The sequence below is a fragment of the Dendrobates tinctorius genome, unplaced genomic scaffold (genome assembly GCF_039654945.1).
Source record: "Dendrobates tinctorius isolate UK_male_01 unplaced genomic scaffold, ASM3965494v1 ptg000008l, whole genome shotgun sequence".
In the NCBI taxonomy this organism is placed as follows: Eukaryota; Metazoa; Chordata; class Amphibia; order Anura; family Dendrobatidae; genus Dendrobates; species Dendrobates tinctorius.
The window spans coordinates 33,565,332-33,853,689 of NW_027361676.1; the positions used below are offsets into that span (position 1 = coordinate 33,565,332).

Consider the following 288,358-nt stretch of genomic DNA (forward strand, 5'->3'; position numbering starts at 1 on the left):
TCTATATATATATATCCCTATATCTCCCTCTCTCTCTATATATATATATCCCTATATCTCCCTCTCTCTATATATATATATATCCCTATATCTCACTCTCTCTATATATATATATATCCCTATATCTCCCTCTCTCTCTATATATATATCCCTATATCTCTCTCTCTCTATATATATCCCTATATCTCCCTCTCTCTCTATATATATATATATCCCTATATCTCCCTCTCTCTCTCTGTATATATATATATATATATATATATATCCCTATCTCTCTCTCTCTCTATATATATATCCCTATATCTCCCTCTCTCTCTCTATATATATATATATCCCTATATCTCCCTCTCTCTCTCTCTATATATATATATATATCCCTATATCTCCCTCTCTCTCTATATACAGTATATATCCCTATATCTCCCTCTCTCTCTCTCTATATATATATCCCTATATCTCCCTCTCTCTCTCTCTATATATATATATATATATCCCTATATCTCCCTCTCTCTCTCTCTATATATATATATATCCCTATATCTCCCTCTCTCTCTATATATATATCCCTATATCTCCCTCTCTCTCTCTCTCTATATATATATCCCTATATCTCCCTCTCTCTCTATATATATATATATATCCCTATATCTCCCTCTCTCTCTCTATATATATATATATCTATCCCTATATCTCCCTCTCTCTCTCTCTCTATATATATCCCTATATCTCCCTCTCTCTCTCTATATATATATATCCCTATATCTCCCTCTCTATATATATATATCCCTATATCTCCCTCTCTATATATATATCCCTATATCTCCCTCTCTATATATATGCTGCAGGAAATACATCTCTGCTATATGTAGAAGGCGCCCCTTTCCCCAGGTCCCCCCTCACTCGCCCCCCAGCAGATACCTGTCCATCAGTGAGTGGGAGCTGTCCGAGTCCTTGTGCGCTCCTTACAAGCGCTGCTGCCAATCACAGCACCCACGGGAGACGTAACATTACTTGTCCCACCACATAAAAGCTCACACCCGTGTCATACATGTGCCCCTTACTCAGCTCACTCCCTGTGCCCCCAGATAATATTTCATAGCGTCATGGGCTAAGTCTATGGCAATGTGTTACACAATGTGACCCTACATAGCAGACCTGATACAATTAGCTAGAAAGAGCAATGAAATATGGAACAGCTCTTTTTACTCTCACTATTGTCTTCTTCAGCTATTCTGTCAATCTTTTTCTCATACAATCTGCATGATATTATGTGTAGTAATAATAGATCAGATGCAGGAGAGGAGGACGAAGCAAAGGAGCAAAGGCATGCGGCTCTGGCAAATAATGGAGTGCAGTTTTGTGTTGGGCCACTAGGTGGCACTCAGCAACAGACCCATTCTAGACACATACAAGCTCCTTGTCCATTCAAACTTCCAGTCCTCCTCAGCCTTCAGAGCTAGGTTTGCCTGTTGTGTTACGTTTCATGACACTTCTCCTGGGATTAGGAGGCCACCCACCCCAGCCAGGTAATGTGAGGGTGACGGCTCTGCATCCAGGCTGCTTGCAGGTCCCATTCTGATGTTCTGCTTGATAGGGGCGTCGCTGGAGCGTCTCCAATCTTCCCCAGTCTCAGGCAGCAGAGAGCTATCTGGAGCTATGCCCTGTCCTCCCTCTCTCTCTACAAGCATTGTCCATCCCTCACTGCAAACATCAGCTGAGACTGGGAACCAGCAAGGTACAGTGCATGTTCATGTGGCATTGAGTCTTCCTCATCATGTGTCGTCTCCATGATCTCAGCTCGTGAAGTAGGAGCCCATACACATTATCTGTTGGCACTTTGCTACTTTCTGTGGACAGATGACTATCTGGGTCCCTACAGTGCTGGCAAAATGGTGCACTAGCCTGAAGTTCTATACCTATACACACAGAGTTTCCATTTTGGGTTGCTACTTTTTTTTCCCATTTGCATAGTAGGACCCCTGACGGAGCAGACCCTGAAAGCTCCAGGGCTATGAGCGCTGTCCATGGGCGGCACTGTGTGCCAGAGTTCTTCCAAGTCTGTGTTCTTGCTGCTCAGTTCTTGGCTCTCAGACACCATGTTCTCATTATTCCTGGTGCAATGAACCGAGGGTTCACATATTCATAGATGTGTGTAAGTAAGCTTTGAGGCATGGCTCTGAGAAAGCTGGATTTTTTTATACAGATTTCTAGCAGGCAGAGTTTATTGCTTTAGTTTTCTAACTGAATAAATGAATCATGCATTCATCCCGTTACACCTTGTACGTCACATTTTCGGGCCACAGGCTTCCAGCGCTTTATTTTGATGCGTTTGTGCCACGAGTTTCTTAGGAAATTTGTGATATCTCCCAATTTATGAGTAAGTTGCACTTGCAATTACGTATGTCCTCTCTGTCCTTCATGGGATGGATGCAGAAGTTTTGGAAGTGCCAATTTCAGATCAATTAAAGTAGGTATTGGTATGTTCACGTAATAGCCCTACTTGTTCCTATAGGGGAGAGTCACTTGGCTTTGTCTCCTCTGCAGTTTGCACATATAGGTGATCTTGCATTGTGCCATGATCCTTGAATTTATTATTTTTTTTTTTAGTAAGATGCTGCTTTGTACGGATAATAATTAGTATTTATAATATAAAAACAAGGATACTTCTGTACATGGACCTTTCGCCAATACATTCCGCTTTATGTTACTGCCAAATATTGCATCCACTATACTGTACACCAAAGCTTATACTTTTCTGAAAACTTTTCTAACTTGGGATTTTTTTAAACCCGTATCTGTCATATGCTAGAACTTGTTTATTATGTACAATATTGGTAGTTTGGGATAATTAAATCACCATAAAACCCTATGTACAATAACTGGAGTGGGGATAGAGGGTGGATCTGTGGAAATCAATGCATGGATATACTCCTGTTTATTATATTTAAAGCACCAATATTTTATTTATACCCATGCTACTACTTTAATTAAGCCACAATAAAGAATTTTTGCTTTGCTGGATTGTAAAAATCTTTATTTTTTTGTTACTATTTTTTTCTCCCCAGCTGAAAATATACCGACCGATAATGATTTTATTAATTATCAGCCAATATATTGCATTTGATGTATTATACGAATACATTTTGTGTAGGTATAAATAACCAAAAGAAGAGAATTTCTATATGAAATGACATATTTCCTTACAATATTGATATTTCCCTGCAAATTTATGAATAATTTACACTCGGTATATTATCATCATCTTTGCAATGGGGCGTGTCCCTACACTGTGTCTGTCACTGACAGTTCGGGTTGGATAGTGTTAGAATAAGCATGGGCATGCCCCCTATTGGTAACACCCAGTAGTTAATTTATTCATACTTTTACTGGAGGAATAAACGAAGAAGGACAAACAGAGTGTCATAAATGGAAACCAAATGTTAGCTGCTCTATGACTAGCCTTGAAGAATTGATGAATGGCAATTTCTGTGGCTAGGGTATGAGTAGGAACCCAACCATTTGAACATCTGTAATTCCAATTTTTGATACTTAGGAGTTGTATTAGTACATGCAATCCAAACACAAGTCAATATAGACCATTGTCAAACACAATCGCCACATCGAGGTACCGGTTAGAAGATGCAATAGGAGAACGTCAGCCACCGAGGTTGGAAAAGTTTGGGCATAAAATGTATAATCACAAATTTCTTCTACACAAGAGAAGAGGGAAGTAAAGGTTTGGAGAACTGGGAGTGTGGACCATCTTAGATAACAATCATGGTGGTATCCTTAATGTATTTTGATTTCTCTCTCATTCATGCAGAACATACTGTTAGATTAATGGGGACTTCCACTACTGTTTAACTAAAACTCATTTGGCCCAATGGCAGAAATAAAATAAAAAAAAATCTGTACTTAGCTCCCTGTGGAACAGTGTTCAACAACATCCATTGGGAGCAACATGTGATGGCTGCAACCAGTCTGAGGCTAGTCTTCAGTCAGAGTCAAGATTCTGCAACAGCCACGTGACACCCTGGCAGAATGTTGATGCTGACAGTCTAGCAGGGGACAGTACTGCTCCACAGGGAGGAGAGTACCATTTTTTTTTCTTTTACACTCTACTAGGCCAAACCAGCATTAGCTAAAGGGGTTGTCCACAACTAGGATGACCTCTTCTTGAACTAAATGTTTGGCCCCGATAAAATAAAAAAACCTATGCTCACCTCCCTTGTCGGCGGCGTTACAGCCATGATAGCACTCGCTCTCCCTGGGGCTCTCATGCTATTGTTGTGACACGTGGCACCCAATCAGCACTGATGTCACTGTCCCTGCCTTGTATGGATTGAACATGAAGCGTAAGGCCCCTGTCACACATAGCGACGCACAAGCGATACCGACAACGATATGACCTTGTCAGGATCGCTGGTGTGTCGCTACATGATCGCTGGTGAGCTGCCAAACAGGCAGATCTCAGCAGCGATCAGGACCAGTGACGATGCGGGTAACAAGCGTGCACATCGCTTAGTTACCCCCTGTGTACCTTAGATACCAGCGCGATAGTGCAGGGAGCTGGTAACCAAGGTGAGCAGCGAGTTTCTAAGCACCGCACGGCGCTTGCAAACCCGCTGTTTACCTTGGTTACCAGCTCCCTGCACCAGCACGCTGGTATCTAAGGAACACAGCGGGTAACTAAGTGATGCGCACGCTTAGTAACCCCCGGTTTACCTTGGATACCAGCCCCTGCTCGCTGATCGCTGGTCTCCTGCCTGGCACACGCAGCGATGCGTGCTGGCCAGCGGGAGACCAACGATCAAAAAAATGTCCAGGGCTTTCAAGCACGATCAGCGATACCTGGCGGAGGGGCGGTCGCTGATAGGTGTCACACACAGCGATATTGCTGGTGAGATCGCTGTTGCGTCACAAAACTTGTGACTCAGCAGCGCTCTCGCTAGCGATCTCGCTGTGTGTGACGGGGGCTTAAAGGGAATCTGTCACCCTTTTTTTGGCTTGCAGCTACTGGCATAGACATCGGGGGCTTGTCTACAGCATTCTGTAATGCTTTAGATAAGCCTCCAATGTAACCTGAAAGATAAAAGCACATTATATTATACTCACCGGGGTGGGCGGTCCGGTCCGATGGGTGTTGCGGTCCGGTCCGACGCCTCCCTTCTTCATGCGATGACATCCTCTTCTCCCATCCTGTAATGGCTGCTGCGTAAGTGCACTGCTCTGCCCTGTTGAGGGCAGAGCAGAGTCCTGCAGTGCGCAGGCGTCGGGAGAGATCCGGCGCCTGCGCACTGCAGAATTCTGCTCTGCCCTCAACAGGGCAGAGCAGTGCGCTTGTGTAGCAGCCATTACAGGATGGGAGAAGAGGACGTCATCGCATGAAGAAGGGAGACGTTGGACCGTTCCGCAACACGCACCGGACCGGACTGCCCACCCCGGTGAGAATAATCTAACTCATATTTCTTATCTTTCAGGTTACATTGGAGGCTTATCTACAGCATTACAGAATGCTGTAGACAAGCCCCTGATGTCTATGCCGGCAGCTGCAAGCCAAAAAAAGGGTGACAGATTCCCTTTAAGTCCGGGCTGCAGCTGATCTCTCACTTCCTCTTCATGTTCAATCTGTATGAAGGCAAGGATAGGGACACCAGCTCTGATTGGGTGCTGGGTACCATGTGTTACTACACCGCACAAGAGCCCAGGGGAGAGCGAGTGCTGACATCACTGGAACGGCGCCAGCACGGGGTTGAGTATAGGATTTTTATTTTATTTATGGACAACCCCTTAAATATCTAGTGGAAAGGCACTTTAGTTTGCATAATATGTGCTTTTGTGATATGGGAAATTATATTATGAGTCACTGTGAGGACATGGACTGATGTATAGTGGAATGTTTGTATGACATAATTAACAGGACAAAAATAAAACAGATGAAAAAAGCAAATACATTGTCATAGAGATAGTTGGCTATGTGCTACTAAATAATTACTGGTAATATTTCCTAAAGACCTGTCATAATATCATCCGCTACACCAGATAGTGATGTCACACACTGTATTACTGTCTATCAGTCTAAGACGTTTCCATGTAGCCAACAATTTTCATGTATTTTATAAAAATGACGCGCTAACACAATTCCAGAGTTGCAGGCGACTTTTTCTTTCAAGTTAACCCTTAGATATCACCTTCTCTTCATGTTTTTAGGACACATGATTGCAATTTCCACTCAAACAATCGTCACTGTCACCTTAATTCTAGGACCTCATAGGGAATAAGCTTTCAGTGATGGTGATTAAAGTTGTCGATGGGTTTTATGTGACTGACCTTGCGACGTGGCTCTGAAATAAAAATGTTTTGTTGAATAATAGACAGTTACAGGCCCCATTATACCCTGACATCACTTTATGAGTCATAGGACATTTGCGCCCACTGTATATTCTCAAACCACCCATCTACCTACATTAGAGGCTATTACGCCTGGACTGCATAGTACAAAACACCAGCAGAAATTGTTAGAATTAATAGATTTTACACCCTGTTGTTTAAACATGTTTGTGATATTTTTTAAATGTGATGCTTTCTTGTTTGATTCTATGTTCAAGCGCCTTTTCATGAAGAGCTGCCATGTGGCTGAAGGGGAATGTCAAGCTGTCCTAATTACATTTCTGGCACAGAACTGTTGTCATTTTTCTAACCATTCGAGCCATTACTAGAGCAATTTGCATTTCATTCTGTATGGGATTAGGTACCCCGGATTTGGGTAGAGTAAAACTTTTTGATCAGTAAACTTTATAATACCATTGAGTCTCATAGGTTATACTTTACAAGATTTACAGGATTTTACCTATTTATGCTACAGTGTTTTACATGTATGTTATATTGTTTTACATGAAGAAAGAATATGTAACATACTAGAACCAACAAAACCTAGCATAAAAAAAATGAGCAAATACCAAGCAGGAAGTCAGTAAATAAATAGTAATAGTACATGCAAATAACATAGATTACTTAATTGAACCTACTTTGATCAAAAGACAGTAAAAGCCATCCCACAGCGACAAGGCTTACCCAGTCAGGATAGACCCTAACTCTTGTAGTTTGCTTTGCTATGTGTCAGCAGACCACAAAATAAATGGCAGAGCAGGACCCAGACCTGACTGTTTTGCACCTGCCCAATAGACAAGATACACAATTCAAAAAGGGGGAGCCATGCTCCTGTATATACAAAACACAAAAAACTGAAGAAAAACCAAACAAATGAGCCGGAGCATATGTTGGAATAAGTGCAATGTATGTGCAAATTCACAATATGGCTGTTTAAGAACCAGAATCTAGAATATAAATAAAATGAGCAAATATCCTGCAGTAAGTTAATAAATAGTAATAATACATATAAATAACATAGCGCTGTTAGTTAACACTATTTTGATCAAAAGAGCGTAAAAGCCATTAGACTGTAACAAGGTATACCCAATCAGGATGGGCCTTAACTCTTGTAATTCACCGCGCTATGCGTCAGCAGATCTCAAAATTAGACAGTAGTAGAGCATGATCCAGACCTGACTGTTTTCCACCTGCCCTATATAGACAAGATGCACAGCCAAAAAAGGGGGAGCCATGCCCTTATATTTGCAAAAAATTGCAGAAAAACAAAGAAATGAGCCAGAGCACACAGTTGTGTGAAAACGTTTTTGCCCACTTCCTGATTTCCTATTCTTGTGCATGTTTATCACACTTAAATGTTTGAAATCACCGAATAAATTTTAATATTAGGTAAAGATAATACAAGTTAACTAGAGTTGAGCGAAACGGGTCGAAAAAATTCAAAAGTCGCCGACTTTTGGCAAAGTCGGGTTTCATGAAACGAAACCCGACCCTGGGATGAGGTCGGCCACGAGGTCGGCGACTTACGCGCCAAGGTCGCGTTTCAAAAGTTTGTTTTGCGCTCTTTTTCAGCCAATCAGGATCCACGGACACTGTGGGCAACGTGATGACATAGGCACGGGTCACCACCATCTTTCAGAAGGGCATGCAAGTGATTGGCTTGCTTTGGGGGGCATCACAGGGGGTATAAAAGGGCGTGCACGCCGACCGCCATGTTACTCATGCTGATCTCAGAATAGGGAGAGCTGCTGCTGCTGCTGATTTTGTAGGGAGAGCATTAGGCAGGGAAGAAGACACCAAAAACTGCTTCTGCTGCTAGCGATTTTGCCTGTACAACACACCAGTCACTGTGCAGTGCAAGGGGAGGCTATATAGTGGTGTATCAGTGGTGTTGGTTCTTGGGCTGCCTTCTAAGGCTTCCTGACATTCCTGCATTGCTGTTTACCCACTGCTCCGCAAACTGCTTTTTTAAAAGCAATCACAATTTTTTTTTTGTCCTGCTGAGGTACTGAGCGTGCATTTTTTCACACCATACAGCGGTGTACGCTCCTCACACAGTACCGTGTAACGGCTGTTATCACAGCCACAGTGAAGCTATCAGTGAGTCACTCTGTGAGAATAAGTCGAGGACATGTTCCGTTCTTACAGACCTGCACTCTAGGGAGATTCCAATTCTGCCCAATTCTACATACACCTTGTAGTTTGTGATACACTAGCCAATTTCTGCCTGTGACAGAGCGCTCAGATACTCAGTGGGCCTCACACAATCCATAAGTGTCCAGTGTCCACAAGTTTGTGCAGAAATTCAAAATCTCCCTTATCCTCTAGTCACTTTGGTCACAGCTCTGCCATCGAGCCTGTGACAGAGCGCTCAGATACTCAGTGGGCCTCACACAATCCATAAGTGTCCAGTGTCCACAAGTGTGTGCAGAAATTCAAAATCTCCCTTATCCTCTAGTCACTTTGGTCACAGCTCTGCCATCGAGCCTGTGACAGAGCGCTCAGATACTCAGTGGGCCTCACACAATCCATAAGTGTCCAGTGTCCACAAGTGTGTGCAGAATTCAAAATCTCCTTTATTCTCTAGTCACTTTGGTCACAGCTCTGCCATCGAGCCTGTGACAGAGCGCTCAGATACTCAGTGGGCCTCACACAATCCATAAGTGTCCAGTGTCCATAAGTGTGTGCAGAAATTCAAAATCTCCCTTATCCTCTAGTCACTTTGGTCACAGCTCTGCCATCGAGCCTGTGACAGAGCGCTCAGATACTCAGTGGGCCTCACACAATCCATAAGTGTCCAGTGTCCACAAGTGTGTGCAGAAATTCAAAATCTCCCTTATCCTCTAGTCACTTTGGTCACAGCTCTGCCATCGAGCCTGTGACAGAGCGCTCAGATACTCAGTGGGCCTCACACAATCCATAAGTGTCCAGTGTCCACAAGTGTGTGCAGAAATTCAAAATCTCCCTTATCCTCTAGTCACTTTGGTCACAGCTCTGCCATCGAGCCTGTGACAGAGCGCTCAGATACTCAGTGGGCCTCACACAATCCAAAAGTGTCCAGTGTCCACAAGTGTGTGCAGAAATTCAAAATCTCCCTTATCCTCTAGTCACTTTGGTCACAGCTCTGCCATCGAGCCTGTGACAGAGCGCTCAGATACTCAGTGGGCCTCACACAATCCAAAAGTGTCCAGTGTCCACAAGTGTGTGCAGAAATTCAAAATCTCCCTTATCCTCTAGTCACTTTGGTCACAGCTCTGCCATCGAGCCTGTGACAGAGCACTCAGATACTCAGTGGGCCTCACACAATCCATAAGTGTCCAGTGTCCACAAGTGTGTGCAGAAATTCAAAATCTCCCTTATCCTCTAGTCACTTTGGTCACAGCTCTGCCATCGAGCCTGTGACAGAGCGCTCAGATACTCAGTGGGCCTCACACAATCCATAAGTGTCCAGTGTCCACAAGTGTGTGCAGAAATTCAAAATCTCCCTTATCCTCTAGTCACTTTGGTCACAGCTCTGCCATCGAGCCTGTGACAGAGCGCTCAGATACTCAGTGGGCCTCACACAATCCATAAGTGTCCAGTGTCCACAAGTGTGTGCAGAAATTCAAAATCTCCCTTATCCTCTAGTCACTTTGGTCACAGCTCTGCCATCGAGCCTGTGACAGAGTGCTCAGATACTCAGTGGGCCTCACACAATCCAAAAGTGTCCAGTGTCCACAAGTGTGTGCAGAAATTCAAAATCTCCCTTATCCTCTAGTCACTTTGGTCACAGCTCTGCCATCGAGCCTGTGACAGAGCGCTCATATACTCAGTGGGCCTCACACAATCCAAAAGTGTCCAGTGTCCACAAGTGTGTGCAGAAATTCAAAATCTCCCTTATCCTCTAGTCACTTTGGTCACAGCTCTGCCATCGAGCCTGTGACAGAGCACTCAGATACTCAGTGGGCCTCACACAATCCATAATTGTCCAGTGTCCACAAGTGTGTGCAGAAATTCAAAATCTCCCTTATCCTCTAGTCACTTTGGTCACAGCTCTGCCATCGAGCCTGTGACAGAGCGCTCAGATACTCAGTGGGGCTCACACAATCCATAAGTGTCCAGTGTCTACAAGTGTGTGCAGAAATTCAAAATCTCCCTTATCCTCTAGTCACTTTGGTCACAGCTCTGCCATCGAGCCTGTGACAGAGCGCTCAGATACTCAGTGGGCCTCACACAATCCAAAAGTGTCCAGTGTCCACAAGTGTCTGCAGAAATTCAAAATCTCCCCTGTCCTATAGACACCTTGTACCTTGTTTTACATTACTATATAGTTTGTTGGATTTTGTCTACATTTCTACCAAAAATGAGGAAGGCTGGTGGAAGAGGCCGTGGAATTGGGTGGGGGTTGGCAGCTGGTAATGATGGTGTTGGTGGTGGATCTGATGGTAGTGGCAAGAGCAAAATAGGACCGAATGCAGGAGGTGTTGAGCCTGCATCATCGTCTGGCTACATAAGGCCTCGAACGCTTAGTTTTCTAGGAGTTGGCAAACCGCTTTTAAAGCCAGAGCATCAGGAAAAAGTTTTGTCTTACATTGCTGACTCAGCCTCCAGCTCTATCGCCTCCTCTTCTGAAGTTGTAAAAAGTAAAAGCACTGAGTCGTCATTGGAGGCTCATGTTCATGAACCACACCTTTCCTTGTGTCCTTCACCCCAACCAAGATTGAAGGATGATGCAGGCCATACTACTGATTACTCCATGGAGCTGTTTTCACATACCATGCCTGGATTATCAAGTGAAATGGTGAATTACCCAGGCCAAGATGAATCTGACATGGAGTGCACTGATGCACAGCCGCTGATGGATGATTCTGCTGGTACATTCACTCAGAGCACTACATTGTCCTCGCAGTGTACAGAGCCAGATTCTGACCCTGATGAGACTCAGGTGCCCCTTCCCGCACACTATACCACCATACACGGTGACACAGAGGAAGGTGCACATGACATAGAAGAGGTGATGGATGACCCAGTTGTTGACCCAGATTGGCATCCATTGGGGGAAGAGGGTGCTGCTTCCAATAGCTCAGATGAGGAGCATCCACAGCAGACATCGACATCGCAACAGCTGTTATCTGGCAGGCCCGGAGCACTCCAAAGACAGGTTCCAAACATCAAAAGAGTTGCTGGACAGCTTGTCCAGAGGGTCAAAAGATCACAGCGTGCTAGGCCGCAAAATGTCTGCCAAAGTAGGAAGAGTGCAGTGTGGCACTTTTTTGAACAAAATCCTCATGATCAGGCCAAGGTTATCTGTAAGAAGTGCGCAAAGACCTTTAGCCGAGGGAAAAATCTGAAAAATTTGAATACCAGTTGCATGCTTAGACATTTAACCAGCATGCACTTGCAAGCGTGGACACAACACCAAACCTCAAGTGCAACATGTGCAACTGATCACAACGAAGGTAGTCAGCAACGCTACATTGTTTCCCCCACTGTAAGCCCACCGGTTAGCACAGCAGCAAATGTTGAGGTGTCGTTGCAATGCCACAGCAGTCAGGGAATCCCACTGTTATATCAACGAAAGACTGATTCTAGGCCATCAGAAAGAACAACAACTCCATCACCATCATCACCCCTCTCTCAGTCCGCCCTGTCCACCGCTACTTCCACCATATGCAGCTCTCAAGTCCAGCTCACCCTCCCAGACACTATGAGTAGGTCAAGAAAGTACTCAGTCTCTCATCCGCGTACACTGGGTTTGAACGCCCACATTGCCAAACTAATCTCGTTTGAGATGATGCCCTTTCGGTTGGTGGAAAGCGCAGCTTTCCGTGAACTCATGGCCTATGCAGTACCACGCTATGACCTACCCAGTCACCACTTCTTCTCTCGCAAAGCCATCCCAGCCCTCCACCATCATGTGAAAGACCGCATTGTCCATGCACTCAAGCAGTCAGTGAGCGGAAAGGTGCACCTCACAACTGATGCATGGTCCAGTCAGCATGGCCAGGGCCGTTACGTGTCCATCACTGCGCACTGGGTTAATGTGGTGGATGCAGGGTCCACAGGGGACAGCGGTGGTGGGACAGTGCTGCCTAGCCCACGGTATAGGAAACAGTTGGCTGTAGGCGTTCGACCCTCCTCCTCCTCCTCCTCCTCCAGAAGCGAAAGCTCGTCCACAGAGCGCAGTCGTACGAGCACTCCATCTGCAGCTGCCACTGTTGCACACGATGTGTCCCCCTATCGAGCAGCTAGTGGAAAGCGTCAGCAGGCTGTGTTGCAGATGATGTGTTTGGGCAACAGACACACCGCCGAGGTACTGGCCGAGTACTTGAAGCGACAAACTGAGTCATGGCTGGGCAGTGTACATCTTGAGGCAGGCAAGGTAGTTAGTGATAACGGCCGTAATTTTGTGGCAGCCATAGCCCTTTCAAAACTCAGCCACATACCTTGCTTGGCTCACACCTTGAACCTGGTGGTGCAGTGCTTCCTCAAAAATTATCCGGAGTTAACAGCCCTGCTCCAGAAGGTGCGAAGACTGCGCGCGCACATCCGCCGGTCGCCTGTACACTCCGTTCGTATGCAGAAGCTGCAGCGATTGCTCCACCTTCCCAACCACCGCCTCATTATCGACATTGCAACAATGTGGAACTCCACCCTGCACATGGTGGAGCGGCTGTGCGAGCAGAGGCAGGCCATAATGCATTTGTGGGAGGATACACGGCCAGGCACTTTGAGAGCAGACATGGAGTTGACAGGTGTGCAGTGGACGAAGCTGAAAGACCTCTGTAAAGTCCTTCAGTGTTTTGAGGAATGCACACGGCTGGTAAGCGCAGACGACGCCATCCTAAGCATGAGCATCCCACTTATGCGTCTGCTCATGCAAACTTTGATGCACCTTAAGGAGCAGGCGTCTGCAGCCAATGTTGATGAGGAGGAAGAGGAGGAGGGAATCCTTGATGACATTCAGCCATTGTCTGCTCAGGGACCTCTCCTGGACGAGGTGGAGGAAGAAGAGGAGGAGGAGGATGATGATGGGGATGATTACTTAGGGGAGGAGGATGCATCTCGTGGGGCAAGTGAAAATGTTGGCGTGGCAAGGTCTGGTACAGGGTTTGTGCGTGACTGGAGGGATGTGGATTTGCCAGAAAGTGCTCCTCCAACCAGCACTCGCGGTGCATCATTGACACCGGGAACATTGGCCCACATGTCAGATTATGCCTTGCAGATCCTAAAAAGGGACCCCCGCATTGCCAAAATGATGAACGATGACGACTACTGGTTGGCCAGCATCCTGGATCCACGCTATAAAGGCAAATTACAAAACATCATGCCACAGGAGAACCTTGACCTAATATTGGCTAATAAACAAGCAACTCTGGTAAATCGGTTGCTTGAGGCATTCCCAGCACACAGCAGCGGTGATGGTTCTCACACGAGCCGTACGGGCCAGGGGCAGCTTGGCAGAGGTGTTCGTGGTGCACACAGCAGAAGTGGCATTGGAGACAGGAGTTTCATGACAATGTTGTGGACTGATTTTTCAAATACCGCTCACACAACTGGTAATACTGCATCGATGGAAAGTGACAGGAGACAGCAGTTGTCAACTATGGTTACAAACTACTTTTCCTCCCATATCGATGTTCTCCCACACAGGTCATTCCCCTTTGACTATTGGGCCGCTAAACTGGACACCTGGCCTGAATTGGCACAATATGCCTTACAGGAGCTCGCTTGCCCAGCTGCAAGTGTGCTATCGGAAAGAGTCTTCAGTGCAGCTGGATCAATCCTGATAGAAAAAAGGACCCGTCTGTCAACCCAAAATGTGGATGATCTAACCTTCATTAAAATGAACCATGCATGGGTTTCCAAGGATTTTGTCCCACCTTCCCCTGATGACACATAGGGTGACAGAAAAATGGCTTGCTTTGGTCCACCTCTTCCTGGGACTTCACCTATTTCGCCTTTTGCATCAGCTGAATGTCCAACATCAACATATGCCACTTTCTAAAACTCCCTAACTGTGCTGCCTCCCCCCCCATGGCCGGGGTCACCACCTAGCGCATGACACCGTGCGAGTGCCGTTGCCCTGGACAGGTGGGTAGGCCGACTCTTGGGCGCGGGCACTGGCACAGGGTCCCTCATAGTGCAATCAAGTGTCTCTGACGGTGGTGGTGCACACCCGCCGTCAGACACACCGCTGTACTATGAGGGGCCCAGTGCCAGTACCGACGCCCACGAGTGGACCACCCTTGCTTGGGCAGGGCCCCAGCATTTGCAATCTTTACCTCTCCCTGCTCCTCCGCTGTGTAATCTGGGCCGTCAAATCCATACTGTGCCTGACACCGTCTGAGCCTGCCTCCTGATGTATAGACATATATTTTGAATGTGTACGCTATCCATACATGTTATCTGGGGATACGGTACCCTTTCTAACCTTTGTGCAATCACGTGCAATCCATACTGGGCCTAACACCGTCTGAGCCTGCCTCCTGATGTATAGACATATATTTTGAATGTGTACACTATGCTATCCATACATGTTATCCGGGGATACGGTACCCTTTCTAACCTTTGTGCAATCACGTGCAATCCATACTGGGCCTAACACCGTCTGAGCCTGCCTCCTGAGACATATATTTTGAATGTGTACGCTATCCATACATGTTATCTGGGGATACGGTACCCTTTCTCACCTTTGTGCAATCACGTGTAATCCATACTGGGCGTGAGAACGGCTGGCGAGCTGTTAAGCAAGCTACAGCACCTGTGGTTTGCACACGTAAGTTTTTCATTTTTTCAGGAATGACAGTTAGGCCTAATTCCGGAACTGCGGTTGACCTGCACTTACTGGGAAATCATCGTTCGCGGTTAATAATTGTAATCAGTGATCCCCATCACTAACGTTGTTCAGCGGGTTATCTGCACCTGTAAGCGACAAACGCTGGCCTTTTCAGTGTAGCGCACATGCAGCCACGGACATGTAAGGGCATGACACACCAGTTATTGGCCAATCTCATGTGCCAGAGCCTCACGTGTCCCTCTAGTAAGCCGGACTCGGACTGCGGGGCATGACGGAGTCTCGTTCGTTAATGGAATTAAGCTTGCAATGTGTGCATCTGTTCAGTAGCTGGCATGGTTGAGGTTTCCCAGGTGGAGTCGAATTTAACCGTAGGCTCCACTCCTGGTGGTGCCCTTCTGGACATTCCTTTAAGGTTCAGCTTTGCAACCATACTGCCCACGTAAAACAAACACTTTGCCTTCATGAACGCTGTTTGGAGGGTCATGACTCGTGGGAATAACGCCGCCCAATCAGTTAACCTGCTAGAGAGATCCTTCGTTGCTCCCAAGCATGACATCACACTCCCTAGGAGGAAGGTAATGCCACTGTGGCGACCGTACTCCTGGGGGCGACACAAGTGCACTGATGCCCAGCCGCTGCTCGATGAATCTGCTGGTACATTGACCCAGACCACTACATTCCCCTCGCACGCTACACGGCCTGAATCTGACCCTGATGAAACTCATTTTACCCTTCCCATATACAGTTCCATCTTACACGGTGACAAAGAGGAAGCTGCAGATGAAAGTGCAGGTTCGGCCCACCCGCTATCAGACACACCACCGTACTATCAGGGGCCCTGTGCCAGTGCCGTCGCCAACGAGTGGGCCCCCCCTGCTTGCTCAGGATCACAGCACTTGCAAGGTTGAAATACTGTGCAGTGAGATGGAAGATGGGGACGACGAGGAGTCCAGACTAGTACAGGGATTCCCTAGCGAGGAGACTTATTTGATTGTTTTCAATGTTGGGACAGCAATTTTTGGGGAGCACTATACTCTGGAGAATGATAGATGGGGCCCACCATACACTGGAGCATTCCAAAGGTGGACATCAGACACTGGAGCAGCATTTACAGGGCTCATTATACACTAGAGCATTAGAAATGGGGCCCATTATGTTTGGAGCATTATTTGGGCCCATAAGACAGTGGAGCTTCATCCATGGGGACCAACATATGCTGTAGCATTATGTGGAGCTCATCATATACTGTTTCAAACATTATATGGGACCAATGATTCTGTATGGAGAAATAGATGGGCCTCGTCATGAGATGTAAAAAGTGAAGTATTTTTCATTGTACTATACCGCTATTTCTCTGCCGTATCGGAGCATGATGAGTTGTGGTATGTGTTAAAGGGGCGCTCTTTCGCCCAGGGCACATGAAAACCTGGAGCCAGCCCTCCCCCCCCACAACTTTAGCCAAATAACCCCCATTTTTCAGTGCATAACTTGTATTATGAAGTTAATTAAGGTTGACAAGCTTAAGTAAGAAGAATTGATGCTTTTGGCATTCAAATGGGCACTGTAGGTGTGTTTCCTGTCCTCCTCTCACTGCCGACTTTTATTCCCCATTGACTTACATTGGGTTTCGTGTTTCGGGACGACCCCGACTTTTCCCTATAATCCGACGATCTTGCTCGACCCGACTTTTGGAAAAGTCGGGTTTCACGAAACGAAACTCGACCCTAAAAAACCAAAAGTCGCTCAACTCTAAAGTTAACACAAAATGCATTTTTTAAACAAAGGTCTTTATTATTAAGGGAAAAAGAAATCCAAACCCACTGGGCCCTGTGTGAAAAAGTTATTGCTTCTCGTAATTGAATCCAAAAATTCACCGCACACTCATAAATTGCATATATAAAAAATATATTTAATCACTTGTGAGGTAAACCAGGAGCAAAAACACATAGAAGAATTATGCCAGTAAAGTGAAAAATAAATGACGTTTCGACCCATCCAGGGTCTTAATCATAATAACACTGTAAAGATAAAAAAAGAATATATCAAAATGACATCATGGACCCCATTTACAATAAATAATAATAAATGTCAATCTCTTAACACAGTACAAAACAGAAAAAAATAAATGTGAAAACCCTAAATGAAAACATTGATAATCTGTGCCATTTGAATGAAAAAATGAATATGCAGGTCACAAGTGAAGACATCACTTAGATGAAAAAGTCATCATATATAACCTTAAACAGGTGTGCACATAGTATGGAAGGCATATAGAAGTATATGGATCACAGAAAAATCCACTGAAGCTGTAAAGAGAGTGACATGTTAGGGTAGAGTCCAAAGGACAGAGCAGACAAACAGGGTTAGTGGGGGGGGGTTACAAAAATTAGAACAGAGCACCTATTGTAGAGTTATGTGGTCAAAATGTCTGTGGACCTGTAATAGGTTTAAGTAAAATAAAATAAGTGTTAGGCTCCAGATAGTCCCCAAGGAAGGGGGAGGGGAATGGTAATGTATTAATAATTATAGTGCAGCAGATATACAAGTGACAGAATGGCCGAGCGGTACCTTGTAGAGGATAAGTCCTGAGCAGCGCTCCCATGCCTTGCAGCTGGCAAGTGGCATGTTGTCACCACTATGAGGATTTAAATGGCCGTGGCATCACGGCCGGACCGGAAGTGTGCAGTCCGGAACGGAAGTGATGTCGCGCAACCACTGGGAGTGTGCACACACTTCAGCGTCGTTAAGAACGCTATGCAGCAGCATGAATCACTGTTAGATTCGGAGGGTGCATGCACAGTGGTTGTTTAAGGGAACCTGTCACTGTAGGTGGCATAAGGGCACAGGCCGAGTCCTGTCGAATGCTTGGAGCTGAAAAATTGTAAACAAGAGAATTAGGGGAATAGTGATGACGTTAATCAAAACAGAGGACATGTTGCCACTTTGGATAATGAGATATCATGAATAAGGCATAGCTAAATAATGGATATAGGTAGGAGGCATAACCTATGGAGAAGAGGACTGGCAAAAAGTATTATACTGATAAAGCACTGTATAATTTTAAGGAGAGGGTATAGCAATAACCTTGAGGGAAGAGAAACGATTAAATAAGTAATAACTCACCAAGGAGAATGTGGCCTTAGCGTGTCTGAAAATACATGGAAGATAGAGTTAGAAAATATTTAAATAAACCAGTCAATTTCCCTATTGAGACGCTTTGGTTCTAGAGATTCAAATTTGTGAATCCAATATGCTTCTCTTGATTTGAGAAGCTTAATGTGATTGCCACCCTCCTTGGACGAAGTACCTGTTTGATGACTTGAAATTTTAGTTGTGCAACTGTGTGTCTTTCAGAAATTGATCAGGTATAGGAAGCCATGTTTTTTACACCGTATAGTAGACTTGTGACTTGCTATCCGATCCTTTACATGTTGTGTGGTCTCGCCCACATAAAGGAGGCCACACGGTCAATTAATGACATATATCACAAAATTTGAGTCACATTTGTAGAAACCCTGAATGGGGTAGGATTTACCAGTTCTGGGGTGAGTCACACTGTCTGATCTGATGATGTTTGAACAGGCTGCACAATTGAGACATGGGATTGTGCCTTTACGTTGTGTGCTAAGTAAGTGTTGTGTGGTAGATGTAAGTATGCTGCCTATGTCAGCACGAACCAGTTTGTCCCTAATGTTAGTAGGTCTTCTGGTACACATCAATATAGGCACGTTGAAAGGTTCAATGTTGGGCTAGGCCATTGACAAAAGCGGCCAATGTTTCCTAATGATTAAGTATACTTTGGGCATGAGGGGGTGGTGCATATGTATAAAAGGTACTCTTTCACATGAATGGAGGGCCGGAGAGGGTGTTGGAGTATTGAGAGCTCAGTGTTTTTCATCCTCTACTAATTTTAGGGGATATTGTCTATCCGGACCTTGAACTTTTGGGTCATGGTGTCAAGTCTAGTTACAAGTGTAGTAGGATCAGTGACAATGCTGGACACTGTTAAATTGTGAACGTGGAAGGCTATGTTTGGTGGCTTTAGGATGACAACTTGAGTAATGGAGCAAGCTGTTGCAATCTTTAGGTTTGGAAAATAAGTCAATTGAGAGATGTCCCTGTGTCTTTAAGTACCATCATATTCAAGAATGATATTTTCTCAGTGCTGTGGTGCATAGTAAATTGAAGCTCTGGTAAGATGGAGTTTAGAAATGAATGGAAAAGTTGGAGTGAACATAATGTGCTGGTCCAGATAAAGAAAATATCATCTATATAGCGATGGTAACCTATGGCTTATTGGATTAAGGATTCATTAGTGTTAACACTGTTGATCTCAAACAGATTCATGAAGGCATTCGCATAGGCTGGCGTTAAATTTGATCCCATTTCTGTACCATGTGTTTGTATGTAGAAGGTGTCCTCATAAAGGAAATAGTCCTCAATAGGTTTAGGCATAGTTGAATCGAATTAGAGGATATATTAGAGGATTCTAGGATGAATTTGGTGGCCTCAATGCCCTTTTCATGCGCTATTGACGAGCAATAAGAACATAAAGGCTCATCTCAGTTTTGCGCAAGTAACATTGCCACGGTGCCTTATGGGATTCGGTACAGCGGCCGGAAGTCCACACTGACGATTTTATATATACATGACAAGCTTGTATTCACATGGGCTGCTAATTTATGCAAAGTATCTTACCAATTTGCACACTATTGTTGACTACTTCCTGAATGTGTAACAATTCAGAAGAGACTAAAATAAATTTGCTATGCAGTACATTTTAAAAAAGAGACCAAATCACCTACAAGTAAAATCAAACAAGGGTCATAGCAATATTACAAATGTATTTCTAACAAGTTTACTGTATATATAAAGTTCTTCTAAATTTATAGCATACTACAATGCATGCACAATGCAGCTTTAATCAACAAAACCAATAGAATGGATGGAAATTTTCTATAATCAGAAGCTCAAGATAAAACTCATCTGTAAATGGCTCAAAAAGGGCAAAATTAAGGATTTGCAGTGGCCTAACTAACATTTTTAATTGAACTCCTATGAGATGCTGTAGAATAAATTTAAAGGGAACTTGTCACCAGGTTATTCTCATATAACCTGCAGCCACGACCTTTCAGCAAAATGTGACAGCATTCTAAAATGCTCCAATTTACCCTATAAGGCAAAAAAAAACCTGTTAGTTATACTCACCTATGAGGCGGTCCGGTCCGTTGGGCATCAGTGGTCTGTTTCGTGTGGATGATGCATCCTATCTCATCCACAAAGTTTTCCCCTGGCTTCACGCTCCTATGCAGGTAAATTCTTTCTGCCTTGGAGTCATATATACAGCATTTTAGAACCCTGTCACATGGGGCTGAAACGTGGTTGTTGTAGGCTATATGAGAAATATTTTGTGACAGGTTCCCTTTTAGGTTATACTTAACAAATATTGCTTTTTACTTATTTCTGATTCTGAGTTTTCTCTGGACTGTAATAATGTAATAATAGTGTTGGGCGTTGGGTTCCTGCAGCTGCACAGCAGGAATCCAGAGAAATTCCCCTCCGACCTCTCAGGGACCTGCACAGCAATCTCGGCAATCCAGACGCCTTGCTCAGACCAGTTCTCTGGGTCTGGCTGTTGCTGCCACCTCTGGACCAGCAATAGTAGCGCAGCCTGCTCTGCAGCAAGCCACTCCAGAGGCTAAGTCCTCTCGCCGCGCTACTGGGCATGCTCATGAGACGATCTCCCAGTGGAGATCGGGAGTCACGTGCTTAGGTCCTTCTCCTGATCTGATTGGTCCATCTCAGAGATCTGGAAGGTCCTGGAAGCGCACGGCTATAAAAGGCCCACATGGCCGCTCGGCCATGCGCTAGTATAGACTCTACTTGCTACCTGTGTGAATGATGACGGATGCATGTGCCTGCGAATGACTCATTAAGACTCCTCTCCCTCTAATATTACGTGTGTGGATAGGGACTTAGTATTAGAGTCAGTGCCAGTCAGTGGCATGATACAGGCCACAATGCATATCTTCATCTAACTAGCGTCCGACGGTGCGCCTCCTCCGGGTACTGTCGTATAGCGGCTGAGTCAGTCGCCGCGTTGCAATCAGCAGCATCCGCAGTAGCGACGCCACACACACAGTAGGTCTAGATGGACCCTGACCCTCTGCTTTGGGTTCAGCTCCTGTGACCATATGTCGTGCGTGCAGTTCTCTGAGACCTGTGAGTCCAACAGGCTCAGTATTTACGCTTATGTTCTAAGCGTTTTTGTGGAGATGACAGAGTACGCTCTGTGCACACCTGGTGACGTTCAACCCGTGTGCGATATACCGCCATATTGTGCGTCTGCCATTACCTAGCAGCGGTGTAACACCTACTGCACGGTGGACCCTGGGCGGTGAACACACTTATTATTTATTTATTAGTGCATTCCGCCAACCCTAACATTATACTAGCGCCAGGGTCTGGCTAGTAATGGCGGACCTGCAGCAGTTACAGCGGTACATTCAGCAGCTGGAGAGCAGGTTGGCGGCTATTGAGAGCTCCACCTCAGCTGCGAATGCTACAGTGGCTGCTGCTCAGGCAGTCGCAGAGGCTGTCCACACCCACACCTATGCCGATAATAACCCGCCTCCCGTTGCCCGATAAGTTTTCTGGTGACAGCACCGCCTGCAGGGGATTCATGAGTCAGTACTTTATCCAGCTTGAGTTACTGGCCAAGCGATTTCCTACAGAGCGGGCTAAGGTGGGGTTTATTGTTTCTCTCCTATCAGGCAGGGTGTTAGAGTGGGCTACGCCATTGTGGGAGCGTGATGACCCCGTGGTTCAGGGCGCTGCTCAGTTCCTCATGGCCCTGAAGCAGGTCTTTTTTGGACCACGGATCACGCACGACACCTCTCTCCAATTATTGGCCCTAACGCAGGGGTCTCTCTCGGTCAGCCATTATGCCGTCTGATTCCGGACATTGGCTTCCGAACTGGAGTGGCCTGAAAATGCACTCATCCCTGTGTTTTGGAGAGGGTTAGCGGAGCATGTCAAAGATGCTCTAGCAACCAGAGAGGTCCCCACAAGTCTGGAGGAATTGATTGTCATCTCCACCCGCATTGATCTTCTGTTTACAGAGCGCGGGATGGAACGTGCGCAATCCAGACGAAGGGTTAACTTGGCTTCCACCTTCTCTGAGCTGCTAAGATCTCCCACTCAGGAGCTTACACCTTCTGAACCTATGGAGGTGTCTCGCGCCGGCCCCAAGCCACGTCCGGTGTGAAGCTCCGCACGTTGATACCAGTGCCGGCAGTTTGGTCACTCGGCTAGCACGTGTCCTCTGCGGTCGAAAAAACGATCATGTCCAGTGGTCGTAGGTGGTGGTCTAACTAATATGAAACCCTTTTCTCCCAAACCAGTATTCTGAGGGACCTTAGATAGCTGGGCTTCCACCTGGGAGGTAGAGGTCACGGTGGATTCTGGGGCAAAAGGGAACTTTATGTCCTCGACCTTCGCACTAAAGCATGCTATTCCTCTGGTGTTCCTGCCCCAACCCCTGACCATCAGGGTGGTTAATAGTGCACCTTTACCATCTCAGGTGACCCACCAGACAGCACTACTCAGTCTCAATCTCACAGTCCCACCGTGAGATCTTGTCCTTGTTCATTTTGCCTGATGCCATCGACCAGGTGCTTCTCGGAGTTCCCTGGCTCCGTTGCCATTCCCCTCATATCGATTCGACTTCGGGGAATATACTGGGTTGGAACAAGGACTGTGAGGGAAGGTGCCTGAGGGGCAGTGTTCAGGTAGCTTCCACTGAAGTACACATGGATCTCTCCACGCTTCCCAAACCATACCATCAGTACGTGGATGTCTTCTCTAAAAAATCTGCGGAGACACTTCCGCCGCACCATCCTTACGATTGTCCGATAGATCTATTGCCAGGCATGGAACCTCCTAGAGGCTGCGTGTATCCGCTATCACTCCCCGAGATGGAGGCTATGTCTCAATATATCAGGGAGAACCTGGCAAGAGGTTTTATCAGAAAGTCGGTGTCGCCGGCTGGTGCAGGGTTCTCCTTCGTGCAGAAGAAGAGTGGAGAGTTACGTCCCTGCATTGATTACAGAGGTCTCAATGCCATAACGGTTAAAAATAAGTACCCTCTTCCATTTATCTCTGAGTTATTTGACAGGTTGCGAGGGGCCCGGATCTTTACAAAATTAGATCTACGGGGGGTGTACACCTTGATCCGCATTCGCGAAGGAGACGAGTGGAAGACAGCATTTAACACCAGGGACGGCCATTATGAATATCTGGTCATGCCCTTCGGCTTCTGTAATGCGCCTGCTGTCTTCCAGGATTTTGATAACGATGTCTTCAGCGATATGCTCACTACCTCTGTGGTGGTCTATCTGGATGACATACTCATCTTTTCGCCAGATTTGACCTCCCACCGGAAAGATGTCTGTAGGGTCTTCGACCGTCTGCGGGAGAACTCTCTTTTCGCCAAGCTGGAGAAGTGCCAGTTTGAGCAGGATTCCTTGCCTTTCCTGGGCTACATCATCTCGGCCCATGGGTTGGCTATGGATCCGGCTAAACTGCAGGCGGTAATGGACAGGCAGAAACCACATTCACCCAAAGCGGTGCAGCGCTTTTTGGGGTTCGTCAACTATTATTGCCAGTTCATCCCCCACTTCTCCACACTGGTAGTTCCTCTGGTTGCTCTCACAAAGAAAGGAGGTAATCCTAAGGCTTGGTTTGAACAAGTCTCCAAGGCCTTCTCGTCTCTAAAATCCCATTTTGCTGGCGCTCCCATCTTACACTGTCCCGATGTGGATAAACCTTTTATCCTAGAGGTAGATGCTTCTTCCGTCGGTGCAGGAGCAGTCCTTTTCCAGAAGGATGCTCAAGGTCGGGAGCATCCCTGTTTCTTCTTCTCTAAGACCTTCTCACTGGCGGAGAAGAACTACTCCATCGGGGACAGGGAGCTGCTGGCAATGAAGTTGGCCTTTTCCGAGTGGAGACATCTCCTGGAGGGAGCCCGGTTTCCCTTCCAGGTGTATACGGACCATAAAAATCTGATGTATTTACAAACGGTACCAGCGCTTGAACTCTCGTCAAGCTACGTGGTCGCTCTTCGGCGCTTCACCTTGCACTATGAGCCTCGGCTAATTCTCCCTACTGAGAGTTTTAGGACCGTGGCTCTAGTTGCTCTCGAGTCAGTGCCGCCGGGCAAGACCTTTGTCCCTCCTCAGCTACGGCCAGAGGTTCTCGCGTGGGCACACGCGTCCAGGGTGGGTGGTCACTTCGGCAATAAGCAGACCACAGAACTCCAGGCAAGGTCTTATTGGTGGCCGCACATGGCTCGAGACACAAAGGAATACATACAGGCATGCGTCTCATGTGCGCGGAACAGGTCCTCTAGACAGAGGCCGGCTGGGTTATTGTATCCTCTGCCGGTGGCAGACAGACCTTGGGAGATGGTTGGCATGGATTATGTGGTTGGCCTGCCCAAGTCTGGTGGCAGTACGGTCATCTGGGTAGTCATCGACTATTTTTCTGAAATGGTGCATCTGGTGCCACTCGCGCGGTTGCCTTCCACTCGTGGTCTTGCCACACTGTTCATAAAACATGTATTCCATTTGTATGGCATGCCGGAGAAAATTGTCAGTGACCGAGGTCCCCAATTCGCATCCCGGTTTTGGAGGGAGCTCTGCAGTCTACTCAGCATTGAGCTAAACCTGTCCTCTGTTTATCACCCCGAGACGAACGGGTTGGTTGAGAGAGCCAACCAAACCTTGGTCACATACCTGCAGCATTTTGTCTCTGCCAGGCAGGATGACTGGGCATCCTTGCTACCATGGGCTGAATTTGCCCTGAATAATGCAGTGGCTGATTCCACTGGTAAGACGCTGTTCCTTCTTAATTACGGTCAGCATCCATGCGTCCCTGTCCCAATGCCAGTGTCCTCCACAGATTCCAGGGTGGCAGACTGGGCAGTGGAGGCTTGCGACATTTGGGTTCGCACCCAGGATGCTATTCGAGCCTCTAAAGAAAGAATGAGGGCATCCGCCGACACACATCGGCGTCCCGCTCCAACCTTTTCCCCCGGTGACTTAGTGTGGCTCTCTGCTCGAAATATCAAGCTGCGGGCTGAATCTACAAAGTTTGCGCCGCAATACATCGGACCTTTTATGGTTCTCCAGCGAATCAGCTCGGAGGTCTACCGCCTGGCTCTTCCACCACATTTGGCCATCTCTGACATCTTCCACGTGTCCCTTCTCAAACCTGTTCACATGGCCCGGTTCTCCGAGTCATCTGCCGGCTCATCAGACTTGTCTTCGGATGAGTTTGAGGTTAACGCCATTGTGGGACACAGGATTGTGCGTGGCAAAAAATTTTATTTGGTGGACAGGAAGGGTCATGGTCCAGAGGCCCGGACCTGGGAGCCAGTGGATAACATCCACGCTCCGCTTCTGATCGCGGCCTTTGAGCATAGCAAGGCCCTAGGAGGGGGGGTAATGTTGAATGTCAGGTTCTTGCAGCTGCACAGCAGGAATCCAGAGCCATGCAGCCAGCGGTCTCCCATTCCCCTCCGACCTCTCAGGGACCTGCACAGCAATCTCAGCGATCCAGATGCCCTGCTCAGACCAGTTCTCTGGGTCTGGTTGTTGCTGCCACCTCTGGACCAGCAATAGTAGCGCAGCCTGCTCTGCAGCAAGCCACTCCAGAGGCTAAGTCCACTCGCGGCGCTACTGGGCATGCTCACGAGACGATCTCCCAGTGGAGATCGGGAGTCACATGCTCAGGTCCTTCTCCTGATCTGATTGGTCCATCTCAGAGATCTGGAAGGTCCCGGAAGCGCACGGCTATAAAAGGCCCGCATGGCCGCTGGGCCATGCGCTAGTATAGACTCTACTTGCTACCTGTGTGAATGATGACAGATGCATGTGCCTGCGAATGACTCATTAAGACTCCCCTCCCTCTGATATTATGTGTGTGGGATAGGGACTTAGTATTAGAGTCAGCGCCAGTCCGTGGCATGATACAGGCCACAGTGCATATCTTCACCTAACTAGCGTCCGACAGTGCTCCTCCTCTGGGCACTGTCGTATAGCGGCTGAGTCAGTCGCCGCGCTGCAATCAGCAGCATCTGTGGGCATCTGCGGTAGCGACGCCGCACACACAGTAGGTCTAGATGGACCCTGACCCTCTGCTTTGGGTTCAGCTCCTGTGACCATATACTGTACCGTGCAGGCAGTTTTCTGAAACCTGTGAGTCCAACAGGCTCAGTATTTATGCTTATGTTCTAAGTGTCTTTGTGGAGATAGCAGAGTTCGCTCTGTGCACACCGGGTGATGTTCAACCCGTGTGCGATATACTACCATATTATGCGTCTGCCATTACCTAGCAGCGGTGTAACACCTACTGCATGGTGGACCCCGGGCGGCGAACACACTTATTATTATTAATTTATTAGTGCGTTCTGCCATCCCTAACAAATAGTACAACAAACCAAAATAAAATCAAGAATATCATGATGATGCAGTATTAGGAACATGCATTACTGTTTTTTTATGCAAAGTTCTAATTCTCCTGCCTACACAGACATAAACCATCTGCAGAGACTTTGAAGACTTAGGCAAGAAAGTGAAAGAACTGGGAGCGCAGGTGGTCTTCTCTTCCATCCTCCCAGTGGATGGCCATGGAACAAGGAGGTGGAATAAGATTCTGCAGGTGAATAACTGGCTACGTCGATGGTGCCGTCAGCAACGATTTGGATTTCTGGATCACGGAGTGAACTACTTATACGATGGACTACTTGCTAGAGATGGGGTGCACCTTACGAAGACTGGAAAACATGTATTTGGAAGTCGCCTTGCTACACTTGTAAGGAGAGCTTTAAACTAGAACAACATGGGAAGGGAAGCAAAAGACCAGAAAAAGCCATACACCTGACAAATGCTATTGAGAACTCTGCTATTAGAAGTGGAAAGGAAGAACAAAGACGAAAGAATCTAATTAATAAAAATATTGGAGAAAGAGAAACCAATCACAAACTAAAATGTTTCTATACTAATGCACAAAGCATGGGCAACAAACAAGGAGAATTGGAACTACTAACACAGGAAAAGAAATATGATGTCATTGGAATCACTGAAACTTGGTGGGACAATACACATGATTGGAATACAAGACTAGAAGGATACAACTTATTTGCAAGAAACAGACTTGATAAACGAGGAGGGGGTGTCGCATTGTATGTTAGAAACGCGTATATCTGCACAGAGATTGAAGCTTCAGAGACTGGGAGTTCTGTGGAAACTGTTTGGGTAAGAATACAAGGACAGAACAATGGAAAGGACACCATTGTAGGCATTTACTACAGGCCGCCTGTGCAAGCTGAAGCTATGGATGAACTCTTTATGCATCAAATGGCCAAGTTCTCCAAAAAATATGACATAGTTGTCATGGGAGATTTCAACTATCCAGACATTTGTTGGGAATCTCTCTCAGGCAAAACTAACAGGTCAAGGAAATTCTTATCCTCTCTTGCTGACAACTTTATCTTCCAAAAGGTAAGGGAGAAAACAAGGGGAACTGCTACCTTGGATCTAATCCTTATAAACAGGGAGGAAATGGTTGAGGAGGTAAAAGTGGCTGGGACCCTAGGAGGTAGCGACCATGCTATTTTAGAATTTTGGATAACTAGAGGCGGAAGACCTGTGAAGACTCAGACATCAAGGTTAGATTTCAGAAAGGCAGATTTTAAGGGATTCAGAAAGAGAATTGGAGGGATCCAATGGCTGGATATCCTTAAAGACAAAAATGTCCAGGAAGGATGGGAAATCTTGAAAAATGAAATTCTCAAAGCACAGTTGTTAACAATTCCGAAAAGAGGGAAGAATAGGAAGCAGTTAAGGAAACCAGGATGGATGAACACAGAACTTAAGCACATGCTAAAAAGGAAGAAAAAAATGTTTATAAAATGGAAAGAGGGAGGCATATCTAAAGAAGAATATAATGCTGTCTGCAGAACCTGCAGGGCACAAATCAGATTAGCTAAAGCTGAAAATGAATTGAGGCTTGCAAGAGATGTCAAAAGCAATAATAAAGGATTTTGGGGATATGTCAAAAGTAAAAGAAAAGTCAAAGATGCTATAGGATTTTTACAGGATGAAAATGATGAAATGGTAAGACAGGATGTTGAGAAGGCTGAACTTTTAAATTCCTATTTTGCATCTGTTTTCTCTCAGAAAGGAAATGTAACATCAACTGTTATTCACTGTCCTATTAAGGGAATAGAAGAATCCAGGATATCTATAAACAGAACGATAGTGAGGAAACACTTAGCTAGCCTAAATGAATTCAAGTCTCCAGGTCCAGATGAATTACACCCCAGAGTACTGAAGGAGATAGCAGAAGAAATTTTTGAACCCCTCTCCATAATCTTTGAAAATTCTTGGAGAACAGGAGAAGTGCCAGAAGACTGGAGAAGAGCAAATGTTGTTCCTATCTTCAAAAAGGGGAAGAAGGTGGACCCAGGTAACTATAGGCCGGTGAGTCTGACTTCTATACCAGGAAAGATCTTTGAACAAATTATTAAACAACATGTATGTCAATACCTGGATAAGAATGAAGTGATTAAACAGAGTCAGCATGGGTTTGTAACTAATAAGTCATGTCAGACTAACTTAATTTCCTTCTATGACGGTATCACTGATTGGGTGGATCAAGGAAATGCTGTAGATATAGTATATCTTGACTTCAGCAAAGCATTTGACAAAGTCTCTCATACAATCCTTATTGAAAAAATGACTAAGTATGGAATGGACAAGGCAACTGTTAGGTGGATTCATAACTGGCTTAGTGATCGGACCCAAAGAGTGGTCGTAAATGGCTGCACATCCAGTTGGAAGAATGTCTCAAGTGGGGTACCACAGGGCTCTGTCCTGGGCCCTGTATTGTTCAACATCTTTATCAACGATTTAGATGAAGGAATTGAGGGTAAACTGATTAAATTTGCTGATGACACAAAGCTAGGAGGGATAGCTAATACTAGAGAAGAGAGAGAGAGGATTCAAAAAGATTTAAATAAACTGGAGAAGTGGGCAGCAACTAACAGAATGGTTTTTAACAGGGAGAAATGCAAAGTACTACATCTGGGCAATAAAAATGGAAAAAACATATATAGAATGGGAGGAATAGGGCTAAGTGACAGCACATGTGAAAAAGACTTGGGTATACTAATAGATCACAGACTGAATATGAGTCAACAGTGTGATGCAGCAGCAAAAAAGGCAAATGCAATTCTAGGATGTATTAACAGAAGCATACAGTCTAGATCACGTGAAGTCATTATTTCCCTCTACTCCTCTTTGGTCAGACCTCATCTGGAATATTGTGTCCAGTTTTGGGCACCACATTTTAAAAAAGACATCAACAAACTGGAGCAAGTTCAGAAAAGAGCGACCAGAATGGTGACCGGTCTGCAAACCCTGTCTTATGAGGAAAGGTTGCAGGATTTGGGAATGTTTAGTTTGCAAAAGAGAAGACTGAGAGGAGACTTAATAGCTGTCTACAAATATCTAAAGGGCTGTCACATTGTAGAAGGATCAACTTTATTCTCATTTGCACAAGGAAAGACTAGAAGCAATGGGATGAAACTGAATGGGAGGAGACACAGATTAGATATTAGAAAAAACTTTTTGACAGTTAGAGTGATCAATGAGTGGAACAGGCTGCCACGAGAAGTGGTGAGTTCTCCTTCAATGGAAGTCTTCAAACAGAGGCTGGACAGACATCTGACTGGGATGATTTAGCGAATCCTGCTTTGAGCAGGGGGTTGGACCAGATGGCCCAGGAGGTCCCTTCCAACTCTACGATTCTATGATTCTATGATTCTATGATAATAAATTAATTTAATTTGTATTTTATTAATAATTTCTATGTCCAAATCCAATGCAGCTTTAAAAAGGTTTAAAGGGAACCTGAGAGGTGATATATGCTACCCAAACCACGAGCAGCATGTATCAGCCACTGACTGTATGATTACAGCCATGTATGTGTGTCTCTGAAATTCTGTGGCATTTTGGGGCAAAACATACTTTTGATGGCTCAGAAACTGGCGAATCCTCACAATGCACGGAGCATGTGCTGAGGAGAGTCATAAGTCTGCAGTCACACAGAGTGGAGGCAGACTTATCATTTTAATCTGGACAACCCCTTATAGTGTAGATGACTTCAGAAAGCCAGAATTGTTGAAGTGCAGTTTGAGGACTCTTGATTTGCAAAAAGGATGTTTTTCCTGCACCAGTCTTTCCTGTACATTGTGTCCAATACTGAAGCAGTTCTATATCCAAGTGAATAAGGGTCAGGGGTTAATTGCTATACCACATGCAACTCACGGTCATTGTTATGGACTCATCTGCTGAGGTGGACTTTCTAAGCTGTAGATCAGGGTGTGCAGCAAGGACTGGAGGCAATGATGTAGTGGCAGGGTATGGATGACAGCAGATGAACAGTCACATATAGGAACAGCAGAGAAGTACATGCAGGCCAAAACTTGCAGTAGGAATATGGTGAATAGCAGAAACTTATATGCCGTAAGAAAGTTGCAGCAGGGATTTGGTTAATAGATGTATAGGAAATCAGGTAGCATGATGGCAAAAATTAGCTAGTTACTTGTTTAAATCTGAGAACCAACAGCAAAATGAAATAGTTACAGGATTAATTGGTGTGAGCTCAAACATTGTAGTTAGTTGATTGAAAGCAGACAGGAGTTGGCAGAGAAGAAAATTAGATACATGGCTGGTGCTAAGTGATTTGGATTATGAGGGAAACCCCTGAAAAGCACATGGTAGCTGTGAGCTGTCTGTCCTGAATACTCATGCAAAAATGGGTGCCTGAGCCACCTGTAAAAGGCTTTGTGTGATGACATTGGCGATATCTGCTGGATTACCAGGGCAATCTGTCGTTTTTACTTGTATAGAGGGAGCCAGGCATTTCTCCAAAATGTCTGAGTAGTCATTTTTCAACACAGCATCAGGGTTCATAATGCTGGTTCTAGTATAAGCATCCTGGCCTGCTGCGTCTCTTGATTTGTCTCCTATCAAGGACATATAGAATGTCATAGGTTGACAATTGCAGAGAGAGCTGTAAGCAGTGGATTGTGGTGATTTTCATGGCCAATTGCATTCAGCATTATAAAACATTCATTAATCAACCATTACTAACCTTATTGATAGAATGCCAATGCATGAATGTGCATATATTTGTGTGGTGCTCATACTAGATATTACATTAATTAAAATGTTTTGCAACTTTAATTCCATTTTATTCTTCATTTACATATCATTAACATGTGTATCGATCTTGTGATTTCCATAATTCCATGACTTTTGCCTCTTGGTGTTGCAATTTCAATATTGAGAAATATAAATGGAATAACAGATCAGTCAAAAGAAGTTTGCTGATGATTTCCAGGAAACAAGAGTAGATATGTTTTCAGTGCTTAGAGAAACATTAAATAAAATCAAAAAAGCAACATAATAAAAATGTATCATACATTTTTTACCCAATACACTAAAGCTATTCAAAGGGGGTGCTTCAGTTCAGCATTATACAGTATATGATTCTGAATACATTCATTGAATAATTAGTTAATTTAGTAGCATTAATTACATATTTGAATAACAGGTTTTCTAGCTGAGAAGCCAAACATAACTTCTCTCTGGTCCCCTGATTAATTATTCTCCTGGTGTAAGGGAATTACAATTCCTAGTACAGTAAATTATGTGTGTCTGTGGTTTAAGTCAAGTGATGCTTGGAAAATAATGGAGGAAATTAGAATGAAAGAAGAAGCTGTATCTCATAAGTTGTATCGCTTTAGTGCTAAAAGTTATTTTCTCACTTAGCGTTGCAATCTTAATAAATCAGCTTGTAAGCATTCATGAAACCAGCTAGTGCCATTTACAAGACCTGTACAGTATAAAGCCCCCTTCTCACATACCGATTTTGTGACGCAACAGCGATCTCGCTACATGTGACACATAGCGGCGACCGCCCCCCCCCCCCCGCTGGATATTGCTGATCGTGCTCGAATGTCCTGGGCCATTTTTTCGTCGTTGGCACCCCGCTGGCCAGAGTGCATCACTGTGTTTGACGCCAACGAGTGACCTCGTTGGCGACGCAGAACTCAGGGACGCAGGCAGGAATCATTTTAAAAAGCTGCTGTGTGACAAGGTACCAACAACTGGCGAGATCGTTACACGGATCGCTGGATCATTGCAGCATCACTGAAGAGATCTGTCTGTTTGGCAGCTTACTAGCGATCATGTAGCGACGCACCAGCGATCCTTATCAGGTTGTATCACTGTCGGGATCGCTGGCGTGTCGCTAAGTGAAATGGGACCCTAACAATCAGCTGTGAAACTACTTTCTAATCTGTAAGATCTATGATATGATGATATGACATCCCATGGTCATTTAGAAAGATAATAAGACACAGTTTACAGAATTGATAAATTGGATTGGCAGAGAAACAGAGAATATGTTTGAGTTAAGCTGTTTATGAAGATAATAGTTATAATCTGCAGAAATCCAATATATCTGAATGATTGGAAAGGTTATAGTTTCTATAGACTTGATAGGTACAATTATGATGGAACACAAAACTTTATAAAATGCTTGCTTTTATGTTGAATTGGCCTATTACAATACAGTTTTTACAAGGTCTTTGAAGGTGTTCTGTAAATTGCAAATTTGGCCCTCTAGGGATCAGGCTTGTCTTTTACAACATCACAAAGAGGCTTGATTGGACAATTTTGGGAATTTTGATGCAAAATAAGTACTCTGAACTTGGCATTTCTAAGCAGTTCATGGACAATGTTTGCAATGTAGCAGGTTATGTGATTCTACTGAACGACACCACTACCATCAGGGAATACATGAAAGGGTACTTGATCTACAACAATGTTCTGAAACATGTCTGGTACATGTCAAGGTAACATTCACATCAAGGTCATCATACTGCCTCTGCCAGCTCCCTTTTAAATCTAAACAATACACAAAACTTCATTCATCAGGCCAGGCCATCTTCTTCCATGTTTCCTATTGTAGGTGTTTAGAGGTAATTGTGTTTTCATTCAATGTGTGTTCTGAAACCTTTTATCATCAATCATGGCCAGCGCTACTTTTTTCATTGACAGATTAAATGTATCATAGTATCATAGTCATTGGTCTATTTATGCAACTAGTGCATTTACACTGAAATATTATCGCGAATGATTTCACGATAATCTTGCAGTCTAAATAGGCTACTGACCTCTGAAAGATCGAGCAAAATGATCATTAGTCAGATGAAATTATTTTTAAGCTTCCTTAAAAATCATCGCTCTTGGCAGCACATAGTCCTATGTCAAGAGAACTTATGCTGTTGAGAATAATGGCAGCCTATGCACAATGTTAACCTCTTTACCCCCAAGGGTAAATTGCACATTGCACGTCAATGACCAGGCCAGTTTTTACAATTCTGACCACTGTCCCTTTATGAGGTAATAACTCTGGAACGCTTCAACGGATTTTGACAATTCTGAGATTGTTTTTGTACGTCACGTTAGTGATAAAATTTCTTTGATATAACTTGTGTTTATTTGTGTAACAAGAAGAAATTTGGTGAAAATGTGGAAAATTTCACAATTTTCAAACTTTGAATTTTAATGTCCTTAAAACATAGAAATATGTCACACAAAATAGTTAATAAATAACATTTCACACATGTCTACTTAACATCAGCACAATTTTGTAAAAAAATAATTTTGTTAGGAAGTTATAAGGGCTAAAAGTTGACCAGCGATTTCTCATTTTTACAGCAAAATTTACAAAACCATTTTTTTAGGGACCACATCACATTTGAAGTCACTTTGAGGGGTCTATATGATAGAAAATACCCAAAAGTGACACCATTCTAAAAAAAGCACCCCTCAAGGTGCTCAAAACCACATTTAAGAAGTTTATTCACCTTTCACGTGCTTCACAGGAATTTTAGGAATGTTTTTTAAAAAAATTAACATTTAACTTTTTTCACAAAAAATTTACTTCAGATCCAATTTGTTTTATTTTACCAAAGGTAACATTATTGTACAATTTGTCCTGAGTAAGCCGATACACCATATATGCAGGTACACCACTGTTTGGGCGCATGGCAGAGCTCGGAAGGGAAGGAGCACCATTTGACTTTGGCTGGAAATGAGTTCGGATGCCATGTCACATTTGGAGAGCCCCTGATGTGCCTAAACAGTGGAAACCCCCCACAATTGACATCATTTTGGAAAGTAGACCCCCTAAGGAACTTATCTTGATGTGTGGTAAGCACTTTGAATTCCCAAGTGCTTCACAGAAGTTTATTATGATCTTTTCGTCCCTAATTTTTTATTTTGCCAAGGGTAACAGGAGAAATTAATTGATCCTGAAAAATTGCTGTGCAATTTTTCCTTAGTATGCTGATACCCTATATGAGGGGGTAAACCACTGTGTGTGCGCATAGCAGAGCTCGGAAGAGAAGGAGCGTCATTTGACTTTTCAATGCAAAATTGGCTTGAATTGAGATCAGATGCAATGTCGCTTTTGGATAGCCCCTGATGTGCCTAAACAGTGAAAACCCCCCAATTATAACTCCAATCCTAATTCCAACACACCCCTAACCCTAATCCCAACCCTATCCATAACCCTAATGACAAACCTAACCCAATCACACCCCTAACCCTAATCCCAACCCTAACCCTAATTCCAACCCTAACCATAATCCTAATTTTAGCCCCAACCCTAACCCTAAATTTAGCCCCAAACCCAACCCTAATTCTAACCCTAATGAGAAAATGGAAATACATTTTTTAAATTTTATTATTTTTACCTAACTAAGAGAGTGGTAAAGGGGGTTTGATGTACTATTTATAGCTGGTTTTTATAGTGGGTGTTTTATTTGGCAGCTGCCACACACTAAAAGACACTTTTTATTACAATAAATAGTTTTTGCATCACCACATTTTGAGAGCTGTAATTTTTCCATATTTAGTCCCACAGACTCATATGAGGTCTTGTTTTTTGTGGGACGAGTTGATATTTTTATTGGTACCATTTTTGGGCACATGACATTTTTTGATCACTTTTTAATCCGATGTTTGTGAGGCAGAATGAACTAAAATTTGCAATTCATGAAATTCTTTTGGGGGGGTCGTTATACAGTTCCATGTGTGGTAAAATTGATAAAGCAGTTTTATTCTTCGGGTTAGTATGATTACAGCAATTCCCCACTTATATAATTTTTTTATGTTTTGGAGCTTTTATATAATAAAAACTATTTTATATAAAAAAATTATTTTTGCATCGCTTTATTCTGAGAGCTATAACTTTTTTATTTTTCCGCTGATGGAGCTATATGGCAGCTTGTTTTTTGCAGGACAAGATGACGTTTTCAGCGGTACCATGTTTATTTATATCCATCTTTTTGATTGCGTGTTATTCCACTTTTTGTTTGGCGGTATGATAATAAAGCATTGTTTTTTTGCCTTTTTTTATAGAGTTCACTAAAGGGGTAACTAGTGGAATAGCTTTATAGGGCGGCTCGTTATGGATGTGCTGTTGCTAAATATGTGTACTTTAATTGTGTAGATTTTTTACTTAAAGATTTATTTATTGACTGAATAAATATTGATTTTTTTATTTTTTATTATTTTTTAAAATATTTTAAAACTTTATTTCATTCTTACTTTTACACTGTGTCCCACTATGGGACACTCTTTTTTGTGCCGGCTGATCACATCTATAGCATGCAGATCTGCATGCTATAGAAGCTGTCAGCGCTGCACGAAGTTGCACACTGACCTGAGAGACTTCCTGGTCATCACTGCGCATGACAGGAGTGGAGACCTGGATGTCATCGTGATGACATCGGGTCTCCATGGCAGCGATCGGAACCATGCATCATACCGCGGGGTCTCCGATCCAAAGGCAGAGGAGCTGTCACAGCTGACAGCCCTTCTGCCAGCTCCCGCAACACTGTGATCATGTTTGATCACAGTGTTCCGGGGGTTAAAGTGCCAGGAGCGGTTCGTCAATCAGCAGCGATCACCAGGCGTGCGCTGCTGATTGGTTATGATGTACTATCCCATCCATGGGCGTTAAGGCCCAGGGCACATGGACGGGATAGTACGTCATATGTCAGAAAGGGGTTAAAGTGCATTCAAGTGCATCATTTTGGCCATCCCCTTGAGAAAGCTTAACACGCAAATTGCGCGTTGGGGTACCTAAGGAGTATCTGACATCAAAAAATTAAGGGTAAACACCACACATCCCTCTTCATATCTATATTTATAATTATTCAGTCTCTTTTTGAAATACTGGCATCTCATTTAATATATTGGAGCAGGTTACACTCTTTGTATGTACATATTTAAATATAAGTGTGCTCTTATATGGCTTATTCCTAACTTACTTCATCCTCTTTATTATACATTTTTGTATTACTTGTGCATGTTTTAAAGCTTAACAATGCAAATTGACTCTTCAGAGAGGAAGAAGTCTAGAACTCTAGCGCCATATTATTGCTAGATCTCTAGTCCTCTTCCTCTCTGAAGAGACAACTTTCATATTTAATTTCCCAGAGAAACGTGCATGGATTATAGGTCTCTGTACTCTGACATGCCAGGCTTGGCTTTTCACTCTCCACAAGGAGAAATGTTAACCGCTAGGGGCCAATACTTAACAATAAAATTACTGTATTTTTTTTGCTAATTATTCTTTATGAATACCTTTGGCGTTCATGTGTCAGCAGTAATTATCTTAGAGTACTCAACACTACATTCTTTGCATATTGATGTAGGAAGCTACAATATTAATAAGTGCCTAGTTACAAAAATATATGTGTGCTATATGAATATTTTGCAGTCATTAGTCTTACTGTGATCACCAGACATTAAACATTTACCACTAAGCAGTTCTTTAGGGTCACCAAATCGGTTTGTGGACCTGTATCGCACAACCTCCTTGCTATACCTTTGGTTAGAATCACCACTTTTCAGTGCTGATTAAACAATATGGAAACAACTACAGCAAAATATTTGCTTCTACTTTGCAGAAAGAAATTGTATATGCTGAATTCTTTGTATAGAATTTGGAATATTTATAGGTAGGTCCATATATATTTGGACAGAGACAACATTTTTCTAATTTTGGTTCTAGACATTACCACAATGAATTTTAAGCAAACCAATTCAGATGCAGTTGAAGTTCAGACTTTCAGCTTTCATATGAGGGTATTCACATTAAAATTGGATGAAGGGTTTAGGAGTTTCAGCTCCTTAACATGTGCCACCGTGTTTTTAAAGGGACCAAAAGTAATTGGACAATTGACTCCAAGGCTATTTCATGGACAGGTGTGGGCAATCCCTTCATTATGTCATTCTCAATTAAGCAGATAAAAGGCCTGGAGTTGATTTGAGGTGTGGTGCTTGCATTTGGAAGGTTTTGCTGTGAAGGAAACATCGGTCAAAGGAGCTCTCCATGCAGGTGAAACAAGCCATCCTTAAGCTGCAAAATCAGAAAAAACCCACCTGAGAAATTGCTACAACATTAGGAGTGGCAAAATCTACAGTTTGGTACATCCTGAGAAAGAAAGAAAGCGCTGGTGAACTAATCAATGCAAAAAGACCTGGGCGCCCACGGAAGACAACAGTGGTGGATGATCGCAGAATAATCTCCATGGTGAAGAGAAACCCCTTCACAACAGCCAACCAAGTGAACAACACTCTCCAGGAGGTATGCGTATCAATATCCAAATCTACCATAAAGAGAAGACTGCATGAAAGTAAATACAGAGGGTTCACTACCTGGTTCAAGCCACTCATAAGCATCAAGAATAAAAAGGCTAGACTGGACTTTGCTAAAAAACATCTAAAAAAGCCAGCACAGTTCTGGAAAAACATTCATTAGACAGATGAAACCAAGATCAACCTCTACCAGAATGATGGAAAGAGAAAAGTATGGCGAAGGCGTGGTACAGCTCATGATCCAAAGCATACCACATCATCTGTAAAACACGGCGGAGGAAGTGTGATTGCTTGGGCATGCATGGCTGCCAGTGGCACTGGGTCACTAGTGTTTATTGATGTGACACAGGACAGAAGTAGCCGAATGAATTCTGAGGTATTCAGAGCCATACTGTGTGCTCAGATCCAGCCAAATGCAGCAAAACTGATTCGTCGTCGTTTCATACTACAGATGGTCAATGACCTAAAATATAAAGCCAAAGCAACCCAGGAGTTTATTAAAGCAAAGAAGTGGAATAGTCTTAAATGGCCAAGTCAGTCACCTGATCTCAACCCAATTGAGCATGCATTTCGCTTGTTAGACTAATCTTCAGACAGAAAGGCCCACTAACAAACAGCAACTGAACACCACCGCAGTGAAGGCCTGGCAGAGGATCAAAAAGGAGGAAACACAGCGTCTGATGATGTCCACGAGTTCAAGACTTCAGGCAGTCATTGCCAACAAAGGGTTTTCAACCAAGTACTAGAAATGAACATTTTATTTACAATTATTTAATCTGTCCAATTACTTTTGGGCCCTTTAAAATCAGGGTGGCACATGTTAAGCAGCTGAAACTCCTAAACCCTTCATCCAATTTTAATGTGGATACCCTCAAATGAAAGCTGAAAGTCTGAACTTCAACTGCATCTGAATTGTTTTGTTTAAAATTCATTGTGGTAATGTCTAGAACCAAATCAGAAAAATGTTGTCTCTGTCCAAATATATATGGACCTAACTGTATTTATAAAAATGTCACTATTAAACACTTGAGGTAATGATTTTTCAACAGTAATAGTTTTTATATGTTCATTCATGTAATAATAGCTTGAATATTTTTTTACGTGGCATTTAGTGTATTACTTCATGCAGTAAAGTAAAAATAAGGCAGCATTACTTGTGCCATATGTAAGTTCTAATATTGTCAGCAACATTCTATGCAATTGGAAGTTTAAATATTTGTTAAACAAGTTACAATTTATAACATAGTATAACTGACAACGATATACACACCTGGTCAAAATTGTTGTTACCCCTTGTTTAATGACAGAAAAACTCACAATAGTGTCAGAAATAACTTGAATCTGACAAAAGTAATAATAAATCAAAAATCTATGAAAATGAACAACTGAAAGTCAGACATTGCTTTTCAACCATGCTTCACAGAATTTAAAAAAAAAAATCAAACTCATGAAATAGGCCTGGACAGAAATGATTGTACGCCTGAAAATAATGTGACAAAAGGGAAATGTTAAATCAAGGTGTGTCCACTAATTAGCATCACAGGTGTCTACAATCTTGGAATCAGTGAATGGGTCTGTATTAGATCATCCCTCAGTCATCTTTTTTCTAGACTAAATAATCCTAATTTTGCTAATCTCTCTGGGTGTTGTCGTTCCCCCAATCCCCTTTATTAATTTTGTTGCCCTCCTTTGTACTCGCTCTAGTTCCATTATATCTTTCCTGAGCACCAGTGCCCAAAACTGTACACAATACTCAATGTGCAGTCTAACCAGGGTTTCATACAGAGGCTAGGACAGCAAGTGTGAAATTTTAACCCCTTTACTCCCAAGGGTGGTTTGCATGTTAATGACCAGGCCAATTTTTATAATTCTGACCTCTATCACTTCATGAGGTAATAACTCTGGAATGCTTCCGTGGATCCCGGTGATTCTGAAATTATTTTCTTGTGACATATTGTACTTCATGTTAGTGGTAAAATTTCTTTGATATGACTTGCGTTTATTTGTGAAAAAAACCCAGAAATTTCGCAAAAAAGTTTCGCAATTTTACAAATTTGAATTTTCATGCCCTTAAAACAGAGAAATATGTCACACAAAATAGTTAATAAATAACATTTCCCACATGTCTACTTTACATCAGCACAATTTTGTAACCCAAATTCTTTTTTGTTAAGAAATTATAAGGGTTAAAAGTAGACCAGCGATTTCTCATTTTTGCAACATCATTTTTTTAGGGACCACATCACATTTGAAGTCACTTTTGAGGAGTCTATATGGTAAAAAATACCCAAAAGTGACACCTTTCTAAAAACTGCACTGCCCAAGGTGCTCAAAACCACATTCAAGAAGTTTTTTTAACCCTTCAGGATCTTCACAGGAATTTTTAGATTGTTTAAAAAATGAACATTTACCTTTTTTCACAAAAAATTTACTTCAGATCTAATTTGTTTTATATTACCAAGGGTAACAGGAGAAATTGGACCCCGAAAGTTGTTGTACAATCTGTCCTGAGTACGCCGATACCCCATATATGCAAGTATACCACTGGTTGGGCGCATGGCAGAGCTCAGAAAGGAAGGAGCGCCGTATAACTTTTCAATACAAATTTGGCTGGAATTGAGATCAGTTGCCACGTCATGTTTGGAGAGCCCCTGATGTGCCTAAACAGTGGAAACCCCCCACAAGTGACACCATTTTGAAAAATAAGCCCTAACCCTAACTTTAGCCCCAACCCTAACTTAAGCCCTAACCTTAACCCTAACCCTAGTACAAACCCGAGCCCTAACCCTAACCCTAAAGCGAAAATGGAAATAAATCCATTTTTTTATTTTATTATTTTTCCCTAACTAAGCGGGTGTTAAAGGGAGGTTTGATTTACTATTTATTGCGGGTTTTTATGCTTGACAGCTGTCACACACTAATAGATGCTTTTTATTGCAAAAAATTAGTTTTTGCATCACCACATATTGAAAGCTATAATTTTTTCATGTTTTGGCCCACAGAGTCATGTGAGGTCTTGTTTTTTGTGGGACAAGTTGACGTTTTATTGGTACCATGTTCGGATACATGACATTTTTGATCGCTTTTATTTCCAATTTTTGGGAGGCAGAATGAACAAAACCCAGCATTTCATGAATTTCTTTTTTGGGGGTGGTGTTTATACGGTCTGCGTGTGGTTAAATTGATAAAGTGGTTTTTTTTTCCAAGTCAGTACGATTACAGCGATACCTCATTTATATTATTTTATGTTTTTTGCTTTTATACAATAAAAACTATTTTATATAAAAAATAATTATTTTTGCATCTCTTTGTTTTGAGAGCTATAACTTTTTTAATAACTTTTTAATTTTTCGCTGATGATACTGTATGGGGGTTTGTTTTTTGCTGGACAAATGACGTTGTTTTTGCGGCCCCATTGATTTTCAATGCAAGCTCAATATTTTTTCACGGTTGTAAATACGACCCTCACGGCCATACGGCAAACGGCGCTCCAACGAATTTTTGCGGCCCGTTTTGCGGCCCCATAGAAATCTATTGGGGACACAAAAACAAGCCGCAAAAAGGCAAGTGTAAAAGAAGCCTTAGTTGGACATGCTTGATCCTGATGACAGGCTATATTTAACTTGCAGAGCACACCAATTAAGAGAAGCCTTTAATTTAATCAGTACCATGTGCCTCTTAATTAATTTGACTTATTAGGGTATGTGCACACATTGCGGATTTGCCGCGGTTCCGCAGCGGATTTGCCCCTGCAGATCGGCTGCAGATACGCAAGTGATTTACAGTACAATGTTATTCTATGGGGAAAAAAACACTGTGCACATGCTGCGGAAAAATCTGCGCTGAAACGCCGTTTTTTTTTTCTCCGCAGCATGTCAATTCTTTGTGCGGATTCCACAGCGTTTTTACACCTATTCCATTATAGGAACCTGCAGGTGTAAAAACGCAGGCCAAATCCGCACAAAATCAGCAATAAATCCACAGGAAATCCGCATAAAAAACACTGGGATTTTGACCTGCCGATTCTGCCAAAAAGATGATTCCACACAGGGTATGCGCACAGGTTAATATTTTTAAAAAAATCCCCAAATAAAGAAAAAAAAGAGACATATATTTTACCAAAAAATACATTGAATTATGTAAAAAAACCTATAAAAGTACACATATTTGGTATCGCTGTGTCCGTAACGACCCGCTCTATAAAATTGTCCCACTAGTTAGCCCATTCCATGAACACCATAAAAAATAAACAAAAAACGAGGCAAAAAGCAATGCTTTATCACCATACCACTGAACAAAAAGTGCAATAAAATGTGATAAAAAAGATGAATGTAAATAGAAATGGTACCACTGAAAATGTCCTCTTATCCCGCAAAAAATAAGCTGCCATGCAGCTCCATCAGCAGAAAAGTAAAAAAGTTATAGCTCTCAAAATAAAGCAATGCAAAAATATCTATTTTTTCTACAAAATAGTTTTTACTGTGTAAAAATGCCAAACCATAAAAAAACTATATACAGTATATATTGGGTATCACTGTAATCTTACTGCTGCGAAGTATAAAGGTGCCTTATCAATTTTACCACACGTGGAAAGGTATAAACAAAACCCTGAAAAGCAATTCCTTTATTGCTGGTTTTTGTTTATTCTGCCTCCCAAAAATTTGAATAGAAAGTGATCAAAAATTGTCATGTGTCCGAAAATATTACCAATAAAAACGTCAGCTTGTCCCACAAAAAACAAGCCATAACATGATTCTGTCAGCCAGAATACGGAAAAATTATAGCTCTCAAAATATGGTGATTCAGAAGCTAGTTTTCACAATAAAAAGCGTCTTTTAGTGTGTGACAGCAGCCAAACATAAAAACTCGATATCAATCTGGCATCGCTGTAATCGACCCGAAGAATAAAGTTGCCTAATCATTTATACCTCACAAGGAACGACATAAAAAATAAATAAAACCAATTCTTTACATACTGTTGATTTTTCATTCTGCCTCCCAAAGATCTCATTTGTCAGAGTTGGAACCAATCAGCTTCTGTGCACCAGTCAGCAGCTCTTGCTTCTGAGCTATTCAGCTCGCTGGACAGTTTTGTACTTATCCAAATACTTGAACCTATGTTGTTGCTAATGTCTCCTCTCTGAGTTTCCTGTTGGTTACCACCCTGAGTTCCTGATTGGTTCATTCTGATTCCACACCCTATTTAAACCTGGCCTTGCTCTCAGTTCATTGTGTGATTATTGAGCTACCTGCTTTCTTTCACCTACTATTCCTTCAGACGACACTGCTGCTACTGGTAAACAACCTCTGGTTTCCTTGACTACGATTCCTGTATATTCCTTCAAACGACTCTGCTGCTCATGGTAATTGACCTCTGGATTCCTTGACTATGATTCTTGCTTATTGCTTCAAACTACATTGAAGTTCCTGTGTATCGACTCCTTGGCTATTTCAGACTATGCTACCTGCCCTGTGCTGCCCCTAGTTGCAATATCACTACTCCAACCAGGTCAGTCCATAACAGAATAATCACGCTCACAAAATGGAGTCCATTGCAGCCCAACTGAGGCAACAAGCTGTTGAACTTCAGAATTTTGGTACCACCTACCAAGAAAAATGTATTTGACATTTGAATTTGAATGATATAAGTTGAACAGAGCAGGTCAGATATGACCTTGATTAGATTTGACATAATTTGAAGTGACATCTTTAAAGTGATACATGAGAAATATACCATATTGATAAACCATGGCATATTCTCCTTCATACTGCCATGTCCTGATCCATCTGCTTTCATCCACAGGTACATCTGCTGAACCCCGCTTAATCCAGAATACCCACTGAACCCCTGAACCCTCATGCATTCCTTACCCTTTATTTTTAATTGGTACGTCTGCTGATCCCCGCTTAATCCAGAATACCCACTGAACCCCTGAACCCTCATGCATTCCTAACCCTCTGTTTTTAATTGGTACATCTGTACTCTGTTTTTTTCCCCTGACTTTAATTCCATGTATCATACTTCAAATTGACTGTATGCATATTGATATGCCCATGCTCCTCAAACCTAGTCTTATCCTTCCATCTTATCCTGCCTCCTTCTTCAGCTTTGATGCTAGTCAAATGTCCTATTAACTGCAATCAGTTTATTGCTGCCTGCTGTGAACAGTCCTCCAACCCCTTCCTCCTCCCTCTCTCCCTCACCTGGCTTCATTTCATGGACATTTGAATGGTATAAGTTGAACAGAGCAGGTCAGATATGACCTTGGTCAGATTTGACATCATTTGAAGTGACATCTTTAAAGTGATACATGAGCAATATACCAGAAATAGTCCAGAAATCATTCAGATGGTAAGACTAACCACTGCTTTCTTACTTTACTTGCTTCTTTGCTTTTTTTTTCAACCCTGCTCTTTAACCATGCTCACATTTGCCATCACCGTTTTTGCTCCACTAATCTTCTCTCCTTCGCTATCCCCAAAACCCTGCACCAAATAACTATCTCCCCCTCTATCTTACCCCACCTCGCTTTATCTGCAGACATACTCCTTAACCTCAGACCTCTCCTACTAAAATAAACACTCATATACAAAAGATATAACACGGAGGACCGTGAGAATCTGCACAAGGAAAAACACAAAAAAGGTCCTCCAATTCAAATAAAGGTTTTTAAATTTTATTTAGACATATACCAAAAAATAAATAAAATGGAGTCGGCAAACCATACTGGAAAAAATAGCAACAAAACACAACCCCTAGGTGAAATGCATTTGGAGCAAGTAATTACATGTATCACATTCAGAACACAGGAGACTAATACATATACATGAATGTACTAACAATAAAAATTTTTTAATACATTTCACTTGCATGAAAAAATTGTTTAACATTGATGGTTTTTCACATTTAATTATTATCCAAACGGGAAATAATCCGCCAAAAAGATATAAACAATAATAAAAGAATTTATAAGGAAAATATAAATGTGAAAAAAATACATCACGTGCACATGAAAGGCTGTCAAATACCGACCACCGGGCTCAGCCACTGCCTTCATCAACCAATTCTCCACCTGGCTCCTCCACTTTCTCTCTGCTGACATCCCCACCATCATCATGGGGGACTTCAACATCCCGATTGAAACCCACCAGCCAGCAGCCTCCAAACTCCTGTCACTTACCTCATCCTTTGGACTTACTCAGTGGTCCTCCACTGCCACCCACACAGATGGACATACATTAGACCTCATGTTCACCCGCTTCTGTTCCCTATCCAATCTTACAACCTCTCCCTTCCCCCTATCTGACCACCATCTACTCACCTTCTCATCCTTGTCCTTCTCACCTGCCCCCATGTCCAGCCACTAGCACATCCTTGCAGAAACCTCGCACAACTAGACATTCACAGACTCTCAGACTCCATATCTTCACTCCACAACACGGACAGTGCCACCGCTTTCTACAACGCCACCCTCACATCAGCCATAGACTCAATCGCTCCTCTCATGCATGCATGCATGGCAAAGTGCGACAAACAAATAGGCAACTGTTGTGAGTTCATTTTCTGGTCCACCAGTTGAGTTCTCCTGCCAGGCTCCCTCTGGTGGTAACAGGAGGTAGTGAGGCTGATTTAATCAGTAGAGATCTGCCACCTGATAATGAGGATGACGATTGGACCTCAGGAATCTCAGCCTGGATTTAAGACAGCCGACTCCCTATTCTGGTGCTGGAGATTCCTTCTGGCTTGTCAGGTCTAGGTTTTCAGCTCTGTTCCAGTCATCTAAAGCTAAGTTTTTCTGCTAATGTTCACACTTGATTTTGTTGGTCTATTCAGTTTTTTGTGTGGTCAGCCAGCCCCGGGTGGGACTGTGCTGAATTTTCACTCTTATTTACCTGTATTTGCCAATTTGCTTTTTGTCCCTTATTAGATTGGCCTCTTTTTGCTCTGTCTCAGAATATTTCAGAGTGCTGATATAGTGGGAGAAGTCTAGTGACTTCAAGGTTAATTTTGCTATCAGAAGTGTTGGACATTATTTTTGTAGGGTTTTTTGCAGATTGCAGACAGTGTCTTTCCTTTCCTATCCTTTCTAGTTAGTTTGGGCCCCATCGTTTGCTCAGCCTATTTTCCTGCCTGTGTTTGTGCTTTCATCTTGTTTTATCGTCAATACATGTGTGGGGGCTGTCTTTCCTTTGGGGTCTGCTCTGGGGCAGTTAGTTTCCCCCTTTTCTTGCTTCAGGCTTATGTAGTTCTCCGGCTGTGACGAAGCATCTAGCATCATCGTAGGTACGCTCCACGGCTGCTGCTAGTTGTGTGGTTAGGATCAGGGATCTGCAATCTGCAAAGTTACCAACCTCTCTGGTTTTCTGTGACTTAGCTTATTTTGTTTTTTTCTCCTCGGTGACCCATTCATAACAGGCATCCCTGGCACAACAACCTCACCAAAAAACTTCGACAAGCATCCAGGGTCACAGAGTGGCGTTGGAAGAAAACACGCCTGCCAGATGACTTCACTGCTTTCAAACAAGCTACACTTGCCTTTAAATCAGCCCTCACCTCTGCTAAACAGATCTATTTCGCAAACCTTGTATCTTCATTATCCCACAACCCAAAACAACTGTTCAGCACATTTAACTCTCTCCTCCACCCACCACTGCCACCTCCAACTCCCCTCCTCTCTGCTGAGGACTTTGCCACCTACTTCAAAAACAAGATCGGCCAAACAAGGCAAACCTTTACAGTTCCTCCACCCCAACCACTCCACATACCAGACCTCTGCCCTTCCCTAATAACCTCCCTCTCCAACATCACTGAAGGAGAGCTTACTCATCTCCTTTCCAAATCACACCTCACCACCTGTGCACTTGTCCTCGTCCCTTCCCACCTGCTCCCCTACCTCACTAACATGATCATTCCAGCCCTAACCCATCTCTTCAATCTATCCCTAATTTCTGGTGCCTTCCCCTCTGCCTTCAAACATGCCACCATAACACCCATCCTCAAAAAATCAAACCTTGACCCAACTGCTATGCCCAGCTATCGCCCCATTTCACTGCTCCTGTTTGCTTCCAAACTCCTTGAACAGCATGTCCATGCTCAATTTTCTCTTAACTCCCTCCTTGACATCTTGCAATCTGGCTTCTGCCCCCACCACTCCACTGAAACTGCCCTGACCAAAATTACTAATGACTTACAGCCAAAGCTAACAGACAATTCTCCATCCTCCTCCTTTTCGACCTGTCCTCTGCCTTTGACACAGTTGACCACTGCCTACTGCTTCAGATTCTTTCTTCCCTTGGCATTAAACACCTTGCCCTGTCCTGGATTTCCTCATACCTTTCTGACCGCACATTCAGCATTTCCCACTCCCACACTACCTCCTCATCCTGCCCCCTCTCTGTTGGAGTCCCCCAAGGCTCTGTCCTGGGGCCCCTACTTTTTTCCCATCTATACTCTTGGCCTTGGACTACTCATAAAGTCCCATGGCTTTGAGTACCACCTGTATGCAGATGACACTCAGAGCTACCTCTATGGACCAGATGTCACCTCTCTGCTGTCCAGAATCCTGGAGTGTCTATCAGCCATATCCTCCTTTTTCACCTCTCACTTCCTAAAACTCAATGTAGACAAAACTGAACTCATTATCTTTCCTCCATCTCACGTATCTTCCCTACCCGATCTATCTATTATGATAAACGGCATCATGCTGTCTCCCGCACCTGAAATCCGCTGCCTCGGAGTAACTCCCGACTCTGCCCTGTCCTTCAAACCACACGTCCAAACTCTTGCCACCTACTGTCGCCTCCAACTCAAAAATATTTCCAGAATCCGTCCCTTCCTCAGCCCTCAGTCTACTAAAACTCTTGTACATGCCCTTATCATCTCCCGCCTTGACTACTGCAACACTCTCCTCTGCCCTCCCTGCTAACTCTCTTGCACCACTCCAGTCTGTTCTCAACTCTGCTGCCCAACTAATCCACCTATCTCCTCGCTACTCCCCTGTCTCTCCCCTCTGCAAATCCCTCCATTGGCTCTCAATTCCGCAGCGAATCCAGTTCAAAATACTAACACTGACCTACAAAGCCATCCACAACCTCTCCCCTCCCTATATCTCTGAACTAATCTCCCAATAAATTCCCTCACACAATCTTCGATCCTCCCAAGACCTCCTACTCTCCTCCACACTTATTCGTTCCTCACACAACCGCCTCCAAGATTTCTCCCAAATATCCCCTATCCTCTGGAATTCCATGCCTCAACACGTCAAATTATCTACCACCCTCAGATCCTTCAAACGGAACCTGAAAGCCCATCTTTTCAGGGAAGCTTACAGCCTGCAATAACTATTTTGTCGCCTCACCACCGCCTGAGCTGCCGCCTCATCACCACCAGAGCTGCTGCACCCCCGACCTTCTGTCTCTTCCCCACTATCCCATAGAATGTAAGTCCGCAAGGACAGGGTCCTCTCCCCTCTGTACCAGTCTGTCATTGTAAATTTGTTTACTGTTAACAATATCTATAAGTTTGTATGTAACCCACCTTCTGATATACAGCACCATATAATTAATGGCGCTATATAAATAAAGAATAATAATAATATTATTTAGTTGTAGAGGCAACTTCTGGAATTGTGCCATCCTGACCTGGAATCAAATGCATGCATGCCGCTGCCTGCAAAGTTCAGTGGGATCATTATCATTACCGTGGATTCCTAAATCAATGGCATATCTATTTCCAGATGCATCCTCTCTGTTTACTAGTGACAGGAGAAGGGTTCCGTTTATCATTAATCTCCTGGCTGATGAGGCTCTTGCATGGGCCTCACCTTATGTGGAGAAGAACTCTGAACTCCTAAATGACTTAGTCTATTTCATCACTACTATGGACCAAGTGTTTGATGACCCAAATCGTTGTGCTATAGCTGAAACCAAATTGCATAACCTACTTCAAGGGTGGCGCTCTGTATCTGTATATACCTCCAAATTCCACCACATGGAATTTGGCTGCCCAGAGGAGTCAATTTCGCTGAGGATTATCAGAGCTAATCAAAGATGAACTTGCAAGGGTTGAGACCCCTGATAATTTGGAGGACTTTTTTCAGCTATGCATCCGAATTAATCAGAGACTCACTGAACGAAGAAAGGAAAGGCTGCAAGTGTTTGGAAACACCCCTAACTACTCCTTTACTCCAAACAGGAAAAGGAAACTGTTCCTGTACCTATACAAATCAATGCAATCCATAAACCTCTATCTGCAGTAGAGAAGGAGAGGCAGCATACAGAGAATCTATGTCTCTATTTTGGGATACTGGACATTTTGCCATCAACTGTCCTAATAAAAGGTCCATATCCTTCACAAATGCCAGGGCTGAAAGTGATTTAGACCTCTTTGAATGGCCAGACCCAGTTCTGCAGACCAACTCATCCATAATACACAGTTAGGTCCATATATATTTGGACAGAGACAACATTTTTCTAATTTTATTTCTAGACATTACCACAATGAATTTTAAACAAGACAATTCAGATGCAGTTGAAGTTCAGACTTTCAGCTTTCATTTGAGGGTATCCACATTAAAATTAGATGAAGGGTTTAGGAGTTTCAGCTCCTTAACATGTGCCACCCTGTTTTTAAAGGGACGAAAAGTAATTGGACAATTGACTCCAAGGCTATTTCATGGACAGGTGTGGGCAATCCCGTCGTTATGTCATTCTCAAGCAGATAAAAGGTCTGGAGATGATTTGAGGTGTGGTGCTTGCATTTGGAAGGTTTTGCTGTGAAGGAAACATTCGGTCAAAGGAGCTCTCCATGCAGGTGAAACAAGCCATCCTTAAGCTGCAAAAACAGAAAAAACCCATCCAAGAAATTGCTACAACATTAGGAGTGGCAAAATCTACAGTTTGGTACATCCTGAGAAAGAAAGAAAGCACTGGTGAACTCATCGATGCAAAAAGTTCTGGGCGCCCATGAAAGACAACAGTGGTGGATGATTGCAGAATAATCTCCATGGTGAAGAGACACCCCTTCACAACAGCCAATCAAGTGAACAACACTCTCCAGGAGGTATGCGTATCAATATCCAAATCTACCATAAAGAGAAGACTGCATGAAAGTACATACAGAGGGTTTACTGCACGGTGCAAGCCACTCATAAGCATCAAGAATAAAAAGGCTAGACTGGACTTTGCTAAAAAACATCTAAAAAAGCCAGCACAGTTCTGGAAGAACATTCGTTGGACAGATGAAACCAAGATCAACCTCTACCAGAATGATGGAAAGAGAAAAGTATGGCAAAGGCGTGGTACAGCTCATGATCCAAAGCATACCACATCATCTGTAAAACACGGTGGAGGCAGTGTGATGGCTTGGGCATGCATGGCTGCCAGTGGCACTGGGTCACTAGTGTTTATTGATGATGTTACACAGGACAGAAGCAGCCGAATAAATTCTGAGGTATTCAGAGACATACTGTGTGCTCACATCCAGCCAAATGCAGCAAAACTGATTCGTCGTCGTTTCATACTACAGATGGACAAAGACCCAAAACATAAAGCCAAAGCAACCCAGGAGTTTATTAAAGCAAAGAAGTGGAATATTCTTGAATGGCCAAGTCAGTCACCTGATCTCAACCCAATTGAGCATGCATTTCACTTGTTAAAGACTAAACTTCAGACAGAAAGGCCCACTAACAAACAGCAACTGGAAACCACCACAGTGAAAACCTGGCAGAGCATCAAAAAGGAGGAAACACAGCGTCTGGTGATGTGCATGAGTTCAAGACTTCAGGCAGTCATTGCCAACAAAGGGTTTTCAACCAAGTACTAGAAATGAACATTTTATTTACAATTATTTAATCTGTCCTATTACTTTTGGTCCCTTTAAAAACAGAGTGGCACATGTTAAGGAGCTGAAACTCCTAAACCCTTCATCCAATTTTAATGTGGATACCCTGAAATGAAAGCTGAAAGTCTGAACTTCAACTGCATCTGAATTGTTTTGTTTTGTTTAAAATTCATTGTGGTAATGTCTAGAACCAAAATTAGAAAAATGTTGTCACTGTCCAAATATATATGGACCTAACTGTAAAATAAAGGCAAAGAGCAGTCACCATCATCTCATTTTGTCATTCCCATACAGGTCATAATTGGGAGCCAAAAAATACAATGTTGTGCCATGTTAGATTCTGGAGCAGGAGGGAATTTCATGGATTACAATTCACACTTGACAGTAACATTGCAAGTAGGACTAAATCCATGCCCATTGATATGGAAACATTGGTTGGATCACCTTTATAGTCTAGACCTGTTTCTCACGAGACAATTGAACCGGAAATCTGTATGGAGCCAAATCATCATGAAGTTAGTTTTAAACTTATTTAATCTCCAAAATTTCCAGCTATTCTAGGAATTCCCTGGTTTTCAATTCATAATCCATCAACTGGGCATCGAGGACCATTACCTTTCCCTCTGAGTACTGTAAGAACAATTGCCATGCTAAAGTATCTGCTTCCTAACAAATTTAGATTTCTGACATTTCTCATCAGAGTGATGATAAACTACCACCTGAGTATGAGCAGTTCAGTGAGGTCTGCAGTAAGAATATAGCCGATCAACTGCCTCCTCCTCATCCTTATGACTGTCCCATTGAATTACTTCCTGGAGCGTCAATTCCATTTGGGCAAATTTACAATCTTTCTGAGCCAGTATTAAAAGTATTAAAGTAATACCTAGACAAAAATTTAGAGAAAGGCTTTATTCAATCTTCTTCTTTGCCAGCTAGAGCACCCTTATTTTTTGTAGAAAAGAAGGACTCAACCCTGCGGCTATGTATTGATTATAGAGAAATCAATAAAATTACCATTAAGAATCGCTACCCACTCCCCTTAATCCCTGAGTTGCGGGAAAGACTGCGTTCTGCCAGACTTTTTACCAAACTCGATCTAAGAGGGACTTATAATCTCATACGAATTCGCCCAGAAGATGAGTGGAAGACTGCCTTTAGAACTCGATATGGATATTTTGAATATCTAATTATGCCATTCGGACTTCGCCCCTGCCACCCTTCAGCACTTTATCAATGATGTTTTTCAAGATTTTTTGGATCAATTTGTGGTTGTTTATCTTGATGACATTCTTATATTTTCAGTTACCCTGGGGAAGCATCACAGACATGTTCTGTTAGTCCTGGAATGTCTACTAGAAAATCATCTCTATATTAAACTCAAAAATGTGAATTCAAACAAACCAGAACTCAATTTCTGGGATATATCATCTCCCCAGAAGGTCTGAGCATAGATCCCAGTAAGATCAGAGTGGGAGTTGACTGGCCTACCCCAAGAAATTTAAAAAACGTTCAGCGCTTTATAGGATTGGCAAATTTCTATAGAATATTTCTTAAAACAGTTTTCAAAAATAATTTTACCAATTGCTTCACTCATAAAGAAAATCAGAATATTTTTTAGTCTCCAGAGGCACAAATGGTGTTTGACAAACTAAAAACACTATTTACTTCCACACTATTAAATATCCATCCAAACCCTGAACTGCCATTTGTTGTTGAAGTAGATGCCTCAAACTATGTGGTGGGAGCAGTTTTATAACAATGAGTTGGAGACAAAATGCAGCTTCATCCATGTGCATTTCTTTCTCATACCATGTCCGCTGCAGAAAAGAACTATGACATTGGAAATAAGGAACTATTAGCCATTAAAGTTGCCTTTCATCTGGTGACTCTTCTTGCTGACTGCAAAAATTTAGAATTTATCCATACAGCTAAGAGGTTGCCTGCAAGACAAGGACATTGAGCCTTATTTTTCTCCAGGTTTAATTTTATAATTTCTTATCGGCCTGGTTCAAAAAATGGCAAGGCTGATGCTCTATCCAGGATTTTTGTTGAACCTGGACCACAAGAGGGGTCTAACACTGACTGTACCTTTCTACGACCAAAAATTTTTTTGGCAATACACGACTCCAAAGAATTTTTGACGAAAATTAAAGAGAGATCCCAAACTGACTTCTTTCTTAACCATCCTTCTAAAGACATTGATCTTTCCTTTAAGGAGGGATTTTGGATGCAGAACCACCAAATATATGTCCCCGAATCTTCTCGATTTGAAGTCCTCAAACGTGTCCATAATTCTAAACTTGTAGGACACCCTGGAGTAATGAAAACGCAAGAACTACTACTTTGTTTTTTTTGGTGGCCTAATTGTAGGAAGGATGTGAGAAAACATGTTTCTTCCTTTTTAACATGTGCACGGAACAAGACGCCACGGTCTTCTCCTCTAGGACTTCTTCCACCTCTTCCAGTTCCATCTGTCAGAGACACCGCACTACACTTGCTCATAGAGCCAGTGCACGTGTCCTGAGTACAGAAGCAGTGCTAAGAGTTACCTGGGGAGCAGGGCAGCAGAGGTGACAAAGCGTGCTTCAACTAATAGTGTCAGAGGAGCCAGAGAACTCAGATTATGGCAAAGCAGAAGTCATGCACGGTACAGACCAGTGAGGTACAGGAGGGATAAACAGACGGGAGGTCAGACAAAGCAAAAGGTCATACACAAGATATCAGTACAGTACCAGGGAGGAGACAGAGCGGATAATCAGGGCCAAGCAGAGATCAAAACCAAACAGACATAGGAGGTACCAGGCAGAATCCAAAGCGATATCCAGGGAACAGACCGAGTCATACACAGAGAATCAAGCAACCAGAACACAGCACTAACACACTCAGGGGTCACCACACAATGCCAAGGGCAAGAGTATAACTGACAGGGATGGGAGCGTCCTGAGGCTATAAGAAGCCTCCCCCAGAACCAGGGAGAGGCCACAACCATAGCCCCAGGTGTGCAGGTAAGCCTGCATCGGGATCACAACCTTTAACCCCAGAAATGCCAGTCATCAGCACTGGTTCCAAACATTAACCCCACGTGTGCGAGTCAAACCCGCACTGAGATCATGACAGTACCCCCCTCTCAATGGGGGGCCTCTGGACCCCCAGGCTTGCCCGGGTACTTAGCATGGAAAGCCCGTACCAGGCAATCAGCATGCATCAACCGGGCCGGTAACTAGGACCTGTCCTCCGGTCCATACCCCTTCCAATGAACCAGGTACTGTACCGACCGCCGTACCAACCTGGAATCTACGATATGACCAACCTCGTACTCCACCTGCCCCTCGACCAAAACAGGAGAAGCAGCAGACTCGGAGTCTCCCTGGACTGCTTCAAAAGGTTTCAGTAGAGATTTGTGGAAGACGTTAGGGATCTTGAAAGAGGGTGGAAGGCACAGCCTATACGCCACTGGATTGATTTTTTCCACAATCTTGTACGGGCCAATGAATTTGGGTCCTAACTTGGCTGACGGAATCTTTAACTTAATGTTTCGCGTGAAGAGCCAAACTTTCTCTCCCACCCGAAACATGGGACCAGGTGTTCGTTTCCTGTCCGCGAAAAACTTATACCTGCCTTGAGACCTGGATATACGCCGCTGGACTTCTGCCCATGTATCTTTTAACCGCTGAACAGAGTCCTCAGCCCCGGGGCACCCCGAATCCAGACGAGAAAACTCACCAAAATGAGGACTGAACCCATAGTTAATCAAGAAAGGGGACCTACCAGTGGATTGACTCACCCGACTATTGAAGGCAAATTCAGCCAACGGCAGTGCATCGCACCAGTCACTCTGTCTAGAAGAGGTTAGACACCTGAGGATCTGTTCCAGGGACTGGTTAGTGCGTTCCGTCTGCCCATTGCTCTCAGGATGGTATGCAGACGAAAAGGACAGAGACATACCTAATTTTTTGCAGAAAGCACGCCAAAACTTAGCCACAAACTGCACACCACGATCAGACACCACATTCAGGGGTACCCCATGCAACCGGATCACATGCTGCACAAACAACCTGGACAACGTCTCAGCTGACGGTAGTGCGGACAGGGGTACGAAATGAGCCTGCTTAGAAAACCTGTCCACCACTACCCATACCACTGTATTACCCTTAGATGGAGGGAGATTGGTAACAAAATCCATGGATAAGTGAGTCCATGGCCTTTCGGGCACTGCCAAGGGTATCAGCTCCCCTGCCGGCCGGCTATGAGAGCTTTTAGAACGGGCGCAGACCCCACAACCAGCAATGAATTTTTTTATGTCCGAACCAAGGGTAGGCCACCAAAAGATCCTAGCCACCGCCAGACGTGTGGCTGAAATACCAGGGTGAGCACTCAGCTTGGATTCATGGAACTCCTGCAAGAGTTTCAGGCGAAGTTGCTCTGGGACAAACAACTTCCCCTCCGGCTTGGCCGCCGAGGCCTGCGACTGGGCCCCCTGAATCTCCCTTTCCAATTCAGATGAGACCTCTGCCATCACAACCCCAGGGTGAAGAATGGAGGACGGTGGCTCAGGGGGCGACACCGGCTGAAAACTGCGTGATAAGGCGTCAGCCTTGACATTCTTAGACCCTGGACGAAATGTAATTGTAAACTGAAAACGGGAAAAAAAAAGTGACCAATGGGCTTGTCTGGGCGTTAGTCTTTTAGCAGACTCAATGTACGACAAATTTTTGTGATCCGTGATCACCGTAACCGGGTGACTGGCCCCCTCCAAAAAGTGCCTCCATTCTTCAAACGCCAATTTGACCGCAAGAAGCTCTCTATTGCCTACGTCGTAATTTCTTTCCGCAGCAGAGAACTTCTTGGAAAAGAAAGCACATGGCCTGAGGTTGGTTAGAGTGGCAGGCCCTTGGGACAACACCGCCCCCACCCCCACCTCAGAGGCGTCCACTTCCACGACGAATGATTTGGACGGATCTGGCTGCACTAGCACAGGAGCAGACATAAAACATTTTTTCAGCGTCGCAAAGGCCTCTTTTGCGAGTGAGGACCAATTTCTCACATCCGCACCTTTGCATGTTAGATCCGTGAGAGGTTTGACCACTTGCGAAAACCCCAGGATAAACTTGCGGTAATAATTGGCGAACCCCAAGAAGCGCTGAAGACCCTTAAGATCTCAGGGTTTCACCCAATCCGCAATGGCCTGCACTTTCTTGGGGTCCATGCGAAAACCCTCACCGGATACAATTAACCCCAAAAAGGACAACTCTTGTACACAGAATACACATTTTTCCAATTTGGCATACAAATGATTTTCTCTCAGCCTTCGGAGCACAGTTCGTACATGTTCCAAATGAGAATACTTGTCAGGGGAATATATCAAAATATCATCTAAGTAGATAACGACAAAACGACCAATGAGATCCGAGAATACCACGTTGATGAAATTCTGAAATATGACAGGGGCGTTGGTAAGACCAAACGGCATGACTAAATTTTCAAATAGTCCCTCGGTCGTGAGGAACGCGGTTTTCCATTCATCCCCCTCTCGGACCCTTATCAAATTATATGCCCCCCGAAGGTCCAGTTTAGAAAACCACTTTGCCCCTGATAGTTGGTTACATAAATCGGGAATCAACGGAAGGGGGTACGTATTCCGTACAGTAATTTGATTAAGCTCCCGGAAGTCGAGACAGGGACGTAACCCGCCATCTTTTTTCTTTACAAAAAAGAAACCTGCCGCCACAGGTGAGACTGAAGGACGTATGTGTCCTTTGCGCTGACTTTCATCAATGTACTCCTTCATAGCCGAGCGCTCAGGACCGGACAAATTAAACAGACGGGCTTTGGGTAATTTAGCCCCCGGGACCAGCTCAATAGCGCAGTCAAAGGGTCTATGTGGCGGTAACGTCTCGGCCTCGCTTTCGGAGAATACATCTTCGAAGTCCTTCAGGCATTCTGGAATACCTTCCAGCTCGACAGATGATACAGACACAGATTTAACAGGTTCAACCAGCAGTGCGGATTTATCATATAACTCAAAATCATTAAACCCCCATTGTACAATCTCTCCCGTTTTCCAGTTAATAACTGGGTTATGGTGTTGTAACCAGGGCATGCCCAACACCAACCCTGCAGGTAGATTGTCCAGCACAAAACAACTTATGTATTCCACATGAGTAGCGCCCACTCTGAGCGAAAACACATCAGACATAAAGCGAATTCCCTCCTTAGTGAGGAGAGATGAGTCAATGGCCATCACCTTGATCGGAACCTTGAGCCTAACTGTCCCTATCTTGCAGTGTGTGACCAATTGGGAGTCAATAAGATTAATAGATGATCCGCAGTCCACGAAGGCTGTAGAGGAAAAAGAACTACCATCCACAAACAGTTCCACAGGCAGTACTACTTTAGAAAACGAGGAAAATGGTACCTGAGGGTCTGAGCAGCCTCCCCGTTGACTACCCAGACCTAGTTGTTTCCCACCGACCGGGTTTGAAGACGGGCAATTCGGGCACTCCCTTTTCCAATGTCCCGTTTTACCGCAGTAAAAGCATAACTGCCTGTCCTTCTGGCGTTTCCTCTCCGTATCCTTCAGGGAGAGGGCACCTACATCCATGGACTCAGGGGCTGTCTCTTTTCCACTGGGGAATAATGGAGCATCCACCTGCATCACCCTTCTGGCCCGCAGCCTGCGGTCCATCCGGACGGCCTGGGTCATGGCGTCCTCGAGAGAGTTAGGTGGGGGATGTAACGCCAAGGCATCCTGCAGCCGCTCGGACAAGCCTCTGCGAAAGAGTCCTCGGAGTGCGGCGTCGCTCCAAGAGACCTCTGCTGCCCAGCGGCGGAACTCAGAACAAAACCACTCAGCTGAGTGTTTCCCCTGACAGACACTCATCACCATGTCCTCTGCCAATCGCACTCGGTCAGGTTCATCATAAATGTGCCCGAGGGCCTCAAAGAATGCGTTCACTGACATACGTTCAGGAGCAGAGGAAGACAGTGAGAAAGCCCATGCTTGCGGAGCCCCCCGAAGTAGGGAAATAATGACCCCCACCCTCTGGAACTCATCCCCGGAGGAGCAGGGCCTTAGAGAAAAAAAAAGCTTGCATCCTTCTCTGAAAGACCGGAACTCCTTTCTATCCCCTGAGAAAAGGTCTGGTAATTTGACCGGAGATTCGGGGGATGCTAATGACACATCCCTACCCCCAGAACCAGAAGCCCCTGCATCGACAGCCCCCTACACAGTAACCACCAACTGTTGCTGGGTCTGGGCCATCGTGCGTTGTTCCATAAGCTCAATGTGGAACATTTGGGTCAGGTGCTTGACCTGATCAGCCAAGGCTTGTATGGGATCCATGAGGATAACACACACTTTTTTTTTTTTCTTCAGAAAAAAAAAAAACTGAAAGGGTCAGTTATAATGTCAGAGACACCGCACTACACTTGCTCATAGAGCCAGTGCACGTGTCCTGAGTACAGAAGCAGTGCTAAGAGTTACCTGGGGAGCAGGGCAGCAGAGGTGACAAAGCGTGCTTCAACTAATAGTGTCAGAGGAGCCAGAGAACTCAGATTATGGCAAAGCAGAAGTCATGCACGGTACAGACCAGCGAGGTACAGGAGGGATAAACAGACGGGAGGTCAGACAAAGCAAAAGGTCATACACAAGATATCAGTACAGTACCAGGGAGGAGATAGAGTGGATAATCAGGGCCAAGCAGAGATCAAAACCAAACAGACATAGGAGGTACCAGGCAGAATCCAAAGCGATATCCAGGGAACAGACCGAGTCATACACAGAGAATCAAGCAACCAGAACACAGCACTAACACACTCAGGGGTCACCCCACAATGCCAAGGGCAAGAGTATAACTGACAGGGATGGGAGCGTCCTGAGGCTATAAGAAGCCTCCCCCAGAACCAGGGAGAGGCCACAATCATAGCCCCAGGTGTGCAGGTAAGCCTGCATCGGGATCACAACCTTTAACCCCAGAAATGCCAGTCATCAGCACTGGTTCCAAACATTAACCCCACGTGTGCGAGTCAAACCCGCACTGAGATCATGACACCATCTAGGCCTTGGGGGATCAATCTCAATGGATTTTATCGTGGACCTTCCTCCCTCAAAGAATTGACTGTTATCCTTGTTGTGGTGGATCGGCTCACAAAGATGGCCCATTTTATTCTGACTAAAGGTATTCCTACCGCTGAACAAACCGCAGAATTAGTGGTCAAAGAGGTATTCAGACTGCGGTTTGTTCAGCGATAGGAATTCCTTTAGTCGGAATAAAATGGGCCATCTTTGTGAGCTGATCCACCACAACCAACCAACAGGAAACTCAGAGAGGAGACATCAGCAACAACATAGCTTCAAGTTTTTGGATAAGCAAGGAACTGTCCAGGGAGCTGAATAGCTCAGAAAGGAAGAGCTGCAGACTGGTCCACACTAGCTGCTAAGTTTGAATCCTGACAAAACTCCCCTCCTTCCAGGATGGTCTCTGGACATCTCAGGTGCTGGCTTCTCTGGATGTCTGAGATGAAAAGCTCTTGTAAGCCTGGGTGCATGGACGTTGCCCTCCTTTTCCCATGAATTATCTTCTGGTCCATAACCCCTCCATTGTACCTAATATTGTAGTCTCCCTCTAAAATTTTCTAGAGTACAGAATTTCATTCACAATTTACTCTTCTTCACCATGGACTTTTTCTGGTTGAGGAGGTGGCTGAGTTCTTCATGTAAAAGGGTTGTCATTGAATATTTTGAGCAGCGACACAAGGAACAAAGGGTGAATTTTCAGCCTGCTGGGAAGTTTTAAACAGAATGCAACTGGGTTAATTTGTGGAGAAATTTGAAAAGGTCCTATGAGTTTTTGACCTAATTTAGAAGACGGTACATTTGTCTTCAGATTTTTGGTAGAAAACCAAACCTTGTCACTGACCTGAAAGGTAGGAGGGGCTTTGCGACGTTTATCTGCTGTTTCTTTATAATCTTCTTGGGCCTTTTGTAACATCTCATTTAGTTCTTTTTGAGCTTTCCGCAGCTCAGTAAGTCTGTTTGTAACAGCAGGAACTGGGGTATTGAATGGAAGTTTAGGAATAAATACCCGATGCACGCCATAGTTTGCAAAAATGGGCTATGGGATGTAGAACTGTGATTGGAGTTATTATATGCAAATTCTGCTGTTGGTAGATAATCCACCCAGTCATTCTGTAGATAAGAAAGGGAACAAAGGGTGAATTTTCAGCCTGCTGAGAAGTTTTAAACAGAATGCAACTGGGTTAATTTGTGGAGAAATTTGAAAAGGTCCTATGAGTTTTTGACCTAATTTAGAAGACGGTACATTTGTCTTCAGATTTTTGGTAGAAAGCCAAACCTTGTCACTGACCTGAAAGGTAGGAGGGGCTTTGCGACGTTTATCTGCTGTTTCTTTATAATCTTCTTGGGCCTTTTGTAACATCTCATTTAGTTCTTTTTGAGCTTTCTGCAACTCAGTAAGTCTGTTTGTAACAGCAGGAACTGGGGTATTGAATGGAAGTTTAGGAAAAATACTAGATGCACGCCATAGTTTGCAAAAATGGGCTATGGGATGTAGAACTGTGATTGGAGTTATTATATGCAAATTCTGCTGTTGGTAGATAATCCACCCAGTCATTCTGTAGATAAGAAATAAAACATTGCAGGTATTGTTCAAGGGTATGGTTAGTTCTTTCAGTCTGTCCATTGGATTGTGGGTGGAAGGCAGTAGTCAAGTAGACAAATTGACAGTAACTCATAACGCTGTACAGAAGGTTTTCCAAAATCGTGATGTAAACTGAACACCTCTATCAGAATCGACATTGTTATTCCTCTGTATTGACTCCTTGGCTATTCCAGACTATGCTACCTGCCCAGTTCTGCCCCTAGTGGTTGCAATATCACTTCTCCAACCAGGTCAGTCGCTTACACTGGGGTTTTCATGTAAATCTCTGAAATATGTGATTCAGACAGAACCCCCAGCAGAAGATTCCCTATAATGAGGCAGATGGAGGCACTGTGGACGCCATTGGACCTGTGATCCAGAGGTATCCATCTTTTTAGGAATGCATAAAAGTGCAGTTAGCCACACTGAAAGCAACATCAGAGAAGCAATGCTACCACAGGCTTCCAGTATCAGTTGTTTCAGATGCTGCACATCTCATATCTTCACAGCATAGACAATTGCCTTCAGATTATCCCAATGATAAAATCTAAGGGGGTCAGATCAGGAGACCTTGATGGCCATTGAACTGGCCCACGACGACCAATTCACTTTCCAGGAAACTGTTCATTTAGGAATGCTCGGACCCTACACCCATAATTGATATAGTGTGGTATATGGGGTACAAAGATAGTGGGACGATTCTTCATCAATGGAAACCTCAATGCCACTGGATATCTGAAATTGCTACATGATGGTGTGTTGCCCTCTTTAAGCACTGAAGATGGCACATTCCCTGAGTTTTTACAGCAAGATGGTGCACCACTACATTATGGGTGTCAGGTCCAAGCATTCTTACAAGGAATCTGACCCCCTTAGACTAGCATTTCTTCTGCAGTGTTGCTATCAGTGTGTCCAGAGTGGGAGAAGAGGGTTACATTGACAATCCAACACAATGGGCAGCACTTTGAACACATTTTATAAGTGGTCATAAACTTGTAAATAACTCATAAAGGAATAAAGTTACGTTAAAACCAAGCACATCATTGTTTTTCTTGTGAAATTCTCAATACGTTTGATGTGTCACATGACCTTCTTCTCATTGGAAAAAATAAATTTGGATCCAAAATAGCCAACTTCAAAATGGCCGCCATGTCACCACCCATCTTAAAAAATGTTTCCCCCTCCCATATACTAATGTGCCACAAACAGGAAGCTAACATCACCAGCCATTCCCATTTTATTTGGGTTTATCCATATAAATGGCCCACCCTGTATATATACTGTCCCCTCAATATCCCCCAAACTGTTTGATGGCTGCAACACTGTATGATGGCCCCCTCACTGTAATCTCCACACTGTATGATAGCCCCCTAGATAGCCTCCATATAGTATAATGCACCAGATAGTCCTCAATATAGTATAATGCAGCTCCCATAAGCACACTCTACAGTATAATGCAGCCCCCCATAGGCAGACTCCATACTATAATGCAGCCCACCATAAGCAGACTGTAATATAATTCAGCCCCCAAAGGCAGACTGTAATATAAGGCAGCCCCCCATTGGTAGACTGTAATATAATGCACCCAAAGGAAGACTCTAATATAAGGCAGCCCCCCATAAGCAGACTGTTATATAATGCACCCCCTCATAGGAAGACTGTAATATAGTGCACCCCCAGGCAGACTCTAATATAAGGCAGCCCCCCATAGGCAAACTAATATAATGCACCCCCTCATAGGCAGACTGTAATATAATGCACCCCCAGGCAGACTCTAATTTAAGACAGCCCCCCATAGACAAACTGTAATATAATGCACCACCAGACAGACTTCAATATAAGGCAGCCCCCCATAGGCTGACTGTAATATAATGCACCCCGTCATAGGCAGACTGTAATATAATGCACCCCCAGGCAGACTGATATATTGCAGCCCCCCATAGGCAAACTGTAATGTAAGGCAACACCCCCCATAGGCAGACTGTAATGTAAGGTAGCACCCCCCATAGGCAGACTGTAATGTATGGCAGCACCCCCACATAGGCAGTCTGTAATGTAAGGCAGCACGCCCATATAGGTAGACTGTAATATAAGGCAGCACACCCCCATAGGCAGACTGTAATGTAAGGCAGTACCCCCATAGGCAGATTATAATGAAAGGAAGCAGCCCCCCATAGGCAGGCTGTAATATAAGGCAGCACCCCCCATAGGCAGACTGTAATAACAACCCTGCCTGAGGCATCACTAATTTATTTATTGGCCAACTCTGGCACTTATAACATCTAGTTCCCTCCTTTGCCCTGCACACATATTTGGCATTTCTGTAGCGATGAGAGCCTGCCTAATTTACAGGTGCGTGTCTCCAGATGCACAAACTGGACATAATGTTCTGAGCACTACAATGTACTGGGCACAACAATGGCAGTTTGCAATTTTCACTCAGCAACATCCACTGCTGCTTGTTACTGGAAAACACCTATGGAGTCAAATCATCACTACATCTGTTGATAATTTCCCAAAAGGGTATAATTTCCAAAAGAGGGTCACTTGGGGATTCTGGTATCACTGATTAGGCACCGTAGGACCAAATTAATATCCCAGCAAATAATACAAAAAGCACAGACAGTAGTGGAAAAATAATAAAACTTAACTTTTAATAATAATAATAAATAAATCATCCACCGTGCTTGCTTGCAGTCTGTCCACCAGACCCCTAGATTTTATTAATAGGGGATTTACAGAGGACGCTATTACACATATAATAGGACACTGAATTAATCAGAATCATTGACACATTAATACTCAGTAGTGAAACACCCGTTTCCATTCATTCACTACCGCACTTTATATCTAGTGATGAGGGAGTGTTCCACTAGGTATTTTTATTATAAGATGTGCTTAGTAATTATTTCACTATGCCCTTATCTTGAAGAAATGACACTGTGTCATTACTAATTGCTGAGAGGCAATTCCTAGATATTATAATATCAGTAAATTAAAGTGCATAATTAAATGCACATTATCCCCATTGGACACACCAAGCTAACATCAAGGCTCTTGATGACAAGCCAATATCACTGTTTAATCATTTACACACTTGGTGATTCTTCTCTTCTAGCACTTAGGGGCTCTGTATATGGAGTTAACAAACTGTTCTAGAAAAATCTGCGCTCAAAGAGGCAAATAACGCTCCATCCCTTCCGAGTCTCGCTTTATGGCTAAGCAGTACTGTACAGCCACAGATCGGTATTTTCTACATTCAGCAGAAATTGTTGGGCAAATTTAGGTCCCATATCTACCCATTTAATTTTGTGAAAATGTAAAATCTGGCGCTAAAACAAAAGTTTGGTTATAAAAATGCAAATATTTTGTATTCACTGCCAATGGTATAAAATTCTGTGACACACTTGTGCTGTTAATATGTTCACTGCACCCCTAGATGAATTCATTGAGAGGTGTAGTTTGTAAAATAGGTGTCACTTATGTGGGGTTCTGCTGTTCTGGCACCTCAGATCGTGGCACTTCCCTTCTGATCTTTGCACAGTGCCTGAAAAGTATTTATTGATTACTCAGGAGAAATTTTTACAATGGACTTGTGGCTAAAACAGCATTTCTGTGTGAAAAATATTTTCTTTTAATTTTCATAGATCAACATTGTAAAATTCTGCGAAGTTGCACAACAATTTTTGAGGTACATTTTCTCCTGTTACCCTTGTGAAAATAAAAAATGGGTCTAAGGCTGGTTTCACATTTGCGTTTTTTAGCGCTGGAAAAAAACGCATACCTGCGTATGCGTTTTTCCCCTATATTTAACATGGGTGCGCATACCTGCGCGCTGGTAAGCGCATGTATGCGATTTTCATGCGCTGCGTTTTTTTGGGGTGTGCGTTGGTATTTTCCAGACGCAGCATGTTGCATTTTTTGGCCCTGCAAAAAAGCGCATGCGCACATATGCGCACGTTTTGTGCTAAAAATGGCCATTATAGCCTATGGATGCGCATATGTGCGCACTGGCATGCTCATGTATGCGTTTTTTTGCATATGCGTTTTTTTTTTTTAACCATGGAATTTAGGGGTTTGGGTTAGAGTTAGGGTTAGTTAAGGGGGTTTAGGGTTAGGGTTATGGTCAGGGTCAGGGTTAGGGTTGGGGTTTGGGTCAGGGTTAGGGTTAAGTATGGTTTGGTTAAGGGTTAGGGTCAGGGTTAGGGTCAGGATTAGGGTTAAGTATGGTTTTGTTAAGGGTTAGGGTCAGGGTTAGGGTTAGGGTTAGGGTCAGGGTTAGGGTTAGGGTTGGGGTCAGGGTTAGGGTTAGGGTCAGGGTTAGGGTTAAGTATGGTTTTGTTAAGGGTTAGGGTCAGGGTTAGGGTCAGGATTAGGGTTAAGTATGGTTTTGTTAAGGGTTAGGGTCAGGGTTAGGGTTAGGGTTAGGGTCAGGGTTAGGGTTAGGGTCAGGGTTAGGGTTAGGGTCAGGGTTAGGGTTAAGTATGGTTTTGTTAAGGATTAGGGTCAGGGTTAGGGTCAGGATTAGGGTTAAGTATGGTTTTGTTAAGGGTTAGGGTCAGGGTTAGGGTTAGGGTTAGGGTTAGGGTCAGGGTTAGGGTCAGGATTAGGGTTAAGTATGGTTTTGTTAAGGATTAGGGTCAGGGTTAGGGTCAGGATTAGGGTTAAGTATGGTTTTGTTAAGGGTTAGGGTCAGGGTTAGGGTTAGGGTTAGGGTTAGGGTCAGGGTTAGGGTCAGGATTAGGGTTAAGTATGGTTTGGTTAAGGGTTAGGGTCAGGGTTAGGGTTAGGGTTAGGGTCAGGGTTAGGGTTAAGTATGGTTTTGTTAAGGGTTAGGGTCAGGGTTAGGGTTAGGGTTAGGGTCAGGGTTAGGGTTAGGGTTAGGGTTAGGGTTAGGGTCAGGGTTAGGGTTAGGGTTAGGGTCAGGGTTAGGGTTAGGGTTAGGGTTAGTTAGGGTTTAGGGTTTGGGTTAGGGTTAAGTATGATTTGGTTAAGGGTTAGGGTCAGGGTTAGGGTTAGGGTTAGGGTCAGGGTTAGGGTTAGGGTTAGGGTCAGGGTTAGGGTTAGTAAAGTCATGGTTTGGGTAGTGTGAGGGGCCACCTAAAAATGTTGGAAAAAAACGCAAACGCGGTAAAAACGCACTAAAAACGCATACAAACGCATAAAAACGCTGCGTTTTTTTCATGCATGCTCATAAAAATGCTTGAAAAAAACGCAGCAGTTGTATGCTTATGTATGCGTTTTTTCAATGCGTTTTTTTGCGGGAAAAACGCGCTGCAAAAAAAAGCAAGTGTGAAACTAGCCTAAAGTAAAGTTTTTGTGGAAAAAAAAGGTAAATGTTAATTTTCTCTTTCCTTATTCTATTTATTCCTGTGAAGTACCAGAAGGGTTAATAAACTTCTTGAATGTGGTTTTGAATACTTTGATGGATATAGTTTTTAGAATAGTCTCACTTTTGGGTATTTTCTGTAACATAGGCCCCCTCAAAGTCACTTCAATTATGATGTGGTCCCATAAAAAATGATTTTGTAAATTATGTAGAAAAAATGAGAACTTGCTGCTCAACTTTTCACTTTTATAACTTCCTAACAAGAAGCAATGATGCTGGAAAAATTGTGCTGATGCAGAGATGTGGGAAATGTTATTTATTAACTATTTTGTGCGACATACAGTGGAAAAAAGTATTTAGTCAGCCATCAATTGTGTCATGCTGAAAGACCCATCCACGTTTCAATCTTCAATGCCCTTGCTGATGAAAGGAGGTTTTGCACTCAACATCTCATGATACATGGCCCCATTCATTCTTTCATGTACATGGATCAGTCGTGCTGGTCCCTTTTCAGAGAAACAGCCCCATAGCATGATGTTGCCACCCCCATGCTTCACAGTAGGTATGGTGTTCTTTGTATGCAACTCAGCATTCTGTCTTCTCCAAATATGACAAGTTTTGTTCTACCAAACAGTTCTACTTTGGTTTCATCACACCATATGGCATTCTCCCAGTACTCTTCTAGATAATTCAATTGCTCTCTAGCAAACTTCAGATGGGCCCAGACATGTACTGGCTTAAGCAGGGGGACACGTCTGGCACTGCAGGATCTGAGTCCCTGGTGACGTAGTGTGTTACTGATGGTAGACTTTGTTACGGTGGTCCCAGCTCTATGCAGGTCATTCACTAGGGCCCCCCGTGTGGTTCTGGGATTTTTGCTCACCGTTCTTGTGATAATTTTGACCCCATGGAGTGAGATCTTGTGTGGAACCCCAGATCGAGGGAGATTATCAGTGGTCTTGAATGTCTTCCATTTTCTCATTATTGCTCCCACAGTTGATTTCATCACACCAAGCTGCTTGCCTATTGCAGATTCAGTCTTCCCAGCCTGGTGCAGGGCTACAATTTTGTTTCTGGTGTACAGTCATAGCCAAAAGTTTTGAGAATGACACAAATATTAATTTTTACAAAGTCTACTGCTTCATTTTTTCTAATGGCAATTTGCATATACTCCAGAATGTTATAAAGAGTGATCAGCTTAACAGCAATTACTTGCAAAGTAAATATTTGCCTAGAAAATGAACTTTATCCCCCAAAACACATTTCAACATCATTGCAGCCCTGCCTTAAAAGGATCAGCTAGCATCGTTTCAGTGATTGCTCCATTAACACAGGTGTGGGTGTTGATGAGGACAGGGCTGGAGATCAATCTGTCATGATTAAGTAAGAATGACACCACTGGACACTTTAAAAGGAGGCTGGTGCTTGGCATCATTGTTTCTCTTCTGTTAACCATGGTTATCTCTAAAGAAACACGTGCAGTCATCATTGCACTGCACAAAAATGGCCTAACAGGGAAGAGTATCGCAGCTAGAAAGATTGCACCTCAGTCAACAATCTATCGCATCATCAAGAACTTCAAGGAGAGAGGTTCCCTTGTTGCCAAAAAGGCTCCAGGGCGCCAAAGAAAGACCAGCAAGCGCCAGGACCATCTCTTAAAAGTGTTTCAGATGCGGGATCGGGCTACCAGCAGTGCAGAGCTTGCTCAGGAATGGCAGAAGGCAGGTGTGAGTGCATCTGCACGCACTGTGAGGCAGAGACTCTTGGAGCAATGCCTGGTCTCAAGGAGGGCAGCAAAGAAGCCACTTCTCTCCAGGAAAAACATCATGGACAGACTGATATTCTGCAAGCGGTACAGGGAGTGGACTGCTGAGGACTGGGGTAAAGTCATTTTCTCTGATGAATTCCCTTTTCGATTGTTTCTGACATCTGGAAAATGGCTTATTCAGAGAAGACCAGGTGAGCGCTACCACCAGTCTTGTCTCATGCCAACTGTCAAGCATCCTGAAACCATTCATGTGTGGGGTTGCTTCTCAGCCAAGGGAATGGGCTTTCTCTCAGTCTTGCCTAAAATCACAGCCATGAATAAAGAATGGTACCAGAATGTTCTCCAAGAGCAACTTCTCCCAACCATCCAAGAGCAGTTTGGCGATCAACAATGCCTTTTTCAACATGATGGAGCACCTTGCCATAAAGCAAAGGTGATAACTAAATGGCTCAGGGAACAAAACATAGAGATTTTGGGACCATGGCCTGGAAACTCCCCAGATCTTAATCCCATTGAGAACTTGTGGTCAATCCTCAAGAGACGGGTGGACAAACAAAAACCTTCAAATTCAGACAAAATAAAAGCATTGATTTTGCAAGAATGGACTGCTATCAGTCAGGATTTGATCCAGAAGTTGATTGAGAGCATGCCAGGGAGAATTGCTGAGGTCCTGAAGAAGAAGGGTCAACACTGCAAATATTGACTTGCTGCATTAACTCATTCTAACTGTCACTATAACCTTTTGCTACTCATAATATGATTGCAATTATATTTCTGTGTGTGATAAAAACATCTGACAAACACACATAAAAACCAGAGGGCAGCAGATCATGTAAAATATAATATTTGTGTCATTCTCAAAACTTTTGGCCATGACTGTACTTCGACAGCTCTTTGGTCTTCACCATAGTGGAGTTTGAAGTGTGACTGTTTGAGGTTGTGGACAGGTGTCTTTTATACTGATAACAAGTTCAAACAGGTGCCATTACTACAGGTAATGAGTGGAGGACAAAGGAGCCTCTTAAAGATGAAGTTGCAGGTCTGTGAGAGCCAGAAATCTTACATGTTTTTAGGTGACCAAATACTTATTTTCCACCATAATTGGAAACATTGTTTTGCCAAATCAGATAAGGTGATTTTCTGGATTTGTTTTCTCATTTTGACTCTCATAGTTGTGGTCTACCTGTGATGTCAATTACAGGCCTCTCTCATCTTTTAAGTGGGAGAACTTGCACAATTGGTGGCTGACTAAATACTTTTTTCCCCATTGCAACTCTCTGGTTTAAGGGCATAAAAATGAAATTACAAATTTTCTCCAAATTTCTGTTTTTTTCTCAAAAAAACTCATGTCATATTGAAAAAATACTAAATAATTTTTTTCCCACTGTATAACATGAATGAATGAAATATGAGATTGGGCATGCCAATCAATGTATGTAGTTAACAAAAACAGCCCAGAAACTGTTCATGCTGTGTGTTGAAATGCATCATCATGTGAACTTTTGAAATAGTGCAGCTGATTCCTTGATGCTTTACTGGGATGCAGAATAGATTTAGGCTTTATTCACACATAAGTATTTTTTGAACAGTATTTGTATGCTAAGACCAGGAGTGTCTCCAAAACGCAGAACAGGTATCAATCTTTCAATTATAGTTTCTCTCTGTAATTCCCACTCCTGGCTTTGGCCTACAAACAATGATACAAAATGCATACCAAAAAATGATGTGTTAACAAGCCTTTATATGGGGAAGTAAGAGCGAGTTCAGAGATAGCAATTACATTTATTATTTATTTATGCTACTCTCTTATATAGTGCCATTATTTCGAAAGCGCTTTACAAACATTATTGTCCCTGTCCCCATTGGGGCTCACAATCTAATTTCACTATCAGTGTGTCTTTGGAGTGTGGGAGGAAACTGTAGTGCCCAGAGGAAACCCACGCAAACACGGGGAGAACATACAAACTCCTTCCAGATGTTGTCCTTGGTTGGAATCTATAATAATAAATGCCCTAACCAGCTTCCGGTTGTAACAACTTCCGTCCAGTTGTAACCGGTGACGTCACCACACACACACGCACATGTTAACCCTCAACACACCACACCGCCTCAACACACACTCCTCTCACCTTTCACCTCCACTCATGTCCACTCACTCTTTCACTCCACATACGTTCCTTTCTCTCACTCCGTTTCTCATACTCACACCGTCATCGTCGCTGCCCCGACATCTTCCTCCGCCGCCGCGATCCAGGATCCAGACGTTCTCCAGGCCGCCGACATGTTCTTGCGGGACGCCATCTTGGATGTCGTGAAGTCCCGCGAGATTCAAGATGGCGTCGCCGCAACAATATGTCGCTGGCGTGGACGACATCGGGATCCAAAAAGATGGCGTCGGCGAAATCTCGCGAGATTACGCCGACACCATTTTGGATCCCGATGTCGCCCATGCCAGCGACATGTTGTTGCGGCGACGTCATCTTGAATATCGCGGGACTTCACGACATCCAAGATGGCGTCCCGCAAGAATATGTCGCTGGCGTGGGCGACATCGGGATCCAAAATGGCGTCGGCGTAATCTCGCGAGATTTCGCCGACGCCATCTTTTTGGATCCCGATGTCGTCCACGCCAGCGACATGTTATTGCGGCGACGCTATTTTGAATATCGCGGGATTTCACGAAATCCAAGATGGCGTCCCGCAAGAACATGTCGGCGGCCTGGAGAACGTCTGGATCGCGGAGGCGGAGGAAGATGTCGGGGCAGCGACGATGACGGTGTGAGTAAGAGAAACGGAGTGAGAGAAAGGAACGTATGTGGAGTGAAAGAGTGAGTGGACATGAGTGGAGGTGAAAGGTGAGAGGAGTGTGTGTTGAGGCGGTGTGGTGTGTTGAGGGTTAACATGGCAAGAGGTGTTAACGACGTCGGCGAAATCTCGCGAGATTTCGCCGACGCCATCTTGCATTCGTGAAATTGCGTCATTTACCTCACGCCGACTTGCTGTGCGGACGCTTGGCATTGCCTATACCACCATAACTACTGCTGCCTTGGTCCTATGCCTGTTTACTGCCGGTGTCTAATTACTGGACCAATTTGCCTGTACCGCCATAACTACTGCTGCCTTGCTCCTCTGCCGGTGTCTAATTACAGGGCCAATTTGCCTATACCGCCATAACTACTGCTGCCTTTGTCCTCTGCCAGTGTCTAATTACAGGGCCAATTTGCCTCTATCGCCATAACTACTGCTGCTTTGGTCATCTGCCTGTTTACTGCCGGTGTCTAATTACAAGGCCAATTTGCCTCTACCACCATAACTACCGCTGCCTTGCTCCTCTGCCGGTGTCTAATTACAGGGCTAATTTGCCTCTACCGCCATAACTACTGCTGCCTTGCTCCTCTGCCGGTGTCTAATTACAGGGCTAATTTGCCTCTACCGCCATAACTACTGCTACCTTGCTCCTCTGCCGGTGTCTAATTACAGGGCCAATTTGCCTCTACCGCCATAACTACTGCTGCCTTGCTCCTCTGCCGGTGTCTAATTACAGGGCCAATTTGCCTCTACCGCCATAACTACTGCTGCATTGCTCCTCTGCTGGTGTCTAATTACAGGGCCAATTTGCCAATACCGCCATAACTACTGCTGCCTTGCTCCTCTGCCGGTGTCTAATTACAGGGCCAATTTGCCTCTACCGCCGTAAGTACTGCTGCCTTGCTTCTCTGACTGTTCACTGCCTGTGTCTAATTACAGGGCCAATTTGCCTCTACCGCCATAACTACTGCTGCCTTGCTCCTCTGCCGGTGTCTAATTACAGGGCCAATTTGCCTCTACCGCCATAACTACTGCTGCCTTGCTCCTCTGCCGGTGTCTAACTACAGGGCCAATTTGCCACTACCACTTCATAACTACTGCTGGGCAATTACAGGGTCAATTAGTATCTGTTTACTCTACAATACTCCAGGACACCTTCTTCACTGCCAGATAACTGCCAAATAGACTCCTTTACCTGTGCCAACATGAGTCATAACAAAAAGTATGCCAATGCAAGTGAAAGGAAAGCAGCTTTAGCACTACGACAAAAACAACGCCGTGCTAATGAGACTCCTGAGGAAAAACACCATCGCCTTGAGAAGATTAAGGCTTATAAACGCCGTCGCCTCACACACGAATCCCCTAACTCTAAATCCATAAGATTGGCTGAAGAAGCCTCTGCACGCCGTCACCGCCGACAACAGACGGCCTCTTCCTCATCATTATTATTAGACTCACAACAGGATGCTTCCACATCAGCATGTGGAACAATTTACTGCTACACTTCATCCCATATGCCGTTCACTGACATAACTAATCAGCAATCTGTTTCTGCCCTATCAATACCACCATTCAATACCGATGCACAGTATGCCAATGCCAGTGAAAGGAAAGCAGCTTTAGCACTACGACAAAAACAACCCCGTGCTAATGAGACTCCTGAGGAAAAACAGCATCGACTTGACAAGATTAAGGCTTATAAACGCCGTCGTCTCACACACGAATCCCCTAACTCTAAATCTATTACATTGGCTGAAGAAGCCTCTACACGCCATCACCGCCAACAACAGACGGCTTCTTCCTCATCATCTATAATAATAAATGCCCTAAGCAGCTTCCGGTTGTAACAACTTCCGTCCAGTTGTAACCGGTGACGTCACCACACACACGCACATGTTAACCCTCAACACACCACACCGCCTCAACACACACTCCTCTCACCTTTCACCTCCACTCACGTCCACTCACTCTTTCACTCCACATACGTTCCTTTCTCTCACTCCGTTTCTCATACTCACACCGTCATCGTCGCTGCCCCGACAGCTTCCTCCGCCGCCGCGATCCTGGATCCAGACGTTCTCCAGGCCGCCGACATGTTCTTGCGGCGACGCCATCTTGGATTTCGTGAAATCCCGCGAGATTCAAGATGGCGTCGCCGCAAGAACATGTCGCTGGCGTGGATGACTCGGGATCCAAAAAGATGGCGTCGGCGAAATCTCGCGAGATTACGCCGACGCCATTTTGGATCCCGATGTCGTCCACGCCGGCGACATGTTCTTGCGGCGATGCCATTTTGGATCGGCGAAATCCCGCGATAGTCAAGATGGCGTCGCCGCAAGAACATGTCGCCGGCAAGGACGACGTCGGGATCCAAAATGGCGTCGACGAAAACTCGCGAGATTTCGCCGACGCCATTTTGGATCCCGACGTCGTCCACGCCGGCGACATGTTCTTCCGGCGACGCTATCTTGACTATCGCGGGATTTCACGATACTCAAGATGGCGTCGCCGCAAGAACATGTCGCCAGCATGGACAACGTCTGGATCCAGGATGGCGCCGGCGGAAGAAGATGTCGGGGATCGTGGAGCAGCGGCGATGACGGCGTGCATATGAGAGACGGAGTGAGAGAAGGAGTCGTATGTGGAGTGAAAGAGTGAGTGGAGATGGTGAAAGGTGAGAGGAGTGTGTGTTGAGGAGTGTGTGTGTTGAGGGTTAACATGGCAAGAGGTGTGATGCTATCGCATCCTCCCGATGCGATAGCATCGGGCCATAATCTAGTTACATGATATTTCCTCAGCTATCCATACATTATGATGGTTGAAGGATTTTTTATCAGTGACTGGTATGCTAACCCTAAAGAGCAAACAATAAGATTTTATTGGAGAATACGGTAACCATTGTATTACCTGTTTCAGCATTAGGAGTGACCAATGTGACAGCACTTGGAAACACCACTAGATGGCACTACTTAGCAGAAAAGCCATAATTAGTGTTGAGCATTCCGATACCGCAAGTATCGGGTATCGGCCGATACTTGCTGTATCGGAATTCCGATACCGACTTCCGATATTTTTTCAATATCGGAATTCGGCATCGGAATCGGAAGTTCAGTTGATTGACGGCCTGACGTCATCATGATGCGCGGTGTGTGCGCATCATGATGCGCCGTCATTTCGGGCCTTCCGGGGGTCTCTGCCGGCCTGCCGGGGGGCTGTGCCGGCCTGCCGGGGGGCTGTGTGGACTGCCCGGGGTCTCTGCCGGCCTGCCGGGGGGCTGTGCCGGCCTGCTGGTGGTCTGTGCACCCTGTGGGGGTCTGTACCGGCCTGCCGGGGGGCTGTGCCGGCCTGCCGGGGGGCTGTGCAGGCTCCGGGGGGCTGTGCCGGCCTGCCGGGGGGCTGTGCCGGCCTGCCGGTGGTCTGTGCAGGCTTCGGGGGTCTGTGCAGGCATCGTCCGATGGGACTACAAGTCCCATCGGGCGATGCCTGCTACCATGACAGTGATTGACACATTAGCCAATGATGGGACAGTAGTAGTCCCATCATCCGGCTAATGTGTTAAATGTAAAAAAAAAAAAAAAAAAAAATTACATGCTACATACATACAACATGCATACTACATACATGCTACATTCATACTACATACTACATACATGCTACATTCATACTACATAAATACTACATGCAACATACATACTACATATATACTACATACATACTACATATATACTACATGCATGCTACATACATACTACATACTACATACATACTACATGCATGCTACATACATACTACATGCTACATACATACTACATATATACTACATGCATGCTACATACATACTGCATGCTACATACATACTACATATATACTACATGCATGCTACATACATACTACATATATACTACATGCATGCTACATACATACTACATACATACCACATATATACTACATACATACAATACATACATAGACATACAGTACATATAACATAGAGTAACATACTTACCAATACTTGTCACATTGTTCCCCGAAGCCATTGTCTTTCCGGAATAAATATTAACATAACAAACCACAAAAATACTCACCCACGATCCGAAGCAGTCCACGAGTGTGTCCCACGACGATCTTGGGTAGAGAACGGCAGCATCAGATGATGCTGCCGTTCTCTACGGGCTGCAGGAATCCAATGACGGAAGGTAGGTATCCTTCCGCACTGTATTCCTCCGCCACTTTAAAAAAAAAAAAGTCCCTAGTCTCACTTTATGCCATTGCTGCGTGGGAATTTCCATATCATATTTCAATATCGGACGGTATCGCTCAACTCTAGCCATAATATAATTTACAGAGAAGAAAGACTCTATTACACCACTATCCTCTTATAGATTATCTTCTCTCTGCCAAAGTGCTATATTTTCTGAATGGAGAGATCCAAGTGACGATGGATTCATTACTACTGTATTTATTTTCAGCCCTGTGAGTGTTGGATTATGGTGGATTTCATCTTTCTAGGGGAGGTCATAGCTCTTTTCAAAGCTGTCATTGCCTGGAGCAGAGCAGCGCTCAGTGCTGTAAATTTATCCATTCGTTTTTTACGCTTAAGCAAACTCTGTCTAGTTTTGGAGCCTCTGAATATAAATGTTTTTTAAGCATTTTATTATGCATTGGTGTAAGTGACCGAGGTGGAGCCATGATTTTATCACGGTCTTCAATCAGAAATGGCTGTCATTCACACATTGCTCTGAAATAGAATCATATTTTTTTTTTACAATATGGGAGCTCTATAATGAAAATGTAAACAGCTGTGCACATATCGTACCAGTACACTAATAAAGAGTGGGTGATATTGAGTATATAGGGCCGCATATCTTGGACATGTGCTTTCCCTCATGTTTGTCTTCGATAATCGGATGGCACTCGGCCTTTCAAGTCGATGGTCCTTGGGAAACATCGAATCGCACTTGGATGACAGAATGAGGCTAGGTTCACATTTATGGCTGGGCGAGCTGCAGCGGGCTGCGGACGTCCTCCGTGAAGCTCCGCCCATGGCCACACCTCCGGTCAGCGCCGCCTACGGCCGCATACTTCTGCATGCGGCCTGCATACCCTATCTTTAGCATTGGGTATGCAGGTCATGCTGCAGTATGTGGATGCATCCGCATGCGTCGTTTTGACGATGCAATGAAAAAAACAAATTCCAATATTGTGCGTTTGACGCGGGTCGCCACATCATCAAAACAACTCATGCGGAGGCATCCGCATACTGCGGCATGACCTGTATACCCAATGCTAAAGATAGGGTACACAGGCCGCATGCAGAAGTATGCGGCCGTAGGCGGCGCTGACGGGAGGAGGTGTGGCTGTGGGCGGAGCTTCACTGAGGATGTCTGCAGCCCTCCGCAGCTCGCCCAGCCGCAAATGTGAACCTAGCCTGACATCTGAGACTGAATGAGGAGGGAGATTTTTTTTAGTTTTTTTTTCTCCAGCTCTGGGAAAATCTGATCAAACTCACAATAAAAAAAAAGAATCATCCAGTGGTGAACTGAGACATAAAGTAAAAGGGCCCCTGTGGAAATATAGCATATGGGCCCTTTGCAGTCCAATAAGTTCTATCTATGAGAGAAACTGCTTGCTGCTTTCAAGGTGGTAGTGGGTCCCTTTCACAATGGGCCCCTGTGCAGCGGCAACAATGATGCATCTGGATCCTGGAATGATTTCTAAACAATTTCAAGTACAATCAGAACAACTATTTTATTTCCTTCAATAGAATTTCCTGAGGTTTGACACTTATCCTCATAAAAAGAACAAACTGGTATTTATGTATGTATTATTTCCATTAGTTCTATAGTTATAAACACAAGGGGAAGATTTAGAAAAAAGGGCTAAAAGAAAAATTGTATTTGTTACCCATACAAACGAATCACAGCACAACTTTCATTTTCCTTGAGCAGTTTGTGATATTAAAGCTGTAATTGATTGCTACTGCTAACAAAGCCAGTTTTTCTTTTAGACATTTTATGATAAATGAGGCTTAAAAAAGACTTTAGAATTTTCACTGATAAATAATATAAAGAACGCCTCTTAAAGGGAATCTGTCAGCTGGATTTTGATGCTCATCTGAGAGCAGTGTAATGTAGGCAAAGAGAAGCTGAATCGAGCATCCAGCGATGTATCACCTAGTTTACTGGGTGCAGCCGGTCTGACACAATCAGAGCTCTTATATATGTAGAATGAAGCAGAGCTGAGGAAGCTAACCCCACCCCCACACCAGGCTCTGTATATACAATGTGCTAGGTGTCGGGTTCCTGCCACTGCACAGCAGGAATCCAGAGCCTTGCACCCAGCAGTCTCCCATTCTTCTTCGGCTGCAGTGAAGCCTGCTCAGCAGATTCGTCGGTCCCGGTGCTCTGCCCAGGCCAACTCCATGGGTTTGCTTCCTGCTGCCACCTCTGGCACAGCTATGACAATGCAGGCTGCTCAGTAGCGAGATTCTCCAGGGACTAAGTCCTCATGTCGGACCACTGAGCATGCCCGTGGAGTGATCTCCCATTGGAGATTGAGGGTCACATGCTCAGGTCCTGCTTGTGTTCAGATTGGCCCATCCGAGAAGCCAGGAAGGTCATGGACGCCGTGGCTATAAAAGGTTCACATGGCCGCTCGCCCATGCGCTAGGATAGACTATATTTACAGACTATAAGGTGTGAGAGATGTATGCACGTATGAATGTATCTGGTGACTGACTCATTATGAAACCCCTACCCTTGGTACGCATGTGTTGTGCAGCCTAGCCTGCTAGCGCCCAGGCTTAGGTGTAGGTAGCTCAGGGTTTGAGTCAGACATTGGTCCTCCCCAGTGATTCAGCATGCCTCAGTGCACGTGCTCCACACTCCACTGCCAGCGTCTTTACTGGCGCTCATGGCAGCGACGCCGCATGCTCAGTCGGCCTAGAGGGACTTTAACCCCGTGTCCTTCGGGTAGCGTTCTGTGGCCGTACACTGTGCGCTCTTTTAGCTGAGCTCTGTGAGCACAAACAGGCTCCGGCGTTTATGTTCAGCGGTAGTGCGACTCTGTGAAGCAACAGAGTCCGCCCCCGTACACGCCGCGTGACGATAACCCGCGTGTGTTGTTATAGTATACCGCCATATAGCATCCGCCATTACTGAGCAGCAGGTTACCACCCCTGCACGGTGGACCGCGGGCTGCGAATATACCTTATCACCATCTTTGTTATTTAGTGCGTTCCGCCAGCCCTAACATTATCCTAGCGCCAGGGTCTGGCTAGTAATGGCGGATGAACAGTGACTGCTGCAGTACATCCGGCAGCTGCAGGGCAGGTTGGCGGCTCTCGAGCGTTCAGCCTCAGCTGCAGATGTTACTGCGGTCGCTGTTCAGGCAGCCACAGAGGCTGTCTCCCGTGTGACCACAGTCATCCCTGCCCCGACTTTGTGCCACCTCCCGCTGCCCGAGAAATTCTCTGGTGATGGTGCTTCTTGTAGGGGTTTCGTAAGCCAGTGCTCTATACAGGTGGAGCTGCTGGCCGTACGATTCCCCTCTGAGCGGGCTAAAGTGGGATTTATTATTTCCCTCTTGTCGGGCAGGGCTCTGGAGTGGGCCACACCGCTGTGGGAGCGTGGTGATCATGTGGTGCAGAGTGTCTCGCGGTTCTTGGACACTCTGAAGGAGGTCTTCCTGGGACCACGAGTCACCCATGACACCGCGCTCCATCTGCTGGCATTGTCACAGGGCTCATCCATGGTCAGCCACTTTGCCATCCAGTTCCAGATGCTGGCCTCAGAGTTAGAGTAGTCAGGTAAGGTCCTCATTCCGGCATTCTGGAGAGGTTTGGCTGGCCATGTGAAGGACTCTCTGGCCACCAGGGAGATTCCCGATACACTAGAGGAGCTTTTGACTGTCTCCACCTGTATTGATCTTCGCTTCGCCGAGCGAAGGTTGGAGCGGGCCCAGTGTAGGCAGAGGTTTAGGTTGGCACCTAGTTTTGCTAAACCTCTGGAATCTTCCGATCGGGCATCCGAGCATCAGGGGACTTCCCGTGAGGGATCCAGGCCCCCGTCCGCTCGAGCTCCTGTGAGCTGTCATGTTTTGTCATCCCCTGAGGAAGAAGTAGTTCTTACTTCGAAACGCGTTGGGAATAAATGATTAATCTTTCACCATAATTGGAATCCTGTATTTTGTCAAGCAGCACATGGAAGTCCATAAATTAGTTCCACAAGAATTGATATATTAGCGGTCACTTGGTTGACATTTGGACGTGCAGCAGCTGACTTCTAACCTTACATGCCTGATCTCTCCTGCAACAGGTGAGTAGATTTCTTATATATCTTTTACATTAACCCGGATAAGACCCTATTTGCACTTTTCTGTTCCTATAGTGTATTATACTGTCACGTTTGCCGGCAGTCCGGTCACCTTGCCAACCGGTGCCCACAGCGGCTGGGAGAACGCTCGCGCCTAGTGGCCATAGGAGGCGGCCCACTAAAGTCAGCTGCGTTTTCCTCCAAGCTGTCCTTTAAGGGGACACTTGAGTTTGAGTCTTCCACTCTGGCAGTGGAGGTTTGCGTGGATTCCAGGACAGAGGGCAATTTTATGTCATCAGCCTTTGCTCAATGGCACGCTATACCCCTGGTTATGATGTCTACACCAGTCACCATCAGAGTGGTGAATGGCGCCACTCTACCCTCACAGATAACCCACCAGTCCGCCCCCTTGTTACTCTCAGTGGCTCCATCTCATCAGGAGACGATATCCCTCCTCGTCGTGCCTGAGGGTATTGACCAGGTACTTCTAGGGGTCCCCTGGTTGCGGTACCACTCCCCCCATATAGAGTGGTCCTCTGGGAGGATTATTGGGTGGAGTAAATCATGTGAGTGTAGATGTCTGAGGGAGTGCATTCAGGTTGCCTCCACCGAGGTTCCCGCAGATCTCTCCTCGCTCCCCAAACACTATCGACAGTATGCGGACGTGTTCTCCAAAAAGGCGGCGGAGACCCTTCCACCGCATCGCCCCTATGACTGTCCTATTGACCTCTTGCCTGGTGCTGAGCCTCCCCAGGGTTGAGTCTATCCCCTATCTCTCCCGGAGACAGAGGCCATGTCTCAATACATCAGGGAGAATCTGGCAAGAGGATTCATTAGGAAGTCAGTGTCACCAGCGGGGGCGGGATTCTTCTTTGTCCAGAAGAAGAGTGGGGAACTACATCCTTGCATTGATTACAGGGGTCTTAACGCCATCACCGTTAAGAATAAGTATCCTCTGCCCCTGATATCAGAGCTGTTTGATAGGCTACTGGGAGCGAGGGTGTTTTCCAAACTTGATCTGCGGGGGGCTTACAACCTGATTCGCATCCGTAATGGGGACGAATGGAAGACGGCATTTAACACCAGGGATGGGCACTATGAATACGTGGTGATGCCCTTCGGCCTCTGTAATGCCCCGGCCGTCTTCCAAGACTTTGTGAACAATATCTTCCGGGATATGCTTACCACCTCTGTTGTAGTCTATCTGGATGATATTCTCATCTACTCTCCAGATATTGACTCCCACCGGAGAGATGTTTGCAAAGTTTTCGATCACCTGCGGACAAACCCTCTATGCCAAGTTGGAGAAGTGTGTGTTTGAGCAGGAGTCCTTGCCTTTCCTGGGCTATATCATCTCCGCCCGGGGATTGGCCATGGATCCTGCCAAGCTACAGGCGTTGATGGATTGGCAGGAACCTCATTCTCTCAAAGCGGTGCAGCGCTTTATGGGGTTCATAAATTACTATTGCCATTTCATCCCACACTTCTCGACTTTGGTAGCACCCTTGGTAGTCCTCACCAAGAAGGGTGCAAATCCCAAGTTATGGTCGGAACCGGTCTCCATGGCCTTCTCCTCCATTAAGTCCCATTTCGCTAGCGCTCCCATTCTACATCACCCTGATGTAGATAAGCCCTTCATTCTGGAAGTGTATGCCTCTTCCGTCGGTTCTGGAGTGGTCCTGTTTCAGAAGGACACACAAGGTCGGAAGCACCCATGCTTCTTTTTCTCCAAGACCTTCACACCGGCGGAGAGGAATTATGCCATCGGGGACAGGGAGTTGCTAGTGATGAAGTTGGCCTTCTCCGAGTGGAGACACCTCCTGGAGAGGGCTCGCCACCCTTTCCAGCTGTTCACCGACCACAAAAACTTGGTGTATTTGCAAACAGCCCAGCGGCTAAATTCTCGCCAGGCCAGATGGTCTTTATTCTTTTCCCGGTTCCACTTCACCCTCCATTTTCTCTCCGGGGAGAAGAACGTCCGGGACGATGCTCTCTCCCGCTCCATGGTGTCATAGGAGGAAGAGGAGGAGGAGCCTCGGCTGATCGTCCCTTCCAAGAGCCTGAGGACTGTGGCTCCAGTTGCCCTTGAGTCAGTACCTCCGGGCAAGACATTTGTCCCTGCCTGTCTGCGACCAGAGGTCCTCTCTTGGCTCATTCGTCCAGGGTGGGTGGACATTTCGGGACAAAATGGACCTCTGAGTTTCTGGCGAGGATGTACTGGTGGCCACATATGGCCCGTGACGTCAGGGACTATATTCAGGCATGCGTCTCTTGCGCCCAGAATAGGTTCTCTCGCCAGCGGTCCGCTGGGCTTCTTTATCCTCTGCCAGTAGCAGACAGGTTCTGGGAGATGGTCAGTATGGACTTTGTGGTGGGGCTACCCAAGTCCAGTGGCAGCACGGTCATTTGGGTTGTCACCAACCATTTCTCTAAGATGGTGCACCTGGTACCTCTCTCCCGGTTACCTTCTGCGTGGGGCCTGGCAGTGTTGTTCATTAAGCACGTTTTCCACTTGCATGGCATGCCTGACAAGACTGTCAGTGACCAGGGGTCCTCAGTTTGCATCCCGGTTTTGGAGAGAGCTTTGTTCCCTGCTCTGCATTGAGCTGAATCTCTCCTCAGCCTATCATCCCGAGACAAACGGGTTGGTAGAGAGAGCCAACCAGACCCTGATCACATGTCTTCGACATTTTGTCTCGGCCAGGCAGGACGACTGGGCATCCTTGCTGCCATGGGCAGAGTTTGCTTTGAACAATGATGTGGCCGACTCCACCGGTCAGACCCCATTCCTCCTAAATTACAGCCAGCATCCGCGCGTCCCTGTGCCCATGCCCGTGTCATCCACCGACTTCAGGGTGGCAGAATGAGAACCTCCACTGACGCACACTGGCGCCCTGCTCCGACTTTTGCCCCTGGTGACTTGGTGTGGCTCTCCTCCCAAAACATCAGGCTGTGGGTAGAGTCCGCTAAGTTTGCACCGCGCTTCATTGGCCCCTTCAAGGTCCTCGAGCAGATCAGCTCTGTGGTCTACCGCCTGGCCCTTCCACCACACTTGGCTATCTCTGATACATTCCACGTGTCCCTCCTTAAGCCTGTTCACTTGTCCCGATTCTCCGAGTCATCTGCCGGGACATCAGACTTGTCTTTGGACGAGTTTGAGGTCAATGCCATCGTGAGATGCAAGGTGATGCGGGGCAAAAAGTTTTATTTGGTGGATTGGAAGGGTCATGGTCCAGAGGCGCGGACCTGGGAGCCAGTGGAGAACATCCACGCTCCGCTCCTCATTGCGGCATTTGAGCTTAGCGAGGCTCAGAGGGGAGGGGGGCGGGTAATGTTAGGCGTCAGGTTCCTGCCACTGTACAGCAAGAATCCAGAGCCTTGCACCCAGTGGTCTCCCATTCTTCTTCAGCCACAGTGGAGCCTGCTCAGCAGATTCATCGGTCCCGGTGCTCTGCCCTGGCCAACTCCGTGGGTTTGCTTGCTGCTGCCACCTCTGGCACAGCTATGACAATGCAGGCTGCTCAGCAGCGAGATTCTCCAGGGACTAAGTCCTCATGTCGGGCCACTGAGCATGCCCGTGGAGTGATCTCCCATTGGAGATCGAGGGTCATTTGCTCAGGTCCTGATCGTGTTCGGATTGGCCCATCCGAGAAGCCAGGAAGGTCCCGGACACCTGTGGCTATAAAAGGTTAGCATGGCCGCTCGCCCATGCGGTAGGATAGACTGTATTTACAGACTGTAAGGTGTGAGAGATGTATGCACGTATGAATGTATCTGGTGACTGACTCATTATGAAACCCCTACCCCTTGGTACGCATGTGTTGTGCAGCCTAAAAAAAAAAAAAAATAAATCTTTATTTTTATATAGCGCTCACATATTCCGCAGCGCTTCACATTTTGCACACATCATCATCACTGTCCCCGATGGGGCTCACAATCTAAAATCCCTATTAGTATGTCTTTAGACATACCTAGCCAGCTAGTGCCCAGGCTTAGGTGTAGGTAGCTCAGGGTTTGAGTCAGACATTGGTCTTCACCAGTGATCCAGCACGCCTCAGTGCACGTGCTCCACACTCCACTGCCAGCGTCTTTAGCGGCGCTCATGGCAGCGATGCCACGCGCTCAGTGCGCCTAGAGGGACTCTAACCCCGTGTCCTTGGGGTAGCGTTCTGTGGCCATGCACTGTGCGCTCTTTTAGCCGAGCTCTGTGAGCACAAACAGGCTCCGGCGTTTATGTTCAGCGGTAGTGCGGCTCTGTGAAGCAACAGAGTCAGCCCCCATACACGCCGGGTGACGATAACCCGCATGTATTGTTATAGTATACCGCCATATAGCATCCACCATTACTGAGCAGCAGGTTACCACCCCTGCACGGTGGACCCCGGGCTGCGAACGCACCTTATTGCCATCTTTATTATTTGGTACGTTCCGCCAGCCCTAACACAATGTCATTAGAAAGTGAGCTGTCTCTCTTAGGGGGGAGCATGGTAAACCAGGGCTCATGTGACCAGCTAGTTATAGCAATGCTAAAACAATCATTGTAAGCAAACAAAATCACAGTGTTTGATAAGAGAGGCATTGCAGAAATCTGTGTTTTAAACTTGCTGACAGATTCCCTTTAACAAATTTGCTGCATCGTTGGGCTGTGCATGTACTAGATAATAAAATCTACATCAAGGCTTCAGCTACAATATACTACATTATAGTATTTTTTGTATAGTATTTTTACCTTATGCTGAGCCTTAGATACCATTTTTAAAAGGGTAGAAGGACCAAAAACTGCAATACTTTGTGTAAATTACACTGACAATTTTTTTTTCACTTTTTGATGCCAAAGATGCTACACTATACTTTTCATATGCTCCTTGGAGGACAATGCTTGTTTGCAGTTTGCTACTTAGACATTCACAAGTCACCCACTGCTATACTTACTATAGAGATGATTAGCACATTATAAAATCATTAACCCCTTTACCCCCAAGGGGTTTGCATGTTAATGACCAGGCCAATTTTTACATATCTGACCACTGTCCCTTTATGAGGTAATAACTCTGGAACGCTTCCATGGATCCTGGTGATTCTGACATTTTTTTCTCATGACATATTGTACTTCATGATAGTGGTAAAATTTCTTTGGTATGACTTTTATTTGTGAAAAAATGGAAATTTGATGAAAATTTTGCAAATTTTGCAAATTTTCCAACTTTGAATTTTCTTGTCTTTAAAACAGAGAAATATCTCCGACAAAATAGTTAGTAAATACATTTCCCACATGTCTACTTTACATCAGCACAATTTTGGAACCAAATTTCTTTTTTGTTAGGAAATTATAAGGGTTAAAAGTTGACCAGCCATTTTTCATTTGTACAACACCATTTTTTTAGGGACCACATCAAAATTGAAGTCACTGTGAGGGGTCTATATGATAGAAAATACCCAAAAGTGACACCATTCTAAAAACTGCACCCCTGAAGGTGCTCAAAACCACATTCAAGAAGTTTATTAACCCTTTATGTGCTTCACAGAAATTTTTGGAATGATTAAAAAAATGAACATTTAACTTTTGTTTTATTTTACCAATGGTAACAGGAGAAATTGGACCCCAAAAATTGTTGTGCAATATGTCTTGAGTATGGAGATACCCCATATATGCAGGTAAACCACTGTTTGGGCACATGGCAGAGCTTGGAAAGGAAGGAGCGCCATTTGACTTTTCAATACAAAATTGGCTGAAATTGATATCGGATGCCATGTCGTGTTTGGAGAGCCCCTGATGTGCCTAAACAGTGAAAACCCCCACAAGTGACACCATTTTGGAAACTAGACCACCTAAGGAACTTATTTAGATGTGTGGTGAGCACTTTGAACCCCCAAGTGCTTCACAGAAGTTTATAACGTAGAGCCGTAAAAATAAAAAAACATATTTTTTTCACAAAAATGATCTTTTTGCCTCCAATTTTTTATTTACCCAAGGGTAACAGGAGAAATTGGACCCTAAAAGTTGTGCAATTTGTCCTGAGTATGCTGATACCCCCTATGTGGAGGTAAACCATGGCAGAGCTCGGAGGCGAAGGAGCACAGTTTTTGACTTTTCAATGCAAAGTTGGCTTTTGGAGAGCCCTTGATGTGCCAAAACAGTGGAAACCCCCACTTCTAACTCCAACTGTAAACCTAATACACCTCTAACACTAATCCCAATCTAACCATAATCCTAGCCACAAACCTAACCCTAATCCCAACCCTAACTGTAATCTCAACCCTAACCTTAATCACAACAGTAAGCCTAACCCTAACTTTAGCCCCAGCCCTAACTTTAGCTCCAAACCTAACCCTAACTTTAGTTCTATCCCTAACTTTAGCCCCAACCCTAACCCTAACTTTAACCCTAGCCCTAACCCTAGCCCCAACCCTAACCCTACCCCTAGCCCTAACACTAATGGGAAAATGGAAATAAATACTAACTAAAGGGGTAATAAAAGGGGGTTTGATTTACTATTCAAAGTGGATTTTTATGGCGGGTTTTTATGTTTGGCAGCTATCACACACTAAAAGACGCTTTTACTGCAAAAAATAGTTTTTGCATAACCACATTTTGAGAGCTATAATTTTTCCATATTTTGGCCCACAGAGTCATGTGAAGTCTTGTTTTTCGTGGGACGAGTTGATGTTTTTATTGGTACCATTTTTGGGCACATGACATTTTTAGATCGCTTTTTATTCTGATTTTTGTGAGGCAGACTGAACAAAAACCAGCATTTCATGAATTTCTTTTGGGGGGGTGTTTGCACTGTCCCACGTGTGGTAAAATTGATAAAGCAGTTTTATTCTTTGGGTTAGTATGATTAAAGCAATACCTCATTTATATAATTGTTTTATGTTTTGATGCTTTTATACAATAAAAACTATTTTATATAAAAAATAATTATTTTTGCATCGCTTTATTTTGAGAGCTATCACTTTTTCATTTTTTAACTGATGATGCTGTATTGGGACTTGTTTTTTGCAGGACAAGATGGTGTTTTCAGCGGTACCATGCTTATTTATATTCGTCTTTTTGATCGCGTGTTATTCCTCTTTTTGTTCAGCGGTATGATGATAAAGCATTGTTTTTTGCTTTTTTTATTGTGTTCACTAAAGCGGTTAACTAGTGGGACAGTTTTATAGGTCAGGTCGTTATGGACGCAGCAATACTAAATATGTTTACTTTTATGGTGTAGATTTAATTCTTATTTAAATATTTATTTATTTATTGAATAAATATTGTTTTTTTAATATTACTTTTTATTATTTTTTTAATATTTTGACAATAATTTTGATTTTTTTCAATTTTATTCTTACTTTTACACTGTGTTCCACTATGGGACACTCAGTTTGTGCAGGCTGATCACTTCTATAGCATACAGATCTGCATGCTATAGGGGCTGTCAGCATTGCACAGAGTCGCACACTCACCTGAGAGACTTCCCGGTCATCAGTGTGATGACATCGGGTCTCCAGGGCAGCGATCGGGACCCTGGGTCATGCGGGGTCTCCGATCCAAAGGCAGAGGGGCTGTCACAGCTGACAGACCCTTTGCCTGCTCTCGGAATGCTACGATCATGTTTGATTGCAGTGTTCCGGGGGTTAAAGTGCCTGGAGCGGTCCGTGACCACTTCTGGCACTTAGTGCTGGGTGTCAGCTGTGATAATCAGCTGACACCCGGCCGCGATCAGCCGCGTTCCCCTCAAGAGTGCGGCTGATCACATATGACACACTATTCTGACCATGGGAATTAAGTCCCAGGGCACATGGACAGAATAATACATCTAATGGCAGAAAGGGGATAAAGGAAACCTATTGTCAAGTCCAAAATGCTATTTACCTGCTGATTTTGGGTTAATTTGCAGGTAGATAGTAGTGATGAGCAAGTATACTTGTTGCTCGGGTCTCCCCGAGCATGCTCGGGTGATCGCCGAGTATTTTGGAGTGCTCGGAGATTTAGTTTTCATCACGTCAGCTACATGATCTGCAACTGCTAGACAGCTTGAATACATGTGTGGAATGCCTGTTTGCTAGGGAATTCCCACATGTATTCATCCTGTCTACAAGTCACAAATCATGCAGGTGAGACGTGGAAAACGAAATCTCTGAGCATGCCAAAATACTTGGAGATCAGCCGAGCATGCTCGGGGAGACCCGAGCAACGATTCTACTATCTCATCACTGTTAGATAATGTAAAAATCTTGCTGTCCTGCTTTATTGAAATAGTGGCTACAGGAAGAAAATGAACTGATAGCTGCTCAGTTCTAGTCAGAAGGGCAGTGCAGGGAACAGGTTACAGTCATTGTTCTAATCACTCCTCAACATTTGATTGTCAGCCTGCAGTGCAGCGTGTGTCTGCAGAGCAGGTTGCCAATCAAAGTGCTGGAGAGTGGTTATAGGGATGCTCTCAATATAGTTTAACCATTCACTGCACCTCACCTATGACTAAAGACAAGCAGCTGGAACACAGAGAAACACAATACAACAAATGTGAAAAAATACTCTGCTGTAAAAAAATTTTCAACAATAAACAGCAAGTGCTAGTAAAAAGATGATAGCAAAACAGGGTATTTACAGTTAGGTCCATATATATTTGGACAGAGACAACATTTTTCTAATTTTGGTTCTAGACATTACCACAATGATTTGTAAACAAAACAATGCAGATGCAGCTGAAGTTCAGACTTTCAGTTTTCATTTGAGGGTGTCCACATTAAAATTGGATGAAGGGTTTAGGAGTTTCAGCTGCATAACATATGCCACCCTGTTTTTAAAGGGACCAAAAGTAATTGGACAATTGACTCCAAGGCTGTTTCATGGACATGTGTGGACAATCCCTTCGTTATGTCATTCTCAAGTAAGCAGATAAATGGCCTGGAGTTGATTTGAGGTGTGGTGCTTGCATTCGGAAGGTTTTGCTGTGAAGGAAACATTCGGACAAAGGAGCTCTCCATGCAGGTGAAACAAGCCATCCTTAAGCTGCAAAAACAGAAAAAAACATCCGAGAAATTGCTACAACATTAGGAGTGGCAAAATCTACAGTTTGGTACATCCTGAGATAGAAAGAAAGCACTGGTGAACTCATCAATGCAAAAAGACCTGGGCGCCCACGGAAGACAACAGTGGTGGATGATCGCAGAATAGTTTCCATGGTGAAGAGAAACCCCTTCATAAAAGCCAACCAAGTGAACAACACTCTCCAGGAGGTATGCGCATCAATATCTAAATCTACCATAAAGAGAAGACTGCATGAAAGTAAATACAGTGCGTTCACTGCACGGTGCAAGCCACTCATAAGCATCAAGAATAAAAAGGCATGACTGGACATTGCTAAAAAACATCTAAAAAAGCCAGCAAAGTTCTGGAAGAACATTCTTTGGACAGATGAAACCAAGATCAACCTCTACCAGAATGATGGAAAGAGAAAAGTATGGCGAAGGCATGGTACAGCTCATGATCCAAAGCATACCACATCATCTGTAAAACACGGCGGAGGCAGTGTGATGGCTTGGGCATGCATGGCTGCCAGGTGCACTGGGTCACTAGTGTTTATTGATGATGTGACCCAGGACAGAAGCAGCCGAATGAATTCTGAGGTATTCAGAGCCATACTGTGTGCTCAGATCCAGCCAAATGCAGCCAAACTGATTGGTCGTCGTTTCATAATACAGATGGACAATGACCCAAAACATAAACCCAAAGCAACCCAGGAGTTTATTAAAGCAAAGAAGTGGAATATTCTTAAATGGCCAAGTCAGTCACCTGATCTCAACCCAATTGAGCATGCATTTCACTTGTTAAAGACTAAACTTCAGACAGAAAGGCCCACAAACAAACAGCAACTGAAAACCACCGCAGTGAAGGCCTGAAACACAGCGTCTGGTGATGTCCATGAGTTCAAGACTGTTAGCGTGGCTGGTCTGTAGCCGGAATCTCCAGGAGAGGACCCTCTGGGCCTTGGCACCGAGGGGCCCCGGGCGAGCTGCCAGGTGAAACCGACCCCTATACAGGGACCGTTAGGAGCAGGCCCAGGGGTTCGAGTACCACGGTAGCCAGAAGCGAGAGGGGTGGCTCAGGATGGACAGGAGTAGGAGTGTGGGACTGAAGTGTAGATGACAGGACAGAGCTGGAACACAGGAGACAGATGTGGAGTAGGACAGAAGGACTGGAGCAGGATGGAACAGGAACACCGGAGGCAGGACTGGAGTAGGACGGAAGGACTGGAGCAGGATGGAACAGGATCACCGGAGGCAGGACTGGAGTAGGACAGAAGGACTGGAGCCGGATGGAACAGGAACATCGGAGGCAGGACTGGAGTGGGATGGAAGGACTGGAGCAGGGTGGAACAGGAACACCGGAGGCAGGACTGGAGTAGGACGGAAGGACTGGAGCAGGATGGAACAGGAACACTGGAGGCAGGACTGGATTAGGATGGAAGGACAGGAGCAGGATGGAACAGGAACACCGGAGGCAGGACTGGAGTAGGACGGAAGGACTGGAGCAGGATGGAACAGGAACACCGGAGGCAGGACTGGAGTAAGACGGAAGGACTGGAGCCAGATGGAACAGGAACACCGGAGGCAGGACTGGAGTAGGACGGAAGGACTGGAGCAGGATGGAACAGGAACACCGGAGGCAGGACTGGAGTAGGACGGAAGGACTGGAACAGGAACACAGGAAGCAGGACTGGAGTAGGACAGAAGGACTGGAACCGGATGCAACATTAACGCCGGAGGCAGGACTGGAGTGGGATGGAAGGACTGGAGCAGGATGGAACAGGAACACTGGAGGCAGGACTGGAGTAGGACGGAAGGACTGGAGCCGGATGGAACAGGAACACCGGAGGCAGGACTGGAGTAGGACGGAAGGACTGGAGCAGGATGGAACAGGAACACCGGAGGCAGGACTGGAGTAGGATGGAAGGACTGGAGCCGGATGGAACAGGAACTCCGGAGGCAGGACAGAGTACAGCAAGTGACACGGATAGCAGGACTGCGAGGCTGCTGCAGGGAGCACAAGAGAGCGGGACTGTGAGACTGCAGAGAGCATACAAAGAAGCGGGGCCCAGTGTGCTAGGAAACACAACGATCAGGCGCCTCCCTCAGGGGGAAGCGGCCTGATATGCCCCTGACTGGTCTGCCATTGGTCAGGGGGTGCTTCTGGGTCAGGGCATAGCAGGAGCACAAGAAGCAGAAGGGAGGCGCTGCCGCGGCCTATGGCGCATGCGCATTGCATGCAGAGATGCCGTCGGCTGCGTGCCTGTCAGAGGTGACCGCTGTGGCTGTCAGGCGGCGAGGGGCTGCGGCGTGGGAGCAATGGCCGGGTGAGTATGCAGAGATGGCGTTGGAGCGGAGGCTGGGTGAGTATGTCGGAACGGCGTGACAAAGACTTCAGGCAGTCATTGCTAACAAAGGGTTTTCAACCAAGTATTAGAAATGAACATTTTATTTACAATTATTTAATCTGTCCAATTACTTTTGGTCCCTTTAAAAACAGGGTGGCACATGTTAAGGAGCTGAAACTTCTAAACCCTTCATCCAATTTTAATGTGGATACCTTCAAATGAAAGATGAAAGTCTGAACTTCAACTACATCTGAATTGTTTTGTTTACAATTCATTGTGGTAATGTCTAGAAACAAAATTAGAAGAATGTTGTCTCTGTCCAAATATATATGGACCTAACTGTAGCTGATAAGTTTTTTGCAAAAAATGTATGCCAAGCCGCTCTACCAACGCCGAGGTATACCCATCAGAGCAGTCCTATCCAATGTATTAAGAACCTGACCATGTGAACAGTACCTATATGAGCAGGGTTCAGAGACATAATGTCTGATGTGGACATGCTGTGTGAGACAGCTTTATATGTGCATGGCCCACATGAGAGGGGAGGAGTCCTCCCAAAAACTTACAGAAGCAAGAAACCAATAGAATACAAACGCATGGGCCATGCACATACAGTGAACAAGTCAGTAAGACAGTGTTCACACGACCAAGAGACTGGAACACAGAGAATACATTGGATAGGACTGCTCTGATGGGTATACCTTGGCATTGGTAGAGCGGCTTGGCATACATTTTTTGCAAAAAACATGTCAACTAAATACCCTGTTTTGCTATCATCTTTTTACTAGCACTTGCTGTTTACTGTTGAAATTTTTTTACAGCAGAGTATTTTTTCACGTTTGTTGTAGTTTCTCTGTGTTCCAGTCTCTTGGTGGTGTGAACACTGTCTTACCGACTTGTTCACTGTATGTGCATGGCCCATGCGTTTCTATTCTAAAGACAAGCAGCTGCAGGAAAGATATAAGAAGACAGCCAGGTATGATTTTAATGCTATTTACTTAAAGATTAACCCTATATCTGCAGCTAAATAACATTTTTGGACATGACAGGTTTCAAACTTTCCATTAATAATAACATGAAGGAAGGAAAACATGAAAGTAAATTCATGTAATGTTTATAAACCCTAGATATTTATAGGGTCTAGTAGTTGCTATCAATTGTTAAATGCAATGAATGAAACAAGAAAACACTATGGTTCTGCTTCTGGTCTCTAGAGACGTGTATTCTTTGTACTAAACAGCTTAGAAAAGAAAGTGTTAATGGTTAGTCCAATGAGAATTCTTTCCTATAGAGCAGCTTCCAAAGTCTGTCAAATTTGCTTTAGAGCAAATTGATGCAATTAGTAGCAGCAAAGAATCAATTTGCAGTGATTGTAGAAACAAATAAAGTGGATAAACATAGTAGGACAGTAAAGGGCCTGTCACACTAAGCGATATCGCTAGCAATATCGCTATAACGTCACTGGTTTTGTGACGTAGCAGCGATATTGCTAGCGATATCGCTATGTCTGATACTTACCTCCTACCGGCTCCCCTGCTGATTATCGCTGATCGTGCGGGAACGTCCTGGACCGTTTCTCATCGGGCGCTTCCTGCTGGGCTTCCTGTGGCGCCGATGAGCGACGCGTGGACGCGGGCTGGAGGACATCAGGATCACCTCGTCTGACAGGTAAGTAACGACCGCTGCTAGGTCGCTGGTGAGATCTTCCTGTGAGGCAGCCCACTAGCGACCACTTAGCGATGCACCAGCGATCCTGACCCCGTCATATCGCTGGTCGGGATCGCTGGTGCATCACTAAGTGTGACAGTACCTTTAGAGCGGAAAAACAATGGGAGCATAACAACAATGCAACATAGGACAATGTTATTCTAGAGCAGGAATGTCAAACTTAAATACACAGTGGGCTAAAATTAAAAACTTGAGCAAAGTTTGATATTTCTTAAAAAGTCAACAAATAAATAAATATACAATAAGTGTAAAGAATGGATTTGTGCTGTAGAAATGAACAATGTAATCCTCATATAATAATATAGGACTATAACCATGCTCAAAGAGGAGATCAGTGCATCTCTAACCATAGGATCATCCCACATGACAAAGACATCTGAGATCCCATAATCAAGGATAAATAGAAGCGATCGTTGCCCTCCCTGCTGTCTCCTCCATCTGTTTCCTGATTGCAGCCTTTTTGGTTTTGTCCTTCTTGGTGCACAACACTAGAGATGAGCGAATTTGTTTTGATTTTGTCTCTGAATCTGATTTTGACATATTCGAGCCATATTCGAACAATATTTGTGCCGAATGTTTGTCTTATGATCAGTTTCGAAAGAACATATTCCGTAATTCCTACTCCCATTGACTCACTCTAATGACGTTTGGCTGTGTTCGACGAATATTGAAAAAACAATATTTGATTCTGATCGTATTCGGAACTGAATCCAAACAAATTTGCTCATCTCTACTCAGCACCTGCACTGCAGGTTTAGGCACCTAGAGTAAATCTCTAGCTGCTGCCACTTTCTCAATGTGTTGCTCTGGGATTGCGATATGTTTTGCTTGTGATGCATCATCATCAAGGGAGTGACATGAGTTGCTGGGGTATGTACAGTGGAGGGGAACGGTGCTCCTCATCATTGATGTGGGCATGGTGGCAGATTGTTATAGAGTAGGAGGACACTGGGTATGAATTTGTAGTATTAGCATGCGCTATTAGAGTGGGGCAACTCTTGTAGACACTGTATATTATCTCGCAGGCCAAATATAATTACACTGTGGGTCAGATATGGCATGTGTGCTCTAGGGTATCCCCACAACCATGTGACTAGAACAGCACATCATTGTTTGTTTCTTGGATCACGCATTTTTCCAGTCACCTAACTCCAGAAACCAATCACAAACTTCAGCGGTCCTGTGACTTATGGATGACATAGTCTTTGTTTCTGGAACTGGCGATGACCCCTGAGTTGGTTGCTCTGAACCCACTAGGTGGGTTTTCTCTGCATGTAATAACATTTGTTGCATTTCAAGCTAATGTTTATAGTGTTTTATTTTTCTTGGCATTTTATTTTTTATCATTTTGTATTAGCATTTTATTAACATACATAGTAACATAGTAACATAATTATTAAGGTTGAAGGAAGTCCATCTAGTTCAACCCATATCCTTTCCTAACCTGCCCTAATATGTTGATCCGGAGGAAAGCAAAAAAAGCCCAAGTGGCAAACAGTAAGCTTCACATTGGGGAAAAAAATTCCTTCCCGACTCCACATACGGCAATCAGACTAGCTCCCTGGATCAACGCAATATTAAGGAAACTAGTGTGTATACCCTGTAATATTATACTTTTCAAGAAAGGCATCCAGTCCCTTCTTAAATTTTAGTAGGGAATCACTAATTACAACATCATATGGCAGAGAGTTCCATAGTCTCACTGCTCTTTCAGTAAAGAATCCGCGACTGTGAGTATGCTTAAACCTTCTTTCCTCCAGACGTAGAGGATGCCCCCTTGTCCCCATCACAGGTCTTAGTTTAAAAAGATCATTAGAAAGGTCTTTGTACTGTCCCCGCATATATTTATACATTGTAATAAGATCACCCCTAAGCCTTCGATTCTCCAAACTAAATAACCCCAAGTGTAATAACCTGTCTTAGTATTGCAGACCCCCCAGTTCTCTAATAACCTTGGTCGCTCTTCTCTGCACCTGCTCCAGTACAGCTATGTCTTTCTTATACACCGGAGACCAGAACTGTACACAGTATTCTAAGGGTGGTCGCATTAGTGACTTATATAGAGGTAAAATTATGTTCTCCTCATGAGCATCTATGCCTCTTTTAATGCATCCCATTATTTTATTTGCCTTTGCAGCAGCTGCCTGACACTGGCCACTAAATGTGAGTTTGTCGTCCATCCATACACCCAGGTCTTTTTCAGTGACAGTTTTGCCCAGTGTTTTATAATTAAGCACATAATTATACATCTTAATTAGAGCATTTTAAAACTTCTGTAGAAAAAATAATTAAGAATTATTAACAGGATGCGGTCTAACCACAAAAATGAAGGAATAGTGTATATATCATAGACTTTGGAAGGCATTAGCAGACAATTTCTCAGTGGCCATGTCTCCAATACTGTTCTACCAGCACTCTTATTTTTTATGGTTCAATAATAGATTTTATTGTGTAAAACAGTTCATAAACATTGTCACAAAAATACCCAGCAATGTTTCAAAATGCTCATTGAAGAGATATAGATGGGGTAAAAGAGTAATTAACATCAAGTACTTTATAAATGCAACATAATATTGCATAGCTCAGTGTGATATATTATAGAGCAAATGATAAATCACAGTGGACAACATACGGTAGGGATAAAGGGGAGGGAAATTGGGAAACAAAAAGGTGAGGAAGAAGCAAGGAAGCACAAGTTGGAATGTAAAGGAGCTTCTGTTGAAATGAAGAACATACAGTGGGGGAAATAAGTATTTGATCCCTTGCTGATTTTGTCAGTTTTGCCCACTGACAAAGACATTGACAGTCTATGATTTTAAGGGTAGGCTAATTTTAACATTGAGAGATAAAATATCAAAAATGAAACCCAGAAAATTACATTGCATAAATTATATAAAATTATTGATGCGTATCTGGTTTAGATTTAGACAAAGCAGTCTAAAGATGTACTACATTTATCAAATGCCCCAAGAAACAGAAAGTTTTCTCCAGCGATGACAAAAGCAAACCAATGCTTTTCAGCTAAGAGCCTTAATCATGGCATGCCATGATTAAGGCTCTTAGCTGAAATGCGTCGGTTGTATGCTATGGATATCTCATGGGGACCCATCCATTCATGTTTTAATGTTGGATTAATAAAAGCAAGTTTTCATTTTTCACCTGCTTTTGTCATCGCTGGAGAAAACTCTCTGGTTCTTGGTGCATATGATATTCACGCCCCAGACTAGGACAGCTCCTTGCCATGAACTTCTACTAAACAAGGTGCATCTGGTTGTAGTGAGCTGACTTTCCATATCCCCTTTTCCCTTCTTTTTTTAAATTTATCAAACAGTATGAATCACTTTGACAAATTTGGCACATCTTAAAACTGTCTAGGTTTGCACTGGCTTTAGCAAATCTCCCCTTTTGTTTGCGACAAATGTACAAGTAATTGCATAGAAAACAGAAGGCAAGCAAGAAATAAACTATAGATATTAAATACATTATAAAAGAGAGATTTTGCTTGAAGACAAGGGTGAGACAATACAGAGCTTTCTGAGCACAGTAATAATGAAAAAATTATTTAGACTTTCATCTGACACAACTCCATGTAGCTTTTGAAAGACAAATTACACCCAGGTGTACCCAGCCTTTATCCGGTGCTTGAGTCTCATTCAAGGAGAGAGGAAACGATCATATAAAAAGAAGCCAGGTGATAGTTGCACCTGCTGAAGGCTGGGTACAGTCGAAACGCGTTGTGACATTGTTTTTAATAAGTTCTCTTTTAATTATTTTCATTCATATGAGAATACCTATCACCTATTTACTTTTAATATAAATATTAAATAGGCACGACAATTGTGATTGTGATGCAAGAATTTAGCTCTTTATCACTTACGTGGTTTGTCTTAATCCTAAAGGCCCCGTTACACATAACGATGTCCTAGCGATCCCACCAATGATACGACATGGATGGGATCGCTGGGACATCAATAGGCTGATCGCTGGTGAGCTGTCACATAGACAGCCCCTCCAGCGATCAGGACCAGCGAGCAAGCTGGTTTCTAATGTAAACATCGGGTATTCAGGAGCCGCGGCTCTTTGATATCCAATGTTTACCTTGGAAACCGGCGTACACTCTGGTTTCCAAGGTAAACATTGGGTATCTAAGAGCCACGCGGCTCCTGGATACCCGCTGTTTACCTTGGAAACCAGCGTCCAGCTTCGCTGATCGCTGGTCTCTCACTGCCACACGCAGCGATGCGTGCTGGGCAGCGGGAGACCAGCGATCAAAAAATGGCCCAGGCCGATCGAGCACGATCAGCGATACCCGGCAGGGAGGGCGGTCGCTGATCCCCGTCACACACAGCGATCTCGCTGGCGAGATCGCTGTGGCATCACAAAATCAGCGATCTCGCTAGCGATCTCACTGTGTGTGACGGGGCCTAAAGACTCTTGCAGGAATATACTTTATTAGCTTGGGAAAGATTTGCAAGAAAAGCCAGCTTCAGGCACAGATAGCAGACAAACTGAGCAGCAGTTTAGCCTATTCAAAACCTATAAAGAAAGACTACACGTACTGTATATAATTCAGAGACATAACTTTATTATTGACCTATAAAAGCATTTAAAACATGTACATGGAGATGGTCTTATAAACATCAATCAAGAAATGAGTGGTTATGTTTCCAATAATTCAAAATATACCTAAAAAACTGTGTCACAAACACATTAAACTGGATATATGATAGTACAGTAGAATAGGGTGGAAGATGACATCCCTATATATGGTAAACGTTCCTAATATATAAATTCCATTCTGCAATACTCACGGTGTCACCTCTAATAGAGGAAGATATGTAGGGAAAAAGTGCTTAAGGCATAAAATAGTAATTTGTAAAGAACTGTTTAGATTGATATTGAACTATATATATATATGTATGTAGATATTTGATTTTCTATGTTTCCCAGTGTAGTCTCCATAGCATGGAGCAGATATCTCAACACAGGCAAAGTCAGACAGAGCTTGACTGGTATCTGCTCTCTTGTGCACAGAGGAGCTAGAGGATCATTGCCAAATCTCTACAAAATGACCTCCAGCAGGTTGACCAACCTGTGAGAACCTAAAGTCCCCTTCTCACATAGAGAGATCGCTAGCGAGATCACAGAAGCGTCACCGATTTTGTGACGCAACAGCGATCTCGCCAGCGATCTCGCTACATGTGACACGCAGCGGCGACGGCCCCTCCGCTGGATATCGCTGATCATGCAAGAACGTCCTGGGCCATTTTTTCATCATTAGCGTCCCGCTGGCCAGCGCGCAACGCTGTCTTTGACGCCAACAAGCGACCTCGTTGGCGACGCAAAACTCAGGGCCACAGGCGGGAATCGTTTGAAAAGCTGCTGTGTGACAAGGTACCAACGACCAGAGAGGTCGATACACGGATCGTTGCTGCATTGCTAAAGAGATTTGCCTGTTTGGCAGCTTACTAGCGACCATTTAGCGATGCACTAGCGATCCTTTCCAGGTTGTATCGTTGTTGGGATCGCTGGTGCATCGCTAAGTGAAACGGGACCATAACTCCAGATGATGCTTCCCTTGGGATCTGTGCAGCGTTACTGTTATTTCCCACACAACACCAAATAATCAGCCACTTTAATAAGCAATAACCACAATAGGCCTCATGTATGGCGCCTTTGTATCAAAACATACAATTCTCCCGAGCTTCCATTTTGTGCTATCAATTGTATCTACTGTAACAAGAACTCATTGTTTGATTGTAACTCATATCAAGAGTTCTTTCCCTGGGCACTATGCGACTCTTCCTTTTCAGCCAGGATCCTGCCTGTCAGTTCTGAGAACACATAAAAGACAGTGTGAATTATGTGATAGTACAAGCAATGTCAAGCGCAAGCTAAACGGCTATAGACCGACTTACAGCAGCGATTGTGTTCTGAATTAAATGAATCCAGACAGAGTTACAACATTAAGGTCGGAATTCAAATAATACTGGAAAGCAGTAAAGGTGCAATTTGTCTCCAAAATCTGATTATTTCAAGCTTGGCACATTATTATACATTAGATAAATTCGCTGACAGCATTAATTTAGCACATTGTATTGAAGCTAATTGTAGTATTGTCTCTGAGGAGGGCATGCCGTCACTGGAACATCCAAAACAAATTCATATTCAGAAACATCCTCAAAAGTAATGAATGACTGACTGTGCTAACTACATTACGTGTTCACTTAAATAATGGTTCATGGCATTGTAAGGAGATGGCCGGTCCCCTCAGTTGCACCCCCTCCTTCTGTCGTGTAACCCCCCCCTGTGCACTTCTTATGTACCCATGGTACATTCTGTAATGTTTTGTAATGTGTTATGTTATGTCATGTGAATCAAATTGTGTTATATTGTAATGTAGTGTTCTCCTTTAAATGCCTGTTTAGTTAGGGATAGCAAAGGCTAATGTAAGAGGACTGGACCTGCAGCCAGGAGGAGAGAGAAAACTATTGCTTCCTGAGTTCTGCCCGGATTGTCGGCCACGTCAGACGTAGACAACAAGAAGGACATTGCCAGACTCCACTACTGGAATGTGCTTCCCACCCTTTGGCATTCCCCAGATAAAATGTTTTTCTTTAATTAAAAATCCAGAAACAAGCTCTTTGAAGCTCAGTGACTATCAATTAGCACAGGGATGTGAGTTCTAATCAGGCACAGTCAATCTGGATTCCTTTCATCTATCTCATGCACTACAGGTCACAGCAAAGCTCTAAGGTATGGAATCTGGGAAAAGACCTATAATAACAGAATGCAATATCTCTGAGACTAGCCGAGCACAAAATCAGAACCAGCTTTCCTTCCCCCACATGCCTGTGCCCAGTAGCCACCTGTAGCACTCTGTAGTATGGAGTTATGAAGCGTAGCTACTAGAGTTGAGCGAAACGGGTCGGTCATATTCATAAGACGCTGACTTTCGCTAAAGTCGGGTTTCATGAAACGAAACCCGACCATAGTGTGAGGTCGGCCATGAGGTCAGCAACCAGAGCGCCAAAGTCGCGTTTCAAATGATGCTTCCAGCGCCCTTTTTCAGCCAATGATGGAGGACGCACACTGTGGGCAACGCAATGACATGGGCAGCGGTCACCACCATCTTTGAGAAGGGCATGCAAGTGATTGGCTTGCTTTGTGTGGCATCACAGGGGCTATAAAAGGGCGTGCACGCCGACCGTCATCTTACTTCTGCTGATCTTAGCATAGGGAGGGAGAGGTTGCTGCTGATTCTGAATAAGGGAGAGCGTTAGGCAGGGAAGAAGAACAAAAAAACTGCTTCTGCTGCTAGCGATTTTCACTGTACAACACAACAGTTTGTGTGCAGTGACAGAGGAGGCTATATTTTTGTGCATCAGCTCTGTTGGTTATTAGGCTGCCTTATAAGGCTCCCTGATAGCTGCATTGCTGTTTGCACACTGCTGTGCAAACTGCTTTTTTAAAAGCAAAAATACTTTTCTTTCTCTTTTCTGCACAGTGACCAAGCGTTCATTTTTCCACACTTTTGTGTGCAGCAGTCCTGCTTATTAGGCTGCCTGCTGCCATATTTGGACTGAGAGCATCATTGTCAGCCTCCTAAAATCTGTAGGGAGATTCAAATTCTCCCCAATACTATATACACACCTTGTAGTTTGTCATACACCAGCCAATTTCAGCCTGTTAAATTGAGGTGTAATCTATAGTGGGCCTGAGATAATAGTTCAGCCTCCTAAAATCTCTAGGGAGATTCAAATTCTCCACAATACTGTATACATCTTGCACTTTGTCATACACCAGACAATTTCAGCCTGTTAAATTGAGGTGTAATCTATAGTGGGCCTGAGATAATAGTTCAGCCTCCTAAAATCTCTAGGGAGATTCAAATTCTCCCCAATACTATATACACCTTGTGCCTTGTTTTACAGTACCATAAAGCTGGTGGTATTTTGGGTACATTTTCCCAAAAATGAGGAAGTATGGTGGAAGAGGCCGTGAACGTGGGCGGGGGTTGCCAGCTGGTACTGATGGTGGTGGTGGTGCATCTGCTGGTAGTGGCAAAAGCACAATAGCACCTAAGGCAGGAGGTGTTGAGCCTTCGTCATCATCTGGATCCACAAGGCCTCGAAGGCTTCCTTTTCTGGGAGTATGTAAACCGCTTTTAAAGCCCGAGCTTCAGGAACAAGTTTTGGCCTCCCAGTTCTATCGCCTCCTCTTCTGAAGTTTCAAAAAATAAAAGCACTGAGTCGTCAGTGGAGGCTCCTGGTCAGGAACAACACCTTTCCTTGTGTCCTTCACCCCTATAAAAAGTGAAGGATGCGGCAGGCCACACTACAGATTACTCCATGGAGCTCTTTTCACATACCATGCCTGGGTTATCAAGTCAAATCGTGAATTCCCCAGTCCAAGATGAATCTGACATGGAGTGCACTGATGCACAGCCACTGCTAGATTTTTCTGCTGGTACATACACTCAGAGCACTACATTGTCCTCGCAGTGTACTGAGTCAGACTCTGACCCTGCTATAACTCAGGTGCCCCTTCCCGCATGCTATACCACCTTAAACAGTGACACAGAGGAAGGTGCACATGAAATTGAAGAGGAGGTGATGGATGACCCAGTTGTTGACCCAGATTGGCATCCATTGGGGGAAGAGGGTGCCGCTGCCAATAGCTCAGAAGAGGAGGAGGATCCGCAGCAGGCATCGACATCGCAACAGCTGTTATCTGGCAGGCCCGTAGCAGTCCAAAATGGGTTACAAAAACCAAAAGAGTTGCAGGACAGCTTGGCCAGACGGTCAAATTAGCACAGCGTGCAAGGCCTCAAAATGTGTTCCATAGTAGGAAGAGTGCAGTGTGGCACTTTTTTGAACAAAATCTTAATGATCAGGTAAAGGTTATCTGTAAGAAGTGCGCAAAGACCTTTAGCCGAGGGAAAAATCTGAGAAATTTGAATACCGGTTGCATGCTTAGACATTTAACCACCATGCACTTGCAAGCGTGGATGGACTACTAAACTAATGTACCACATGTGCACCTGCTCCGAGTGAAGGTAGTCAGCAATGCTACATCGCTTCCCACACTGTAAGCCCACCGGTTAGCACACCACCTGCAGCGAATGTTGAGGTGTCATCGCAAGGCCAAAGCAGTAAGGGAATCACAATCTTATTGCTATGAAAGACTGAATCTAGGCCATCAGCAAGACCACCATCACCATCACCAATCCTCTCTCAGTCTGCCATATCCACGGCTAGTTCCACCATATGCAGCTCTCAAGTCCAGCTCACCCTACCAGAAACTCTGAGTAGGACAAGAAAGTACTCATCCTCTCATCCCCGTACACTGCGTTTGAACGCCCACATTGCCAAACTAATCTCGTTAGAGATGATGCCCTACTGGTTGGTTAAAAGTGAAGTTTTCGTGAGCTCATGGCCTACGCAGTACCACACTATGACCTACCCAGTCGGCACTTCTTTTCTCGAAAAGCCATCCCTCCCCTCCACCTGCATGTGAAAGACCGCATTGTCCATGCAATCAAGCAATCAGTGAGTGGAAAGGTGCACCTCACAACAGATGCATGGTCCAGTAGGCATGGCAAGGGCCATTACGTGTCCATCACTGCACACTGGGTTAATGTGGTGGATGCAGGGTCCACAGGGGACAGCGGCGGTGGGACAGTGCTGCCTAGCCCATGGTATAGGAAACAGTTGGTTGTGGGCGTTCGACCCTCCTCCTCCTCTTCCAGAAGCGAAAGCACGTCCACAGAGCGCAGTCACACGAGCACTCCATCCGCAGCTGCCAGTGTTGCACACAAGGTGTCCCACTATCGAACAGCTAGTGGTAAGCGTCAGCAGGCTGTGTTGAAGATAATGTGTTTGGGCGACAACAGACACACCGCGGTGGTACTGGCCGACTGCTTGCAGCGACAAACTGAGTCATGCCTGGGCTGTCTACATCTTGAGTCAGGCAAGGTAGATAGTGATAATGGCCAAAATTTTGTGGCAGCCATAGCCCTTTCAAAAATCAGACACATACCGTGCCTGGCTCACACCTGAAACCTGGTGGTGCAGTGCTTCCTCAATAATTATCCGGAGTTAACAGCCCTGCTCCATAAGGTGCAAAGACTGTGCTCGCACATCCGCCAGTCGCCCGTACACTCCAGTCGTATGCAGAAGCAGCAGCGATTGCTCCACCTTCCCAAGTACCGCCTAATTATTGACATTGCAACAAGGTGGAACGCCACCCTGCACATGGTTGAGAGGCTGTGCGAACAGAAGGAGGCTGTAATGCATGTGTGGGAGGATACACGGGCAGACAGTTTGAGGGCAGACATGTAGTTGTCTGGTGTGCAGTGGTCGAAGCTGAAAGACCTCTGTAAAGTCCTTCAGTGTTGTGAGGAATGCACACGGCTGGTAAGCGCAGACGACGCCATCATAAGCATGAGCATCCCACTTATGCGTCTGCTCATGCACTACAGGTCACAGCAAAGCTCTGCTCATGCAAACTTTGATGCACATTAAGGAGCAGGCGTCTGCAGCCGAGGAGGAAGAGGAAGAGGAGGAGGGAAGCCTTGATGACAGTTAGCCATTGTCTGCTCAGGGGACTCTCCTGGATGAGGTGGAGGAAGAAGAGGAAGAGGAGGATGATGGGGATGATTATTTAGAGGAGGAGGATGCTTCTCAGGGGGCAAGAGAAAATGTTGGCGTGGCAAGGTCTGGTACAGGGTTTGTGCGTGACTGGAGGGATGTGGATTTGCCAGAAAGTGCTCCTCCACCCAGCACTCGCAGTGCATCATTGACACCTGGAACATTGGCCCACATGTGTGATTATTTCTTGCGGATCTTCTTTTTATATTGTGGTGTGATCCATTCTGAGCGTGTGAGAGTCTGTGGGTTACTCCTGCAACTTATATGTAGATGTAAAAATTACCCCAACACTGTATACAGCTCTACGCTTGTGATACATTACCCATTTACTGGTTTTTATATTCTGGTCTAATCCAAACTGACCAAGTGAGAGTCTGTTTCTGACTCTGGAAATAAATACTGAGATTGACAATGACTCCTACACTGTATACAGCTGTACGCTTCAGATCCATTACCGTTTTATGGCTTTTTATATTGTGTTGTAATCCATACTGAGCCTGAGAGCGTCTCAGTGTGACTCATGAAATATGTACGGAGATTTACAATTATCCTTTGACTGTATACAGCTGTTCGCTTCTGATACAGTACCATAAATGATTTTATTTTGGGTACATTTTCTCCAAAATTTGGAAGTATGGTGGAAGAGGCCACGGATGTGGGCGTGGGGGGGGCCAGCTGGTACTGATGGTGGTGGTGCATCTGCTGGTAGTGGCAAAAGCACAATAGCAGCTAAGGCAGGAGGTGATGAGCCTGCGTCATGGTCTGGCTCCGGAAGGCCTGGAAGGCTAACTATTCTGGGAGTAGGTTAACCGCTTTTAAAGCCTGAGCATCAGGAACTGGTTTTGGCTTACATTGCCGAAACAGACTCCAGCTAATATGCCCTCCTCTTCTGAAGTTTCAAAAAAGGGAAGCCCTTAGTCATCAAGTGCTGGCTCCTGGTCAGGAAGAATCCCTTTCCTTGTGTCCTTCACCCCCACCAAAAGTGAATGATGCAGTAGGCCACACTTCACATTAGTCCATGTAGCTCTTTCTCACATACCATGCCTGGGTTATCAAGTCAGATCGTGAATTCCCCAGTCCAAGATGAATCTGACATGGAGTGTGGGTCGCCAGCCAGGGCAGTGGGGTTAATCGGTACCGGGCCGGTGTCTCAGAGGGATGTGTCACGGTGGTGGTGACCCAGTCCGTGGCCCTGGGCGTCCATGCAAAGGGGTGAATAACGTTTATAGGCGAATTATACGTGACGCCACCTGTGGTTTCTGATCAGATTGACCAGCGCTACAGTGTCGCTTCTCTGGGACAGATGTTGTGGTGCAGCTAAGATGTAGAAGCCCTGCACAGGTAGGGCCATATTCGCAGGGCAGATGAAAGCGTTGGTAGATGGTGTGCAGTGCCGGATGTAGCAGAGCCATGTGCCAGGCGAAGGAGAAAGATGACAGACACAGTTGCGCAGTTCCTTTACCAGTACTTGGTAAGTGCCATCCAGGACCCAGAGTACAGATGGAGAACGAGTTGGTCAGCCTGGAAGCAAATTAGGAATTCTCTCTCTGCAGATAGGTAGTGTGGCCTCCGTTCTAGCGCTTATCTGAGGTACTCGCAGTGCTGAGTTCACTGAAGTTCCCCCTGTTGACTCTCTTTTGGAACTTTCTCGTATGGCAGGCAGCCGTAGCCTTTTCCTTCTGGCTCACACACGTTGCTGCTGGGGCCTCTGAGCCTTAGTTGGGAACAGAGCATTTACAGCTGCTACTTCCTCCGATTTCTGCTGCAGGACCGTCAGTGTCCCTACAAACTCGGAGACCGGAATCCAGACCATGCGCTCCAGCTAGGAGTGAGCCTTAACTCTGCTCATCCTCCAGCTCCCCTTCTCATGTCCACACACTTCCCCTTCCCTTCACAGACTGCCCTAACTTCCCTCCACCTGACCACAGAGAGCAGCTCCTCAGCAGTCAGGTTCAGAGCTCTCCCTGCTGGCCTGGAGTGTGAACTGTGTTGTGTGTTGGTTTAACTGCTAGAGAGATCCTTCGTTGCTCCCAAACATGACATCACACTCCCTAGGAGGAAGGTAATGCCACTGTGGCGACCGTACTCCTGGGGGCGCCACAAGTGCAATGATGCCCAACCACTGCTAGATGATTCTGCTGGTACATTGACCCAGACCACTACATTCCCCTCGCACTCTACACAGCCAGAATCTGACCCTGATGAAACTCAGGTTCCCCTTCCTGCATACTATACCACCTTACACGGTGACAAAGAGGAAGGTGCAGATGAAAGTGCAGGTTCCTTGAGCAGGTGGGGGGGCATACTCATGGGTGACGGCACTGGCACAGGGCCCCTCATAGTACGCAAAAGTGTCTCTGCCGGTGGGAGGGAGGGCCGGGCCCACCCCCACCCTCCGTCAGACACACCGCCGTACTATGAGGGCCCTGTGCCAGTGCCGTCACCAATGAGTGGGCCCCCCTGCTTGCTCAGGATTACAGCGCTTGCAAAGTTGAAATACTTACCTCTCCCTGCTCCACCGCCATGACATCTTCCGCGTTTCCTGACAGTGACATTCTGGTCAGAGAGCGCGATGACATCACGTCTGTACGCCCTCTGCCTAAACAGTCCAAGTGCAGAGAGATGGAAGATGGTGACGATGAGGAGTCCAGACTAGTACAAGGATTCCCTAGTGAGGAGACTTATTTAATTGTTTTAAAGGTTGGGAGCATTTTTTGGTGTGCTCTATACTCTGGAGAATGATATATGGGGCCCACCATACACTGGAGCATTCCATAGTTGGACATCAGACACTGGAGCAGCATTTACAGGACCCATTATACACTGGAGCATTAGAAATGGGGCCCATTATATATGGAGCATTATTTGGGCCCATAACACAGTAAAGCTTCATCCATGGGGACCAACATATATTGTAGAATTATGTGGAGCTCATCATATACTGTATCGAACATTATATGGGACCAATGATTCTGTATGGAGAAATATATGGGCCTCATTACTCTGTATGGCGCACTATGCCGTGGCCATAATACTGTATGGAGTAATATACTGTCCGTTCTTGGAGCTATTGGACAATTTAAAATGGATATCAGTCATGTGATGTAAGAAGTGAAGTATTTTTTTACCGCTATTTCTCTGCCATATGAGAGGATCATGAATTGTGGCATGTGTTAAAGGAGCCCAGTGACACTCTTTGGCCCTGGGCCCTCGAAAATCTGGAGCCAGCCCTACCCCCCCACAACTTTAGCCAAATAACCCCCAGTTTTCAATGCCTAACTATTATTATAAAGTAAATTAATGTTGACAAGCTTAAGTAATAAGAATTGATGTTTTTGGCATTAAAATGGGCAGTGTAGGTGTGTTTCCTGTCCTCCACTCACTGCCAACTTTTCTTCCCCATTGACTTGCATTGGGTTTCGTGTTTCAGTCAGCCTTCGCCTTTTCACCATAATCGGCCGATTGTGTTCGACCCCACTTTTGAGAAAGTTGGGTTTCACGAAACCCAACTCAACCCGAAAAAAGGCAAAATCGCTCTTCTCTAGTAGCACCAGGAATTATGTAGAGTAGGCATATTTGGTCTCCCTGCACAGATCAAATCCAGTGGGACCCAGTGGTAGCACCACTGACCCATTTGGAGCTACGGGCGGAAAGTTATGGGCCATCCATGGTTCTACCTGGAAAATCATACTCTCAGAGATTGGAGGAGAGAGGCTGCACAAGCCCAGGGGTGGTCACAGAGTGTGGGAGGGACCAGTCTTGGAGATAAGAGGCAGCTGATCATTTTGAACTTAGTTTTTCTACAGGCAAGATTATCCGTTAGCTGACACAGCCAGGAAAACCACGTAACTAAGATTTGGACCTGTGATCCATCAGCACCTCCCTGTGGTCACATGCTACATAACATGGTATTGCAACCTATCTATACCCTATCCTTGTACTACACTCCTGACTGTATAACTGTATATTGTTCTTGTAAATATATAGTATATTTCTAGTTGTCCTTTTCGGCGATTAAATATAAAATTAATCTTGGGCTGCACTTTTATCTCAATACATGAATCCCCACGTCCGCAAGGTCGGTTGGTTATATTATATGCTACCCGGGCTGGTTTCTGACCTGATATAAGCCTGTTGTCAGATGGGGCTTATGTCAAATGAGGAACTGGTGGCAGCATACCCTACTGTTTGTGAGCAACTCTGGCTGCAACGGCCGGGAGGTTTATATATATATCCCCATCCCCAGCCTTTCCGGCGACTATTTGCCCTTGGTGTAGTTCCCTGATTTACCCTGGGCAAGTGGTGGCTCCAGAGAGCCAAACCCTGCTGGGCCCTTCTCTCCCATCCCCCGAGGTGAGCGAAGTCAACACCCCCTTCTCCTGTGCGATTCGTCACAGGAACTAAATAATAGAGGAATAAAAGTCTTACAAAATATAAAGAAAAACGTATTGTGAACAACTGCGTCTAAAAATTATGGAACAGTTTTAAAAATATGCTCCTGAATGCAAATTGCAAGCGGTTTGAAGCTCTACAGGAAATAATTTCAAATTATTCAGAGATACTTGAAAAACCCAACTTGAGGGAGAAGTCTAACAGTCTATATTGGATGCTCGTGATCTACAGGCCCTTAGGTGGCACTGCATTAAAAACGCGCATGATTTAGTCATGGAAATCACTGCATAGGCTAAAGAATACTTCGAGAAATTATTGTCTGTGGACACAGCTCACTGTGCAATCCATAAATCTAACTTACAGCTCTATCATTCAAAGAAGAAGCCATGTGTGAACACAATCCAGAAATGCTGCTACTGCATCCACCACTGCAGCATGGCTTCACACAAGAAGAGTTTGGGTGATGAACTGACTGCCTGCAGTTCACGTAGTTTACAAATAGGAAACATCTGGCGCATTATGAAATTAAAAATCCAGCAAAGAAAACCCAGGACTGATGGACAGCGAGAATCCTATGTCAGACAACAATAGGACAACTTTCCTCTCCCAGAACTCCAACAACTAGTCTTACCTCCCAAGCTGTTGTATAGACACGGCTCTGTCCCAACGTTTTTGAGATGTGCTGCTGCCATCAATTTCTAAATGAGTTACTTTTTTCAAATGACTTGAAAAAATGTCAAATTCTTATCTATGTTCCATGTAGTGTTGTGAATAAGATATGGCTGTATAAAATTTTCACATCATTGTATTCTTCTTTTCTTTCAAACTGGAATTCTAACAAAAAAAAATATAACTGTCTTTGCTATGCATGATAGTTAATGATGAGTGAATGTGCCAAAATTAGAATTCAACAGTTCACTTGGATTTGACCAGAAAATTAAATTTGCATAAAATGTATTAGTTACAATTCAAATGGGTCTTATTATGAATTATGAATGAATCTGGAGCCTCACAGAGCTTAGTAAATATAAGAATAGTATATTCCCCTCGCCACTCACCTGTCTCGCTACTACAGCTCCCCACTCGATCCTCCTCTGGATTCCTCTTGTTCCAGTTTCTTCTGTCCTTCATGGCAGGAGGTATTCTCTTCCACATCTTCCTTCAGTGTGCTTTGGGCTGATTAGCACATCGGGCAACACACATCATTATGGCAGGACATCACAATAGGCATTGTATGAAGCATGCTCAGATGAAGTGAAGGAAAACGTGGGAGAAAAAGTTATCAGAAAAACCAGCATTAGAGACAGCTGTTGGCGGGAAAGGTGGGGAGCTGCGGCAACTTAACACGTTGAGTATAACATTTTTCATCATTTTTAATCCCTTATTCCTTCCTCTAGAATCCAGAAGTCTGTTTAGTAGTCATTTTGCTGGATTCGCATTATGCAAGTCACAAAAAATTCCAATTTAGGTGAATCTGAATTTATTGTAACTATTGAGGCAAATTAATTTGGCCTTACTTGTCTCTCAAAGCCACAAATTACAGTGCAGATTGCATTTTACAATAAAGTTTAATAAAAGAAAGCTAGGGTGTTACTGGTGGCTGCTATGGGCAACAGAGAGAGAGTAAAAACAAAAGTTTTGATAGATAAGGCTTTTGTGTGTGGATAATGGAAGATAAGATTACCTAATCGCTTTTTGTTTCCATAGTTTTTGTGAGCTTCATTAGCGTAAAAGACGAGTCACTTATACTTGGGTTCATGAAATAGACTGGTGAGAGATGAAAGTAACAGATTGTTGAAAGCAGTCACTTGTTCCACTGAATAATTAGCTGTTTTATATATTTATAGCAAAACTCTCTTCTTCCCGCCCCACTTGTGAGCGCTGCACTTCTAGAACAAGTAAGAAAAGGTGCTGATAAATAGAAGGTCTGGGATGAAGTAATTAGCAGCTCTGGCACTTGCCTTATTATTTATTGAGAAATTAGAATGCCATTATGCTTTTAGTATCTACAGTATATTGAAATGGCAACTAATAATGAAATATTCATCCATACAATATACAAGGCACTGACATATTGGACCATATTGTCTACCTTTGTATTGGTTTTGTTTGCAGTTGTAGTTGGTGTTTTGTACACATTAGGGTCCCATTTCACAAAGCAACAGCGACGCACCAGCGAGCCTGACAACGATACGACCTGGTAGGGATCGCTGGTGCGTCGCTACATGGTCGCTAAAAGCTGCCAAACAGGCAGATCTCTTCAATGATGCACCAGCGATCCCGACAACAATGCGACCTGGTAAGGATCGCTGGTGCGTTGTCACACAGCAGCTATTCTGAACGATTCCAGCCTGTGTCCCTGAGTTCTGCGTCGCCAGCGAGGTTGCTCGTCGACGTCAAACACAGCGATGCATGCTGGCCAGCGGGACGCCGACGATGAAAAAATGACCCAGGACATTCGAGCGCGATCAGCGATATCCAGCGGGAGGGCTGGTCGCTGCTATGTGTCACATGTAATAAGATTGCTGGCGAGATCGCTGCTGCGTCGCAAAATCGGTGACGCATCAGCGATCTCGCTAGTGATCTCGTTTTGTGAGGAGGGGCCTTTATTTGGACACTTTAATGACATTGAGTCTATCAGTTAACCTAATGTAATATTTTGAAAGTAATTTGTCAACAGGAAAGGATAATGTCATTTTTGGCCTAAATGTAGTTTTTTTCTAAGAAAGAAAGATATTAATGCTAGGCTTGGGGGATTTTCACAGCTTTATAACCCAATGCAAAACCATATTTGTTTAGTATTCAGTTGTATGAAAAAGTGTTTGCCTCTCTCGTGATTTCCTATTCTTTTACACGTTTGTCACACTTAAATGTTTCAGATCACCAAACAAATTTATATGTTAGACAAAGATAACACAAGTAAATGCAAAATGCAGTATTTAAATGAAGGTCTTTAATATTAAGGGAAAAAGAAATTCAAACCTGCAGGGCCCTGTGTGAAAAAGTGGTTGCCCCCTAAACCTACTAACCGGTTGGACCACCCTTAGCAGCAACAAGTGCAATCAAGAGTTTGTGATAACTGACAATGAGTTTTTTACAGCGCTCTTGAGAATTTTTGGCCCACTCATCTTTGCAGAATTGTTGAAATTCAGTCACTTTGGAGGGGTTTTCGAGCATGAACTGCCTTTTTAAAGTCATGCCACGGCATCTCAATCAGATGAAGGTCAGGACTTTGACAAGGCCACTCCAAAGTCTTAATATTGTTTTTCTTAAACCATTCAGAGGTGGTTTTGTTGGTGTGTTTTGTATCATTGTCCTGCTGCATAACCCAACTGTGCTCCAACTGGAGGTCAAGAACAGATGGCTGGACATTCTCCTTCAGAATTTTTTGGTAGATAGTAGAATTCATGGCTCTATTTACCACAGGAAGTCTTCCAGGTGCTGAAGCAGCAAAACAGCCCCAGACCATCACACTAGCACCCCCATATTTTACTGTTAGTGTGATGTTCCTTTTCTGAAATGCTGTGTTAGTTTTACGCCAGATGTAATGGGACATATACCTTGTAAAAACTTCTACTTTTGTCTCATCAGTCCGCAGAGTATTCTCACAAATGTCTTGGGAATCATTAAGCTGTTTTCTGGTATAACTGAGATGAGCCTTTATGTTCTTATTGCTCAGCAGTGGTTTTAGTCTTGGAACTCTGTCATGCAGGCCATTTTTGCCCAGTCTCTTTCTATGGTGGAGTCATGAACACTAACCTTAACTGAGGCAAGGGGTGCCTGCAGTTCTTTGAATGTTGCTGTGGGGTCTCTTGTGACCTGTTGGATGAGTCATAGCTCTCACTGTGGTTCACTAGAGTCCCAAAGCTTGACAAATGGCTTTATAATATTTTCCAGACTGATAGATCTCAATTACGTTGTTACTTTTTTTGTTCCAGAATATCTTTGGATCCCATCACGATGTCTAGCTTTTGAGGATATTTTGGTCTACTTCACTATGTCAACAGGTCCTATTTAGGTGATTTCTTGATTGAGAACTAGTGTGGCAGTAATCAGGACTGGGTGTGGCTAGGGAATTTGAACTCAGCTTCCTAAAGATGTGATAAACCACAGTTCATTTATGTTTTAGGGGGTGGGGGTATCAATCACTTTCTCACACAGGGCAATGTAGGTTTGGATTTCTTTTTCCCTTAATAATAAAGACCTTCATATAAAAACTGCATTTTGTGTTGACTTGACTTCTCTTTGCTTTGTTTGTCTAACATTTAAATTTGTTTGGTGATCTGAAACATTTCAGTGCAATAAATTGTTTGGTTATCCTTTTAATAAAATTGTCATACTGGTGCATCATAAGGCTGCTGCTGTGGCCAAAAAACTACTCACCCGCATCTGGCCAATGGCTGTGCGACCATTGGACAACCACAGGTGGGGAAATTTCTAAAATCAGCACAGTACATCTGTCATAGAACCCCATCAACCCACTGCTGAACCAATGGTCAAACATACATGTACATTACATGTACACTAGACAGTGTGACAGGAAAGAATACACATGTGTCACCTGTTGCACAAGTGTCAAAGATATCTAATCCCTGATGCAAAAGATTAAAACTCAAGTCAGAATTGATGTCAGTTGTCTGTAAGGTTAATATTCAAGTAAGGACAATTACTGAACAAATGAAAATGATATCAAACAAAATACAATATTATGAATGATAGTAAACATAAATTGTAAAATGTAATCAAGCAGAATTTAATTCAATCTGAATTTTGCTAAATTCTATATTCTCCAGAATACAGTTTTTTTCTAGTTCACTTTGTGATAATTCAGGAAAATGATGGATAGCTGTAGCTCCCATTTTTATGAACCCTAGATAGCCTGCAAAAGGTTAAAAAAAAGTATGTCACCACTCCCCTGTCACAGCCCCACAGTCCCCAGCTGCCTGTTGCACTCTATCCGATTCTTCACACTATAGAGCAAGCCTTTTGGCTGTGACCTAGCCTTGGGCTTTAGAGGTTACTGGCCTCATAAAATCATGATATACATTGTGACGGCATGATATGCGTAGGCATAGTTTGCTGTAATCTCCCAGGCTCGGTTGCAGGTGGAAATCTGGAATACAGAGGCCGGAGATGCAGAGCGCAAATGGCAAAAAGAAAAGGCGTGGATTATCAGATGGTAGGCAGCATAAGCAACGAAAATATTGGAACAGATGAGTGTTAAGGTATTCATCTTTTGTTTTCGTTTTTTACATCTTATGTTTATTATGCAGTAAAATCCACTTGATTTGGGAATTTTGAACTTTGCCAGATCTGCTTATTTTTAATACTAAAGCATTACATCTTTTCGTAGTAACCTGACAGTTCTTAGATTACTTTATGAGAGCACTAAAGAGGAGCAATTCCTGTAAGTAATCAAACTGTACAACTCTTAGGAATTCCCATATTTTTCTGTTTCAATATTATTATTATTATTATTATTATATATTTATAAAGCACCATTGGCTCCATGGTGCTGTACATGAGAAGGGGTTACATACAAGTTACAGATATCACTTACAGTAAACAAACTAACAAACTAACAATCACAGACTGATATAGAGAGGAGAGAGGACCTGGCCCTGGTGCACTTACATTCTACAATATTGGCAATTTTACATTCCTGTTCTATTGCACCCATTGCATCTACAAGTATTATAGCTAATTTGACGATTTTGACCTATATTCATTAAGCAGTCTTAAAACTGTTTGAAATATTGCACATTTTTTTCACATTTTGAACATGCACAATCATTTTGTGACCTGTGGATTTTTCACATCATTCCTGTTCAGCTTCATGAATTGTAGAAAAATGGGCCAATCTCAGGTGGAACTGAGATTCACAAACAAATTCACCATAACTTGCACCAGAAAGTGATGTGAATTAGCATCAGCAGATGCAGCTTCTGGCAACCGCCATCCAGGGCAGGACGAGTGCCCCAATCCAAAGTCCAGCTGATGATGCTTACGTGAGGAAGACGGTAAGAAGAGTGTTGCAAAAGATGACCCCAGGGGATGAGGTCAAGGTGTTATTGGCGCTGTTTGAGAGGGTGGTGGAATGGGGGAAATTGCCTCTGGAGCAGTGGGCCAAGGTTCTGGCACCATATTTAACAAGTGAACCACAGAAGACATATTATGACTTGGCACTGCAGGATGCAAAAGAATATGCCGAGTTAAAAGCTGAGATCTTGGCACATTTCGGAGTAACCTTGACTGTCAGGGCGCAATGGATGCATGAGTGGGCGTATTGCAGTGACAAACCTCCCCTTTCCCAAATGTTCTATCTCCTACACCTGGTCCAAAAATGGTTACAACCTGAATCCTCCTCCCCAGCACAGATGGTGGAGAAGGTTGTTATGGCCAGGCTGATGCCCCCCTATCCAGGCCGGTGCAATTCTGGGTTGCCCAGAGAGATCCTCATAATGCCAATGGCCTAGTGAGCTTGGTGGAAAGGCACCAGGTGGTCGAGAAGTCCTTGGGGAAGCAAGGGGGGGCATCCCCATACTGGGGTTCCCAAAGTTGGGCTGACACCCAAAAGAGGGGAGCTAGAGCCATACCTGGGGGGCTGCCAAGAATACCAGAGGTAGTGCCCAGGGTCCCTTCCCATAGTATAAAGTGTTGGAGGTGTCATAACCCTGGCCACATAGCCTCCCATTGTCCCATGACCACCGAGCCAATGGACTGCAGCACAGGACATTGCTGCTCGTACTTTGCATATCCGGCCTGCATTGCTGTTTCCCAAATGGGAGAGGGGCCACAGGCATGCCCCATGACAGTAAACGGGGTGCAAGTGACTTGTCTGCTGGACTCAGGGAGTTTGGTAACCCTAGTGAGGGCCACAATTCCCCATCGGCTGATTCCTGGAAAGAGGGTGGGCATCCGCTGTATCCATGGCGATGCAAAGGACTACTCTGTGGCCCAAGTGGTCATAAATACAAATTGTGGCAGTGAGTCTCATGAGGTTGGCGTGGTCAATGACCTATTGCACCCTGTTATAATAGGGCGGGACCTTGTGTTATTTTGGGACTTGTGAGGAAAAGGGAGGATGTCTGGTTGTACGGACAACAGCCAGGTTGCGCACAAAGAAGCCTTGTCGCAGGCTGCAGATGACAGGTTTCTGTTTTGTGTGCTTGTTGGTGATGAGGATGAGGCAGCATCCACTGAAGCCAATGTCCCTGAGCTGGAGGTGTCCAGGGGAACTTTGGGACCGCCCAACTCAGGGATTTAACTCTAAAAGGGGCATTTGATAATGTAGCTCTACTTAATGGTGTTGCTCAAGAGCAGGGGGCTTATACTCGATGCCATGAATGGAGAGATAATATGTCACATCACCAAGCTGAGGGGGAGGTAATTGAGCAGTTACTGGTGCCAGGGCCATACAGATGCAGAGTGTTAGACATGTCCCATACACATGTGTTAGGTGGTCACCTGGGCATAGAGAAAACCCAGGAATAGATCCTCCAGAGGTTCTACTGGCCCGGTTGTCACCATGATATTGTGAATTTCTGTAGGTCCTGTTCCACCTGCCAGCTAACTTCCCCAGTGGCCCATTTCCATAGCCCCTTGGTGCCGTTGTCCATTATTGTTGTACCACTTGATAGCATAGCCATGGATCTAGAGTGACCCCTGGTCAAGTCCACCAGAGGACATCAGTATTTTCTGGTAATACTGGACTATGCTACATGATACCCGGAGGCCATCCCACTATGTAACTCCTCCTCAAAGTGTATCACCCGAGAGTTGGTCCATGTCTTCTCTTTATAGAGGTTGCCTAATGAGATCCTGATGGACCTCGTTTATGTCAAAGGTGATGAAGGAGCTGTGCATAACCCTGCAAATCACACAATTCTGGACCTCAGTCTACCATCCACAGACGGTTGGCTTGGTAGAAAGGTTGAATAAAACCTTGAAGGCCATGTTGAAGAAGGTCATAGAGAAAGACACACAGGACAGGGACTGTCTTCTACCGTACCTTCTATTCTCCATCAGAGAAGTACCGCAGGCCTCTACTGGGTTCTCCTGTTTTGAACTGTTGTATGGCCGACACCCTTGTGGACTCCTCGACGTAGCAAAGGAGATGTAGGAGGAGGAGTCTACGTCCTACTGGAATGTAATCTAGCATGTGGCCCAGTTACAAGAGAGGATTGCCAAAGTGATGCCCCTTGTGAGAGAACATCTCAAAGCACAAGAGGCACAGTTGAGGGTCTACAATAGGTCTTCAAGGGAGACACTTCAGCCCTAGCGATTGAGTAGTGTGCTGGTACCCACGGTGGAGAACAAATTCCTGGCCAAGTGGCCCTATGAGGTAGTGGAGAAATTTGGAGATGTCAATGACAAAATCCACCAACCAGGGAGGTGGAAGCCCCACCAGGTGTACCACGTGAACCTAATCAAACTGTGGCAGGACAGACAACCTAAGGAAGCCACTTGCCTGCTAGCCAAGCCCAATGTCAGTGCAGAGGATGTCAAGGTGGCAGACACTTTATCCTGCTCACAGAAGCAGCAGTGCCGGGAGTTGTTGCAACGGAACAGAGACCTGTTCTCAGAACTTCCGGGTTGTATGAAGGTTATAGACCATGAGGTTCTGATCGAGCCTCATGTCCGGGTCAACATGAAGCCATATTGGATTCTGGAAGCTCATCGAGAGGTAATCTCGAAAGAGGTAAAGCGGATATTGATCCTGGGAGTTATCTAGGAGTCCAAGAGTGGCTGGTCCAGTCCAAGAGTCTTGGTGCCGAAACCAGATGGGGAATGGTGGTTTTGCAATGACTATAGGAAGCTGAATGAAGTCTCTAAGTGTGATGCTTACCCATTGCCCTGGGTTGATGACCTAATTAAGAGGCTAGGGCAGGCTCGGTACATTACTACCCTTTACCTCACAAAAGGGTTTTGGCAAAAACCTATGTCCCAAGATGCCAAGGAGAAGACTATCTGTTCAATGCTAGAAGGGTGCTTCCATTATATAAGGATGCCATTTGAGTTACAAGGCACTCCAGCTACATTCCAGAGAGCCATGAACTGGATCCTGGCTCCCACAAAAGGTACATGGTGGCCTGCCTACCTGGACGGTATTGTGATGTTCATTTTGGATTGGGGGACCCATCTGAGCAAAATACAGGCCATTTTTGATGCTCTACGGAAGGCAGGATTTTCTATAAACCTGAAAAAATGTGCCTTAGGAACGGAGGAGGCAAGATATTTAGGCTGTGCTGTAGGCTGGGGCGAAATAAAGCTCCAGACAAACAAAGTTGAGGCGATCCAGGACTGGACACAACCCCTCTCAAAAAGGCAGGTGAGGGCATTCCTGGGCATTGTGGCTTTATTCCAAATTTCACCATGGTAGCTACCTCTCTGACAGACCTCCTTAACGGGACAAAGTTGGCTATGGCAAAGTGGTCTCCAAAATCTGAGATCCCTTCCAGAATCTGAAGCTGGCCCTGTGCAAACAGCCGATGCTGGTAGCACATGATTTCTCTAAGGAGTTTGTGGTCCAGATGGACATGTCGGATGTCGGATCTGGGAGCTGTCTTGCCCCAAGAGGTGAACAAGGAAGAGCACCCCATAATGTATCTCAACCGGAAGTTTTCATCCTGTTAAAAAAAATTACGCCATAATGGAGAAGGAATCTTTAGCCATCAAATGGGTGTTGGACTCTCTAAGGTACTATCTCTTGGGCTGGAAGTTCAAACTGGTGTCAGACCATGTCCCACTGAAGTGGATGAGGGGAAAAAAGGAAAGAATGCCTGAGTGACCAGATGGATCCTAGCACTTCAGGATTTTGACTTCCATGTGGAGCATAGGTCAGGGAAACTGCATAGCAATGCTGATGCTCTGTTGAAGATCCACTGTTTGTTGGCAGGTGCCGAGCCCCCTGGCTTTGGGCAGAGGGGGAGGGTATGTAATATGGCCACCAGACAAGTCCTGGAAGGGAAATATGTGTCATCACGGCTATCAGCTGCAGTGATATAAGCTCAGAAGTATACTCCAGCATGTATAGTGCTGAGAGAGTTGTTTGTGCCGCTCCAGGGCCGGGTTTTACAAGAGGTCATAAGAGATGGGTGGGAATGATCACTCACATATCCCCACCCCAGGGGCGTGGTTTGGCTAAAAAAATTGAGGCCAATTGCCTCATTCAGTGTCTGTGTCTGGAGTCCTCCATATGTATGTTGCTGAAGGCACTGACCTGAGCGAGCGGACCCTCAGTACAATATGGACTGTTTATATTTTGTTTGTTTTTATGTTGTTCCGGAAAAGGCTGTTCATTTGTTTTTCCTATCCAGAGCAGTTTATGCCATTTTAATAAACTTGCTTGGACATTCCAGTAATACTGCTTCCTGTGCCTGCCTCAACTGCAGATCCCTACCACAGTCATGGCCGAAAGCATTGTCACCGTTGAAATTGTTCCAGAAAATGAAGTATTTCTCCTAGAAAGTTATTGTAATTACACTTGTTTTGTGATTCATATGTTTATTTCCTTTGTGGAACAACACAAAAAAAATTGAAAAAAAGGCAAATTGCCAGAATTGGATGACCGGACAAAATACTTGGAACCATCAAGTTAATATTTGGTTTCATTTCACACCCTCGCTTCCTATAACTACCAACAAGCTTCTATCACATCTCAACTGGAATTTTGAACCACTCATCTTTTACAAGCTGCTTTAATTCTCTGATATTTGAAGGGCGCCTTCTCCCAACAGCAATTTTAAGATCACTCCACAGTTGTTCAATGGGATTTAAATCCGGACTCATTGCTGGCTACTTCAAAATGCTCTAGCGTGTTGTTTCCACCCATTTCAGGGGGCTTCTTGAAGTATGCTCAATTATGCCATGACTGTATGTAGCAAATAAAAAAGAGAAGCACAGTGTTGAGTCAGTGATGCAGTCCCTACTAGTCCTATGGCCAAGAAAGTCCTATGATATTCAAAAACTACAAAAATTGGCAGGACTCCAGGGGTCCCATCTAGGTGCAACACTTAAACTTCCCAATTGAAAACTGATGCTGAAATATTGCACATGGATGGGTGAATAATACTCCACATTTTTTTTCACTCGGACACCTTGAGTGCTGCCTCCATTTTTTAGTTTTTAAAGAGAATACTCTCATTTTACCTTTACATCCAAATATATGTCCCTATGACTTTTATGCCTTCTGTTACTGAGAGAAAAGTTTTTTTAACCCCTTCACCCCCAAGGGTGGCTTGCACGTTCATGACCGGGCCAATTTTTACAATTCTGACCACTGCCCCTTTATGAGGGACTTGCATTTATTTGTGAAAAAAATGGAAATTTGGCGAAAAATTTTGCAATTTTCCAAATTTGAATTTTTATGCCCTTAAATCACAGAGATACGGCACACAAAAAACTTGATAAGTAACATTTCCCACATGTTTAGTTTACATCAGCACAATTTTGGAACCAAAATTTTTTTTTGTTAGGAAGTTATAAGGGTTAAAATTTGACCAGCGATTTCTCATTTTTGCAACACCATTTTATTTTTACGGACCACATCACATTTGAAGTCACTTTGAGGAGTCTATATGATAGAAAATACCCAAAAGTGACACCATTCTAAAAACTGCACCCCTTAAGGTGCTCAAATCCACATTCAAAAAGTTTATTAACCCTTTTGGTGCGTCACAGGAATTTTTTGAATATTTAAAAAAAAATGAACATCTAACTTTTTTTCACAAAAAAAATTATTCAGGTTCAATTTTTTTTATTTTACCAAGGGTAACAGGAGAAATTGGACAGTAAAAGTTATTGTGCAATTTGTCCTGAGTACGCTGATACCTGATATGTGGGGGGGAACCACTGTTTCGGCGCATGGCAGAGCTCAGAAGGGAAGGAGCTTGACTTTTTCAATGCAAAATTGGCTGGAATTCAGATCGGATGCCATGTCACGTTTGGAGAGCCCCTGATGTACCTAAACAGTGGAAACCCCCCACAAGTGACCCCATTTTGGAAACTAGACCCCCCAAGGAACTTATCTAGATATGTGGTGAGAACTTTGAACCCACAAGGGCTTCACAGAAGTTTATAACGTACAGCGGTACAATTAAAAAATCATATTTTTTACTCAAAAATGATCTTTTCATCCCCAATTTTTATTTTCCCAAGAGTAACAGGACCCTAAAAGTTATTGTGCAATTTGTCCTGAGTACGCTGATACCCCACAAGTGGGGGTAAACCACTATTTGGGCACATGGCAGAGCTCGGAAGGGAAGCAGCGCCATTTGACGTTTTTGGCTGGAATTGAGATTGGACACCATGTCGCGATTGGAAAACCCCTGATGTACCAAAACAGTGGAAACCCCCCACAAATGAACCCATTTTGGAAACTAGACCCCCCAAGGAACTTATCTAGATGTGTGGTGAGAACTTTGAACCCCCAAGGGCTTCATAGAAGTTTATAACATACAGCCGTACAATTGAAAAATCATATTTTTTCCACAAAAATGATCTTTTCACCCTCAATTCTTATTTTTCCAAGGGTAACAGGACCCTAAAAGTTATTGTGCAATTTGTCCTGAGTACGCTGATACCCCACATGTGGGGGTAAACCACTATTTGGGCACATGGCAGAGCTCGGAAGGGAAGCAGCGCCATTTGACGTTTTTGGCTGGAATTGAGATCTGACACCATGTCGCATTTGGAAAGCCCCTGAAGTACCAAAACAGTGGAAACCCCCCCACAAATGACACCATTTTGTAAACTAGACCCCCCAAGGAACTTATCTAGATGTGTGGTGAGCACTTTGAACCCCTAAGGGCTTCATGGAAGTTTATAATGCCGGGCATGAAAATAAAAAAATCATATTTTTTCCACAAACATGATCAATTAGTTCCCAATTTTTTTATTTTCCCAAGGGTAACAGGAAAAATTGAACCCCAAAAGTTGTTGTCCAATTTGTCCTGAGTACGTTGACACCCCATATGTGGGAGAAAACTACAGTATGGGCACACGTCGGGGCTCGGAAGGGAAGTAGTGACGTTTTGGAATGCAGACTTTGATGGAATGGTCTGCGGGTGTCATGTTGCCTTTGGAGAGACCCTAATGTACCTAAACAGTGGAAACCCCCCACAAATGACCCCATTTTGGAAACTAGACCCCCTAAGGAACTTATCTAGATGTGTGGTGAGCACTTTGAACCCCTAAGGGCTTCACAGAAGTTTATTATGCCCGGGCATGAAAATAAAAAAATCGTATTTTTTCCACAAACATGATCAATTAGTCCCCAATTTTTTTTATTTTCCCAAGGGTAACATGAGAAATTGAACCCCAAAAGTTGTTGTCCAATTTATCCTGAGTACGCTGACACCCCATATGTAGGAGAAAACTGCTGTATGGGCACACGTCGGGGCTCGGAAGGGAAGTAGTGATGTTTTGGAATGCAGACTTTGATGGAATGTGTGCGGGTGTCATGTGCGTTTGGAGAGCCCCTGATATACCTAAACTATTGAAACTCCCCACAAGTGACCCCATTTTGGACACTAGGCCCCCCACGGAGCTTATCTAGATGTGTGGTGAGCACTATGAACCCCCCAGTGCTTCACAGAAGTTTATAATGCCCGGGCGTGAAAATAAAAAAATCATTTTTTTCCACAAAAATTATATTTTTGCCCCCAATTTTTTATTTTCCTAACGGTAACAGGAGAAATTGGACCGCAAAAGTTGTTTTGCAATTTGTCCTGAGTAGGCTGATACCCTACATATGGGGGTAAGACACTGTTTGGGCGCATGGCAGAGCTTGGAAGGGAAGGAGCACCATTTGACTTTTTCAACTCAGAATTGGCTGGAATTGAGATCAGACGCCATGTTGCATTTGGAGAGCACCTGATGTGCCCAAACAGTGGAAACCCCCAATTCTAACTCCAACCCTAATGCCAACACACCCCTACCCCTAATCTCAGCCCTAACCCTAGCCTTAACCCTAACCCTAGCCCTAACCCTAGCCCTAACCCTAACCCTAGCCCTGGCCCTAACCCTAAGCCTAATGGGAAAATGGAAATAAATACATTTTCTTTTAATTTTATTATTTTTCCCTTACTAAGGGGGTGATAACGGGGGGGTTTGATTTACTATTTATGGCGGTTTTTATATTTGGCAGCTGTCATACGCTAAAAGACGCTTTTTATTGTAAAAATAGTTTTTGCATCACCACATATTGAGAGCTATAATTTTTCTGTGTTTTGACCCACTGTGTCATGTGAGGTCTTATTTTTTGCGGGACATGTTGATGTTTTTATTGGTACCATTTTCGGGCATGTGACATTTTTTGATCGCTTTTTATTCCGATTTTTGGGACGCAGAATGAACAAAAACTAGCGTTTCATGAATTTCTTTTGGGGGGGTGCGTTTACACCATTCTGCGTGCGGTAAAATTGATAAAGCGGTTTTATTCTTCGGGTCAGTACGGTTACAGCGATACCTCATTTAGGTCATTATTTTATGTTTTGTCTGTTTTATGCAATGAAAACTATTTTATATAAAAAATAATTATTTTTGCATCACTTTATTCTGCGAGCTATAACTTTTTTATTTTTTCACTGATGATGCTGTGTGGCAGCTCATTTTTTGCGGCACAAGATGACGTTTTCAGCGGTACCATGGATATTTATATGTGTCTTTTTTATCGCGCGTTATTGCACTTTTTGTTTGGCGGTATGATAATAAATCATTATTTTTTGCTTCGTTTTTTATTTTTATTTTTTAAGGGGTTCACTAAAGGGGTTAACTAACAGGACCGTTTTATAGGGCAGGTCGTTACGGACGCGGTGATACCTAATATGTGTACTTTTATTGTTTTTTTTTATTTCCAAAAAATGGATTTATTGGGGGAATTTTTTTTTTTTCTAATTTATTTGGCGATTTTTTTAAAATTATTTTAAAACTTTTTTTTTCTTAACTTTATTGCATAGTCCCAGGTGGGACATCACTGTCCTGTGACAGATCGCTGATCTGTCACATCACAGATCACTGTGACAGATCAGCGATCTGTCGCAGGCACTGCTGCAGACTTCCTCATGCCTGCGCTTTGCAGGCACTGAGGAAGCCGGCTCCCTGCAGGCCCCCGAAGGCCCCCATCGCCATCTTGGATTTGGGGCCTGCAGGGATGGAGCCCCCCGCAGCAGCGCTGCACATTGCGCTGCTGTGGGGGGCTCAGGGAAGCACAGAGGGAGCCCCCTCCCTGCCGATGCTTCCCTTTAACCCCCGGTACACCGCGATCATGTTTGATAGTGGTGTGCAAGAGGTTAACGTGTCGGGGTAGTCCGTGACCGCCCCTGACACATTGTGCGGTGTGTCAGCTGTGATAATTAGCTGACATCCGGCCGTGATCAGCGGCGCTCACCACGTGACGGGATAGTATGTCTGATGTTAGGAAGGGGTTAATAAAAGACAATAGTACATGCTGTTTTAAAAGTTTGCAAGGAAGATATGCAATTAAACAATACTGAAGCATGCGACATAAATATGATTCAATAAAAGTGATATGAAAAAAGCCAAGGTAAGAAAAACAAAAAATTTTTAATTTTTTTTCTATGCATCTTATAGCCAAAACCTATATGCACTTGATAAACCATGTACAGGTGCTTCTCACAAAATTGGAATATCATCAAAAAGTTAAATTTATTTCAGTTCTTCAATACAAAAAGTGAAACTCATATATGGTTATTACAAATGGAGTGATCTATTTCAAATATTTATTTCTGTTAATGTTGATGATTATGGCTTACAGGCAATTAAAACCCAAAAGTCATTATCTCAGTAAATTAGAACAAAAAACACCTGCAAAGGCTTCCTGAGCATTTAAAAATGTCACTTAGTTTGTTTCAGTAGGCGCCACAATCATGGGGAAGAGAAAACAGCTGCACTCTGGGAAATTTTGATTTTCAATGCAAAAATTTTTTTTTATTATTGAAGACACCACAGGGGAATAGTGCGTTGAGGTAACGTTTCGACCCTATGTCGGGTCTTTTTCAAACCTCACTTAAAGCACAAGAGAAAAAGAAGCAATCACGGCAGTATGAATGTGCAGGAGGGGCTATTGTGCCATATGTAGAAGTCCGGTCTGGCAGGGACCAGTCAGAGGTCCTAAGATGAGCTGGAAGCGTGGGGCAGCAGGTGCCGTCTGTGGTGTAGTGTCACAATCATGGGGAAGACTGCTGACTTGACAGATGTCCAGAAGTCAGTCATTAAGAGTCAGTGATAAGCGGTCATAAAGGAGCGCTTAGGAAGCAACCCAGGGGCAGACATGGATGTAAGGTCTCCACCGCAGCTCCAGGCAAAAACCTCCAATGGAGGATAGGAGCAATGGGAAAATGGAAAACGGCCCTAGGATCCATCTTCCACCTGATGAGATCCTCCATCGAAACGCTTTGTGGTTTAAACCCATCTCTTGTCTGAGTCTCTTTCCTGCGCTCTTAAGACCGTTTTCCATTTTCTCAGAAGTCAGTCATTGACACACTCCACAAGGAAGGTAAGCCACAAAAGGTCAGTGCCAAAGAAGCTGGCTGTCCGCAGAGTGCTGTATCCAAGCATATTAATGGAAATTTGAGTGGAAGGAAAAGGTGTGGTAGAAAAAGGTGAACAAGCACCCAGGATAACCAAGCCTTAAAAGGATTGTTAAGAAAAGGCAATTATGAAATTTGGGGGAGATTCACATGGAGAGGACTTCTGCAGGAGTCATTGATTTAAGAGCCGCTTTTTGATGATATTCTAATTTTGTGAGAAACATTTGTATTTCATGTATTATACTAGATTATGGCCCGATGCTATCGCATCGGGAGGATGCGATAGCATCACACCTCTTGCCATGTTAACCCTCAACACACACACTCCTCAACACACACTCCTCTCACCTTTCACCATCTCCACTCACTCTTTCACTCCACATACGACCCCTTCTCTCACTCCGTCTCTCATACTCACGCCGTCATCGCCGCTGCTCCACGATCCCCGACATCTTCTTCCGCAGGCGCCATCCTGGATCCAGACGTTGTCCACGCCGGCGACATGTTCTTGCGGCGATGCCATCTTGAGTATCGTGAAATCCCGCGATAGTCAAGATAGCGTCGCCGGAAGAACATGTCGCCGGCGTGGACGACGTCGGGATCCAAAATGGCGTCGGCGAAATCTCGCGAGTTTTCGCCGACGCCATTTTGGATCCCGACGTTGTCCTCGCCGGCGACATGTTCTTGCGGCGACGCCATCTTGACTATCGCGGGATTTCGCCGATCCAAAATGGCATCGCCGCAAGAACATGTCTCAGGCGTGGACGACATCGGGATCCAAAATGGCGTCGGCGTAATCTCGCGAGATTTCGCCGACGCCATCTTTTTGGATCCCGAGTCGTCCACTCCAGCGACATGTTCTTGCGGCGACGCCATCTTGAATCTCGCGGGATTTCACGAAATCCAAGATGGCGTCGCCGCAAGAACATGTCGGCGGCCTGGAGAACGTCTGGATCCAGGATCGCGGCGGCGGAGGAAGATGTCGGGGCAGCGACGATGACGGTGTGAGTATGAGAAACGGAGTGAGAGAAAGGAACGTATGTGGAGTGAAAGAGTGAGTGGACGTGAGTGGAGGTGAAAGGTGAGAGGAGTGTGTGTTGAAGCGGTGTGGTGTGTTGAGGGTTAACATGTGCGTGTGTGTGGTGACGTCACCGGTTACAACTGGACGGAAGTTGTTACAACCGGAAGCTGCTTAGGGCATTTATTATTATAGATGATGAGGAAGAAGCCGTCTGTTGTTGGCGGTGATGGTGTGTAGAGGCTTCTTCAGCCAATGTAATAGATTTAGAGTTAGGGGATTCGTGTGTGAGACGACGGCGTTTATAAGCCTTAATCTTGTCAAGTCTATGCTGTTTTTCCTCAGGAGTCTCATTAGCACGGCGTTGTTTTTGTCGTAGTGCTAAAGCTGCTTTCCTTTCACTGGCATTGGCATACTGTGCATCGGTATTGAATGGTGGTATTGATAGGGCAGAAACAGATTGCTGATTAGTTATGTCAGTGAATGGCATATGGGATGAAGTGTAGCAGTAAATTGTTCCACATGCTGATGTGGAAGCATCCTGTTGTGAGTCTAATAATAATGATGAGGAAGAGGCCGTCTGTTGTCGGCGGTGATGGCGTGCAGAGGCTTCTTCAGCCAATCTTATGGATTTAGAGTTAGGGGATTCGTGTGTGAGGCGACGGCGTTTATAAGCCTTAATCTTCTCAAGGCGATGGTGTTTTTCCTCAGGAGTCTCATTAGCACGGCGTTGTTTTTGTCGTAGTGCTAAAGCTGCTTTCCTTTCACTGGCATTGGCATACTTTTTGTTATGACTCATGTTGGCACAGGTAAAGGAGTCTATTTGGCAGTTATCTGGCAGTGAAGAAGGCGTCCTGGAGTATTGTAGAGTAAACAGATACTAATTGACCCTGTAATTGCCCAGCAGTAGTTATGAAGTGGTAGTGGCAAATTGGCCCTGTAGTTAGACACTGGCAGAGGAGCAAGGCAGCAGTAGTTATGGCGGTAGAGGCAAATTGGCCCTGTAATTAGACACCGGCAGAGGAGCAAGGCAGCAGTAGTTATGGCGGTAGAGGCAAATTGGCCCTGTAATTAGACACCAGCAGAGGAGCAAGGCAGCAGTAGTTATGGCGGTAGAGGCAAATTGGCCCTGTAATTAGACACTGGCAGAGGAGCAATGCAGCAGTAGTTATGGCGGTAGAGGCAAATTGGCCCTGTAATTAGACACCGGCAGTGAACAGTCAGAGGAGCAAGGCAGCAGTACTTATGGCGGTAGAGGCAAATTGGCCCTGCAATTAGACACCGGCAGAGGAGCAAGGCAGCAGTAGTTATGGCGGTATTGGCAAATTGGCCCTGTAATTAGACACCAGCAGAGGAGCAATGCAGCAGTAGTTATGGCGGTAGAGGCAAATTGGCCCTGTAAATAGACACCGGCAGAGGAGCAAGGCAGCAGTAGTTATGGCGGTAGAGGCAAATTGGCCCTGTAATTAGACACCGGCAGAGGAGCAAGGTAGCAGTAGTTATGGCGGTAGAGGCAAATTAGCCCTGTAATTAGACACCGGCAGAGGAGCAAGGCAGCAGTAGTTATGGCGGTAGAGGCAAATTGGCCCTGTAATTAGACACCGGCAGAGGAGCAAGGCAGCAGTAGTTATGGCGGTAGAGGCAAATTGGCCCTGTAATTAGACACCGGCAGAGGAGCAAGGTAGCAGTAGTTATGGCGGTAGAGGCAAATTAGCCCTGTAATTAGACACCGGCAGAGGAGCAAGGCAGCAGTAGTTATGGCGGTAGATGCAAATTAGCCCTGTAATTAGACACCGGCAGAGGAGCAAGGCAGCAGTAGTTATGGCGGTAGAGGCAAATTGGCCTTGTAATTAGACACCGGCAGTAAACAGGCAGATGACCAAAGCAGCAGTAGTTATGGCGGTAGAGGCAAATTGGCCCTGTAATTAGACACTGGCAGAGGACAAAGGCAGCAGTAGTTATGGCAGTATAGGCAAATTAGCCCTGTAATTAGACACCGGCAGAGGAGCAAGGCAGCAGTAGTTATGGCGGTAGAGGCAAATTGGCCTTGTAATTAGACACCGGCAGTAAACAGGCAGATGACCAAAGCAGCAGTAGTTATGGCGGTAGAGGCAAATTGGCCCTGTAATTAGACACTGGCAGAGGACAAAGGCAGCAGTAGTTATGGCAGTATAGGCAAATTGGTCCTGTAATTAGACACCGGCAGAGGAGCAAGGCAGCAGTAGTTATGGCGGTATAGGCAAATTGGTCCTGTAATTAGACACCGGCAGAGGAGCAAGGCAGCAGTAGTTATGGCGGTATAGGCAAATTGGTCCTGTAATTAGACACCGGCAGAGGAGCAAGGCAGCAGTATTTATGGCGGTACAGGCAAATTGGTCCAGTAATTAGACACCGGCAGTAAACAGGCATAGGACCAAGGCAGCAGTAGTTATGGTGGTACAGGCAATGCCAAGCGTCCGCACAGCAAGTCGGCGTGAGGTAAATGACGCAATTTCACGAATGCAAGATGGCGTCGGCGAAATCTCGCGAGATTTCGCCGACGTTGTTAACACCTCTTGCCATGTTAACCCTCAACACACCACACCGCCTCAACACACACTCCTCTCACCTTTCACCTCCACTCATGTCCACTCACTCTTTCACTCCACATACGTTCCTTTCTCTCACTCCGTTTCTCATACTCACACCGTCATCGTCGCTGCCCCGACATCTTCCTCCGCCGCCGCGATCCAGGATCCAGACGTTCTCCAGGCCGCCGACATGTTCTTGCGGGACGCCATCTTGGATTTCGTGAAATCCCGCGATATTCAAGATAGCGTCGCCGCAACAACATGTCGCTGGCGTGGACGACATCGGGATCCAAAAAGATGGCGTCGGCGAAATCTCGCGAGATTACGCCGACGCCATTTTGGATCCCGATGTCGCCCACGCCAGCGACATATTCTTGCGGTACGCCATCTTGGATGTCGTGAAGTCCCGCGATATTCAAGATGGCGTCGCCGCAACAACATGTCGCTGGCATGGGCGACATCGGGATCCAAAATGGCGTCGGCGTAATCTCGCAAGATTTCGCCGACGCCATCTTTTTGGATCCCGATGTCGTCCACGCCAGCGACATATTGTTGCGGCGACGCCATCTTGAATCTCGCGGGACTTCACGACATCCAAGATGGCGTCCCGCAAGAACATGTCGGCGGCCTGGAGAACGTCTGGATCCAGGATCGCGGCGGCGGAGGAAGATGTCGGGGCAGCGACGATGACGGTGTGAGTATGAGAAACGGAGTGAGAGAAAGGAACGTATGTGGAGTGAAAGAGTGAGTGGACATGAGTGGAGGTGAAAGGTGAGAGGAGTGTGTGTTGAGGCGGTGTGGTGTGTTGAGGGTTAACATGTGCGTGTGTGTGTGGTGACGTCACCGGTTACAACTGGATGGAAGTTGTTACAACCGGAAGCTGGTTAGGGCATTTATTATTATAGATATATCCAATAACTGCTGCTCTTTGCACATTTTTATTATATGTTACAAGCATTTTATAATTATACAATCTGTAACAATTAGTCATGTTACTGAAGTGTGAAATCCACGTGAGTATAAATATTTGCGGCATATGTTAGCTTGTTGCTATGTGTTCCTTTCAGCTATTCAGGTGTCAGCACTAATCTTTCAACAAATAACAATATGATATTAAATTATTAGTTATGAATGATTATAAATTATGTTTACCAATTGATTGTCATACGGTATTGTGGATAGATTAATGAAAACAGCTGTTTAGCTAAAATAAGAACACTAACAATTAGCGACCATTGAGTGTAGAAAAACGTGTTTGTATTTAATGGAATTGGAATATCCATGATTTTCTAATATAATTCTATCATCTAAATCATTCCCTTCAAGAGAAGTAATAAAGGAAAACAGTAAGAAAATCACATTTCCCAAGGCAGTTCAACTTGCATATAGGTGGCCCCTGTATTCTTATTTCACCAGACATATAATTATAGCATTGTTAATAATTGAAAAGGTAAATTACAGAAATAGACAAAATATTGTTAAGAAAATACATTAAAAAAGTAAACAATATTAATAGGATTTAGACAAACAACAATTAATTAACTTACAATATAAATCAGACAAGGGTATCAAAAATAGTTCAATGATAAAAACCTTTTAAATTAAATTTTTATTGAAATACTATCTAAAATAGACCCTTAAAAAGTGAAAAATGGTGTAAATGTGCTAATCAAGTACAAAGTACCAAAAAGATAAAAAAGGGGCAATAGCAGGGAGACAATTTAGCCTCACACTGCAGTAGGTATGACCGTAGCTCATGGGAGTGAATGCTCACCATATGGATACCGTGGATTGCACTCCCGCCCGAACTGCAGCAGTCCCCAGGCTGTTTAGATAGGGGCCAAAGAAGTTAGCAGGGCCCCTCAAAAATAACACCTCATTGAAGAGGAGCATATACGTTTATATGTTCCTCTTCAATGAGGTGTTATTTTTGAAGGGTACTGCTAACTAGAGTTGAGCAAAACGGGTCGGTCAAATTCAAAAGTCGCCGACTTTCGCTAAAGTCGGGTTTCGCCGAGCGAAACCCGACCATAGCGCGAGGTCGGCCATGCGATCGCCGACCCGAGCGCCAAAGTCGCATTTCCCATAATGCTTACAGGCACCTTTGCTCAGCCAATGAACAATGACGTACACTGTGGGCAACGCGATGACAGGTGCAGCGGCCACCACCATCTTAGAGAAGGGCATTTCAGTGATTGGCTTGCTTTGTGTGGCGCCACAGTGGCTATAAAAGCCCTGACCGCTGACCGCCATCTTACTTCTGCCAATCTTAGCATAGGGAGAGGTTGCTGGCTGCCGCTGCTTCTCAATAGGGAGAGTGTTAGGCAGGAAAGAAAACAGATAGGCAGGGAAGAAAAAAGAATTTGTGCTTCTGCTGATAGCAATTGTGCTGTTCAGTTAGTGTGCAGTGACAGGGGAGGATTTTTGTGTGTGCAGCAGCACTGGTTATTAGGTTGCCTTATTAGACTACCTGATAGCTGCATTGCTGTGTGCACACTACTGTGCAGACTGCTTTTTACACAGCACTCCTACTTTTATTCTTTTTTTATGAACAGTTACCGAGCGTTTATTTTTTCCCACACCGTATTGGGGTTGTACGCTCCTCACACACTACCATATACCGGCTGGTATCACGGACAAATACATGCTATCTGTGTGTGACTCCTTAAAAAAATAGACGTAGATTTACATTTTTCCATACTTACACTGTATAGAGCTGTCCGCTTCTGATACAGTACCGTATATCTGCTATTTGGATTACAGTCAAATCCATACTGAGACAACGTCTGTGTGTGACTCCGGAAAAAATAGATGGAGATTTACATTGTTCTATACATACAGCGTATAGAGCTGTCCGCTTCTGATACAGTACCGTATATCTGCTATTTGGATTGCGGTCAAATCCATACAGAGACAGCGTCTGTGTGTGACTCCAGAAAAAAATAGATGGAGATTTACATTTTTCCATAGATGCACCGTATAGAGCTGTCCGCTTCTGATACAGTACCGTATATCTGCTGGTTGGATTATGGTCAAATACATACTGGGAGAGCATCTGGGTGTGAGTAAGGGAATATATAAAAGGAGATGTAAAATTTCCCCTACACATTATACAGCTGTCCGTTTCTGATACTGTACTGTATATCTGCTGGTTGGATTATAGTCAAATACATACTGGGAGAGCATCTGGGCATGAGTAAGGGAATATATAAAAGGAGATTTAAAATTTCCCCTACACTTTATACAGCTGTCCGCTTCTGATACTGTACCATATATCTGCTGGTTGGATTACGGTCAAATACATACTGGGAGAGCGTCTGGGTGTGAGTAAGGGAATATATAAAAGGAGATTTAAAATTTCCCCTACACTTTATACAGCTGTCCGCTTCTGATTCTGTACCGTATATCTGCTGGTTGGATTACGGTCAAATACATACTGGGAGAGCGTCTGGGTGTGAGTAAGGGTATATATAAAAGGAGATTTAAAATTTCCCCTACACTTTATACAGCTGTCCGCTTCTGATACTGTACCGTATATCTGCTGGTTGGATTACGGTCAAATACAAACTGGGAGAGCGTCTGTGAATAAGGAAATATATACGTAGATTTAACATTTTCACTACACCTTATACATCTGTACGCTCCTCATATAGTACCATATATCTGCTGGTATTTTTGGTACATTTTCCCAAACATGAGGAAGTATGGTGGAAGAGGCCATGGACGTAGGTGGGGGGGCAGCTGGTACTGATGGTGGTGGTGGTACATCTGCTGGTTATGCCAAAAGCACAAAAGCAGCTAAGGAAGGAGATGTTGACCCAGCGTCATCATTTGGCTCAAGAAGGCCTGTAAGGTTCCCTTTTCTGGAAGTAGGTAAACCGCTTTTAAAGCAAGAGCATCAGGAACAGGTTTTGGCTTACATTGCCAAAACAGCCTCCAGCTCTATCGCCTCCTCTTCTGAAGTTTCAAAAACTGCAAGCACTGAGTCGTCAGTGCAGGCTTCTGGTCATGAACAACTCCTTTCCTTGTGTCCTTCACCCCCACCAAAAGTGAAAGATGCGGCAGGCCACACTTCAGATTACTCCATGGAGCTCTTTTCACATATCATACCCGGGTTATCAAGTCAAATCATGAATTCCCCAGTCCAAGATGAATCTGACATGGAGTGCACTGATGCACAGCCACTGCTAGATGATTCTGCTGGTACATTGACCCAGAGCACTACATTGCCCTCGCAGTCTACTGAGCCAGAATCTGACCCTGATGAAACTCAGGTGCCCCTTCCCACATACTATACCACCTTACACGGTGACACAGAGGAAGGTGCAGATGAAATTGAAAAGGAGGTGATGGATGACCCAGTTGTTGACCCGGATTGGCATCCATTGGGGGAAGAGGGTGCCGCTGGCAATAGGTCAGAAGAGGAGAAGGATCCACAGAAGGCATCATCTTCGCAGCAGCGGTTATTCGGCAGGCCCATAGCTATCCAAAAACATGTTAAAAAAACAAAAAGAGTTGCAGGACAGCTTGGCCACATGGTCAAATTAGCACAGCGTGCAAGCCCTGAAAATTTATACCATAGTATGAAGAGTGCTGTGTGGCACTTTTTTGACCAAAATCCTATTGATGAGGCAAAGGTTATCTGTAAGAAGTGCGGAAGGCCCTTTAGTCGAAAGAAAAATCTCTGAAATTTGAATACCATTTGCATGCTTAGACATTTAACCATCATGCTCTTGCAAGCATGGATGGACTACAAAACCTCAGGTAGCACATGTGCACCTGCTCCGACTGAAGGTAGCCAGCAACACTCCATTGCTTCCCCCACGGTAAGCCCACCGGTAAGCACACCAGCAGCAAGAAATGTTGAGGTGTTGTCACAAGGCAAAATCAGTCAGGGAAGCACAATGTTTTTGCAATGAAAGACTGAATCTAGGCCATCACCACCACCACCATCACCAACCCCCTGTCAGTCCATCAGGTCCACCGCTAGTTCCACCATATGCAGCTCTCAAGTCCAGCTCACCCTACCAGACTCTCTGAGTAAGACAAAAAAGTACTCATCCGCTCATCCGCGTATACTGGCTTTGAACTCCTACATTGCCAAACTGATCTCATTAGAGATGATGCCCTTCCGTTTGGTTGAAAACGAAACATTCCGAGAGCACATGGCCTACGCTGTCCCATGCTATGATCTTCCCAGTCGGCACTTCTTTTCTAGAAAAGCCATCCCTGCCCTCCACCTGCATGTGAAAGACCGTATTGTCCATGCACTCAAACAATCAATGAGTGGAAAGGTGCACCTCACAACAGATGCATGGGCCAGTAGGCATGGCCAGGGCCGTTACGTGTCCATCACTGTGCACTGGGTTAATTTGCTGGATGCAGAGTTCACAGGGGACAGCGACGGTGGGGCAATGCTGCCTAGCCCACGGTATAGGAAACAGTTGGCTGTAGGTGTTCGACCCTCCTCCTGCAGAAGCGAAAGCTCGTCAACAGAGGGCGCAGTCGCACGACCACTCCATCTGCAGCTGCTACTGTTGCACCCGAGGTGTCCCACTATCGAACAGCTAGTGGTTAGTGTCAGCGGGCTGTTTTAAAGATGATGTCTTTGATCGACAACAGACACACCGCGGAGGTACTGGCTGACTACTTGCAGCGAGAATCTGAGTCATGGCTGGGCAGTCTAGACTTTGAGCCAGGCTAGGTATTCAGTGATGGCCGTAATTTTGTGGCGGCCATAGCCCTTGCAAAACTCACACACATACCTTGCCTGGCTCAAACCTTGAACCTGGTGGTGCAGTGCTCCTAAATAATTATCCAGAGTTAACAGGTCTGCTCCATAAGGTGCGAAGACTGTGCTCGCACATCTGTCGCTCACCTGTAGACTCCAGCCATATGCAGAGGTTGCAGCGATCGCTCCACCTCCCCAAGCACTGCCTAATCGTAGACGTTGCAACAAGGTTGAAATCCGCCATGCACACGGTTGAGAGGCTGTGCGAACAGAGGCAGGCTGTAATGCATTTGTGGGAGGATACACGGGCAGGCAGTTTGAGGGCAGACATGGAGTTGTCGGGTGTGCAGCGGTCAAAACTGAAAGACCTCTGTAAAGTCTTTCAGTGTTTTGAGGAATGCACACGGCTGGTAAGCGCAGACGACGCCATCATAAGCATGAGCATACCACTTATGCATCTGCTAGTGCAAACTTTGACGCACATTAAGGATCAGGCGTCTGCAGCGGAGGAGGAACAAGAGGAGGAGAGAAGCCTTGCTGACAATCATCCATTGTCTGCTCAGGGAACTGTCCTGGACGAGGTGGAGGAAGAAGAAGAAGAGGAGGAGGGGGATGATTATTTTGGGGAGGAGGATGCCTCTCGGGGGGCAAGAGAAAATGTTGGCTTTCCAAGGTCAGGTACAGGGTTTGTGCGTGACTGGAGGGATGTGGATTTGGCAGAAGGTGCTCCTCCACCCGCCACTGTCAGTGCATCATTGACACCTGGAACAATTGGCCACATGTGTGATTATCTCTTGTGGATCCTAAAAAGGGACCCCTGCATTGTCAAAATTATGAAGGATGACGACTACTGGTTGGCCAGCATGCTAGATCCACGCTATAAAGGCAAATTACACAACATCATGCCACAGGAGAACCTAGAGCTAATATTGGCGAACAAACAAGCAACTCTGGTAAACCGTTTGTTAGAGGCATTCCCAGCACACAGAAGCGGGGCAGGTTCTACCATGAGCCGTACTGGGCCAAGTGGAAAAGGTGTTCATGGTGCACACAGCCGAACTGGCATTGGAGACTGGTTTCATGACCAGGTTGTGGACTGATTTCTCGAGGACCGCTCACACGACTGTTAATACTGAATCGATTGCAACAGACAGGAGACAGCAGTTGTCAACAATGGTTCAAAATTACCTCTCCTCCGCTATAGATATTCTCCCTCACAGTTCATTCCCCTTTGACTACTGGGCCTCTAAACTGGACACCTGGCCTGAATTGGCACAATATGCCTTACAGGAGCTCGCTTGCCCTACTGGTAGTGTGCTATCAGAAAGAGCCTTCAGTGCTGCTGGGTCAATCCTGACAGAAAGAAGGACCCGGCTGTCGACCCTAAATGTTGGTTATCTCACCTATATTAAAATGAACCATGCCTTGGTTTTAAAGGATTTTGTACCACCTTCCTCTGATGACACATAGGTTGACAGCAAAATGGCTCGCTTTGTCCTCCTCTTCCTCCGACTTCTGCAATTCCTCCATTTGCAGCTGCTGAACGTCCAGCCTACACCTCAACAAATGCCAGTTTTTCCACTAACTAACTGGGCTGTACCTCCCCCAGGGCCGGCATCAGCACCTGGCGCACCCAGGCAAGTGCCGGGGCCCTGAGCAGGTGGGGGGCCCACTCTTGGGCGACGGCACTGGCACAGGGCCCCTCACAGTATGCAAAAGTCTCTGATGATGGGGGGGCCCACTCGCAGTCACAGACACTGTCGTACTATGAGGGGCCCTGTGCCACTGCCATTGTCCATGAGTGGGCCACCCCTGCTTGCTCAGGGCACCAGCACTTGCAATACTTACCTCTCCCTTCTCCACCGCTGTGACCTCTTCTGCATTCCCTGACAGTGACATTCAGATCAGAGAGCGTGATGATGTCACATCTGTACGCCATCTGCCTGAACAGTCCAAGTGCAGAGAGCTGGAATATGGCGACGCTGAGGAGTCTAGAGTCGAGCAGTGCCCAGCGAGGAGAGGTGTTTCTTTTTTTAATGTTTGGAGCTATATATGGGGAGCATTATACACTGGAGAATTATATATGGGGCCCATCATACACTTTAGCATCATAGATAGGGCCCATTATACATTGGAGCATCAGATGGGGCCCATTATATATGGAGCATTATATGGACCCATCATACACTGGAGCATTATAAATGGGGCCCATCATACACTGGAGCATCATCCATGGGGCCCATCATACACCTGCACATAATAAATGGGGCCCATTATATATGGAGCACTGTTTGCGTATTTAATTTTTTTATGTCAGGTAATTTTTTAGTAAACATTTTCCAAAATTGAAAAAACAGGTAGTCATATACAGGATATTTCCCAAATAGTGTATTACATAAACACTATAGAACACCACAGAAATCCCTTCCAACTCACCCTCCATCCTCACCCGAAAAAACACCTCTCATCTCTCCCGAAGCATTTGGTCTCTCACAGCTAAAATTTTTGGGTTATATCCTCCTCAGCACTCTCATCCATGTTAATCTAGGAGGCGCTAACCTGGGTGTGTCCAACCAAGGTGCCCACATATCTTCCCATTTCTTAGTTGTTCTTCTGTTTTGATACACATATTTTTCCATATCTATATTATTATTAACTGCAGCGGTAACTTCCCTGATTGTGGGTACAGAAGATCCCTTCCAGTGAGCCGCCACCCTTTTACGAGCTTGATATAATATTCGTGAGACTGCCAGCTGGTGCTCCTCCGAAAGCAGCAAAGTCTCCACCCGCCACAGAAGAGCCATTTTGGGGTCTAGTACCATTTGACATTGATAGACAGTATTAAATAAATCATTCACACCTCCCCAAAACCTACATAACCGAGGACAGTTCCAGGTCATGTGTATCAGATCCATATTGGGCATTCCACATTTCCAACAATCTTCCTCTGTAGCATAACCCATTTTCAACAGCCGTACAGTGGTTCGATAAACTTGATGAAGCAAATAAAGATGCAACACTCTCTGTGCCTCGCTAACCGAGACTTTCGTGACTACTTGCAATACATCCTCCCAGTCATCATCTGTTAAATCACCTACATCAGCTTGCCACTTATTCTTCAGCGTCTCCAAACTTGCCACTCTCTTTTCCAACATGGTTGCATATATAATAATAATAATAATTTTTATTTATATAGCGCCAACATATTCCGCAGCACTTTACAATTAAGCGGGGACATGTACAGACAATAAATTCAATACAAGTTAAGACAATTCAAACAGTGACATTAGGAGTGAGGTCCCTGCTCGCAAGCTTACAATCTACAAGATGGATATAATACCTCTTGATCCTCCTCCCATCACTACTCTATCCTACAGCGGAGTTTTAGCTGGATTACCTAGTGGAGCGAGTCGCTGTTGTGCTTCACAAGCATGTCTCAGCTGGACATATTGAAAAAATCTTTTATTAGGGATGGAAAATGTCTGTTCCATACCTTATCCATGCACTTCAATATCGGAATACTGATAGCTTGACCCTGACGAAACCGCCCTGAGTCTAGCGCCTGCACCAGTAGGTCCTTTCCCACTACGCATGTAAGCATACATCCCGAGGAAGTTCGCATGAAGGAATCCTCCCCATCCTCTGAAATGCTGCAACTGCGCTGCAAGATAATACAGAAACGGGTCAGGAACCGCTAATCCCCCCAGTTATTTAGATGTACGCAAAACCTCCAACCGAATTCTAGGAACACTCCTCTTCCAGATAAGCTCTCTAAATATTCTGTTTATCTGATAAAAGATTCGACCAGGAATCCAAATGGGCGCATTGTGGAGGGCATACAAAGCTTGACATGAGAACCATTTTTACCATGTTTGCCCTTCCCACCATACTCAGTGGTAACTTGCACCAGTCCTTTATTTTTGGATGAAATTTAGCAAGTAGCGGGGTAATATTTAAACGCTCAAAATCTTGTATATTATACCCAATATGAATTCTCAAGTATTTAAACTCTTTGACTACATTTAATCGTCCGGCCAATTCAAAGGAGTTCTCGGGAGCATCTCCCACCCGCATAATTGAAGATTTCTCCCAGTTAACCCCTTAAGCCCCAAGGGTGGTTTGCACGTTCATGACCGGGCCAATTTTTACAATTCTGACCACTGTCCCTTTATGAGGTAATAACTCTGAAACGCTTCCATGGATCCCAGTGATTCTGACACTGTTTTCTCGTGACATATTGTACTTCATGTTAGTGGTAAAATTTCATTCAAATAACTTGCGTTTATTTGTGAAAAAAATGGAAATTTGGCGAAAATTTCGCAATTTTCCAACTTTGAATTTTTATGCCCTTAAATCACAGAGATACAGCACTCAAAAAACTTGATAAGTAACATTTCCCACATGTTTACTTTACATCACCACAATTTTGGAACCCAAATTTTTTTTTTGTTAGGAAGTTGTAAGGGTTAAAAATTGACCAGCGATTTCTCATTTTTGCAACACCATTTTATTTTTACGGACCACATCACATTTGAAGCCACTTTGAGGGGTCTATATGATAGAAAATACCCAAAAGTGACACCATTCTAAAAATTGCACCCCTTAAGGTGCTAAAAACCACATTCAAGAAGTTTATTAACCCTTTAGGTGCGTCACAGGAATTTTTTGAATATTTAAAAAAATGAACATTAAACTTTTTTTCACAAAAAAAATACTTCAGGTTCAATTTTTTTTATTTTACCAAGGGTAACAGGAGAAATTGGACTGCAAAATTTATTGTGCAATTTGTCCTGAGTACGCTGATACCCTACATGTGGGGGTAAACCACTATTTGGGTGGAAGGGAAGCTCGGAAGGGAAGCAGCGCCATTTGACGTTTTTGGCTGGAATTGAGATCGGACACCATGTCGCGATTGGAAAACCCCTGATGTACCAAAACAGTGGAAACCCCTCACAACTGACACCATTTTGGAAACTAGACCCCCCAAGGAACTTATCTAGATGTGTGGTGAGAACTTTGAGCCCCCCAGTGTGTCACAGAAGTTTATAACGACCGGGCGTGAAAATAAAAAAATTGTATTTTTTCCACAAACATGATTTTTAGTCCCTATTTTTTTATTTTCCCAAGGGTAACAAGAGAAATTGGACCCCAAAAGTTGTTGTCCAATTTGTCCTGAGTACGCTGACACCCCATATGTAGGAGAAAACTACTGTGTGGGCACACGTCGGGGCTCGGAAGGGAAGTAGTGACGTTTTGGAATGCAGACTTTGATGGAATGGTCTGCGGGTGTCATGTTGCCTTTGGAGAGCCCCTAATGTACCTAAACAGTGGAAACCCCCTACAAATGACCCCATTTTGGAAACTAGACCCCCTAAGGAACTTAACTACATGTGTGGTGAGCACTTTGAACCCCCAAGGGCTTCACAGAAGTTTATAATGCCCGGGTATAAAAATAAAGAAATCGTATTTTTTCCACAAACATGATCAATTAGTCCCCAATTTTTTTATTTTCCCAAGGGTAACAGGAGAAATTGAACCCCAAAGGTTGTTTTGCAATTTGTCCTGAGTAGGCTGATGCCCCATATGTGGGGGTAAAACCCTGTTTGGGCGCATGGCAGAGCTTGGAAGGGAAGGACCACCATTTGACTTTTTCAACTCAGAATTGGCTGGAATTGAGATCAGACGCCATGTTGCATTTGGAGAGCACCTGATGTGCCCAAACAGTGGAAACCCCCCAATTCTAACTCCAACCCTAACCCCAACACACCCCTAACCCTAATCTCAGCCCTAACCCTAGCCCTAGCCCTGGCCCTAACTAAGGGGGTGATAACGGGGGGTTTGATTTACTATTTATGGTGGGTTTTTATGTTTGGCAGCTGTCACACGCTAAAAGACACTTTTTATTGTAAAAATAGTTTTTGCATCACCACATATTGAGAGCTATAATTTTTCCGTATTTTGACCCACTGAGTCATGTGAGTTCTTATTTTTTGCGGGACGAGTTGACGTTTCTATGGTACCATTTTTTGGCATGTGACATTTTTTGATCGCTTTTTATTCCGATTTTTGGGATGCAGAATGAACAAAAACCAGCGTTTCATGAATTTCTTTTGGGGGGGTGCGTTTACACCATTCTGCGTGCGATAAAATTGGTTAAGCGGTTTTATTCTTCGGGTCAGTACGGTTACAGCGATACCTCATTTAGGTCGTTTTTTTATGTTTTGTCGGTTTTATGCAATGAAAACTATTTTATATAAAAAATAATTATTTTTGCATTGCTTTATTCTGCGAGCTATAACTTTTTTATTTTTTTGCTGATGATGCTGTATCATGGCTCGCTTTTTGCGGGACAAGATGACGTTTTCAGCAGTACCATGGATATTTATATGCGTCTTTTTGATCGCCCGTTATTGCACTTTTTGTTCGGCAGTATGATAATAAATCATTATTTTTTGCTTCGTTTTTTATTTTTATTTTTTAAGGGGTTCGCTAAAGGGGTTAACTTATGGGACAGTTTTATAGGGCAGGTCGTTACGGACGCGGCGATACCAAATGTGTGTACTTTTATTGTTTTTTTTATTTCCAAAAGATGAATTTATTGGGGGAATATTTTTTTTTTCTAATTTATTTGGCAAATTTTTTTAAATTATTTTAATACTTTTTTTTTTTTTTTAATTTTTTTTATAATCAGCTGACACCCGGCTGCGATCAGCGGTGCTCACCACGTGAGTGCCGCTGATCGCTATGACGTACTATCCCGTCCCTGGGAATTAAGTCCCAGGGCACATGGACAGGATAGTATGTCATATGGGATTAAGGGGTTAAAACATAAAACAGAGATCACTGCGAAGGATCCAAAGACTTCCATTGCCACCCTCAGAGAAGACGGCCACTCTCCCAAAACCAAGAGCATGTCATCAGCATACAACGCTATTTTTTCTTGCAAAGACTCATACCCAAACCCCTTAATTTCAGGTGTCGCCCGAATTACTACTGCCAAGGGCTCAATTGGCACAGCAAACAGTAGGAGAGACAGGGGCACCCCTGTCTGGTCCCTCTGTGTAAGTTAATTGTATTTGAGATCTCACCATTAATTCTACTTTTGGCCGCTGGACTCAAATACAGCAGCTGTATCCAGGTAATAAAATTTTTATGGGAACCCATCTTGGCTAATATAGCCTATAGATATGGCCATTCGACGCTGTCAAATGCTTTAGCAGCATCCAAAGATGCAACAGCCCTAGGTTCCTTTCCCTTTGATGGGATCTGTAAATTTAGATACAAGCGCCGGATATTAATTGCAGTTGATTTCTCTGGCATAAAACCAGTTTGATCTGAATGAACAATACTAGATATTACTCTAGATAGCCGCATTGCCAGAATCTTTGCAAAAATCTTGACATCAACATTTAAAAGGGAGATAGGCCTGTATGACTCTGGAAGACAAGGATCCTTATCAGCCTTGGGGATCACCACTATGATTCCCTAGCTGCCTCAAACACCTTCAACAGCTGCGGAAGCATTATATTTGAGTACTGTTTATATACCTCCACAGGCAGCCCATCAGACCCCGGTGTCTTATTCCCTGACATAGAATCTAGAGACTCCTCTAATTCCTCCAGACTATTTGGTGCCTCCAGCCCAACAGCTTCCGATTCCGACAGAGTAGGCACACCAGCAGTCCCCAAAAAGCTACTGAGCAACTCGTCATAGAACCCACCCTGCGAATTATATAATGTCTCAAAAAACTCACTAAAAGTTGCTAGAATTGCCCCAGAAGATCTTTCAAGTTCCCCATTTTTGTTTTTTTATCTCCGCTACCATTGCAGGGCCAGATTGAGTCTTGATCAGGGTAGCTAGTAGATGTCCAGTTCCCTCCCCCTCCCCGAAATAGACCTGCAGCTGGAAGTATCGTTTATCTGCAGCTTTTGAAAGCTTATGTTGGACTGATCGTTGTTCCGCATCTTTTAATGCATTAAACTGTATATCCGACGGAGTTTTCAAATATTGCAATTCTGCAGAGATACTGTTGTGGATTTATTTTTGATTTGGGTAGATTTACCCCTTTGCATACTGTGACCTGTCCTAATTAGACAGAGTCTTATTGAGCGCTCAAAGAAGGAAAGACGCCAGACTTGGTTGGCAGCAATACCTCCCAGCAAAACTCTGGAAGTTTATTGAATATACTTGGTTTTATCAATTGTACAGAAAAGGAGTGGCTACTCATTAACATAAAGGCTTTACTTCTTAGCTAATTGGTCAGTTTAAATGCATGAACATATGTGGGTGTCCGACCTGGGGTTATTTAGACACCACGTGATTTACTGTCCGGAGTCTTGCACTTGTCAGCAAGTCTCCAATATCGGCCGGACTAACCTGGCCTAAGTTCCTCATTCCCTATGTCTGCTAGATATTTCTCAAATCACAAGACAATGAGATGACTGGGTAGCAGGTTATTTCCACCAACTAGTTATAAGGTTCAAACTGTGAATATGTATCTGTGTGCAGTATATATGAGTATATAGCAGTATATAGCCTATATAAGAGTACATGAGTATATAGCCTATAGCAGGCAAGTGAGATCTATATGAAATACATATACATATATATTTCCATAACAATCCCCCCTTAGATATCACTTGCCCTAAAACCCTGCTCCTGGCCCAAAGCGCTGCAACTCTTTTATGCTGCCAATGGACTGACATATGCCTAGTGCATACATCCTCCTCTGTACAGACTTTTCGCAAATGGGCAGTCAGGAGATCTGTCCCTAAAGGGGGTGTGGTGCAATGTAATCAAAGTCTCTTAGTTAGCAGTCTATGCAGTCAGTGCATGTGTATTCTCCGTCAGGTAGGTTATTTATTCAGTCAGGGAGGTCATCCACAGCATCATTCCAGCTCAGGTGTATCTTCTGGTATGAAGGCCTTTTCCTGCAATGCTATGCGTGGATCCAGGCGGGGTTTTCTCTCCAGGTCAGCAGCGTCAGCACTTGGTGAAGGGCCATCGGATCTGGGATCGAGTGCTTCTCTTTACAGACTTTCTCCACCCACACTCAGTCTCCTGACTTCAGGACGTGTATACCAGGCACCGAATCTGGACCTGGCAATGAAGGAGAGAAACTCGAGAATGGACATTAGCAAAATTCTTGATAAATTCAACTACACATGCAGACAAAGTATCATATTGCATAGTCAACTGCTAAGTAAAGAATACCCCTAAACTGGGTTTTTTACCCAAATAAAGTCTCATATTGGTGACAGCTTTCTCTGAGCCTACGGGAGTGTCTAATGCCAGGGTTTGTCTGTCTCTTGGGCAAATTTTTTTTTTTTTTCATGCTGCTCTTAAGTGTCCCACCTAGTCTATGGTGTGGGACGGTGAGTAGTGTGTAGGCCTAAGTCTGACCCTACTGCTGATCAGGTCTCTTGTGTCAGGTTTGCTGTGTATGCGGGTCCCTGATCACTTGCTATTGCTTCTGGAAACCCCATATCTGCACACTATTTTTGAGAGTAGCTTCTTTGCAGTAGTCTTCGCCGACTGGTTCCTTACTGGGAAGTCTTCAGGCCAGATGATGTGGGGGAACTTTTCCTGCTTGTCCGATGTTAAATTTGTCGGTGGCCGAACAGCTGCTGGGAATCTTCGCTGTTTAGGTGTGAGTTGAGTCCAATCAGGTCATTCATCTGTGTGGGGGCCATGTGCCCATTGAACCACCGTAGGATACACACTTTGAGATAGACTGGGTCTGTCTTGAGGTAGACGGTTTGAGGTAGACGGTTTGAGGTAGACTAGGCCTGTCTTGAGGTAGACGCTTTGACGTAGACGATTTCTTGGAGCCCAGTGCTTTTGGCCCTCAGCATCCAGCTCTCCTTCCGAGTCTGATCCTGTTACTTCTTGTACAGGTTTCAGGAAGTCATCTTGTCAGGTTTAGTGACTGGGTTGTGGTAATTGACATTCTCTGAGCTGATGGTGAGATTTTAGCTGAGGTTTCGTCTCTGTCCGTGCCTCCCTCTGTATGAAGACTCGGGTTAGACTGTGTCAGAGGAGGACTTGGGACTCTTTGCATTGGTACAGGTCCAGCCGGTATTCTCCGGGGATGAGGGGGAAGGTCAAACTGTTGTAGCCTTGGGATGCCTTCGGACTCATGCAGCTCGTCTCGGGGGGACGGGGTAAGTGTTGCCGTGGACTGCTGACCGTAGGACTGTGCAGGAGAAGAAGCTTCCCCACGAGAGGATGGTGGAGGACAATCTTCTGGAATGTTCTCCATAAAATACGTCCTTTCTGGTAAAGGTGGGCACCATTCTTCTGCCTCAGAATTCATATCCACGTCAGAGTCTTCGTCCTGGAAGTGATTCAGCTTGTTGACTGGTGGAGGAGGAGGCAGCACTTCTGTCCAATTCAGAGATGGCATCTTCAACGGTTTTCCCATTGACTTCTGTTTGCCAGGTTTTCTCGTCTTCAGTCGTCATGTAGTAGCTGTCCGGCTCAACGACCTCTCCCATTTTCCATATTGTCTTCCTCTGGCTGCTTCTTTGGCTGCCACGTCTGCTGTTGATGCCCCGTGTCTCTACTGTGTTCAGATTTCCGTGTGCCTTGGCCTTCAGCACTGCCACCACTTTTAGTAGTTGAAGAGCGTCCAGCAGGTCTCTGATGGCTCCATGGTGCTTCACGGTCGATCCGCTTGCTGTGATGAAGTTTCTTGCAGCCCAGATGGGTCCGAAGTCAGGTGCCATGTCATGCGAGTACCTGGAAGTTTTTGTTCTTCGCAATCTGGCAGGTCTTTCATCAGCTCTATCAGCTCCGCTTCTTGGGCTCTTGGGCTGACAACCTTCTGGACCATAGAATGTCTTGATTGCTGGTCGCTGCACATCCCGTGTGGAACTTTCCTTCATCATTTGCAAGACTGGAGCCATGTACGGTATCTTGCAGATTTTTCATCTGAGGGTCCGTATCCGCATCCCCCCTTGGGAGTGGGAGTAGAGACAGGTAACGGCTGAGAGCACTGAAGAGTGGTGGAGAGCAGCCTTGTCAGGAGGGCGTGTGCTGCGGGTATTGTTTTCATGCAGGAGGGCCCCCCCTTGCAACTGGATCCAGGCCGGCTGAGAGGTAGTCTAGAGGCCTCTGGTTTTCCTCCGTGGGTCTGTTTTAAGCCTGGCCAGTAGCATGACCTTCTCCATCTTGGTCCTTCTTTTTCCGTTTGGTCAGGACAGGATGGCTTCTCGTAGTCAGGGAGGCCTAGCGTTGGCGCAGAGACTATGAAGTCTTTCAGTTTCCTGTACGAGATGAAGGTTGCAATACGTTGATGCAATTGTACAGAGGCTGCATTAAGCCTGGAGCACCAGGGATCCAAGTTCTGCAGTACGAGACTAGACTAAGGAAGGACTGCATCTTCAGAGTTGTTGAGGGAGCCACCTTCTCCTCCGCGGCCCTCCGGTCATCTGTCAAGTGTTTCGTCTAGTGGGCGATACAGTGTCTTCAGGAACTTGCTTTTGACACCACTGGACTCTGTTTTGCAGAACTTACGTTGCTGCTCTGCCAGGCAGAGTAGAGGAGACATGGAAAGCGCTGTGCAGGTAGCGGTGTCGATGACTTCTGCATGCTCCGCAATCCAGTTGGTAGGGACGGAGGGCAATGCTCTTGCGAGCTGTGAAAGGCTGTTCCGGGCTCTCTTTGGCCTCACTGTCCATTTGTTCCGCACCCCCCTTGTGCGTTTTCAGGAACTGGTCGTCCAGGTGAGGGGGAACATTGAGGGAAGCTTCGGGCAGATCCATTGCCGTGAGCACCGTTGCTGTGGCTGGCACGTTTGTCAGCAGAGTGTGCAGATCTGGCACAACTGGGGTTTCAAACACGTTTGCTTCGCTCACAGTTCTCAGGTTATGCACCATTCAATCTGGTCTGGTTCTCCTTTCACAGTCTTCCTCTTGATCGAGAGAAGCTGGGACCGCATGATGATTCCCGTGGGTGAGGCGGCTCAATCTGGCCTTGCTCTTCACAGTGCCGTGAGCGACTCCCATCTTCTGGCACAGGGCTGGCAGGAAACCAAACCGTTTGCTGGGGTCCTTATTTTTTGTCAGAGGTGACGTACAGCTGAGCTTTCTTGCTCTCACAGGGGGTCTTTTTGCTGGGGCATCTTCTTTACCAGTCAGCAGCAGCTCCTTTCACCCAGCTTGATTTCTGGTCAGCATCTTGTTAACCAATTTGAGGAGCTGAGTGGCTGTCTTCTGGTCCAGGGCCTGGATTAACTTCAGGGAGCACCTTCAGAATCTTGTCCAAGATGATCCTCTGGCGCTGGAGCCGGAAGCAGTGCAGCCATTCCACAAAGCGGGTGTGGACCCTCTGGGTTGAGAGTTTTCCTGGCCCATGCCAAAGTTCTTAGGCCGTTTCTTGAACAGCAGTTCCACTTAGGCCTCCAGCTGGTCAGAGTCAGTTTAGCTCTAGGTGATGAGCTGCGGATGCTGGGCCTTCGGAGCGTCCGGGGTTGTAGACTTGAGTGACACCCGCACTGGCGCAACTTGAAGTCTCCCTTGGGCCATAGGCTTCTGGGTGCTATGTCCAGCACCTCCTTGGGTAGGCTTGCACGGGTTGTTCGAGCGAGGCTCTTGTAGGGCCACCAGCATGATTGATTCTTCTTGGGTCTGAGGTGGGGAAGTGGTCAAGGTCACATCTTCATGGGACACTTTGGTCACCTTCAGTTCCTGCAGTAGGTCTGCGCTCATCAGGTGGGGTGGGCAGGTCTCCACCGTAAACTGGAACAGGATGGAGTGTCCTGGCAGTGTCCTCATGCTTAGGGGCTTGCAAGCTGGGGAACATCTGTCTTGACCTTTAATCCCCATACAAGACACGGAGTGTTCTGATAGACTGGTGGGGTCGGGGATTTTCACTTCTGACTGCACCAGTGTCCACAAGGAAAGATATGACAGCCCCCAGTGATTTGAGGTATTGGGTTCGCTGATGGGGTTTCACATGTCAGGGGCGTGACATCTGGCAGACCTGGTTTGCCTCTGTCTTATGGACAGTGTTCTTCATTGTCTTTTGTGTTTCTTTCTTGGCCTACTCCTCCGCGTGATGACCTGGGTTGCCGGGGTGCTGTGCACTGGTTCCGGAAATGGCCAAAGTTGCCACAGTTGAAACACCTGATAGGTCTTCTGTCTCTGCAGGGTGGTTGCTCCTCCACGTCAGTGGCCATCACGGGAGGGCCTGTCCTCCGTACTCCTGGGAGGGACTCAATTCTTCTGGCTACTGTAAGCAGGACACCTACTGCTATTGTCCTGTACTCAGGCCTGGCCACTATCAGTAGTTTCTTGATTGGTTCTCTTAGTCCATGCACAAAGGCCTGTGCCAACATCTGTCCGTGTATCTGATCATGAATAGTGAAGCCTAAAATTTGAAATACTTGCCTCACTCTGCCATGAAACCTGTCTAGAGACTCTGTCTCGGCTTGTCTCATGTTATGCAGGCTCAGTGCTTGTCTGGTGTTGGCCCACTCTCTAAGCTGTTCAATTAGCTTTGATCCTGGTTTCCAGGAATGCACATCTAATTCTGATGGAAGCTTGAGGTGTTCCTTCATGATTTTAGAATACTGAACACCTGACTAGGGGTGAAGGGCACATAGTGTAAGAGTTCTGGCTCTATCTGCCCCTGCCTACTATGCAGCATAATCTCCTCTTCATGTTCATCAGAGGAGGAACTGTGCCACTGTATGATTGTCTTTCTGTGTGTGTGTGTACTTCCCCCCCCCTTGAGACTGGAGCTCCGTGTGGCACATAGGATCTTCAGTCTCAGAGTTAGCAGGTGCAGTGTCTGATGGCCCACACCTCCCTTCTGCTATCTGATGTATCGGGAGGGCACCTGTGTTGTCATGTGTGGGGAGTGATTCACTTTCTTCTCCCGTTGACATAACTGTCTCTTTAGAGAGAGTCCCCTGTGGAACTAGGGACACTTCATTGTCTGGATCTGGCACTGGGCCAGCGGGTGACGATGAACTGAGAGGTGGGTGAGAAAAAAGAAGAAGAAGAAGAAAGGGTGGAGGAGATGGTGAAGACAAGGAGGAGGGAAGAGGAGATGGGTGCAGTGGATGAGAGGTGGGCGTTGGTGATGAAGATGGAAAGGGAGGAGAGGTAGGAGAGAGAAAAAGGAGGAGGAGAAGGAGGAGAAGGGATAGGAGGAGAGATAGGCGGAGGTGAAGAAGATAGAGGAGGGAGAGATGGTGAGGGAGGACGAGGTATAGGAGGAGAAATAGATGAGAGAGGGGAGGAGGTTGTGAAAATAGCGGAGATAGAGAGAGGAGTGAGGAGAGAGAAGATGGGGGGGCGGACTGCTCCCCCCCTGCCGTCACAGAAGGCATTCTTCGACCTGTGGTCCTCCTCAGACGGCACAGATTACTATGAAAACACTTTTTCCTACACGTAAAACAAAAAAAACAATCCTGTCTTGTTCACACTATCTGCTATCATCTTCTGCGCTGTTAAATGCTCTGTCACTTTAAGAAATGCAGACTGCAATTGAGCTCAACTAGCTACTTCCCTTTTTTCCTTTCAATACATTATGCCATGCTAGAGCATACGGAGCTGCCCGTAGAAACCGACATGCTTAACTTTCTGAATAACACCTACTGTGTCTGTTCCAAAAACTTAAAAAAAAAAGTGATTAAACCTTTTAACGCCTTGCAACCCCTTTTAACCTGCTTAAAAGGGAACAAAAAGAAAACAAGAATATGGAAAATCAAAAATTGGCAAGATAACACAGGAATTACCAAAGCAGGTAAAAATTCAAAATTCTTTTTTTAACACAAAACTGGAAGAAAGAAGTGAAAACTAAAACTTAAAAAAAACTGATAAAATATGTCACAAAAACGTGGAAGAAAAACTCGGAAGAAAAATTAAAAGAGATAAAAAAAGGAAAAGTTTTTATTTTTATTTTTTTTTCCTTAAAAAGATTTTTAAAGGATGAAACCCACCCAAAAATTGATAAAATCAAAAAGTATATAGTATATAAAACATTAAACCAACAATAAAAGGGTTAATGTAGAATGTAGGCACCCAACTTCCTCTTTTTTCTACCTGTGTCTTTCAGTGACATGAAGAGGAAAAAAAAAAACAAACATTGATATGCTCAAAAAGACCCAGCTTTCCAGAAAATTCTCATACTGCAGTAACAAAAGCCTCTACCAAAAATGCAAAATAAAAGATAAAATAGGGAAGAACAGAGTCCAAAATATAATCTGCTTCAGATCTTTGTGGAAACCTGCAATAAATTCACATATAGACGTCCGGGGAGAGAGATCGAAAGCCCTTCTGTGACACGTCAAACAGTTGCTGACAACCGGTAACTGCCAATCACCCATGGCGCTTTGGTTAGCACCGGGATGTATCACCCTCCGTCTGCTGGGAGACGGGAGCCGTGATGTCCCATTAGATTATCACCCCTCCGTGTGCACCCGAGAACCGTGATAATCTCTCCAGTGATCAGTCTGTGATATCCCCCCAGTCTGCCGCATCCGCGTGTGTGCAGGGACTGTGGCAGCCGAGGGATTCACCTGTGATGCCTCCCTTAAGCTGACACCTCCATGTATGTGTGCGGGGACCGTGACAGCCGTGGGGTGGGATTCACCTGTGATACCTCCTTGAAGCTGACACCTCCGTGTGTGTGTGCGGGGACCGTGACAGCTTTTTCAGAGGAAACCACCTGTGATATCCCGTCTAAGTCAAAACCTCCGCATGGTGCGGGGACGTGATCTGACTTAGTCAGTGAGACTCAGTCTTGTTATCGGTGTCTCAGCAGCTACAAATCAAGTCACAGTCTCCACCAACTCTCTCACCCGAATCTCAGACACACAGGATCACAGTAGACACTTAGCTTATCCCAGGGTTTGGATTTTCTCGTGGACTTTTCAACACTACCTGGGTTTGGTGACCACACTGACCGGCTAGAGTTGCTGACCCAGACTGAGCACAGGGAACATTCAGGTAAGATAACTAGATTTTCTTACCTTACTTATGGAGTTGCGCAAATCTCCGTTCCCATGAGCCAAGACCTTGGCCGGCACCTCTGTCCTCTCCGGTCAGCAGGATCCCCGTGCGTTTTCGTCCACGGCCTCGCTGGGCGCCACTTGTTGTGGATTTATTTTTGATTTGGGTAGATTTACCCCTTTGCATACTGTGACCTGTCCTAATTAGACAGAGTCTTATTGAGCGCTCAAAGAAGGAAAGACGCCAGACTTGGTTGGCAGCAATACCTCCCAGCAAAACTCTGGAAGTTTATTGAATATACTTGGTTTTATCAATTGTACAGAAAAGGAGTGGCTACTCATTAACATAAAGGCTTTACTTCTTAGCTAATTGGTCAGTTTAAATGCATGAACATATGTGGGTGTCCGACCTGGGGTTATTTAGACACCACGTGATTTACTGTCCGGAGTCTTGCACTTGTCAGCAAGTCTCCAATATCGGCCGGACTAACCTGGCCTAAGTTCCTCATTCCCTATGTCTGCTAGATATTTCTCAAATCACAAGACAGTGAGATGACTGGGTAGCAGGTTATTTCCACCAACTAGTTATAAGGTTCAAACTGTGAATATGTATCTGTGTGCAGTATATATGAGTATATAGCAGTATATAGCCTATATAAGAGTACATGAGTATATAGCCTATAGCAGGCAAGTGAGATCTATATGAAATACATATACATATATATTTCCATAACAATACCTTCCTTCTGTAAAAGTTCCTCATATTCTCTAGACTTAGTTGTAACTCTATTCACTTCCGAGATCAACAGTCCTCTCAGATAAGCTTTAGACGCATCCCATAATCTTTCCCTGGGGGCTGTACCCTCATTAATAGCAAAAAATTATTTTAGCAAGTCAGGGATCCTAGCATCTGCTTTAATAATAGGTAACCAGAATGCGTTAAACGAGGATGGTGCCCATTCCCCTCTCCCGCCATTTTCCCAATTAAATGTCGCCATAACAGGGGAGTGATCTGACAAGGCCCTAGGTTGATACTTGTTTGTATAATTATTACTAGGCAAGTTGTATTTGAGAGGATTCTTTTTATTATTGAACAACAACTATGTTCTCAATCAACTGAAAAGACTCATAAATATCAAAGCTTAATAATTTTGTAAGTTGGAGTGGGTTTTTTTTAGATTTGGCTATCTTAGGAGGATATCTGTTTGTGCAGGTAACAATTACTGTACAGAATTATTAGGCAACTTAATAAAAACCAAATATATACCCATCTCACTTGTTTATTTTCACCAGGTAAACCAATATAACAACACAAAATGTAGAAATACACATTTCTGACATTCAAAACCCAAAAAAAGGGACCAACAGAGCCACCTTTCTTTACGATGACACTCAAAAGTCTTCCATCCATACATTCTGTCAGTTGCTTGATCTGTTTACGATCAACATTGCGTGCAGCAGCCACCACAGCCTCCCTGACACTGTTCCCAGAGGTGTAATGCTTTGACTACCTGTAGCTCTCACATTTTATGAGGGACCACAGGTTCTCTATGGGGTTCAGATCAGGTGAACAAGGGGGCCATGTCATTATTTTTCCTTCTTTTAGACCTTTACTGGGCAGCCACGCTGTGGAGTATTTGGATGCACGTGATGGAGCATTGGCCTGCATGAAATCATGTTTTCTCTTGAATTATACCGACTTCTTCTTGTACCACTAGTTGAAGAAGGTGTCTTCCAGAAACTGCAAGTAGGTCTGGGAGTTGAGCTTCACTCCATCCTCAACCTGAAAAGGTCACACAAGTTCATCTTTGATGATACCAGCCCATACCAGTACCCCACCTCCACCTTGCTGGCGTCTGAGTCAGAGTGGAGCTCTCTGGCCTTTACTGATCCAGCTTCGGGCCCATCCATCTGGCCCATCAAGAATCACTCTCATTTCATCAGTCCATAAAACCTTACAAAAATCTGTCTTAACATATTTCTTGGCCCAGGCTTGACGTTTTATCTTGTTTCTTGTTCAAAAATGGTCGTCTTCCAGCCTTCCTTACCTTGGCCATGTCCCTGAGTATGGCACACCTTGTGCTTTTTGATACTCCAGCAACGTTGTGGCTCTGAAATATGGCAAAACTGTTGTCAAATGGCATCTTGGCAGCTTCACGCTTGATTTTCATCAATTCATGGGTAGTTATTTTGAGCCTTTTTTTATCAACACGCTTCTTGCGACCCTGTTGGCTATTTGCCATGAAACACTTGATTGTTCAGTGATCAGTCACGCTTCAAATGTTTGGCAATTTCAAGACTGCTGCATCCCTCTGCAAGACATCTCGCAATTTTTGACTTTTCAGAGTTCGTCAAATCTCTCTTCTGACCCATTTTGCCAAAGTAAAGGAAGTTACCTAATAATTAAGCACACCTTATATAGGGTGTTGATGTCATTAGACCACACCCCTCCTCATTACAAAGATGCAAATCACCTGATTTACATAATTTGCAGTTGGCTTTCAAGCCTATACAGCTTGGAGTAGGACAACATATATGAAAAGGATGATGTGATCAAAATACTCATTTGCCTTAGAATTCTGCACACAGTGTATATGCCTATCATACACTGAAGCATCATCCATGGGGTCCATCATATACTTCATCATCATATGGGGCCCATTATATATGGAGCATAATATAGGCCCATCATACAATGGAGCATCATCCATGGGGCCCATCATATACAGGAGCATCCCTATGAGGCCCATCATATACTAGAGCATCATATGGGGCACATTATATATGGAGCATTTTCTAGGCTCATCATACAATGGAGCATCATCCATGGGGCCCATAATATCCTGGAGCATCATATGGGGTTCATTATTAATGGGGCATCATATAGGGTATGGAGCATTATATGGAGCACATATGGGGCCTATTCTGTATGGAGCATTATATGGAGCACATTCTGTATGGAGCAATATATGGGGCCCATCATATACTGTATGGAGCTTTATATGCGACTCATTATACTGTATGGAGCAATATGTGGGGCTCATTCTACAATATGGGAACCATCCTGTACTGTATGGCACATTATATGGGGACCATCATATACTGTGGCATTATGCGGAGCTCATGATATACTGTATGGAACATTATATGGGACCAATTATTCTGTCTGGAGCAATATATGGGGCTCATTATTCTGTATGGCGCTCTATGTGGTGGCCATAATACTGTATGGAGGAATATACTGTTTTTGAGCTATTGTAGAATTTAAAATAGATGTCAGTCATGTAATGTAAGAAGTGAAGTATTTGTCATTGCACTATACCAATATTTCTCTGCCGTATCGGAGCATCATGAATTGTGGTATGTGTTAAAGGGGCCCACTAACACTCTTTCGCCCGGGGCAAACAAAAACCTGGAGCTAGCCCTACCCCCCCACAACTTTAGCCAAATAACCCCCAGTTTTCAGTACGTAACTATTATTATAAAGTAAATTAAGGTTGACAAGCTTAAGTAATAAGAATTGATGTCGTTGGCATTGAAATGGGCACTGTAGGTATGTTTACTGTCCTCCACTCCCTGACGACTTTGGTTCCCCATTGACTTGCATTGAGTTTCATGTTGCAGTCGAATGTCCGATTTTCACGATAGTCAGACGATTTTGTTCAACTCGACTTTTGAGAAAGTCGGGTATCATGAAACCCGACTCGACCCTAAAAAGGCAAAGTCGCTCATCTCTACTGCTAACTTCTTTGGTCCCTATCTAAACAGCCTGAGGAGTGTGCAAAAAGAAAAGCACTATGGCACACACCCTAAAGCTGAATGATTAACCAGCTAGGGGACATTGGTCATATTATAATGGTAATATCAAAAATAACCTATGCCTAATTAAATAAACACGCATATGGATAATAAGGTGCAGGAGGAAGTGCAGCATACAAGTCATACAAGGCTCGATGCAAGGAGAGGTTTGTCTGTGCCAAAGTGCCTTTCTTTTTGCACACTCCCCTTTCTCTATATGTTCCTCTTCTCTTCAAATGAAGTGTTATTTTTGAGGGACACTGCTAACTTCTTTGGGCGATATCTAAACAGCCTGGGGACTGCTGAAGTGCGGGCGGGAGTGTAATCCGCGGTATCCGTATGGTGAGCATTCACTCCCATAAGCTACGGTCATACCTACTGCAGTGTGAGGCTAATTTATCTCCCTGATATTGTCCCTTTTCTATCGTTTTGCTACTTTGTAGTTGAATAGCACTTTTACACTATTTTCCATTTCTTAAGGGTCTATTTTAGATAGTATGTCAATAAAAATTTATTTTAAAGGGGTTTTCACTGTGAACTACAGTAAAACTTCCTTCTGTTCTGTATCAAATTGTTTTTTAATAACAAATATTAAAATAATAGTGAATTATTACACCTAATAATTCTCTCTGTAAGTGTATAAGATATAATCATAGTTAAACATATTACTAAGGCCCCAACAAAGACATAGATTGCTATGACATGACCAGGATTTGTGCTTGTATTCTGAACATGTTCATCTTTTCCGACAGGCACCAAAATGTTGGGTGTTATCTATGGCTCCATTAAGATTTTGGAAGCCTGCTATAAAGAGTGATTACTAATGATGAGCGCAAGTGCTCGTTACTTGAATTTGCCTAGAGGGCTCGGGTATGCACCAAGTATCACTGGTGCTTGAGTGAAATGTTTGAGCCCCCACAGCCCCATGTTTTGTAGTTAGACAGCCACAAAACATGCAAGAATTGCTCGTGTGTGTCAGGTAATCCCTGCATGTTGTGCTGCTGTATAAGAATTGTGAAACTTACGGCCATGGGGACTTGAACATGTCACTCGAGCACTCGCGATACTCAGTGCATACCCGTGCCCCCTAGGCAAACTGGAGTAACAAGCACTTGCACTCATCCCTAGTGACTACATAGAGTGCCCAAAGGTCTATCACAAGAAGCTGTTAGTTCTCTATGTGCTACAATAGAAGGTCTCTGCACACAGCGTGTCCTTATTCATGTTCATTAAAACTGTTGTAGTTTACATTTCCAAGATTCATGGAACTGTGAGTGAACAGCAGTTTTTGATAATATCTTGTTGGCAGCCTCTATGAATGAGAAATTAGTCATTATCCTGCATTTTCATTAGGCACACTTCATAGAGAACCTAGATTATTCTGCAGCTTAAACAATATGATAAATAGATATTTAAAAAACAAGAGTTCACAGCTGACAATCAGTAAAATAAGAATTGCAAAAAGCCTATATTATTGTCAACATGGAAAATGAACTTGAGCCAGACCAACAATTTTATGTAGATATCGCATTGTATTCTAGATTCTGTTTGTAATCAACTGCGATATTTGTTTGCAGTGTATGTAGTATTATTATATATCTATGGTTGAAGGAAAAATACAAGGAACTAAAATCTTCAAATATTTTATTATTATTTAGAAATTGAAATTACAGTGTGAAACAAGATCATGATTATCTTCACACAGTTTTCAGGGTCAACCATTAATTGTTGGGGTATCACCTACCTGGACACAGACAGTAAATGGCTACATTACATACAGTATGTGCACTGCCCCCTCTTTTCCATTGCTTTACCTGGTTGTCTGGAAACCGGATGAATTCACCAAGGGTAAATTCTGTAGTGTATGGACTGTGGGAAAAGAAGAGGTTAATTTATTGCCCAAAGGAGATATTTTAATCATGCTGTGATCTATGGATTCATCCAGCAGCAGTTACAGACAGAGCTACAGGCTACATGGTCATGACCGGCTAATATTGAAAACTGCATCTTCTTCTGGCAGTTGCATCTGAGTTAGCACTAAACAATAGTTAGTTGTTAGTCATTCTTATCATCTAAAGACAGTAATTTATAAACTTGCTAGAACTGTTAGGTTTTATTTATTTAGTTGGTTCTGGTGGCAGGAAGGATAATTCTAGAGTAGCCTCAAAACAGCATATTTGTCCACTATCCTTTCAAGGTTGTTATGATTTTCCCGTGGAATCAAGTATCCAGCTGGCAGATGACTACTGTCGGCCCATGTTTGCAATTATCTGCCAGCTCTTAAAACTGTTCCAATATTAGGTAGCTGCTCTGTCTATCTGACAAATGTGAACATTTTTTTCTTCTACATATTTTTTCAAATGAAAAATTGATGCTTACACTCATGACTCCACTTTTAATGCTGAAAATAAATCTTTGGCGACAACATACTGTCAAACATTGTTTAAAGGAAACATGTTGTGTCCAAAACAGCTATTTACCTGCAGATATAGGGTTAAACTTCAAGTAAATAGCATTAAAATCTTACCAGGCTGCCTTATTAAAGCAAAAGCTATGGTGAGAAAATGAAGTTGTATAAATTCTCACTTTCAGTTATAGAGGTGGTGCAGGGAGTGGTTACAATCACCAATGACTATACCATGAGCACGGCTGTAATCACTCCGTGGCAGTTATAGAATCATAGAATCATAGAATCGTAGAGTTGGAAGGGACCTCCTGGGCCATCTGGTCCAACCCCCTGCTCAAAGCAGGATTCGCTAAATCATCCCAGTCAGATGTCTGTCCAACCTCTGTTTGAAGACTTCCATTGAAGGAGAACTCACCACTTCTCGTGGCAGCCTGTTCCACTCATTGATCACTCTAACTGTCAAAAAGTTTTTTCTAATATCTAATCTGTGTCTCCTCCCATTCTGTTTCATCCCATTGCTTCTAGTCTTAACTTGTGCAAATGAGAATAAAGTTGATCCTTCTACAATGTGACAGCCCTTTAGATATGTGTAGACAGCTATTAAGTCTCCTCTCAGTCTTCTCTTTTGCAAACTAAACATTCCCAAATCCTGCAACCTTTCCTCATAAGACAGGGATTGCAGACCGGTCACCATTCTGGTCGCTCTTTTCTGAACTTGCTCCAGTTTGTTGATGTCTTTTTTAAAATGTGGTGCCCAAAACTGGACACAGTATTCCAGCCTGCTCCACACTTAAGGTCCAGTTACACATAGCGATGCTCCAGCGATCCCAACAACGATACGACCTGGTAAGGATCGCTGGTATGTTGCTACATGGTCGCTAGTAAGCTGTCAAACAGGCAGATCTACTCAATGACGCAGCAACGATACGGCGATCCGTATAATGACCTTGGCGGTCGTTGGGATCTTGTCACACAGCAGCTTTTCTGATGACTCATGCTTGCATCCCTGAGTTCTGAGTCGCCAACGAGGTCGGTCGTCGGCGTAAAACACAGCGATGCATGCTGGACAGCGGGAAATCAGCGATCAAAAAGTGGCCTAGGACATTCCAGCACGATCAGCAATATCGCAGCGGGGACCGGTCGCCGCTATGCGTCACACGTAGCAAGATCGCTGGCGAGGTTGCTGTTGTGTCACAAAACCTGTGACGTCTCAGCGATCTCGCTAACGATCTTGCTATGTGTGAAGTACCCCTTACACTCTTCAGAGAGGCTGTAAATCACAATGCAGGAGAGTAATTACAGCTGTGCTCACAGTATAGTGAATAGAGACTGTTAAAGTTCCCTGCATCATCCCTATGACTGAAAGCAAGCAGCTACAAGGAGAATATAAGATCATTTTCTCCCAGTAGCTTCTGCTCCAGTAATGCAAATCACAATGTCGGGGAGTAATTACAGCCATGCTCACAGTATAGTGAATAGAGACTCTTAAAGCTTCCTATATCATCCCTATGACTGAAAGCAAGCAGCTACATATGTGGTCAAAATTGTTGGTACCCTTCGTTTAATGACAGAAAAACCCACAATAGTCACAAAAATAACTTGAATCTAACAAAAGTAATAATAAATCAAAAATCTATGAAAATGAACAAATGAAAGTCAGACATTGCTTTTCAACCATGCATCCACTGAATTTTTAAAAAATGAAACTCATGAAGTAAGCCAGGATAGAAATGATGGTACCCCTGCAAATAATGTGACAATAGGGGCATGTTAAATAAAGGTGTGTCCACTAATTAGCATCACAGGTGTCTACAATCTTGGAATCAGTGAGTGGGCCTGTATAGAGGGCTACAGATACTCACTGTGCTGTTTGGTGACAGGGTGTGTATTACACTCAACATGGACCAGAGAAAGTGAAAGAAAGAGTTGTCTCTGTAGATTAGAAAGAAAATTATAGACAAACATGTTAAAGGTAAAAGTTATAAGACCATCTCCAAGCAGCTTGATGTTCCTGTGACTACAGTTGCACATATTATTCAGAAATTTAAGCTCCTTGGGACTGTAGCCAACCTCCCCGGACGTGGCCACAGAAGGAAAATTGATGACTAATCAAACAGACAGAAAACGAATGGTAACAAAAGAGCCCAGAAAAACTTCTAAACAGATTAAAGATGAACTTCAAGCTCAATGAACATCAGTGTCAGATCGCACCATCCGTTGTTGTATGAGCCAAAGTGGACTTCATGGGAGACATCCAAGGAGGACACAATTGTTGAAAAAAATCATAAAGAAGCCAGACTGGAATTTGCAAAACTACATGTTGACAAGACACAAAGCTTCTGGGAGAATGTCCTATGGGCAGATGAGGCAAAAATGGAACTTTTTGGCAAGGCACATCAATTCTGTGTTCACAGATGGAAAAATGAAGCATATCAAGAAAACATCACTGTCCCTACTGTGAAACATGAAGGAGGCTCTGTTATGTTCTGGGGTTGCTTTGCTACATCTGGCACAGGGTGTCTAGAGTCTGTGCAGGTTACAATTAAATCTCAAGACTATAAAGGGATTCTAGAGAGAAATGTGCTGCCCAGTGTCAGAAAGCTTGGTCTCAGTCGCAGGTCATGGGTCTTGCAACAGGATAATGACCCAAAACACACAGCTAAAAACACCCAAGAATGGCTAAGAGGAAAGCATTGGACTATTCTGAAGTGGCCGTTTATGAGCCCTGACCTAAATCCTATTGAGCATCTTTGGAAAGAGCTGAAACTTGCCATCTGGAAATGGCAACCTTCAAAGACGGGACAACTGGAGCAGTTTGCTCTTGAGGAGTGGGCAAAAATGCCTGTCGAGAGGTGCAGAAATCTCATTGACAGTTGCATGATTGTTTGTTTGCAGTGATTGCCACAACAAAATATTAAGTTAAGGGTACAATCATTTCTGTCCAGGCCTATTTCATTAGTTTTATGTATTTTTTTAAATTCTGTGAAGCATGGTTGAAAAGCAATTATGACTTTCGTTTGTTCAGTTTCATAGATTTTTGATTTATTATAACTTTTGTCAGATTCAAGTTATTTCTGTGACCATTGTGGGTTTTTCTGTCATTAAATGAGGGGTATCAACAATTTTGACCATGTGTCTACAAGGAGAATATAAGATGATTTTCTCCCAGTAGCTGCTGCTCCAGTAAGGCAGCCAGGTAGGATTTTAATGCAATTTATTCAAAAATTTACCCTATATGTGCAGGTAAACAATGTTTTTGGACATGAGACATTTCCTTGATTACAGTAATTCAAGAACGAATGAAGAAAATAAAATTAATGGAATTATTTTAACAGTCTTGTATCAGTAGATCAGGTTACATGAACACGTGCAGGTGTAGTGCCTGGGCATATGGACCTGGACGCAGTGTCCGCTGCTAGCCCCAGACGCGGATACAAAACTGTTAAAGCGTCTCAGGCATTAACCTCTTAGGCATAAACTCTTACAGGCATAAAGCCCCTAGAGACTTAAGCTCCATTGCCTGTTCCAATTTCTTCTGGATTCACCAGAGCACTACATGTGTTATAGACAGTTGGTCATTGCAGTAACCTCCAAAATCACTGCCTTGTAATAGGATCTTATATAATTCTCCACTTTTAACTTCATCATCTGCAGCAGTCGGCAGACTGACGAAGGCCAATTGTAGGCCGAAACGTCCTTTGTGACTGCCACAATAAAAACTTATTTTCAAAAAGGATCATTCAGTTGAGTGCCAAGTTACTTTATTATTCACTTGGGTCTGGGTAACCTACTTGTGCACCTTGTAGTAGTGCCACACTATACTTTACACTACAAAAAGAATATGGCAGCTGGGGTGACGTGCACGGCAAGAACTGTTCATAACAGGATCCTAGAGGCAGGGTTCAAGTCATGTAAAGGTAGATAAAAGCCATTCATCCATGAGAAGGATAGGAGAGCCATGCTGAAGCTTGCCAAAGATCATAAGGATAGGACCATAGAGGACTGGAGTAAGGTAATCTTCTATGATGAGTCTAATTTTCAACTTTGCCCAACACCTGGTCCTTTATTGGTTAGAGGGAGACCTGGAAAGTCATACAAGCCACAGTGTCTTGCACCCACTGTGAAATTTGGTGGAGGATTCATGATGATCTGGGGATGCTTCAGCAAGGCTGGAATTGGGAAGGTTAATCTTTGTGAAGGATGTATGAATCAAGAATCATGGAATCGTAGAGTTGGAAGGGACCTCCTGGGCCATCTAGTCCAACCCCCTGCTCAAAGCAGGATTCTCTAAAGCATCCAAGACAGATGTCAGTCCAGCTTCTGTTTGAAGACTTCTACTGAAGGAGAGCTCACCACCTCTCATGGCAGCCTGTTGCACTCATTGATCACTCTAACTGTCAAAAAGTTTTTTTCTAATATCTAATCTTTGTCTCCTCCCATTCAGTTTCATCCCATTGCTTCTAGTCTTTCCTTGTGCAAATGAGAATAAAGATGATCCTTCTACAAAGTGACAGTCCTTGAGATATTTGTAGACAGCTATTAAGTCTCCTCTCAGTCTTCTCTTCTGCAAGCTAAACATTCCCAAATCCTGCAACCTTTCCTCATAAGACAGGGTTTGCAGACCGGTCACCATTCTGGTCGCTCTTTTCTGAACTTGCTCCAGTTTGTTGATGTCTTTTTTAAAATGTGGCGCCCAAAACTGGGCACAGTATTCCAGATGAGGTCTGACTAAAGAGTAGAGGGCAATAATGAGTTCACGTGATGCTAGACTGTATGCTTCTGTTAATACATACTAGAATTGCATTTGCCTTTTTTGCTGCTGCATCACACTGTTGACTCATATTCAGTTTGTGATCTATTAGTATACCCAAGTCTTTTTCACATGTGCTGTTGCTTAGCCCTATTCCTCCCATTCTGTATATGCTTTTTTCATTTTTATTGCCCAGATATAGTACTTTGCACTTTTCCCTATTAAAAACCATTCTGATAGTTGCTGTCCACTGCTCCAGTTTATTTATATCTTTTGAATCCTCTCTCTCTTCTGTAGTATTAGCTATCCCTCCCAGCTCTGTGTCATCAGCAAATTTAATCAGTTTACCCTCAATTCCTTCATCTAAATCATTGCTAAAGATGTTAAACAATACAGGGCCCAGGACAGAGCCCTGTGGTACCCCACTTGAGACATTCTTCCAACTGGATGTGCAGCCATTTATGACCACTCTTTGGGTCCAATCACTAAGCCAGTTAAGAATCCACCTAACAGTTGCCTTGTCCATTCCATATTTATCCATTTTTCAATAAGGATTGTGTGAGATGCTTTGTCAAATGCTTTGCTGAAGTCAAGATATACTATATCTACAGCATTTCCCTGATCCACCCAATCAGTGATTCTGTCATAGAAGGAAATTAAGTTAGTCTGACATGACTTATTAGTTACAAACCCATGCTGACTCTGTTTAATCACTTCATTCTTATCCAGGTACTTACATACATGTTGTTTGCTCAAAGATCTTTCCTGGGATAGAGGACAGACTCACCGGCCTATAGTTGCCTGGGTCCACCTTCTTCCCCTTTTTGAAGATAGGAACAACATTTGCTCTTCTCCAGTCTTATTGGACTTCTCCTGTTCTCCAAGAATTTTCAAAGATTATGAAGAGGGGTTCAAAACTTTCTTCTGCTATCTTCTTCAGTACTCTGGGGTGTAATTCATCTGGACCTGGAGACTTGAATTCATTTAGGTTAGCTAAGTGTTTCCTCACTATCTTTCTGTTTGTAGATATCCTGGAATCTTCTATTCCCTTAATTGGACAGTGAAGAACAGTTGATGTTACATTTCCTTTCTGAGAGAAAACAGAAGCAAAATAGGAATTTAAAAGTTCGGCCTTCTCAACATCCTGTCTTACCATTTCATCATTTTCATCCTGTAAAAATCCTATAGCATCTTTGAATTTTCTTTTACTTTTGACATATCCTCAAAATCCTTTATTATTGCTTTTGATGTCTCTTGCAAGCCTCAATTCATTGTCAGCTTTAGTAATCTGATTTGTGCCAAGCAAGTTCTGCAGACAGCATTATATTCTTCTTTAGATATGCCTCCCTCTTTCCATTTTAAAAAACATTTCTTTCTCCCTTTTTAGTATGTGCTTAAGTTCTATGTTGATCCATCCTGGTTTCCTTAACCCCTTAACCAAGGGTGGTTTGCACGCTCATGACCGGGCCAATTTTTACAATTCTGACCACTGTCCCTTTATGAGGTAATAACTCTGGAACGCTTCCATGGATCCTGGTGATTCTGACATTGTTTTCTCGTGACATATTGTACTTCATGCTAGAGGTAAAATTTCATTGATATAACTTGCGTTTATTTGTGAAAAAAACAGAAATTTGGCAAAAATTTTGAAAATTTCGCAATTTTCCAACTTTGAATTTTTATGGCCTTAAATCACAGAGATATGGCACACAAAAAACTTAATAAGTAACATTTCCCACATGTTTACTTTACATCAGCACAATTTTGGAACCCAAATTTTTTTTCTTAGGAAGTTATAAGGGTTAAAAGTTGACCAACGATTTCTCATTTTTGCAACACCATTTTATTTTTACGGACCACATCACATTTGAAGCCACTTTGAGGAGTCTATATGATAGAAAATACCCAAAAGTCACACAATTCTAAAAACTGCACCCCTTAAGGTGCTCAAAACCACATTCAAGAAGTTTATTAACCCTTCAGGTGCTTCACAGGAATTTTTGAATATTTAAAAAAAAAATGAACATTTAACTTTTTTTCACAAAAAAATACTTCAGGTTCATTTTTTTTATTTTACCAAGGGTAACAGGAGAAGTTGGACAGCAAAAGTTATTGTGCAGTTTGTCCTGAGTACGCTGATACCTGATATGTGGGGGGGAACCACTGTTTCGGCACATGGCAGAGCTCAGAAGGGAAGGAGCGCCGTTAGACTTTTTCAATGCAAAATTGGCTAGAATTCAGATCGGACGCCATGTCACGTTTGGAGAGTCCCTGATGTACCTAAACAGTGGAAACCCCCCACAAGTGGCCCCATTTTGTAAACTAGACCCCCTTAGGAACTTATCTATATGTGTGGTGAGCTGTTATGATGAGTCACCGAAGGAGGAAAAAACAAAATACCAGCTAAGTCCAGAAAAACCAGAGAGGTTGGCAGCTATCGGATTGCAGACCCCTGAACCTATCCACAACAACTAGCAGTAGCCGTGGGGGGTTCCTACGGTGCCCTAGACCCCTCGATCACAGCCAGAGAGCTACATAGCCTAAAGACAGAAAGGGGGAAAAACTAAACTGCCCCAAAGCAGACCCCAAAGCAATAGGCAGCCCCCAACATATAATGACGGTGAAGCAAGATGAAAACACTAACACAGATAGAAAGATAGGTTGAGCAAATGATGGGGCCCAAGCTAACTACATAGGACAGGATAGGAAAGCTGCTGTCTGCCATCCGCAAAAACCCTATCAAAATGAGCCAACCGACTGATAGGAAAAACAGGCCCTGAAGTCGCTAGGCTTCAAAAGACTATATCAGCACTCAGGTATATTCTGAAGACAGAGCAAAAGATCAACAGATCAGAGACAAAAATGGAATTCAGCTCACCCCCGGCCGGGGATGGCAGAACTGCCAAAAAGCAAGGCAAAACAAAAAACAAAACTGAAGAGTACAAAGCAGAGCAGAAAAACTTAGTTTTGAGACGCAGGAATCAGACTGGTCTCCAAGAATCCAGCAGGAAAATCACCAGCCAGGAAGAAGGGCATCGGCAGCCTTATATCCAGTCCTCAATTCTAGCCACCCAGTTATCATCTAGCTGCCCAGGTGTTTGGTAATCAGTCTCACTACCTTCCTTCACCAGAGGAGGGAGTTCAACAGACCTCAATGGTGAAGGGAAAAATGAACTCACAACAGTACCTCCCCCTTGAGGAGGGGTCACCGAACCCTCATCCATGCCACCAGGGCAATTCGGGTGAGCCCGATGAAAGGCACGCACCAATCTTTCGGCATGAATATCAGAGGCAGAGACCCAGGAATTATCCTCCTGACCATAACCCTTCCACTTAACCAAATACTGGAGTCTCCGTCTAGCCAGACGGGAAGCCAGTATCTTCTCTACCTCATATTCCATGTTACCTTCAACCAATATAGGGTCAGGAGGTGCCACCACAGGAACTACTGGTTCAACAAACCTCTTCAACAAGGACTTATGAAACACATTATGAATTTTAAATGTGACAGGAAGAGCCAAACGAAAAGAGACCGGATTAATAATCTCCAAAATCTTGTAAGGTCCAATAAATCTAGGCTTAAACTTAGGAGAAGCCACCTTCATAGCGATATTTTTTGATGACAACCAAACCATATCACCCACCTTAAACTGGGGACCAACGATCGTACGCCGGTTGGAAAACCGCTGGGCCTTTTCCTGGGAGAGAGACAACTTATCCACTACTTGGACCCAGATCTGGTGCATTCTCTCCACCACAGTGTCAACACCTGGGCTGGCAGAAGGCTCCACCTGCCCTGAAGAAAATCGAGGGTGAAAACCAAAGTTACAAAAAAAAGGTGACATCAAAGTAGCAGAACTAGCTCTATTATTTAAAGCAAATTCGGCCAAGGGCAAAAATGAAACCCAATCATCCTGATCAGCAGAAATAAAACATCTCAAATACGACTCCAAAGTCTGGTTTGTTCTCTCCGTCTGCCCATTGGTCTGAGGGTGAAATGCAGAGGAGAAGGACAACTGAATTCCCAGCTTGGAACAGAAAGTCCTCCAAAATCTAGACACTAACTGAACTCCTCTGTCAGATACAATGTTCTCAGGAATCCCGTGCAAGCGAACCACCTGTTGCAAAAACAAGGGCACCAACTCAGAGGAAGATGGCAACTTAGGGAGTGGTACAAGATGGACCATCTTAGAGAATCTATCACAAATCACCCAAATAACAGTCATTCTCTGAGATACAGGCATATCAGCGATAAAATCCATTGAAATATGGGTCCATGGCCTCCTGGGCACCGGCAAAGGCATCAACAAGCCACTAGAGTGAGAACAAGCTTTAGACCGGAAGCAAGTCCCACAGGACTGCACAAAATTCCTGACATCACGAGACAAGGCGGGCCACCAAAAAGACCGACACACCAGATCTCTAGTACCAAAAATACCTGGATGACCAGCCAATGCAGAGTAATGAACTTCAGACATCACTCTCTTCCTCCACTGGTCAGGAACATACAACTTTCCACTGGGACAACGCTCTGGTTTGTCCTCCTGAAACTTTTCCAGAGCACGTCTCAAATCGGGCGAGATGGCAGAAAGAACTACCCCCTCGCTTAAGATGGTAGCAGGCTTAGTCACAACACGAGAATGTCATGTCGGACGCTGTTCACACCACAGCGTCCGGCAGGCAGAGGTAGTTCCACCTCCAGCCACTATAGCCTCAGTGGCGCCGGCCTGATCTTCAGGCTCTCGGGGGTTAATCCTGCTGGAGACCAGGTTGGATGGTTAGTCACGCCACGGTCTTTAAATAGTCATGCTGGCCTATGGGCGTCGCCGATTATAGCTTGTGTTTCATACCAAGTGGTTCCGGTCTGGAGTGGAGGTGTTCAAGAGAGAGAGATTCATATCTGGTGTCGTATGATCCGTCGTTATCCTTTCTCCTTCCCATATTTGTGTTTAGTTGTGCCCTGTTCACATTACTGTTTATTCCTGTGTGTGTGCGGCGCAGTGCAGTTTAAGTTCTCCCTGTCTGTCATTATTTGTGTGGGAGCTTTGGTGGTGACTTCTCACTGGGTGGAGGGTGGAGGGTTAAGTGCAGGGCTGAGCAGGAGATAAGGAAAGGTCGGAGGCTCAGGCATTTGCACCTTCAGCAAAAACCCTGGGTTGAGGGTCAGACAGGGTTTCCCCTAGTAAAGGGACACCACAGGGGCCCCGGGTATCTCAGCCTTAGTTGAACTAAGCCCCCGTGACATTATAATCGGCCCACATTTTTTCAGGAGTCCATGGATCCATTAGATTCCATAACCCGCCAGTTGGCGGCGCTGTCCATACAGGTCTCCGAGTTGAATGGGGCAGTTCAGCAGCAGGGCCTGGTAGTAGCAAAGGTGCAAACGGCATCTGCAGGTATCGGTGCAGAGCCGAAGTTTCCGATGCCAGAACGATTTTCAGGCGATCGCAGCAAATTTGTCGTATTTCGGGAGGCCTGCAAATTATACTTCCGCATGCGGCCAATATCCTCAGGTAATGAGGCCCAGCGAGTAGGGCTGGTGTTGTCATTACTGAGTGGTGACCCCCAAGCATGGGCATTTTCCTTACCACCTGACTCTGCTACATTTCATTCGGTCGATAATGTTTTTTCTGCCCTCGGGCTCATTTACGATGACCCTGACCGACTGGCTCTAGCGGAATCTAAAATCCGCGCCCTCCGCCAGGGGGAGCGCTTGGCAGAAGACTATTGTTCGGAATTTCGCCGCTGGGCTGTAGACACACAGTGGAATGACCCAGCACTGCGGAGCCAGTTTATTCATGGGGTATCATACATCAGGGTGAAACAAGCCCTCCTGATGTATGAGACTCTGGCATCATTGGAGTCTGCCATGAGTTTGGTGATACGTATTGATCGCCGTTTTTGTCAGGGGGCACAGGAGACGCTACCTCTGGGGGAAAACAGAGGTGCAGGTGTGGTTGAAGTAGATGAGTCCCCTGAACCTATGCAGATTGCTGGCGTGGCACAGGTTCAGCCTCGCGCTCCGGGAGTCCGGAAGTCCGGAGCATGTTTCTACTGTGGTAAAGGTGGTCATTATGTTAACGTTTGCCCGGTACTACCTAAGAGGGTCACACCGGCGGAAAACTGTTAAGCTCAGAGGGTATGGAGGAGACCCAACTGAGCGTATGCATATCCTCCATGATGGTATCTCAATGTATGCTCCCTGCCAAGGTTATTGTCGCCGGCAGAGAGCTACCTATATCAGTGTTTGTGGATAGCGGTTCCGCCACCAATCTCATAGATGAGGAGTTTGCACACACCGCCGGGTTTAAGATTGAAAAACTTCCTCACCCCATACAGGTGGTGACCATTAATGCTGTTCCCCTCCCTCAAGGGGAGATTACTGAGTTTGTGGCAGAGGTGAAACTCCACATTGGGGTCCTACATTCTGAGTCGGTTACATGTAGGGTCCTCCGTAATCTCCCAGCTCAAATGGTCCTGGGTTTTCCATGGCTGTCCAGGCACAACCCGGTAATTGATTGGAAAACTCAGGACATAGTACAATGGAGTGGTTTCTGCCAAGACAATTGCTTGGCCACATGTGTGTCCGCCGTGACGCCCAGCCTGCCGGAGGCTTTGCAGGATTTCGCGGATGTTTTCTCTGAGAAGGGTTGCTCAGAACTGCCTCCACATAGAGCCTATGACTGTGCTATTAGGTTAAAACCCGGGGCCAAATTACCTAAGGCCAGGATGTTTAATATTTCTGGTCCTGAGAGACAAGCTCTGAAAGACTACATCGCGGAGAGTCTGAGCAAAGGTCACATCCGGCCTTCATCCTCGCCTGTAGCCGCGGGGTTTTTCTTCATTAAGAAGAAAGATGGGGGGGTTACGCCCGTGTCTGGATTTCCGAGAGTTAAACCAGATTACTATCCGTGATCCCTACCCAATGCCGTTGATCCCGGATTTGTTCAACCAGGTAGCGGGGGCAAAATGGTTTTCCAAGCTGGACCTCAGGGGGGCGTATAACCTCATAAGGGTCCGTCAGGGGGATGAGTGGAAGACGGCGTTTAACACTCCTGAGGGTCATTTTGAGAGTCTGGTTATGCCGTTTGGGTTGACCACCGCGCCTGCCGTTTTCCAACATTTTATTAATGATGTCTTTGCTCATGTCCTGGGGAGATTTGTGATTGTATACCTGGATGATATCCTCATTTATTCTAGCGATCGGGACACTCATTTGCAGCATGTTAGGCAGGTGTTACAGTTGCTCCGGGAGAACCAGCTCTATGCTAAGCTGGAAAAATGTTTATTTTTTGTCCAGGAGTTGCCCTTTTTGGGATATATTGTGTCCGCAGCTGGTTTTAAAATGGACACCGCTAAGGTGCAAGCGGTGTTGCAATGGGAGAGGCCGGAGAGTCTGAAAGCACTCCAGCGGTTCCTTGGGTTTGCGAATTATTATAGGAAATTTATAAAACACTTTTCGACTGTCGCCAAACCGCTCACGGACATGACAAAAAAGGGTGCCGATCTGGCGAACTGGCCTGAGGTGGCTATACGTGCATTTGAGTGTCTGAAGAATAGTTTTGCTTCAGCCCCCATTCTGGTGCAACCAGACGTGTCTAAACCTTTTGTGGTAGAGGTTGATGCGTCGGAGGTGGGAGTGGGGGCAGTACTGTCTCAAGGCTCGTCCTTGAGCGAGATGCATCCATGCGCCTACTTCTCCAAGAAGTTGTCGCCGGCCGAACGGAATTATGATATCGGCAACAGGGAGTTGTTGGCCATCAAACTGGCTTTTGAGGAATGGCGACACTTCTTGGAGGGGGCGGCTCACCAGGTCACAGTTATCACCGACCATAAGAATCTGCTCTACCTGGAGTCGGCCAAGCGTCTGTCTCCTAGGCAGGCTCGCTGGGCATTGTTTTTTACTCGTTTCAATTTTCTTGTGACGTACCGTCCCGGGGCTAAAAACACCAAGGCGGATGCTTTGTCTAGGTGTTTTCCGGGGGGAGAACCTCGGGAAGAGCCGGTACCCATCCTCCAGAAAGGGGTAGTGGTCTCGGCTCTCACGACTGAGGTAGAGGCGGAGATTGCCGAGGCCCAAGAGGAGGTACCACCAGGACTTCCCGCCAACAAATCATTTGTACCCCTGCATCTTCGGCCTAAGGTGTTGAAGGAACACCACGATTCGGTACTGGCTGGTCACCCAGGGGTGAAGGGCACCTTAGAGCTGGTATCGCGTCGTTTCTGGTGGCCCAAAATCCGGCAGGACGTGGTCTCGTACGTGGCAGCTTGCATCACGTGCGCTAGGGCTAAGTCACCCCGAACCCGTCCTGCTGGCACGCTACAGCCTCTGGGGGTACCCAATAGGCCATGGACAGAAATCTCCATGGATTTTATCACTGACTTGCCAGCCTCGGCAGGGAACACGGTCATCCTGGTGGTGGTTGACCGTTTTTCAAAGATGGCGCATTTTGTGGCGTTGTCCTCTTTGCCCAATGCTAAGACATTGGCTCAGGTATTTGTGAAGGAGGTGGTCAGACTCCACGGAGTACCGTCTGACATAGTATCTGATAGGGGTACGCAATTTGTGGCGAGGTTTTGGAAAGCTTTTTGCTCAAGGTTGGGGATCAAGTTGTCACATTCATCGGCGTTTCATCCACAGTCTAATGGACAAACTGAGCGCATGAACCAAAATCTAGAACAGTATTTACGATGCTTTGTGTCCGACAACCAGGAGGAGTGGTCTACTTTCCTTCCTCTGGCCGAATTCGCATTAAATAATCACCGCCAAGAGTCATCAGGAGAGTCTCCATTCTTTTGTGTGTACGGTCAACATCCTCAGTTTTGTACCTTACGTCAGGGTGACTCCGGGGGTGTCCCGGAGGAGGATCAGCTAGGAGCCCAATTGTCATCAGTCTGGAGGCGGGTGAAACAGCGTTTGTTGAGCATGAGTGCCAGGTACAAACGGGTGGCTGACAGTAGACGCGTGCCAGGTCCGGACCTGTGTGTGGGTGAATGGGTGTGGTTAGCTACGAAGAACATAAAACTCAAAATCCCTTCTTTAAAACTGGGTCCAAGGTTTATTGGGCCTTTTAGGATTTCTGCCATCATTAACCCAGTGGCTTATCGGTTGGAACTTCCCGCAGTGTACAAGATACACAACGTGTTTCACAGGGCTTTATTGAAAAAGGTGGTAGGCTCTGTGGACACAACGCCGATGCCACCTCCAGTCATGGTGGATGGCGAGTTAGAGTTCGAGGTCTCCAAGGTAGTGGACTCTCGAGTAGTACGCCGTACTCTTCAGTATTTGGTGCACTGGCGGGGGTATGGTCCAGAGGAGAGGTCTTGGGTTCCAGCCTCAGACATACATGCGGATCGGCTGGTCAGTTCTTTTCACCGTCGTCATCCGGACAAGCCGGGTCCTATGAGTCTTGAGGGCCCTGGGGTCCCTCGTAGAAGACGGGGTACTGTCATGTCGGACGCTGTTCACACCATAGCATCCGGCAGGCAGAGGTAGTTCCACCTCCAGCCACTATAGCCTCAGTGGCGCCGGCCTGATCTTCAGGCTCTCGGGGGTTAATCCTGCTGGAGACCAGGTTGGATGGTTAGTCACGCCACGGTCTTTAAATAGTCATGCTGGCCTATGGGCGTCGCCGATTATAGCTTGTGTTTCATACCAAGTGGTTCCGGTCTGGAGTGGAGGTGTTCAAGAGAGAGAGATTCATATCTGGTGTCGTATGATCCGTCGTTATCCTTTCTCCTTCCCATATTTGTGTTTAGTTGTGCCCTGTTCACATTACTGTTTATTCCTGTGTGTGTGCGGCGCAGTGCAGTTTAAGTTCTCCCTGTCTGTCATTATTTGTGTGGGAGCTTTGGTGGTGACTTCTCACTGGGTGGAGGGTGGAGGGTTAAGTGCAGGGCTGAGCAGGAGATAAGGAAAGGTCGGAGGCTCAGGCATTTGCACCTTCAGCAAAAACCCTGGGTTGAGGGTCAGACAGGGTTTCCCCTAGTAAAGGGACACCACAGGGGCCCCGGGTATCTCAGCCTTAGTTGAACTAAGCCCCCGTGACAGAGAATCAGCAAGGAAACTCCTAGAGAGGGCGTCTGCCTTGACATTCTTAGTGCCTGGAAGAAAAGAGACCACAAAATCAAAATGTGTGAAAAACAAGGCCCACCTAGCCTGTCTAGGATTCAAGCGCTTGGCCGACTCCAGGTAAATCAAATTCTTGTGGTCAGTAAGGACCACGACTTGGTGTTTGGCTCCCTCCAACCAATGTCTCGACTCCTCAAATGCCCATTTTATGGCCAACAGTTCCCGATTCCCCACATCATAGTTACGTTCGGATGGGGAGAACTTTCGGGAAAAGAAATCACAAGGATTCATTTTAGATGTCACAGGACCTTTTTGGGACAACACCGCTCCTGCACCAATCTCAGAAGCGTCCATCTCCACCTGAAACGGGAGTGAGACATCAGGTTGCCGCAAAACCGGAGCAGAAGTGAATCTTCGCTTCAGCTCCTGAAAGGAAGAAACAGCCTCCGGAGACCAATTCAGCACATCAGCACCCTTCCTAGTCAAATCCGTCAATGGCTTGGCAATACCAGAAAAATTAGCTATAAATTTCCGATAAAAATTAGCAAAACCCAAAAACTTCTGGAGGGCCTTCAAAGAAGTGGGCTGAACCCAATCATAAATGGCCTGTACCTTGGCCGGGTCCATTTCAATAGTTGACGGAGACAAAATAAATCCCAAAAATGAAACCCTCTGTACCCCAAAAAAGGCATTTCGATCCCTTGACATACAGGGAATTCTCCCTCAAAATCCGGAACACAGTCCGAACATGTTCCACATGAGAGTCCCAATTCTTGGAGAAGATCAAAATATCATCCAGATAGATAATCAAAAATTTATCCACAAAGTCTCGGAATATATCGTTCATGAAGCACTGGAAGACAGAAGGGGCATTAGTGAGCCGAAAAGGCATCACCAGGTACTCAAAATGTCCCTCTGGAGTATTAAACGCCGTCTTCCATTCATCCCCATGCTTAATGCGAATAAGATTATACGCCCCCCTGAGGTCAAGCTTGGTAAACCATCAAGCACCTTTAACTCTGGAGAATAGATCAGAAATCAGGGGTAACGGATACTGATATTTAACAGTAATTTTGTTGAGGGCACGATAGTCAATACAAGGCCTTAATGAACCATCCTTTTTAGCCACGAAAAAAAAACCGGCACCTAAGGGTGAAGAGGATGGTCTAATATGACCCTTCTCCAATGCCTCCTTAATATAGGATCGCATAGCCTCGTGCTCGGGTACAGATAAATTGAAAAGCCGACCCTTGGGGAATTTACACCCAGGGTTCAGCTCAATTGCACAGTCATAACTCCTATGAGGAGGCAAAGACGCAGACTCATTCTCACTAAATACATCATAAAAGTCAGCCAAATAGTCAGGAACATCATGCGACTGGGGAGAGGTGGAGAAAACAGGAGCATCACTAAGGGCACACCGACAACCCCAACTCACCACAGACAAAGATTTCCAATCCAGAACTGGATTATGGATTTGCAACCAGGGAAACCCCAGGACAATGGTATCATGCAAATTATGCAACACCAAAAATCTGCAATTTTCTTGATGGTCTGGGTGACCCGCAATACCACCTGGGTCCAAAACTGAGGTTTATTCTTCACCAAAGGAGTAGCATTAATACCCCTCAAAGGGATAGGCATCCGCAGAGGTGTCATAGGAAATCCACAATGTTTAGCAAAATCCAAGTCCATCAGGTTCAGAGCTGCTCCTGAATCCACAAAAGCCTTGGCGGAAAATGTGGACAGGGAGGAGATCAGAGTAATTGCCAGAAGAAACTTAGGTTGAACAACACCCACAGAAAACGTGTGTGCACAACGTTTCTCTCGTTTAGGGCAGACAGAAATAATATGCAAGGCATCTCCACAAAAAAAACACAGCTTATTACGCCTTCTGAACTCCTGACGTTGCACCCTAGACAAAACTCTATCACATTGCATAGGTTCAGACATTTGTTCAACAGGTGGCAACATCTCTCGTGTAGTTTTGCGTTCACGTAAACGCCGATCCACCTGAATGGCTAATGACAGAATCGTCAAGACCAGAGGGAACAGGAAATCCCACCATAGTATCTTTTACAGTTTCTGACAAACCCTTCCGAAAGAGGGCTGCCAAGGCACCATCATTCCAGGTAGTAAGGACCGCCCACTTTCGGAATTTTTGACAGTACAACTCTGCCGAATCCCGTCCCTGGCTTAATGCCAACAGGGTCTTTTCAGCCTGATCAATAGCATTAGGTTCATCATACAACAACCCCAAGGCTTGAAAAAATGCGTTCACATTATTCAGAATAGGATCATCAGGTTTCAAAGAAAACGCCCAATCCTAGGGATCGCCGCGCAGCAAAGAGATGACAATTTTAACCTGCTGCGCGGAGTTCCCCGATGAGTTAGGCTTCAAGGCAAAAAATAATTTACAATTATTCTTGAAATTCAAGAATTTAGACCGATCCCCAAAAAACACATCATGAGTAGGAATCTTTGGTTCAGCAGCATGTGAATGAGCAAGATAGGCGGAAATTCCCCGGACCTCAGCAGCGAGCTGCTCCACACGATCAGACAATTGCTTCATCTCCATTGAGCGAAAAATTCCCCCTACGGCCTCAGAGATATAGAGGAAAAAATATGCACACAAAAAAAAAAATTCTGACACTTTTTTTTTTTTTTTACCTTTTTCATTTTTTTTTTTTTACAATTCTCTCCTGCTATGGAGTACCCTAGGATCTGCGGTATGGCTGGTGATTCTGTTATGATGAGTAACCGAAGGAGGAAAAAACAAAATACCAGCTAAGTCCAGAAAAACCAGAGAGGTTGGCAGCTATCGGATTGCAGACCCCTGAACCTATCCATAACAACTAGCAGTGGCCGTGGGGGGTTCCTACGGTGCCCTAGACCCCTCGATCACAGCCGGAGAGCTACATAGCCTAAAGACAGAAAGGGGGAAAAACTAAACTGCCCCAGAGCAGACCCCAAAGCAGTAGGCAGCCCCCAACATATAATGACGGTGAAGCAAGATGAAAACACTAACACAGATAGAAAGATAGGTTGAGCAAATGATGGGGCCCAAGCTAACTACATAGGACAGGATAGGAAAGCTGCTGTCTGCCATCTGCAAAAACCCTATCAAAATGAGCCAACCGACTGATAGGAAAAACAGGCCCTGAAGTCGCTAGGCTTCAAAAGACTATATCAGCACTCAGGTATATTCTGAAGACAGAGCAAAAGATCAACAGATCAGAGACAAAAATGGAATTCAGCTCACCCCTGGCCGGGGATGGCAGAACTCCCAAAAAGCAAGGCAAAACAAAAAACAAAACTGAAGAGTACAAAGCAGAGCAGAAAAACTTAGCTTTGAGACGCAGGAATCAGACTGGTCTCCAAGAATCTAGCAGGAAAATCACCAGCCAGGAAGAAGGGCGTCGGCAGCCTTATATCCAGTCCTCAATTCCAGCCACCCAGTTATCATCTAGCTGCCCAGGTGTTTGGTAATCAGTCTCACTACCTTCCTTCACCAGAGGAGGGAGTTCATCAGACCTCAATGGTGAAGGGAAAAATGAACTCACAACAGTGAGCACTTTGAACCCCCCAGTGCTTCACAGAAGTTTATAACGACCTGGCGTGAAAATAAAAAAATCGTATTTTTTCAACAAACATGATCTTTTAGTCCCCATTTTTTTTTATTTTCCTAAGGATACCAGGAGAAATTGGACCCCAAAAGTTGTTGTCCAATTTGTCCTGAGTATGCTGATACCCCAAATGTGGGAGAAAACTACTTTTTGGGCACACGTCAGGGCTCGGAAGGGAAGTAGTGATGTTTTGGAATGCAGACTTTGATGGAATGTTCTGCGGGTGTCATGTGCATTTCGAGAGCCTCTGATATACCTAAACTCCCTACAAGTGACCCCATTTTGGAAACTAGACCCCCCACGGAACTTATCTAGATGTGTGGTGAGCACTTTGAACCCCCAAGTGCTTCACTGAAGTTTATAACGCCCGGGCGTGAAAATAAAAAAATCCACATTCATTTTTTCCACAAAAATGATATTTTTGCCCCCAATTTTTTATTTTCCTAATAGTAACAGGAGAGATTGGACCCCAAAAGTTGTTTTGCACTTTGTCCTGAGTAGGCTGATACCCTATATGTGGGGGTAAAGCACTGTTTGGGCACATGGCAGAGCTTGGAAGGAAAGGAGCACCATTTGACTTTTTCAATGCAGAATTGGCTGGAATTGAGATCAGACACCATGTTGCATTTGGAGAGCACCTGATGTGCCCAAACAGTGGAAACTGTCATGGTCCAGTCCGGAGTTTATTTTCTGCTGTCTTCACTCCGGACTGGTCATGCGGGAGTTAATCTCCTCAGCCTCATTCTGGAGCTAACTGGGCTATTTCAGTCTCTCACAGCCTGCTGACCAGTGTTAGTGATAGCTCAAGCTTCCAGTTTAGAGCCTCTGACCCTTGTACCTTGGTGTTCCTCCTGCCTTTGACTGATATTCACGTGTATGACCCGGACTGATTTCTGACCCCATCTCTTGGTATTCTTCTCTGCTGTTACGTTCCCTCTCTGGGATCTGACTCCCCGGCTTGTACCCCGACCACGTATTTCGTCTCACGTTTTGGACACCGTGCTCATTTTCTGGCTTTCTGACTCTCGGCTTGGTATTTTGACTACGTGTATTGCTGCTCCTTCTGGTACGTCTGCTCCTGCTAGTTTTTGACTCGGTTTGTCTGACTATTCTCTCTCGTTACCTGTGGCACCTGTGCTGTTGCTCAGGGTTGCTGCTCTTAGTGTGTAACCTCTCTTCCCTCACCAGCTCCCCCTGGTGGAGGTTTCACTACATAAACCCCCCAATTCTAACTCCAACCCTAACCCCAACACACCCCTAACCCTAATCTCAGCCCTAACCCTAGCCCTAACCCTAACCCTAACCCTAACCCTAATGGGAAAATGGAAATAAATACATTTTTTTATTTTATTATTTTTCCCTAACTAAGGGGGTGATAACGGGGGGTTTGATTTACTATTTATGGCAGTTTTTATATTTGGCAGCTGTCACACGCTAAAAGACGCTTTTTATTGTAAAAATAGTTTTTGCATCACCACATATTGAGAGCTATAATTTTTCCATATTTTGACCTACCGAGTCATGTGAGGTCTTATTTTTTGCGGGACGAGTTGACATTTTTATTGGCATCATTTTCGGGCACGTGACATCTTTTGATCGCTTTTTATTCCGATTTTTGGGACGCAGAATGAACAAAAACCAGCATTTCATTAATTTCTTTTGGGGGGTGCGTTTACACCGTTCTGCGTGCGGTAAAATTGATAATGCCCTTTTATTCTTCGGGTCAGTACGGTTACAGCGATACCTCATTTAGGTCTTTTTTTATGTTTTGGTGCTTTTATGCAATGAAAACAATTTTATATAAAAAATAATTATCTTTGCATTGCTTTATTCTGCGAGCTATAACTTTTTTATTTTTTCACTGATGATGCTGTATGGAAGCTAATTTTTTGCGGGACAAGATGACGTTTTCAGTGGTACCATGCATATTTATATGCGTCTTTTTGATCGCGCATTATTGCACTTTTTGTTCGGCGGTATGATAATAAATCATTATTTTTTGCTTCACTTTTTATTTTTATTTTTAAGGGGTTCGCTAAAGGGGTTAACTAATGGGACAGTTTTATAGGGCAGGTTGTTATGGACATGGTGCTACCAAATATGTATACTTTTATTTTTTTATTTTTTTATTTCAAAAAATGTATTTTAAAGGGAATATTTTTTTTTTAATTTATTTAGCGATTTTTTTAAAATTATTTTTACACTTTTTTTTAACTTTATTACATTGTCCCAGGCGGGACATCACTGACCTGTGACAGATCGCTGAACTGTCACTGTGACAGATCAGCGATCTGTCACAGGCACTGCACAAGGCTTCTTCCTTGCCTGCACTTTGCAGGCACTGAGGAAGCCAGCTCCCTGCTGGTCCCCGAAGGTCCCCGTCGCCATCTAGGATTTGGGGACCTGCAGGGATGAAGCCCCCTGCAGCAGTGCTGCACATTGCGCTGCTGTGGGGGGCTCAGGAAAGCACGGAGGGAGCCCCCTCCCTGCCGATGCTTCCCTTTAACTCCCGGTACACCGCGATCGTGTTTGATTGCGGTGTGCAAGGGGTTAACATGTCGGGGGCGGTCCTTGACCGCCCCTGACACATTGTGCCGGGTATCAGCTGTGATAATCAGCTGACACCCGGCCGTGATCAGCGACGCTCACCACGTGGGCGCCGTTGATCACTGTGACGTACTATCCCATCACTGGGAATTAAGTCCCAGGGCACATGGATGGGATAGTACGTGACATGACAGAAAGGGGTTAAATGCTTCCTAATCTTCCCTCTTTTCGGAATTGTTAACAATTGTGCTTTGAGAATTTCATTTTTCAAGATTTCCCATCCTTCCTGGACATTTTTGTCCTTAAGGCAGCCACTGGATCCCTCCAATTCTCTTTCTGAATCCCATAAAACCTGCCTTTCTGAAATCTAACCTTGAAGTCTGAGTCTTCACAGGTTTACCACTTCTAGCTATCCAAAATTCTAAAATAGCATGGTCGCTACCTCCTAGGGTCCCAGCCACTTTTACCTCCTCAACCATTTCCTTCCTGTTTATAAGGATTAGATCCAAGGTAGCAGTTCCCCTTGTTTTCACCCCTACCTTTTGGAAGATAAAGTTGTCAGCAAGAGAGGATAAGAATTTCCTTGACCTGTTAGTTTTGCCTGAGAGAGATTCCCAGCAAATGTCAGGATAGTTGAAATCTCCCATGACAACTATGTCATATTTTTTGGAGAACTTGGCCATTTGATGCATAAAGAGTTCATCCATATCTTCAGCTTGCACAGGCAGCCTGTAGTAAATGCCTACAATGGTGTCCTTTCCATTGTTCTGTCCTTGTATTCTTACCCAAACAGTTTCCACAGAACTCCCAGTCTCTAAAGCTTCAATCTCTGTGCAGATATACACGTTTCTAACATACAATGCAACATCTCCTCCTCGTTTATCAAGTCTGTTTCTTGCAAATAAGTTGCATCCGTCCAGCCTTGTATTCCAATCATGTGTATTGTCCCACCAAGTTTCAGTGATTCCAATGACATCATATTTCTTTTCCTGCGTTAGTAATTCCAATTCTCCTTGGTTGTTGCCCATGCTTTGTGCATTAGTATAGAAACATTTTAGCTTGTGATTGGTTTCTCTTTCTCCAATATTTTTATTATTTAGATTCTTTTGTCTTTGTTCTTCCTTTCCACTTCTAATAGCAGAGTTCTCAATAGCATTTGTCAAGGTTATCCTGGAAAAAACAGTTGATTCCTTCTGCTCAGGAAATGTTCCCCAACTCTGAGGACTGTTTTTTCTAGCAGTACAATGCGCCATGGCAACATAGCTAGGTCAGTCAATGTGTGGATGAAGGACCACCACATCAAATCCCTGTCATGGCTAGCTCAATCTCCAGACATGAACCCCATTGAAAACCTCTGGAATGTAATCAAGAGGAACATGGATAGTCACAAGCCATCAAACAAAGAAGAATTGCTTAAATTTTTGTACCAGGAGTGGCATAAGGTCACCCAAAAGCAGTGTGAAAGACTGGTGGAAAGCGTGCCAAGATCCATGAAAGCTGCGATTAAAAATCATGGTTATTCTACAAAATATTGATTTCTGAACTCTTCCTGAGTTAAAACATTAGTATTGTTGTTTCTAAATGATTATGAACTTGTTTTCTTAGCATTATTTGAAGTCTGCAAACACTGCATTTTTTTGTTATTTTGACCATTTCTCATTTTCTGAAAATAAATACAAAATTTAGTGCTTGGAAATTCAAAGACATGTTGTCAGTAATTTATAGAATAAAAGAGCAATTTACATTTTATTCAAAAATATACCTTTAAAGAGAAAAATCAGACAAACTAATAATTTTGCAGTGGTCTCTTAATATTTGCCAGAGCTGTATATAATACTCCCAATCTCCATTTACATTACCAAATACACAAAGGAACATAGACAATACAATGCATACAGAAAATTAATAGAAGATTTTGATGCTTTAATTACATTCAATGTATCCTTAATCTTTGTATTATGTATATTTTATTAAATTTGTACTTTTGTAACTTTAGAACCAGTAACGAATCAGCAATTCTTCAGCTTTTAGAAATCTGTGGTTTTTACATGGGTTCACTAATTGCTTTTCTTTGTGCTTTAGGACTGTAAAATGGATGTGGACATAAAAGACGTTAATAACTGGACTGTTATGAAAGAAGACAACAGCACCTTTGAAACATCAGCTACTAATTTTCCTTCCTGGGAGGATTACAATAGCAGTGTGGACGACATACGATACTTTTTAATTGGGCTATATACATTTGTAAGCTTGCTTGGATTCTTGGGAAATCTCTTAATTCTCCTGGCTATTTTCAGAAAACGCAAGCAGAAGACTATAATTAACTACCTCATTGGAAACTTGGCTTTTTCCGATATTTTAGTTGTGCTGTTCTGCTCACCATTTACTCTGACATGTGTTTTACTTGATCAGTGGATTTTTGGTGAAGTCATGTGTCACGTAGTGCCTTTCCTTCAGTGTGTCTCCGTCTTAATCTCTACTCTGATGCTCATGTCCATTGCCTTGGTGAGGTACCACATGATAAAACATCCTCTTTCAACCAATCTAACTGCCAATCATGGATATTTTCTGATTGCTACTGTCTGGACTCTTGGTTTCACCATATGCTCTCCTTTACCTGTTTTTCATAAAATTATTAATCTGAGAGAAGCCTTTAATTTAGAAACTTTAATGAATAGTTATCTGTGCATCGAGTCCTGGCCATCTGATTCTTACAGAATTGCATTCACCATTTCTTTACTATTAGTACAGTATATATTGCCTTTGTCTTGCTTAACAATAAGTCATACAAGTGTTTGCCGAAGTATAAGTTCAAGATTACCGAACAAAGATGTGAAAGTTGAAGAAAATGAGATGATCAACTTGACCCTTCAACAACCGAAAACGAAACAATCGGAGGTCGAAATCTGTAGCAGTCAAAAGTGGAGTTATTCTTTCGTACGGAAACATAGAAAGCGTTACAGCAAAAAAACAGCAAGTGTTGTCCCAGCGATACTAAGACGACACCAAGAGAGTAATACTGGAGACATTCCAGAAACATCTACAACAGAGAGGAGCCACACTTTACCCACCAGTATCCACACTAGTGTCCACACTTTACCTTCGAGTGTCTATTTACCAGGAGTTCCCATATGCTTTGAAATGAAACCAGAGGAGAATTCTGAACTACACAATATTAACTCTGTATCTAAATCTCTAACTCGGATAAAGAAGAGGTCTAGGCGTGTTTTCTGTAGACTAACCATATTGATCTTGGCTTTTGCTGTCAGTTGGATGCCGCTTCACCTCTTTCACCTTGTAACTGACTTTAATGCCAATCTAATTTCCAATCGACATTTCAAATTAGTTTATTGCATCTGTCACTTGCTCGGCATGGTCTCCTGTTGTCTAAATCCTATACTCTATGGATTTTTAAATGATGGTATAAAAGCAGATTTGATGTCAATCATCCAGTGTTTCCAGATATCGTAGGCTGATCCAGCTGTTGCATTTTTCTTTCTGAAAATATATCAGTTAGCTTCAGGTTCACTCTTATTTGTTGGCAGCTCTTCTGAACTGAACGGTATTAACATTACTGCCATTATATATATATTTGTATATGAGTTTTCAAGCTGCATATGATCTCTATGAGGTCTATTTTTTATCTCTTTGTTGCTGTAAAAAGAGACAACATTCTGAATATTGACATTACCTTTAATATCATTAGTATCTGTTACATAATTCTATGTAAGGTAAAAAAAAGCCTGACTCTTGTAATTGATATTAATATGAGCCCATCATATGAAGAAAAATTACTATAATGTCCAATGCCAAACTTGACCTTGTGTTTACCACTCGGTCTTTTTTTTCCCTTTTTTTAAAGGAAACATTACAGTAGATAACATCATTCTGTTTTCTATTTCATGTTGATATGAAATGAGACTTGTTCAGATCTGTAAGAACAGTGGTTTACTGTGCTTTATTAAGTGAAATTCATTAGTAATTGTGATTAAATCATTGCTGTTGTAAAATAGTAATTTATATTTTTAATTAATTTATACTGTACTTGCAAAGCTTTAACTATGTTTCACATTACGTGGCTTTCTTGTGGAAATTATAATAAAATACAGTGTATATACATATATATCTTACAATATTGCAAGAGGATCTTGAATATTGCATATTATTTCTAATATTTCTCCAATGTGACAGCTTTTCTAAATTTTGCATTATTTAATAATCTTAGTTGATTACATGATATTGTTCATAGCAGTATCCAAGTAAAAGAATATTAATCTTGTTAAAACCAAATATTTGCTGCAGTTAAATGAACAGTCATTTTATACATTTTCATAATTTCATGTTTGAACCTATAGGTGACTTAATGAGGACCACTCACCTAATTTTTCAAGTAGACCTGGACACACAATTTAATAGTCGTTACAGAGTAGAATAAAAGTTTTTTGATATTTTGTCTCTCCGCTGCAAAGATATATATATCAATGAGTGTATGTGTGTATGTATTGACGATGATGTCATAATGGTTACCATGGCAAGGATTATGTCATAAAGGTTGCCATGGCGAAGATGATGTCATAATGGCTGCCATGGCGACAATGATGTCATAATAGGTTGCAATGGTGACGCTTATAACATAATGGTTGCCATGGCGACGATGGTGTCCAGAATGGTTGCCATGGTGAAGATGATGTTATAATGGGTATATGGGCACGGAAATAAGGGATGGAGGATGTGTGATGGGTATTGGGCATGGGACTATAGGATGGAGGATATGTATGATGGGAATATGGGCATGGGACTATGGGATGGCACATGTGTATGATGGGTATATGGCACTGGACTATGGAATGGAGAATAATTTGTTATAACTAACCACAGTTAGTTACTATGCCCGGGCAATGCCGGGCTCTTCAGCTAGTTATCAATAAAAGTATTTGGCACCTGAACAGTTTTTTTTGTTTTTATTTTTAAGTCCAAGTAGACATTATCATGATAGAGAATTTGCTGGGGACATGTACTTCTTCCTTTTTCTGAAGCTGATCAACACACTTAGGAAAGAAGAAAACTCACCCACAGTAGTTTAGAATAGGCTCAGTATGAGATATGCATTAACAGTCTCCCCTCCTCACTGTAGAGTGACTACATGTGTGGGAGACAGCAGAACTAAGTGTGATTAACTGAAGATTTTCAGCTCACATTTCTAATAGTATGGATGGAGTAGCAGTGCTGTACACATTGAGTATCATTGCAAACCTTTTTAATAGCCTTCAACTCAAATAGTCTTTATCGGCAGGACTAAACATACATTAGCATTGCAAAGCTAGTGACTATTTTACTGACTATTTTAGATGAAAGATGAAAGCTGTTAGTCACACTTGGGTCTGCTGTGCTCTGACACATCTAATCACTTTGCAGTGTAGAGATAATTATGTCTCACACTAAGCCTGTTCTAAGCTATAGTGCAGGCTTGTTCTTTTTCCCCTTGTATGTGGATGCCTGCTTATGATTGGCAGAGCTGATAGCAATATAAGCGAAGGGCTGCTAGAAGTATTGGATTATGAGACTCAACTTTGCAGCATTACCCGTCCCCCAAATACTGCTGGAGATGAAGATAAAAACTGTCAGATAAAGAGAACATTTTTTACAAATTTGTCATATTGAGCTTGAAACATGATTTAACCCCTTCCCGACCTTTGATGCCATGTAGGTGTCATGAAAGTCGGTGTGAATCCGACCTCTGACGCCTATGTGGCGTCATGTATTCATCGCCCTCCTGCGGGTCGGGTGACCGGGGTCAATGAAAGATCACTGACCCGCAGGTACAGGACCCATTGTACTTCAACCCAGGGGGAGGTGGCTTAGCCCCCCCCATGGCTACGATCACTCTGATTGGCTGTTAAAATTATTACAATCCAGCCATGGCCGATGCTGCAATAGCATCGGCCATGGCTGGAGACCTCGATCCGACCCTCCAATCCGACTGACAGCAGCGATCTGCCGCCGCTATCAGCATCTGCTCCCCTCACCCTTCCCTCCACTCTCCCACCTTCCGATTCCCCCCTCACCCCCCGATACCTCCTATGTCCCTGTGTCCGTCCCGGTGTCCCTCCCGGATCCTTCATGGGCGCCGCCATCTTGCAAAATTCATTCATTCATACATTGCAGGTACGTTTTGATCACTGTGATAAACTCTATCACAGTGATCAAAATAAAAAAGGTAAATAACCCCCCCTTTATCACCCCCATAAGTAGGGACAAATAATAAAATAAAGAAAATATTTTTATTTTTCCATTAGGGTTAGAATTAGGGTTAGGGTTGGAATTAGGGTTAGGGTTGGAATTAGGGTTGGGATTAGGGTTAGGGTTGAAATTAGGGTTAAGATTAGGGTTAGGGGTGGGTTGGGGTTTGGATTAGGGTTAGGCTTGTGGTTAGGGTTAGAGTTGGGCTTAGGGTTAGTGGTGTGTTGGGGTTGTGGTTAGGGTTAGGGATGTGTTGGGGTTAGGGTTAAGTTAGAATTGAGGGGTTTCCACTATTTAGGCACATCAGGTGGTCTCCAAATGTGTAGAAAAAATGATTCAGCACACCCTTATAATGGTGTCCTCACAGCCATGAAAAGGTGCAATCCGAGCAAAGAAGCGTCTCTGCTTGACGTTGAATACTTGTAGATAAGAAAAAGGGCTCCAGCTCAGGAAATAAAATCCAAAGTCTTTATTGAAAACAGATTAAAAAGTAAGCTGCTTAATAGATGAAACTTGGGACTAAGAGCACTATACGTGTTCGAAACGTGTCCAGTTACTCAAGACATTCCTTCCTTCAGTATACACTGGCTATTAAGCAGCTTACTTTTTAATCTGTTTTCAATAAAGACTTTGGATTTTATTTCCTGATCTGGATCCCTTTTTCTTATCTACAGGTCTCCAAATGTGACATGGCGCCACACTTGATTCCAGCCAATTTTGTGTTCAAAAAGTCAAACAGTGCTCTCTCCCTTCCGAACTCTGCCATATGCCCAAACAGTGGTTTACCCCAACATATGGGGTATCAGCGTACTCAAGACAATCTGAAAAACAACTTTTGGGGTCCAATTTTTCCTGTTACCCTTGTGAAAAAAATTGCAGGCTAAAATATAATTTTTTGTGGAAAAAAAAATTTATTTTCACGGCTCTGCGTTATAAATTTCTGTGAAGCACTTGGGGTTCAAAGTGCTCGCCACACATCTAGATAAGTTCCTTGGGGTCTAGTGGCCAAAATGGATTCACTTGTGGGGGGTTTCTACTGTTTAGGCACATCAGGGGCTCTGCAAACATAACATGACGCCCGCAGACCATTCCATCAAAGTCGGCATTTCAAAACGTCACTACTTCCCTTCCAAGCCCCGACGTGTGCCCAAATAGTGGTTCCCCCCTACATTTGGGGTACCAGCGTACTCAGGACAAACTGGACAACAACTTTTGGGGTCCAATTTCTCCTGTTACCCTTGTGAAAATAAAAAATTGCCGGCTAAAAAATGATTTTTTGAGGAAAAAAATGATTTTTTATTTTCATGGCTCTGTGTTATAAACTTCTGTGAAGCACTTGGGGGTTCAAAGGGCTCACTATGCATCTAGATAAGTTCCTTATGAGGTCTAGTTTCCAATATGGGGTCATTTGTTGGGGATCTCCAAGGTTTAGGCACACAGGGGCTCTTCAAACAAGAAATGGTGTCCGCTAATGATTGGAGCTAATTTTCCATTCAAAAAGTCAAATGGCGCTCCTTCCCTTCTGAGCCCTGCTGTGCGCCCAAACAGTGGTTCCCCCCACATATGGGGTACCAGCGTACTCAGGACAAACTGGACAACACAGTTTGGGTCAAATTTCTCCTGTTACCCCTGGGAAAATAAAAAATAGCAGGCTAAAAAATTATTTTTGAGGAAAAAAAATGATTTTTTATTTTCACAGCTCTGCGTTTGTAAACTTCTGTGAAGCACTTGGGGGTTCAAAGTGCTTACCACACATCTAGATAAGCTCCTTGGGGCATCTAGTTTCCAAAATGGGGTCACTTGTGGGGGTTTCTACTGTTTAGGCACATCAGGGGCTCTACAAATGCAACATGACGCCCGCAGAATATTCCATCAAAGTCTGCATTCCAAAATAGCACTCCTTCCCTTCTAAGCTCTCCCATGCACCCAAACAGTGGTCCCCCACATGAGGTATCAGTGTACTTGTGGTCCAATTTCTCCTGTTAGCCTTGTGAAAATAAAAAATAGCAGGCTAAAAAATCATTTTTGAGGAAAAAAAAATCTGCGTTATAAACTTCTGTGAAGCAATTGGGGGTTCAAAGTGCTCACCACACTGTTAGATAAGTTCTTTAAGGGGTCTAGTTTCCAAAATGGTGTCACTTGTGGGGTTTTTTCACTGTTTAGGAACACAGGGGCTCTCTAAACGCGATATAGTGTCCGCTAACGATTGGAGCTAATTTTCCATTCAAATGGAAGTCAAATGGCGCTTCTTTCCTTCTGAGCCCTGCCGTGCACCAAAACTGGTTTATGACCACATCTGAGGTATCGATGTACTCAGGAGAAATTGCCCAACAACTTTTAGGTTCCATTTTATCCTGTTGCCCATGTGAAAATGAAAAAACTGAGGCTAAAATAAAATTTTTGTGAATAAAGTACTTTTTTTTTACAGATCAATTTGTGAAGCACCTGGGGTTTCAAAGTGATCACTATGCATCTAGATAACTTCATTGGGGGTCTATTTTCCAAAATGGAGTCACTTGTGGGGGAGCTCCAATGTTTAAGCACACAGGGGCTCTCCAAACGCGACATGGCAACCGCTAAATTTTCCAGCATATTTTCCATTCAAAAAGTCAAATGGCGCTCCTCTCCTTCTGAGCCCTGCCATGCATCCAAACAGTGGTTTTTGACCACATATGAGGTATCGGTGTACTCATGAGAAATTGCGCAACAAATTTTAATATCCATTTTATCCTGTTGCCCATGTGAAAATGAAAAAATTGATGCTAAAAGAAAATTTTTGTTGGAAAAATTAAAATGTCCATTTTTTTTCCTTCCACGTTGCTTTAGTTCCTGTGAAGTACCTGAAGAGTTAATAATCTTCTTGAATGTAACTTTGAGTAGATTGAGGGGTGCAGTTTTTAGAATGGTGTCACTTTTGGGTATTTTCTGCCATATAGACCTCTCAAAGTGACTTCAAATGTGAGGTGGTCTCTAAAAAATGGTTTTGTAAATTTTGTTGTAAAAATGAGAAATCGCTGGTCAACTTTTAACCCTTATAACTTCCTAACAAAAAAAAAAATTTGATTCCAAAATTGTGCTGATGTAAAGTAGACATGTGGGAAATGTTATTTATTAACTATTTTGTGTCACATAACTCTCTGGTTTAACAGAATAAAATTTTGAAATTTGAAAATTGCGAAATTTTCAAAATTTTCACCAAATTTCCATTTTTTTCCACAAATAAATGCCAAAAATATCGACCTAAATTTTCCACTAACAGGAAGCCCAATATGTCACAAAATTACCTCATAAAAGAACACTGGTCAGAATTGCAAAAAATGGCCAGGTCATTAAGGTCAAAATAGTCTGGGTCATGAAGGGGTTAATAGAGGCTGAAGAGCAGAATAAAATATTTTTCATTTCACCACTACATTGTGGATATACACTATAAGTGATCAAATTATTTGCCACTTGAATAGTTAGTTTTTTTTAAAGTTCAGGTGGGCATTACTTGAGACATTTTTCTAGGGGCTTGTACTTATTCCATTTTCTGATGTTGACTAATTATAATCAGCCAGCAACATAATGGGGAAAGAAGAACATGCTCCTACAATAGCACTGACAGTCTGATCTCCTCACTGCATGATGACATGTGCTGGAGCTCAGCAGACCTGAGTGTGATTTATGAACAGGTTTCAGTTCTCATCTCTGGCAGTCAGTGTGGTGGACTGCAGTGCCGCAGAAATTGAATTTTATTACAAGCACTTCCAATATCTCTATCTCTCAAATTTAAATTCAAATCAGCTTTATTGGCAGGACCAAATAAACATTTGCATTCTCAAAGCAAGAGTAGTACTACCTACTGTACTTCCCCTCCCCAACAATGACTGCTTGAGAGGAAAGCTGAAGGTTGTTAATCTCACACAGATCTGCTGTGCTCCATCACCATATGTGGATGCCTGCTTATGATTAGCCCAGCTGGCAGCACTGCAAGAAGTGCTTCTAATGAGGTCTTAGGGTGTGTGCACACTCTGCGGATTCTGCTGCGGTCCTCAGCGGATTTGGCTCTGCGTATCCGCAGCAGTTTCTGCTGCATTGTACTGTACCTTTATAGCCTATGGAAAATGAAAACCGCAGTGCAGACGCTGCGGATTTGCTTCGGTTTCCAAGCCGCAGAAAGAATTGACATGTCAATTCTTTCTGCGGATTCCGCTGCGGTTTGCCATCTGCTCCATTGTAGAGATGGAAAACCGCAGGGGAAAACCCGCAGGCTAATCCGCAGATAAACCGCAGGTCTTCTGACCTGCGGATTTACCTGCGGATTTTACAAAATCCACGCGGACAAATCCACAGAGCATTCCGCAGCGTGTGCACATACCCTAACTCTGCAACACTTCCTCTTCTCCAAACCAACTGCCTGAGATAAGAGCTGAAAGCTTTCAGTTAACCACACTCAGGTCTGCTGAGCTCAATCACATTTCATCACTCTGCAATGAGAATAGAGTGTTTGTCAATGCTATTATAGGGGCGTCTTCTTCTTTCTCCATTGTGCTGCTGACTGCTTATAATTAGCCAGAGTCAGAAAGAAGTAAATGCCATCAATGAAATCTCTCTGCTATATTCTGCTGTGCACAGCCTATTAAAGTGCATATCTAGTTCAACATGGAAAATTTGGTAAAATTACCTCTTTAATCAGACTCGGGTCTGCTGTGCTGAAGCACATGTTATCATTCTGTATTGAGGAGAGCAGATTGTTATTTAATAAGTATCATGCTGAATCTTTTCTAAGCTATTGTGGGAGCCTGTCTTTTTTCCCATCATGTAGTGCTGTTTGGTTATAATTAGTCAGCATCATAAAGAGAGAGAATTATACCTCCAGTGAAATTGCTCTGTTAATGGACACTGGGACTTATAAAAATGTAACTATTTTGGTGCCAAATATTTTGATTGCTAACATTTCCACAATGGTGAGGTGAAATTACAAGAAAAAAAATCATTTTATTCTTCTCTGTCTTCAGGCACTATAACATTGTGTGCCCAGTTCAATGTGAGTGATCCTCTTTAAAGCAGGATTCCAGCAGTTTCTTTCCTGTACAGTGGAGAAAAAAGTATTTAGTCAGACACCAATTGCGCAAGTTCTCCCACTTAAAAAGATGAGAGAGGCGTGTAATTAACATCATAGGTAGACCACAACAATGAGAGTCAAAATGCAAAAACAAATACAGAAAATCACCTTGTTATATATCCTTTGCTGGCAATGACAGAGGTCAAATGTTTTCTGTAAGGCCGGGGTCACACTGGCGAGGAATAAGGAGGAGTGAGAGGCGCTAAAAGCACGCATTACAAATGATTCTCTATGGGTTTGCTCCCAAAAGCCGTATATTTCTCGGGCATATGCTGCGATTGTCAGCATACTACGCCCGTAGTACGCCAATGCAAGTCTATGGGTGCGCAAAAAATACGGATTACACACGGACCACACGTTTGACTTGCGAGAAATACGCACCCGGTGTCTTTTAGAAAAGCCGGCAATTCATTGCGAGATACAGTAAACTCACACTGACAGATTTAATAAAGAAAGAAAGAATAGATATATACACATAGAATACATATATATACTGTATATATATACATACATGTCACTGTGACAAACATATATATTTATATTTCACAGAATTCATCATAGCAGAATAGCCGCTAATTAAATTGCCGGCTTCTATCAAATCCTTCCCCAACCTGACATGAAATGACACATGGTTTACATTCAGTAAACCTTTTCATTTCATGTTTTTTTATATGTCCTTGACTAATAATTAGATGCTGCTTTGTGTGCAAAATTTGGGAGTTGTAGTTGTTATTTCAAGGGGTTAATTCGTTGTTAAAAAATGCGTGGGCTTCCCTTTGCCCTATATTGGTGGCGAGTGGGTTAATCTAACAAAGGGTTAATGTCACCATTCGATTGTAAGGTGACATTAACCCTTTGTTAGATTAACCCATTCGCCACCGCTACAGGGCAATGGGAAGCCCACGCATTTTTGATAAACGAATTAACCCCTTTAAATAACAACTACAACTCCCAAATTTTGCACACAAACCCGCATCTAATTATTAGTCAAGGACATATAAAAAAAATGAAATGAAATGGTTTACTGAATGTAAACCATGTGTCATTTCATGTCGGGTTGGGGAAGGATTTGATAGAAGCCGGCAATTTAATTAGCGGCTATTCTGCTATGAAGAACTCTGTGAAATGTAAATATATTTATTTATATATATTTATCTCAATGACTTGTGGGTATATATATATATATATATGCATTCTATGTGTCTATATCTATTATTTCGTTTCTGTTAGAAACCCTGTCATAGGGCTCCATTATATGTCCATTTTGCAAGGCGGCGAGAAAATCTCGCCATACGGTTTGCATACAGATGCCATACGGATTACATACGGATGCAGACATGCGCAAAATATGCAACCACACCTTGCTTACGGATGACATACGGAGCACTATTTAGGGGTCATTCATCCGTATTACGCCTGTAAACTACGGACCGTATTTTGCGCCGGTTAGTGTGACCCTGGCCTAAGTCTTCACAAGGTTGGCACACACTGTTGGTGGTATGTTGGCCCATTCCTCCATGCAGATCTCCTCTAGAACAGTGATATTTTGGGTCTGTCGCTGGGCAGCACGAACTTTCAAATCCCTCCAAAAGTTTTCTATAGGGTTGAGATCTGGAGACTGGACAGGCCACTCCAGGACCTTCATATGCTTCTTACAAAGCCACTCCTTCGTTGCCCTGGCGGGGTGCTTGGAATCATTATCATGCTGAAAGACCCATCCACGTTTCTTCGTCAATGCCCTTGCTGATGGAAGGAGGTTTGTACTCAAAATCTCACAATTCATGGCCCCATTCATTCTTTCATGTACACAGATCAGTCGTTCTGGTCCCTTTGCAGAGAAACAGCCCCAAAGCATGATGTTGCCACCCTCATGCTTCACAGTAGGTATGGTGTTCTTTGGATGCAACTCAGCATTCTGTCTCCTCCAAACATGACAAGTTTTGTTTCTACCAAACAGTTTTACTTTGGTTTCCTCAGACCATGTGACATTTTCCAAATACTCTTCTGGATAATCCAAATGCTCTCTAGAAAACTTCAGGTGGGCCCAGACATATACTGGCTTAAGCAAGGGGACACGTCTGGCACTTGCAGGATCTGAGGCCCTGGCGGTGTAGTTTGATACTCATGGTAGCCTTTGTTTTGGTGGTCCCAGCTCTATGCAAGTCATTCACTAGGTCCCCCTGTATGCTTCTTGGATTTTTGCTCACCATTCTTGTGATCATTTTGACCCCACGGAGTGAGATCTTGCATGGAGCGCCAGATCGAGAGAGATTATCAGTGGTCTTGTATGTCTTCCATTTTCTTATTATTGCTCCCACAATTGATTTCATCACACCAAGCAGCTTGCCTATTGCATATTCATTCTTCCCAGCCTGGTGCAGGGATACAATTTTGTTTCTGGTGTCATTCAACAGCTCTTTGGTCTTCACCATAGTGGAGTTTGGAGTGTGACTGTTTGAGGTTGTGGACAGGTGTCTTTTATACTGATAACAAGTTCAAACAGGTCCCGTTACTACATGTAGTGAGTGGAGGACAGAGGAGCCTCTTAAAGAAGAAGTTACAGGACTGTGAGAGCCAGAAATCTTGCATGTTTTTAGGTGACCAAATACTTATTTTCCACCATAAAATAAATCTTGCCAAATCATACAAGGCGATTTTCAGGATTTGTTTTCTCATTTTGACTCTCATAGTTGTGGTCTACCTATGATGTCAATTACAGGCTTCTCTCATCTTTTTAAGTTAGAGAACATGCACAATTGGTGGCTGACTAAATACTTTCATTCCCCACTGTATATTGTAAAATTGTAGAAGCTTTTATGTATGCTTTGTGTATATACAAGTACCAAGTAAGGATAAAATAATAGGAACCTGAAATTCTCATAGGATAAATTAACGGATCAGACTTTGATGCAGAGTGTGGCTAGCTTTTCTAGATAGTTCTTCCAAAAAAGTTTCTTACATTTTCTGAGAAAACTAATTTGCATATGTTTCTCCTATGGCACAAGACCTTTTGGATAAAAATTTGGGCTTACTGTGCGCTGCTGAGACCACGATAAAATCACCACATGAGAATCTTTTTAACTCTTTATTCCCAACGCGTTTCAAAGTGAAAAGCCACTTCTTCTTCAGGGGATGACATATAGTGCATAGATCCAGCCATCTCTGATTAAATACATTCATCATTTGAATTTAGGCGCCAAAAACCACATGGGATAAGGGTGTCAAAGTTCAGGGGTTAAATGGAGCGAAAAAACAGTTTACAATTATTCCTATTGTTTAACAATAAAATTTCTTAATTTCCATTCACAGATAAAAATATCGAAATAAAAAAGAAGAAAGAAAAAAGAAAGAAAAAAATGTATTCTAAAAAAAAGGGGTTTATATCGGGGATGGATCGAACTCATGGAAAATATATATATATCTCATAGTCCAGAGTCCACACCACTCGGACAGAGCGGACTTTATTGGAAAAAGGAAGAAAAATGGGGAAGAGTATTAAGATATATTTATAATAAAATGTGATTAAAATTTCTTTTATTAAAAATATGAACGTATTAAAATGTGTATTAAAATGATGTAAAAATTGTGTATAATATTGCACTAATCAATCATTTCTGTCATCCTCCATCAGAATTATATCCCTTAGTCCCTATTGAAAAAATTCTTTTTAAACAATTATTAATCCAACACAATTTTATTATACACAATTTTTACATCATTTTAATACACATATTAATACGTTCATATTTTTAATAAAAGAAATTTTAATCACATTTTATTATAAATATATCTTAATACTCTTCCCCATTTTTCTTCCTTTTTCCAATAAAGTCCGCTCTGTCCGAGTGGTGTGGACTCTGGACTACGAGATATATATATATTTTCCATGAGTTCGATCCATCCCCGATATAAACCCCTTTATTTTAGAATACGTTTTTTTCTTTCTTTTTTCTTTCTTCTTTTTTATTTCGATATTTTTATCTGTGAATGGAAATTAAGAAATTTTATTGTTAAACAATAGGAATAATTGTAAACTGTTTTTTCGCTCCATTTAACCCTTGAACTTTGACACCCGTCCCCTTATCCCATGTGGTTTTTGGCGCCTAAATTCAAATGATGAATGTATTTAATCAGAGATGGCTGGATCTATGCACTATATGTCATCCCCTGAAGAAGAAGTGGCTTTTCACTTTGAAACGCGTTGGGAATAAAGAGTTAAAAAGATTCTCATGTGGTGATTTTATCGTGGTCTCAGCAGCGCACAGTAAGCCCAAATTTTTATCCAAAAGGAATTATATTGGCGGTCATGGTTGTGAACCTCGGGCGTGCAGCAGGCTGACATTGATTTACATGCGTTTATTCGTTCGTGGAAAGGTGAGTAGATTCCATTTGAATTTATTCTATCTTTCACCCAGATAAGACCCTATTGCGCTCCTTCCTTTTCAGTTTTTATCCTGTCTTCTCTTCGGCTGTGCCTGGATAGTACAGCCGCTGTATAAAGGAAACCGTCAGCAGCAGAGGGTCCGGTACTTTGTGTCAGCATGGAATACTTCCAAAATAGAATATCATCAAGAGAACGTCTTATATTACAAACCATCGGGAATATTAGATTTGAAGTAACCAATGATGACACTTCCAACAATTTCAGCGAAGAAGAAACCAAGACCTTCCGGAGGATCTTTACGAATTTAAAAGAAGCTCTGAAAGAGGAATTACACTACAGTTTGGACACTCGGTTCCTATCCATTTATTTGGAGGAGAATATCTGTCCACGTGGACTAAGGTTGGTCTTTGATTCACCTTTTGATAAGGACTTGGACTTTACTAAAGAATGGGACAATAATCTCAATAACTGTATGCACAAAATGATTTTACTTTTGTACAAAAAGAGGTCTAAACTAGCTGAAACAGCAGTTTCTAAAATTTTAGAACTATCTAAAGAACTTATTCCTTATCATAAACATCCAGAATATAAAAAAATCAATTCTAATATAATCACACACGTCATGCAGGTTGAACATGAAACTGTTCTTAAAAAATCAAAGAAATTACAAAGAGATAGGGAAGATTATAGAAGAAAAATTGATCAAAGCAATAAATTTATATCGAAAATATCTGATATAACACCAATGGAAAAAATTAAATCACTACAACCACCGCAAGAAATAGATAATAGTAAAATAAATATCAGAAATAATGATACCTCACATACAATAGATCAAACCAATAAATCTTTGCCTAACACATCTGATACAATCTCAACAGATAAAATCCAATCAATTCAGCCATCACAAAAAAAAGAGAATATTTTCTCTAAACCCCCCATGATAAAAACTACTAAGATGACTGCACCACTAATTGAAGCCATGAAACACTTAGAGAGTATTAAAAATCAAATGACACGTCTCAATAATGATAAAATTAATTATTTTGAAAAAGAAAAAAATATCATGGACACAATCAATCCTGTTCTCAACACTAATCCAATAATCACACCCATTCCTATTGAGACTTCTTCTCCAGCACTTATGGAATTTCCAGAAGGAACACAAGAATCACTTTTAGATCTTCCTGTATTAGACACATCCAAAATTAACACTATTTTAATTGATAATTCCAACACTGACAATACAACTGTTCCTTTTTTACCGCGAGCACTAAAACCTGTACATATAAATCATTTTTTCTCACCAAAAAATGGAAAAAGAAAAGGGTCTATAGAGGAAGCAGAGGGGGGAGAAAAAAAGAAAGGGAAAATCATATAAGAAACAGAGATATGTCTGGCATAGAAGATGGTAATAATATTTTTAATCTCTCTTCATATAACCTTACACCTGATGAAATCCATGTCTTGTCCAAAGGGCTTTCTTTTTGTCCCACATTCAGAACAAATGATTTTAATCTGTTTTTAGATTTACAAATTTTTATAAGAAAACTAACTCTCAAGCGGCATTTTGCACTACAGAATAGTGGCCAAATAAAAACCTGCGAGAAAGTTACAGAGGATCCAATTGACACAGACAACCTGGGATTTCATTTGGAAGTACCAAAAAAGTCTACATTTTATCCAATTGAAAGTAAAGGACATCACTTGAATGTATTTAATGACATGGTACAGAAGGAATTTAAGGACCAATTCCGTGACAAGAGAATTAATTATAAAAATAATTTATCAAAAAACGAAAAAATAGCACTCAACACGCTAAAATCCCGCACCGACATTGTTATTCGGTCAGCAGACAAAGGAGGAGGTATAGTCATCCAGGATTATAATGATTATTGTGGTGAAGCAATGAGAATTTTATCTGATAAAAAATATTATATGAAAACTACATTTGAAATACTTACAAAAATACAGAATAATTATGATAAACTTATTTTGGAAGGAAATAATCATCATATTTTTGATAAAAATGAATTCAAATTTTTAACCATATCCAACCCTCGTACCCCCTTTTTTTATCACCTCCCTAAAATTCATAAAAATATTGATAATCCTCCAGGCCGACCTATCATATCTAGTATTGGTTCCATTACAAGTAATCTGTCACAATATATTGACAGAATCATGGTGACCCATATACCCTTATTTAATAGTTTTATCAAAGACTCCACACATCTCATCCAAATACTTCAAACCATTAGATGGAAACCGCAATATGTGTTTTTAACCATGGATGTGTCCTCTTTATATTCCAATATTCCTCATAACCTTGGATTGGCTTGTTTTAATAAGGTTTTAGTGAAAGATAGGAGATTATCATCTATGCAAAAAAAGTTTTTATTGAAAGGAATGGAATTTATTTTAAAAAATAATTATTTTACTTTCGAAGGGAGCTTGTATCATCAGCGGCTTGGGACTGCAATGGGGTCCCAGGTCGCACCTACATACGCAAATATTTTTATGGGGGTATTTGAAGAATTCTATATTTTTAAATCCAAATTTTATAATAACATCATCACCTACAAAAGATTCATAGACGATTTGTTTTTTGTGTGGGATAATTCCAGGAATGATATCGATGAATTTATCCTAGATATGAACAATAACTCCTGGGGTTTGTCTTTTTCTTCATTATATAATTCTTCTACCATCAATTTTTTAGATATCACAATATTTATTGAGAATAATAATATTCTAACGAAAACTTTTTTCAAACATGTTGATAGAAATAGCTATATACCTTTCAGCAGTGGTCATTTTAATAAATGGTTAAAAAATATACCCGCAAACCAATATAAAAGAATCAGAAAAAACTGCACTGATATAAAGGATTTTGAAAATCAGGCTGAAATATTGAGGAATAAGTTTAAAGCGAAAAAATACCCTGAGGGTTTGGTTAAAGACGCCTATAATATTAGTAAAAACCTCTCCCAGGATTTATTAATTCATGGAACTAGGGGAACCACAACTGATAGTAAGAATTTTACAGGTAATTTTATCACACAATTCAGTGCTGAGAACATTAAAATTAGAGAAATTCTAACACGCAATTGGCATGTTCTCTTAAATGATCCAATTTTATGTAATATCGTTCCGAGAAATCCCGGTATCACTTTTCGTAGAGCACCAACCATTAAAAATTTAATTGCTCCAAGTCATCTCAGAATAAAACCATCCTCTCTTCCCTTAAATCCAGTAATAGGGATATATAAATGTGGCAAGAGTAATTGCTTATGTTGCGGCATCATTTCCCATAAAGAAAAAACCTTTCAATCCACTTTCACCAAAGAAAGTTTCCCTATCAAAAGTTTTTTAAATTGTACCACAGGATTCGTGATATATGTAATAGAGTGTGACTGCAAAAAGCAATATGTGGGAAGAACAACTCAGCCCTTGCACCGAAGGGTTAATTCCCATAGACATAATATTAAAATAGGTTTTATGCAACACGGCTTATCAAGGCATTTTGCTCTGAAACATGGGAAAAACTATAAGGGGTTAAAAATTAGCCCTATCGAACACATACCCAGTGATCACCCTGACAGAATGGGACAACCGTAAGGAGATTTTTTGGATTTATAGACTAAATACCCTGAAGCCTAACGGTCTAAACGAAATTACAGAAGTCTTCCTTTAATTTTCCTCTTTTAAAATATTTTCGTCTTCTAACAATTTTTTGGAGTACATTTGGTGTGAATTCTGTGTGTATTTAACCTTCTTTCCATTGGAGCGCTTTTACTGATTTATTGATTGAATTTTAATAATTCTCTTTTCTCTTACAAAAAAATGTTTTGAATATTTAAGTCTTTTTTCCTTTGGGATGAGAACTTGCACCTGTGGGGTATGTCTGGATTCCTTTTTGTAGCTTCCCACTTTTAACCTTGCACTAATCAATCATTTCTGTCATCCTCCATCAGAATTATATCCCTTAGTCACTATTGAAAAAATTCTTTTTAAACAATTATTAATCCAACACAATTTTATTATACACAATTTTTACATCATTTTAATACACATATTAATACGTTCATATTTTTAATAAAAGAAATTTTAATCACATTTTATTATAAATATATCTTAATACTCTTCCCCGTTTTTCTTCCTTTTTCCAATAAAGTCCGCTCTGTCCGAGTGGTGTGGACTCTGGACTACGAGATATATATATATTTTCCATGAGTTCGATCCATCCCCGATATAAACCCCTTTTTTTTAGAATACGTTTTTTTCTTTCTTTTTTCTTTCTTCTTTTTTATTTCGATATTTTTATCTGTGAATGGAAATTAAGAAATTTTATTGTTAAACAATAGGAATAATTGTAAACTGTTTTTTCGCTCCATTTAACCCTTGAACTTTGACACCCGTCCCCTTATCCCATGTGGTTTTTGGCGCCTAAATTCAAATGATGAATGTATTTAATCAGAGATGGCTGGATCTATGCACTATATGTCATCCCCTGAAGAAGAAGTGGCTTTTCACTTTGAAACGCGTTGGGAATAAAGAGTTAAAAAGATTCTCATGTGGTGATTTTATTGTGGTCTCAGCAGCGCACAGTAAGCCCAAATTTTTATCCAAAAGGAATTATATTGGCGGTCATGGTTGTGAACCTCGGGCGTGCAGCAGGCTGACATTGATTTACATGCGTTTATTCGTTCGTGGAAAGGTGAGTAGATTCCATTTGAATTTATTCTATCTTTCACCCAGATAAGACCCTATTGCGCTCCTTCCTTTTCAGTTTTTATCCTGTCTTCTCTTCGGCTGTGCCTGGATAGTACAGCCGCTGTATAAAGGAAACCGTCAGCAGCAGAGGGTCCGGTACTTTGTGTCAGCATGGAATACTTCCAAAATAGAATATCATCAAGAGAACGTCTTATATTACAAACCATCGGGAATATTAGATTTGAAGTAACCAATGATGACACTTCCAACAATTTCAGCGAAGAAGAAACCAAGACCTTCCGGAGGATCTTTACGAATTTAAAAGAAGCTCTGAAAGAGGAATTACACTACAGTTTGGACACTCGGTTCCTATCCATTTATTTGGAGGAGAATATCTGTCCACGTGGACTAAGGTTGGTCTTTGATTCACCTTTTGATAAGGACTTGGACTTTACTAAAGAATGGGACAATAATCTCAATAACTGTATGCACAAAATGATTTTACTTTTGTACAAAAAGAGGTCTAAACTAGCTGAAACAGCAGTTTCTAAAATTTTAGAACTATCTAAAGAACTTATTCCTTATCATAAACATCCAGAATATAAAAAAATCAATTCTAATATAATCACACACGTCATGCAGGTTGAACATGAAACTGTTCTTAAAAAATCAAAGAAATTACAAAGAGATAGGGAAGATTATAGAAGAAAAATTGATCAAAGCAATAAATTTATATCGAAAATATCTGATATAACACCAATGGAAAAAATTAAATCACTACAACCACCGCAAGAAATAGATAATAGTAAAATAAATATCAGAAATAATGATACCTCACATACAATAGATCAAACCAATAAATCTTTGCCTAACACATCTGATACAATCTCAACAGATAAAATCCAATCAATTCAGCCATCACAAAAAAAAGAGAATATTTTCTCTAAACCCCCCATGATAAAAACTACTAAGATGACTGCACCACTAATTGAAGCCATGAAACACTTAGAGAGTATTAAAAATCAAATGACACGTCTCAATAATGATAAAATTAATTATTTTGAAAAAGAAAAAAATATCATGGACACAATCAATCCTGTTCTCAACACTAATCCAATAATCACACCCATTCCTATTGAGACTTCTTCTCCAGCACTTATGGAATTTCCAGAAGGAACACAAGAATCACTTTTAGATCTTCCTGTATTAGACACATCCAAAATTAACACTATTTTAATTGATATTCCAACACTGACAATACAACTGTTCCTTTTTTACCGCGAGCACTAAAACCTGTACATATAAATCGTTTTTTCTCACCAAAAAATGGAAAAAGAAAAGGGTCTATAGAGGAAGCAGAGGGGGGAGAAAAAAAGAAAGGGAAAATCATATAAGAAACAGAGATATGTCTGGCATAGAAGATGGTAATAATATTTTTAATCTCTCTTCATATAACCTTACACCTGATGAAATCCATGTCTTGTCCAAAGGGCTTTCTTTTTGTCCCACATTCAGAACAAATGATTTTAATCTGTTTTTAGATTTACAAATTTTTATAAGAAAACTAACTCTCAAGCGGCATTTTGCACTACAGAATAGTGGCCAAATAAAAACCTGCGAGAAAGTTACAGAGGATCCAATTGACACAGACAACCTGGGATTTCATTTGGAAGTACCAAAAAAGTCTACATTTTATCCAATTGAAAGTAAAGGACATCACTTGAATGTATTTAATGACATGGTACAGAAGGAATTTAAGGACCTATTCCGTGACAAGAGAATTAATTATAAAAATAATTTATCAAAAAACGAAAAAATAGCACTCAACACGCTAAAATCCCGCACCGACATTGTTATTCGGTCAGCAGACAAAGGAGGAGGTATAGTCATCCAGGATTATAATGATTATTGTGGTGAAGCAATGAGAATTTTATCTGATAAAAAATATTATATGAAAACTACATTTGAAATACTTACAAAAATACAGAATAATTATGATAAACTTATTTTGGAAGGAAATAATCATCATATTTTTGATAAAAATGAATTCAAATTTTTAACCATATCCAACCCTCGTACCCCCTTTTTTTATCACCTCCCTAAAATTCATAAAAATATTGATAATCCTCCAGGCCGACCTATCATATCTAGTATTGGTTCCATTACAAGTAATCTGTCACAATATATTGACAGAATCATGGTGACCCATATACCCTTATTTAATAGTTTTATCAAAGACTCCACACATCTCATCCAAATACTTCAAACCATTAGATGGAAACCGCAATATGTGTTTTTAACCATGGATGTGTCCTCTTTATATTCCAATATTCCTCATAACCTTGGATTGGCTTGTTTTAATAAGGTTTTAGTGAAAGATAGGAGATTATCATCTATGCAAAAAAAGTTTTTATTGAAAGGAATGGAATTTATTTTAAAAAATAATTATTTTACTTTCGAAGGGAGCTTGTATCATCAGCGGCTTGGGACTGCAATGGGGTCCCAGGTCGCACCTACATACGCAAATATTTTTATGGGGGTATTTGAAGAATTCTATATTTTTAAATCCAAATTTTATAATAACATCATCACCTACAAAAGATTCATAGACGATTTGTTTTTTGTGTGGGATAATTCCAGGAATGATATCGATGAATTTATCCTAGATATGAACAATAACTCCTGGGGTTTGTCTTTTTCTTCATTATATAATTCTTCTACCATCAATTTTTTAGATATCACAATATTTATTGAGAATAATAATATTCTAACGAAAACTTTTTTCAAACATGTTGATAGAAATAGCTATATACCTTTCAGCAGTGGTCATTTTAATAAATGGTTAAAAAATATACCCGCAAACCAATATAAAAGAATCAGAAAAAACTGCACTGATATAAAGGATTTTGAAAATCAGGCTGAAATATTGAGGAATAAGTTTAAAGCGAAAAAATACCCTGAGGGTTTGGTTAAAGACGCCTATAATATTAGTAAAAACCTCTCCCAGGATTTATTAATTCATGGAACTAGGGGAACCACAACTGATAGTAAGAATTTTACAGGTAATTTTATCACACAATTCAGTGCTGAGAACATTAAAATTAGAGAAATTCTAACACGCAATTGGCATGTTCTCTTAAATGATCCAATTTTATGTAATATCGTTCCGAGAAATCCCGGTATCACTTTTCGTAGAGCACCAACCATTAAAAATGTAATTGCTCCAAGTCGTCTCAGAATAAAACCATCCTCTCTTCCCTTAAATCCAGTAATAGGGATATATAAATGTGGCAAGAGTAATTGCTTATGTTGCGGCATCATTTCCCATAAAGAAAAAACCTTTCAATCCACTTTCACCAAAGAAAGTTTCCCTATCAAAAGTTTTTTAAATTGTACCACAGGATTCGTGATATTTGTAATAGAGTGTGACTGCAAAAAGCAATATGTGGGAAGAACAACTCAGCCCTTGCACCGAAGGGTTAATTCCCATAGACATAATATTAAAATAGGTTTTATGCAACACGGCTTATCAAGGCATTTTGCTCTGAAACATGGGAAAAACTATAAGGGGTTAAAAATTAGCCCTATCGAACACATACCCAGTGATCACCCTGACAGAATGGGACAACCGTAAGGAGATTTTTTGGATTTATAGACTAAATACCCTGAAGCCTAACGGTCTAAACGAAATTACAGAAGTCTTCCTTTAATTTTCCTCTTTTAAAATATTTTCGTCTTCTAACAATTTTTTGGAGTACATTTGGTGTGAATTCTGTGTGTATTTAACCTTCTTTCCATTGGAGCGCTTTTACTGATTTATTGATTGAATTTTAATAATTCTCTTTTCTCTTACAAAAAAATGTTTTGAATATTTAAGTCTTTTTTCCTTTGGGATGAGAACTTGCACCTGTGGGGTATGTCTGGATTCCTTTTTGTAGCTTCCCGTTTTTAACCTTGCACTAATCAATCATTTCTGTCATCCTCCATCAGAATTATATCCCTTAGTCCCTATTGAAAAAATTCTTTTTAAACAATTATTAATCCAACACAATTTTATTATACACAATTTTTACATCATTTTAATACACATATTAATACGTTCATATTTTTAATAAAAGAAATTTTAATCACATTTTATTATAAATATATCTTAATACTCTTCCCCGTTTTTCTTCCTTTTTCCAATAAAGTCCGCTCTGTCCGAGTGGTGTGGACTCTGGACTACGAGATATATATATATTTTCCATGAGTTCGATCCATCCCCGATATAAACCCCTTTTTTTTAGAATACGTTTTTTTCTTTCTTTTTTCTTTCTTCTTTTTTATTTCGATATTTTTATCTGTGAATGGAAATTAAGAAATTTTATTGTTAAACAATAGGAATAATTGTAAACTGTTTTTTCGCTCCATTTAACCCTTGAACTTTGACACCCGTCCCCTTATCCCATGTGGTTTTTGGCGCCTAAATTCAAATGATGAATGTATTTAATCAGAGATGGCTGGATCTATGCACTATATGTCATCCCCTGAAGAAGAAGTGGCTTTTCACTTTGAAACGCGTTGGGAATAAAGAGTTAAAAAGATTCTCATGTGGTGATTTTATCGTGGTCTCAGCAGCGCACAGTAAGCCCAAATTTTTATCCAAAAGGAATTATATTGGCGGTCATGGTTGTGAACCTCGGGCGTGCAGCAGGCTGACATTGATTTACATGCGTTTATTCGTTCGTGGAAAGGTGAGTAGATTCCATTTGAATTTATTCTATCTTTCACCCAGATAAGACCCTATTGCGCTCCTTCCTTTTCAGTTTTTATCCTGTCTTCTCTTCGGCTGTGCCTGGATAGTACAGCCGCTGTATAAAGGAAACCGTCAGCAGCAGAGGGTCCGGTACTTTGTGTCAGCATGGAATACTTCCAAAATAGAATATCATCAAGAGAACGTCTTATATTACAAACCATCGGGAATATTAGATTTGAAGTAACCAATGATGACACTTCCAACAATTTCAGCGAAGAAGAAACCAAGACCTTCCGGAGGATCTTTACGAATTTAAAAGAAGCTCTGAAAGAGGAATTACACTACAGTTTGGACACTCGGTTCCTATCCATTTATTTGGAGGAGAATATCTGTCCACGTGGACTAAGGTTGGTCTTTGATTCACCTTTTGATAAGGACTTGGACTTTACTAAAGAATGGGACAATAATCTCAATAACTGTATGCACAAAATGATTTTACTTTTGTACAAAAAGAGGTCTAAACTAGCTGAAACAGCAGTTTCTAAAATTTTAGAACTATCTAAAGAACTTATTCCTTATCATAAACATCCAGAATATAAAAAAATCAATTCTAATATAATCACACACGTCATGCAGGTTGAACATGAAACTGTTCTTAAAAAATCAAAGAAATTACAAAGAGATAGGGAAGATTATAGAAGAAAAATTGATCAAAGCAATAAATTTATATCGAAAATATCTGATATAACACCAATGGAAAAAGTTAAATCACTACAACCACCGCAAGAAATAGATAATAGTAAAATAAATATCAGAAATAATGATACCTCACATACAATAGATCAAACCAATAAATCTTTGCCTAACACATCTGATACAATCTCAACAGATAAAATCCAATCAATTCAGCCATCACAAAAAAAAGAGAATATTTTCTCTAAACCCCCCATGATAAAAACTACTAAGATGACTGCACCACTAATTGAAGCCATGAAACACTTAGAGAGTATTAAAAAATCAAATGACACGTCTCAATAATGATAAAATTAATTATTTTGAAAAAGAAAAAAATATCATGGACACAATCAATCCTGTTCTCAACACTAATCCAATAATCACACCCATTCCTATTGAGACTTCTTCTCCAGCACTTATGGAATTTCCAGAAGGAACACAAGAATCACTTTTAGATCTTCCTGTATTAGACACATCCAAAATTAACACTATTTTAATTGATATTCCAACACTGACAATACAACTGTTCCTTTTTTACCGCGAGCACTAAAACCTGTACATATAAATCATTTTTTCTCACCAAAAAATGGAAAAAGAAAAGGGTCTATAGAGGAAGCAGAGGGGGGAGAAAAAAAGAAAGGGAAAATCATATAAGAAACAGAGATATGTCTGGCATAGAAGATGGTAATAATATTTTTAATCTCTCTTCATATAACCTTACACCTGATGAAATCCATGTCTTGTCCAAAGGGCTTTCTTTTTGTCCCACATTCAGAACAAATGATTTTAATCTGTTTTTAGATTTACAAATTTTTATAAGAAAACTAACTCTCAAGCGGCATTTTGCACTACAGAATAGTGGCCAAATAAAAACCTGCGAGAAAGTTACAGAGGATCCAATTGACACAGACAACCTGGGATTTCATTTGGAAGTACCAAAAAAGTCTACATTTTATCCAATTGAAAGTAAAGGACATCACTTGAATGTATTTAATGACATGGTACAGAAGGAATTTAAGGACCTATTCCGTGACAAGAGAATTAATTATAAAAATAATTTATCAAAAAACGAAAAAATAGCACTCAACACGCTAAAATCCCGCACCGACATTGTTATTCGGTCAGCAGACAAAGGAGGAGGTATAGTCATCCAGGATTATAATGATTATTGTGGTGAAGCAATGAGAATTTTATCTGATAAAAAATATTATATGAAAACTACATTTGAAATACTTACAAAAATACAGAATAATTATGATAAACTTATTTTGGAAGGAAATAATCATCATATTTTTGATAAAAATGAATTCAAATTTTTAACCATATCCAACCCTCGTACCCCCTTTTTTTATCACCTCCCTAAAATTCATAAAAATATTGATAATCCTCCAGGCCGACCTATCATATCTAGTATTGGTTCCATTACAAGTAATCTGTCACAATATATTGACAGAATCATGGTGACCCATATACCCTTATTTAATAGTTTTATCAAAGACTCCACACATCTCATCCAAATACTTCAAACCATTAGATGGAAACCGCAATATGTGTTTTTAACCATGGATGTGTCCTCTTTATTTTCCAATATTCCTCATAACCTTGGATTGGCTTGTTTTAATAAGGTTTTAGTGAAAGATAGGAGATTATCATCTATGCAAAAAAAGTTTTTATTGAAAGGAATGGAATTTATTTTAAAAAATAATTATTTTACTTTCGAAGGGAGCTTGTATCATCAGCGGCTTGGGACTGCAATGGGGTCCCAGGTCGCACCTACATACGCAAATATTTTTATGGGGGTATTTGAAGAATTCTATATTTTTAAATCCAAATTTTATAATAACATCATCACCTACAAAAGATTCATAGACGATTTGTTTTTTGTGCGGGATAATTCCAGGAATGATATCGATGAATTTATCCTAGATATGAACAATAACTCCTGGGGTTTGTCTTTTTCTTCATTATATAATTCTTCTACCATCAATTTTTTAGATATCACAATATTTATTGAGAATAATAATATTCTAACGAAAACTTTTTTCAAACATGTTGATAGAAATAGCTATATACCTTTCAGCAGTGGTCATTTTAATAAATGGTTAAAAAATATACCCGCAAACCAATATAAAAGAATCAGAAAAAACTGCACTGATATAAAGGATTTTGAAAATCAGGCTGAAATATTGAGGAATAAGTTTAAAGCGAAAAAATACCCTGAGGGTTTGGTTAAAGACGCCTATAATATTAGTAAAAACCTCTCCCAGGATTTATTAATTCATGGAACTAGGGGAACCACAACTGATAGTAAGAATTTTACAGGTAATTTTATCACACAATTCAGTGCTGAGAACATTAAAATTAGAGAAATTCTAACACGCAATTGGCATGTTCTCTTAAATGATCCAATTTTATGTAATATCGTTCCGAGAAATCCCGGTATCACTTTTCGTAGAGCACCAACCATTAAAAATGTAATTGCTCCAAGTCGTCTCAGAATAAAACCATCCTCTCTTCCCTTAAATCCAGTAATAGGGATATATAAATGTGGCAAGAGTAATTGCTTATGTTGCGGCATCATTTCCCATAAAGAAAAAACCTTTCAATCCACTTTCACCAAAGAAAGTTTCCCTATCAAAAGTTTTTTAAATTGTACCACAGGATTCGTGATATATGTAATAGAGTGTGACTGCAAAAAGCAATATGTGGGAAGAACAACTCAGCCCTTGCACTGAAGGGTTAATTCCCATAGACATAATATTAAAATAGGTTTTATGCAACACGGCTTATCAAGGCATTTTGCTCTGAAACATGGGAAAAACTATAAGGGGTTAAAAATTAGCCCTATCGAACACATACCCAGTGATCACCCTGACAGAATGGGACAACCGTAAGGAGATTTTTTGGATTTATAGACTAAATACCCTGAAGCCTAACGGTCTAAACGAAATTACAGAAGTCTTCCTTTAATTTTCCTCTTTTAAAATATTTTCGTCTTCTAACAATTTTTTGGAGTACATTTGGTGTGAATTCTGTGTGTATTTAACCTTCTTTCCATTGGAGCGCTTTTACTGATTTATTGATTGAATTTTAATAATTCTCTTTTCTCTTACAAAAAAATGTTTTGAATATTTAAGTCTTTTTTCCTTTGGGATGAGAACTTGCACCTGTGGGGTATGTCTGGATTCCTTTTTGTAGCTTCCCGTTTTTAACCTTGCACTAATCAATCATTTCTGTCATCCTCCATCAGAATTATATCCCTTAGTCCCTATTGAAAAAATTCTTTTTAAACAATTATTAATCCAACACAATTTTATTATACACAATTTTTACATCATTTTAATACACATATTAATACGTTCATATTTTTAATAAAAGAAATTTTAATCACATTTTATTATAAATATATCTTAATACTCTTCCCCGTTTTTCTTCCTTTTTCCAATAAAGTCCGCTCTGTCCGAGTGGTGTGGACTCTGGACTTCGAGATATATATATATATTTTCCATGAGTTCGATCCATCCCCGATATAAACCCCTTTTTTTTAGAATACGTTTTTTTCTTTCTTTTTTCTTTCTTCTTTTTTATTTCGATATTTTTATCTGTGAATGGAAATTAAGAAATTTTATTGTTAAACAATAGGAATAATTGTAAACTGTTTTTTCGCTCCATTTAACCCTTGAACTTTGACACCCGTCCCCTTATCCCATGTGGTTTTTGGCGCCTAAATTCAAATGATGAATGTATTTAATCAGAGATGGCTGGATCTATGCACTATATGTCATCCCCTGAAGAAGAAGTGGCTTTTCACTTTGAAACGCGTTGGGAATAAAGAGTTAAAAAGATTCTCATGTGGTGATTTTATCGTGGTCTCAGCAGCGCACAGTAAGCCCAAATTTTTATCCAAAAGGAATTATATTGGCGGTCATGGTTGTGAACCTCGGGCGTGCAGCAGGCTGACATTGATTTACATGCGTTTATTCGTTCGTGGAAAGGTGAGTAGATTCCATTTGAATTTATTCTATCTTTCACCCAGATAAGACCCTATTGCGCTCCTTCCTTTTCAGTTTTTATCCTGTCTTCTCTTCGGCTGTGCCTGGATAGTACAGCCGCTGTATAAAGGAAACCGTCAGCAGCAGAGGGTCCGGTACTTTGTGTCAGCATGGAATACTTCCAAAATAGAATATCATCAAGAGAACGTCTTATATTACAAACCATCGGGAATATTAGATTTGAAGTAACCAATGATGACACTTCCAACAATTTCAGCGAAGAAGAAACCAAGACCTTCCGGAGGATCTTTACGAATTTAAAAGAAGCTCTGAAAGAGGAATTACACTACAGTTTGGACACTCGGTTCCTATCCATTTATTTGGAGGAGAATATCTGTCCACGTGGACTAAGGTTGGTCTTTGATTCACCTTTTGATAAGGACTTGGACTTTACTAAAGAATGGGACAATAATCTCAATAACTGTATGCACAAAATGATTTTACTTTTGTACAAAAAGAGGTCTAAACTAGCTGAAACAGCAGTTTCTAAAATTTTAGAACTATCTAAAGAACTTATTCCTTATCATAAACATCCAGAATATAAAAAAATCAATTCTAATATAATCACACACGTCATGCAGGTTGAACATGAAACTGTTCTTAAAAAATCAAAGAAATTACAAAGAGATAGGGAAGATTATAGAAGAAAAATTGATCAAAGCAATAAATTTATATCGAAAATATCTGATATAACACCAATGGAAAAAATTAAATCACTACAACCACCGCAAGAAATAGATAATAGTAAAATAAATATCAGAAATAATGATACCTCACATACAATAGATCAAACCAATAAATCTTTGCCTAACACATCTGATACAATCTCAACAGATAAAATCCAATCAATTCAGCCATCACAAAAAAAAGAGAATATTTTCTCTAAACCCCCCATGATAAAAACTACTAAGATGACTGCACCACTAATTGAAGCCATGAAACACTTAGAGAGTATTAAAAAATCAAATGACACGTCTCAATAATGATAAAATTAATTATTTTGAAAAAGAAAAAAATATCATGGACACAATCAATCCTGTTCTCAACACTAATCCAATAATCACACCCATTCCTATTGAGACTTCTTCTCCAGCACTTATGGAATTTCCAGAAGGAACACAAGAATCACTTTTAGATCTTCCTGTATTAGACACATCCAAAATTAACACTATTTTAATTGATAATTCCAACACTGACAATACAACTGTTCCTTTTTTACCGCGAGCACTAAAACCTGTACATATAAATCATTTTTTCTCACCAAAAAATGGAAAAAGAAAAGGGTCTATAGAGGAAGCAGAGGGGGGAGAAAAAAAGAAAGGGAAAATCATATAAGAAACAGAGATATGTCTGGCATAGAAGATGGTAATAATATTTTTAATCTCTCTTCATATAACCTTACACCTGATGAAATCCATGTCTTGTCCAAAGGGCTTTCTTTTTGTCCCACATTCAGAACAAATGATTTTAATCTGTTTTTAGATTTACAAATTTTTATAAGAAAACTAACTCTCAAGCGGCATTTTGCACTACAGAATAGTGGCCAAATAAAAACCTGCGAGAAAGTTACAGAGGATCCAATTGACACAGACAACCTGGGATTTCATTTGGAAGTACCAAAAAAGTCTACATTTTATCCAATTGAAAGTAAAGGACATCACTTGAATGTATTTAATGACATGGTACAGAAGGAATTTAAGGACCTATTCCGTGACAAGAGAATTAATTATAAAAATAATTTATCAAAAAACGAAAAAATAGCACTCAACACGCTAAAATCCCGCACCGACATTGTTATTCGGTCAGCAGACAAAGGAGGAGGTATAGTCATCCAGGATTATAATGATTATTGTGGTGAAGCAATGAGAATTTTATCTGATAAAAAATATTATATGAAAACTACATTTGAAATACTTACAAAAATACAGAATAATTATGATAAACTTATTTTGGAAGGAAATAATCATCATATTTTTGATAAAAATGAATTCAAATTTTTAACCATATCCAACCCTCGTACCCCCTTTTTTTATCACCTCCCTAAAATTCATAAAAATATTGATAATCCTCCAGGCCGACCTATCATATCTAGTATTGGTTCCATTACAAGTAATCTGTCACAATATATTGACAGAATCATGGTGACCCATATACCCTTATTTAATAGTTTTATCAAAGACTCCACACATCTCATCCAAATACTTCAAACCATTAGATGGAAACCGCAATATGTGTTTTTAACCATGGATGTGTCCTCTTTATTTTCCAATATTCCTCATAACCTTGGATTGGCTTGTTTTAATAAGGTTTTAGTGAAAGATAGGAGATTATCATCTATGCAAAAAAAGTTTTTATTGAAAGGAATGGAATTTATTTTAAAAAATAATTATTTTACTTTCGAAGGGAGCTTGTATCATCAGCGGCTTGGGACTGCAATGGGGTCCCAGGTCGCACCTACATACGCAAATATTTTTATGGGGGTATTTGAAGAATTCTATATTTTTAAATCCAAATTTTATAATAACATCATCACCTACAAAAGATTCATAGACGATTTGTTTTTTGTGTGGGATAATTCCAGGAATGATATCGATGAATTTATCCTAGATATGAACAATAACTCCTGGGGTTTGTCTTTTTCTTCATTATATAATTCTTCTACCATCAATTTTTTAGATATCACAATATTTATTGAGAATAATAATATTCTAACGAAAACTTTTTTCAAACATGTTGATAGAAATAGCTATATACCTTTCAGCAGTGGTCATTTTAATAAATGGTTAAAAAATATACCCGCAAACCAATATAAAAGAATCAGAAAAAACTGCACTGATATAAAGGATTTTGAAAATCAGGCTGAAATATTGAGGAATAAGTTTAAAGCGAAAAAATACCCTGAGGGTTTGGTTAAAGACGCCTATAATATTAGTAAAAACCTCTCCCAGGATTTATTAATTCATGGAACTAGGGGAACCACAACTGATAGTAAGAATTTTACAGGTAATTTTATCACACAATTCAGTGCTGAGAACATTAAAATTAGAGAAATTCTAACACGCAATTGGCATGTTCTCTTAAATGATCCAATTTTATGTAATATCGTTCCGAGAAATCCCGGTATCACTTTTCGTAGAGCACCAACCATTAAAAATGTAATTGCTCCAAGTCGTCTCAGAATAAAACCATCCTCTCTTCCCTTAAATCCAGTAATAGGGATATATAAATGTGGCAAGAGTAATTGCTTATGTTGCGGCATCATTTCCCATAAAGAAAAAACCTTTCAATCCACTTTCACCAAAGAAAGTTTCCCTATCAAAAGTTTTTTAAATTGTACCACAGGATTCGTGATATATGTAATAGAGTGTGACTGCAAAAAGCAATATGTGGGAAGAACAACTCAGCCCTTGCACTGAAGGGTTAATTCCCATAGACATAATATTAAAATAGGTTTTATGCAACACGGCTTATCAAGGCATTTTGCTCTGAAACATGGGAAAAACTATAAGGGGTTAAAAATTAGCCCTATCGAACACATACCCAGTGATCACCCTGACAGAATGGGACAACCGTAAGGAGATTTTTTGGATTTATAGACTAAATACCCTGAAGCCTAACGGTCTAAATGAAATTACAGAAGTCTTCCTTTAATTTTCCTCTTTTAAAATATTTTCGTCTTCTAACAATTTTTTGGAGTACATTTGGTGTGAATTCTGTGTGTATTTAACCTTCTTTCCATTGGAGCGCTTTTACTGATTTATTGATTGAATTTTAATAATTCTCTTTTCTCTTACAAAAAAATGTTTTGAATATTTAAGTCTTTTTTCCTTTGGGATGAGAACTTGCACCTGTGGGGTATGTCTGGATTCCTTTTTGTAGCTTCCCGTTTTTAACCTTGCACTAATCAATCATTTCTGTCATCCTCCATCAGAATTATATCCCTTAGTCCCTATTGAAAAAATTCTTTTTAAACAATTATTAATCCAACACAATTTTATTATACACAATTTTTACATCATTTTAATACACATTTTAATACGTTCATATTTTTAATAAAAGAAATTTTAATCACATTTTATTATAAATATATCTTAATACTCTTCCCCGTTTTTCTTCCTTTTTCCAATAAAGTCCCCTCTGTCTGAGTGGTGTGGACTCTGGCCTACGAGATATATATATATTTTCCATGAGTTCGATCCATCCCCGATATAAACCCCTTTTTTTTAGAATACATTTTTTTCTTTCTTTTTTCTTTCTTCTTTTTTATTTCGATATTTTTATCTGTGAATGGAAATTAAGAAATTTTATTGTTAAACAATAGGAATAATTGTAAACTGTTTTTTTGCTCCATTTAACCCTTGAACTTTGACACCCGTCCCCTTATCCCATGTGGTTTTTGGCGCCTAAATTCAAATGATGAATGTATTTAATCAGAGATGGCTGGATCTATGCACTATATGTCATCCCCTGAAGAAGAAGTGGCTTTTCACTTTGAAACGCGTTGGGAATAAAGAGTTAAAAAGATTCTCATGTGGTGATTTTATCGTGGTCTCAGCAGCGCACAGTAAGCCCAAATTTTTATCCAAAAGGAATTATATTGGCGGTCATGGTTGTGAACCTCGGGCGTGCAGCAGGCTGACATTGATTTACATGCGTTTATTCGTTCGTGGAAAGGTGAGTAGATTCCATTTGAATTTATTCTATCTTCCACCCAGATAAGACCCTATTGCGCTCCTTACTTTTCAGTTTTTATCCCATGGCACAAGACCTGTAAGACTGTATACTCAGCTGGTATATTTAAGAAGAATTAGTACTTTCTATAAATTGTATATACTTATTTTAGTTCAAGTAATATTTCTGTGTTGTCTGCCATATTACCGTATATACTCGTGCATAAGCCGACCCGTGTATAAGCTGACCCCCCTAATTTTGCCACAGAAAACTGGGAAAACTTATTGACTCGCGTATAAGCCTAGGGTTAAATGGTGGTCCAAGAAGATGCTCCATAGATAAAACCCCCCCATACGCTGTTGCACAAGGGTTAATGCTGACCCAAGAAGATGCTCCATAAATACCCCCCATATGCTGCTGCCCAAGGGTTAATGCTGCCCCATAAGATGTACCATAAATACCTCCCATAATATGCTGCTGCACAAGGGTTAATGCTGCCCCATACATACCCCCTATATGCTGCTCCACAAGGGTTAATGCTGCCCCATAAATACCCCATATGCTTCTCCACAAGGGTTAATGCTGCCCCATAAATACCCCCCATCTGCTCCACAAGGGTTAATGCTGCCCCATAAATACCCCCCATATGCTGCTCCACAAGGATTAATGCTGCCCCATAAATACCCCCATATGCTGCTCCACAAGGGTTAATGCTGCCCCATAAGATGCTCCATAAATACCTCTTATTTGCTGCTGCTGCTGCAGTAAAAAAATGACATACTCACCTCTCCGTCGCTGGGGGTCAGGTGCCGCTGTCCTGAGCCCCTGGCAGTGGTGATATTCACCTGTCCCCGTTCCAAGCCATGCACCGCTATGTCTTCCAGATTTCTGCATTGACAGCAGAGGGCTCGCACTGACTACATCATCGTGCCCTCTGCCATCACAGCAGGAGGACCCGGAGACACAGTGTTTCATGGCTTGGAACGGGGACAGGTGAATATCACTCTGCCCCTGTCATACTCACACCTCCTAGCGCAAGGTCTTCTCTGCAGCGGCAGCCCCTGCTTCTCCCTCTGCCGTCTGCTTCCTGCATTCAGCTGGTCATGTGGTACCGCTCATTAAACTCATAAGTATGCTCATATTCATGAGTTTAATGAGCGGTACTACGTGACCTCTGAATGCAGGAAGCAGACAGCAGAGGGAGACGCAGGGGCTGCAGAGAAGTGACAGGAGAGGTGAGTATGGTCTCTGACACCCCCGATCCCCCTCCCCCCCCAGTATTTTACTTGCGTATAAGCCAAGAGGTGGACTTTCAGCCAAAAAAAATGGGCTGAAAATCTCGCCTTATACACAAGTATATACGGTAATTACTTCTTAACTCTCTGATATGGCATTTCTCATGATGCCTTTGGTTTTGCAGAGGGTAATGGACCTTCATCACAGATGCAAAATAAAGGCATTATGAATGACACTTATTCCACCTTCTACTGACTTTATTGGGATTCCACATTTTTTTGTGCCGTGGGTTTAAAATCTCATCCAAGTTGTAAAGCTAGGTGATTTGAAAACTATGTCATGTTTGTGAATTAGCCCCACTGAATTATTCTACATCTGTATGTAGAGTATCAACGGGATATCACACTGTTAATGCATGATAGAAATCGTTGGATCAATCTTTGATTTCTGCTTCACATTCTCTGCCAAACTCAGTGTTAATTTAAAAACACATTGCTGCATTTTATCAAAAGTAAATTAGAAGACAGCACTGAGGCATTACTTCTGATCCTACTGGTGACATACATACCTGGTCAAAATTGTTGGTACTCCATGTTTAATGGCAGAAAAACCCATAATGATGACAGAAATAACTTTAATCTGACAGAAGTAATAATAAATCAAAAATCTATGAAAATCAACAAATGAAAGTCAGACATTGCTTTTCAACCATGCTTCCACAGAATTTTTTAAAAATAAAACTCATGAAATAGGCCTGGACAGAAACAATGGTACCCTTAACTTAATATTTTGTTGCACAACCTTTTGAGGCAATCACTGCAATCAAACGATTCCTGTAACTGTCAATGAGATTTCTACACCTCTCGACAGGCATTTTGGCCCACTCCTCATGAGTAAACTGCTCCAGTTGTCTCATGTTTGAACATTCCAGGCGGAATGTTTCAGCTCTTTCCAAAGAAGCTCAATAGGATTTAGGTCAGGGCTCATAGAAGGCCACTTCAGAATAGTCCAAAGTTTTCCTCTTAGCCATTCTTGGGTGTTTTTAACTGTGTGTTTTAGGTCATTATCCTGTTGCAAGACCCATGACCTGTGACTGAGACCAATCTTTCTGACACTGAGCAGCACATTTCTCTCTAGAATCCCTTGATAGTCTTGAGATTTAATTGTACCCTGCAAAGATTTTAGACACCCTGTGCCAGATGCAGCAAAGCAGCCCCAGAACAAAATAGAGCCTCCTCCATGTTTCACAGTAGACAGTGTTCTTTTCTTGATATGCTTCATTTTTCCATCTGTAAACATAGAGCTGATGAGCCTTGCCAAAATGGTCCATTTTTGTCTCATCTGTCCATAACGCAGTCTCCCAGAAGCTTTGTGGCTTGTCAACATTTAGTTTGGCAAGTTCCAGTCTGGCTTATTTATGATTTTTTTCTTCTCTTTTCAATGTTTTTTTTTATTGAAAGTATTGCAGATACAGGAATATGAAATCAGAATAGAATGCACCAAATATATCTTTACATTATGAATAGCAAATATTTAGCCAGGTTTTAACCTAAATACAGCAGTACAGGTTAATACTGCATTGTGGAGTAATTGACAGTAGTTCGATAATCTTCTTAAGTCAAAAACGTCGTTATGCATCAGTTTCGTAAAAGAATATAAGATCTTTGAATTTCTACAGCCATTATGATATCAATTTTATTAGAGTTTTATTGAGAAGAGAGATATTAAGAAAATATAGAAATAAGAAGGAGGTGTAGTTGGGAGAGAAAGGGGGGCATGTATACTTTCAAAGCTATAGTATTGCAATTTAATTATGCTACATTAGTCTTGTTTGTGTTTGTAGGCAGACCTAAAATGGGTCCATGGGTGCCAAGTTTCTTCAAATGCCGATTGAGAACAGTTTACTAATGCAAAAAGTCTAGCTACATGGTATAACAAATCTACCTTTTCATATAGTTGACAAGTGGAAGGAATAGTTGTCGATTTCCAAAACATAGGGATTAATAATTTCGCTGCCGTCAATTTGTGTGGCACCAGGTGAGAGATGCGTTTATGTTCAGGCCAAATTGGAAAGTTCAATAACACTGTTTCAGGTGTCAGGCTGATTGTTTTGTTTAACCTATTGTGGATGAGCTTTTCCACACGGCGCCAGAATTGAAGGAGAGTAGGACATGACCACCACACATGTAAATACAGTATGTGCCGTTAGTGTCTCCACATCTCCAGCAGTTAGTTGAAGCGCCTGCCCACCAATGGTTACTTTGCTTCGGAGTGATGTACCATCTAGAAATTATTTTAATAGAGTTCTCCTGCGCTCTGACACATTGCATCGGTCCATGCGAGTGTTTGTAAAAGTAAGATATTTGAGTCGGTGAAAACTTTTATAACACATCTTCCCACTGTGTTATAAAAGCTCTTTTGAGGCAGCAAACTATAGTGTTTAGTATTTGGTAAATGGTAGACATTATTTTCATAGGTTTATAAACTGTTGCACATAAGCTTTCAAATGCAGTTAAGGGACGCATAAGGTCAGTCGATTGGAGATAGTATTTCAATGAATCCCAAATAGAGCTATATTGGATAAAGTTCAAGCTCAAGAGGCCTGGTGTCTCTTGTAGTTCCAGTAGCGAAGGGAGTGTCCCACCCAGCAAGAGTCGGTCAACAGGCACATTCGCCAGGCGACTAGGTTCCCCAGTATTATTAGCCCAGGTATGGAAAGAGTGTGGTAGAATATCTGTGAATATAAAGCCCCCGTCACACTAAGCGACGCACCAGCAATCCCGACAACTATATGACCTGGTCAGGATCGCTGGTGTGTCGCTACATGATCGCTGGTGAGCTGTTAAACAGGCAGATCTCACCAGTGATCAGGACCAGCGATGACGTGGGTAACAAGTGCGCACATCGCTTAGTTACCCGCTGTGTTCCCTGGATACCAGCGTGCTCGCGCTGGAAGCTGGTATCCAAGGTAAACAGTGGGTAACTAAGCGCACACGGTGCTTAGTTACCCGCCGTTTACCTTGGATACCAGCTCCCAGTGCGAGCACGCTGGTATTCAGAGCACACAGCGGGTAACTAAGTGCGCGGCGCTTAGTTACCCTCTGTTTACTTTGGATACCAGCTCCCAGCATCTGCTTACAGTGCTGGGAGCTCGCTGATCTATGGTCTCCCACTGCCACACTCAGCGATGCGTGCTGGCCAGCGGGAGACCAACGATCAAAAAGTGGTCCAGGACATTAGAGCACGATCAGCGATACCCGGCGGGGGGCCGGTCGCTGATACGTGTCACACACAGCGAGATCACTGTTGCATCACAAAACTTGTGACTCAGCAGCGATCTCGCTAGTGATCTCGCTTAGTGTGACGGGGACTTTAGTAAGGGAGACAAAAGCGGGGCGAGTGTTCCTGCAGTCTCCAACTATACTTTTAGCGTGGTCTTAGTGTGTATATTGTGGAGAGGAATGACTGATTTTGTTTGCGAATATGTTAAGAGGATGGATCAGAGAGGATAGGGGGCAAGGGCCTCCTCGACTTCAATCCAATGCTTATAGCAAGAACCTCGCAATAGATCAACTATTCTAGAGAGCAATGCAGCTTGATAATGCCTCACTATATCCAGTGCTCCCATCCCTCCCTTAGATTTAAGCAAGGTAAAAGTCTGATAAGAAAGGTGAGGTTTCTGTTTCCGCCAAATTTAACCACAGAATAGAGAATTAATTTTGGAGAGAAAGGATTTTGGAATAGTTATGGGGAGCATTTGAAACATGTATGTGAACTTGGGCAAAATTAGGTTTTTCAACAGATTTTTCTTCCCCATCCACAAAATCTATGAGTCCTTCCACATCTTCATGATTCCACTGAAGCAATCAAGTGAGGAATATTTAGTTGAAATAAGTCTCTATCTTCTCTACCCAGTTTCACTCCCAAGTATGTGATATATTGTTTGGGCCAAGTGAAGAGGTATAGGTTTTTCAATTTTATCATGTTATTAGGGGGTATATGTAAATCCAATGCTTCGGATTTGGACACATTCACCTTGAAATTGGAGAGGCTTAGTCATCAGGACTAAGAGGTCATCTGCAAATGCTGCAGTTTTATAATGCGTCTGTCAGGATCCTGACAGCGCCGGCATACAGCCCTTGCTGAGCAGGGACTCACCAGTGCTGTAGGGGTCCCAGGGACAGTAACAGCTGCAAAGTACAGATGCACAAGACCTGAACGCTGAAGTATTAGCAAGCAGGCACGGGACCTACGGTCATGTGACCACAAGGGGGTGGGGCTTAGCGTCCTGCTTGCTAAGATGGAAGAACACTCAGAGTCGGGCAAACCAGAGATCATACACAATACGGGCGAACGAGGTACAGGAGGGACAAGCAGATGGGAGGTCAGACGAAGCCAAAGGTCATATACGAGAGGGCGGTGCGGTAAAAAGGAACGAGCAGAGAGCAGTCGAGTCACAAGCAGAGGGTCATACACGAGAGGATGGTGCCGCACAAGTTGGTCAGGCAGAACTCTTTACAGGGACAGAACCAGATCACAACCAAACAAGCAACAAGTTATCAGGCACAAGGCACACATATACAAGAGGTCACTTAACTCAGTCGAGGGCAGGAGTATAACTGACACTGGACCCAGGTCCAGTGAGCATTAAATAGCCGCCCTCTGCCAGAAAGAGGCAGAAACAATTAACCCCCTGTCTAACCAGGACGGGCCAAAGCTAAACCCCGCCCTGGATCATGACAGCGTCTTATTAATTCTGATTCCCTCTATTTCCGGATGATGCTGTATAGCACTTAGAAGAGATTCCATCGCGAGCACAAATAAAAGGGGAGACATTGGACAGCCTTGCCGTGTACCATTTTTGATGGTGAATGTGACCACCATGGAGTCATTAATCCTAATGTGAGCCATGGGATTTTTATACATCGCCATTATAGCTTTCATGATTGCACTTGGAAACTCAAAACTAGCAAGCACCTCCCTTAAGTAAACCCAATCCACCCTGTTGAAGGTCTTTTCCGCATCCGTTCCAAGAAAGACCAATGGAAGTTTGCAATGTTTTGCATATTGTAAGAGATGTAGTATCTTATGAGTATTATCCTTCCCCTCTCTCCCCCCCACGAAACCGGTCTAATTCAACGATATCATATTTGATAAAAATCTGGCTATCCTTCTTGCCATTCTGCATTGCATACATTTAATAAATGTGGTAGTAAGAGAGTGGAGAAGGATTTATAATATATAGCTGAGAACCCATCTGGGCCAGGTGCTTTCCCGGTGGGGCACCTCAACAGGGCAGACTGCAACCCACTCAGCAGGAAAGGTCTAATAAGTTGTTGATTTTGGGGGCCTGATTGAATCGGTAGTTTCAAACTAACTAAAAAGGATTGTATATCTAAATGTCTTTTATGTGCGTTCTCAGACGCTTCCTCCAGCCGCAAATTGTATAACTGTTTATAGTAATCAAGGAATGCTAATTCTATATGTCCAGGGTTTTGCGAGCTCTCATCTCAATCATTTTTGATCGAGTTAATCAGTGTGCAGGCTTGTCTTTCCCTCAGCTGAGATAATAGTAATTTGGAAGCTTTTTCCCCGTGCACGTACATTCTATTTTTTCATGAGGTGTAAACTTTAGCAGACCTTGAATTATATCTTTAAGTTGTTGCCTTTTTTGTAGTGTATCTAGAGTTTGTTAGTCAGTTTTGTGTTTGTGTTGAAGCTCAAGCATTCCTATTACTTCATATAAATCATGGATTTCCTTATGTAATTTCCTGTTAAGAAAGGATGTAATAGATATCAATCCACCTCTTGCTACTGATTTGTGCACTTCCCATAATATCTGTGGAGAAATTTTCTGCAAAGAATTTTGTTCAAAGTATTGAGATAGTATTTTGCTCATTCGTGATTGAACTTCAGCATTCCCCAGCATGGACTCATTGCAGAATTATCATAGTAAATATTTGGGATTGTTTTTGACCGTTTCATATTAGAAAGCATTATTCTGGGGACAAAAATATAATCTAAACGGTGATAAGATCTGTGAGGGTGGGTAAAAAAGGTATAGTAGCGATCAGCCGGGTTTAGATATCTCCATGAATCGATCAACTGTAAGGATCTTAGTTGTGAGTTTATTCTATGGAGATCATTAGGAGATATCATACTTTTTTGCTTCGTGGTGTCTAACATAGGTTCCAGTGCCACGTTAAGGTCCCCGCCAACCACCAATACACCCTCTCTGAAACTATCAATCTTTTTCAAAATTGAAATTAGCCACTTTAGTAATTTTTTATTTGGGGTGTATAGACTACATAATGTTACAAGAGTACTATCTTGGAGTCCCTTAACTAAAACATAGCATCCCTGTGGATCTGCTATCAGCTCTCTCAATTGAAAGGACACTCCCCTCACCACTGCCACTGATGTGCCTCTCGATCCTTATTGTGTAGTTTTTGCATGAAATAATTTATCATAGAGCTCAAAGGAGGGCAGTTTGCTTGGTTTGAAATGTGTTTCCTGTATAAGGAGAAAGTCTGCATGTTGTTTTATAAATAGCTGTAATGTGTGGCGTCTCATGCTTTGGGAATTCAACCCATGTACATTAAATGAAACAAATGTGAGCACCTTATTGGAGTCAGTCATGGCTTTGTATGATGCGGTGACTTTGTATCTTGCATTGTAGCTTGTTTCTCATGCCTATAGGGGGATATGCATGTAAGAGGGAAGGGGTCTCCCATGAAGTCTACTTTGGCTCCTACAACGACTGAAGGTGCGATCTGACACTGATGTTCCTTGAGCTTGAAGTTCACCTTTAATAGTTTAAAAGTTTTTCTTGCCTCTTTTGTCACCATTCGCATTATCCATCTCTTTGATTTGTCATCAATTTTCATCAAGCTGCTTGGAGATGGTCTTATAACTGTTACCTTTAACATGTTTACCTATACTTTTATTTCTAATCTCTTGAGACAACTCTTTCCTTTGCTTCCTCTGGTCCATGTTGAGTGTAATACACACCATGTCACCAAACAGCACAGTGAGTATCTGTAGCCCTCTATACAGGAACACTCACTGATTCCAAGATTGTAGACACCTGTGATGCTAATTAGTCAATGCACCTTAATTTAACATGTCCTTTTTGTCGCTTTATTTTCAGGGGTACCGTCATTTCTGTCAAGGCCTATTTCATGAGTTTTATTTTTTAAAACTTCTGTGGAAGCATGGTGGAAAACAATGTTTGACTTTCATTTGTTCATTTTCATAGTTTTTTTTTATTTATTATTACTTTTGTCAGATTCAAGTTATTTCTGTCACCATTGTGGGTTTTTCTGTCATGAAACGAGGGGTACCAATAATTTTGACCATGCGTGTATGCTCAACTTTGTGGAAGATCCTGTACAAAGCTAAAACATATTTTTTATTAATATTGAGCGCACATTAGGCATTTAAGTAAAGTAATTCTTAATTGAATATTCCAAGAACTCAAAGTGCTATGTGCAATCAATAATTATTACCTATCCCTAGGAGAAAAATGAATAATGTATGTTTGGTGGAAGGCCCCACCAGTAACTAGAGTGGGGTACCATGTCAATGAGGAAAGGTTTATAAAGAGTGGGGGAATATGTGGGCCACAATTCTATCCTTATTCTGTTTATGGTAATAGTAAAATGCTTAATTAATTATAGTAATTAATGGTGCCCCAAGTTATTATGTATTATTTTTTCTCATGTATAGGAAATACATGTAAATTATAGGAAAATCTCTTTAGTCAAGCATATTATGTATATACAGAAACATACAAAACATTAATTTTATTTAAATAAAGTCACAAGCTGGATAAGCATAAATGATATCAATAGGGGAAAACAGGTTATTATGAAAAAAAATGCAAAAAATAATCACAAAATAAATGGCTAATTAAAATATTTGTCTAAGCATAATTATATTCAAAATAAGTACAGTGCAGTACAAAATGAATTATCCTTTTAGGATACAATGTAGTGTTGTTATTGAACCTAATAATAAGGTAGATGGGTGCAGACATCTAAAACTAAAATGATTTTGAAGCCATTGATATTCAGTGAGCTAATTAATTTAAGTTCATGCTGGGCAAGTTTATGTTTCAAGCTAATCTCTTCAACTCTCAGCCAAACACCTGTCATCCGATATCTCAGAGGCGTAGCTAGAGCTTTTGCCGCCCGGGGCTGTTCCCGAATTTGGCGCCCCCTGCTCGGATGCGGGGTCTGGAAAGGAATAAAATGGCCGCGCTTGGGAGGGGGTACCGGCCAGGGCGGTTACTGGTTAGGGATGTTAATGATGAATCACACAGACATTCTGACACACTGCCTGCGACAGTGCTCCCAGGCAGCACAGACAGTAATGTGCAGGCTCAGCTCCGCCTCCTCTGCCCCTGGCCGCAGTATAAGTTACACTTACACAGGCTGCCTGCGGCTGCCTGCTGTGTGTGTGACTGTGTGACACTGACGAAGGAAGCCGCCCGCAGGGAGAGCTCAGCAGCTGACTGAGCATGGAGGGAGGCTGGGGAGAGGCAGAGCGTCCTCCTCCCAAATGGTGAGTGACCCACCTGCGCTAGCCGCAGCCAAAATCTCCTGCTATACACACAGTCTTCTCCTGTCACTGTGCCTCGTCCGCCTCCACGCTTCTCTCCCACAGCACAGAGAGGAGGAATTTCTGCTCCTGCCGTGCTGCGCCGCCCCCACACACGTGCCGCCTGGGGCAGCCCGCCCCCCCGCACCCCTCTTCCTACGCCACTGCGATATCTGCAACATTGTGTTAAGCTTCATGAAATTGCTTGCCTTGCGTAATATATTTAATGTTTTGTGGATTCTTTAATTAATTCTTTGGTTGCACATCTATGAAAAGGTATCAATGAAATTGGATATTAATATTAATATATTAATTTAGTCTAACTTTAGTGTAATAGATTTACACGGTCTATAGTTTATATAGTCAACATTTACTCTATGTTATTGCTGACCTAAAGCAACTATCTATTCATAGAATTTATATCTACCCTCCTTACCATTAAAATTGCATCACCAAAAAGGAAAAGATATAGAATGTTGGAAATCACAGAACTGATATCATTCATATGCATATGTTTTGATGAAAAAATCAAAACAAAATGTTCAAAATGTCTTATTTTGTTGTATAAGCACCATGTTCAGAAATACATGCATTTAAATGCTTTGGCATCCTATTATTGAGTTTATTAATACCTGCATGAAGAATTTTTTACCCCACTGAATGCACTTGGTCACACAATCATCAAGATCCACTACTGGCAGCTCCTTTTGCAATTGCCGACCAATGATGTCTCAGATGTGAGCAATTGGAGACAAGTCCAGAGATGCTGCAGGCCATAGCAGCACACATTTTTAGGTCATGCAAACTGCTCACATTGGCAAGAGTGACATTTTTTTCTAGGCTTGTTGTGTTGAAAAATAGCTCCTGGGATACTTTAGAGAAATGTCGAGACCATTGGTTCCACAACCAAATTAATTCAGTGCTGCGTTGCTAGTGTACTTTGAACAAAGATTAGAGGTATTTTTCTAATGTACATTATGCCATCCCACACCAAAATCCTGGGAGTCCTACTGCTGTGATGTTCCCTCATGAAGGTTTTATGGCATTGCCCTTGTGGTTTCCAGACCTATCTCCAGCGATCATCAAGTCCAAGACAAAAGCTAAACGCATCGCTGTATTGCATCATAATAGCCTTTAAGATTGATGATGTGAGGTCTGGCGCATATCCCAATATCAAGCAAACACCTTCTGATAGTTTGTTTAGACTCTGTTTGACAACATACATAGTCTTAGTATGTGATGCAGAAGTTCACTTGCAGTACAAAATTGATTAATCATGGAAACAGTGTCTCATGAACTGTTTTTCAGCATGAGAACATTAGACCACATGTTGTTCATACATACTAGGATACAGCTTTCTAGGGCTTTTCTCCCGTCAAACATATCAGAATCATAATTGATAAGAAATTGCAATATAGAGCTCTCAGCTGTTGATCTTGGTGAATTGTGTGCTGTCAGTCGGGATTTTTTCTCTCTGGAACCAACCTCAGGTATAGCTTTGCCTAGGCATCTAGGAGTGGTAGAAGTAAAAGAGAAACACAGAGAGAGACACAGAGTAGCTTGTCTATCAAGTAAATCTCCTGTTTATTGGTTCAATAGGATGATCTTTTATAGCACAACATCAAAGGAAATGGACATTTCGTAACAATTGGCAGAATAAAGAGGGAGTTTACACTATCATTGGCAAAAAGTTAGGTTACATAACAACTTGTGAGTCATGTCTTGGGATACAAGATAAAATTGAATGAAGACTGACAGGAATACGGGGGTGCTTCCTTAATGTCATTGTGTTCTAAGTTAATAGTTCGTGGAATCGTGTCCTTTAACAAATTTGGCTTAAAAGATGTTTGGCCTTGACATTTTTAGGAGAATTTTAGGAACTGGAAATTAGCCAGTGGAATTTCACCCTGTAGACAGATGATAATGTGAGGTCATGAGTTATGGACTTATTGTTCTTATATTTTACTCAACTTTAGAACATAGAAATTAAACATTTCTTTAACAACTCCCCTCTTTTTATCATCTAGTCTACGACTATTTTATCTTATCCCTGCCTATTGCTGAGGCCTGCAAGATAACCCTACTTCACAAAATACAGGGCTTATTCTATGTATATCATGGGATACCAGCTCTGCTGCATATCCACTCAGATTCATTTCCACTTAAATGTGCCCTATTCTAAAAGGAATATTGTTTTATAAGGGAGTATTATCTTGAGTGTGATATAATGAGTTAATACTTATTGTAATATATATATTAGAATGTTAATAATTATATATTATATTTTATTTGTTAGTATTAGTCATTTAAAGTCCATAATACAGGTAAATATTCATTGTTGGAATTCTTTGTAGAGCCTTTGTCTTTATTCAGACCAGTAGTTTTCCACAATACATACAATCAGCCAGGTCCACTGAAGTTTGCTCATTGCAGAATATATAATGGAAAGAATTCAGGACTTACGTAATAATATTAGCCGAAAAAAATGAAGAGATCCAGAAAAATACATTAAAATCACATATTTATTAAATACACATAAATGAAAAATAAAGAAAATGCCCAGTAGGAGGCACTCAAATGCCCTAACCAATATAGTGAATATGAAGCATATATAGGTAATAAAATCAAATATGCAAAGCATTTAAAGAATCATAATTAACTCCAAACATCCTCAAAAAATAAGGCCAATATATTAAGTGAATAAAGTGCAGCTGCAATGTAACTGCTGAGTTTAAATTCCTATATCAATAAAGGTGTGTAGCCAAAGTAAATAAGGTACAACGGAAAACATGACATCTAAGCCTAAGTCCCTATACCCCTGCAAAATATAACTAATTGCCCAGTGAGCCAAATGAGGATGAAGCTTATTGCAAAACGCGCGTTGGGGTGGAGGAGGCTGCAGCGCTCACCGTTACCTGTGTCCACACCATTTAGGTAATATCACTTATGGCTCATTCATCCTCATTTGGTTCACTGGGCAATTAGTTATATTTTGCAGGGGTATAGGGACTTGGGCTTAGATGTCATGTTTTCCGTTGTACCTTATTTACTTTGGCTACACACCTTTATTGATATAGGAATTTAAACTCAGCAGTTACATTGCAGCTGCACTTTATTCACTTAATATATTGGCCTTATTTTTTGAGGATGTTTGGAGTTAATTATGATTCTTTAAATGCTTTGCATATTTGATTTTATTACCTATATATGCTTCATATTCACTATATTGGTTAGGGCATTTGAGCGCCTCCTACTGGGCATTTTCTTTATTTTTCATTTATGTGTATTTAATAAATATGTGATTTTAATGTATTTTTCTGGATCTCTTCATTTTTTTCGGCTAATATTACTGCGTAAGTCCGGAATTCTTTCCATTATATGTCTCTAGGAAGTGCCAGACTCTTATTATCTATAGGACAATTCTAGTGTAATTATTTTGTTGCAGAATATGCATTCACGTTGGACAGTGGTTATGAAGGTAGTCATCACTTGTGTTTGCTTGATCTCTGAATCAGTATCAATTTTAGCATTACGTTTACCTGGAAAACATTAACAATTAGAGCTGAGAATCTTCTTTATGAGTAAAACAAACTTTCTTATCATCACTGCAATAACCAATATCACAAAAACTGCTTGAATTAGGAAATGGATTAATCCTAATATCCATCCACCTATTCCTTTAAACAAATTCAGAGGATTTAACTATGCAAGTCATTCAGGGAGGGGCAGATCATCAAGTGAATTAACTTTCCATATTCATTCCTTTATTAACCTAGCTTGTTCTATATCATGATTGACCCTCATCAGTCTGGATGGGTCTATATAGTGACAGCATGCGGGTTCCACCACCTGATAGAATCCCCCTTGGGATGCCGTGAGATAGTCGAGCATCATAGAATGCTGATTAGTTATGACAATGAGCTGTCTCATATAAGCAGATTCTACATTAATGGTGTAGAGTAGAGATGAGCGACTTTGCCTTTTTTCGGGTCGAGTCGGGTTTCATGAAACCCGACTTTTGCAAAAGTCGAGTCGAACGAAATCGGCCGACTATAGGGAAAAGTCGGAGGCTGACTGAAACACGAAACCCAATGCTAGTCAATGGGGAAGCAAACTCGGCAGTGAGTAGAGGACAGTAAACACACCTACAGTGCCCATTTCAATGCCAAAAACATCAATTCTTACAACTGAAGCTTGTCAACCTTAATTTACTTCCTAATAATAGTTATGCAGTTAAAGAAAACTTGGGGTTATTTGGCTAAAGTTGTGGGGGGGTTGGGCTGGCTCCAGGTTTTCGTGTGCCCTGGGCCAAAGAGTGTCAGTGCGCCCCTTTAACACATACCACAACTCATGATGCTCCGATACGTCACAGAATTATAGGTATAGTACAATGACAAATACTTCACTGCTTACATGATATGACTGATCTATTTTAAATTGTACAATAGCTCAAAAACAGGACAGTATACCACTCCTTACAGTGTTATGGCCACCACAATGTGCGCCATACAGAATAATGAGCCCCATATATTTCTCCATACCAAATAATTAGTCACATATAATGTTCCATACAGTATCTGATGAGCTCCACATAATGATCCATATATAATGGGCCCCATTTGTAATGCTCCAGTGTATAATGTGCCCCTTAGATGCTGCTCCAGTGTCTGATCTGCCCCATTTACATTGCTCCAGTACATGATGGGCATAATGGATGATGCTCCAGTGTATGATGGTCTCTAATAATGCTCCATATATAATGGGCCCCATTTGTGATGCTCCAGTGTATAATGTGCCCCTTAGATGCTGCTCCAGTGTCTGATCTGCCCCATTTACATTGCTCCAGTACATGATGGGCCTCATGGATGATGCTCCAGTGTATGATGGGCTCTAAAAATGCTCCATATATAATGGGCCCCTTTTTTAATGCTCCTGTGTAAAATGTGCCCCTTAGATGCTGCTCCAGTGTGTGATCTGCCCCATTTACATTGCTCCAGTACATGAAGGGCCCTATTTTTAATTAACCCAGGCACGGTATGTGAAAAGAGCTCCATGGAGTAATCTGAGGTGTGTGCTTCCACATCCTTCACTTTTGGTGTGGGTGAAGGACAGAAGGAAAGGGGTTGCTCCTGACCAGAAGCCTGCACTTATGATTCAGTGCTTGCATTTTTTGCAACTTCAGAATAGGAGGCGATAGAGCTGGGGGCTGTTTCAGCAATGTAAGCCACAAACAGTTCCTGATACTCCAGCTTTAAAAGCAGTCTACCTACTCCCGGAAAAGGGAGCCTTACAGGCCTTCCAGAGCTACACCATGATGCTGGCTCAACACCTCCTGCCTTAGCTGCTACTGTGTTTTTGGCACTACCAGCAGATGCACCACTACCACCATCAGTACCAGGTGGCCCTCCACGCCCACATCCGCGTCCTCTTCCACCATACTTCCTCATGGTTTTGAAAATGGACCCAAAATTCCAGCAGATATATGGTACTGTATCATAAGCGTACAGCTCTTTACAGTCTATGGATAAGAGTAAATCTCCGTATATATTTCATGAAGCATACACAGACACTCACAGGCTCAGTATGGATTTCCCAATAAAATAACAAGTTAAAAAGGGTACAGTATCACCATGTAAAAGGTATATATAGTATAGTGTAAACATTATGATTCTCCGTATACATGTATTTCCGTAGTCACCCTCAGACGCTCACTCAGTTTGGTTTTGACCATAATAAAAAATGTTGTAAAAAAATTTCTGGATAACAAGATGGCAAGTATATATTTTTAGGGGACAATTGAAATCTCCATATAAATAGTCCCGTAGTCACTCTCAGATGCTTACACAGTATGGATTTGACCGTAATGCTAAATGTCGAACAAAGGTACTGTAAAACAAGATACAAGCTGTATCGAGCATAGTGTAAAAATTTGTTTCTCCGATTCACCATATATATAGAAGGCGTAACCCACACACGCTCATTCACTATGGATGATGAAGGGAAGGTGGACTGACAGACAAACCAGCTTGTAGTGAGAAGCAGAGGTGTAGCGTATTGTAGGTGTGAAACTGCTAAGATAAAGAGAAAGGGTGCAGTGTTTTAGCTTGCCCATTGGAGGGCAGTGGAGAGTGTAGGAATGGGACTGAATAACTGCCATTGGTCAGAGAAGCTGTTAGGTGATGGTGGGCGGAGTTACCAGAACTGGAAGTATAAAAGGCTGAGGGAAGGTTCTGGAAGTCAGTCAGCGAAGGGAGCACAGTAAAGAGGAAGTTCTGCTGAGGAAATAGAGACAGTGGAAAGGCTCCAGAGAGGACTGACAGTTGAGGCGGTCATGGGGGGGTGGGCCAGAGGATGTTAGCTGCAGATGAAGTCAGCCTGGGGCTATCATACGGACGATGTGCTCAGACTGGTGCAGCGCTGTGGTGGTTGGGCCTAGGCCAGCCACAGTGGAAGAGCCACAGAGGACGCCACGATTATAGTTACAAAGGAAGTGAAGGTACCGGGACCTGTGTACAGAGAAATGTGAAACGGCTGTGGTGAATTGCTGTTGACAGAAGGATGGGAACTAAAAACGGACCTGTTCAAAACAAACTCTGTCTCAGTCTCATGTTTGTCTGTGGCAAGAAGAGGGTCCCCCCCACAGTTGATTATCCTACAGATGATACCTTAATACAAATTTTTGAAACAAGGTACTGTAACAGCACATACCAGGTGTGTCCAGTCTAGGGTTAAATTTCTGTCTATACTTCCGGAGTCAGACACAGACACTCACAGGCTCACTATGTATTACACCAGAATTAAAAAAGTAGGGAAAGGTATTCATAGCGTACATCAGCATACAGTGTTGTGGTACTTTTAAATCTTTGTATACATTTCAATTTCAGTAAGGCAGTCAAGAATCTCCGCTACTGGAAGCTACAAAGTTGAGTGTTAGCAGAAATTTTGGAATTACTCATCGCGGGGAAACCTCCAGGTATATGTTGCAGAGGCGATGCAGACCCTCAATCACTGTGTCTGTGGAGAAAGCGAAAAAGGTTCTTTGTGAAGAAAGGGTTGCTTTATCGCAGTATCGTGGATCACATCACCGTTACTTGTCTCCATCAAATTGTGATCACAGGGAGAGATGTACCCATGGTCCTCACTGCCTATCATGATGTGTCTGGTCATTTTGGAGTGCAAAAGACAGAATCCACAGGCCGTAGGCTATTCTATTGGATTGGCATGAGAGGAGACATTGAAAAATGGTGGCAGGAATGTCACAAGTCTGTGACTATCACAACTGTGAAAGGTGATCATAAACCACCACTGCATCTGCTTGTAAGTTGATGCCCATTTCAAATGATAGCCATTGATCATCTGAAGGTAGAGGCCAGCAGGACAGGCCATAGCTACATCTTAACCATCATTGATCAATACACCAAATTTCTAGTTGCCGTCCCTGTGAAGGATTTAACTGCCCAGACTACACAGCAGTGGAGCAGGGAGAGGTAAGTATTGCAACTTGCAAGCGCTGTGGGCATGACCAAGCGGGGGGGCACAATCATGGTCGACGGTACTGGCACAGGGCCCCTCATAGTACGCTGGTGTGTCTGACGGCGAGTGGGCCCTCCCACCGTCTGAGACACTGTATTGTACTATGAGGGGCCCTGTGCCATTGCCGGCGACCATCAGTGGGCCCATCCACCTGTTCAGAGCAACGGCACTTTCCGGGTGCGCCAGGTCTTGACCCCAGTCATTGTGGGAGGGGTGGGCAGCCCAGTTAGGGAGGTTTAAAAATTGGCATATGTAGATGTGTTGGCTGGACATTCAGCTGCTGCAAAGGGCATAATTGGGCAGGAGCGAGGAAGAGGAGGAAGAAGAAGAGGAGGTGTGCTTAATGGTGGCGGTGGTCTTACAGTGGGGATAGCGATGGAGCCTTGTTGGCTACCTTCAGTCGGAGCAGGTGCACATGTGCTACCTGAGGTTTTGTAGTGCGTACACGCTTGAAAGTGGATGTTGATTAAATGTCTAAGCAAGCAACTGGTATTCAAATTTATGAGTTGTTTACCTCAGCTAAAGGTCCTTCTGCACTTCTTACAGGTAACCTTTGCCTCATCAGTAGGATTTTGGACAAAGAAGTGCCACACTGCACTCTTCATACCATGGTAAACATTTTCTGGCCTTGCACGCTGTGCTAAGTTGACCGTCTGGTCAAGCTGTCCTGCAACTCTTTTAGTTTTTGTTCCACGTTTTAGGACAGCTATGAGCCTGCTAGATAACCGCTGCTGCGATGTCAATGGCTGCTGCCGATCCTTCTCCTTATCTGAACTATTGCCAGCGCCACCCTCCTCCCCCAATGGATGCCAATCCAGGTCCAGAAATGGGTCATCCATCACCTCCTCTTCAAACTCATCAGCACCTTCCTCTTTACCTTCCTCTGTGTCACTGTGTAAGGTGGTATGGTATGCGGGAAGGGGCACCTGGGTTTCATCAGGGTCAAATTCTGGCTCAATAGACTGTGAGGGCAATGTAGTGCTGTGGGTCAATGTACCAGCAGAATCATCTAGCAGTGGCTGTGCATCAGTGCAGTCCATGTAAGAATCATCTTGGACTGGGGAATTCAGGATTTGACTGGATATCCCAGGCATGGTATGTGAAAAGAGCTCCATAGAGTAATCTGTAATCTGCAGTGTGGGCTGCCGCATCCTTAACTTTTGGTGGGGGTGAAGGACACAAGGAAAGGGTTTTTTTATGACCAGAACCCTGCACTGATGACTCCGTGCTTGCAGGTTTCGACCGTTCAGAAGAGGAGGCAATAGAGCTGGTGGCTGTTTCGGCAATGTACGCCAAAACCTGTTCCTGATGCTCCGGCTTTAAAAGCGGTTTTCCTACTCCAAGAAAAGGCAACCTTACAGGCCTTCTTGGGCCAGATGATGACGCAGGCTCAACACCTCCTGCCTAGCTGCTATTGTGCTTTTGCCAGAACCAACCAATGCACCACCACCATCAGTACCAGCTGCGCCCCCCTGCCCACGTCTGTGGCCTATTCCACCATACTTACTCATGTTTGGGAAAATGTAACCAAAATACCAGCAGAGAGATGGTACTGTATGAGGAGCATCCAGCTGTGTAAGGTGTATTAAACAAATTAAATCAACGTATATATTATGTTAGTCACAGACACTCTCACAGTATGAATTGGACCATAATCCAACAAGCAGATATACGGAACTGTTTGAAAAATGGACATGACTCTAAGGTGTAGGTGTGGAAAAACAGACAAACTCCTCGTTTTTTTTTCCAGGGTCACACACAGGTAGCTTCTATTTGTCCGTGCTAGAAGGCGTTACACGGTAGTGTGTGAGGAGCGTGCACCGCTGTATGGTGTGTGTATGTAAAATTGTCAAGCTCCGTGTATTTGTATACGGACTGACACACACTGTCTCTGTCTATGTTTGACCGTAATCAAACAGCAGATATATGAAACTGTTTGAAAAACGGACACGACTCTAAGGTGTAGGTGTGGAAAAACGGACAAACTCCTCGGCTTTTTCTTCCAGAGTCACACCCAGATAGCTTAAATTTGTTTGTGATACCAGCCGGAATACACGGTAGTGTGTGAGGAACGTACACCGCTAGACGATGTGTGAAAAAAAAAAATGAACGCTCAGTAACTCACCAGGACAAAATAATAAAATTTGGAGTGCTTTGAAAAAAGCAGTTTCAACAGCAGAGTGCACACAGCAATGCGTAGCCTTAAAAGGCAGCCTAATCACCACCAGCGCTGCTGCACACAGCAAAAATCCTCCCCTTTCACTGCACACTAACTGTACAGTGAAAAGCGCTATCAGCAGAAGCAGTTTTTTTTCTTCTTCCCTGCTTAAAGCTCTCCCTGTTCAGAATCAGTAGCAGCACCTCTCCCTATTGTAAGATCGGCAGAAGTAAGATGGCGATCGGCGTTTACAGCCTTTTATACCCCCTGTGACGCCACACAAAGCCAGCCAATCACTTCAATGCCCTTCTCTAAGATGGCCACTGCCTATGTCATCGCGTTGCCCACACTGTGCGTCCTCCATCATTGGCTGAAAAAAGGCACTGAAAGCACTCCAAATATAATCAGGCAGGGAAAGGCTAATTATAAGAGAAAGATTGAACTGAAATTGTCACAGAAAAGGATTCATGAAGTCTGGGAGGGTCTAAAGTCTATATCTGGGCATAGACAGACTGTCTCCAGGATGGTTGTAGATAAAGAGGGGCTTAATGAACTTAATCTATTCTTTAACAGATTTAATCACACACTGGCTGCTCCTGCCCCTGCATACCATTCACACCTCTCTGCTACAATAACCTCACCCCCTGCTGCAACATGTCAACTGAGCCAGGGTCTGTTCTTCACAAGTACCCAGGTTGCAAAAGAACTGGATAAGATCAAAGTTTTGAAGGCTGCAGGTCCTGATGGCATCAGTGCAAGGCTAATCAAAACCTGCGGGCACCAGCTGAGTGAGATCATTACATATCTGTTCAATATGAGCCTGAGAATAGGTATAGTACCACAACTGTGGAAATTATCGTGTGTTGTACCAGTTCCAAAGAAACCATATCCGAAAGACCTTAATGACTATAGACCTGTAGCATTGACATCACACCTGATGAAGGTACTAGAGAGATTGGTTCTCATACATCTCCGTCCTCTAGTGAGCTCGGATATGGACCCTCCCCAGTTTGCCTACAGGCCGGGCATTGATGTGGATGATGCCATTATCCACCTTCTAGATAGGACTCTCTCTCACCTGGAGAAACCTGGGAACACTGTGAGAATAATGTTCTTCGATTTCTCTAGTGCTTTTAATACCATACAGTCAGGTCTACTGAGAGACAAGATGGGCCTTGTTGGTGTGGACCTCCAACTCTCCACCTGGATCCTTAACTACCTCATGAACCGACTTCAGATTGTAAAGGTTCGGGACAGTGTGTCAGACACGGTGATCTGCAATGCAGGGGCACCTCAAGGTACAGTTCTTGCCCCTTTTCTCTTCACACTGTACACTGCGGATTTTAAGGGCAACTCATCTAGCTGCTACTTGCAAAAGTATTCTGATGACTCTGCAATAGTAGGCCTCATCACAGGAGGAGATGAAAGAGAGTACAGAGATACTAACCAAGCTTTCGTAGAGTGGTGTCAGAGGAACCACCTTAGGATTAATTCTGGGAAGACCAAGGAATTGGTGGTGGACTTTCGCAAGGGAAAAAATCCACCAGTAGTGGTGAGCATTCAGGGAAATGACATTGAGATAGTTGACACCTATAAGTACCTTGGTGTGATCCTCAATAATAAGCTTGACTGGGCCCATCACTTGGATGCAGTGTACAGGAAGGGCCACAGTAGGCTTTATCTGCTCAGAAGGCTGAGAGCCTTCAGAGTTAGGGGGGCACTCCTTGCATCCTTCTTCAACTCTGTTGTGGCATCAGTCATCTTCTTTGGTGTAGCGTGCTGGGGTAGTGGCATATCAACCAGGGACAGGAATAGGCTGGACAAACTGATTAGAAGGGCCAGCTCTGTCCTTGGATGCCCCCTTGATCCAGTTCAGGAAGTAGGTGACAGGAGGATACTGGCCAAGGTGAGCTACATGGTGCAGAATGACTCCCATCCCATGCATGAGACCGTGACAAAGATGTGCAGTACTGTCAGTGACCGGCTACTTCATCCTAAATGTGAGAGGGAGCGCTATCGAAAGTCCTTCCTTCCTGCAGTTAGGCTGTATAACCAGCACTGTCCAAAACAGAGAACGACCCAAACAGTGAACTGATAGATCCAAAGTTGTGATAGTCCGGTTATATCTTTTTTTTTTCGTATATGTACCTACCTACTGTCAATGTAATGCCTTTATGCATCTGTATCTGTACTTGTTCCTGCCTTGCTGCTGTAATGCTCTGAATTTCCCCATGGTGGGACCATTAAAGGATTATCTTATTTTATCTTATCCTATTTGAAACGCGACTTTGGCGCTCGGGTCGCCGACATCATGGCCGACCTCACGCTATGGTCGGGTTTCATTTCATGAAACCTGACTTTGGCGAAAGTCGACGATTTTTGAAATTGACCGACCTGTTTCGCTCAACTCTAGTGTAGAGGGTGGTCTGACCTATGGACCTGTCTGATAAAGAGGGAAAATGTAAAAGGTGGTGTGTACAATGCTTTATTCTGACTTGAATGTATATGTGTGGGACAACAGCTAGAATTAGTGAAAGATGGTGTAGTACCAGGTTTTGGCCACAAGATGGGGACATAGAGTCGAGAGAAAAGGACTCAACAGCAATCTTTAGGCTAGAGAAACTGCAGAGTCATGGTGGGCAGAGTTGTGGGACAGGGAAGGGGATTTCCTGGATGAGAAGATAAAAGGAGGAGAGTCCCAGGCGCAGGGCAGACACCCAGGAGGCGACAACAGGGAGAAGAGCTCAGGAGAAGATGGAGGAAGGAAGAGCTCAGGAAAAGAGAGAGGAAAGAGATGGAGACTCGGAGGGGGTGGCCCTGAGAGGACAGCAGGAGGCCAGGAAGGCACTGACTAGAGGAGGCTTGGGGTACCGGACGGCTGGGCACTGAAGGAGCAGTAAGTGTCGCAGCGGGCAGACTCGGTCGGGGGAAGCGCTGTGGCCATGGCCCTAACGGAAGCCACAGTGAGGGAACCTAGGGGTCTTCGCCGACCATGAGTAGGAGGAGGTGACAGGTACTCGGGCATAGGAGCAGAAGCTGTCGTGTTTGCTGTGGATGTCAAGAGGACACCCAAGTTGGACCTGTTTGAACGGATTTCTGCATCTGTCTCCAGTCTGTTCCGCAGCCGAAAGGGACCACCCCCCCAGTCGGCGCACGTACTACAATGGCATCAAATAAATACTCAGTTACATTATCAAAGATATCACCAAATTCTTCTATCATCTGAGCATTTCTTATGATTCCGAACATAACTCACAGAGGACCAGTTAGGACCATTCCGGTTTTGAGATACCATGGGGTGTGCATTAAATGCTTGGGTGGTTGTGGAGAGGGTGCACTACGTTTTGCTATCATATGACTTGGGACATTTTTATAAGGGAAGTCACTTTCATCCCACACCCAGGTGGCTGGCTCCAATCTAGCCAGCGTACATGCACCTTCAGCTCCTTTAGGAATCCACCTATATGCATTGCTTCCACATATTATATAAACCCCCTTCGGTAATTCAAACTGAAATTCATTAAGAAAAGCTATTGCTATAGAAACCAGCCGGTAGTGGCTGTGTAAAGACACCAAGAGTCTTCCAAATCTGTAGTGGCTGCCCTATAATATCGTAATGGCTGGCATTGAGGGTCAATATTTATACTAATGGACATCTCAGCAGCTCCATCTCCGTACGGAACTTCTATGGTATCTTCATCTATGTGAACTGCATCCCGTTCTGTGCACTGTGCTGTATTACCATCAATGAAAAAGTAATTTCTGGACCAATTAGAATTATGTGGAGTTCGTTCTAAACCCACGTGGTCACTGCAGATCTGCTTACCTCCTAGAGAAAAAGGGGTCTTAACTGCAAAACTAAGCTTTAGCTCTTGATCTGGCACCTTTCCTATATAATTTTTATCAGTTGCCTTATTTCCCCAATTTCCATCATATTCCTTAAATTCAAACAAATTAATTGGCTGTTCATTTAGATTGTGAGCCCCATAGGAGACAGTGATGATAATGTGTGCAAACTGTAAAGCGCTGCAGAATATGTTAGCGCTATATAAAAATAAAGATTATCATTATTATTATTATTTACAGTTTCTTGTTTCCTGGTAAGATTTATTTGGAACCATGGTTGCTTTGTCCAACCTATGATAGGTAAGGCAGCAGAAGTTTGACTCTGCTGTTTAGCTAGATCCAGGGATCGCATTTCCCAGCATCTACCACTGAACAGCTCTTCCTCTGCCAAAGGAGTTACAAAATACGGCATAGTTTTTGCGGCTATTTGGGCATGTGAACAGATCCAACAACTGGATAGATTTCGGGCCTGGGCAATATAATTATGATGCTGGACAAATTTATTAGTCCACTGTTTTGACACATCACTATCCCATGGTTCAAAGACATCATTATCTTTTTTACATTGAATAGATACAATTACAGTGAGAAACAAGAATGTATAGTACTTCCCAAATTACATTCTCTTTTAGTTCTTGTGGAATCTCTTGCAGTGAGATGCGTGAATCCAGGCAGACTTTCCTTCCAGCTTAACAGATGTGGGCGTGGTCAGCTGGACTTGATAGGGTCCCTCAAAGCGAGGATCTAGACTTTTCCTCAGGTGTGTTCGCGTCACCACCCAATTTCCTGGCTTAAGGTCATGTGAGCCCTATAAGGAGGATGGATCTGGAAGGGAACTGAAAACACATGTATGAATTTGCTGCAATACCTGTTGCAATGCACCCACATAGACCTTCATATTTGAATGAGAGGCATGCATCTGCTGGAGAAAGTACAATCCTGTCTTGGGAGGGCTCCCAAACAATACTTCATATGGACTCAAACTTGTCTTCTTGTTGAGAGTAACCATAACAGTGTACAATGCAATGGGAAGACACTCAGTCCATGGTTTACCTGTTTCCGCCATTGCCTTCTGAATTTTCAATTTTAGTGTACCGTTTAACCTTTCCACCCTGCCACTGCTCTGAGGATGATAGGGAGTGTGAAATGATTGCTCCATCCCAAGGGCTTGGGTGATTCCTTGGCACACTTGTGAAGTGAAATGACTACCTCGGTCACTTTCAATTTCTTCTGGTACTCCAAATCTGCAAACAACTTCCGACAACAGCTTTTTAGCCACAGTACGTGCATTCGCATGAACGCAGGGCCATGCCTCTGGCCAATTAGAGAAAAGATCCACACATACCAGCGCATATTCATAGTTGCCTACTCTTGGAAGCTGAATGAAATCAATCTGCAGTCGCTGAAAAGGATACAATGGCCTGGGGGTGCACTTTGGTGGCACCTTCACCGTTTTTCCCGTATTATGGCATGCGCAGATTACACATCCCTGTACGAATTTTGCAGCAGCATAATGGAACCCCGGTGCAACCCAACTTGCTTTTACCTGGCTCACCATTGCATCCTTGAATTGATGTGTTAGTCCATGGGAGAGGGAGCACAGCATAGGGAACAGCGCCCTAGGCAGACAATACTTAACGTCCACTCTCCACAATCCATCCTCTTCTTTAGCACCTGAGTGCTTTTGCCATTCTTTTTCCGGTGCAGAGGCCTGGTCTTGCAGGCTCTGAAGCACTTGAATATCCATCTCCCCTGACACTTGGCACAGTGTATATTCCTGTGGGAAGAGGAAACAAAGCAGCAGCTTTGGCTGCAACATCAACACGGTTATTGCCCTTGGCTTCCTTAGTGCGGTCTTTTGTGTGAGCCTGCACCTTGGTGATAGCAACTTTCTTCGGCAGCTCTAATGCTCTGAGAAGCCGAGCCACCAATTCTGCATTTTTAATGGGCTTACCAGAGGAACGAACAAACTTTCTGCTCTTCCATATGGGACAATAATCATGGCAAATGCCAAATGCATAGCGGCTATCTGTAAAGATATTTGCTATCAAATGTTCAGCAATTACACACGCCTCAGCGAGTGCTTTCAATTCAGCTTCCTGAGCAGACATTTCGGCTGGCAGTACTTCACTCTTTACAACCTCATGCTGATCTACAATTGCATATCCTGTGTGAGGTACACCATTCTGGTAAAACCGTGATCCGTCTACATACAGCTCTAGGTCTGCATTGGGAATTGGTGTCTCTTGCACATTGGCAAACGGTTGTGTCTCTGCCACCTTCAGCTCAAAGCAAAAATGCTGAGCTTCAATTGTTTCAGAATCATCAGTTTCTGGCAGCAAAGTAGCGGGGTTTAAAACCGTACACCTTTTTATAGTCACATTTGGGGGTGTAAGTAAAGCCACTTCATACTTTGTCAACCTGTTCATGGACAAATGCTTTGTCCTAGCCTGGAGAAACAGCTCCTGTACAGAGTGTGCACTAGAATTTCCAAAGGACTGTCTAGCACCAAGTCTGCAACTTTTTCCTTCAGTATTGCACAAGCAGCGACTGCTCTGATGCATGTCGGTGCTCCTTTGCCACTGTGTCAAGTTTAGCTAAATAGTATCCTAGTGGGCGATGTTTTCCTCCATGCTGTTGTGTAAGCACCCCTTCAGCATGTCCCCCTGATTCATGACAGTACAAACGAAAAGGAAGGTCATAGTTTGGAATTCCAAGGGCTGGTGCCAAGACAATGGCTTCCTTCAGGTCTCTGAACCCCTCTTTGGCTTCCAGGGTCAGCTGGCATGGCTGCCCTTTATTGCATGCAGATAGCACATCAAAGAGAGGCTGCATCAATTGTGATGCAGCAGGAACCCATTCTCTGCAGTAACCAATCAACCCCAGGAATGTTCTCAGTGTGGTAATTGAAGTAGGCTCAATGGCTTGGCTTATGGCCTTTTTTCCTTTCTGGTGTTATGTGCTTCAACTGAGGTGAAATGCAATGCCCCAAGAAAATGACTTTTTCTTTTGCCACCTGCAATTTGTCCTTTGACACCTTGCATCCTTCATGTTACAGAAATATCAACAATGAAGCAGTTTCTTTTAAACACACCTGTCTGTTTGGGGCACAGAGAGGTAAATCATCCACATACTGTAACAGCTGCACATCTTCCCTTTCAGCGTGCCAGGAGAGAAGGATTCCTGCCATTGCCTCAGAAAACACAGAGGGAGAGGTGGCTCCCCCTTGAGGCAACCGTGTCCACTGTCCAACAATACTGTTTGCCAGCATGTGTGAAGGCAAACAGCAGTTGGCTTTCCTCATCAATTGGCACTGAGAAAAAGGCATTGCTGAGATCAATGACAGTAAAACATTTTGAATTGCTTGGAATCTGATTCAACAAAGTATGAGGATTTGGCACTATGGGTGTATCCACTATCATTAGTTTTTTAATTTCCCTTAAATCATGTACCATTCGGCACGGTGCAGGTTGTCCTGCCACAGTCAGCTTCTTCTTCATTGGAAAAAGAGGTGTATTAAAAATGGATCATGTTGCTCAGATGTTCTGATTCATGCAGCCACTTGCTTCTCATACCCATTTTTCTCAATCCATTTTTCATGCTCCCTGCTAAACCGCGTCCATCTCTCAACATCCAAACACCCATTCTTCGGCATTCCTGCTCGCTGCTTTTTGCCCATGCTCTAAACGCACCAGATCCCTCATTTTATATCTTGGATCCATATTTTGTCCTGACCTGATAAGTTTAGCACCCATAACAGCTGTCAAAGGTAACGACTAGAGTTGAGCGAAATGGGCCAAAAAATTTCAAAAGTCACCGACTTTTGGCAAAGTCGGGTTTCATGAAACGAAACCCGACCCTAGGATGAGGTCGGCCACGAGGTCAGCGACTTAAGCGCCAAAGTCGCGTTTCAAAAGTTTGTTTTGCGCTCTTTTTCAGCCAATCAGGATCCACGGACACTGTGGGCAACGTGATGACATAGGCAGGGGTCACCACCATCTTTCAGAAGGGCATGCAAGTGATTGGCTTGCTTTGGTGGGCATCACAGGGAGTATAAAAGGGCGTGCACGCCGACCGCCATGTTACTCATGCTGATCTCAGAATAGGGAGAGCTGCTGCTGCTGATTTTGTAGGGAGAGCGTTAGGCAGGGAAGAAGACAGCAAAAACTGCTTCTGCTGCTAGCGATTTTGCCTGTACAACACACCAGTCACTGTGTGTGCAGTGCAAGTGGAGGCTATATTTTGCTGAATCAGCGGTGTTGGTTGTTAGGCTGCCTTCTAAGGCTTCCTGACGGCTGCATTGCTGTTTACCCACTGCTCTGCAAACTGCTTTTTTAAAAGCAATCCCAATTTTTTTTTTTTGTCCTGGTGAGGTACTGAGCGTGCATTTTTTCACACCATACAGCGGTGCACACTCCTCACACAGTACCGTGTAACGGCTGTTATCACAGCCACAGTGAAGCTATCTGTGTGTCACTCTGTAAAAATAAGTCAAGGACATGTTCCGTTCTTACAGACCTGCACCTTCTAGTTTTGTCTAGTTTTCAAACAGTTAAATATATTTGCTGTTTGATCACATTCAAAACTATAGAGAGACAGCGTGTGTCAGTCCGTATACTTAAAAAACATGGAGCTTGACAATTTTACGTACACCGGACAGCTGTGTACGTTCACGCTCCTCTCTCAGAACCGTGTAACGGCTGTTATCACGGCCACAGTGAAGCTATCTGTGTGTCGCTCTGTAAGGATAAGTCAAGGATTTGTTCCGTTCTTACAGACCTACACTCTAGGGAGATTCCTATTCTGCCCAATTCTATATACACCTTGTAGTTTGTCATACACTAGCCAATTTCTGCCTATGACATAGCGCTGTGATATTCACTGGGCCTCACACAATCCAAAAGTGTCCAGTGTCCACAAGTGTGTGCTGAAATTCAAAATCTCCGTTATCGTCTAGTCACATTTTTCACACCTGCGACATTAAGCCTGTGACATAGCGCTGTGATATTCAGTGGGCCTCACACAATCCAAAAGTGTCCAGTGTCCACAAGTGTGTGCAGAAATTCAAAATTTCCGTTATCCTCTAGTGACATTTTTCACACCTGCGACATCGAGCCTGTGACATAGCACTGTGATATTCAGTGGGACTCACACAATCCAAAAGTGTCCAGTGTCCACAAGTATGTGCAGAAATTCAAAATCTCCATTATCCTCTAGTGACATTTTTCACACCTGCGACACTAAGCCTGTGACATAGCGCTGTGATATTCAGTGGGCCTCACACAATCCAAAAGTGTCCAGTGTCCACAAGTGTGTGCAGAAATTCAAAATCTCCCCTGTCCTATAGACACCTTGTACCTTGTTTTACATTACTATATAGTTTGTTGGATTTTGTCTACATTTCTACCAAAAATGAGGACGGCTGGTGGAAGAGGCCGTGGAATTGGGCGGGGGTTGGCAGCTGGTAATGATGGTGGTGTTGGCGGTGGATCTGATGGTAGTGGCAAAAGCAAAATAGGACCAAATGCAGGAGGTGTTGAGCCTGCGTCATCGTCTGGCTCCACAAGGCCTCAAAAGCTTAGTTTTCTAGGAGTTGGCAAACCGCTTTTAAAGCCAGAGCTTCCGGAAAAAGTTTTGGCTTACATTGCTGACTCAGCCTCCAGCTCTATCGCCTCCTCTTCTGAAGTTGTAAAAAATAAAAGCACTGAGTCGTCATTGGAGGCTCATGTTCATGAACCACACCTTTCCTTGTGTCCTTCACCCCAACCAAGATTGAAGGATGACGCAGGCCATACTACTGATTACTCCATGGAGCTGTTTTCACATACCATGCCTGGATTATCAAGTGAAATGGTGAATTACCCAGGCCAAGATGAATCTGACATGGAGTGCACTGATGCACAGCCACTGATAGATAATTCTGCTGGTACATTCACTCAGAGCACTACATTGTCCTCGCAGTGTACAGAGCCAGATTCTGACCCTGATGAGACTCAGGTGCCCCTTCCCGCACACTATACCACCATACACGGTGACACAGAGGAAGGTGCACATGACATTGAAGAGGAGGTGATGGATGACCCAGTTTTTGACCCAGATTGGCATCCATTGGGGGAAGAGGGTGCTGCTTCCAATAGCTCAGATGAGGAGGAGGAGCATCCACAGCAGACATCGACATCATAACAGCTGTTATCTGGCAGGCCCGGAGCACTCCAAAGACAGGTTCCAAAAATCAAAAGAGTTGCTGGACAGCTTGTCCAGAGGGTCAAAATATCACAGTGTGCTAGGCCGCAAAATGTCTGCCAAAGTAGGAAGAGTGCAGTGTGGCACTTTTTTGAACAAAATCCTCATGATCAGGCCAAGGTTATCTGTAAGATGTGCGCAAAGACCTTTAGCCGAGGGAAAAATCTGAAAAATTTGAATACCAGTTGCATTTTTAGACATTTAACCAGCATGCACTTGCAAGCGTGGACACAACACCAAACCTCAAGTACCACATGTGCAACTGATCACAAAGAAGGTAGTCAGCAACGCTACATTGTTTCCCCCACTGTAAGCCCACCGGTTAGCACAGCAGCAAATGTTGAGGTGTCGTTGCAAGGCCACAGCAGTCAGGGAATCCCACTGTTATATCAACCAAAGACTGAATCTAGGCCATCAGAAAGAACACCAACTCCATCACCATCATCAACCCTCTCTCAGTCCGCCCTGTTCACCGCTACTTCCACCATATGCAGCTCTCAAGTCCAGCTCACCCTCCCAGACACTATGAGTAGGTCAAGAAAGTACTCAGTCTCTCATCCGCGTACACTGGGTTTGAACGCCCACATTGCCAAACTAATCTCATTAGAGATGATGCCCTATCGGTTGGTGGAAAGCACAGCTTTCCGCGAACTCATGGCCTATGCAGTACCATGCTATACCTACCCAGTCGCCACTTCTCTCGCAAAGCCATCCCAGCCCTCCACCATCATGTGAAAGACCGCATTGTCCATGCACTCAAGCAGTCAGTGAGCGGAAAGGTGCACCTCACAACTGATGCATGGTCCAGTCGGCATGGCCAGGGCCGTTACGTGTCCATCACTGCGCACTGGGTTAATGTGGTGGATGCAGGGTCCACAGGGGACAGCGGTGGTGGGACAGTGCTGCCTAGCCCACGGTATAGGAAACAGTTGGCTGTAGGCGTTCGACCCTCCTCCTCCTCCTCCAGAAGCGAAAGCTCGTCCACAGAGCGCAGTCGTACGAGCACTCCAACTGCAGCTGCCACTGTTGCACACGAGGTGTCCCCCTATCGAGCAGCTAGTGGAAAGCGTCAGCAGGCTGTGTTGCAGATGATGTGTTTGGGCGACAGACACACCGCCGAGGTGCTGGCCGAGTACTTTCAGCGACAAACTGAGTCATGGCTGGGCAGTGTACATCTTGAGGCAGGCAAGGTAGTTAGTGATAACGGCCGTAATTTTGTGGCAGCCATAGCCCTTTCAAAACTCAGCCACATACCTTGCTTGGCTCACACCTTGAACCTGGTGGTGCAGTGCTTCCTCAATAATTATCCAGAGTTAACAGCCCTGCTCCAGAAGGTGCGAAGACTGTGCGCGCACATCCGCCGGTCGCCTGTACACTCCATTCTTATGCAGAAGCTGCAGCGATTGCTCCACCTTCCCAACCACCGCCTCATTATCGACATTGCAACAAGGTGGAACTCCACCCTGCACATGGTTGAGCGGCTGTGCGAGCAGTGGCAGGCCATAATGCATTTGTGGGAGGATACATGGTCAGGCACTTTGAGAGCAGACATGGAGTTCACAGGTGTGCAGGGGTCGAAGCTGAAAGACCTCTGTAAAGTCCTTCAGTGTTTTGAGGAATGCACATGGCTGGTAAGCGCAGACAACGCCATCCTAAGCATGAGCATCACACTTATGCGTCTGCTCATGCAAACTTTGATGCACCTTAAGGAGCAGGCATCTGCAGCCAATGTTGACGAGGAGGAAGAGGTGGAGGGAATCCTTGATGACATTCAGAAATTGTCTGCTCAGGAACCTCTCCTGGACGAGGTGGAGGAATAAGAGGAGGAGGAGGATGATGATGGGGATGATTACTTGGGGGAGGAGGAAGCATCTCGTGGGGCAAGTGAAAATGTTGGCGTGGCAAGGTCTGGTACAGGGTTTGTGCGTGACTGGGGGGATGTGGATTTGCCAGAAAGTGCTCCTCCACCCAGCACTCGCAGTGCATCACTGACACCGGGAACATTGGCCCACATGTCAGATTATGCCTTGCAGATCCTAAAAAGGGACCCCCGCATTGCCAAAATGATGAACGATGACGACTACTGGTTGGCCAGCATCCTGGATCCCCGCTCTAAAGGCAAATTACAAAACATCATGCCATAGGAGAACCTTGACCTAATATTGGCTACTAAACAAGCAACTCTGGTTAACCGGTTGGTTGAGGCATTCCCAGCACACAGCAGCGGTGATGGTTCTCACACGAGCCGTACGGGCCGGGGGCAGCTTGGCAAAGGTGTTCGTGGTGCACACAGCAGAAGTGGTATTGGAGACAGGGGTTTCATGACAATGTTGTGGACTGATTTTTCACGGACCGCTCACACAACTGGTAATACTGCATCGATGGAAAGTGACAGGAGACAGCAGCTGTCAACTATGGTTAACAACTACTTTTCCTCCCATATCGATGTTCTCCCACACAGGTCATTCCCCTTTGACTATTGGGCTGCTAAACTGGACACCTGGCCTGAATTGGCACAATATGCCTTACAGGAGCTCGCTTGCCCAGCTGCAAGTGTGCTATCGGAAAGAGTCTTCAGTGCAGCTGGATCAATCCTGACAGAAAAAAGGACCCGTCTGTCAACCCAAAATGTGGATGATCTAACCTTCATTAAAATGAACCATGCATGGGTTTCCAAGGATTTTGTCCCACCTTCCCTTGATGACACATAGGTTGCCAGAAAAATGGCTTGCTTTGGTCCTCCTCCTATTCTGCGAACTTGACCTATTTCGCCTTTTGCAGCAGCTGAATGACCCACATCTACATATGCCACTTTGCAAACCTCCCTAAGTGGGCGCCCCCCCCATGGCCGGGGTCACCACCTAGCATACAAAACTGTGCGAGTGCCGTCGCCCTGGACAGGTGGGTAGGCCGACTCTTGGGCGCGGGCACTGGCATAGGGTTCCTCATAGTGCAATCAAGTGTCTCTGACAGTGGTGGTGCACACCCGCCGTCAGACACCCCGCCGTACTATGAGGGGCCCAGTGCCAGTACCGACGCCCATGAGTGTTCCCCCTTGCTTGGGCAGGGCCCCAGCATTTGCAATGTTTACCTCTCCCTGCTCCTCCGCTGTGTAGTCTGGCCTGTCAAATCCTTCACTGGGACTGCCACTACAAATTGATTGAACTGAAAGATGATGGTTAAGATGTAGCTATGCCCTGTCCTGTTGGCCAGGCTCCAGCTCCAGATGATCAGTGGCTTCCATTTCTTATGGACGTCGACTCACAATTACATGCAGTGGTGGTTTATCATCAGCTTTCACAGTTTTCCTACTCACAAACGTGTGACATTCCGGCGCACATTTCAAAATGTGCCCTCTCATGCCAATCAAATAGAATCGCCTATGGCCTGTGGCTTCTGTCTTTTGCACTCCAAAGTTACGTGACAGATCATGATAGCCAGTGAGCACCATGTTTACATCGCTCCCTGTGATAAAAATTGGATTGAGATGAGTAACAGTGATGGAATCAACGGAAGTGCGATACAGCAAGACTTTATTCACAAAAAAATGTTTTCACTGTCTCAGCACACAAATTAATTGAGGGTCAGCATCGCCTATTAGAATTGTGACGGAAGTTTTTCCCGTGAATAATAATTCCTAGATTTCTGCAATCAATAGCCTTTATGTCACTAATTGTATGCATCTCATTTCCTATTGCAGAGAGGCTGGACTGTATTACTGAGACAGAAATATATATGAAGATTTAAAAATAACACCAAAAGTATATAGTTGTGTATGCCTCAAATGCATTTCCTTTTTTCCACTTTTTAGATTGCTGTGTAATCCATACTGAGAACACGGAGATTTTACATGTTTAAACTATGCTATATATACCTGCTATCCAGTGATAAAGTACCCTTTCTCAACTTTGTACAATCTGGTCAAATCCATACTGGGCCTGAGAACATCTGAGTCTGCCTCCTGATCTATAGACATATATTTTTAATGTGTAAACTAGGCTACATATATACGTGTTATCCGGTGAAACTGTACCCTTTATCAACTTTCTACAATGTTGTTGAATCCATACTGGGCCTGAGAACGGCTGCCGAGCTGTTAAGCAAGCTACAGCACCTGTGGTTTGGACACGTAATTTTTTCAGGAATGACGGTTAGTCCTAACTCCGGATTTGCGGTTGATTGAACTTACTGGGAAATCATCGTTCGCGGGAATAATCTGAATCCCAGATCCCCATCACTAACGGAGTTCAGCAGGTTATCTGCACCTGTAAGCGACAAAAGCTGGTCCTTTCAGTGTAGTGTGCATGCAGCCCCGGACATGTACTGGAATGCTAGACCTGTTATTGCTCGATCTCACGTGCCACAGCCTCGCGTATCCCTCTAGTAAGCTTGACACGTACCGCGGGGCCATGCCGGAGTCTCGGTCGTTAACGGAATAAAGCTGAGAAATCGCTAGCACAACTACAAATGGACATACCACACCACGCACAGAATCGACAAAGCTTGCAATCTGTCCATCTTTTCTGTAGCTTGTATGGTAGTGGTTTCCCGGGTGCAGTCCAATTAAGCCACAGGTTCCACTCCTGGTGGTGCCCTTTTGGACATTCCTTTAAGGTTCAGCTTTGCAATCATACTGCCCCCGGAAACCAAAAACTTTGCCTTCAGGGATGCTATTTGGAGGTTCGTGGGAATAATGCCGCCCGATCAGCAGTCGGCATATGGGTCGCACTCCCAGGGCTGTGGGGTACTCGGTACTGGGCCGGTGTCAGTGGGATGTGTCACAGCAGCGGTGACCCGGACGGTGGCCCTGGGCACCCATGTAAATGGCGTGGTATAATGGTAAAGAGTTTATATAGATAGTTTGACGCCACCTGTGATGTTCGGCAACATAGATGTTAGGCCGACGCAGCATGCAGATCCTCTGGGACTGATGGTGTTGTGCAGCAAAGATGGTGAAGCTCCCCACAGGTGGAGCAGGAGTCCCAGGGAAGTGTAGATGTAGTGATGGGGGAAAGGCACAGGCGGTGTAGGTGCTGGTACCCAGATGTAGCGGTGCTGGAATAACTGAAGGACACCAGAGCGTGCAGTTCCAAAGCTTTACTCACAGTCTGCAGGTTACACAGATGCCTGCCTCTGTGCTGTGTCCTCCGGGTCAGGACCTCTGCCAACCTGAGCCTTAACTCTGCTCATCCTCCAGCTCCCCTTCTCACGTCCACACACTTCCCCTTTCCTGCACAGAGTGCCCTAACTTACCTCCTCCCGACCACAGAGAGCAGCTCCTCAGCAGTCAGGTTCAGAGGTCTCCCTGATGGCCTGGAGTGGGATATGTGTTGTGTGTTGGTTTCACTGCTAGAGAGATCCTTCGTTGCTCCCAAGCATGACAACACACTCCCTAGGAGGAAGGCAATGCCACAGTGGCGACCGTACTCTTGGGGACGCCACAAGTGCACTGAGGCCCAGCCACTGCTGGATGATGCTGCTGGTACATTGACCCAGACCACTACATTCCCCTCGCACTCTACACAGCCAGAATCTGACCCAGAGGAAACTCAGGTTCCCCTTCCCGCATACTATACCACCTTACACGGTGACAAAGAGGAAGGTGCAGATGAAAGTGCAGGTTCCTTGAGCAGGTGGGGGCATACTCATGGGCGATGGGACTGGCACAGGGCACCACATAGTGCGCAAAAGTGTCTCTGCCGGTGAGAGGGCCTAAACAGCCAAGTGCAGTGAGATGGAAGATGGGGACGACAAGGAGTTCAGAGTAGTGCAGGGATTCCCTAGCAAGGAGACATATGTAATTGTTTTCAATGTTGGGACAGCAATTTTTGGGGAGCACTATACTCTGGTGAATGATATATGGGGCCCACCATACACTGGAGCATTCCAAAGGTGGACATCAGACACTGGTGCAGCATTTACAGGGCCCATTATACACTAGAGCAGTAGAAATGGGGCCCATTATATATGGAGCATTATTTGGGCCCATAAGACAGTGGAGCTTCATCCATTTGGACCAACATATACTGTAGCATTATGTGGAGCTCATCATATACAGTTTGAAACATTATATGGGAATCATGATTCCGTATGGAGAAATATATGGGCCTCATTACTCTGTATAGCGCACTAAGCGCTGGCCATAATACTGTATGGAGTTATATACTGTCCGTTTTTGGAGGTATTGGAGAATTTAAAATGGATATCAGTCATGAGATGTAAGAAGTGAAGTATTATTCATTGTACTATACTGCTATTTCTCTACCGTATTGGAGCATCATGAGTTGTGGTATGTGTTAAAGGGGCGCTCTTTGGCCCTGGGCCCACGAAAACCTGGAGCCAGCCCCCCCCACAACTGTAGCCAAATAACCCCCATTTTTCAGTGCGTAACTAGTATTATGAAGTTAATTAAGGTTGACAAGCTTCAGTAACAAGAATTTATGCTTTTGGCATTCAAATGGGCACTGTTGGTGTGTTTCCTGTCCTCCTCTCACTGCCGACTTTAATTCTCCATTGACTTACATTGGGTTTCGTGTTTCGGGACGACCCCGACTTTTCCCTATAGTCGGCCGATTTTGCTCGACCCGACTTTTGGAAAAGTCGGGTTTCATGAAACGAAACTCGACCCTAAAAAACCAAAAGTCGCTCAACACTATTAGCGACCCCTATCTTCAGCCCTGTTATGTATTTAGCTGGATCCCACTGGTCTGTTCTGGTGGCCAGCAATCCCTGCTTCTAATGCAATAAGCTGAACTGCTACTCTCTGTTCTATCCATTCCTGATACTATCACACACTCTGTAGAACAAATAGGCATATATTACTACAAACAATAATGTTCCAAAGGCAAGCGCTATGTATTCCTCATACATCTGGATCTGATTACTCACTAGACCCTGAGTATGCCAAGTCTATTCCTGAATCTGTTCCTGGGAAATCAAAATAATATTCATGTGAGACCAAATCCTGCCACCTTGGCATATACCATCTAGTTTCTAAGATGTATGACCAACTTTTCGATAGTGTATGAGGGTGTGGGACTATGTGACAAGAGAACACTCTATATAGCCTGTTCCCTCTCCTATACTGATGCGGAACCACAGGCATCAAATGTACTCTTTCCAAAAACCAATCAACTCCTAACCTTATCACTTGCCTTTCAACTATACTGACTGAACACAAACAGTTTTCACACATCATGTAACACGTATACTTCACAAATTTGCACTCTAGTTACTCATAAAATGTCTCAGTACTACTGGACAATAACCACAAGCCTCACTTTCAGTGGCTCTGAACCGATTCATTAACTCTTCTAACACACAGCCAGACAGGACAGAATAAGGCACTCGGAAATGGATATTTATAGTCAGATAATACACTTTCATAGGTCTGTGCCACTTTATAGCTACCCACCATCCAGCAACTCCAGTAATCTTTTCCTCAGACTGCCAATAACGTGGGGGTCTGATCCAACTGCCAACTTTTTATAACTATAATCTGCACACACTGAGCACAGGACATTTATCAAACACTCCTTCATAATCCTTCACTCTTACTTCACGCAGCAGACATAAGGCCCCGCACACACAGCGAGATCGCTAGCGAGATTGCTGATTTTGTGATGTATCAGCGATCTCCACAGTGATCTCGCTGTGTGTGGCACGCATCAGCCACCGCCCCACCGCCCGGTATCACTGGTAATGCACGAAAGTCCTGGGCTGTTTTTTGATCGTTAGTCTCCCGCTGGCCAGCATGCATCGCTGCGCGTGACTGCGGGAGAGCAATGATCAGTGAGCTCCCAGAGCTGTAAGCAGACTCTGGGAGCTGGTATCCAAGGTAAATATCAGGTAACTAAGCACGCGGCGCTTAGTTACCCACTGTGTACCTTGGATACCTGTGTGCTGGTGCTGGGAGCTGGTATCCAAGGTAAATATCGGGTAGCTAAGTGACATGCGCTCTTAGTTACCTGATATTTACCTTGGATACCAGTGTCCTCGCTGGTCCTGATCGCTGGTGAAATCTGTCTGTTTGGCAGTTCACCAGCAATCATGTAGCGAGGCACCAGCGATCCTGACAAGGTCGTATCGTTGTCGGGATCGCTGGTGCATCGTTTAGTGTGACACCACCTTTAGAACAACCAATCAAGAAAAACAATTCCCTTATTGTATCAACAGTTGTTATCCCTTCAACACTTTAGCAGCTAGCAAGGCAACAATAACATGAAATGATATAATTCACCAGCCAAAGAAAAATTAAAATTGCAATAAGAGTGAGAAAGGTGGAGCATGTATAACAAAGGATTACTATCTGTTTTCAATCAATAGTAACCTTGCAGTTCTGTGTACAGGCATGTTCATCACTATTGTCATAAACAAATCCAGACACACAATTGTCAGCAGAATACCAAAAAAAAAATAAGAAATTTAGCAGCACTTTTGCACTTTTGGTCTAACCAGTTTTTGCTTTGGACACAGACAATAATGAACAATTAAGCACACAAAATTAGGATGATTAGTATTTTGGACAAATAAGCAAATATACAAATAACAGATTAAAGCAAACAGATAAAAATAAACCCAAATTTCCCACCAAAGGGGATTCCTGTTTTAAAATCCCTACAGACTGACCTACCTACCATCTTGTCCGAGAGAGACAAGAAAGATGCGAGCAAATGCTCACTTACCCGGTTTATCTTTCTTCCCTCTCTTTGACAGGAGGAAGGCAATCTTTTTCAGTCTGGATCAATAGTCAAAGGGGAACATGATCTCACTGGGGCCTCCAAGTTGTCAGAGTCGGGATTTTTTCTCTCTGGAACCAACCTAAGGTATAGCTTTGCCTAGGCACCTAGGAGTGGGAGAAATAAAACGAGAGACACAGAGTAGCTTGTCTATCAAGTAAATTTCTTGTTTATTAGTTCAATAGGATGATATTTTATAGCACAACATCCAAGGTAATGGACATTTCGTAACAATTGGCAGAATAAAGAGGGAGTTTGCACAATCATTGGCAAAAAGTTAGGTTATATAACAACTTGTCAGCCATATCCTGGGATACAATATACAATTAAGTGAAAAATGACAGGAATACGGGGGTGCTTCCTTAATGTCAATGTGTTCTAAGTTAATAGTTCGTGGAATCATGTCCTTTAACAAATTTAGCTTAAAAGGTGCTTGCCTTGACATTTTTCAGAGAATTTTAGGAGCTGACCACTAGCCAGAGGAATTTAACAACGTAGACAGATGATAATGTGAAGTCATGAGTTATGGACTTATTTTTCTTATATTTTACTCAACTTTAGAAAACAAAAATTAACCATTTTAAATTCATTCAGTGTGGAGGAACAATCTTGAGACAACCATTAATAATCCCATGGAGAGCAGGTATGTATGTATATTTCTACTTGTAGAGCTCATTCTCAGTACTGAATAAATTGAGGTGTTTGGAAAATTTGTTTTCATTTTTTCATCATTTGCAAATCATTAACATGTCTATTGATCATGTGGTTTCTATGATTCCATGACTTTTCCTTCTTCCTATTGCAATTTGTCGAGTATATATAATAAAATAATATTTGAAAATATCACAGATATGCAACCTCAAATCTAGTGGCTCTTAATTGTCCATATCAAGTACTGAAGTATTGTCCATGTCATTTTACAAGATACTAACAATTAACAGATAGTTTTACGTTTTAAATGGGTTCTACAGGCAAAGGAAAAGCTTTCCAAGTGGACTGGATGAGTTCAAAATAGCAAACTGATTAGTACTCACTTGTTAACAACAACCTAGATCCAGTGGAGGCCACTTCTTGATCTGCTCCAGCACACAAAGTGGAGTCACCATTCAACCAATTGCTGAACTGCTGCTGCCTGGAATTGGCTGCAGAGTTCAGGTGCCTTTAAATCATATGTAATTAGAAAACACCTGATGAGAAGATTCTCAACTCCCATGACTGCTGCAACTAATCATAGGCCACAACAGTTTGACAGCAGGATAACCACTTCCCTACATTTGCAGTACATGTACTTCATGATCCCGAAGGATTTCCCGACCAATGCAGTACATGTATCTCATGGAGATTACCCGCGCACAGGGGGCTGAGCACCTGCAATTGCGGCCAGGTGTCAGCTGATTCTGGCTCTCAGTGCCAGGAGCATTGCCTGCAGTAAATAACAAATTGCAATGGTTCAAATTCATATATTGAACAAATTCTGGTGTGGCAGATGCATCATCTGTCCAGATGAAGAGCTTATCATCTATGTTTCTGCCATACTAGAACACATTTGATTCAAGGGGATTATCATCAACATAAAAACAACATTCTTCACAATAGAACATGAAAAAACACAAAAATTGAGCTTGGTTTGAGTTGGTATACATGCAGCTATAATTGTAACCTCTGCATTTAAACGTCATTGCAAAATATTACTGTTATTCGTAAAATTTCAATAAAGTTATTTGAAAATGGTATACATGCAGCACATAAACGCATGTTCACATTGGCCATAAAGCATACAAACCTACAAGAGACAAAATCAGCAAAAACCCTGCTGTAACTAAATAAGTAAAAGGCAAAAGTTCATTTAAATAATACAGAGTTCTTAGTAATTCTGTTTTTGATCAAAAATAGCATAAAAGCCATCCCACCATCGACAAGATGACTCTGATCGGGGCGGTCCTACACTGTCTAATATTAAAAACCTTACCATGTGTCAAAGTTTATCTCAGTGTATGAATAAGGGCAGACAAAAGGACCGGGTCCCAACCAGTGGACTCCAATCAAGGGAAGCCTTTAAATACAATTTCCAGCTCAGGACAGGGAGGCCACACCCCGGCTTGCGCAGAATGCAAAAATACAAAGAAAAACCACAAAAATTGTGTTTTGTTTTATTTGGCATATATGCATATAGCTCCATCAGGTGAAAAATAAAAAAAGTTATAGCTCTCAGAATAAAGCAACACAAAATAATTATTTTTTCTATAGCATTGTTTTTATTGCGTAAAAGTGTCAAAACATAAAAAATTTACATAAATGGGTTATCGCTGTAATCGTACTGACCCGAAGAATAAAGCTTCTTTATCAATTTTACCACATGCGGAATGGCATTAAAAAAGCACAAAGAACAATTCCTGCATTGCTGGTTTTTATTTATTCTGCCTTCCAAAAATTGGAATGCAAAGTTATCAAGAAAGTTATGAGCCCAAAAATGGTACCAATAAATACATCAACTTATCCTGAAAAAACAAGACCTCACATGACTTTGTCAGCAGAAATATGGCGAAATTATAGCTATCTAAATATGGGGATTCAAAACCTAGTTTTTGCAATAAAAAGCGTTTTTAGTGTGTGACAGCAGCCAAACATAAAAACCCAATATAACTCTGGTATCACTGTAATTGCACCGGCTCAAAGAATGTAGTCGCAAAATCACTTATACCACGTGAGGAATGGCTTAAAAAATAAATAAAACCAATTCTTCACCTGCTGTTGATTTTTTCATTCTGTTTCCCAAAGATCGCAGTAAGGCTAAGCTCACATTTATCCTGCACTCTGCGCTGAGTGCTTACAGTGGGTACGGAAAGGATTCAGACCCCTTTAAATTTTTCACTCTTTGTTTCATTGCATCCATTTGGTAAATTCAAAAAAGTTCATTTTTTTCTCATCAATGTACACTCTGCACCCCATCTTGACTGAAAAAAACAGAAATGTAGAAACTTTTGCAAATTTATTAAAAAAGAAAAACTGAAATATCAAATGGTCATAAGTATTCAGACCCTTTGCTCAGATACTCATATTTAAGTCACGTGCTGTCCATTTCCTTGTGATCCTCCTTGAGATGGTTCTATTCCTTCATTGGAGTCCATCTGTGTTTAGTTAAACTGATAGGACTTGATTTGTAAAGACACACCTCACAGCTCACAGTGCATGTCAGACCAAATGAGAATCATGAGGTCAAAGGAACTGGCCAAGGAGCTCAGAGGCAGAATTGTGGCAAGGCACAGATCTGGCCAATGTTACAAAATAATTTCTGCAATACTCAAGGTTCCTAAGAGCACAGTGACCTCCACAATCCTTAAATGGAAGAAGTTTGGGACCACCAGAAGTCTTCCTAGACCTGACTGTGCAGCCAAACTGAGCAATCATGGGATAAGAGCCTTGATGAGAGAGGTAAAGAAGAACCAAAAGATCACTGTGACTGAGCTCCAAAGATGCAGTAGGGAGATGGGAGAAGGTTCCACAAAGTCAACTATCACTACAGCCCTCCACCAGTCAGGCCTATATAGCAGAGGGGCCTGATGGGAGCCTCTCCTCCTTGCCAGACATATGAAATCCTGCATAGAGTTTGTTAAAAAACACATGAAGAACTCCCAGACTATGAGAAATAAGATTCTCTGATCTGATGAGACCAATATAGAACTTTTTGGTAATATTTCTAAGCGGTATGTGTGGAGAAAACCACTCACTGCTCGTCACCTGCCAAATACAATCCCAACAGTGAAACATGGTGGTAGTAGCATCATGCAATGGGTATGTTTTTCAGCTGCAGGGACAGGGCGACTGGTTGTAATTGAAGGAAACATGAATGCGGCCAAGTGCAGAGATATCCTGGAAGTAAACCAATTTCAGAGTGCTCTGGACCTCAGACTTGGCCAAAGATTCACCTTCCAACAAGACAATGACCCTAAGCACAAAGCTAAAATAACAAAGGAGTGGCATCAGAACAACTCTGTGACCATTCCTGCCTGGCCCAGTCAGAGCCCAATTGAGCATCTCTTGAGGGACCTGAAAATGGCTGTTCACGACCGTTCACCATCTAACCTGATGGAACTGGAGAGGATCTGCAAGGAAGAATGGCAGAGGATCCCCAAATCCAGGTGTGAAAAACTTGTTGCATCATTCTCAAGAAGATTCATGGCTATACTATAACAAAAGGGTGCTTCTACTCACTACTGAGCAAAGGGTCTGGCTACTTATGACCATGTGACATTTCAGTTGGTTTTTTTAATAAATTTGCAAAAATTTCTACATTTCTGTTTTTTTTCAGTCAAGATGGGGTCCAGAGTGTAAGGAAAAAATGAACTTTTTTGAATTTAGCAAATGGCTGCAATGAAACAAAGAGATAAAAATTTAAAGGGGGCTGAATACTTTCCATACTCACTATATACCGGGGTTTCTGTGTAAATCTCTGAAATACAGGATTCAGATAGACCCCATGCGGAAGATTCCATATAGTGATGCACATGGAGACACTGATGCTATCTGGCCTATAATACGGCGGTGTCTGTCTTTTTATTAAGAGTGTATAAAAGCATGGTCCGCCACCTCTAAAAGATTGAACACCACTGAACAGAGGCTAGATGGAGTCCAGAGTAACTCTGCTACCTCATTATTGTGAGTGTTTCCTTCGGGAGTTTCATCTGATTTACGTCACTCGAAGATTTAAAGGGAAACCCCAATGTAAGTGCTCAGCCTAGAGCATCAGGTAAATGTGTTCCAAATTGTTATGTATAATGTTCCCAGTAAAATCATCAACTCAATTTCCAAAAAAGCAAGTCCCCACTCAGATCTGTTATTTGTTAATGGAAATATAAGACTTTTCCACGTTGCTGGTAGCAAAAAGGCTCTGGAAAAGTTAAATGGTCCTCACCCCCCCCAAATTTTACAAATTCTGTGCTCCCAAATCCAAATGCCCCCCCTACCTTCTGAGCTCCACAGTGTGCCTAAACCATATATAGCATCCAAATACATGTTTGGCATTTTTATAGCTTTGAGAGCCCACTTAATTTACAGGTGCATGAGCTGGGCACAACGCACTGTTCACTACAATGGTAGTTTGCAATTTTCACTCAGCAACATCCACTGCTGCTTGTTTTTGGAAAACGACCATGGGGTCAAAGTCATCACGACACTTGCAGATAAATTCCGCAAGAGGTACAGTGGGGCAAAAAAGTATTTAGTCAGTCAGCAATAGTGCAAGTTCCACCACTTAAAAAGATGAGAGGCGTCTGTAATTTACATCATAGGTAGACCTCAACTATGGGAGACAAACTGAGAAAAAAAAATCCAGAAAATCACATTGTCTGTTTTTTTTTCATTTTATTTTCATATTATGGTGGAAAATAAGTATTTGGTCAGAAACAAAATTTAATCTCAATACTTTGTGATATATCCTTTGTTGGCAATGACAGAGGTCAAACGTTTTCTGTAAGTCTTCACAAGGTTGCCACACACTGTTGTTGGTATGTTGGCCCATTCCTCCATGCAGATCTCCTCTAGAGCAGTGATGTTTTTGGCTTTTCGCTTGGCAACACGGACTTTCAACTCCCTCCAAAGGTTTTCTATAGGGTTGAGATCTGGAGACTGGCTAGGCCACTCCAGGACCTTGAAATGCTTCTTACGAAGCCACTCCTTCGTTGCCCTGGCGGTGTGCTTTGGATCATTGTCATGTTGAAAGACCCAGCCACGTTTCATATTCAATGCCCTTGCTGATGGAAGGAGGTTTGCACTCAAAATCTCACGATACATGGCCCCATTCATTCTTTCATGTACCCGTATCAGTCGTCCTGGCCCCTTTGCAGAGAAACAGCCCCAAAGCATGATGTTTCCACCACCATGCTTTACAGTAGGTATGGTGTTTGATGGATGCAACTCAGTATTCTTTTTCCTCCAAACACGACAAGTTGTGTTTCTACCAAACAGTTCCAGTTTGGTTTCATCAGACCATAGGACATTCTCCCAAAACTCCTCTGGATCATCCAAATGCTCTCTAGCAAACTTCAGACGGGCCCGGACATGTACAGGCTTAAGCAGTGGGACACGTCTAGCACTGCAGGATCTGAGTCCATGGTGGCGTAGTGTGTTACTTATGGTAGGCCTTGTTACATTGGTCCCAGCTCTCTGCAGTTCATTCACTAGGTCCCCCCGCGTGGTTCTGGGATTTTTGCTCACCGTTCTTGTGATCATTCTGACCCCACGGGGTGGGATTTTGCGTGGAGCACCAGATCGAGGGAGATTATCAGTGGTCTTGTATGTCTTCCATTTTCTAATTATTGCTCCCACAGTTGATTTCTTCACTCCAAGCTGGTTGGCTATTGCAGATTCAGTCTTCCCAGCCTGGTGCAGGGCTACAATTTTGTTTCTGGTGTCCTTTGACAGCTCTTTGGTCTTCACCATAGTGGAGTTTGGAGTCAGACTGTTTGAGGGTGTGCACAGTTGTCTTTTTATACTGATAACAAGTTTAAACAGGTGCCATTACTACAGGTAATGAGTGGAGGAAAGAGGAGACTCTTAAAGAAGAAGTTACAGGTCTGTGAGAGCCAGAAATCTTGATTGCTTGTTTCTGACCAAATACTTATTTTCCACCATAATATGCAAATAAAATGAAAAAAAAACAGACAATGTGATTTTCTGGATTTTTTTTTCTCAGTTTGTCTCCCATAGTTGAGGTCTACCTATGATGTAAATTACAGACGCCTCTCATCTTTTTAAGTGGTGGAACTTGCACTATTGTTGACTGACTAAATACTTTTTTGCCCCACTGTATAATTTCCAAAATGGGGTCACTTGAGGGGGATTCTGCTCTTCTAGCACTTAGGGGCTCTATTATAGAAAATGCCTCCATAAACAGTATTTCTCAGACATATGGCAAGAATTTCACCCATTTCCCATGTGAAAAGGTAAAATCTGGGGCTAAAGCAAAGTTTTTTGTGGTAAAAATGTAACAATTTTTTCCTTCATTACCCAATGGAATGTGTGCAGTTTAGTTTGTAAAATGGGGTTTCTTATGGGGAGTGCAGCTATTTTTGAATCTCAGGGGATTTGTCTATGTGACATGGCACCCTCAAACCAGTCCAGCAAAATGTGAACTCCAATATGGTGCTTCTTCAATTCTGAGCTTTTGACTGTGCCTCAAAAGTAGGTTCTGACCACTTATGGGATATCGGCATACTCAGGATAACTTGCACAACAAATTTTGGGGTCCAATTCCTCCTGCTATGCTTCCAAAAATAAAAAACTTCTGTGAGGCCCCTGGGGGTTCAAGGTGCTCACCGCACATTTAGACAAGTTCCCTGAGGTCTAGTTTCCAAAATAATGTCACTTGTGGGTGGATTCCACTACATCAGGGGCTATCCAAACTAGACATGGCTTCCGATAATTAATCCAGCAAATTTTACATTCAAAAAGTCAAATGGTGCTCCTTCGCTTCCAAGTCCTGCCATGTGTTCAAACAGCAGTTTTCTCACATATGGGGTATCAGCACCCTCAGGAGAAATTGCACAACAAATTTTGTGGTCCATTTTTTCTTGTTAGCCTTGCAAAAATAAAAAAATGGGGGTCTAAATTAAAATTTTTGTGACAAAATCATATACAGTATGTTAATTTTTTTCTTCCACATTCTAAAAATTTCTGTAAAGCACCTGAAGGGTTAATAAAATTCTTGAATGTGGTTTTGAGCACCTTGAGGGGTGCAGTTTTTAGAATGATGTTAATTTTTTTTTTTAGAATTTTCTGTTATATAGGCCCATCAAAGTCACTTCAAATGTGATGTGGTCCCTAAGACATGGTTTTGTAAGTTTTGTTGGAAAAATGAGAAATTGTTGGTCAAATTTTGACCCTTATACCTTCCTAACAAAAGAAAAATGATATTTCAAAAATTTTGCTGATGCGAAAGTGACATTTGGGAAATGTTATTTATTAACTCATTCAACGGGATAAAAATTGAAAGGTTGAAAATTGCAAAATGTGCTAAATTTTTGCAAAATTTCCATTTCTTTTGCACTGGGTATTAAGATGCGAGACTCGTCCGAGTTTCACACATATGTGCTCCTGGCCATAAAACAACAATCTCACAATCAGTGGGATTTTTTGAAGCTTTCCAGAATTATTACCACATCAAGTGACACTGGTCAGAATTTTTAAATTTGGCCCAGTCATGAAGGTGAAAATAGGCTCCATCAGGAAGGTCATGGTAGGTGAGTGTGAATAATTTACAGTAGCTATTTTTCCAGTCCCGTAGCCAAGTTTTTGTTTTGTCTACACAACCCCTTTCATTGCCATCTGAAGGTGGAATATGAACTGATTTTTTTCCAGGGAGAAATAGTCTACAAATTACTTATTTAAATGGTTAGTTTACTAGATAAGGATAAGGAACTGGTACAGATAGGTTTTTACTCAAAAAAGGTCTAAAGTTCCCAAGTGTTCTTTTTCCATTATGTGTAGAAAGGAGCAGTTGCAGTACTATACACAGCAATTAGGCTAGGCTCCCATTGCATTAGTGGCATCTGTTTAACGCATCCATTAAATGGATGCGCTAACGCTGATGGGCAAAATTAACTATTTTCGTTAATCACGCTAACGCAAGATACCCTTGTGTCGGCATGCGTTAGCAATGGAGGTCTATGCACGGCAAATGCGTCTGTTCACTGTGCGTTAGACCAATGCACTCAAAAACGCGGTAAATTGCGTTCAAGGGTGCGTCACAAAGTAATGGAACATCACTAATGCATGCCGAATTTGACATGCGTTAGGAGGATGCATTACTATAATGGCTGGCAATGGGTGTGTTAACGCATCCGTTATGTAGCATTAGTGCCTCTTAGTAACGGATGTGTTAAACGAATGCCACTAACGCAATGGGAACCTAGCCTTAAGCAATTCTTGACTGAGCTTGTCTACAGAGTTCCTAAGGTTGAGACTCTGCTGACCAAAGAAAAGTAGGTTATAAGCTTTTAAGCTTATCACCTTTTAAAATCAGGACGGCTAATTAATTATTATGATCCATAAAAATTCTATATAACCTTCTCCAAACTATTCTATCCACTCAATCCCCATAAAATGATGATGCCTCATCCAAAGGCCTTTGCTTCAGCATCACCCTCAAGGTACTAGTATTCTGTGCATTGAACAATTATTTACGGCATTGCAAACTAGAGTCAATTTCAGAAAAGTCGTTTATGTGGTTGCATCCAGATCCATGATGTAGATGCATGAGCTCTCATTTTTTTTTACTAAGCACCAAATCGAGTTTGTATTATATGGAAGAGGAGTCAATCATCACTATGTAGAAACAATTTTGAAAAAAGGGGCAATAAAATCACAGAAAAATCACAGAACCTTCAAAGAGTAATTCCATAATTAGACACTGGTGCACTGTCTCCACAGTTGTTGATCTATCTAGTGTTTTATAGTATTTTTTATAGTGATTTTTGATTTCTAGGTTCCACATCATGAAGCCACCATTGACAACGACCTCCTAATCACATTGGTGCATGATCGAGTTCCATTGTGGGACACCCAGGATCAGCAGCACTCGGACACTGTGGTCATTCGGCGGCTATGGGATGAAGTGGCCTGATCGCTGTTGGATGATTAGGATCATGCCACGCCACAAGTCAGAAAGGATTTTTTAAGTATTGCAATATGGTCTGATGCGGCAGTAAACCTGTGTTGCATGGATTTACAATTTCTTTTTTTTTTCCCCTTCACAGTGAAGAGAGTCAAAGTCCGGTGGCGTTCGATGAAGGATTGCTTCAATAAGGACATGAGAGAGGAGAGTCGGGATTAAAGTGGTGCTGCTCAAACAGTTTCAAAATACAAGTACCATCATAGTTTCTCCTTCCTGAGGCCTGCGGTTGGTCATCAAACGTAAGTATTTTTGTCTTGTATTCTATGGTATAACATAAGAATTTTTCTTTTCCACGGGATATGTTGGCGTTTTTATTTTTTTTTTGTAGTAATGTTTTTCATTTCTTTTTCAAAAAGAACCTGGAGCAGCACCGCTGAACCTGGAAAAAATGTCCTCTGTTGGAGTGGCCACTCATCGTACAGCCACTGAACAGTCCAAGTCATCCAACAACGATGCAGCAAGTGGGCAGGCTTCACAGGCTGGAGAACAGGAAGCTGGTCCTTCAGGTTTTCCCCTGTCCCAGTCCTCTTCCACTTGTTTTTTTTTTTGCTCTTTTTGCTAGCGGCAGAAGGCCTGATCAGGCTATTAATGCCCGAGTTTGTCCACATAGGCTCGGTCTTCCAAAATAGCTTAAATGCCATTGGAGATAGACTGGAAAGTGTGCATGGGAACTCACTTTTCCAGGAGGTCAGCCTACACCTTGATCACCTGGAAGGTGACCTTCAGAGACCGGCACGACATTTTTTAATGCTATAAAGTGGGGCATGTCGAAAAACCTTACCTTGCCACACAAGGCATTTCTGGCTGTTCCACCCCTATCCAAGTTCACCACCAGTCTACCTCCACCACCATACTGAGTCCTGCTGCACACCAGTCTACCTCCACCACCATGCCAAGTTCTGCTGCACACCAGTCTACCTCCACCACCATGCCGAGTCCTGCTGCAAATCAGTCTACCTCCACCAACTTACTGAGTCCTGCTGCACACCAGTCTACCTCCACCACCATGCCAAGTTCTGCTGCACACCAGTCTACCTCCACCACCATGCCGAGTCTTGCTGCAAATCAGTCTACCTCCACCAACTTGCTGAGTCCTGCTGCACACCAGTCTACCTCCACCACCAGGCTGAGTCCTGCTGCACACCAGTCTACCTTCACCACCATGCTGAATCCTGCTGCACACCAATCTACCTCCTCCACCATGCCGACTCCTGCTGTGCACCAGTCTACCTCCACCACCAGCCTCAAGCCACCACTCCCACCTTCCAAAAGAAAAAAAGAGGCAAGCAGAAAGATAAATCTACAGTCAGCATCTGCAATTGGCATGAGAACAATAGAAAAGTATTTGTTATAATTGAAAAACTCTGATCCACTTCCAACTGGTTTCCTAATGCAAATGTGTTTCCTGTCCACAGCCCCCAAACAGTTAGGAAAATTACAAATGTCCATAAATTTGTCAGCATTTTCCAGCCACAGCTCAGTTTTGGGTTGGGGAGGAATTCTGCATGCAGAATGTCTCATAAAGCACAGAAGGTGTCTACAACAATGCCAGAAAGTGTGGACACTCCAAACCGGATTTGGAAATGGAGAGATGATAATGTCTCTCAAGTAGCCAGGAATCTGTGGAACAAAAAATGGAAAAAAATCAGTACATAGCTTTTAGAAAAAAATGGAACAAAAAGTCAGTACATGGCTTTTAGAAAAAAATTGAAAAAAAAGTCAGTACATGGCTTTTAGAACAATCACATTAATGACAAATGTTTCTTTTTCAAAATTACGTATCTTAGAGTTACCAACAGACGTTCCTCAGCAGCAATTGCTCGCCGTAGCTGTGTGTCATGTCTGGTGATGGATCCTCGGACACGTTGCAGAAAGTATCGAAGCTCTGTTCCGACATCCTCATGTAGTCGAAAAACTTCTTAGGGTTTGCACGCAGTTCGGTGTACGAGTGGTAGGCTCCACGGCTCTCTCTGACTTCAATGACGGGGTGTTGCAAGTACCTACGACGACGTCTTCTACATCTGTCTATTTTTCTTTCTTCATAACAAGCAATAGCAAAGGCATAAGCCAAGTTCAAATCCAAATCCAGATTACGATATAAGCTCTCCATGCGAAGATCCATCTTGCAGCAAGATACAGCAGCAAAAGATGAGGATTTCATCTGTACAAAGGTCTATATAGAGAATTTCCATGACACATGCTCATTGGACGTGGCTTGTGTCAATTAAATTTTCCTGGAAAAGCATTGTCCTATCGAATGCATGCGTACAAATAACATAAACGTATGCCAAAACGCAGCGTTTTTTGACGTCGTGCGTAAGATGATGCGGATAAAAACCACTGCGTTTGCATGCATTTTGACGTGCGTTCTGCACATGCAGAGGATACGCTGCGCACATATACGCAAATGTGAACCTAGCCTTACTTTGGTTTGCCTTTGCAAACAGACTAATGAACATCTACCAGTTGGTAAAAGTCTTAACGACTGACTGTTGTTCACTTCTGCTGGTTGGTCAATGTAAAGAGACCTTTACTCTCTGACTCATTTCTTGGCTTCATCTGCCTAGTATGCCATAATCAGAACCATGAGCAAGAGTTACACTATGACTACTGCCTCCTATTTGCTGTAGATATTTATTCTTGTCTGAGAAAGCACCACTAATCACTTGTCACCATTTTTTTTTGCTTTCACTAGTAAAACACTTTGATTGATGAGCCAATCATAGTGATTGCCGATATGGAGGGGAAAGGCAACAAAGATCTTCCCCGAGCAATGAGCATAGATGGTCTGCTTTAAGGTACAACTGCCATTTTTACTTGGAAATTGTACGATTAAGCAGAGTTGATCGATTCTTGCAGTACACTACATGTACGGCAGATGTTGGCAAGGGGTTAAAATACAAAAAGCAAATGTTAAGCTACAGTTTATTTTCCATTTCCCTAGAAAACTTGAATAAAAGTTAATTACTGATATGTTTCTAAACTAAAAATGGCGCCAATGAAAAATAACACCCATTCTTCAAAACACCAGCCATGACTACAGCACACATCACCCTACAGTGGGCTCGGCAGTTCTGACAATGTGCATGGTATGTGCCACTTAGCCCACTCATTGCCCGCAGAATTGCTGTACACTGCAGTTGTGATGTCACCAATGCAGCCTGTCAGCAATGACTGAAGAAGTGGTGGAGAGGCATCGCTGGAGATGGGGATGGTGAGTGGAGCTGTCTGCTATTTACTACAGCTGCAACCCTATGGGCCAAAAATTATTGAAGTGTTAATACTGAATGGCATATGGCTTTTTTACTACATGACCACAGCAAAGTATTTTAGAATGATTTGCTTTTTATATTTTTCCTACATGTAAAATTAATGAACTCAAATACATTCCAACAAAACTTATAGTTTGTTACTGCACCACAGAACAAAATAAAAGGGTTTTTAAAGGCCAGCAAAGACACTTATGTTATAGCCTATTGTCTTTGTTTCCCATGGTAGGACCATCATCAATTGCTTGTTAATTATTTTTCATCATGTTTTAAACAAGTTTAATTATTTCTACTAATTTCCTCTAATGTCATTTTAATTAATAAATTACTAGGCAGAAAAAAGTCTGTTAAAGCTCTTGCCATGACATTAATAATACAATTCAAATAAATTATGAGATATTAGAAATCTTTTTAGAAGAAGCACAAAGGCATTAACAATGAGTGAATCATAATTGCTTAGCTTATGTTCCATTTAGAAGTAATGATAAATTTATAGGTTTTGTACCATTTTAGATATGTCTTTTTACTTTGTTTAGGAAAGAAGCTCTAATGTATTCATAATGTATGTGCAAAGAGCAAAGGCAACACTTCTGTGCTTCTCTGTGCAATGAGGAAAGTCAATGAGCCTGCAGACATCTACAGAGGTCCGCACAATAGCTGTTCCAAACATCTGAGATTGGAGATTACATTGGAGAACACTGTAATTATATTACCACTGTACCTAAACTTGTATCAAAATACATGGGAGGACATTTATGACGAGACCTGAGACAATTGTCTGGGGTCAAAATCATGCATATTTTTATGAAAACCATGTAAAAATGTCTCTTTTCCACAGCCCTACAATTCTAGTGGTGGATTTTGTGGGAATGGGGATGGTGGGCAATACATTGGCTTCCAACTCTAAAGGTAGATTTAGTGGTAATAGATAGGGCAATAAATTGATTTCCAGGTTCAAAATAAATGTTATCAAAAATTGTAGTAAATTATAGGATCTATGCCAGATAATTATTGGCATAGATTTTAGCTTGGACAGGCAGTCCCAGGCACACTAAAACTTTTAAGAGGCGTGTAAATTCCAGTATATTTGGTACCTTTCACACCAGCGCTCTGAGACATAAGACAAGCTTATTAAATGCCATTCTTAGATAAATGTGCTCCTTTGAGAAAGGTTCAACTTGCTAGTGATACTAAACTTTCTACAGGCAAAAAAATTGTCCTGAAACTAAGGGATAATATGCAATCATAAAGTAATAGTTACACATTGGATGACTTTCATTCTAGTGAAAAAGAATCACACTGACCATAAGTGCCTACTCTCTAAAGGCGCAAGAGAAAGATTACCCTACTGGTCATAAAGCCCCCGTTACACTCTGCGATATCGCTAGCAATATCGCTGCAAAGTCACCGATTTTGTGACGTTGCAGCGATATTGCTAGCGATATCGCTGCATGTGATACTTACCTCCGACCGGCTCCCCCGCTGGTTATCGCTGGTCGCGCGAGAAGCTGCTGGATCATTTCTCGTCGTCAGCTTCCTGCGGCGCTTCCTGCTGTGACGACGAGCGACGCGTGGAGCCGGGCAGGAGGACGCAGGATTGCCTCGTCTGACAGGTAAGTAGCGATCCCCGACCCCAGCGATGTCGCTGGTGAGATCTGCCTGAGTGGCAGCTCACTAGCGACCACCCAGCGATGCACCAGCGATCCTGACTGCGTCATATCGCTAGTCGGGATCACTGGTGCATCGCTAGGTGTAACGGTACCCTAAGACTTTACACTCCACAGGAGCGAGAGAGAGAGAGAGGAAGCCACTGACCATAAGAGCTATCATTCTACAGGAGAGAGAAAGAGGGAAAAAAGAGAGGACCCTACTGATCATAAAATCTCACAAGCTACAGGTGACAGAGAGAGGACATCACTGACCATACAAGAGAAAAAGAGGGAGAGAATCCTGCTGATCAGAAGAGCTTACAGTTTACAGAAGAGAGTGACTCTTGAGATGGAAGAAGACTGCCATACAGACTATGCTCCATCGATAACCACTGATCTGTGATGTCTCAGGTACTGACCACCACTGTACAAGGTATGGCAATCCACTAGATTTCACAGCTGCAGGGCATTATGGGGAAGTCCACATGGCTACACAAAAACACTTTAGTCCTCACTTTGATGCTTTAGCAAAGTGGGAAATGGTGCAAGGCAAGTAGTTTTTTTATTGCAATCAGAGAATCGAGTTTCAAAGTGTTAGGGTACTGTCACACTTAGCGATGTACCAGCGATCCCGACCAGTGATATGACGCTGTCAGGATCGCTGGTACATTGCTGGTACATCGCTAAGTGGTCGCTAGTGAGCTGCCACATAGGCAGATCTCACTAGCAACATCGCTGGGGACGGGGGTCGCTACTTACGTGTCACACGCAGATCTCACTAGCAACATTGCTGGGGACGGGGGTCGCTACTTACGTGTCACACCAGGCGATCCTGCGTCCTCCCGCCCGGCTCCACGAGGTCCAGGACGTTCTCACGCGATCAGCGATAACCAGCGGGGGAGCGGGTTGTAGGTAAGTATCAGACACAGCGATATCGCTAGCAATATCGCTATATCGTCACTAGTTATAGCGATATTGCTAGCGATATCTCTTAGTGTGACATGCCCTTTAGAATTCACATGAAATTGTGAATTTCAGGAAATTTGACTCAAACTTGATCCTCAGTGGATCGATCTGCTCATCTCTACAGGCCAATTAATAATGTTTATCTGCTTAATTAATAATAAAAAACTTTAATAGAATATACTTTTATTTTTTTCAGTTTTCATTTCTGCTGTGAACATATTAGCGTGCAAACTTTATAAGCCAATTTGCACTAAAACCAAGGAGATATTAGTAGAGATATTTCGATGGGGGTGAGATTATAGCACACTACACCTCTCATGTAACAGCGTGACAGTGCTGTGAGATCAGTTGTTTTGTGTGATCAGTGCTTGTCACATACAATGCTCTGCATCAGGTCCAAGTGCCGGCGCATTATCTTCTGATGCCTGGAATTGATGCACAGCTGTGTATGTGACAAAACACTTTTTTCGTTATGACAAGAGCTGAACACACACTGAAGCTCTCATCTCCAAGTGCTGTCACGCTGTGACATGAGAGGTGTAGTGTGGGATCAGCGCTTGCCATATACACTGCTATACATCAAATACAAGCACAGGGCAATGTGCCCCAATACCTGGGGATATAAAATGTGGTGTGAGGCCTTCTCTAACATTTACAGCATGGGACTATTTAACTGCCATGGAGACACCACCAGACTGCCCTGATAACATTCTGATGTAGGAAATAATATAATTATGCACTGAGAGCATAAAGATCACAAATCACCATTAGATTTCACCTCTTCCTTTAACACAGTGATAATAGTAATAATAATAAATCACTGTCTTCATTCAGCTCTTGCATTGTATCAGCTCAATTACATCGAAGATCTGTATCCTTGATGTCCTGAGCACTTGACAAGTAGTAATTATTAGCAAGATGACTTATTCGCAAGTGCTCTTAGTGCAACTGGATGCCAAAGTGGTGATCCCCTCTCTATTTATCATTTAATTATATATATTTTGTGGAAGAAGTAAAAGATGCTAAACATTTGCAATGTTAAATTTTATTTGGAGATTATCTGTCCTTAAAATGACATGGTAATAAAGAAAATCAGTCTTCAACAAAAATAAAAGTAAATAGGGTATAATTGCTCACATCTTGGGTTAATACAGTTGTATGAAAAAGTGTTTCTCAGTATACCAGAACATACTTTACCAGCGCATGCGCACTAATGCTTTTCGGCTTTGCCCGCAGTTGGGCAAAGCATACTGCGCACGCATGGGAGGCAATTTGAATACGTACGCGAGGAACCTGTATGTGAACAACGCTATTCACAGAATGGAATGCGTACAGCAAGCCGTTTAGGGTGGAGAGCGGGACCAGAACCAATGCCCATTGGACCGAACCGAGGATATTTACATACACCTCGGTAGCAATATAAAAGGTTTTTAATGGGGGATTCATGGGGAGTCAGGGGGTTTCACAAGTAGTTGGGGAATGTATAGCTCACACTCTATTAGATGATATTTTTAGCTGATAGGCCAAAAAACTGGTGACAGATTCCCTTTAAGGGAAAAAGAAATCCAAACCTACAGGGCCCTGTGTGAAAAAGTGATTGCTCCTAATTACTAGTTGGGCCACACTTAATGTCCTGTCAGGCATCCTGAATGCGCATTCTTCTGTTCAGTCAACCTGACAGGAAACTGAGTGCAGAAGGACTAAAAGAGAAGATAAACACCTTTCTTGAACATCCATCTCAGATCACCTGACAGTTTTAGTGCATTAAGTACATCTGTCTCACTCTGCACAGTCCATTTTAAGAAGGTTGAACACTGCTAGATTGAAGCTGTGTCATCATTTCCATCCTGGCACAGCGCACTACATAAAATATACCTTTAATAGCACAAACATCAAGTATTATTTATTGTCCAGCACCAGCTCTTTGCCACTGCTGTTGTCTCAGTGTATTGTCTGCAGTGATGACATAAACACCTAACATTACCACTGCAGCCAATCATGAGCGGACCTGAGTGATTTGCTCCAGTACTGATGTGAGCTACTAATGTGACATCACAGCTACAGCTAAAACACTGAGAGCAGAAAAACAGCAAAAAGTGGAAGTTATACCAGGAAAGGGTGAATACTATCTGATTTTAAAGGGAAGGTGCCGCAATTTTATATGATTTGCAAAAAAAGAGTAAGTAACAAAACATGTTGTTTTAGCAAATGTTGTACTAACCAGGATTTATGGCTTGTTTGTAATAATGTTTTAATGTAGCCACTGGGCGCTGCCATATTGATTTGCAGATCTGTGGAGGACTCATACAGTCTGCAAATATGGCCGTCCCTGGACATAGGAGACTGCGGACGGCTCCCGACCCCTCATTGCAGCCTCATTAGCAGTGAACTGGGCACGCCCCTGTGGGCTGCACCATTCACTGCTGTAGGTGTGGCTGGGCGCCATTTTACTGTAGCCCAGTGCTATCTGCTCATTCTGCTGAGCTCGACTTTCTGCACTGTGCTTCCTGCTCCACTGTCCTCCTGCTCTGTCTCCGCCCTCCTCACTCACACACAGCCCCAGTGATCTCCGGTAATCTGACACCTTCCTTTTTATGAGAGCTTTTATGGCTGTCTGAGGAGGACAGTGACATATACAGCCCATATTCTAGTGTATGGGGGGGGGCTGGAAGTTTCACCAGTGTGGGCATATCTGTAATACTGTCTCCTGTGTGATACTGCCGCTGAGCTGTGTATCTAATCCTCCCCTGTGTGATACTGACTGCTGAGCCGTGTATCTAATCCTCTCCTGCGTGATACTGTCTGATGAGCTGTGTATCTAATCCTATCCCGTGTGATACTGTCTGCTGAGCCGTGTATCTAATCCTCTCCTGTGTGATACTGACTGCTGAGCTGTGTATCTAATCCTCTCCTGTGTGATACTGACTGCTGAGCCGTGTATCTAATCCTCCTGCATGATACTGTCTGCTCAGCCGTGTATCTAATCCTATCCTGTGTGATACTGTCTGCTGAGCTGTGTATCTAATCCTATCCTGTGTGATACTGTCTGCTGAGCCGTGTATCTAATCCTATCCTGTGTGATACTGTCTGCTGAGCCGTGTATCTAATCCTATCCCGTGTGATACTGACTGCTGAGCCGTGTATCTAATCCTATCCTGTGTGATACTGTCTGCTGAGCCGTGTATCTAATCCTCTCCTGTGTGATACTGACTGCTGAGCCGTGTATCTAATCCTCTCCTGTGTGATACTGACTGCTGAGCCGTGTAGCTAATCCTCTCCTGCGTTATACTGTCTGCTGAGCCGTGTATCTAATCCTCTCCTGTGTGATACTGACTGCTGAGCCGTGTATCTAATCCTCTCCTGCGTTATACTGTCTGCTGAGCCGTGTATCTAATCCTCTCCTGCGTTATACTTTCTGCTCAGCCGTGTATCTAATCCTATCCTGTGTGATACTGACTGCTGAGCCGTGTATCTAATCCTCTCCTGTGTGATACTGACTGCTGAGCCGTGTATCTAATCCTATCCTGTGTGATACTGCTCTCCTGAAATACTCTGTGCTGCTGTCACCCTGCTGGTTTTGTGTGAGATCTACATGGTGGTATTGTGTATGATCTATATGGCGGTATTATGTGAGAACACTATGGCAGTATAATCTGCTAAAAGGGGACCCATTCTAGGGTGGTTCTGTCTGAGCACCTGCACACGGGTCAGGGGTAATAGGTGCAGTGAGGGGAGGGCTGGGGAGGCAGCTGAAGAGAGGGGTCTCATTTTTATCGTTACTGTATGGCTACATTTCCCCCATCCTGCTTCCCAGCGTCACCCGGGACTGCGACTGTCGCCTCGCTTTCACACATCGCCAGGACAGGATCTGAGGAGGGGAATGGGGTCTTTGCCTGCAAAGTCTGGATCAGGCTGATTGATGGCCGTTCTGATCCAGACTTTACATGCAAAGACAGTCAGTAACTTTGCAGGCCCCATCAAAATGGCTGCTCACTGTGTTCCTAGATGTCATAGGTTTTTGTGCCAGATTTCAGTAGCTGTTCCCCTAGTGTTAACAAGTGGAAATGCCAAACTTTTTAAAATTATTTTTCATATTTTGCAAAATTAAAAACAAATGATAATATTTTTTAAGAAAATGTAAACATTAATTCTTTACATTTTTTCAATTGCTGAAAAAAATTTTTTTGGATGGCACCTTCCCTTTAATATTTTACACAGGTTCCATCATTTGAAAAACAACTTTTTAAAAGTGGAAAACCCTTTTAAGTTGACTTTAATAATCAGTAAGTTTTATTATTTAAATTATAATTTCACTTTGAAATGCTTATTTTAATTTGTTTGTCTCATTGCAACTAAACTTAGAACCATTTGAAGAATACATGGATCCTGCTTCACTGAGAGTGGAGTTGATGAAAGGGTGTTTTGCAGTAGGATGTACCACATTTATCAAGAGGCGCATGACAATTCATGAATTCAGCACATTTTGTCAGTGGTGTGCTTTTTCCTTGAGTCTCACCATTGGATGTAACTCCCAAGAGCACTATATTCTAACAAAATGGCCCAAAACTGACATGAAAACAACAAACACTACAACTTTTTTCTTCAACTGCATGCTGTGCAAAATATTTAGGCCTTCATAGTGCTTTACATCAATTTTTTGGCATAAGAACTTTGATGAATCTGATCCTTTATGTCTAAGGAGGTCAGACATCTTTTACCTTCACCTTTTTATTACACTGTGTCATATTGGAAGACAAAAGACTGCAGCAGGAGCTTCTCCCCACTGCTTAGACTTTTTTAGGAAGCAAGGAATGTTACTGTCTCCCTGTCTAAATCCCACACAAGCCACCATCTGCAATCTGAAAAGGTCAAAGTTCAGTTACCTATAATCCAATAAATTATTTTTTTCTTTTATGTAACCAATTATATTGTTATAAGGTGGGTTATTACAGAATTTTTGGGCAACTGTTTTACTGTAGCATTTTAATATTATTTTGAAAAATAATGCTGAATGACAACTCAACTCATGAAAAAGAACAGATGGAAAAGCTGCATGTGAAGAAAAAGTATTGTATTTTTATGGGAAGTTTATGCAGCCTCTTTTTCTTCATCAGATGCTGTGCCTTCACTGTGACAAAATGTCAACTCACTAAACAAATACAAGAAAAATATGCAGAAACAGATTAAAATATTGGCATTTATTAAAATAAACAGAATATTAAGCACATAAGTAATTAAGCAAATACTCAGTTTCTAAGATTAAATGCAAAATTCACATCAGTGCAGATGGCACTCTCTGATTAAAAATTAACTATTTTTTTTTTTAGTCCACAGGGCTTTGCAATCTATCAAACTTATACATCCAACTTTGGAAGAGCTTGGTCACATGTGGACATGTTCTTTAACAAGAATCTCAAAATTCAGTATTGTACTGTTATTTTTTTGGATTTTAATAATAATTTTTACATTTTTTTAGTAAAATAAAAATACAATTATGTATTAAAACTAGAGTTGAGCGATACCAGCCGATACTTGAAAATATCGGATCGGAATGGATCGGCCGATCTTAAAAAAAAGTATCGGTATCGCCGATTCCGATACCGGGAACCAATGCAAGTCAATGGGGCCAAAATATCGGAATTAAAAAAAACCCTTTCTTTCCTTGTAGGTTAATTCTACATGAAGAAAAACAACTAAGAATAATGTAGAATGTATTGTGGGAGGTGGAGGAGACATTAAAGCCATAGAGGTTTAGCCCAATCAAATGGAATAGCAGGAATTAAACTTTTTTTTTAAAGATGTTAGGAGTTACAAAGATATTGACTATGTTAGCCTCATTTATATTTTGCCAGACATGTATGTCTTCTTCTTCTTTCTTCTTTCTTCTTCTTCTACTTCCTTTTTTTACATTCTTCTTCTTCTTCTTCTACTTCCTTTTTTTACATTCTTCTTCTTCTTCTTCTACTTCCTTTTTTTACATTCTTCTTCTTCTTCTTCTACTTCCTTTTTTTACATTCTTCTTATTCCTTTTTTTACATTCTTCTTCTTCTTCTTCTACTTCCTTTTTTTACATTCTTCTTCTTCTTCTTCTTCTTCTTCTTCTTCCTTTTCTTACATTCTTCATATTCTTCTTATTCAACAATTATTATTCTACATATTCAGCTTCTTCATCTTCTTCCTATTCTTCTTCATCATATTCTTGTTTGTGTCAGGCATTCCTGTAGTTGTTATCTAGAAAAGTTAGAAGTTTACACCTTCCGTTCTGCCTGTCACAAAAGATTTACAACAGGATTTGTCCGCGTTCAGTTTGGCCTGCAGCAGCAGGCCTTTTCCAGGGGCACCACGAGGAGGAACGGACTCACCCCCATACACTGCTTAGTCTTCTTCTGCTTATAAATAAGATAATATCATTTGCTCAGAGTATTAGTCTTATGCTTAATGTTCTTCTGCTTTGTTTTTTTTATGCTTCTTTGTCTTCTCTCTCTTGTTGTTCTGCATCTTGGTGGTTGTCTTCCTGTTCTTTGTCCTCTTGAACCAGCTGACGGTACTGGCACCCGGAGGGGCAGCAGAAGGAACAAGAGCCAATGGCACTACCGAGGACCAGCTGACGGTGCTGGAACCCGGTTACTAAGCAGGAGGTACCTGTGCTACAAAGCACTACCAAGGACCAGCAGACGTTGCCGGAACTCGGATACCAAGATGGAGGCACCTAGGCCAAAGGCTCTGACGAGAACCAGCTGACGGTGCTGGAACCCGGAGGGGTAGCATAAGCTGCAAGAGCAAATGGAAATAGCGAGGACCAGCTGACAGTGCTGGCACCCGGAGGGGCAGCAGAAGGAATAAGAGCCAATGGCACAACCGAGGACCAGCTGACGGTGCTGGAACCCGGTTACTAAGCAGGAGGTACCTGTGCTACAAAGCACTACCAAGGACCAGCAGACGTTGCCGGAACTCGGATACCGAGATGGAGGCACCTAGGCCAAAGGCTCTGACGAGAACCAGCTGACGGTGCTGGAACCCGGAGGGGTAGCATAAGCTGCAAGAGCAAATGGAAATAGCGAGGACCAGCTGACAGTGCTGGCACCCGGAGGGGCAGCAGAAGGAATAAGAGCCAATGGCACAACCGAGGACCAGCTGACAGTGCTGGAACCCGGTTACTAAGCAGGAGGTACCTGTGCTACAAAGCACTACCAAGGACCAGCAGACGTTGCCGGAACTCGGATACCGAGATGGAGGCACCTAGGCCAAAGGCTCTGATGAGAACCAGCTGACGGTGCTGGAACCCGGAGGGGTATCAGAAGTTACCCCTGAAAAGCAAAGTTGGCATGCCGCAAGCTGGCCGCAGTTACCGAATCACACAGTCCTACAGGGGGTGCTTGTCCTACTGGCACTATGGAACAAACCTTTCTTACCAGAACCCGCAGTCCACATAGGAAGCACCTAAACTGCTGGCACCCTAGCCTCGGCTAACCCAACCGCAACACGACATGGCAACTTGGGGTGGCAAACTGACATTGACACTTCCCGGAAACAGCAGGCAGGGCTGGAACCAAGCTGGGCAGGAGGGAGTACCCGTGCCAAAGTCAGTTATGAGCAGCAACTGGCGATGTTGGAGCCCAGGACAAGCACTTAGCAGGCTGAGGCCTGATGTGCTGTCAATTGGGAGGCAGCAGGACAGATTGCCATCAAAACAGCAGGGGAACAGCTGACGTTACTGAACCCCACAAACACAGGAGCTAGTGTTTTACTCTGTGAAGACGGCACTTCCGAGCAACAACTGGCTGTGTTGAAGCCCAGGGACAAGCACGGAGCAGGCTGAGGCTGCATTGAAGAAATTTTAAGATCGGTTGTAGACTACTAATTTGAACCAAGCTCCACTTAGGCCTGTGGCTTCACTGATTTTCGTATTTCCCCTGTCCTCCAACCCCGCCAGTTACAGCTCCGAAGTGGCGTCTGCACAATCCACACTTGTTCCTGTGTTACAGGTGTTCAGTCCAGTCAGTTAATCCCCTGATGTGTGTCCGGCAATGTCGCCTGCTCTGTCCACATTCCCATAATGGGAATGTGGACAGAGCAGGCGACATTGCCGGACACACATCAGGGGATTAACTGACCGGACTGAACACCTGTAACACAGGAACAAGTGTGGATTGTGCAGATGCCACTTCGGAGCTGTAACTGGCAGGGTTGGAGGACAGGGGAAATACGAGAGACAGTGGAGCCACAGGCCTAATTGGAGCACGGTTAAAAATCAGTAGTGGTACGACTGTGTAGGCAGCAGGAGACTTTGCCATCCACACAGCAGGGGATCAGCTGACATTACTGAACCCCACTGAGACACGGGAGCAAGTATCTCTTTCCGTGTGGATGGCACTTCCGAACTACAACTGGCTGTGTTGAAGCCCAGGAAATAGGAGGGTGTAGGCAGAGGCCTACTGTATTTTGAATGAGGTGACAGCAGGAGAGACTGCCATCCACACAGCAGGGGATCAGCTGACATTACTGAACCCCACTGAGACACGGGAGCAAGTATCTCTTTCCGTGTGGAAGGCACTTCCGAACTACAACTGGCTGTGTTGAAGCCCAGGAAATAGGAGGGTGTAGGCAGAGGCCTACTGTATTTTGAATGAGGTGACAGCAGGAGAGACTGCCATCCACACAGCAGGGGATCAGCTGACATTACTGAACCCCACTGAGACACGGGAGCAAGTATCTCTTTCCGTGTGGACGGCACTTCCGAACTACAACTGGCTGTGTTGAAGCCCAGGAAATAGGAGGGTGTAGGCAGAGGCCTACTGTATTTTGAATGAGGTGACAGCAGGAGAGACTGCCATCCACACAGCAGGGGATCAGCTGACATTACTGAACCCCACTGAGACACGGGAGCAAGTATCTCTTTCCGTGTGGACGGCACTTCCGAACTACAACTGGCTGTGTTGAAGCCCAGGAAATAGGAGGGTGTAGGCAGAGGCCTACTGTATTTTGAATGAGGTGACAGCAGGAGAGACTGCCATCCACACAGCAGGGGATCAGCTGACATTACTGAACCCCACTGAGACACGGGAGCAAGTATCTCTTTCCGTGTGGACGGCACTTCCGAACTACAACTGGCTGTTTTGAAGCCCAGGAAATAGGAGGGTGTAGGCAGAGGCCTACTGTATTTTGAATGAGGTGACAGCAGGAGAGACTGCCATCCACACAGCAGGGGATCAGCTGACATTACTGAACCCCACTGAGACACGGGAGCAAGTATCTCTTTCCGTGTGGACGGCACTTCCGAACTACAACTGGCTGTGTTGAAGCCCAGGAAATAGGAGGGTGTAGGCAGAGGCCTACTGTATTTTGAATGAGGTGACAGCAGGAGAGACTGCCATCCACACAGCAGGGGATCAGCTGACATTACTGAACCCCACTGAGACACGGGAGCAAGTATCTCTTTCCGTGTGGACGGCACTTCCGAACTACAACTGGCTGTGTTGAAGCCCAGGAAATAGGAGGGTGTAGGCAGAGGCCTACTGTATTTTGAATGAGGTGACAGCAGGAGAGACTGCCATCCACACAGCAGGGGATCAGCTGACATTACTGAACCCCACTGAGACACGGGAGCAAGTATCTCTTTCCGTGTGGACGGCACTTCCGAACTACAACTGGCTGTGTTGAAGCCCAGGAAATAGGAGGGTGTAGGCAGAGGCCTACTGTATTTTGAATGAGGTGACAGCAGGAGAGACTGCCATCCACACAGCAGGGGATCAGCTGACATTACTGAACCCCACTGAGACACGGGAGCAAGTATCTCTTTCCGTGTGGACGGCACTTCCGAACTACAACTGGCTGTGTTGAAGCCCAGGAAATAGGAGGGTGTAGGCAGAGGCCTACTGTATTTTGAATGAGGTGACAGCAGGAGAGACTGCCATCCACACAGCAGGGGATCAGCTGACATTACTGAACCCCACTGAGACACGGGAGCAAGTATCTCTTTCCGTGTGGACGGCACTTCCGAACTACAACTGGCTGTGTTGAAGCCCAGGAAATAGGAGGGTGTAGGCAGAGGCCTACTGTATTTTGAATGAGGTGACAGCAGGAGAGACTGCCATCCACACAGCAGGGGATCAGCTGACATTACTGAACCCCACTGAGACACGGGAGCAAGTATCTCTTTCCGTGTGGAAGGCACTTCCGAACTACAACTGGCTGTGTTGAAGCCCAGGAAATAGGAGGGTGTAGGCAGAGGCCTACTGTATTTTGAATGAGGTGACAGCAGGAGAGACTGCCATCCACACAGCAGGGGATCAGCTGACATTACTGAACCCCACTGAGACACGGGAGCAAGTATCTCTTTCCGTGTGGACGGCACTTCCGAACTACAACTGGCTGTGTTGAAGCCCAGGAAATAGGAGGGTGTAGGCAGAGGCCTACTGTATTTTGAATGAGGTGACAGCAGGAGAGACTGCCATCCACACAGCAGGGGATCAGCTGACATTACTGAACCCCACTGAGACACGGGAGCAAGTATCTCTTTCCGTGTGGACGGCACTTCCGAACTACAACTGGCTGTGTTGAAGCCCAGGAAATAGGAGGGTGTAGGCAGAGGCCTACTGTATTTTGAATGAGGTGACAGCAGGAGAGACTGCCATCCACACAGCAGGGGATCAGCTGACGTTACTGAACCCCACTGAGACACGGGAGCAAGTATCTCTTTCCGTGTGGACGGCACTTTCGAACTACAACTGGCTGTGTTGAAGCCCAGGAAATAGGAGGGTGTAGGCAGAGGCCTACTGTATTTTGAATGAGTTTACAGCAGGAGAGACTGCCATCCACACAGCAGGGGATCAGCTGACGTTACTGAACCCCACTGAGACACGGGAGCAAGTACCTCTTTCCGTGTGGACGGCACTTCCGAACTACAACTGGCTGTGTTGAAGCCCAGGAAATAGGAGGGTGTAGGCAGAGGCCTACTGTATTTTGAATGAGGTGACAGCAGGAGAGACTGCCATCCACACAGCAGGGGATCAGCTGACGTTACTGAACCCCACTGAGACACGGGAGCAAGTATCTCTTTCCGTGTGGACGGCACTTCCGAACTACAACTGGCTGTGTTGAAGCCCAGGAAATAGGAGGGTGTAGGCAGAGGCCTACTGTATTTTGAATGAGTTTACAGCAGGAGAGACTGCCATCCACACAGCAGGGGATCAGCTGACGTTACTGAACCCCACTGAGACACGGGAGCAAGTATCTCTTTCCGTGTGGACGGCACTTCCGAACTACAACTGGCTGTGTTGAAGCCCAGGAAATAGGAGGGTGTAGGCAGAGGCCTACTGTATTTTGAATGAGGTGACAGCAGGAGAGACTGCCATCCACACAGCAGGGGATCAGCTGACATTACTGAACCCCACTGAGACACGGGAGCAAGTATCTCTTTCCGTGTGGACGGCACTTCCGAACTACAACTGGCTGTGTTGAAGCCCAGGAAATAGGAGGGTGTAGGCAGAGGCCTACTGTATTTTGAATGAGGTGACAGCAGGAGAGACTGCCATCCACACAGCAGGGGATCAGCTGACGTTACTGAACCCCACTGAGACACGGGAGCAAGTATCTCTTTCCGTGTGGACGGCACTTCCGAACTACAACTGGCTGTGTTGAAGCCCAGGAAATAGGAGGGTGTAGGCAGAGGCCTACTGTATTTTGAATGAGTTTACAGCAGGAGAGACTGCCATCCACACAGCAGGGGATCAGCTGACGTTACTGAACCCCACTGAGACACGGGAGCAAGTATCTCTTTCCGTGTGGACGGCACTTCCGAACTACAACTGGCTGTGTTGAAGCCCAGGAAATAGGAGGGTGTAGGCAGAGGCCTACTGTATTTTGAATGAGGTGACAGCAGGAGAGACTGCCATCCACACAGCAGGGGATCAGCTGACGTTACTGAACCCCACTGAGACACGGGAGCAAGTATCTCTTTCCGTGTGGACGGCACTTCCGAACTACAACTGGCTGTGTTGAAGCCCAGGAAATAGGAGGGTATAGGCAGAGGCCTACTGTATTTTGAATGAGGTGACAGCAGAAGAGACTGCCATCCACACAGCAGGGGATCAGCTGACATTACTGAACCCCACTGAGACACGGGAGCAAGTATCTCTTTCCGTGTGGACGGCACTTCCGAACTACAACTGGCTGTGTTGAAGCCCAGGAAATAGGAGGGTGTAGGCAGAGGCCTACTGTCTTTGTAATGCGGAGACAGCAGGAGAGACTGCCATCTCCACAGCAGGGGATCAGCTGGCAATGATGAACCGCACTAACACTTGAACGGATGTGTTTGGCTCTGTGGAGACGACACTTCTGAACACCAACTGACGCTGTTGGAGCCCAGGATTAGGCGAGGAGCAGGCTGTGGCCTACTGGATTTTGGCAGGTGAAGGCAGCAGGAGACTTGCCATCTCCACAGCAGGGGAACAGCTGGCAGTGCTGAACCCCACTAACACTCTAACGAAGGTGTTTGGCTCTGTGGAGACGACACTTCTGAACACCAACTGACGCTGTTGGAGCCCAGGATTAGGCGAGGAGCAGGCTGGGGCCTACTGGATTTTGGCAGGTGAAGGCAGCAGGAGACTTGCCATCTCCACAGCAGGGGAACAGCTGGCAGTGCTGAACCCCACTAACACTCTAACGAATGTGTTTGGCTCTGTGGAGACGACACTTCTGAACACCAACTGACGCTGTTGGAGCCCAGGATTAGGCGAGGAGCAGGCTGTGGCCTACTGGATTTTGGCAGGTGAAGGCAGCAGGAGACTTGCCATCTCCACAGCAGGGGAACAGCTGGCAGTGCTGAACCCCACTAACACTCTAACGAAGGTGCTTGGCTCTGTGGAGACGACACTTCTGAACACCAACTGACGCTGTTGGAGCCCAGGATTAGGCGAGGAGCAGGCTGTGGCCTACTGGATTTTGGCAGGTGAAGGCAGCAGGAGACTTGCCATCTCCACAGCAGGGGAACAGCTGGCAGTGCTGAACCCCACTAACACTCTAACGAAGGTGTTTGGCTCTGTGGAGACGACACTTCTGAACACCAACTGACGCTGTTGGAGCCCAGGATTAGGCGAGGAGCAGGCTGGGGCCTACTGGATTTTGGCAGGTGAAGGCAGCAGGAGACTTGCCATCTCCACAGCAGGGGAACAGCTGGCAGTGCTGAACCCCACTAACACTCTAACGAATGTGTTTGGCTCTGTGGAGATGACACTTCTGAACACCAACTGACGCTGTTGGAGCCCAGGATTAGGCGAGGAGCAGGCTGTGGCCTACTGGATTTTGGCAGGTGAAGGCAGCAGGAGACTTGCCATCTCCACAGCAGGGGAACAGCTGGCAGTGCTGAACCCCACTAACACTCTAACGAATGTGTTTGGCTCTGTGGAGACGACACTTCTGAACACCAACTGACGCTGTTGGAGCCCAGGATTAGGCGAGGAGCAGGCTGGGGCCTACTGGATTTTGGCAGGTGAAGGCAGCAGGAGACTTGCCATCTCCACAGCAGGGGAACAGCTGGCAGTGCTGAACCCCACTAACACTCTAACGAATGTGTTTGGCTCTGTGGAGACGACACTTCTGAACACCAACTGACGCTGTTGGAGCCCAGGATTAGGCGAGGAGCAGGCTGTGGCCTACTGGATTTTGGCAGGTGAAGGCAGCAGGAGACTTGCCATCTCCACAGCAGGGGAACAGCTGGCAGTGCTGAACCCCACTAACACTCTAACGAAGGTGTTTGGCTCTGTGGAGACGACACTTCTGAACACCAACTGACGCTGTTGGAGCCCAGGATTAGGCGAGGAGCAGGCTGGGGCCTACTGGATTTTGGCAGGTGAAGGCAGCAGGAGACTTGCCATCTCCACAGCAGGGGAACAGCTGGCAGTGCTGAACCCCACTAACACTCTAACGAAGGTGTTTGGCTCTGTGGAGACGACACTTCTGAACACCAACTGACGCTGTTGGAGCCCAGGATTAGGCGAGGAGCAGGCTGGGGCCTACTGGATTTTGGCAGGTGAAGGCAGCAGGAGACTTGCCATCTCCACAGCAGGGGAACAGCTGGCAGTGCTGAACCCCACTAACACTCTAACGAAGGTGTTTGGCTCTGTGGAGACGACACTTCTGAACACCAACTGACGCTGTTGGAGCCCAGGATTAGGCGAGGAGCAGGCTGTGGCCTACTGGATTTTGGCAGGTGAAGGCAGCAGGAGACTTGCCATCTCCACAGCAGGGGAACAGCTGGCAGTGCTGAACCCCACTAACACTCTAACGAATGTGTTTGGCTCTGTGGAGACGACACTTCTGAACACCAACTGACGCTGTTGGAGCCCAGGATTACGCATGCCGCATGCAGAGGCCAATGGGCAGCGGTTTTTATGGAGGTTGTGGACTACTACTGATTCTAACCATGCTCCACTTAGGCCTCTGGCTCCACTGTCTCTACTATTTACCCTGGCCTCCAACCCCGCCAGCTACATCTCTGAAGTGGCGTCAGCACAATCTACACTTGTTCCTGTGTTACTGGTGCTCAGTCCCGTCAGTTGATCCCCTGATGTTTGTCCGGCAAGTTCGCCAGCTCTGTCCTCATTCCCACTACTGGTTATGGGAATGTGGACAGAGCAGGAGACCTTGCCGGACACACATCAGGGGATAAACTGATGGGACTGAGCCACAGGAACACAGGAACAAGTGTAGATTGTGCTGACGCCACTTCAGAGATGTAGATGGCGGGGTTGGAGGTCAGGGGAAATAGTAGAGACAGTGGAGCCAGAGACCTAAGTTGGGCACGGTTAAAAATCAGTAGTGGTTTGAATGTTGATGGAGCTGGTGACTTTGCCGTCCACACAGCAGGGGATCAGCTGGCATTACTGAACCCCACTAACACAGGAGCTAGTGTGTTTCTCTGTGCAGACGACACATCTGAGCGACAACTGGCTGTGTTGAAGCAAAGGGATTATAGTTCAGGTGGTAGAAAAATGAACACACCAGCAGACCTGGATACAGTTGCCAACCACTAATTTAGTCTGTAAGAGGAATGGCAAAGTCTTTGGAGATCCAGGCCTTGTTCATTTTCAGAAAAGTCAGCCGGTCAACATTATCGGAAGATAGTCGCGTGCGACGGTCTGTTAGTACACCACCTGCGGCACTAAAGACACGTTCCGATAATACACTGGCAGCAGGGCAAGCCAGCACCTCCAATGCATACTGGCTAAGCTCTGGCCATGTATCCAGCTTAGAGACCCAAAACTTGAAGGGGGAAGAGCCATCTGGGAGTACAGCGACAGGGCAAGACATGTAGTCTGACACCATCTGACGGAAGCGTTGCCTCCTGCTGACTCGAGGCGTCGCTGATGGTGCAGACAATTGTGGTGGACACACAAAACTTTGCCACATTTGGGCCATAGTGGTCTTGCCTTGTGCTGCGGCGCTGCCTCTGCTCCCTCTTTGTGCAGAGTTTCCTCCACTGCCTCGACGCACAGAGCTGCTTTGTAAAGCACTAGCAACAATGCTGTCGGGTGGAATGGAAAACATTATGGACTGCACCAGTGACTCTTCGTACTCCCGCATTTTACGCTCCCGGTTCAACGTTGGTATGAGCCTTTGTACGCTGTCCCGGTAGCGAGGATCTAGGAGGGTGTACACCCAATAATCAGCCGAGACGAGAATGTGGGCGATGCGGCGGTCGTTTCTCAGGCACTGCAGCATGAAATCAACCATGTGCTGCAGACTCCCAACTGCCAAAGAACCGCTGTCCCCTGTTTGAGGCGTGACCTCGGCCTGCTCTGCATCACCCCACCCTCGCTGTACATACTGAGTAGAGGTTTGTGTACCTCCCTCCTCTGGAGAGATGTCTTCCTCCTCCATCGACTCCTCCTCATCCTCCTCACAAAGTGTCCCCTGCCTAGGCCTTTGTGAGGAAACACGTAGCGCAGACTGTCCAGAAGCAGATGGCATTTGGGACTCCTCATCCTCCACCTCTTCTGAAACCTCATCCCTTAGTGCTTGCAGTGTTTGTTGAAGCAGGCAGATAAGGGGGACAGTCATGCTGACTAGTGCATCATCTGCACTCGCCATCCGCGTGGATTCATCGAAGGCACGCAAAACGAGGCAGATGTCCTTCATAGAGGCCCACTCAATGGTGCTGAAGTGTGAACGGCGCACAGTGCGACTTGTTTGCGCCTGATGCAGCTGGTACTCCATGACTGCTGCCTGCTGCTCACACAACCGCTCCAACATATGTAACGTTGAATTCCACCGGGTGGGTAGGTCACATATGATGCGATGTTCCGGAAGGCCAAATCGTCGCTGCAGAGCAGCGAGGCGCGATCTTGCCGTGCTGGAACGTCGCAAGTGAGCGCACTCTATGCGGACCTTGTGCAACAGTGCAGCAAGATCCGGATAGTCCCTCAGAAAGCTCTGCACGACCAAGTTAAGAACATGTGCCAGACATGGGATGTGTGTGAGGTTGCCTAGGCCAAGAGCTGCCACCAGATTTCGGCCATTGTCACACACTACCAAGCCCGGCTGGAGATTCGCTGGCCCAAACCACACATCGCTCTCCAGCTTGATAGCATTCCAGAGCTCCTGCGCTGTGTGGCTTCGATTCCCCAAAGAAATTAATTTGAGTACAGCCTGTTGACGTTTGGCCACGGCTGTGCTCATATCGGTCGTAACAGGCTCCTGCTCTGCTGTTTCTGAGGAACTTGAGTAGGAGGAGGAGTCTATGTGTACAGACTGGAGTCCTGCAATCCGTGGCGTTGGAAGAACATGTACAGCGCCACTCTCCAGATCCGTACCCGGCTCCACAACATTGACCCAGTGGGCAGTGAGGGAAAGGTATCGTCCCTGTCCATGGTTACTGGTCCACGCATCGGTGGTCAGGTGGACCTTGCTACTAACGGCGTTTAGTAGCGCATGTTTTATTTTGCCCTCAACATGTTTCTGCAGGGCAGGGACGGCTCGCCTGCTGAAATAAAAGCGGCTGGGCACGTTGTATTGGGGGACTGCCAATGCCATTAAGTCCCGGAAGGTGTCAGTGTCCACCAGCCTGAATGACAGCATTTCAACTGCCAGAAGTTTGGCAATGCCAGCATTCAGAGACTGTGCTCGGGGATGGTTTGCCGAGTAAGGGCGCCTTTTATCCCATGCCTGTGCTACCGATGGCTGTGATGGATGGGAACGTGCTGCTATGGGTGTAATCTGACAGGGTCTCCGGACAACAGTGGCAGAGGTTCTTCCTTGGCGATCCTGTGAGGAAGCCGAACCAGCAGTGTGTGAGCTGGAGGAAGAGGGCCCAACACGAACTGAAGAGGTGGTAGGTGGTGCTGTACGTTGGCCTACGTCTTCAGGGTGTCTCTGCAACTCCAACTCGTGCTTGGTGCGCACATGTTTCCACATATTTGTGGTATTGAGGTTGCTGACATTTCTCCCTCTTTTGACTCTCTGATGACACAGCTTGCATTTGACAAAGCAAATGTCATCTGCAACTGTGTCAAAAAAGGACCACGCACTGCAACTCTTGTGAGCGCCCGGTTTGCCTTTGGAAGGAGGAATGCTCCTAACGGGTGCCGAAGTGGAGGGTACAGGCAACCAAGTCTTCCCCCTCCCTCTGCCTCCTGTTTTGGCCGGTAGGGGAATCTCTTCCTCCGAGCTGCTCCCACCACCTTCCTGTTGCTCACGCCATGATGGGTCAAGGACCTCATCATCTTCCCTCCCCTCTTCAAACAGCTGCTTCTCCGGGGTTGTCTCGCCAGCACCGTACGCACCAGAAAGTGGCAACTGAGTCTCGTCATCATCTGATGCGTACTGAGGTGTGCTGACCATAGGCACTGGCCCACTCGCCTCTTCAGATTCAGAGGGACAAAGAAGTTGCGCATCACTGCATACTCCCTCTTCTTCACATTCAGGAATGCTGCTTGGCTGGCCCCCTCTTTCCAAGCCAACAGATTCCGAGAACAGAAGTAGAGACTGTGATGGCTCCTGTCCATGTCTCTCTGACTGCCTGGGCACTTTGGCAGGTGGTGAAGAGACAGATGGTTGCTCTTCGGTGCTCTGACCCTGAGAGGATGCGGAAGTAATTGAAGTCGATGCGTTAGCTGCCATCCATCCGACAACGGCTTCAATTTGTTCCTCCCGCAGCAGTGGGGTACGTTGAGGTCCTACAAAGCTGCGCATAAAGGACTGTTGCCTGCTAAAACTGGGGGATGCTGATCCACTGGTGCCCGCAGCAGGCCCAGAATCCCCACGTCCTCTACCTGTAGAATCCCCACGTCCTCTCCCTGCAGAATCCCCACGTCCTCTCCCTGCTGAAACTCCACGCCCACGCCCACGCCCACGCGCCTTACTCCCTGCCTTCTTCATCTTGCAAGACTGCTTAAGATAGGCAAAAAAGTACAAAGGGGGGCCTTAGTGTGCTTATTCCTGAACAGCTGGTTACAGGTACAAGAAACACTAATTTTATGAAGTGTGTGTGTGTGTGGACTAGACTTTAATAGGAGCTGATGTGGCCTACACAAGTTCAAAATGTAGTGTTTGGTGAACTTTTTTTGTGGTTTCTTTGTTGGAAACAAACTCAAAGTATGTGAACAAAGAATTGAAACTGATAGTATCACCAACTTTTTGGAGCTATTACAATGCAGGCAGGTAACCTACAATGCAAAAGATGAGGCTCCAAAAAAATTGGGTAATACTAATCTGGCTGCGCCGGCAGGGCACAAGCCAGAAAAAAAGGCTCCTCTATCTACTCCTATATAGTGTTTGCAACCAACCAATGTTGATGGATACGGATGGATGCACACTAATAGGAGAAGAATAAATAAGCTGCACTCAAAGACAAATATGTGTGAGGCAGTGACGCACGTTGAGCGTCCTACAACCAGACGTAGCTGCAGGACACTCTACTCAGCGTGAGCTGCACTCACACACAGTCAGAGGCCTCTCAGACAGCCGTCAACAGTGCAGCTAAGTGGGCACTGGCACTGACAGGCTGCAGAAAGGCTCCGCTGTGTACTCCTTTATAGTGTTTGCAACCACCGTAGATGGAGACGGATGGATGCACACTAATAGAAGAAAAAATGAGCTGCACTCAAATAAAAATATGTGTGAGGCACTGACGCACGCTGAGCGTCCTACAGCCAGACGTAGCTGCAGGACACACTACTCAGCGTGAGCTGCACTCACACACAGTCAGAGACCTCTCAGACAGCCGTGAACAGTGCAGCAAAGTGGACACTAGCACTGAAAGGCTGCAGAAAGGCTCCGCTGTCTACTACTAGTGTTTGCAACCAACATATATGGATACGGATGGAAGCACACTAGATTGAAATTATGTAAAAAATGCAGCTCAAAAAATAAAAGATGTATGAGGCAGCAGTGATCACACTGGGTGGCCTACAGCCTGACGTGGCTGCAGGACCCACTCCACAGCGTGAGCTGCACTCACACAGCCCTTGCAGACAGCTGTGAACACTGCTGCTAGGGCAAAGAAGGCTACAGTGGTGGTTTATGTAGCCTGGGTAAAGCACTAGATGTTTGGTGGAATCGCTATTTCTAACTGTCCCTCACAGTCTTCTACAGCAGCCTGTCCCTAACTGAATTCACAGCAGAGTGACCAGAAATGGCGGCTGCGGTGGCTTTTATAGTGCATCATGACATCATTTCGGCAGCCAATCACAGCCATGCCAATAGTTAACATGCCTACATGCCTAACAGGATGTGCCCACACTTCGGAGGATTCCCATTGGCTTAATCAAAGCAAGCAGGCTCATAGCATGATGGGAACTTCCTATTCCGATTCCGATTCCGGAATCCGATATGACAAAAGTATCGGAACTAAGTATCGGAATTCCGATACCGCTAATATCGGCCGATACCCGATACTTGCGGTATCGGAATGCTCAACACTAATTAAAACATGAATTAATGTAAACATATAAGAAAGCCCTGTATAAAGTTTTCAAAAAAATATATTGGGACAATATTTGATTCTCTTTACAAGTATTGTATATACTGTATATACAGTGTGGAAATAACTTTTTTATATACTTTCACTTTTGCAAGTTTTCCCACCTACAAAGAATGGAGAGGTCTGTCATTTTTATCGTACACACACCTCAACTGCGAGAGACAAAATCTTAAAAAAATCCTGAAAATCACATCGTACGATTTTTACATAATTAGTTGGCATTTTATTACATGAAATAACTATTTGATACAATATAAAAACAGAATTTAACATTTGGTACAGAAACCTTTGTTTGCAATTACAAAGGTCAGACGTTTCCTTTAGTTCTTGACCAAGTTTGCACACACTGAAGTAAGGATTTAGGCCCAACCCCAGGTCCCTCCAAAGATTTTCTACTGTGCTCAGGTCAGGAGATTGGCTAGACTACTCCAGGACCTTGAAATGATTCTTAAGGAGTAAATCCTTAGTTGTCCTGGCTGTGTGTTTCAGGTCATTGTCATGCTGGGAGATCCAGCCACGATCTACAATGCTTTTATTGAGGGAAGAAGGTTGTTGGCCAAAATCTCATGATTCATGACCCATCCATCCTCCCTTCAATATGGAAGTCATCCTGTTTGCAGAAAAGTACTCCCAAAGTATGTTTCCCCCTCCATGCTTCACAGTTGGGATGGTGTTCACGGGATTGTATTCATCCTTCTTCTTCTTCTAAACAAAGCAAGTGGAGTTGATACCAAAAAGTTCTATTTTGGTCTGATCTGACCACAAACTGGTTGGTAGGTGATCAAATACTTATTTCATGCAATAAAATGCAATTTAATTATTTAAAAATCATACAATGTGATTTTCTGGTTTTCATTTTCAGATTCTGTCTCTCAGAGTTGAAATGTACCTACAATGGAAATTGCAGAGCTCTCCATTCCTTGTAGGTGGGAAAACTTGCAAAATCAGCAGTGTATCAAATGTCTATTTTCCCCAATGTATTGTAGATGCTGTAAATTTACAAAGAATAAAAGTAAACTGATTTTTCAAAAGTTTATTAAAGAAAAAAATTAACGCGGTACTATTTCTCTTTCTGGATTGCAATACCTTGGACCGTCTCCAATGGTAGAACTATATTTCTTGTCAACAAGGAGTAATTATTTCTCATTCCTTCATGGATCTTGGACAGCTCATTTCCATAATCTACATCTTAGTTTAATTTGAATCTGGGATTTTACATGACCATTTAGTTACCCTCCATTGCTTGAAATGGGCCACGACTCAGCTGCTGTTCAGTGGCGCAATGTAGTAAAAAAAATAGTCATGTAGCTGGGTCAGAACTAAGGTATGGGAGGTACAAAAATCATTAAGCAGGAGAAATATAAAAAATACTAAAGCCACGGTACAGTATAAATCAGGATGAAATAACAAATGTAAAGAAAAAAGGTAAAGCCGGTTAGCACATCAATTGACTAGCTGTGGGAATTGATTCTTAGGGGTTTAAATAGTGAGCAACCCCAGCCAGTGCTGACATCAGGAATAAACACAAACATAGCTTCAGGACTAGCTAGAATTAAAAATCCCAGGAATAAAATAGACATATTCAAAAGGAATGAGTGAATGTGCTCTGTGATACTCAGATATCACTCAAGTATCTGGGTGCTCGGATGTTCTCGGCACACAGCAAGCATTACACGGTGTTTGATTTCAAACTCAAATCCACACCCCGCATGGTTGGCACCTGTTACACAGCCAAAAAGCATGCAGAGATTGCCTGCGAGTCGCTGTAATGCTGTAGCCATCTTGGTAGTGGCAGTACTGTTATTGGCTGGTCATGTGACATCATCTCAGGGGTTATAAAAGGACAGGCATCACCAGGCTCAGCATACTGACACCATTGTGCAGATCTGTGACAGTTGTTATTGGAGGGAAATAGTGCTTATCCTGGCTTGCGTGAGCAGGGAGAGCGGCTGAATACAGTCTCTAGTCAGAGATTAGGGCTTTGAAATCTGTTGCTAAATATATAGCTGCGGCAGTTGACCACATTTTTATTTTTTGGTTGAAAAAATTGACCATATTTTCATCCATAGAGTATTTGGTGCTTTGTGGTACATTTCAGTGTTATATAACACTCCCAAAAAGCGTCAAAACATTTTTCCTCATCCAGATACTATAGTGTGTCTGTAAAGTCATGGTGCACTTTTGACCAATCGCTGGAAGCAAGAAAAGACAATAGAAATGTGAAATCTGCTCCAAATAAAAGTAAAACTCTCCCAGTTTCATACCTATTCAGTGCAGATTGATATGGGCTCCATTTGTTGTTTGAATTTAGCGAGCCACAGAACACACTGAACTTTCCTCTGTACCGTCCACGTCTCAACTGGCATGGGCTGCTCCACTGTATACACGGTGTTACATCATCATCTGTGCATGTGCACATGCTGCCACATCATCCTACAGAAGCTGGAAGGGTTTTCCTTTTATTTGGTGCAGATTTCACATTTCTTTCATTTTTTGTTGCTTTCCTGTGACTGGTCAAAAGTGCACCATGACTTTACGGACACACTGTATTATGTGTTCTGTGGTACATTTAGATGTTATATAACAATCCCAAAAAGCATTGAAATTTTTTTCAGTTACTCATCCATATGTTCTGTGGTACATTTCAGTGGCATAGATCACTCCAAAAAAGCATTGAAACATGTTTTTTCGATTGAATTACTCATCCATATACTATTACATACTCTGAACCAGACCAGAACTAGCCTTTTCCCGGAACTACCAAGGCAAAAAAACCCTGGCAACTGCCTTCACTGCTGGGGTTATTGTGCACTGCAGATGGGAGAGCCAGGGTCCAGGAACTAGTTAGTGGACTACAGGACCTAGACTGGTCAGAAGAGATAAGGAGGTTTGCCAGGACCAGGGCTGGAGAAATGGGCCCTCTAGCTTCAAGGTACCAACAATTGGCTTACCAGAGGGAAGTCGGTACTTACTACCGGCAGCAGATATGGTTTTTTCAAAGAGTTTGGGACCCATTATGACATTTCATTCAACCAGTGGGGCAGTAGAGATGGAACACTTGCTCAAAGGCTGAATGGTAACATTCCTTAACATGGAGGGGCAACATTTCTGGTATGTGGTGAGTGTGATTCAAGAAAGAAGGGTGCAGGATGAACACTTCTTGAGGAATGAACAGGCCTGGAAGAGGTACCATGAGATGGCTTAAGATGGTGCTACTACCACCCACAAGAGATCGGAATGTCTTTGGGGTGCCACACCTCCTATGCAGGGGCAGGCGATGGTGCAGGTGACACAGGGGGCTGTTGTCCATTTTTACATGTTGGGGGCTCCGGCACTACTCGAAGCCTGGTTACTTACAGCCCATCCCCCTTTGAATTGGGTGTAGGGTCGGTGGGCCGAGCTGGGGGGTGGTCCCTCTTCTTACCGCGCAGAGATAAAAACAGAGACAAGATGGAGGCAGATTCTGGGTGCAACAGGTCCAAGTTTATTGTTCACCGTCCGACTGACGGCCCTCGCAGCACACCGCCGTGTCCAGGGCCGCTTCAAACACCGTACGTTACACTAGGGACGTATTTATACGTACCGCCCCTTCTCACACTGTGACAATCCTGACAGCTCAGTCACTGTGGCCGCCTTTGGCCCGTACACCATCAGCGCTTTACTGGCCAGTTTCGTCGTTACACATACGGTGTCCTTCACCCAGAGCCTCGTCTCTACTGCGGTCCTTTCCTGTCAGGACCACCCCCCTGACGTTCTCTCTCCTCAGTCCCCCTGGTTTGGTTTTTCCTCAGAGTGCACAGACTGTCGCAGTCCTCCTGTCACTTGAGCTCCCCCTGGGGACTGGAACCTTCTGGAACCCTCCCCCTGTATTTATAGCTCTCCCGGTCCCTTGAAACTGTCACTCCGCCCCCCATGACCAATGGTTTCTAAAGCCCTAAGCTGATGTCAAGTCCTTTGCTCACACTC

General features: G+C 43.5%; 1 protein-coding gene across 2 annotated transcripts; it reads left to right on the forward strand.

The window, feature by feature from the left end:
• The first annotated feature begins 1,358 nt into the window (after positions 1-1,358).
• NPY5R (neuropeptide Y receptor Y5) lies at positions 1,359-180,812 on the forward strand. 2 transcript variants are annotated; one of them, XM_073576894.1, is made up of 2 exons: positions 1,359-1,526; positions 177,951-180,812. In XM_073576894.1, exon 2 carries the CDS (start codon positions 177,960-177,962, stop codon positions 179,337-179,339), a length of 1,380 nt encoding a protein of 459 aa, XP_073432995.1. In that variant the 5' UTR covers positions 1,359-1,526; positions 177,951-177,959; the 3' UTR covers positions 179,340-180,812. The 2 variants fall into 2 exon arrangements, with proteins under 2 accessions (XP_073432995.1, XP_073432987.1); XM_073576886.1 differs by having other exon boundaries at positions 1,361-1,735.
• Positions 180,813-288,358: the final 107,546 nt, after the last annotated feature.

What these genes read in the sequence shown, in the direction of transcription:
- NPY5R (XM_073576894.1), top strand. Translation starts at nt 177,960, where the DNA reads ATGGATGTGGACATAAAAGACGTTAATAACTGGACTGTTATGAAAGAA.